This window comes from Ixodes scapularis, unplaced genomic scaffold (assembly GCF_016920785.2).
Source record: "Ixodes scapularis isolate PalLabHiFi unplaced genomic scaffold, ASM1692078v2 PGA_scaffold0__279_contigs__length_252992795, whole genome shotgun sequence".
Taxonomy (NCBI): domain Eukaryota; kingdom Metazoa; phylum Arthropoda; class Arachnida; order Ixodida; family Ixodidae; genus Ixodes; species Ixodes scapularis.
In genome coordinates, this window is record NW_024609835.1 from 74612596 (window position 1) to 74875551 (window position 262956).

A 262956-nucleotide genomic window follows, 5' to 3' on the forward strand; every position below is an offset into this window, starting at 1 on the left:
AGTTAATATTAATTATCATGTAGAGCCAGAGGCGGACGGCTGAAATGGATAGATGTGATTGCAGTGGGTCTCTCCGAAAAATGGCCCTCCGACAAAAGAAAAAGAAAATTGAAAATGGATTTTTACGAACGAAAATAACTCTCTTGAAAGATAGAAGTACGCTCTGCTGATCTGTTTCGGGTAAAAGCTAGAATGCTACACCCGTTCGGCCCACATATGGGATTAATCCATAAATGGTACGATGAAAGTATAATGCTCAAAGTGTGGAAACGGTTTGAGAACATAATAAACTAGATATCAGACCCTGCGGCGGTCTATGATCTTAAACCGTTTGTAATACGCGGTAAGAAAAAAAAAAGAAAAGGTTTCTTTTGGGCACATCGATGTTTAAGACGATGATCCGACGACACCAAATTACGTGCGGACATTAGAACAAGCTTCGAAGTTAATCGTTCATCTGGGAGGACACATCCTTCGCTGTGTAAAAGGAAGGACAAAAAGCAAATGCCCAATTAGTCGTTTCCTTCGAAATATTAACTACATATTCCACGAATCGAAGACCTTGTACCGCGAAAGGAAACTCTTCCAAGAACTCGGTCGACGTCGGTTCATCGATTCCATGAAACGAACCGACCACTTGAGTTTGACGCAGATGGCAAACAAAAAGTAACCGCGTAAAAAAAAAAAAAAAAAAAAAAAAAAAAAAAAACATCGAGGCTTAACGTGGGTACACAATCGTAAAAATGCGTTCTCATAATCTGGCCAAACAACAGCAGGCTTTAATTTTGTTAAGCTGAAGCCGATCGTCAGATTCCTGACGGGCACACGTTCCGGGCCCTCCCCTGGGGAAGCAGAGAAGCGATCGACTGGGGAAGACGGAAAACGAGGTCCGGTTCAGCGGGTGTCGGGGGTGGGTCACTCCCGTGCCGTGGCGACCATTAAATATTCAGCGCAAGACAAGCAAGAGCGACCGACGACAACGGCGACGACACCTAGACCCGAAAGGTAAAGAAGAAAGAAGAATCCAAACGTGCATCGGGGCCTCTCGCCCTCTCTCCTTATTTATTCATCGGTACACAACGTACACGGAATGCGGAGGTAGGGAGCTCCCTCTGGGATGAGAGCGAAAGTTGAGAGTTTGACGTGGAACGAGGAATCAACACGGCTGGCTTTCATCCCGTCGGAAATCTAATTACTCTTTGTATTGGCATCCCGATCGCAGTAGTACTTTCTGCTCAGTTCGTTTCCTATCTTTATTTATTTTTTGTCTGAAACACTAGCAGCAAAGGCTTTTGCTTTCCCGCTGTGAGACGACATGGGTGGGTTTCGACGGTGTCATCAGATGTGGGGCTCGCTCTTGATCGTCTTAGGTGACGTTCCCAGTTGTGGGGAAACTACGTGTAACTGCAGATTGAAGTTCGGTGTTGCGGACCTTTTTTTTTATTACTTCCGATCAAGTAGGGCCTTCTATACCTGCTGGCTCTGGCAAATCACTAAGGCTGTCCCGATTTGGCTGCCTGATATTTTTACCAGGGAAAACTGTAAAGCTCCTTTAGCACAAAGTTGCTAGATGTCAGTGGCCACTAACGTACTCTTCTCGTTCTGGCGCTGTTGAAAGTGAAAAATCTTACGGTAAGGCAAAGAAAAATGAGACGAAAATTTGCGAATCGATGCGGTTCTTTTTTTAAAATATTCTTGGAAATTTAGAAAAATTGTATGAAAATCTTTGCGACCTTGACATTGTTGTCAATAAAAGTGACTATACTCGAGTTAGTAGAAATACAAGATATTCATTGATAATAAAACAACACAATTGTCTCATTTTGCTCCGACTCACGGGGAAAAAGAAGACATATAGTACAACAAAATAAGGCACCTCAAAAAACCAAAAAAATATATAGTTGAGATTTTGCACTTGGAACATTTGGAGTATACTTTGTGGGCCACTATGAAATCTTTGTGAGCCCACATAGTCCGTTGGACCCGCACAAAAAGGAGAGCTGTTCTGTTTTTCATAGGATATTTTTTTTTCTTTTTGGCGCACCAGGCACGCTTGGCACGCTGTCAGTCACATTTGGCTCTCGTCACGCTGTTTACAGAACTGGAAGACCGCCGTATTCAATGAGCCAACAGTCTGCCCTTATTAATTTTTGTCCTCGGCTTCATTTGTTGCACAGTAGATGTAAAATATATTTTGCACATCCGTGTGCATGAGCCCGAAAATGGACTTTTCCATGCACACAATATGTTGGACAAGCTTTTTTTGTTGCTCTATGGAAAAAAAGAAATCGTCGTTTAGGTGTTAAGGGACTTTAATCAAACAATTTCTTGACACATTCGCTGAGTTTGCTTGCACTCCTTGAACATCCTTATGTACCCTGAAGTCTTTAGCTGTAGCATGAATATAGTGACGCCGCTAAGGCACACGTTCAAGTGCTTATTTTGTGTTATTTCAGCACCAAAACCCTTCTTTTTTGCGGGGTTTTTTTCTTTGTGTTTTTTTTCTTGCGCTGGGACATACCTCGAAAGCAAACACTAAACCAGCCAAAAATCAGTTTATACCGGTTGATTGCGATATCTCCGCGTTTCACCCCTTTCATATACACTTAATTAAACAATTTTATGGTCATAGCAATCAAAACCTAACGCAATGAAATTTTGTCCATAGTCAGCTAACAAAACAGACAAATAGAAAAAGTGCTTATCTTTGTACAGTAGCTTTCCCATACTCAGCTGCACGCCTCTAGAAGACCGCAAGTGCAGCACTTCACCACGCTTTGGAGGCTTGTCAACCTACGAACAATAAGTGCGCATTTCGTTTTCGCCAGCATGTTTCCACCAATCGTGTCATATATTTTGGGACATAAAGCGGACAAGTTCGGGCACACGTCGGCAAAGTATTCAGTTAATCACATTGCAAGATTCGCATACAAGAAGCGCTAAACTCAAAATGTTGCATTTTGCCCCGCGTCTCATTTCGTCCCGCTTACCTTACATGTATTATATTATCCATTGAGGGGAACCGCTTTGTTTTAAAAAGCGGGCTTAAAATTGAGGGAAAAAAAATTACAGCTCTGTACTTTCCTTTGAAAAGTCTGAATTCTTTTTTCGTTGAGTGCGTTTTGTCTCACCCGTGGCATACTTCCTCGATGTCCAGAAAAATACGTCAAGACGTAATTATTCTCAAATAAAGTTGCCATAATTAAACAAAAACTTTTTTTAGCTATGTTTCTTTAGAATGCGTGGGCCGCTACGATTAAAAAAACTAATATCTCCCTTTACTTTACCGTTTGCGGCCTCGCTTCTTCCCGTGGATCCCGCGATCACTTCCGGCTTGCATCCCGTGATCACTTCGGCGCTAGGTGATTCGGCGAGTGCAAAAGAACCTGCAGTGTAGGCTCCTTTGCACTCGCCGAATCACCTAGCGCTCCTGGGTCACTCATCTACGCCGCGCACCAACAGCGCAGGTGAATCCTTTTCTGTATCCGCACTGATGATTAAAATATGGCCAATTTATGTCACGTGGATGTCCGAGCGAAGGTTATTTTTATTTGTTTTTGCTCGATTACGCACACGAGCACGTGGCCGCCGTCACGGTGTGCTTTACACAGATCGCTTTAACTTGTAAATGTACAGGGAGTTTCTGAGAACCGAGAGCCGTGTTTTTTGGCGCGTTTAAATAAACTTTCTATCGCAGAAAGCTCAAACTCTGTGAGCATGTGACGCTAGCGGTTGGTATATAACGCGAAAGTTTGGCTACACGACATTACCTGGATCAAAAGATAACTGAGAAAAACGAAATTTCTCTATGAGCCGGCGTCCACCTAAGCCTGATGGCGTCAAAACAAGAAATGTCACTGGGAGCATGCAGTATCTACTTCAATAAAAGAAAAAAAAAAACAAAAAAACTTCAGCAAAAAAGAGGGTATTGTTTTCTTTCTTGCTGACACGTTTCTTTCGCTGAAATAGATACTACGGGCAGCCACAGTCATTCCTTCTTTTGACGATATTGAACTTAGCTGGATTCAATTCAATTCAATTCAATTCAATTATATTTCCAGCACAGTGTGGGGGGTCCCCGGGCGAAAAAGCTGTCGTTGACAGTTTGAGAGTGCGTGGGGGCCCATACAGACAGCAACATATTGTGAAAAAGTACAAAAAATATGACGAGTAACAATATAAGTACACATAAACACCGTGTGAATGTATACAATTCTATATGCCACATGTCAGACACTATATAAAGATTATCAACCGTTGATGGAATTATAAATGACACAGAAAAAATTTTTCCAGATGGCTTGTTTTCTAGCGAAAATTACTATAAAAGCTTGAACACCAAAACTTTTCCACAGACAAGATAAAAAATAATGCATTATCATCAATTGTTTACAACAAAAAAAAAATTCTCGCATTTTTTTCTAGTAAATGTATCAAAGTAAATATTTTGTTCTAGATACTTGTTTAGAGTAAAAGGTACGTTATATGTCAGCGACTGCGCGAAGGATTCAGTGCGCCGGCGCGGCACTAACCACCTGTCACAGCTGCGGGTGCGAGGGTCACTAATTTGTTTCGATAGGTCAGATATATATATTTTTTTTAATTATCTGAAACTTTCATTTGAAAAGAATAAAGAATGAAATAAATGAAATTCATAAATATTTTTACGCTTATTATACCATAATGAGTGTACAATTGTGCGGTTGAGTGTAATTGTGCCAGATTAGCAATATATATCGAATCGCTTTTCTTGAAGAACAAGGATGGTGTGTACATTTCCTGTTGTGGTCGTGCCCCATACGGGCGTGCAGTAATTTATGTGTGCAGTGAATAGGGCTTGATAAATATGAAGTTTTGCATTATATGGAAGGATGTGTTGACATCGTGACAAGGCTCCTGTCGCCGATGATAAGGACTTAGCTAAAGCTTCAATGGGATCTGCATATGTCATATTGGCAGAAAATGTAACTCCAAGGATCCTGTGTTTGTTAACTATTTCAATAGAAGTGTCACCGAGGAATAAATCGTGTATTATTTGCGTCTGCTTATGTGTAGTTTTGAATAAGATAGCCCCAGATTTATTTGTATTCATTTTTACACCATTTTCATTGGACCAGTGTCACAGTTTCGAAAGTTCACTTTTAGCTTTTAAAACTGTTTCATTTGTATCCCACCCGGAAATAAACAGGCTCATGTCATCCGCATAGATAACGCAGATTGCGTTACTATCTTGCTGAACAACATTATTAATATACACATTGAAAAGGAATGGTCCTAAAACATTTCCTTGTGGAACACCGGCAGTAACTATTTTGGAAGATGAAATGTTATTATCTATTGCTACACACTGCTTCCGGACGTAAATATAAGACTAAAACAACAATTGGGCAACCCCGCGGACACCGTATGCCTGTAACTTCTTTGGCAATATCTCGTGATTTATGTAATCAAAGGCCTTACTGCAGTCAATAAATACTCCGAGGGTAAGCCGATTTCCTTCAATATTCGTAATGATAAGTTCCTTCATTGTTAAAAGTGCTGTTTCGGTTGATTTTTTTCTGTCGAAAGCCATGTTGACTGTCTATTAGTATTAGTATTACGTCGGCTCATAAAGAAATTTCGTTTTCTGAGGTATCTTTTGATCCAGGTGACGTAGTTCACCTGGTTCGCGTTCGCGTTCTAACCCAACCCCTAGCGTCACATACTCACGAAGTTTGAGCTTTCTGCAATACTTAGTTTAATATCCCGAGCCGAAAAACAAGGTTCTCGTTTGTCAGAAACTACCTCCAGTATAATTAATACGTGATTTACACGATCTAACGGATGCTTGTTGCGGTAAAGGGGAGTTGTTTACTGAGATTTTGGTTGCAAGGTAAAATATCACCAGGCGGTCGAAATTAATGATCAGCCCTTCGCTAGGCCATGATAGATGACCCTCCCTGGTTTCGGGATGTAAAGCCCCCAAATTTGACTTTCACTTGAAGGCCGACGACCAGGCACGAGATTCTGCAAGGCAGAAGATCCTTCTCGCCATGGCGGAGGAGGAAACAGGCGGAGGAAGAAACAGGGGAAGCGGGGGTAAAATGGAAACCGCAAACTGGTCGTCGGTCTTTAATTAGGGCGTGATATCCCCACCATATCTGCACTTATCGCGTATGTTAGTGTTGTTGTTTTTCTACTCGTCTCCCTCAATAGAGATAGATACTCCATCGAAAGAAATGCCACGGGCTTCCCGAAACCAAATGGAGCGACCGATTCTATGAAATTACAATGGGGCACGGGCGCCCACCAGCCTCGCCGAGCGAAGATCGAGGGCGTCCGCTCTGGGCCGGGCACCTTTGACGCCGGCCTGGGCTCTCTGCATGCAGCCCGCCGCCAGTGCCGGTCCCCGTTCCCCATCCATCGTGCCGGAAAACACCCCCCGATCTCGCGACGGAGGAGCCTGCTGCCTTCCCTTTCTACGCCTCGCTCTCCTGCACCCATAAACAATCCGCCCTCGGCTGCCGTCGCCGGGCGGGCGACAGTTTTAAAACTTTACCGCCTAAAACTAAACAGTTTAAGGCACGTCTCGTCACCCGCTTCTCTGCCCGCTGTACCACCTCCCACCCCCGTGCCTTCACCAGCGTCCTGAGAGCCGCATGCAGCAAACCACCCGCGCCGCTGGCCCCCCGCTTCGTCCTTCTAAACGTTTTCCAGAAAGAAAAATTTATGACTTCGAGATTCAATTTGCGTAAAAGCGTTGTACACGGTGGTGGAAGGAGGAGCCCTTGCGCCGCGAGCCCGTCACATATAAATATGCACAGCGGTTGGAATAAAACCCGACCCGGCGCGCACCTCTTTCGGCGGCGGCGCCCTTTCGTGCCGTGTTCTATGCATGTTCCTTCTGACGCGGTTTGACGGTGAATGATGGCCCCGCGGAGACGATACCCTGAGCTTGGGCACCGAGACAAAGGGCCGTTTGTTGACGTCCCCGTGCACGCGGACGCCAATAGCGGCTCCGTGTACACCAGTAAAACAAATGCGGCGCGTTCTTGTGCCACTCGCGGTCCCCTTTGACGACGTTGCCGTGTCGCGGAAGAACGTTCCGTCGCAATACGCGTCGACGTTGGAGACGTTGGTCGGCCGTTGGTGGAAGTTCATCCTGGGCCATTGCGTCGTCGTCTGGCTTCGTCTCAATCGAAGCGGTTTACTCGAGGTCGTATAACCGCTATCTCGCTGCGATAGTTCTCACACTGCCGCTATCTCGTTCATAATATGTGTATCCGTGGGACTGGTCCATTAACTGAGAAGGCGTTCGGTTGGCAAATCGAAACAGTGATCCTAAAAAGGGGGGCTTATCCATGGTAATGGTAAAGCGGATTTTAAGCACTTTAGACATTTGGTAATGTTCGTAACTTGGTACTTCTGCTTTCTTGTTGTGTTTTCGTATCCCACCTTGCGTGTTTGCTAGGGCACGTTTCCTTGTCTCCTTGTGTTTTTATTATGTCCTTCGGCAACTTGGCAAACAGAATAAGCACTGCTGGCAAACCGTATAATGTTCAGAACCGGCGATAACAAATGGTGATAAACAGGCGAAGACTTCTCGGGCTGCCAGAAAGCAAGTTGGTTTCGTTGTGTTGGTGAGCAATGTCGATCGTTTGTAGGCGTCGTGTGGCTAGTCCAGAACGTGGAAGATTATCAATATATACATTTTTGTTTTATTCCATCATCGTTTACAGCTCATGCTATGTGTGGTTTTCCTCTTGCATGCATAGCGAATGCTGCAAGCCATAATATGATTAAAAATCCAAAGGTCATTGATACTTTAGCACGACCATATGAGCGTTCGGAGCGCTCCTATACGGCAAAAAAATAAGTTCAGAAAAGCATAAGGGACGGAGGGAGCTGCGAGCGGAGGGCCCCAAAAGCGGTCCCAGGGCATAAAACGCATAGTGGCGTCAAAAGACTCCGAACGGGATAATTCCCACAGACGGTTGTGATAACGGCATGGCCTGTTGTCCTTTTGTGACGTACGTGAGCATACAAAGGAATTTATAAGGCAGAATGGACCCTTGTCCAGCGAGCGTGTTGGTATAGGGACGGGATCGCTGGCCCACGACCAGCGGCCGCGTTCAATGGGCGCCATACTTGGACGGCCCTCGTGCTCCGCTCGTGCGCTGGCACAAAGAGTGCCCGGCCATTTGTCACACTCGAAAAGACGACGGTCCAGCTTGTTTCCCAGTTTTATTAGGGATGTTCACGCTTTTTACGTTGTCATCTTTTTTGTGCGTGCTGTCGTTGAAAACGTACTTTTCCTCTATTAAACCCCGCAATAAACTTGCGGGACTATTCGTAATTCTCGGGGCATCCGAGGGAAAAATATAAAACAAGTCTCTGAAAGCGTCGCGATTAAAGATGGCCGTTTTGGCATGAGCAATAAACTCTACATTTTAACGTAATTGAATGAGCGAATGTTCCTTCGGCCCACTCCCTCCCCCTTTCTTATTTTGTCTCCCATTCTCTCTCTCTCTCTTCCTCTCTTGTGTTGTACATGGTCACGGGCGTATTTGCTAGCCCCCTCCTGAATGTCCTTACAGCGAGCTTTACTTCAGTTCTGCTTCAGAACGCCTTCAAGTAGAAAGCATCGGACCATAGTCGAGTGTAATAGTCGCTTCTTTTTAAATGCTCCGCGAAAATTTGATCACCATTTTATTGCGCTTATTCCTTCTTACAAGCTGCTCGTCGGCATCCTTTAGGGTTTTGCTTCTACACAACGTCGAAGTGGGCAAATAATAACGCGTTTTGTTGGTCGGTATGGTACACCAAAGCAACAGGAGAGATATTGAGCTACACATTAAACGTGGCCTTGTGATCCTTAGTTGATTGTTGACAATACCGTAACAATTGTACGCAGTTGTGGGAGAGATTGCTTTCTCCGAGAAAACTTTGATCTTGCCATAAAAAAAAAAAAGAACTAATCATGTTTAGAATTCTCGTGCAAAAAAGAAAAAAAGAAAAAAGGGGGCTTTACATTATGTACATTTCTAGAGGAGAAAGATCTCTGCAGGACTTTGTGGCGACTCCTTCTTTACACACAGTCTGCAGTTGACATGGCAGGCGAAGCGACCACCTGACCGGGATGTATCCCGCTTTCCGGGGGCACACAAATCATGCATACAAAAAGGTGGCTGTCTAAAATATTTAATACAGAACTACATAAAACAAGAGTGCCAGAGCTTTTGCGTTGAAGCGGCTTTGTGGAGCTTCAAAAACCCGGCGCCAAGGTTTCGAAACAAGATGACACGCTGTGTCAGGAGCGGATATATCGAAGAAAATACACAGCTGGAGAGCCACGTTCAGCGTGTTCTGACCCAGTCGAACTCTAGCGTTTTTTTTTTTTCCTCTTCTTGATATGAACCTATTTCCATTACAATCCCTCGTGTCTTTTCTGTGGACACATTTCCCCTCACGCGAGGGCATTCAGTAGCCGCCCGTTCCCGTTCGCCTGTCTGTAACTGCGACCGCATCGAGGAGGACCGTATATTATTCAGTCGCATCGCCTTTATGACGTTGCCTTTCATACCTCCCTCCCCTCTCCTCATCCATCCCCTGTCTAAGGAAAAAAATGTACTCGCGCCAACAAAAACTGGAATTAGTTTGTATTGAAACTCTTGCCCATACACGCAGATACACATGGTGAAACGCACCAGAGTCTAGAAGACAACCTGAACGGACGACCACGCATGCGCAGAAAACTCGCCCAATGACAGCACGCCGCTTCTGAAACGGCAGGCCACGCTATCGAGACCCGCCGCTTGCCTGCGCGACTATTTCCGCACACGGGCACTTCCTGATCTTTGTGAGGCGGTCGGCGTTTCTCTCGCCTTCTCCGGTGGCGTAGCAGGAGAGCGACCCTCCTTCGGAAGCCAAGTGGATTCGTGCTCGCGAATGTCTTTTGCGCGCGCGTATGTTTTGCGCTCGTCGGCGCTGGCCTTAGGTTATGAGGCAAGGGCGTCACTATGAGCGCCCTGTATTCACGGGTCGTCCTGAGTGGATCCAACAGCGTGCACCGGGAGGCAGGACAACACATGAGAATGGCGGTCGTGCTTAATTGATCGCAGCGCCACCGCTGCTCTAAAGGATGGTGCCCATATATTTGCGTCTGACTTTTCTCGAGTGCGTTGCGTTGCGTTGTGCTGCGTTACATTGCGGGCTTCTGTAAATGCTTACGACGAGAGAACACACTGACGCCATCTATTAGGTAGTCCGTGAACACTTTTATTCGGCGAATATATTTTGTTTTATAATTTTTACGCCTCATTCTCTTGTCGTGGATTCGGAATAATTCTGACAATGTTATAAGCGACCATCTCTCATGGGTGGTGCGTATAGACTTAATCTCGAAAATACTGCAAGTGCTTCAGTTTTGTTACACGCTGTTTGAGGGCTGCTAATAGATGGCTTCAGCGTGCCGCATGTTGTCTCGACGTTAGCAATTACGAGGGAACGCCAAGTACTCGAGAAAAAGCAGACGCAACTGTGTGAACGAGAAAAAACAGAGACTGGCATGGGACATGCCCAGTCAACGACGTACATACACACTTCCGCACCGGAGCGCCGGGCGGGCGAATATTGATGAAACTACCCTGGTTTGAGAAAATAGAAACGCAACAAAACGCGCTAGTGAGGTCCGCAATGGCCAACTTGACAGGACCGGCGTACGGCCAAATGACACCCGAATTTCAACGTGCTAGGAGCAGACGACGGCATCTCCTGGTGGGGTTGTGAGGCAACAGTGCTGGCGGGAGAAAGAGGAACCGGGTGGGGAAGAGGCTTCCGTTTCCGCTGCCGCCATTACTTCTGCGTCATAAATCGCGCCACCCTTCAATGGGCACGCTCATTGGCTGTTGAAAAGTTTACAGGGCATACCGCTTATGCAAGCGTATGCCGCGCGGGGGGCCCTGCCGCGTCGCCAGAGAACCGCGTCGTGCCTTCTTTTAACCCCTTTTTTTTTTTTGCTTTTCTACGCGGGTTTGCCACGCGCTGCCGGATTTAAACGTCGGCGATATCACGTGGCGTTTTTTGGCGACGGTTCGACTGATTTTCTGCGATCTATGTTCGCCTGTTCCGCTGTCGTTGCTGCTGTTGCCGGTGCTTCGGTGAAGGCACGTAGAACATCGGCGTGCGTCGACGGGCTAGAGCACCGCGTCGGAGAAGAAAAAAAAAAGGTACACAACGCAGCAAGCGGTGTGGGCATAAACGCGCACATGCAGACGTAAAGAGCGACGGGACCGAAAAGGGGTTCGGGGAGGGGGAAAAGGGGCCGCGCTACTAAACTCACTCGAGCGTGAATCAAAATCCGATGATCGGGATGTTTGCGCCGCGCCGCGCGCTCCCCAAACTTGCTGCGTGCACGCCTGCTTGCATCCCTGCGTTCGTTGCAAACCTGGCTGCGGGACAGACGCTCCTTGGAAGGGGGCATGCCAGGCGTCTCAATTTGGCGCGTGCTTTGGGCCCGGCCGCCGGGATATGCCGCCTCGTTTCCTCTCGTCTATGGATAGCTATTTGCGGATGTATACCTTCGGTGGAAAACGAAGGAAACTTGTTTTGGGGGCGGAGAGCGCTGCTTCATAGCAGTTCGGAAATGCGTGCGTCGGAGTTTGGAACGTGTACGGCAATGCTTGCGACGTTTATGGGATGTCGTTTCCTATTGTGTTGTGCGGGCGCGTGCCGCTTAAAAGTTATTTGTGCATAGGGGCGCCCCGGTACTGCTCTGTGGATCACGAGGGGTCTAAGTATGTGCGTGCTTCTTCGTAACCTGTTGGGGTGTTTGCTTTTGTGACACGCACTTTGTCTCTTTTTTTTGCTCAGAAATTATCGCGCGAGGCACACAATTTGCTCGAATACTGTTGTACTGTTGGCCCGATAACATCGACTTTTCTGTAACATTTTAGCTACGAGCACAAATACCCGCCTTACGCCCCCCCCCCCCCCCCCCTTTTTCCTTCTTTTTCTTTTTACAGATAATAAAAATGGGCCCAATCGTTGCTGCCGCCACGCTGATTCTAGAAGACATGCGTTGGCATTTCGCACAGTGGTTATATACGTATAACAAAGCAAGGTGAATGCAGCCTCTCAGCACTTTCTCCACGGGGTAAACATTCCCAGGGTCCCTCTTCTTCCTGGTGCTAGCAGATCAGATCACTTAGCTTGTGCATGAAGCACTTGAGCGTGAGGCGCGAAAAACGACAGAGCAATTTTGTTGTTGTCCGTACATGTTGTGCATACAAGCACGACGATATCGTGCGCTTACGGCCCGGTGACATGGTAACTGCGCGTCAAGAACGGCGTGGCAGGCCGAAGAACGGAACCGCAGCCCGTGTACGTCCACAGGTCTTCGAAACCGACGGCAGGAGCTTCTGAGGACGTCGAAAGCGCGCACCCGGACGCCGGTAGCGTGACGTGACACCTAGCAACAGAGATGCAGTGGGGGACAGCGGGGCTAGGGCGCACTTGGGCCGCCAGCGGGGCAACGCGAAGCGGCGTTAAAGGTGTAGTGGGGTGGTTATTCTGTAGTGGGGTGGTTATCGTGTGCCACCGTTATCGTTTCGACCTTCTCGTTTGGACTTTCTCAAAAGGACCATTCTTAAAACACCCTTTTTGGTTGGGCCCGCAGCATTTGATCCGTTCGCGTTACATCCTTTGCGTTTCATCTTCCAAGAAAACAAAAATCAAATGGGGGCACTTCGTGGTGTTCGTGTAATGGCTCTGTCGTGGCATGTACACGAAGAAGCTTCTTTAATTCCGCCCCCCTCCCCCCCCCCCCCCCCCCCCCTTCCCAAACGTACTACGCGCCGTTTGGTCTTAGTGCGAACGGGACCAAATGCGAAAAGGCCCAAATGCAACATAAATGGTTTGGATGTTTTGAGAAGGTTCAAAGGACAGGGTCCGAACAAAGTGCGAATGAGATGGTCTTGAGATACACCCTCTGTAATGAGTCATCCGCAGACTGTCGCCGCGAAGCGGCGTGAACGGGCGGGCCGGAGTGGGTTGACACGCACCCCGGTGATATACACCCGCCGTCCCCCACTGTGCTGTGCCGAAATTGGCGAAGGGAGACGTCGCCGGCGATATTCGATTCTTAAAGGGCAACTCCGGTCCGTACTTTCAATCTTGGGATTATGACAGTTTTTAGTGCAGTCAGCGTCCCTGAATTGCACGGTGTAATTTTTTTCTCGTTATTGTGCGTAGTTTTAAAGATATGACGCCTCAAAGTTTTGTTTGGGGCGCGGCCAACAAAACCGAAACTAGCCGCTCGAGGCCCCGGCAACACTGGAAATCAGCCGCTATGGGAACGTGACGTCATGAGCGTTCACGTTCAACGAGTACGCAGGCCGAGCGGCGCTTAACTCTGTTGCGCTAGCAGTCTAAAGATAGGAGGTAAGCTGATTTTATTTTAATTCTGTATAGGTGGTATTTATCCAGCATATGTAGCAAGAGTTAGTGCGTATACCCAAAAGTTAGCGACTGGAAAACCCGTGAACTCGTTCGGTGCCGTACTCGGTGGCCGCCGCCGTGAGTGCGCTATGCCGTACTCGTCGCTTGTATACCCAGAAGCTAGCGACTGGAAAACGAGTGAACTCGCTCGGTGCCGTACTCGGTGGCTGTAGCCGTGCGTACGGTCTTCCGTACTCGTCGCTAGGCCTAAATTGTCATCGGGGCTCCATGGATGGAGCAGCGTTGCTCTACGCCGCGCTGCCAGTGACGTACAGTACTCGGGGCCCTCTCGCTTTCCCGCTGCGGGTCAGTCCCAGACACGAAGCTTTGAGGCTCTCCGGCGTGGGCCGCGGCGCCCGAACACACATGTGCGGGGCTGTACACGTCTGTTTTTTCGTTCTTTTTTCCTCGGGCGCGTAAAAGCCGAAGTCCAAAGTCCACTCGTCGAACAGCGTTCACCCACACCTTCTCCAATTTCCGGTCCGTTGGAAACTTGTGAAAAAGCACCTCCGGGTATTGCAGCGGGTTGTGCGAGCAGGCCACAGCGCTGCAAGTGGTACTCGGCATCTTTCGAGGAACAGCTGGGCAGTCTTTGGCATACCGAGTTGCTCGCTAAAACGAGTCATGGAGTCCTCACAAGCAAATAAACAAACGGCTTTACCGAAGCTACACGGGCTACAGATAAAAGCAACGGCTAAACACGCCTATCACAAACCGAAGTAGTGGTGGTAGCGCCTCAAAGAAGCGCACTTCGCGCTACGCCCGGACCGGAGGAAAAAAAAGAGAACGATACTGAAGTCACGGCCCAATGTTGCTTTAGCGATCGGCAACCCGCTTGCCGCCCGCTAAGGAGCAGCGGCTCGCGGCGGGTCGCATTTTTATTATCGGCATTAGTTGAGAATGCGGCATCCCCCGGACGTAATATTTTGGCTGGGGTGGTATTTTGTGTCATTACAGCGATACCAGTAATTTATTTCATTTTGAGTTTTGGCCGGAGTTGCCCTTTAAATGTTACGTGGGGCTGGGGCGCCATCCCGTGGCGACGTTGCGAACTCTGAAAACTTGTGCTCCAACCAGTCCAAGGTCAGCGCATGTACCAAGGCACTAGTGCTCACTTCAAGAATAAAAAGGTTGCAAAGCCAGTGCAATGTGCGTATAACGCTAGCTGGTGTTCTTCATAATGTGCGTATAACAGTAAGTGGTGCTCTAACACCATGCTTCGTTTTACCTTAAGTGCAAACGCAGCCCACTCTACGAGGTTATGGGACCAGTGAGATAGTGTCAAAAGGGAACCATCATGGTGTTCATCATGCTTTTGTGCGCATTCTACCGTCTCTGAAACTATCATAAATAAGTGCCAGTGACTTGGGCTTTTGACGCTGCTTGATGAATTCCATTAGCTCGTAGTGTCGTCTGCGTCTGAACTGAAACGAACTATAGCTAGTGCTCTTGTTCCAAATGTGTGTATAACACTAACTCTTCCTCCCAATGCGTCTATAACCCTAGCTCTTCCTCCCAATGCGTCTATAACCCTAGCTTGTACTCTTCCTACCAATGTGCGTATGATACTATAGCTGGAGCTCGTCTTCCCAATGCGCGTATAACACTTTAGTCCTATTCACCTAAAAAGCTTTAGCGAAAAAAAGTCCGCCTTCTTCCGAAGCACTACTGATTTACTCCTGTATGTGGTGAGTTAAGGTATACTATGCGAGCGAATTTTAGATTGCATTACCGTTATTTTATCAAAACGTTCAAGCTTCCAACGCCAAAACCACCGCTTCTTAGACAACTAAATATTCTAAGAACTACTTCGCGTGGCATTGAACAATCCGCAAAACGTTTTGATTTGTTGAGCTGAAAATGAGTATAGCTGGTGCTCTTTCTATCAATTGATGCGCGAAGGCGCGGCCACTGCAAGCCAGAAAAGCTTGACTGTCGTCAAAATATTTTTTGTTTGTTTTCCATGTCAAGAACCCTGCTGTACTCAGGGACAGCTTTCTGCAGGAATGGCATTAAAGGTTGAGAATCGCATGCTTGAACGGCGTTTTGAACCTGTGCACGCGCACTCAGCTCTTCGAAAGGCCCAAGGAAGCCGTCCCCGAGTATAACCAAGCCTAGATTTTCCTCTAGTTACGTGCAAAAATTAACTGGCGCTCCCTGTAATGTTTATTCTGGGCAGTTTGTGTGCTATCCTATCATGATGTTTCGCTCATGCGATCCTACGCGACGCCGCGGTGCACAGATGGAAAGGCGTGTACAGCGATTTGAGACGCCAACTTGTTCATATTTGCGAATAATTGCTTTCCTATAAGATTAAAACTGCCCCCTCCTTCCTCCCCCGGCCCCCACACCCCCATTCCTTCCATCCACTTCCAAATTAACGATCGCCCGCCGACATCCGGGGCGTGATTTATGACATATTTTGTCTTTTCCAAGGGCAGCAAAGAAAACGTTTACACGACAGAAATGGTGGCGCACCAGAAACCACCCGTAGCGCCACCCCCAAGCTCGACGGGGCAGTAGGAAACAGGGAAAAGGAGCAGCGCGAGGGAAGGACGGCGGAGTTGCCTGTAAAAGCTGCGGCGGTGTTTGGTTTGTTTTAGGGGCTGTGTGTGCGGTCAACGGCATTGTTTGCCAAGGGCCCAGAACAACGTCGGCTTGGCGAGGCGCAAGCCAGTGGCGGGAACCCCGTTGCTGCTAGCGTCGCTGTTCGCGCTCGTCCGCCGGAGATAAATGGAGTTTAAAGGGACAGCCAACGGGCTGTTTGCCGTGATCATGAAACGATAGACAACGCTAACAAGTGAAAACGGGCTGCGACTAGACCTCTCCCCCCCTCCTCCCCCCAAAGAATAAAGGAGAAAAAAGAAAAACAGCAGCAACATGTCGTGCCTTCCCCCTCGGCGTACACAAAAGTGTGTTGTTGTTGTTTCCTCGCGAGCTAGCGGATGAAAAGAGGTAAAACGCGAAGACAATGTTGCGTGCGATATGATAAACTTGTAAACGTTGCGAATAGCAAAACGCGTGGCAGGAGGCGGAACTGTAATTTGCTCGTAATGAAGCTTCCGTCGCAAGTTTTGTATTTTTCGGCTGCGAAGAGGACACGGATGTCTTGTCAGCGACAGAAGTAGGAATAAATCTTCTCTTCTTCCAGTTTTTAACGAAAAGCAACCGAGAGCTTGTTTTCGGGGCTGCGATCTTCCTCTCAAATATCTTGGTTCCTGCGTATAGTCTAATAATTCACTTTCTATATTTTTATTTCGGAACCACTGTTGTATATAATTTATTTTTGGCTAATGAAGCAGCGGCTCGAGCCTTTGTCCGTTGGAAGATGTAGGTGTCGTTCAAGAATAAGTGCGTGCTATTATTAATTTCTTTCAAAAGTTGTTTCCTTTTTTTTTTTATGCAATACTTCGGAGAATCTGTACCACGGTGGAAGAAGAAAAAGCTGTATGAGCGGCGTCGCCCCACCACGGATCAAGTGTGGCGAAGGTTCGTTCGCGTTTCTGACAAATGCCGTGAGATGGCACAGCATGCAAACGAGAGGCAATCCAGGTACGTCCATATTCGCGCACACGTTTATAAGGCTACGCGGCACGCTACGGCGGCTGCGCGAAGGCCTCTTAACTGACAGTGCTGGGAGATGCGCGAAACCCGAACAAACTTTTACGGCTTCGGCTGGCCTTGTTCAGACACCTGTCTTCTTTAGCCGCTTTCTAGATGTGGGACCAAGAAGTAGAACTGTGATTATCCTGTTGTGATTTATTTTGATTTATGTCCAGAACTTCGTTATCTGTCGTTTCCTTATTTAACTTTCCTTTCCTCCAAATTTGTGTGTCGCTACAAGTGTGGAGGGCAATGAAACAAGACACGAGGACAAACACTTCCCTGTCATGTCTATTCGCAGTTGCGTAAACTCGAAGATGAGAACACGTTCTATATTTGAAGACAGCGACGCACTTCTCTATGTGTCGGCGAAATGTAAAATTGTATCGAGCGTAAAGCATCGGCAGGTTACGTTTTCTACGAGTGAGTCTGTACTTTGCGCCCCCTTGAAGAGTGCGTCTTTGAAAAACAACACAGCTATTGGAGAGGGAAAAAAAGACAACCCGGGAGCTATTGTTGGCTAGTACTACGTTATTTCGACCTGCCTGAAACGAATCATTAATCCCCCAGATGGCAGATAGTCCGCTGACATCAGCTAAGAGAGGCAAATGCAATTCTGCGATTATAACGTGGCTTCTTTTGTCTTTCGAAACGTTTAGGTAACACGAAATGCCAATACGAAACAGGCGCCGCCGAATCAATGTCTATAGAATCACCGGCATCTTAAGAAACGATCGTGGCGGGTCCCGGGAATATTATTATCGGTCTTCATTCAGTTGCATTCCAGTATCCGCTGATAACCAAAGAACGAATCAGGAGCCAAGAAACTTGATCATAATGGACCATATCCTTTATTTCATCAGTTGCCAATGACTACAGCGAGCGACATTGCACGTTACATGAGCATATGCACGCGATCGCACGCGTCCCTTCTAACAGGAATACAATTCTACGTCACCATGTATTTTCTGAAGTAAGCGTGAGTCTCGTGAGATTTCAGGCATTCGTGATACTCAAGTTGCTCGCGTACGAGCTTCATATCGTAAAAACATTGAAAGTATTCGTAGCGCTGGCTTGGAGCTTTTCGCGTACGTCATACTGCGCGATGCATCTGGGAATGGTCGCCACTTCTGGTGCAGCTGCCGGTTGTTTTATCACCCGTCTTATATTCGGGGAAGCACCTGCAGATATCCGCTGTCGCCGCGGACCTCCGCGATTTCCGCCCATCGGCACTCGTCTGAGCGCGCAGGGATCCTTCCGCGGTGTCACCACCTCGTCGGTCCTCCTCGCCACCCTTCGTATCGAAGAGGCGCGTTCCCCCGCACTTCGTCATAAGCGGGGCTTCCCTCCGCTCTTCCCGGAGGGAAACGAACCCAGAAAGCAAAAAAGAGCGGCGTAGGAGAGACGATCCTAATCTAATAAAAAGCCTTTCAGGCTAAGTGTGTCTGTTTCTCTTACTGGACGGTCCTGGCCGGGCGCATTTAATTGATCGTAATTCGATTGTGGGCTGGGCTCCGCCTCCTCCGTCCTGGAGCACCGCGGCACAATGGGGACTCAGCGAAAGTCCGGACGGACAGGAAGGCCCACGCGCGAGGCACTCAGTGCCCCGCAGTCTTATGGCGCGCGTGCGTGGCGACGACAGCCGAACGTGCCGCTGGAGCAGCGTCTTCCGGCTCTATTGTCCCGAGCAAAACGCTGCGAGGTAGCTCGAGCGAGTTATTTTATCCAAAGCGCAAGCATAAGGTGTATCGACGATTGAGTTTATATCGTACACGGTTTCGTTGGGAATTCCTTAGTCGCGGTCACGCTGCAAATACATAACGCAAAAGACAGTCAGCAGTCAGCGTCTGTGGCGTGCTTCTGTTGCATTGGTCGTACAAAAACAGTCTGCTGACTCGTTCAAAGCACACGTATGTATATGAAGCGAACATGCTTCGAAAATGCCTGAGGCACGTCCGCAGGTAATTCGGTCGTCAGGCATGCAAGGGACACCGTGTCACTTGTATAATATACGAGCAGTGCGACTCGGGCTTAAAATATTGGTGTCGATTGCAGCGGACAAACTGGGCTCGAGAGAGAATTTTAACCCTTATTTGATGTATACGAGAAGAAAACAAACAAAAGCAGCGAGCGTGACGAACGGTCTCAGGTCGCGACTCCCGTTCGCAGCTCACGAGTTTCATCCTTGTACGCAGTTGAAGCACGTTTAGTTAAACTACTAAGCTGAACCATCCGCCGCCGTATAGCGCTGTCCCGGTTCGGCATTCAGTGATTGGTTTCGCGCTGAAAATGAGGGATGTGCAAACAGGGGTTCGAACCTCAATCGGTACGAGCGCAAGCACGAGGCGCGACAATCTAATGTTGTCTTTGGCGTCCGCAAGACGTGACTGTAAAGGCGGCGTTGTAACGCTCGATTGTGCACGAGCCACGTTCGTTCGTTTAAGGATTTGTGAGGTGTCTCGAGTAGATAGTGGTGAAGATGCGCCCATAATACCTTCGGCAGATTTGACATTTCTTAAAGGAGCAAGTGCTCTTTCTTTTACCGAAGGGGTCACAGAGGCATGTCGATCCCGTATAAGAAAATTTCAAGGGGACACGGCAGTTGGTCCTCGGCGGCGAAACTTTTAAAGCACGCGCTGCTTTGAGACAAGGAAACAAAAAGGGGACTTCGTCTTAAGGTTTTAATTCTTAATTATGATTGTTCAGCAGCTCGCCTGCGTTTTGACTATTAATTCACGCACTGCTTACTGGGGGTCCTCAAAAGGAAGCAAAAAGCTTAGCGAACCGGACGCAACACACTCCCCCCGGAAGCTCGGCCATGTTTGTTTTTGTTTACCTCCGCACCAACTGTATTAGCGCCGAGATGTCTCAGTGGTGCCCTCTTATGGTTTCCATCCGTGACGTCACGACTGGGATTCGCCTCGCCGTGACGTCACCAGTTGTTATCCTGGCTACTTACCACCAGGTGCGACGACGAGTTCGGTGGTGTGTTTAAAAAGCACAATGGAAGCTAGGAGCCATCGCAATCCGAAGCTAACACCGTCAAAGTTGACAATCTGACAGTGCTCATATGCCCATGGTTTGGCTAATCGTGGCAAGCTGACCGCAGCGACGCTTTTGGTCGCGCACATTGCTAATAGGCAGCAGGTAAAAGAGTAAACACTTTTTAGGGGTGAAGCTCCCTAGGGGCTAGCCATGTCCGTATGTCCGTCCGCCGTCGGGTGCACGTGCTCCTGCTCGTGAGCTCACGTGCTCACGAGCATGTGAGCACGTGCCCCCGTGCTCGTGTAGGGCAAAAAAAAAAACACAAAAAAAACCGCATCTTCACATGGTGAATGATATTGATTGGGGCGAAGCTCTGGTGGTGCGTGACTGCGTAGACGCTGAGCCGCAGCATGCCGAGCCTTTCGTTCGTTTTCATCCATGTCAGAAAGAGAATGTGTTGTATGGAACGTGGTTATATACGCCTTTGAGCATTTGACCGCAGCGTGACATGGATGAGAACGAACGAAAGGCTCGGCATGCTGCGGCTCAGCGTCTACGCAGACAAGCACCACCAGAGCTTCGCCCCAATCAACATCATTCACCACGTGGAGATGCGGTTCTTTTCTTTTTTCTTCTAATTTCTTCCACTGAAGAAATCAAACACGTTTCTAACAAAAAAAACAAAAAAAAAACAAACTAAGGTTTTTATATAACCTCTTTATGTCTTTGCTCCTGAGTGTTTAGACGTGCACAACCCAGGATGCAATCTCCACAGCTTCGGAAAGCGCGCCATACACACAAAGCCTGAAACAGGAGCCCAGTAGTTCAGACAGGCTTAAAAACGCCGCCGTCTGCTTTCTGCCTAGAAAGTGAGAGGTAACACGGATAATTATGACGGAATAACGGCGGTAAGAAACTCAGAAAGAAAAGGTAGGAAGGAAGGTTCCGAAAATGCGGCACGCTCACAGCAGTACAAACATGAAACGGGTGTGTATAGAGTATCTGATTTTATTTCATTTATTTGGCTCAAAAGAGTAGGGAGCTCGGAGAAAGGCCGAAAGACCGTATCGGTTGGACTGCAAACACCCAGTTTAAATTACTGGACGTTGTGCCACGTCCAGTGAGGGTGATTATGGGATGATGTAATATACAAGATTCATGGTGAGGGCGATATGCTCTTCTGAACGTCGCGAGTTCCGCCACTCGAGTCTTGGAGGTTCGGTGGTGTTTTAGGCGAGTAGGGCAGCGAGTCAATGTTACCTTCAGCGGGCTGTTCCATCACCGTTCTCGATGGTAAAGTCTTGGCGGTTGAAGGTGCGGTCGCCCCCTTCGGTGAAGGCAGCGGCTCTAGGAGGCAGCCCAATCGAAGAAGACGGCCGGCAACCGCCGATACATTCACATTCAGGGATAGACCGTAGCGCCGCGGTCACCCGGTACAGCTTCCTGTCATTGTCGTTATCTTCATCATCGTAATTACAAAAGCCTCGCGAAAAGTGACACACTCATGGTACGTTTAGACTTGCGAAAGAAATCGCTGCCACCGAAGCGGATTACGCAGCAGCGGAAAACCGGAGATGTTTACATCTATTTTTGCCACCGGAGGCGGTTTTCTCGTTTGCTTACGAAGCGTCGCTAGAAGGCACGAGATTTCTCGTCGGACATTCTCGGCAAGCTCGGAAACTCTCGGCAAGCTCTCGTAGCATCTCGGAGTACGCCTGGTACGAGTAAGCTTAACGTTGTTGACAAATTGACAATAGTTGTAAGTGGTTTCATAAAGCGCGGTAACACCACTGACAACGCGATTCGCGTTGTCAGTGATGGTTTTTATCAAAAGCTGCGCCTCAAGTAACAAATAAAAATTAAAAAAAAGGTGAATCTTGTTCAGGTTTGCGTTCACATTACGCACGAATTGAAGGTTTATCGCTGCATCCGCAGCGGAACGCAGCAACTCGTTGGCATCACATCTCTCGCTCGAAGCGCGGTTGTTTGTTTACATGGGGTCTTTGCCGGTCGGGTCACTGGTTTTGTTTTCTCGCCGCTACCAAGATGGCGGACGTAGTTCTCGGCGCGCTACTAGGTGGCACTCTACATTTCGCATATGGCCTATTACACTGGTCAATAGCAAGCATGCCGGACGGATCCAGATTCTCCGCCAGCGACGAGCGGATTTCGCCACCCGTCTCGAAAATCCGCTCGCCCGTGAATTCGCATATGTAAACGCACCATGACGCTGCAAAAGCTGTCACGCATTAAATTTGCCTGCTGTATACATGCGTGCTCGAGTATTACTAATGTTCAATCCAACACGCTCACGATTGTAGCTTCGACTCCGCTCGCACTTCTGATGAAGCGAAGTGTAGGTGGATTTCTCTTCAGGTACCGCGTACCCGAGGGCGCCTACACCTGTGACTCTCTGTGCAGCATGTGTCCCAATACGTCGCATCGTTCACGGCACTGCACGCGCAGCAGTTGCGCAGCTACAGCGCACAGGTGTGCGGCTATGTCAGCACTGTCGGTAATCTGCCTTCCTCTCCGTCTCATACAGGTGCGTTATTTTGCATGCCGATTACTTTGAGCCTCGACGATGTCAGGAATAATAGAGTGTCGGCTGGATGACGTCTGCTAACGGCGCTAAAATGTTGTCTAAGAAAGTATTACGAGGTAAGCTCAATGTATTCTGTGCTCAAGAATAATCCGGCTCTCTTGTTGGTATTGTTCTTTTGTTTTGGTGTTCTTTATTACAAGAGGCACCAAGAAATCCGCGGAGTCTAACTGATTTCAGTTTTGGCGTTACGATAAATCGCGGCTACTTTTGGGGCAATTTAATTCTTCTATCTAGATTTTCTGACGTGCAAGACACTTAAGATAAAGGCTGACATAATGTTAAGATTAACCACTTCTCCAACCTGCTGGCATAGTGTCGGTTACGGTTAGCTCAATTTATTTAGCTTTTCCTGGATATCGTTAAGGTCGTTATCAACGCGCCGCGCAATCTATCGAGGGATCTTTAAAAAAAGTGATGAGGTGTCTTCCTATCAGCTTGAACTTTAGAAATAACTAGAACACAAAGACAGAAAGGACAGGATATGACACACAGCTGACTACCAACGATGTTTTGGTGTAGACTTCCTTGCGCTTTTGCTCCTTCCTTTTGAGTCCCAAGTTGAGCGCGATAAACCTATTATAGAAATTGCCCTATTCCACTATTAAAGATCACTCCCGATATTTACACTTATACAAAAAATATACAAAACATTTGCACAGTATTCCTAGCAAAATATTTTTTTTTAACTAACCCGGCAATGAAAAAACCCAATGCTTAGTTTAACCCGGCAATGAAAAAACCCACTGACGCTTAGTTTTTTCCTTGCCGCCACTACTTGCCAGGGAAGACTACTAGCGCCCAGCATTAACAAGAAAATCATCCTGAAAGATGTCAGGCAACGTTTTGGAATTATAACACCGTCACAAGGGCACTCTATGCGAGTGAGCAAGCTTCTCAGGTCCGAGGCATGGAGGCAACAACAGCTCCTCACAGATTTTAAGACAATACCTACGGAATGTCACGCCCCAAACAACAACAGCACGAGCATGTGGCGGGTTAGTTCAAAAACAATAATTTGCTAGGAATACTGTGCAAAGGTTTTGTATATTTTTTTGTATAAGTGTAAATATCGGGAGTGATCTTTAATAGTGGAATAGGGCAATTTATATAATATGCTTATCGCGCTCAACTTGGGACTCAAAAGGAAGGAGCAAAAGCGCAAGGAAGAAGTTTACACCAAAACATCGTTGGTAGTCAGCTGTGTGTCATATCCTGTCCTTTCTGTCTTTGTGTTCTAGTTATTTCTAACGTTCAAGCTGATATATTTACAAGTATGTACCAACAAGCTCAACTCTTAACCGTTATTCAGGTGTCTTCCTTGTTTTAAGAAAATCATGTCTAGCTACATAACGTGCGGTCAGTTCGTGTTTTGGGACCAAACCTCGCAAGTACATCTTCCAAAAACAGAGTCACGCATCTGCGACATTTATCTGATGGCATCACTACATTTTATCTCAAAAGTTACATGCAGCGCTATCAAGCCATAATCATAATGTTCTAGCCCTTCTGCCTCTCGATATTTTGTACTATGTTTCATATTTGATGTACAGTCGGGAGCAAAAGTTTGCGGGGCACGGGAGCGCGTGCCGAAATGCATCGCCGCGCCGTCCGACGGCGCGCCGCCGCATTAAGGAGACGCGCTTTGCGCAGGCGCGCCTTCGTGTTCGCATTCATGTCTCTTTCGCTCGTTTCTTTCCGACGCACTCCTGATAACAGGAGTCGGCGCCAGGGGCGCGAGTTAGCGCTTCGCTGGCTGTCATGCTGCGCGTCTGCTTCAGCCGCCGCGCTTTGTCACGGATCTCGCGTAGGGAAGGGGAGGGGGTTAACCAGGCGCTCCGTCACCCAGCGTAGCTGCTGTGGCGGCTGAAGAGGACGCCAGGCATGACAGCCAGCGAAACGGCACCTTGCGCCCCTGGCGCCGACTCCGGTTATCAGGCGTGAGTCGGACAGAAACGAGCGAAAGAGACATGACTGCCAGCACGAAGGACGCGCATGCGCAAAGCGCGGCTTTTTAATGCGGCGGCGCGCCGTTGCACGGCGCGGCGATGCATTTCGGCACGCGCTCCGGTGCCCCGCAAACTTTTGCTCCCGACTGTACATATCGTGCTATCAAAGCTTCTGACGGGAGCGAGTCGCTTTGTTTGAACTCGGGGGCAACTTTCTGTGGCAATACTATCGAAGGTACGAGCACGCGTGTCCTCTCTCAGATTGAGCGCCGATTAAAAGTTTGCGCGCACTCTCTTCCTCTTTTCGGAAATGCCACAGAATTTGCCCCCGAGTATAGACCTTTTTCTTTGTTAACGCTAACAGGCGGTGCTCCAGTCTTTGCAATCTAAGCAAACTTCCTGTTCAGACAAACAATGATCAAAGACCGCCTTAACACCGCTGCTTGAGACGTCGATGAAACACTTCACCACCAGTTCTCCACGCGAAAGCCAAAGGAACCAAGAAGTGCGAGATCTGTTGAAAGTTTTCGAATATTCTTGTCAGGGATTATTTTCATCATTCTTGTCCAGTTCGCTTGCCCCTTTGCATTTAATTGCATTCTAATTAAAACTAACTTGTCTCGTCTAAGACGTTAATTCGTACAGCCGAAGGCCCGCGCTCAATCTCAAACTTCGTTGTCCGTTTCGCATTTATGCTTCTAGCACTGGTGACATCAGCAAGCTCGGTAGGCTTGCAAACACGGAGCGACCGGAAGTCGCTAGGGACTCAAGCTGCGGTTCATGTTTGTAAACAGTAAAATAATTTAATGGCGTCTCCAGTAAAACGAACGGCACTTAGCGGGAGATCACTGAACTGAAGGGAACAGGTCCCTTTGCGATATCCGGTCGTCTCTTGTGGCTTCTGTGATTCCATGTTGTCGGCCGTTGACACGGTGGAACAGTGGTCCTGGTGACTCTGTTGTTACTGTCGTATCGCTGTGTTGCCCAGGTCGCTCTCAACACAACCTACGCTACCGCATGAACCAGACATTGCGCGTTTATCAACGTTCATTAGGACCGCGGTCCTTCTATCGCTTCCTCGTAGAAGGTCGAACCTCTAGAAGTACGCCTACTTATCGCCGCAGGTTTGAAACCTGCGGCGATGAGTGAATGCAAATCGGGGCAAACAATTTTTAGTTCAATGCTTGCCTGCGGAAACCCGATCGTTGTGCGTTAAACTGGCACATAACTCGGCATGATCTGTTTTAGACCGCAATATTTGTCCGATCGTGGGGACTCCTATCGTGGGAGCCTCGAAGAGCATCCTGTTTGCACGTGCTCTCGTACAAATCAGACGCAAGATGAAGTCAGGCGCTCGCGCCAGTAGATATGAATGAGATGTAGCACTAAATATGATACCGAATATTGGCGAATTTTATCGCTTGTTTTGCACCTACTTTTACGGCTTCGTCATTAGACGCCCAGGCGCTATGAATCTCTGACTTGCTCGGGAAGGTTGGCGAGTGGACCCACCGCCACAGTTTTCTGTTCTAGCCGCTAGGTGCCGTCGATTGCCCTGGAGTTGCCCCTTGAATGTATGAGCTAAACTGGAGCCTCGTTTACGTGAAAGCGACTTCAGCGCATCGACTCCACTCGTTCTTCGAACGAAGCCGACGCGGCAACGTTTACATGAATGCGCACTAAGCCGTGCTAAGCCGTACACGAAGGTTGCGCCACGCTGTGTCAATGCTCGAAGTTATGCAGTTCCGCCACCAGCCGCACCACGTTTTCCGGTGCATCGCACGTGGAGGCCTTTCGACGCATTCAGTGAACGTAAAGATCGTGCCCGCTGTATTCGGTTCTGTGGAAGAGGTTACAAGAAGGGAAGAAACATCAAAACCCAAGTGTTTAGGGCTCCGGGCCGGGTCGCCGGGTCATTCTGGACCAGAGGCAACGTGTGCGCGCACGCTTTGAGGAAGCCTCCGCGCTTCGCCGAGCCAAACCTCGTCGATCGCGACCGGACCAACCGGACGCCGAGTCCAAAAGGCTCCTGCGCAGCCAGGAACGGCACCGAGGTAAAAGCTGCTCATTCTGCGCTACCATGCAGTGCTCTTTAGTGCTCGGAGCTCTCGGTGTCGTTCGTGCTTGCGCCGAAGCCTTTGGGACCCCTTCGGACGCGCGAGTCCTACATCGCAAGGCTTGGACGGGGGTCGCCCTCACCGAGCAGCTCCGCTATATTCCGCTTACTTATGATGGCAATAATAGCTCGCATTTGTTCTCGGGAAAATATTGCGGGCGATTATACGGGACCGCTCTCCGCGCCGCCGACGAGTTTGGCCGCCGCCATTTTCTCAGCTGTTCACTCGCTCCCGCAGCGAGCACCTTCCCATAATCCTCCCCGTTCCAAAATGCGATGCAACCTCCGTTTACATGGGCTGAATGAATGCGCACTCGCCATCTCGATCCTCCTCTGTCTATCGACTTGAACGCGATGCGCTTTCTTTGCGCATTATGCCGTTTACATGACCGCATTGAATGCGACAACTGGATTCGATACGACTAAGTCGCATTCATGTAAACGCGGCTTGGGTTGAAGTATTACTGGATGTCGCACGCGGGAAATCGCTCGGTGCCGCTTTGCATGTCAACGGTTGAACCCGATGAAAAACTAACTATGCTGCTCTCCAGTCGACTTCGCGTGCACGTTCAGCGTCCGCGTAACAAAACTTGATTCTACAACGAATCTCGTGAGTGCCGCCTTGCCACTAGGAGATGGTGAGTTTGAAAGAAGAGACGGAGAGCGCAACTTTGAGCGTAGGGTCCATTCCATCGCACACACGCGGCAGCCGGGGGCTTCAGTGTAAGCACCCACTCCTCACCCAGCGCGGTTAAGCAGGGCAGAGCACTAGGCGGTCCGAAGCGACAAAGACAATCGCTCGGAAAGGAAGTCAGGGCACGGCCGGTCATCAGGAGATCTGCCCGCTGCCTCCGAGTCCAGCCCTAATAGCCCGGGGGTGACCGTTAAGCGAGCGGGCACGCGGCCGCGCTCCCCTAATCCCCGCCTGTGTCGGCCACCCCTCGAGGCCCACCCCCGCGCGCGCGCAGCCCTTTTTGCGCCGGGATTCATCTGTCTCGGGGCGCGTAATTATACGGCGAAATGTTTTTTTGGAGCCCGAGCCGACTTGGCGACTCGGAGAGTGGCGCAGTCGCTGCCGGAGTGCTTCGAGAATCGTCATCAGGGCAAGACGTGCACGCGTCGTTTTAGCGAGGCGCCTCTGCGCGCGGTCTTTAAAGCGGGCTAACGCTTCCTCCGAGACGCGCTGTTTGTTGCGGGAATGTGCGGCGATAGCCCGTTTTCACGAACTGGCCATTTGGCGCGGGATAATCGCGCCTTTCTCTGCACGGGCATTGAGCACGCCGACCATATACACGCACCATGCGCGCGCGCGCGGTTCGGGGTTTATTTTCGTTTATCGTTTCGGCTCCGTAGAATGCTTCGGGCTGGTACTGGGTGTGCTGTAGAAGCTCAGTCAGAAGTTCAGCGACACATGGGCGTTATAAAGTGTAAGGCTAGGATTTCGTTGAGATACTGAAATGTATCCTACAAAATGCAACTACGGCACCACTATGTTTGTATGTTTTTATTTATAAAATGTACTTTTGTCGCGTGAACCTTGTGACAGCGGGAGAGGCTGATCTAATATTGCATCTAATATGCCCGCCAAGGGGAAGAAGTTCGACTAGTGCGTTGTACAGCTAACATGTTCTACTAGTTTTTAACGAACACCACGCAGTAGTGATTACACGAAATCAGGCCGTCTGAAATGAGATTTCAACTTGCCGCTTCCGCTACACATGATTTTCAGCCGCAGTGCATAGACCACGGTGTAAGATAAATGCCGCGTATTTCAGCGAATGCTTTCAAAAGTTCTTTCAAAAATAGGGTGGTTCAGAAAAGAAGAAACTCTTTACGGGAACAAACTGCCAGCCACCGCAAACGTCAAGGGTTACAAAGTAATAATAATAATTAGTTAAGCAGTTTTAAACGATATAAGACATAATCAACGTTTTACGGCATTCAAAAAAAAAAATAACACTTGATTTGGATTTATAGATGTCGGTTTCCTCTCGGAGCGCATCATTGCGCCAGCCGTCCGGCCCATGGTGGTCGAGAACTTTCCGCTTTCTAAGTATACATCAATACACAATTTACTAATAGCAGATGATAATTGTTTCGTGTGCACTCACTCACGAAGTGAGCGACAACACTTGGTAGGGCCTTCTACTGCGACTGCGATCCCCGCAATTCCCATATCTCCCAATTCGCCGAATGACTGAAACCTAAAATTCAAGTTTCATGTCCTTGTTTGAATCCCGCCTTCTTCAAATACTGGCAGGTACTCCAATTAAGCATTGCAAGCTGTTCACGCTCATATTGTTCGCGATAGTACGTCGGTTTTCGAAACACATTTCAAGAAATTCAATGTATTTCATTTTACAAATCGCGCGTCGCGATTTTCTATTCCAAGCCTACCGCCATACCGATACCGCACAAAGGAAGCAGTTTAAAAATCCGCCAGGGCGGCCGCCGGTCGCCAGCAGACCTACAATGGCCGAAGTCATCTACCTCGAAGAAATCAGCGGAGGCCGCCGGCGTAGCCCTATTAATGACCGACGTCGTCGACGTTCGGAGGCCCAACTGGGAAAACAATCAACGTCAGAGCCAGACCGCGCATAGATTACTCTTCATAGAAGGCCGCTCGTTCCCTTCCCATTACTTTTAAAAACCGGGCCGAGTTTTAAAGTGGTTTCGGCCCGTTTTCGCGAAATCATTCACATCCGTACTCGCATTAAACGCCGGTCGCCATTACTTTTTTGGAGCCTCGGAGCGAGGCCTCCTTCGTCATCTTTCCCTTTCCCCCGCGTGTATGACGTCAAAGGCACGTCACTAACTTTGGGGGAGCATGCAGGCGCCGAAGAGTGGAGAAGAGACGGTGTGTTTCCCCGAAAGTTTTGGAGAAGTTTGTGGAGGACGCAAAGTGGTAGTGGCTGCTGCGCCGAGATCACCGTGGAAGAAAGTGTGACGAAATAGGGGAGAGCGGCGCCGGTGCCGCCCTGGCGGCCTCGAACGTCTCCCTCAGAGAGCGGGGGCGAGATTGTGTTTTGGCACGAGCCTCGAGCCGGGGGAAAACAGAAGCGCTCTTCTTTGTTCGCTTGTAAGTCTACTTACGTTTTGAAGGGAAAAGCTAGCCTTTCTGGTGTGCGCTTACAGACGCCACGCGCACAGACAATCGCTATCATTAAACAGACTTAGTATTGCTCTTTGCGTTTTTAATGCAAGTATTTTCAGCCTCTTTTTCTTTCCTTCGTAATAATGAAATTGGGTCTATAACTTCAGTTCTTTCCGTATTGGCTTTCTCTTCATTGTTCGCATGTCGACAAATTGGCTTGAGCTCGAGTAGCATAGAATCGAAAACAGTGGCATTGCAAACATTGTGCAGAATCTACCGGGTGTTTGTGAAAAATTGAAATCCGGCTTTTCGTACTGCAAAAAAAAAAAAAAAAAAAAAAAAAACAATTAGACATTACGGAGAGCTCCGAGTCCGTCAAAACGTAGCCCTAGCAGTTCAAGCAAGATACCAAGGTTTCAGGACCAGCTGTTGTCCTATTCAAAAGTTATAAGCGATATTATGAAGATTTCACTGAAAAAATGGCGGCCGGAACTTTCAGATACATGGAGCTCTATGTATTGCGCCAGAAACCGAAAACGGGCGAAAATGAGCCTCATTTTATCATTTCGAATTTGAAAAAAATCACTTATAACTTTTATATAAGATAACGGTTGGTACTGAAACTCTGTCATCTTACTCGAACGGCTGGGGCTACGTTCTGATGGAGTTTGAGCTCTCCGGAATGTCTAGTTTATTTTTAGGGTGCGAAAAGCCGGGTTTGGATTTCTCACTAACACCATATACATCACTTCAGCTTGCATTGTATAACTATTTCGATCGCGCTCAGGAACGTCAAGAAAACGCGAAGTATCTTGTAGAAATTCCCTTGCTGCTATAGGACGTATTCACTGGACGTCATATTTGTGGGTGCTGTTTAAAGCGCATGCTCAGAATGAGCTCACATCAATAGGCTGCTAAGACCGGCACTCTCGATAGTGCGGAATGCACATTGCCAAAAGAACTGTGGAAGCTCGCCATCAGCACGCGCTCAGAATTCGCGCACACAGATATGGCCCGCCAGTGAATATTCCCTATACATCGTCCCACCCGCGGTGGTCTCACCTAAGCATGGACTATTGTTAGCCGCGCATGCCAAGAGCGCGAGCTATTTGCTTTGGATGAAGCCTCGGCGGCTGCACGAGCGCCCGTGCAGCGGGTGCTCCAGTCAAGGCAGTCAGTGCCACCCGCTCGCGCTTGCACAGCCTTCGCAGTTAGTCCATAATATGATGAGACTAAGTACGCTCGTCTCGAAGGATGACACAACGCACTGGTTTAACAACACGTTTCATTCGCCACGCAAAGACGAATGAAAAACAAAATATTCTCATTAATTTCGTAGCTAAGGCGACCCAGTGGCAATTTATTGCGTAAACCTTGCATGATCGAACCACGCAAGTTTAATCGAACATACTAATAATATAGTCAATATATGCTCTCTGTTTTGCCCGATGTTTTACATTACAAGTTAAAACATTCAAGGGAACGCGCAGCGCGACAAAATGAAGGCGAGCTGAGAAGTCAGCTGAGGCGTATCGTGATTCGTGAATGGAGCGACGGCGTTGATTCGACTCCGCCTGCAGCTGTGTTCGGAGATCTAGCTTATACGTTTCCGCTATTTACGCGTCAGCAGTATAAGTTTTAATTCGAGGTTATTTGAAGCCAGCGGTACGCCGTCGCACTACACTACGGTCACACTATGCCCAGCACGACGGAATTACCCGAACTCGAAATGACCTGCGTAAAAATAACCTGTTTCTTTTTTTCTTTCTTCGAGCCGTAACCCGACCGACAGTTCGGAACACAAGAGCAGCGGCCCATACCTCGCGAATCTTTGCGTTCCCCATCCGCCATAACGCGGCGAAAAATAATTTAGTAAGTTCTCCTTTAAATTAAACAATAGCGCTGACACGAAGTGTTCTCTCATAGAGTTCCATTCAAAACCCGAGTCCATCGCCTCCCGCATGCCGCCGCGCCATCTCTCGTAAGGCGGGGGTACCTGCCGAGCGCAAGCCGCCAGGAGGACACAATGCGGTTGCAACGCTGCGGCAGGATTTAGTGGTCGTTTCCCCAGTTGTCTATCTTACAGCCAGGTCGAGACGCAGCCGACACTACTAGCTGATGGGGCCAATCAAACATGGTCGAAGTTGTTTCTGTACGTGTTCTATTGTCGCCGAACCAATGATTTACAAGGAAGGCCCAGTCACTTCCGCTTTTGAAACTGGTTCATCTGTCCCCGTCAACTCGTAGCTTCTGCGGCGTCTGGGCTCTAGGTGAAACAAAGTATAGACAAATTGCTTTTGTCATAACACGCGTCACGCCGGGGCGAGCGCTCAACTCTTTCATGTCGGCGGGCCGTCATCACACTCGCTGGTTTCCCTGGAGCGCATTACGGGGCATTCGTCAGATCCTGCCCACTGACACACAGCGATGCACTTCGGGCGATAGCCCAACACAGTGGTTCTCAACCATTGATGTTTTGCGGACCCCTTGTGGATCTGCAGAGATGGTGGAGGACCCCGCTCGTAGTAAGGGGAAGAGGATTGTGTAGGTTAATTATGATAGTCATTTAATAAATGGATATACCTAAGGTGTGAGATAGACCTCCTTACTGACATATACGCGAAAAAACTCACCCGAAAAATGGAGCGTTTCTTCTCAATCTGAGAAAAGACAACTTTTACTGCCGGGCTTGACTGATAAGGAGGGTTTCGCGGACCCGTAGAATATCTTCGCGGACCCCAGAGGGTCCGCGAACCCCCATTTGAAAACCACTGGCCTAACACACGGGGCTCAGGGGTAAGAAGTCGGCAAACAGAAATACCGTGTACCACCGCCATTTCCCAAGCTGGCTTCCACTTCGGTCGCGAGAACTCTGCAATAGTCACAGGCTGGATGAACGCGACAGGGCGTCTCCTTCCCATGCCTGGTTCCTCAGCACGCGCTCCTTGCCTTCCGCCGTACTTTGGCTACACGCGCACGTTCGAGGGCCGCGAGACGCCGCAGCCTTATCCTAGGTAGGAACCTTGCGCTGAAGGGCGGGTCGACGAGGGAACTTTCTGCCGTTCTCATCTTGTCAGTGTCTACATCACACGTGGGTGGCGCGCGAGCTCTCCGGGGCGCGCTCGCGTTCGCTCGCTGGAAGAGACAAAAAGGCACACTGGCCGCGACGCGGTTGTCAACGCTCCCGCGCGTACGTAATTCATCGGCACGGGCAACGGCGTCGGCGTGGGGCCATGAATCAAAGCGTCGATAGCGTCGATCTATCACGCAGACAACGGGCGGTGAAGTCCTGGGGAACGGAGCCGAGGATCCATCATCGCGGCTGGGGCCGCAGCGAGGTAATCGAGTTAGAGACCCCGGCTCTCCCCGTGGCCACCCCGGCATCACCGGCAGTGGGAGCGCGGCCCACGGTGCACCGCCGCCTTCCTGCCTGACCCGCAAAGCTCCGGCAGCAATCTTCCAGGATGACTCCTCGGCCGCCCCGACGGCACGCGGCCCATCGCTTCTGGGCCAAGCACCGGGGACTCCGGCCGCGCGCCCGGAACTCGTAACAAATAGCGTCGCTGCTCTTATTCGCGTGTGTCCGCCCCGTCCCCGCGTCGGAGTATACACGCGCGTGTGCCCTGCTTGTGGTTGAGTGTTTGGTTAGGAACACGCGCGACTGCAGGGCGCCGCGGGTCCTGCCCACTTTTGAGACGGGCTCAAGTGATGACTGGCCCGGAGCCGGCGCTGCCCCCCTTCACCCGCCTTCTCTGCAGCGAATCTCTCCCGTCGATAGCAAAAGTATACGCGGCCTCTTCAGAGCCCAGTCAGCGAGGTTTACTTCGGGTCGTTTGCGTTCTGGCGGGTGATACACGTGTCCCGAGGGCCTTTATCGCCAAAAGTCGTTCCGTCTTGTGGTTTGCGAGACTCGCGTTAATCTGCTGCGTCGTGGTGTTAGCGATGCTAAGCTAGAACGTTTTGCAATACGTGGTATGCACTGACGTCACATCAGTTGCCATCGTGGTGACCTTGCAGCTCACGCGTACCTTTTGCAGCGTGCATTTCAGACTACCGTGTTTGCTATTTTTGGCGAGAATAAGTTGAAATGGCCACCAGCCAGCAACGACGTCACGTGCAAGCCATCAATACTGGAGACATATTTTAGAGATTGTATTTGCCGATTGCTCACTGTGTGTAAAAGAATAACGAACAAAAAAAAAATAGTTTCCTATGGATTCTTTTAATGGTGGCACCGCTGCATTAAGAAATAAACGGTACTGTGTAAACCGTGTCACAATCCAGGAGGTGTTTCTGTGATATCCCCTTGCATGGTAAAAGCAAAACCCCCGATATCCACCAAGAAGCGTTATACTAAATGTCTTCTGATTGTTTTTGTTTTGTTTTTAATTACGGGAGATAGTCGTAACTATGTGACTCAAAAAACCTGCTGGGGAAAACGTTGATTTTTTTTTTATCAGCTTTAAACTTTCATTGTCTATACGAGTAATTTCCAAGTCACGTGACTTCCAAATAATGCGATTCGTTTCCAATATCTTTAAAAAGGTACGCTTTGATGAAGAGTGTTTTAGTTATCTATTATTGAATATTAGGTCAAAATCTGGAATTGAATAATGTTAATTATGCTTTAATTAAGCTTTTTTTTCTCACTTTCATTTAATTTAATATGAATTTTTTTTTTAAATTTCAGTTTGATCGACTCCATACAAAAAGAACCCTACAAAGTGATATTTAAAAATCGTGATTACTTTAGTGGCTTTACATTTTATGGTCCCCACCTGCCTCAAGCAAATGTGCAAACATTTGAGCAAAAAAAAAACAACAAAAGCTTAAGGAACTTGCGGCATCTGCTTACATAGGTGCCTTATGCCTCTTCACAATGCCCTCCGCGCACTCCACAAGTTCCCCACGAGACCCGCCAGGCACTGGTAGATGCCGCGAAACACAATAGCGGAGCAACCGGGACGGCAAATGGGCAATTCCGTTTGATCGTTCCTTATCTCGGGAGTAAATCGGGAGGGAAGCTCGCGTCCCGAGCGAAACGCGTCGCAAATTACGAACACGCTCCAACCCATGTCCCGTCCTATATACCTCCGCGACGGTACAAATCCGATCGGTTGATCCACGAAGAGCGGGCGGTCGTCCTCGCTGGAGAAACGCATCAAACCGCTATCCAAATCTCCATCTCCCTCCCTCCTCCCCAACGCCACCGCAGAAATCCGGCCGAAAAGACGACGAGGGACGTAGACGACGGGGGAGGGAAGGGGATCGAGGGACACGCGCATTTTTATGAGGAAAACGGAGGGAGATGCGCAGCAGCAGCGGCGAAATGGACCGGCCTTCAATTGACCTTTTGGGAGAGCCGGTACCGTGCCCACAGCGTCCTCCCCGCGAGACCCCCGCAGGAATAAAAGCTTATCTCTGCCGCTTGCCGGTGTCGAGAGTAGCTGGTAGGGAGAAGACGCCCCTGCCCCCCCACAACACCGCGCCGAACGCACGTCCACCGAAGCCGCCCTGCGTGGCTGTGGTGGCCGGCGAGCCTAAAAGCCGGAGATAAGAACTTGTCGTGTCGAGCGCGTAGCGGAAGCCAATTTACATTGTAAATTGACTATACTACCGCCGTCGTTTCGGTGGCGCGGATCGTGGGGAAACTGCAATCTCCCCGCCCCCCTCTTGGCTTACTCTGCGATGGTTTGTACGGGGGGTCAACGAAGTCGGAGTTGTATAGCCGAATTCGCCTCCGCGTAAATCAAGGATGGCAGAAGTGACATGGTCTGTACCTATACAGGTGTTGCGTTTGACCAATGTTGAGGAAGAATGTTCGTAAACTTCAGATAAGAATTCACTCGGTACATATTTAATGGGGATATGTACCGACCGCGATGTAAGAGTACAAGAATGTTTATAAAGGTTTATGCCTTTCTGTTTTGGGAATGGCGGATTGAGAAATGTCGCATCAAAAACGCATCTTTAAACGTACCAGACAAAGGGTCTTAGCGGCCCTTTTCCCTATCTTAACCGGTAAAGCTTTCCTCATTTACATTAAAAAAATGGCCTACCCCGAATTGGTCCTATTGCCGTGAAACGGAGGCAAGTGCTTGAGCCAATGCTCAGAAATATAAGCCGCGATCATTCCCTACATCAAATCTCAACTTTACTATCTTCTTTTCGCGGTATTGTTAGAAATAAAGAGGCACTGACTTTATTCCAGAATGCTAGTTCTTTTCTTTTTGTTTTGTGCTGATGTCTTTTCTTTTTCTATATGGTGCTTGTCGCTTACATTCAAACTTATGCTTTCTTTAACATTATGTGGACATGTCAGTTTCTATATTTGTACTAACGTTATTTTTTGCTTCTAGCTGCTGTTCTAAGCATCTTGCTTTTCCCGGAAAACGAAGAAAATCAACACCGCTTAGGCCTTTTTACCACAGCTTGTTTCGCGCTCCTGTCGTCGCAGGTTTTTTCGCTAATCCTTCTGCACACGTAGAGACCCACGTACGCAACACTCCAACATTCTAGTTATTTGTTTTTTTTTTTAGTTTTGTAAGTCATCCGTTCTTTCGTGGCTCGGGAATATTTCCCGAGACTACTGGGGCCCGAATTTGCATGGCTAAACGCCCCGGAAGGCCTTCAGACATAGATCCCTAAAAGCAAAACGCTAGAACAATGGTGGCCACGGGTAATGTTTAAGAACAAGGCTTTCCTTTCTTCTGACTCGGGAACACCTTACTAATCCTGTTGTTCTTTTGGATTTTGCCCGCAGGCTTTCTTGTCGCTAGTTTGAGAACCCCACAAATTGTGAGCTTACCAAAAACTTAAAAAAAATGGAAGCAGAAAGACGTATCGAGCGAGGCAAGCGTCCCACGTTGGCGTAACAAGCTTCCAGAGTACCCCGAATTATGCTCGCTTTCATTTATACATTTTCTTGTTTCAGAGAAGGCCCCTTTGCAAAATCCCCTAAGCACCTCGCCAGCACCGTTTGTACGTCGCAATTCTCCCGCAATTTCGTCGAATCTTTCGGCAACTTTTGAAGGATGGCTCGCTTTCACAATTATTGTATCCTCGACGGGTTACCGAGGGCATTCGATAATATTTCCGCTGCATCACGGTCCCTTTTACCCGGTGGCTTCGCGTAAACCTGACAACATGGGCTGTTATTTTTTTTTTATTTTTTTTTTCTAGAGTGTAGCTGTTAAGGGCTAGCTTCCCCAGGATCGTGTCCCCCACAAAGAAATGTCGACACAAAACTCTGGTTGCCACCGTCGCTCATAGATGGCGGTAGCTGTCTATAGTGTTGTTTTTGCCGGTTGTTCGCTTGCCCCCGTCGCTCATGAATGGCGGCAACCTCTTCAGCCTTTCCACTCTGGTTTGGCGACTTGCGGCCGGCCATTGCTTCATTCCGACCATAGTATAGCTTCGCTGGTCTTCCTTCTTTGCCAAAGGGGAAAGTCTTTTTTTTTTTATTTCTGGACTCACTTTAACAGCGTTGGTGTACGAATCGCGCATACGCTGTATTCCGCTTACCTTTAGGCTGACAGGGCAACGGAGGCTACAGGGTAGAGTTAGCCCGCGTCCCTCAAAGCCGCTGTCGCACCGCTACTACATTGTGCAAAAGACGGGTTGCGGACATCGTCCGAGGCGCATTTTTTTCTCGTATGACGGCCCTTTGACATTGGTCAAACAAAAACTATCTGCAAACATGTTCGCAGCACACACGTTTGGCTAGGTGGCGCAAGCTACCGCCCATTACAAAGGGCATAGCCATTAACATCCATCCATCCATCCGTGTGTGAAAAAATGTGCTTCGATCAAGCTGGCGCGTCCGCGGATAATTTCGTCATCATATCTGCAGCCAACATCGTGTCTCTTGTACGGAGCACGAACGGTGTGAACGCTGTCTTCTGACTGGTTTACACACATGCGATTGCGTGTGTGTGAACGGCGTTGCGACCGCTTATAATCGCTTACAACGAAAGCAGCTGACGCTGGCGATATTGACGCCGTCTCTCAGAGACTACGTATAACGATACTAAAGATTTTTCTCACTATTTTTTATATCAAACCTTGGCAATACCTAGGAGGAAAGATGGTTATAATAATACTGTACAAAAGGGTTTCGAGCCCACAACAAAATAAAGTCAAATAAAAAGAAAAGGAAATATACCCGTGTCGGCAGTGGTCTGGTGCTGCCGGATAGGTGGCGCCAGAGTGGTTTCTTGTCGCGGGAGTTCGTAAGCGGTTCCTATCGCAATCAGTAAAACGTCAATGTGCCAGTGAGTCTCTATACTTTGAAGCGTGCTTTTTCAAGCACGAGCGCTCGTTTCGCTATGGTCCGTCTCAAGTACTTGTTCTCGAGTTTCCGGTGGGCTGCCGAGGTTAGCTTCGCCTCTCCGTGACTCGATATGTGGCGAAACCAACCTCAGGAGCACGAGCTTCTCGAACTCTTCTTTGCTAAACGGTGTTTCGGAAAACTGCCAAGCTTAGAAACACAAATTCGCGTTGATTTGATGTTGAAATATTTCTAGAGACAAATAGAGTTTGTGTATAGATTATTAAGAGAAAAAGTAATAAGCGAGCGGCCTACCAGACAATTGCGTATTTGTGACAACTGAGGTTCATCGCTCCATGGAAATATATTTCTGGATGTAGTTCGAAGCTGTGTCGCGTGAACGCAGACGACCACCGAATTCCTAACGAATTACCTACACCCTAAGAAAAAAAAGAGTCCGAGGACACTTAAGTACTTTTTATGAGTTGTGAATGCTAAAGCATGAATGTGGTTGTTCCGCTCCCTTAGTCCGTCTGTGGCGTAGTGGCGTGGGCGGCCACGTTTCGCTACTGCCGACGGCCGAGCGCGCGCTCTGGTGAAGTGACTGCGCCGCGCTGAGTCGGCTGTGCGGCCACCGCTACCTCTTAAAGGGGCCCTGCAATCATATTTAAGCGTCTACCTTTTTTGCGGTTTCCACGTCCCTTGGGGTTCGGGCAAGTCAGCGGGGACGGAGAGAGTAACTAAATATCAGTTCGTCATAATTTAACCGGACGACCCGGAAACCTCCTCCACCGACGAGGGCGACCGGCATTACCGAAAGCGCGCAAAATGTGACGTCTTTGGTCCTGGGCTTGCCACTGGTCAAAGCCGCTAAGAGCTTTTTTTTAGTCGAGATACAAAATATGAGTGTCGCGAACCGTTTCAGTTATGTATGCAAGTAGTTTTTGCTCACTATTTTAGATCAGAAAAAAAAATGCAGTTTAGAAAGTACGGAAACGAGAAATGACCCGTCGACATACCCGCCACCGAGCGGCGGGAAAAGACGGCGCATACTAGAAAAGGCTAGTGGGATGAGGTTACGACGAACGAGGAGCGTAGAAAGGCCCCGGATGTACGCGGCGGCGCTGTGGTCGCATACCGGCTCAAGAATCCGGCCGGTTATGAGCGTTCCAAAGGCCTTCGGCACGGGCCCTGCTGGCGATTTGGCCATTTGGCGGTGCGTCAGCGCGAAGTGGCTCCCGTTCTGAACTGATCTTTACCCCGTGTTTGCTGTCGTTTGTGGCCAATGAAGTGCTATGCCGAATTAGTGTTTAGTCGCTTAGCAAATGCAATGCGACCTGCCCTGGCCGCCTGCTTCATACAGCCTATCCAACACGTGCTTTAGTGGCGCCCTCTCGCGCCGTCGACACAAAGTGCGGCAGCCGTGTGCGCTCGATGAGCTCACTACTCCTCCTCTAGTTCGAGGCCACTCAAGCCAGGACCTACGACGTCATGAAGGAAGTTATTTTTTGCTTGTTTTTGTAATTCTAATTTGCCTATAACTTTTAAAATAAAGCGAAATTTGAGAAAAGAAAAGTTGGATTAAGTTACTACGTTCAGTGCGCTCAGGTTCAGTGCAAATTGAAAACCAGTCAAAAAGTCATTGCAGGGCCCCTTTAACAGTGGCCGGGCCGCTGCGTGTGTTGCGCCGCCATTGAGGGGGCTTCTCTGGCAGCGTTCCTTAGAACTACGCCGCGCGAAAGTCAATGGGAGCCTCGTTCCTTGATGACGCGCGCCAGCCAATGGGAGCCTATCCATCAGATCGCGGCTTCATTTCGCTCCATTGGGACAGGCAAGTTTAGGTGCCGTTTTGCGAGGCTTCAAAGCTTATGACATCGGTTCGCTCCATGGGACAGTTAATGCTTTCGTTTTCAAAAGTCTGGTCGCATATTTCACTCCCTAAAAAGTTCTTTTAAAGGCCGACCAACAAGCAGAAAGGAGGAAACGCTCCCTCAATTCCTCCTTTCCATTGGAGAAAAAAAGAAACGCTCCTCCTTTCGCAGGGAGTAGCTCAGAGATGCACTCCTGTGGGGAGAGGGGGAGAGGAGTGCGAGGGGGAGGGAAGAGAAGGAAACTGGGGACCGGTTTTCTGCCCGGCAGAAGACGATTCTGTATGTCGGCTTTTGAGCTCCTCCTAAAAAGGTTCTTCCCGAAAAAAAAAAAAAAAACAAATATGAGAGGTTCCTCTACGCTCCTTTTTTTTCATGCGAAAGTGTTCTACATCGCCCAGTTCCATTTCTAGTGAGCCAGGGAGAGATATTTCTTGAGGCAAACCAACTCTTCTCGAGTTGAAAGATTTCTTAAGCGTCAAAACCCTTTCAAGAACGAATTTTTGTTGTTGTTAAAGTGTACACGCACACGCGGAAGTGTGTATACTCTGTGCACAGTCCTATTACAACGCCTTTTTTTGTAATTGAGTGCGTGTACACTATATAGGCCGTTTTAATTATTGACTTATGGTATTTGCCATCTTTAGATTTATTAAGCGAGGTACGTTGCTCACTCTCCTTCCAATGCGGCGATGTAGCGCGTACTCAGGTATGCGAATACTTTTACAGTGCGGATATAAAAATGAGCGAGTCCCGTATGTTGCCAGTTGCCACCCTCTATTTCCATACACTAAGTTAGGATTAAAATGGTTTATCCGAAACATAGAAGTATCTCAAAACTGTACGTTATTTGAAGCTCTGGAAATCTAATGCAGAAGCGGGTGCGATAGATACCGCCAAGGTCGCGACCCTAAAAATATGATAAATTGTGTTTGCTGGCAATTGTATGTAGCTTTCGACTTGCATGCTTTGCGGTATTAGCCGTTCCGTCACTATTTAGTCTGTTCGGGTCCGTTAGGAACCTTCACGTCACTTTCTAAAGGAGTCTACACAAATGTAGTCAGCACAATCCGATGTGGCAAAAGCAACTAATCACGGAGCACGCATTTAGGGTAAACTTCATCAGCAATGACGGTTGTACTTCGTTTTGTTCTAAATCACACAACAGCGGCCGCCACGAGCCAATGAGGCCAATCAAGCGAGGACAAATGCGCAAAGTTACCGAGTTCGTCGTTTTTATTTGTTGACCTGCCAGGTGTTACGCGAGATAAGCGCAGTAAATGTGCTGCAACCGCGTCACTTTCTGTCCTTTCTTTATGTATTACAGCCTTTCGCTGAAATGAATGTCATGACATGCGGATACGCACACGCTCTTTTTAAACCTGGCATTTATAGCATACACATTAGCCAAAAAAAACATACATGCGCGTATTATCTGTTTGACTGAAAAAGAAATGGAAAACGTTATACAGGAGCAGCATTGCGCGGGAGATTGCTATCACATTTCTAGAAGCCGCATAAAATATAAATTATTCCTGTATCACGATACTCAAAAAAGATTTAATGGAAAACAATAAGAGGCGTGGCATCATATATATATATATATATATATATATATATATATATATATATATATATATATATATATATATATATACATTTTTTTTAAATTTTAAAGTTGTTATAAAGTTGTTAATTTCAAAGGCCTTCGATCTAAAGGCCTCGCCCGTAAACGGGGGCGAGGCCTTTAGATATATCCATTCAGTTATTATCCATTCAGCAAATTAGGCAGCGCACGTGAGCCTCTCCCCTCATACAAAATATATTAACGCCGAACTGACTATAGTCACGCGGAAACGACCTATATTTTTACTAAAGAGAACATCCGAGCAATGCACCCGCGAAAGCAGCTTAACATGAAAAGAAAAGACATGTTTTTTTTTTCTTTTTTTTTTAATAAATGGTTAATTTCTATCACGTAACGGTCTCTTGAAATTTTTTAAGCATAACGTGGTCCATATCAACACAATGGTGGACAACGGGTCGTCGGAGGAGGAGCGCGCCACATTGCGGCCGCCCAACCGATGCCACCGCTTGATCCGGTGACACCGACCTGCTCGACTCTGGCTTCTCAACTCGGTGGATGAAGTTAAGGCGCGGCGACGCAGTCTACTCCCCAAACTCGTCCCCCCTTTCGCCGGCCGACGGCTGTCCTCGGACAATAGAGTTCCGGAAACTCAATTGTAGCAGTGCCTTGTCCGGAGCTCAGGTGGACGCCGAACGCGGCCCCGTGTGAGCGGACACTATTCACTCGAGCCTTGGCTAAAGCGAGCGTGGGCTGTTTCAATAACGTCGCCGCCGGAGCGATGCGCTCTCGGCGGTCGCCAGCGGACGGCGTCTAACTCAGAGAGAACGGCTGGCCACTTAGCCGGGAATGTGGGACTCGAGGACTGCCGGCTCTCCTTTCGGGGAGGCGTGGACGCTGCCCGGGCGCCCGTTTAATTTACCGAACAGGTTGAATGAGGACGCGGATATTGGGGTGCTCCTCAGCGAAAGGTTGCTTGAAGGGATGACTTCGCGACAATCTCCGATGCGGGACCGTTGTTCAGAAGCTCATACGTTAGTGTCTCCTAACCAAATGTGCCTGTTTTCTAGAACCAGGCGGCCACACTTGATGGACTGAAAAGTCAAGGGATGTGTATTTTATATATATATATATATATATATATATATATATATATTGTTACGGTGATTATGAGATGATTTAATTTACATTGAAGGGGACACCGAAAAAATAAGAGTTCTTGTAGGAAATCAAGCGAGCCGCTCTCGTGTCTTCGTCTTCCTTGGTCCCCAAATCTCGAGATGCCTTTTTTTCCTCTTCGCATCATTACTCGCCCGCCGGGGGAAACGGCGTCTCGCCGTTTTGAGGAGCGTGGTATGGCTTGAGTCGTAGGACATGAACAGTCTGTGGTTGCTCAGGGTGTTGATTTTGGCGGGGTCCGTAAGGCTCGACAACATAATTGACGTGGGAGGTTTGGTAAATTATTTTGTATGGACCGCGATAACGTGGAAGGAGCTTTTGAGCGAGGCCGATGCGACGCTGAGGTGTCCAGAGCAACACCAAATCTCCGGGAGAGTAAACGGCGACGTTGCGTCCGTGATCGTAGCGAACACATTGCCGCTCTTGCGAATCTAGAGTCCGAAAACGTGCTAATTGGCGTGCCTCCTCAGCACGACACATGGCGTCGAGCGTGTGGTCTGTGAGCGTAGTGTCATGTTGCAAGGGAAGCAGGGAATCAAGCATGAGGGAGGGTTCACGGCCGAATAGAAGATAGAAAGGCGAATAGCCTGTGGTGTCGTGGCGCGAGGAGTTGTAGGCGAAAGTAACGTATGGAAGGACAGTGTCCCAATTGTGGTGGTCGGTGGATATATACATAGAAAGCATCTCGGAGATCGTTCTATTGAGTCGTTCAACCAGGCCGTTTGTTTGGGGATGATAGGCCGTTGTCTGTTTGTGGACAATGGAGCAGTTTCGTAAAACTTCACTGACGACTCTGGATATAAAGGGGCGACCTCGGTCGGAGAGGAGCTCTCTTGGTGCACCATGCTTGAGGATTACATCTTCAAGGAGGAAATAGGCGACGTCGACAGCAGTGCCAGTGAAAAGGGACCTTGTAATCGCGTACCGTGTGGCATAATCTACGGCAACCGCAACCCAGCGTTTGCCAGTGCAGGACTCAGGAAATGGGCCGAGAAGGTCTACTCCCACTCGATGAAACGGGTGGTGAGGAGGAGCCAAAGGCTGAAGTAGTCCCGAGGGCCGCGTAGATGGTGTTTTGCGACGTTGGCAGGAGTCACAGGACGAGACATATCGTTTGACTGTACGGTACATGTTTGCCCAGTAGAATCGCTGTTTGACGCGGGCATAGGTTCGAATGACACCTAAATGGCCCGAACACGGTGAGTCATGCAGCTCGGCGAGCACTGTGGTCTGAAGATGCTTAGGAATGACGATAAGTAAAGGAGCACCGTCTGGCCGAAAGTTTTGGCGATAGAGGATGCCGTCATTAATTCTGTAGAGACTGGAAGATGAGCGATTTGTTCCGGCTGTGACCTGATTGATAATGGTTTGGAGAGTGCTATCACGACGCTGTTCCCGTGCGATGTTAAGAAACCCGGATATGGAAAGAAGCGGGAGTGTCGCACTATCGGGCGTGGAGTCCGCTGGGTCTACTGGGTGCCGAGAAAGGCAGTCGGCGTCCTTGTGCAGTTTTCCTGATTTGTGAATGACCGTATAGTCATATTCCTGGAGACGGAGGGCCCAGCGTCCAAGGCGGCCTACAGGATCTTTAAGTGATGAGATCCAGCAGAGTGCGTGGTGATCTGTGACGATAGAAAATGGGCGTCCGAAGAGGTAGGGGCGGAACTTCGTAATGGACCAGATTACAGCCAGGCACTCACGTTCAGAGATGGTGTAGTTTTGTTCAGCCGGTGAAAGTGTGCGGCTGGCGTAGGCAATGACACGTTCTTGGCCTAATTGGTGCTGGGCCAATATTGCTCCAATGCCGTGGCCGCTGGCGTCAGTACGTAGCTCAGTTGGAGCGCATTGATCAAAATGGCCTAAAATGGGGCTGGACGTCAAAGCTGTCTTCAAAGCTTCGAAAGCTGCCTGTTGGTCGCCAGTCCACAAAAATGATTGGTTTTTCTTTAAGAGGTTTGTAAGAGGACGCGCAATGTGAGCAAACTGGCAAATGAATCGACGAAAGTACGAACATAGTCCGAGGAAACTGCGGACGTCTTTAGGTGAGGCTGGTGTTGGGAATTCTTGGACAGCTTTTGTTTTGTCAGGGTCAGGTCTGATGCCGTTTTTGTCCACAAGGTGACCGAGCACTTTGATTTGAGAGCTTCCAAACACGCATTTGGAGGAATTCAATTGAAGGTTTGCCTTTCGGAAGAGAGCGAGTACCTGGTCGAGTCTCTCTAGATGTGATGGAAATGTTGTGGAGAAAATTATTACATCATCTAAGTAACATAAGCATGTGGTCCATTTGAGCCCTCGCAAAAGTCGGTCCATCATCCGTTCGAAAGTCGCTGGGGCATTGCATAAGCCGAATGGCATTACTTTGAATTCGTAAAGACCGTCTGGAGTTATGAACGCAGTTTTTTCTCTGTCTGACTCGTCGACGTTGATCTGCCAATATCCGGTGCGAAGATCGATTGAAGTAAAGTACTGGGCACCATGTAGACAATCAAGTGTATCGTCAATACGTGGCAGTGGGTATACGTCCCTTTTTGTGATCTTGTTGAGCCGACGATAGTCAATGCAGAATCGCCACGTCCCGTCCTTTTTTTTGACAAGGACAACTGGGGAGGACCACGGGCTGGAGGATGGTTGAACGATATCTTGCGACATCATCTTGTCAACTTCTGTTTGTATAAGGTGGCGTTCACTGGCAGAGACTCGGTAAGGACGGTGATGTAGGGGTGGTTGAGTCCCTGTATCGATGTGGTGTGTGGTTGCGGTGGTCCTACCGAGAGGGCGACTCCCTAGATCAAATACGTCATGGTGTTTGTAAAGGAGATTTTGAACGTCCTGTTTTTGTCGCTCGTCCAGTGTGGGGTCGATCATGCTCTTGAGTTTATCGAGGAGGGAACTCGCCAGAGGACTTCGAGGAGGAGATGGCGACATGTCCACGGCTGTAGCGGATACACTTCGCGTTATAAAGGACGATGTTTCGGCTAGTGAAGTTCCACTGGGCAAAACTTGTGTAGTCTGGCTGAAATTAACCACCCATAGATAGGTTTGGCCAGCCGTGATTGAAACAAGAGAATGGGGGACGGCAAGTTGTTTCGTTAAAAAAATCTCGACTCTTGGGGATGCAATATAATCGCCATCAGCTGTAGGGTCGTTTGATGCGACTCTGACTGCGACGGCGACTAGTGGCGGAATGCGGTGGCTGTCCGTAGAACGTAGCTTTGAAAGTACTGGTTGCGGAATATCTGTTGGAGCGGCGACGTCAAGTTCGATTTCTCTTTTTGCGCAGTCAATGAGGGCAGAGTGGGCAGAAAGAAAATCCCATCCGAGTATTAATAAGTGGGGACAGCTAGGTATGACCGTAAACAAGACGAAGGTCGTTTGGTGATCAAAAGTTATACGGGAGGCGCACATGCCAATGGAACGTATAACGTGGCCGTCTGCGCCGATCAGTAGTTTGGAGTCTGGTGGTGTCAACGGTTTGTGTAGCTGTCGTCTCAAATCTTCCCGCATTATAGATATGGCAGCTCCGGTGTCTATAAGGGCGAATATACTGGTACCGTCGATTGTAATGGGCAATTGATTGTGGACAGTGGCGCATACGTCGTTTGGAGGATTTGTGGGCAGTGACAGTGATGCAGCTTCACCTCTTGAAGCTGCATGAATTAGTTTTCCGAGCTTCGGGGAGCGCCAGCTGGCGAAATAGGGCGACGAGGGGCGGGTGACAGAGACTGGCGGCGACGTGGAGAGGAGGAGTGGTGGTAGAGGGGGCGCGATACGAAGCCTTCGTCTTGGAGATGAACAGGGAGCGGGGGTGGGGAGAAACGATCATCGAAGAAGCGGCGGTAACTAAGAGAAGAGAAGGTGCGTGGTCGGTTATTCCATCGGCTACGGCAGTAGCGGGCGATGTGACCAACGGCATTGCAATGGAAGCAGATCGGTTTGTTGTCCGGTGTCCTCCACGCTGCAGGGTCTCGTCGCGGAACTTGACCCTCCGGATTAGTTGCTGTATAAGCTGGGCGGTTGGAGGAAGCCCAGGCTCCACGTGTTGGTGCTGGAACATGAAGTTTATCGATCTCTTGGCGGATCACGGCTTGAACTGTAGATATGGAAATCGGTTCTAGTTCTGCAGCAGAGTGGGAAAAAGCATTGGGCGGGAGCATCGCTTCTAGCTCACGACGTACAATTTTAGCGATTTGTGTGTCTGATGTTGGAGTTTCCTCACACGTGGAAGTGGCTGTCGTGTTAGGGAGCCGGGTGAAGTTGAAAGTTATCCGGCGCTTCTTGGCCTCCTCAAATCGCCGGCATTCCTTCACTAGGGTTTCGACGGTGGAGCAGTCCTTAAAAACAAGAAGTTGAAACGCGTCATCCGCTATGCCCTTGAGGATGTGTGAAATTCGTTCGGAGTCAGCCATGCCCGCGTCGGCTTTGTGGCAAAGCGACAAGATGTCTTGCACGTACGCCATGTACGACTCGGCCGAGGTTTGGACGCGGGATGCAAGTTTTCGTTTTGAAGATAGTTTCCGGCCGGTAGGATCGCCAAAGAGGTGTTGAAGTTGTTCCTTACACATATCCCACGAAGTGATGGTTTCTTCATGGGTCAGGAACCGGGTTCGTGCCGTGTCCTTCAGATAAAAAATGATGTTGGCCAGCATGATTGTAGGGTCCCATCTGTTGTGGGTACTGATGCGCTCATAGAGGTGGAGCCACTCCTCGACATCTTGGTCTCCGGTTCCGGTGAAATTTCCAGGGTCTCGCGGCTGGGAGAGGATCAGTGGTGGTGTAGGTGTTGTCGGAGTACCTTCGGGTGGGGTACCGGTATTGGGCATTTCGGTCTGCAGTGGGCGGCGGCGGTTTCGAAGATCCAGGTTGGGCGAGGCGTAGAGGTAGGGGGAAATTATTCACCTCCACCAAAATGTTATGGTAATTATGAGACGATTTAATTTACATTGAAGGGGACACCGAAAAAATAAGAGTTCTTGTAGGAAATCAAGCGAGCCGCTCTCGTGTCTTCGTCTTCCTTGGTCCCCAAATCTCGAGATGCCTTTTTTTCCTCTTCGCATCAATATATATAGATATAGATATGTATACGTACTTCCAGGGGTGACTATGGTATTGCACGAGACGACTGCCCAGGAGATCGCTTGGAATAGGAAAAAGGCGGGAAACTGAGCTCAGGTGTCACCTTTTTATGCTGTTTCTCCGCAACTCGCTTGTAACGTTTACTTTGCTTATGTGCACTACGGCGAACACGATTATTTGGCGAAATACGAATTGTGACTTTAACGGAGCACCGGATACTGCGCCATCTCCTGCATAATTTGATTCCGCGGGTCAATCACCACATTAAAAAAGATGTGGAGTCCCGGAAGTTAACGTGATTTATAAGCTCAATAACACTTTCGGATTTCGCTAGCTAGCTGATAATTTATTAAGAGAACTGCGATGCTAAGATCTTAACATTGCATGACACTGGGACTACGGAACAAACATGACATACACAAGTAAGCACAATACGCAGCAAAAGTTTTAAGAATGTACGTCACTGGGACTACGAAAACAAAAAGACTCACACAAGTGAGTTTAAGACATGCACCAGTGCGCTCATGTCATTTTTTTTTTCTAGTTCCAGTGTTGTTCAGTGCTAAAAACTTGAGAGAACAGTTCAATTATTTCTAAACTTTCTTTTCCTGGTGTTTGTGATCCTTCTCGTCTTTAGGCGGCTATCTGTCGCCCAATTTCCTGGTTTCCTTGTAGCCTTCATTGGTTCAAAGAAGCAACGGACAGTGGAGGTTCCAATCGACTGACGTATCGCATAAGCTTCCATTTTGCAACCTTCGGTCGCTTGTGAATTACCTGAGCGCTATAGCGACCTCAGAAACTTATAACCCCGTCTAACTTGCTCACTTAGGGGATGCTGAACCGAAATCTGGATTCCACAAAACACGGTGGCAAGGCGTGCAATGGGATCACACAAACACCAAAACATCACTCATACAGCGATACCTCGATTGGATGACCGTATTAAAAAAAAAAAAAAAAAATCAACGCATTTGACAGATATGTTTACGTCATGTTTCTCCGAGAAGGAGAGGGAACGGCCTTGCGTCTTCTCCGCCTCGCCGCCTTGAGGGGGCGAAGCGAATAGAGGAGGAAACGAGATATCTTCGCGTCACGTGCATCGTCGGCCTCGTTCAATATCGACCTCTTTTTTGCAAAAATACGGCCGCCCATTCGAGATATCGCCTTACGAGTGGTGTTGTAGAGATTGTAGCGTCCCGCCGACATCTCCTGCATTTTTTTTTTATTCCAAATTTCGGTTTACCATTCCTTTAAGGGTGCTTGGTACAACAATCTAAGCTTATGCGTGTTCGAAGCACTATCGAGGTCCGACAAGAACAACATAGGCCTGTAACCGCCACTGCGTATATTTACCGTTGAAGACCCCAAGTGAGCCAATGCACTGCACTGGTTAAACTGCAAAATCCTGCTTCTTGTTCACGGAAATGAAAATTGATGGTCAACATAAAGGGAGGACATTAGTTCTAAAGCGTCATAGGAATGAGCGGCGCGAGTTTCACACGCTGTACGCCTGTTTGCAGGTGCGTGCTCCCGGACTTGTGCTCTATGCCCGAGGGTTTGCGTTATTGGTTAGTTAGCTATATCGCTAGGTTGATTTAAACGTGGAGAACCTACTGCTGACGCTGTTGAATGTCGCTTGGTGTAGAGGGTTCATTTTCCGCTCAGGAGACGCTACTTTCTGGGGAAATTCATGGCACTAGCATTCGATGCGTCCAATGCGCTAGCGCAGTGCAAAACAGCACGTTTTGTTTGCATAGTTTACGCGCAGCTGCACTAACATTCAAACTGAGATACACCGAAGGCTCACAAGAGCCGCTAAAAAAAACATTAAGACGCAGTAAGCAGCACTAGTTACTACTTTAAACGACTAAGGAAACGCATGGAAGCAGAACCAAAGCAACAACGTTACGTCGTAGCCCGGTGTTGATTGATTCACAGCTAACCCGCCGACCACATGCTAAAAAGCAGCTAGTCGTATTATCGGTTTCAGCGGAGTACGCGGTTTTACTTTGACGTAGTAATTGGATTGCGATCATATTTCGTGTTATTAAAACGATACCAGTCGTTTATTTTGGTTGTTTTGTCAATGGAAAACAGCCGTCTCACTGTAAAAAAATTTGCAACGTTAATTTTGTTTTTTTGCTTTTTTGCGCCACGATTGACTCATCTTGCTATAATGAGGGTCTGGTCTCGTATTCACGACTCTCGTAAACGCTTGCTGGAATGTAGGAGGTAGTGACTCATTAATACATATTTAAAAAGGGCACGTTTGACGACGTTTGTTTTTCACGTGTGAGTATAATCCTATCTATTGCACGTGGAAGGTTGAAAACTATGATCCATATACAATTTAGAATCCGTTCCCTGTAGTTATCGTACTGACAGAAAATTTGATCGTGTAATGTCATTATAAAAATATCCTAACGATTCTCCGTTAGGTTTAACGGACCTCACTTGTGAACTTCAGTAAACTTTAAATCATAGGTGTACTTTGCGTCAGGAGAGTATGCCAATGTGCTGTTCATCGTTGTCTTCATAACCATCTCTTCCCATGAATCGCCCAACCATAAAGCATGAGTTCGCTTTACCACTCGCTTCCTCATAGACGTCATGCACACATGCAAGCGGCCCCACTATTAATACTTCCCTCCAATATCCTCTTTTCGACGAGAAACGCAAGGGAAATCCCAAACAACTTGGATTCCTTCTGAGTCAGAGAAAGTTTGCGAGGAACTAAAAAAGAGAAAAAAACGTCTCGGAAGGTACATCGGATTTCTCCTCGCACGTGGAAAACTTTTGAAGGCAACGTGCCTCGCCGGACGCTACCGCCATACTCAGGGACCGAGAGTGAATCCTCGCAAATCCCCTTATCACCCTCACCGACGGCCGCTCCTGTCCTCGAGCTAGCCCGGAGGGAGTCGCCCAAGACACTGGCCGGCTTAGGCCTCGGAGCTCGCGCCGACGGATCCATCGCGGCGTCCGTTCGTCGGTCCAGTCGAGCGGAAGGCCGAGTCCCTCCGACGAGCAAGCCACCTCGCCGGACAGCGAGCGAGCGCCTGAACGCGCTCGCGCCAAGCCGGGCGGGCGTCCAGGCAAAGGGGAGACGGCCGGCGACTGTGCAAGAGCGCACACTTCTCTCCGGAACCCTCGCCGAGTGGCCGGAGAATTATTGAACAGCTCGAAATGAAGGGAGAAGCTTCGTTTCCGCTTCAGCCCCGTTCCTACTTGCGCTGTTCCTTCTTGCGAGTCGATGAGATTCGCTTTCTTCATTGTTTCCGCAGGATGAGCGATGCGACAGCTGCCAGCCAAAGCAGGCAGCCTCTCCTCCAGTGGGCCTCCTTGCCCCTCAGCACTCGGCTCAGCGGCGCCGACGCAGTCCGGATTTTTTTATAAGAAAAGCGGTGCTCCTTTCTCCTTCGGGGACAGTGCCTTCTTTAACTCTTTCCTCCGTTTCCCGCTCATTTTGATGTATTTTTTTTGGTGCGGCTTCTCCTTCGGGGGGAGGGTGCCCTTCCGCTCGCCTGCACCGGGGCCCAACAAGGAAAGCGGGATTGTATATTTGCGCGCTGGAAGGAGGGCTTCACTGCGAGCTCCGCTGCGCTGCGGGGAAGGGTGGGCTGCAGGAGCAGCAGGACGAGATCGCTCTCGCGAAAGATTTGGTTTGGAAATTTCGGACTTGGTTATTGTCTTCCTCCGTGTCGCCTTCATGGATCATTTACTGGCTCGCACGCAGGGATGATTCCTGGCGTCCTCTCTAGCTCAGAGTTTCATTTCTTGGCGCTCGTTTTTGCTTTGCTTTTCCAGGACGTCTCGTGGTGTTTATTTCAGTTTCGTAGAAGCCAGGCGAGCGACAGGTAGCCCCGTTATCATTTTCCTGCTTCTCTACTTGACGGAAAGTGCTGTCGCTCAGTCGGGTTTCGCAGCTCACGCGCGGAATCTGCAGATGGTCGTTATAATTTCATCTGGGATTCGGTTCCTTCTCAATGATGGAATTTTTACGCTATTTTGGTATTTACCTTTTCCCTTTACCTCGGGTAAAATTAAATTTGAAGCATGTACTTTCGCGAAATATTTGACGCGGCGACAACACATATAAGTCAAAAGCCGTTCAGAAGGGAGAAAAGTGCGTCCTCCTCGAATTGTCTTTTCTGGTGGAACAGACGCGCACGTTCCTGATGCCACCTTTTCTAAAAAAAAAGCAAACGTAAAAGAGAACGGTTTTCTTTTTTTTTTTTATCCTTGTTTGCTGTTCTCTTGATAGATTGCTATAGCAAGTGAAACGATACTCGCAAATGGTTTCTTTTTTCTTTTTTTTTTTGCGATGCTTTTCTTATGGTATGCGAAGCATAGTTTCAGGCTAAAAAAAAAATATTTCGGTGCATGGTTTTGCACGCCAAGATGCAGGAACCACGTGCGTGGAAAACATTTTTCAGCCCCAAATTAATGGACCCTATACAGTTCGTACATTTTTAATATTACAATTTGACAGTTGATGCAGGATATACGGGTGTTCTTTTTTTTAAGCGTTATAGGTTTGTTTTTAAAAAAAGTTGTGAACGCTACACTTATGCGGTCTGCACAGGTGAGTTATACTGCCAGGGGGACATAGAACAGGGTGCTAATCGTAATGATCAGTTGGCTAATTAAGTAAAGTTTGTTCATTACCATTTTAATTTATAAAAAAATAGACATATGGTTTCAATTAGAAACTTGCTGGGCGCCATCGAAAAGCACTAAATCAGTAATCTTCAGAAACTCTTTGAGTGCGTGAGATGCGTTGTAGTGCACTAAAGTTAACCCTCGTGGAGCAGGTACAAGGCTTGCGGTTGCGGTACGGTGCCCGCGTGATTTTTCCCTCTTTTATGAGAGCCCCAGCCTTGTCCCTGCTCCACGAGTGGTAACTTTAGAGTACTACTGCGCTTCTCACGCGTTCAGTTGTTCTATAAATGACTGATTTAGCGGTTTTGGACTACGCTCAGCAAGTTTGTAGTTGGAACCATATGACTATTTTTTTACTAATTTAGAAGTTAATTAACAAATTTTACTTAATTAGCGGACTGATCGTTACAATTATTCCCATATACTATGTCCCTCTGGCCGTATAACTCACCTGCACAAACCGCGTAAATATAACTTTCATGCCTTTTTTTAAACAAATCTGTAAAGCTTTAAAAAAAAAAAAAAAAGATACCCTGTATATTTAAATTAATGAAGTGCGGGAGCACATCAAAACCAGGAAAAGTTTTTATTGTTATTATATTAGCTGAGTTACGGAACTGCTCATGAAAGCTGCTTGCACGAACAGCACCCCCCCCCCCCCCCCCCCCCCGTCCCCCTTTTGCCACACGGCTGCTTATGATAACTGCAGTGTATTCTGGAATATGTACGTTTCTAAGCACAGCGTCTAGATAGCGTTCCACCGTACTCTATGGAACACACAGTTATGAAACGAAAATCTAGATGGCGCTTCAAACGACGGGAGGCGAATTTAAGTAAGAAATGGGGGGGGGGGGGGGGGGGGTGCATTACCTTCCGTGGGAGTTCCACAACTGAGGTAATATAGTAAAGTTGCCTATCTGTTCCTTTCATGTATTTTCGTTGTTGTGTGAGATCGAGGCAAGACAAGCCACTAGGATTCGCGATGCGCTGTCATGTCAAACACTGCCGCGTCTATTGGGGTTTAAGAACGGCCAGAATCAGAAAGCGATCTAGAAAACAGGGCAAAATCATTTCTCATGCTTTGTGTTTGAAGCGAGGAAAGGCGAAACGAAAGCCTGCGGGACAGTTTATTGCCACGAATGTGCCTATTAGTGCAGCGACCATTATGGTTTTGTTCTAGAGTGAGCGATGCAGGGCGCTGCCATGTTTGTTTCCCTTAGGGGTCGTAGACAAGCTGCAAAAAATAGACAGTGGCAAGAAGTTGACGGAAACACAAAACGTTAGTGTTTACGTCAACTTGTCGTCCCTGTCTATTTTTTTGGTGCTTTTCTATGATCATGAACCAAGTGGCCTGAATCGCCACATTAAAACATTTCATCCCTTCGGCGTCTCTAAATCCTGCGCTGGGGGCGAACGCTAACTGAAAACAGGGTTTGGGTTCGGCGGATCCGCTGTGGTGAGCCCCTATTTTTTATAGGTCCCCTAACACGGGGCCATTCTAAAACTCACAAATAATATTCGCGAGTTCGACTCACTGTCGAACTATCTGCCGATATGAGCAGCCTTTCTGCTACGTTACCTCTGAGCAGACTTGGACGTAGTTCAACTACTCTAATCAAACTACTGTAGTTTAACTACTTTACCGAGAAACTTGGTAACATTCAAGTACAACTTTATTTGGGTAATTAGTAGTTTAACTTAACTACGTTTTCCAGATAACTTCTACTCAAATTACCAACTACTTTCGAAATCTAGTGCTAATTTTGCGCATCACAGAAGTTTGAGCGCAAAAATAAATATGACGGCGGCAAATGAAGAGGCATTCCTGAACAAGGGGCCCCCTCACGTTCCGTTTCCACACATTTTTACTCGGCAGCCGTAGAAACTGCATCACAGGCGTCCTTATGCCAAGGTGACGACGAGCAGCCAAAACATAACATCCGCGCGCATGAACGCAGGAAGAGGTGTATTGACCTAATCCGGTAATGCACGCAGGCGCCGGGCCTCCAGGTGCAACCATGAAAGACGGAGACTCCAAAAGTTGTTGTAGTTTCATGTTGTTTGCCTTCAGTGAGTTCTACGGGAGGCTCCACTGGAATGATCTCGCAGCTGGGCACCTGTTCCCATGGTCGCCTCGTCATCAGGGCATACTCCCTTGCAAAGCCAGACTCCCCCGCGCACAAACGCAGACACGGATAATCCATTCATGCATGTTCCCTCTTCCAGCTGCAACTGTACGAGCGCCGATGCTTGTTCACGTAATCCTTCGCGTCCTTCCGACCTTCCACGCCAGGGAGATCTCCTCTTTGTTGAAAACGTTTTACTTGCCAGGCGTGTAAGGCGCGTCAAGATACCGTAGTCGCCGGCGAGGATTGCGATTCACCCTTGGGAGATCCTTTTCTTGGACCCGGCGTCAGCGGCGAAGTATACTTCGTTTCATCTTCTGTTAAACCAAAACTTTTTTTTTTTCGGTAGCGTAGCGCTAGCATTGCAACGAGACGCGCAGTCGCCCGGATGATCTAATCGTCATTGCGCAAGATTTCAACCCTTGACGGTCAGGTGCACTCGCTCAGCGTACTCTCCGAACGACGTCGGAATAAAGAGGGGCCAGTCATAACAATCCAAGCTTGCCGAAGAAAAAAGAAACAAAGGAGCCGAGGCAAAGCTTACATGTTTCATCATGAGCACCCAAGATGCCGACAGTCGCTTACCCGACCCTGCACAGCCTGCTTCTGAAATCAACGCTGCCTTTTCATCTAGTGCCACAGCGAAACGTCTTTTTAGCTTGACTGGGGACGTCTTTAGGAGGAAAACGGAAAAACTCTCCGATGAGAACTTTGAAAAACGCAAGCCATAAAATGACTGCATTTATTTGTTATGCTCCCTTGGTTTTTCATGGATCAAAACTTATGTCCATTTTGCTACCATAAAAATATAAAAAGTAACTTCGAAAGTAATTTCAAAGTAACTGGCTACTTTTTTACAGTAGTTAGTACTTTACTCAATTATTATTACAAATGCGTCATTTCTACTTTACTCCAATTACTTTTGGCGTCGATACTCAGTAATTTAACTTAACTACATTTTTTTAGTAATTTGTACATGTCTGCCTCTGAGACACGAAATATACGCCAAATATATGTTTGCGTTTTTGTTTTGTTTAATTTACAAAAAAAAAAACATAATGTGTTTGACATACAAGGTGCAAATAATTGCTTTGCGTCTTTCTGATAAGTATACCCAGTAACTTGAGGCTTGAAAGTGCCGTAAATACTCTTATCAATGGTTAAACATTTTTAAACAAAGCTAAAAGTGTACTAAAATCGTCACTATCAGTCAGAAGGCCGCCAAAAGCGCAACGTTACGGCGTTCGCCGTTCTTTCGTGTTGTTTTTGAAAGCAACCGGTACATCCAATCAAGCGCTGTGACTGGACTGTGACCTTGCGCTATTAGTCTGTGCGCCTGTGTGTTTGTCTTCTAGCCTTTGATTACGCACTGACGTGCTTTGATAAGGTGAGATGAAGTATAGCAAAAAGTTCTCAGCGTTACGAATACGCCAGAAGACGGGCAAAACTTAGCTTAATAGATTTTGTTTGTGACTCGGTTTCCTTTGAACACAAAAAATTATCAAGAGGAGTGTGAAAATACTGTTTTTGATCAAATAGCACAGCGTCATTCCTAGCTTGGACACTGCAAAGAGAGCCGGTATTTCGCGGATCTCCCTGACGCGGCTCTATTCGATTCAAACCACTGTTTGCGTAACACTACGTCGTGGTTCGTTTTCCCGTTCAAACGTTTTCCTCGAGTCCGGTGTACTTACCGCGATTCCCTTCTCTCTTCCGCAACAGTGGAACTGGAGACCATGGCGGAAGACGCGGACGCCGTGGACACCGCGACGGCGACCACGTCCCCGGGCTCTCCGACCTCGGGAGACCCCCCGCCGCCTCCTCCGGACCCGGGTCAGCACCCGTCCCCGCCGCCGTCGGCCGTCGCAGCCCCCGTCGACGCCGCGCCCCTGCCGTCCCCGGAGTCCCCCAACCTAGACGTCCCGCTACAGATCGACGAGGACGCGTCGCCGCCCCCGTCGCCTCCTCCGAGGGCCCCGTCCCCGCTTTTCCCGCCGTCTTGGAACCGAAAGAGGCTGGCGGAGGGGTCGACCCTGAACGGACACGGGAATCCGGATCGCGAAGTAGATCGTGATCGACACTGGGACCGCGACCGCGACCTGAATGCCACGAAGAAAGGAGCGGAGGGCGAGACCCCGTCGCTCACCGTGGACCGGAGGAAGTCGTTGGAGGGCAGGGAGGAGCAGTCCGAGGAGGAGAAGATTCGGGAGTACCTCGGAAGGAGCGACACGGCCGTCATCTACCCCGAGCCCGTGGAGCCGACTAAGGCGCCCGTCGCTCCCGATGGCGAAGGTGAGTGGCCGAGGTTTCTCTCGATGGATGGCATCCAGCTCCGCCAAGCTGGACACGACGGACGAGCGGCAGAACCGCGGCTACGATCATGGTCCATGGATCGTTTTATCTCGAAGTGTTTATTAAAGCTCGTGAAGAAGGGTCTCCGGAGAAGTGCTATCCTAAATGCTAAGTACAGTAATCTTGCTTTTTCGGCGCAGATGAAGCCTTGTCTACCGGAGTGGCGCCGACCTTGTCAACAAAGTACAAAGACGTATTTTACCAAATACACGGCACACCAAAGTATGCGTCCCCGAAAGTGTGCTTCAGAACAAGATATTTCGCAGAAACTGCCGCCCTTTAGACGAAATCATATTTTAGGTGGACCCTTCATCATTGCAGCATATTGACACCTACCTCTCTTTGCATTAACAGTTAAAAAAAGAAATACGAAAAGTAGGCGCTCGCGGTTTGCTCGGAATCGGTATGGCCAGTATATATGGCTGTAAGAACGGCAGCAACAGCCTCAGAGCTTTTTCCGAACGGGGGCGTCGAGGGAATCGTGCGCTGGCCTTTCGCAGCATTCCTGGCTTCGTAAAATGGAGCCGCCAACACGCTGCGCTTGTCAGGCCACCCGCGCGCACGTGCGGCAGCACCCGCGGCCAGACTCCACGCAGCGCCTCGCGGCCTCTCGTGTATACCCTAAATCACGACTCGGAAAGAGCAGCAGGAGCAGCGAACAACGGGGGGCAGCTCTCGACGGCGCAATAGCTTCGTTTTTGTCACGTGACCGGACGCACGTGACCATCGTAGCGGCGGGAACGCAAACGACCCGGGTGCTCTCGCGCGCCCGGCACGTGCAGGCAGTCGACGAGCAAAGGAGCAGTAGGCGTTGATGTGCACGAAGTGCAACTTCCATCGCGCTGCTCCCGTCCCTCGGAACCCACGCATCCTCCCCCGACCTCCCAGACTACGAGGAGCAGCTCCATTCTCTCCGTCGCGAGCCAGCCTTCCCTGAACGAGGCCGTACCTCCTCTTCCTCGTCTCCCCGGCGCGCTTTGCCCAAACGCAGCACTTCCGCTTCCGCTGACTGCGACTTCCGGCGTCCGCCATTGACGATGACGTCGGCGTGCTCTCTACTCCCAGGGCCGTTCTTCTCCTGCCGCTCCCGCTAAACTCCCGCGCAACTCTCGCTCCACGGATTCAACGAGCGCTTTCCCCTCCCCCAGATTTATGCCTCCTTTTGTAGGCGCCCGTCCGCGAACAGCCAGAATTAATTAAGGCATCCTGAAGTGGTTCGTCGCTGGAGGGGAGACAAGAACGGGACGAGGGCAGACTCCGGGAACAGTAACCCCGGCGAGCGAAGAGCCAAGTGGCAAATGGATGGCTAACAAGCGGGCAGGCTCCCTGTCCCCTCCCTTCCCGCTGCACGGGGCTTGTAGTGGGGACGAAGCAGCCCCCACCCTCCTCCCGAAAAACTTGCTCCCACTCCCCGTAACCGACCATCGTGATGTTACCACTCGGAAGATGCGGGATGTTTCCCTCGTCCCGGGCTCCGTGCCGCCACGTCGTCGACATTAAGAGCGGCGAGCTTCCCTGGACGCGCTGTTTAAAAGCTACGACACGGCGGGCGACGAACGAGCACCACCCCCCTCCCGGCCCGCATCTGAGTCACGCGTTGACGACGTGGCGTCGCTTTTCAATCACGGGACCTCCGGCACTCGCACCCCCGGCAGGGCGGAAGGAAGCGAGCGAGGGGGGACGCCTCAAGGTAGGGAGCCCCGGCGCGGGCCTCTTCCCCCCGCCCGAAGTCCCCCGCATGAAGCGGCCCCGAGTTTTCGTGAGTTGGTTGAGGGAGTCGGTGTGTTGTCCCCGGGTACTGCATCCCGCGCGGGAGGAACAAGACCGTCCCGGGACGAATTCTCGTGGCTTTGTCCGGGCCCCTGAATCACGCTCCCTTGCCCCTCGCTCTCCGTGTTCGTCGACGCAGCGGTGCGAACGACGTTTCCGTTCGTACCGCTATACTTCTTGCGACTCGTTTTCTATGGATGGTCTCGGCTCGGTGTAAAGTTCTACCATGCCTTGGTTTTTTTTTTTTTTTTCTTCTTTTTCTTTTCGGTTTGTACTTAGTTTGACATGCGCCGCACACGTAGCGTCGGTGTTATTTTCTCCTCGGTGGGCTGCTTGTGACGGGCTGTTACTGCTGGGAAGTCCTGACGCACACGGGAGGATGTCCAGTGACGCCACGGATCCTGCCGTACGAACAATGGAGTTCCGAAGGGTACTCCAGGAAGTAGCATATTCTGTAAAGAAAACGTGTTTCGGGCTATTTTTTTTTTATTGTTGTTTTATGTTTCTACTGGCTCAGGCTTGATTAGCGTGTCTCAATATCTTTATAACGACTATAAATACCTTTATTTGGAAACAGTATTTCAAGAGTTGCGGACATCGGCATCAGCCTCGTTTTATTCATCGATAATTCCTACAAACTTATTTCACTAACGAATATTGATGTCATTGTTTTATTAATTTATTGCGCTTAAGGTGCCGTTAGGGTCATTACATAAAAAAGGGAGGGGGTAGTAATGTTATACAAATAAAAACGCAAAAAAACACAGAACTGAATTCTAAATGTTCAGAAGTCTGAATTCGTAGCGCTATACGACGTATCTTATTTCACTTTAGCTCTTAGGTGTGACACCTGTTTCAAAATGACATAATTCGTTTCTTTGCTTGTTACCTAGGGGTAACGAGTAACCGTTTCGAAGCGTTTAATATACGCATTCGTAGCAGTCACTATTTTTTTTTTTCAAATTGTTGTTGTTTTATGATTGATTAACACGCAGTTGGAATTCCATATTCGTAACGGAACGAGGGTTGCACTCAGTGAAGATTGTACTTCTCTAGTGGACGATTAACTGCTGCATTTCGCAAAATCACGTCAGCAAGTTTTTTTTTTTTTTTTTTTTTTTATTTGTTTGAAAGAACAATCAGTTGGCAAATATGGCATCAGCAGCGAATTTGCTTCATCCAGCGGGTTCCGTATCCCCTTCTACTACAGCTCCTAGCGCGTTCCCCGAATTTGAACAGACTTTATATATTGGTATCTGTCCATCGAGTTAGACACAAATAGACAAGATCAGCATGTCTTTTGATGGACTTTATTATTTTATTTTTTTGTTTATTCGCCTCATTGGTTTCAACTGATTCCTTTCGAAGAATTTTAAACTTAACAGAAGTGGTATTTGCGTCCTTTTCAAAGGCTACCGCCTTGTGTCTAGTCCCGACCTCTTATAGAATGTTATGGTTGTGGGGATGAGATAGTTGGAAGTGTATTTCTGGTAAATTGCGCGCTTAGTGGACGAGAGAGAACAACGATTTCTCAGGAAAGCGCCGTCACACCGCTTCCCGCTCAGGTCACCGATGCTCAAAGACAAACGCACGAACTTAAACGAACTGCACAGACAGTATTGCCCCGGATGTCATTTCACTACGTTCCATTTCGATTGCCTCCCTATTTGTAGGGGTCGTGCTTGTGTCGGAATTTTCTGATACGACATTTGATTGTTTCCATTCTAGTTCCACACACTTCCGCCTCGGGCTGATACGCGACCATCTCGTTGACGCTTCTCGAGACAATCGAATCAGACCGGAAGCGTTTTATTTTGTTTTATTGTTTGTACAAGTTCACCCTAATCGTGCAGTTATTAGATTGATCAGACGAACTGGTGCTTCTGTTGGTTAGTTGCAGATATTAAATTTGATATATAAATCGGCACCGATATGAATAATAACAAAACTACACAAAAAGTAAGAAGACAAAGAGTAACCAGGAAGGTTGTTGGATCCAATAAACTGTGCTTTGAAAAGATACGAACACCTTTATTGTGTTTCTGCGATGATATTCAATGGTGCACATTCCTCACTGTTGGTTGCCTGTTCGTGTTCCTTGTTCCATGCGTTCCACCCACATCAAAATCGATTGAGTCATGAAACAACTTGAGTAGCACAGAAGCTGTTAACGTGTATACGATGAGATCGAAAAACAAATCTCCTCAAATATAATGTCAACCGCTTGTACTACACTCCAAGGGTTTGTTTCTTGAAAATTTGACCTAACCCTTGCTTCAGATTCTAGGAGAATCCAACCCCCCTTCTTTTTTCGCAATGAAAAGAAAGGGGAAAAAATCCCACAAATAACTTTCGAACGAGCTTTCTTGCCCCCCGAACAGGAGCGTTCGCCATGAAAGGGTTGAACGTGTTTCGGATGTAAAACAGCCGAGCTTATTAGGGGAAGCGCTTCTCCCCGATACCCAGAGATCAGCCTAATTGCAAAGATGGGTCGGTCCTCGTCGCTGAGAGCCTCGGCGGTGCCCTTCCCTGGCTCCGCGAACGGATCTCAACTCCTTGTGTGCGAGACAACGCGGATGTTCCGGGCTATCCGGTGCCAACGGAACTTAGCCAATTGGAAAGACGCGGTGGCGCCAGCGGGTCATAGGCGCGTTTGTTTGATAGCCGCGGCTATTTAGCGCCAGAGGACAATCACTGCGGCTGTCCCTTCTTGGCTGGTTTCTGGAAAGAATCTGTGCAGTTTGTTGGGATGGGCGCACTAAAATTTGCACTTTTCTTTTCGTACTTTTGTTGTTGTTGTTGTTTTTAGCTTACTATTATTAAAAGTTTGATTCCGGGCGCTTTATTTGAGACGTATCCAAAGTTATGCAACGTGCTAACGGAATATGTTCGCAATTTTACGGTATAGTAATGCTTTTAAAAGCGTTCGAGTCAAGCAGACGATGTAATCTCGCATTGAAAAACGTCACGTTATAAAGACCAGAGTGAATCAAAATACTGTGTGACTAAACCTTATTGCGGTAAAAATTGGCTCTGAACTAAAGAAAAATTGAAAGTGAGGGAATAATCATACGCTTATACCACAAGTTACTGCAAATTACTTGGAAATTCAGTTTGTCTGGTCATATGTGGTTTTAATTATTACGTTTTTTTTCATTAATTAACAAGGGAAACCCTGCAGTTCGAGTGAAGTTCTGATACCGATTAGTATGTGTAGTATTAAGAGAATTTTTGAAAAGTTTTATAGAACCGTGTTTATTCGTATATCTGACTGCAAAAAGTAAAGTCCCGTACTGCTTACGCTTATCGGTGACCCAACACCTTTGGGTACTTCTCTTTTTTGCGTATGGGGATAGCCGCTGTAAAGCAATGAAAATACTTCGGTTTTGTGAAAAACATCTTTTAGGAACTGCCCTCCGGTCTTTCTCCTTCTTTCCCTTTTTCTCTGCGTCTATATGTGCATACGTGGGCGTGCTTACATTTGCTTCAATATATTTATTTTAGCTGTCGTCGTTTACTCATTTAGAGGGCCACTGTTTTACAACCTCGCCTCTAGTAAACAGCTTCAATCCTCGATCTGGGAGACGTCCGGGCCGGCACGCAGACGAAAACAAAAACGCCTTCTCCCGAACGTAAGCGTCGCCGCGCACAAGTGGCCCTGGCGCTGTCGGTCATTAATCACGCGCATCGTCGACTTACTCTTCCTGGGCCGAACTCGACCTCCACACCGCCCAGGTCCATAACGCGGCTCCGCTCACGACCGGCGTCGCAGTCAACGACGCCCGAGTGTCGCCGACGGCCGTAATGAAACGCGAGCAGCGAGCCGCCCCTACTCGCCGACGACGAGAAGGAAGGAAAAGCATCGGAAAGATAGACGCGAAAGAAGAAAGCCCGCCGCTATACCCTGTTTCAGCTTACCACAGTGGACGCTACCAGCCAATCCAGTGCCGCGAAGGCATTACGTGACTAGTCGCATCGCGCGTCACTGCGTCCCCCTCCCGAAGGGCACGTGACACTTACACGGTACTGGATTGGCTTAGTCGGCTCCTAGCGTTATCTGTGGTCCATCGCAAGGTGACACGGAGCGTAGCGCGCGTATGGGCCTGCGGTGGATGCGAGCCCTAAACACGGGGTGGCGGTGTAGGTTGCCAGCAGCCAACAATTCCCTTCGCGTGTGGGTGAGGACGAGGTGCGGGGAGGAAGGGTCAGATAGATAACCGGCAGAGTATAGGGAAGGACCCGGCAATCGGGACGTGCGGACGACCCTGGCCGTCATAAAATGGCGGACTCTGGCGACGTGAGGTGCGGCTCTAACGGCGTCGCACTGTGGGCAGGGATGTGTCTCCTCGGCAGCACGCGCACTCCTTCGAGGAGGAAGGAGAAAACGGAGGGCCTGTCCCTCCATCCCACTGGCGCGGAGGAACAGCTATATGGGACAGACGACCGTACGTAGTAGATGCGAATGACATCCGCGGCGCCAGAAATGACCCTTTCCTCCCTTTTATTTCTTATGGGGTTTATCCCCAGCTGGTTATAATTGGGGGAGGGGCAGGCTTCGGATTGCTGGCTCCCCGATGAACTGGCTTCGTCGTTGCAGGCAGTCCCTGGCCTGGCTACTATAGGGTTTCTCTGGGGGAAAATAATGAAGGGGCTCCGAGATTTGCACGGGGAGGGAAGTGTCCATAGGGTTGAGGGTGGCAGATTGCCTCGGGTGGAGAGTTGTCAGACCGGAGATTGTTAAGAACTGACGGTAGGAACGAAACAGCGTTCTACTGGGTTTCTTTCGTGCTCGAGCTGATCAACTTTGTGACGTTTCTCTAAGTCTTGATCTTAATTTTTTTATTGTATTCGAAATAAACAAAACAAAAGGAGGGGGTGGGGAGGTTTTTCTTTTCTAACTCTGTCTTCTATGTGCTCATGCGCAGCCGTCAGCTGTGCATGAGCACGTAGAATACACAATCAAACAAATGAATGAATGAATGGTAATAAAAAGTAAAAGGTGGAAATCAGCCTGTTTTTGTCCGAAGCTGTCAAAGCATTGTGTCAATGTTTACATTTTATGATCCAAATTGTCAGCGTATCCCTTTCATCTGAAAGGAGGAGAACCAGATATATTCCTAAAAGCTCCGGTTTTATTGATACACTTATTCAAGTAACTATTGATGTCGCGTTCCCCCACTATCTGAGGCGCGATAATTCCGCTCCACTCGCAGCCGCCAGTCTATTTCCAAGTCGTTTGCGGATAATGGCTGTCTTCACATTCCGCAGATTCCCTTCGAGAGTCGCAGTTCTCACACTTGCCGAGGTCAGGCTCGGCGCTCGCATTTATTTCAAAAACAAGCTGTTATCATTGTTCCAACGCAGCTGGTAAACGAACGTTGAGGGCCCCTGGTACCGAACGGCTTGTTTGCCCTCTGGCCACATGCCACCGACACGTTTGCTCAGCGCGGTTCGCTATCGCCTTCTGCTTTGAGCAGACTGTCTCTGGGCGGTGGAATAATCTCTCTGCGATACGATTCCCGGGATGCGCATGGGGTTGTTTGCATTCATGGTGCACGCGCTGACTTCAGTCGTGGACTTCAACCTGTTCGTGTCTCCGAGCACATATTTCTGAGCCTCGATCAGCTACGCGCATGTATGCACGATGGCCCAGAGTGCGTCAGAATCAGGGGGCAGCTTCCCGGATTACTCTCCCAATGCCTTCTGTTTCGCGCCGAAATTCGCGAACCTTTTGGTAACACTAACTACTGACCCTTGTAGGGGATGGATTTAACATTTCCCTTTCGGTCTTCTGGAGCTAAAGATATATTTCTCGTTTGTGTTCGATGACCTTAACCCAGACACAAGATGCAACAACGCAAGAAGCGTAGAGCTGTGATTCGCGGAGTGTGTCATTGAAACACAGATATTGGAATCATAATATTTCGACGTGTGCTGAGCTGCGAGTGAGCGGGGAGAATTCTTGCTTAAAAGCGTGAGAGGAACCGAGGGGTTAAAAAGAATAACCGACAGCGCCCTTTGCTAACTTGTTACACCGAAGTGGAAATATATGACGTGTCCGTTTTCTTAGCCGGGGCTGGGTGTCGATTAAAATATTTAACCTGATTAATCGCCATTCTTTAATTGATTCATCGGTTCCGTTCATTCCCATAGATAATCGTTTTTAAAAAAGTCGAAATTAGATTTTTTTTTCTCTTTTGCTGATAAGTCATAAACCGCGCAATGTACAATTTCGGATTTTAAATAAACCTTGATGTCTAGTTGAGAAGTGTCAAAAGACACCCACACTTACAAATTATTACTTCAGTCGCAGAAGCAAAGGGGTTCGCTAATATTCTTCTGCAATAGCGAATTCCCTTAATTCTTCACAACAGTCTCGGCTACGCTAAACGGACACTCGCATGGGCCTTCTTTAATACCCTCAGGGCCAAGAGGGCATTACAGAAGGGTGTGGGTAAAAACAACATAAACAAAAACACAAGCATACAAGAAAGGAACAAGGGCCAAAAATGCACTAATGCTGGAAAATAAAAAAAATAAAATAGTTCAGCCTTATATAGTTTAGCAAGAGTGATTAACCAATGCAAGTTTAAATAAATCAAGTGATAGTGTATTGCAAATGCGGCAAGGTGGTTCCAATCAAAGGACGTTCTCTAGGAATGAAGGAGTCAATGTACAGTACGCTGAGGTTTTGCAGAGAGGTGCCCAATTCAAAGTGCCTACTTTAAAGTGATGATCGACGTGCTGCGAAATAAAAGATGGGCTGAGACAAAGCGAGTCCTTCAATGAAACGTCAAAATGATACTGTAAAAAAGACATACGTAGACATGATATTTTTCCCGAAATGAAACAAGAGCGCGGATTTCATTGATGAGACACTAGCCATGCGATGATATATAGTTACGGAATATGAAACGAACTGCACGATTTTGCATGGCTTCGATGTTCTTTACGACCGTTGTTTGACCGGGATTCCAGATAAGATAACTTTCTCCACGTGTTTTAAGTTACAAATCTCGCTATTACAGTTTACTTTAGGCCAAAATTTGATCTACGTTTACCATCATACAGGTGCACGCATGCACGTCTGCTTGGCGAAAACGTTGACTTATGACTTTTTTTAGTCAAATTTTAACCAATTAAGCGGCTAAATATTAATCGCGATTAAAACAGTAATCGATTAATCGGTGGGTTAATCGATGAAGTACCCATCCCTGAACAATATAACACACACTGCTCAAGCTTTCCTGGGCCTTCTTGTGATTCATCGTGAAAAAGAGCTCAAAAGGGACAAGAACAGAAAGGAAGCACTACGCGGGACATGCGATAACCACTGATTTTTCTGGAACGCTAGTCAGCGCTTGTCCTGTGTAGTCCTTCCTTTTTGCCCTTGTCCCTTTCGCACTGCTTTTCAAGATGAACTCATACCAACTTGCCAAAATGTCAATTTTCCTTGTGGTTGACATAACGAGCACGTCACACGCTTCCTAACCAGTACTAATTATCAGCCAATATCGGTCGATCAGCTGCAGCCTTCCGGCATTTTTCAGTGACTGGTCTGTTATGCGTACTCTAGTGCATGTCACTCTTCTTGGGACACTGAGAGCGTCCGATCGTTTGGCATATATTGTACCCCGAGGCTGTGCAGGAGCCATCAGGACATCAAGACAAAATGTCCTTTTCTGAATTATTTTTTTCGTTGTTTCGTTGGGGTACAAGCTGTTATAAATTGCTGCTTGAGAAAGGCCTCTGAAACAGCCGGGAATAAATTACAGACACGGCAGGGACGGGAATCAGCCTATCGGCGAACAAAAGGCGCCCGGAATGCAAAGTCAAAACGACCCTCCAAAAGAAGAAGAAAAAAAAAAAAAGCAATCACGCACACTGTCGCCAAGAACGAACAAAATTAAGAAGCTTTTCAATAGACGACGGAAATTAGTTGCTCGCAATCCACGCGTGCAGCACGCTTGTTTCAGAGCGCCTCGAGCCACTTTACGAAGTACTAGCGCGTAGCCTTGATTACCAGTGGGCCGTAGCTCGTGTTTTATATCTATTGGTTTGCTCGTGATCTACTTTTATTAGCCACGATGCTTGTGCGGTGAGAAAACTAAGTTAAGAATTTAACTTTGGAGACCATAAAAAAAATAGTTGGAGGAGAGGGCAGTGAAGGGGGGGGGGGGGGGGGTGACATTAATGACCCTGCAAGCGAAGTTTCGGTTCGGTGAGGGCGCATCTGGGGAAAGTTGAGCGAGCTGTTCATTGTACTCGTAAAACTGGCATTGGAAGCAGCAATTAAACGGCGTTACGGAATTCGCGCAGTTGACTTGCTGTTTTTTCCCCGGATTAAGCAGCATTGCGTCTACTAAGGGTTTCTTTTTTCACGCGTATCGTAATGACGACACGACACAATTTGTTTAGGAGAATCTTGCATTACGGTGTTGACGGCCATGCTTGCTTTATTTATTTATTTATTTATTATCGCATATTTACCTCGTACTGTACATACATGCAAATTTTGTACAGGGTGGTTGGAGTGAAAGAGAGAACACTCTAACGAGATTACGGCGGCGCACCGTACCAACCAATTTTTTTTAATAATCTTTTTTTTTAAGACGTTTTGGCCGCAGGAGGTCATCGGCTATCTCACCGAGCGGCGCCTGTTTAGCTTTTAAGCCGATACGTTTTTCTCCGTTGTAAGGTGTAATACTGCGACCGCCAACCTCTGGTCTTTAATCTACATTGCATAATAGTGATTACATGAATTCACGCCGCAGAAACTTTCATTCGTGTAAAAACTTTCGCGAAGGCAATATCAGCTCATGGTAACTGCGTCTGATACACACAATTCCGCTTCATTCGGCCGCAGAGCTTCACATGAATTTAACCACAATGCAATGAACGGTTCCAGGATATTTAAGGGAGACGCGTTCATTCATAAATCTGTTTTCTTTCTCGTTAGACGTTTCTTCATCTCTCTTTCCCCCAGCATGCTAGTCACCAAGCGGACCCCCCCGTTGCGCTTATGCGCTTTGTATTTTCTAATCAGCAATTTTTGTCTTCACTCCTGATTCTTCAGTGCTTTAGTTCATACATGCGTAGCTATCAGGCACGTAGCCAGGATTTTGGTTCGGGGGGAGGGGGGGGGGGGGGGGGGGGCGCCCAGGACAAAATGCTGTATGGGGGGAGGGCGAAGGGGAAGGTCCCAGCAAAATGGAAGATTTCGGGGGGGGGGGGGGGGGCTGAGCTCCATTCACCCCCCCCCCCCCCCCCCCAGCCACGTGCCTGGTAGCTATCGAAGCCACAAGTGTACATGTACACTGCCTCAAATTAAATTATTTCACTCAGTTAGTCGATCATTCTTCGAATTCTGCGGATCGCCATAAGCGCACTCGTCACAGAAGAGTATAAATACAAAAAAATTAAAAAATAACGCATATAAACGCGTATCTGTTTTAAAAGCGTTGTGCGCATTAAAACTTTAAAAAAAAAGTCCGTGCATTTTTTATTGGTCTTAGCATAGGTAGAGTCCTCTCCCTTTTAACTCTGCAGAGCGAGCTGCCACTCGGACTGGCCAGGCGCAATTCCGCCCATAGAACGGCAGTGGCCATGAGCTGTGTAACTGGCTATTGCATGCCCTTGAAAATGCGGGCACTCTTACATTGTATTTACACTTTCCTTGAAGGTGCAGCGAGGGCTTGGAGCGCGAGCTCCTCGCGCTGAGTCGGACTTTTTCTCCGCAAGACATTGTATGAGAAAACTAACAATGCAAGGAGTCATTTGAAAGCTTAGCAATGGGATTCGGATCGGGCAACGCTGATCGCCGTTTACCCCCTCCTCCTAGACGTTTGTCAAAATAAAATTTTCCGTCATTGTTACTATCATTGTCAATATTGTCGATTCGCCCATACAAAACTCGAAATGTCTCGAATTCAAATTAAAATAGCTCTTTCTTTTCTTTAAGTATACTCATCACTCTTGAGGAATGGTTCACCAGGGGCCGAAAACCATTCCCTACTGAGCATTTGATCAGATCTGTATAGTTCGTGGACCTACGTCAGTACGAACCTCGCTCTCGGCGAAGAGGACTCGTGAAAGCTCTTCACCGTCCCCGCTTCCGAGGTTCGATATGAAAAACGTGCCCATTTCTCAAAATATCGGGAAAGGCCCGGTGTTGTGGAACGCGGGGGAATTCCTATTTCCCCCGTTGGCCCCGCTCTCACAACGCAGTGTTCTTTACCTTCGTTTTTAAAACAGACTCGTGGGATACGGAGCCGAATCCGAAAAGAAAATGAAGGAGACTAAAAAGAAGGGGAGGGCGAAGAAGAGACGGTGGTCGCCAGGGACCCGTCGTGTTCTCCGCAGTGGCCGCGCGACATGTCGAACATTTGTATCAATTTGCGCTAGGGGGACAGTTTTAACGTTGGCGTGTCCTCCACTTGTTGTGTGCAACTCGGTTTCATGGCGTCAGTGCGCAGTGATTTCACTCTTTTCTTTTTTTCGGTCCGTACCGCTTATCTTGGCGGGTTGGGTGTAAAGAAGAAAAAACAATGTCGCGGCGATGTCAGGAACGTTTCGACGCTTTGCTTCTCCAAATGGATGGTGGTAGGGAATCGCTGCAGGCGATCATCAGCATGCCAGGTCAATCGCTTTTCGCTGGAGAGTGGGCGAGACGATCTTTCTTGTGTCCAATGCCCCTGAATCGGGGTTGCACTTGCTTTTAAGTCCGGTGTGTGCATCTCTGCTCCGCGCCGAACAGGAGACAATGTGGATTCGTTTCAAGTTTGACGGACGATTTTACAGGATTTCTGTCGGTCTTGGTTTTCGGAATGCTATTTATGTCGATCGTCGTTATAGGTAGCCAGGCATAAGCTAATCGATTGTCTTTTTTCTCCTGCTGATGGAGATTGAGTGTAACCTGACGTGTAGGGAACGCGAGCGCTACGAGGACATGCTGGAAAACGACAATATATGATTATCAAAACACGCACGGAAGGGGATCGTATTTATACTAATCCGATTTGGTTTTTAACAATCTTTTGAACAGATAGTTTGTTTATCGGATGCCAATAGCTGCCATTTCTATGGTTATACTTTAATATTTTAAGTTGTATTCTCAAATAATGGTTGAAAATAACTCTTAAACTCTTTCTACGCGTAGCGTCTCATTGCAGGGATTGTGTGTCCTGTATGATATCCATATCTTTTTTTTAATTTTATATTTCGATGAGGTCGTATTATCAACACATAATAGAATATACAGAGAAAGCTTTTTTTTTTTCATGACCAGTTTTACCTTTTAGCATACTCTGTGAGGTTAAACTTGAATTTCGATTCACATGTAATCCGATTATTTAGTGTGTTAGTGTATTTAGTGTATTTACTAGTATTACACTTTTATATTAGCAAATAATACTTCTTGTGGTACATGTCCTATTTTTTTGGAATATGTAAATATTCTCATATAGCAGCCGGCCAGCAGCTTTTTTTTTTATTTCGGACCTTCAGTTTTGTTTTTTGCATTTATTTTATTCGAAGACATAGCCTATTATGTGGCCCTTTTTGTTATTGTATATCTATTTTTATTTTAGTTTTGAGTAAAAGCTGTGAACAGCTTATATAGTTCCGCTATGCGCAGTCCTAACATTGTGTTTAGTGATGTGCAGTCACATTTCAAACGGGTGTCACCAAAGCTGTATATTAAACTTTTGCTCTCATCTTGACTATTTTAAAGACGAACCGTGTGCTTATATCGATCCTTGTCTTAGACTTTTTCTTTTAGCTAGCAAAAGAATGCATGCCTTGGTATTTAAAACGATCTAGCCTAAAATCCACAAGTTATCCTCTCTGCAGCACGCAACGAACCTATTCCCAATACTTTTGTTCGTATATTTGTATTGCTTATACTTATTCACGTTTTATCGTGAACATTATAATTTACCTTCATTTAAAATGATTCCAGCCGTTGTTCCCTTTGTCTTCGTCTTTTTTTTTTCTAAATAAATGAATATCAGTTGGTAGAATCAACCGCGTCAACGGGTCATGTATTGACTTTCATTGCCCTTTCCACGCCCGTAGCCTTCGCAAAGCTTTATTGCGACAGCAGGTACAAATAGACGAAGATCTCTTTCGTCACTTTGCATCACGCCAGACCACGAACAAATACACACAAAGAAAGCCGCCAAAAAAGTTTTATTTTTGAAAAGAACCTGAGACTGAGGGACTCAAGGAGGTGACAAATACACACTTCATCTATCCCTGGTCGCGGCAGGAGGCCTCCGTTCGAACAAATACACAAAATGTACATCGCGCAGGGGCTAACGTCTTCAAGCTCACTCGGCTTCGATTCGAAGGCAGAGCAGGCCAAAGTCAACGCCGAAAACGAGGAATAAAGCAAATAGCAAGACGAGGGAAGAAGGTGAAAAGAAAAGTCGATCTTCTTGGCCTCCATGACACCGGTCTTGCCTGCCAAGTTGCCAACCCTGCGCAGGCCATCGCGCTCAGCAGCGCCGTGAAGCGGAAAACGCTATTTCGAAAACAACAGCCCCCTGTAGGCTCTAAGACAACCCTCCCCCCAATCTCTCCGGCGTGCCAAGTACTCTCTCTCTCTTTCTCTCTCTCTAAATATATACAAAGAGAGAAGAACGATATAGGAAAAGAAGTCAAAGTTTCTATACTTACAAAGCTAACAAAAGCTAGGAAGGAAAAAAAGCCGAGCCGAGCAATCCGTCCCGCAATGCTTGGAAGAGGTGCCGGTAAGCGTCCTTTCAAGGAAAACCCCGAGCGTTCGGGGAGCGTGCAAGGGGAGGCTTTACCTGGGCGATGATCGCCGGAAAGCTGACGCTCCAGGGGCACCAATTGATCTGTCCGGTTATCGAACGGTCCCCCCCCCCCCCCCCTTTTTTTTTTTCTTTTTTTTTTTTTTTTTCAAGATTTCGGTTTTATATTCTGTTTATATTTCTTTGTTTTTTCTTTCTTCTTCTTGTTAATATCTTAAAACTGGAGTCTAAATTCGACGCACGCTACCGTCTGCTGTTTGCGCTCTGTTTCGCTGACCGCCGTTCTCACCGCCTGTCGTACGCAATATGCTATAAATACAGAGGGGGCTGTGCACTATACTGTTGAGCCTTTAAGGCGTTAAGAATATTACGCCAATTTTAAGGTTCAATCGTAAATTGTAGCATTGATTTAGTAATACTGTTTTCAATATTTCCTTCCAGAGAGATATGAGATAAATAGGGGGAAGGGGGCGGTCCGCCGCCGTTACTTGTGCTAGTGCGTTAGGCTCATGCTAGGCGCCTCTGCCAAACCGAAAAGCTCTTGACTGGCGGACTATCTTAGAGTGCAAATCTAAAAGTTGGAATCTACTTTTTTTGTGCGTGTTTAATGCATCTATTTATGCTTGCCATTTAGTTGTTATGAAGAGCGCGGAGGCTGGAACGCCTAACAGGTGAACGTTTCCAATATCCGTTTCAATGCATCGACAAGCTGTGCCCACGAGCTTATACGCTACCAAAATGGCGTACTCACGGAATGCGAAAACAGCCGATAAGTAGTCTAGTTGCATGGGCAGTCCATAAAAATAACCTGATGTCATTTTCTTCGATGCCCCAGGTTTTCTTCGATGCCTGTTTTACGCAAGGTTCTGGGGTCTAATGTGCCAGTCTCTTCGCATTTTTGTTTTTTTTCCTTCAACAATAGAAAATACGACCTATTTCAACCGGCCCGACAAACGTTACAAACTCATCCGCTAGAAATGCGATGGACACCGATTTCCACCAAAGTTGAACCGCGTGATAAATACACTTTCTTCAGCGCAGCCATAAGATACCTGGCAAAATGTTTATTTTCTTCAGAGAAAATAAATTTTGAAGTTGACGAGCCCACTGCTCCTCCGCTGGCACCAAATCTACTGGCAATAGCGAGCAGGAGCAACGAATATTTCTAAGATACGTGGCGCAAGCTACTGCCCGATACAAATTATGTGGCTGCTAGCATCTATCCGCTCACCCACTGAAGACCTTTCGATGAAATCCTGGGGCCACACGGGATGCAAGACGCAGTATAACCAGTAGATGCGCGATAGACATCGTTGTAGGTTTTGTCGCTTCCTCGTGCCCCGTCTTTTCGTGCATTTTGTTTGTTTGCAGCAACGCGATGGTCTGATTGGTAATCCGGCTGTGCTGCGCTCGGTGTCGGAACACAATGAAAGGGGCAGATCGTCGACGACATTTCAAAGTTTTGCAAACGGAATAGTGCCCGAGAGTGAGCGAGATGACGTTAGCGATGGCTTGTGAACAAAGCTAACCAACGCTGCTCTAGCCACTTCAGATGGGTTTGTTTGTTTATAACTAACGTAGATGTGTGTTTTGGCGGGAAAGATATTTGGAGCTTCGCTCGTGTTCTGCGAACACCGGAAAAAATAAGTGAAGGGCACTAGACTTCGTTTCACTATAGGTACGACCGCAGCTCAACTCTACAATCCGATCGAGTCAATCAAGCAGCACCAAAAGTGCATCGTCACTGCACTCGTCGTGTTTCTGCCTCTGCTATCGACGACTAAACCAATCGCGCACTAACAAAACAAAACGAAAACGCGGGATCGCGCCGCATTTATTGTGCATGCTTGCTTAGCGCCATCAGATCAGTGTGTTGACTGCAGTCGGACTTACTCTAAAACGGAGTGCAACAGTCCAGTATTTTCTGGACAGCGCCTCCCTAGAGCACCAGTGTAGGCCCAAGTTGTTCGCAAGTTAAACTAGCTCTGGCCCCTCTTTTTTTTTTTTTTTTTTTCCAATCTGCGTTTGTAGCATTATGGTATGAAAATTCGAAAGAATATTGAGCCGGTGAGAAACGAAGTCGTTCAGGGTTAGGAAACAATTTATTTTAGAGCCTTCCGCTTTCGATGTGGCATTCGGGTCCATATACCTTCGGGAGCGCGGTTATCATTATTTCCTTTGGAGGTAATGGCGACGTATTATAAGCGACCGGAGGCTTCTTCAAAGTTTCGTCACTGAAGTTCGCCAGTAATTCTCAATCGTCACTTGACACCGCCAAACAATCTAACTCGTAGTTACCGTGATCGTGCTGTAAACTGCCGACGTACTGATTACGAGCTACTGCTTATACTACGTCTGGCGTCGCGACCCCGGTTAATCACGATGGCCGAGGTGTGGGTTGCGAGATGGTTTCCATTTCCATCTGAACTTTAATTTTGTGTGAAAAAGTTTATGATTATTGCACGGCAGAATCAACTCGTGATCTCAACACAGATTGTCAGTGCCGCTCAAAAAGTACATTTTGTTAACGGTGCATCGACCGTGTGTAAACGGTGCTCATGCGCATGCGGCGCACGAGTTTAGGCGACGTCAAAGAAATGTTTCACAGTCTACATAGGCACGATCGTCATTTTAGCGAACGAAAAAGTGCGTTTGCTCTACAGGCAAATTCTACCACTGCAGCGAACAATCTCCAAAAGTGCAACCTCCTTGTTAAAGCCCACCAACGAACGAAACCGTGCTGTCAATACTCTTCAGCGTCAGTTAAGGGCTGTTTATACCACGACGTTGAGCGCAGTGAACGCAGCGTAGCGCAGAACGTGCGCCTTTCATTAGCCGTTGACCAGGAACTCGGTATCTGCGACCAATCAGTATCAGTGTGCGCTGCGCTACGCCGCGCCCGTCGACGTTACGTTGAAGTATAAACGTACCTTTACAGTCACCCCGTACAACGGTACAGCTCGAGCTCTCGCTCAAAAAAAAAGATAGAGCACCAGGCGCGGGAGCTGGAAGTAAGACTGAACAAGGCTCGCAGCTCGCTCACGTGCGTGCTCGCATCGCGGTGTGTGTGGCCGCACACGGCACCGGCAACCGTGGCAGCGCGCACCTCGACCGAGTCTCCTCCAGGAAAGCTGATTGGGATCCCGGCGGAGTTTCTGCCCACCTTCCTTCCCTTTTTTTCCGCTCCGCATTCCCAGTCGGCGCCCCGCTCCTCCCTTCACCTGGGGAAGACGAAAAACTGGGACGTGCTCCGAATTTGAAAACGGGACTCTGTATTCCCTAGGTGAGCCGTCTTCCTTCCCTCCGTAGCTCCCCAGGCCCGTTCGCCTTCCCCTGCCTCCCTGGTGGGGTGATGCAGCGACGAAAGGCTGGAGGACTCCGCGCGCTCGAGATGAAGGAAGGGGGATACGGGGGGAGAGAAGGGCGGAATGGGGAACAGGTCGGATTGGACCTATACCGACTGCGTGTGTGCCTTGCGTTTCGGATGGCGTGTAATTTGAGCTAGTCCCCATCGGTGCCCGTCTGCTTGCCTGCCTCCGGCGGCCCTCCGCTTCTTCGTGATCTGCGCGAGACCGCTGGTCTCTTGGCTCGCTTCTTCGGCGAGGAGAATGTCGTCGTGTGGAGCGAGTGGAGAAGTAAGACGGTGTCATCGACTGTTTCTTTTTTTTATTTTTTTTTTTATTGCAGGGTCGGTTGTTACGATGAATAGGGAGTCGAAGGAGCGAGTAAATTCAGAGTTCGGATTTTGGGGTCGGTTTTTCTTCCAGTGTAGCCGACCTGCTGCGTTCAATGGTGTCTTGGTAGATCGCAAGTGGCTTTTGTGCAGCTTGTGGCGCTTTGATCAAGAGGCATGTTTGAAAGTGCGGAAGTTAAGAATCTGGCATGACTCTATTTGAATGCCCTGAGACCATAGAATTAGGTGCGGTTCGACGATAAGGAGCGCACAAATAACGAGTCTGGAGTGAGGTGTGACACACACTGTGTTGTTCGCGCTAGGTGTGTCTGGTGTTCACCTTGTTTCCTTTGGCCGTCTGTTGTCGAAGCTTAAAATGTATACTTACTGTAGCCACCCACAGTATAAAACTGCAAGGAGGTTTTCCAGTTGTACTGTTTTCGGCACGGGCTTTCTACTACTAGTAACACTTCCCCGTCTCACGGGCTTCGAGCGGGTACATACAGCCAAAGCACGACGGAAGGAAACTAGCGCGTGCTGGGGGACGGGTATCGCAACAACGGCTCCCTCCATTTTTTTTCCCCAAACAGCGATTATAGTGTAAATCTGTGCCTTGCTGAAAGTAGGTCTCTGATTATGAGGAATTTTGGGGCCGACGAATAATATTCGACGACGAATAATATAATAGTCCCGGCATTTTATTTCTTTACTAGTTCCGATATTTTAAATCCGAGACGGGGCACTCAAATAGGGCACAAAGCGAGCATTCGTGGGCCATTCTCGAGTTGCAGACGTTGCTTAGATGTCGACCGACTCTCCGCCTCCGCTGCTTACCATTACCCTACTTTCCTTGGCATCACTGCGAGCAGCAACAACGCCACGCGCTCTACGTGCAAGGACGGCCGACGCTGCACCGCTTTCTTGCACGACAGTAGCGATGGGCCGTGCCCTGCAACAGGGCGTGCGCCCAGTGTCTGCGCGCACGCGGTCATAAATCCGGACCGACAGTCCGCGCCGCCATGCATGGAGATGTAAGACGCCATGTCCAGTCCGCGGCCATTAGTCACCCGGGCGCCGCCCTTCCCCTTGAACCCCCGCGGTATAAATTACGCCGGTCCTCGCGCTGCCGGCAGCCTGGGCAGGCAGAAAGAGAGAGAGAGCAAATTAACAGCCACCGCCACCATCTTCGAAAGTATCAAAAGGGGCAGCGCAGCGGGCGAGGCTCGCGACACAATGGCCACGTCTCCAGATGAAGATAACTAGCTTGATTAAGGCGCTAATGAGCCAGTAATTAATATGTAAATAAGACGCCAAGGCGTGTAGCCGATAGCTCGAGATGCTCCTCGCCGCTGTCGCCGCTCCTCCGTTATGCAGCTTTTTCTTTCTTTTTTTTAATCTATATGTAATAAAGAAGAAAAAAACACTAACGCACGTTTACTTTATAAGGGCAAGCGTCTTTCGTGAAATGACCATCCTTGTTGCGATTTTCGCTGTTGTCCCTTTGTCTTGAGCTTACATGTGGGGAGGGGGTGGAGGTTACTCTGATGCAGGCGGTCGCGCTTTGGGCTACCCGAGGCTCGGCACGGTTTCGAGTAGCGGCTGTAGCCTCCCACAGCGACGGGATGGCGTCAGGGGTTCTCTTTTGAGCAGTACGGTCTGGCAGGATTTTGTCTGCTTCTTTGGTTTTTTCTAAAGAGCAGGAGAGAGGGTGGACGAAGAGCAGTTTAATTGGCTTCCCTGGTGAGCGTCGCCCGCCACAAAGTCTCGGCAGGCGCGGGGACTTCCAACAAGTGCCGAGTTTCAACCGAGCCTTTCTGGTCATTATTATCCCGGGGAGGAGGCGCCCTATATTGCTCGATGGTTCTTGTATTTAACGAACGTTGAGTAAAAATGGGAAAAGCGAAGAAAAAAAGAACACGGTCAACGTGCTATACACGCGAAAACAAAACAACGAAAAGTTAATTCTTCTCTCTTGAATGTAAGCATTTCTTTCTTTATTTCTAAAGTTGGATAATATAAATATTTCGGCAATTAAGCTTGCAGCTTGGCTGGACTCTCCCGGTTAATCTTCTCTTCAATATGTATAGAGGCTTTCTTTCCAAGAGCGGTTTTCTGCATCGTATACTGAAGCTTATTAGTTTTCGACTATCGTCCGGTTTACTTTCGAAACGAAAAGAAGAAATCTCTCTCCACGTTAAAGGCAATATCCACAAGAAAACGAGCGAGGAAAGAAAACATGAAGAGTCAGGCTAATTCACGCCCCGTCACCCCGTGTTCGGCACATTCCAGACAATGCCCCGTACTCTCCCGAGCTTTATTAGCAGCGCTGTATGGGAGTCGAGCGCTTCGCTGCTTCAGACAGGCTCCGTTTCATCGCGTTCGTATTGTCGCGCGACAGAAGCCCCTGTTTCTCTTGTTACGGGCGAGTGTGCGCCTAGAACAAGAACGAAAAAGGGAAAGGCGTAGGGTGATGTAGAGTGAGAAAGTTGCGGAAGGTTCAGGCTGTTATAAGACTGATATTGTAATAGAACGTTGGAAAGAGTCGAAATCTGAGGCAGATTGCTTCTGTACAAACTCCTTTTTAACCAAAAATACGATTTGACGCGTGAGTACATTCAGTTCAAGAAGTACTGAAAAGGTGTTCGGGTCGACAGGTCAACATGGTCTCGCAGGTTAAAAATCGATGGGTGCATCTCATTTTCTCCTTCGTCATTCTTAGCGTCAACGCGCAGGGCTTCACGTGGAGTACATCATGAGAGCTTGTGAGAATTGTGATCAGGACATTCGCGGCTCAACGAGAGAATCCAGATCGCACTAACCTTAGCCAAAAGGTTCCACACGCACCTTGCGTTGCCTTAAGAAACAAACTTTTAACGACATGCAATGGACGTGCGCCTTAAACAGGTCTGCCGTGTCCTATACTTCATTTGGTGTGGCTATTTTGTTCAGACGCTCAGTTCGTAGTGCGCTTATGTATTCTCCGCATATTACGATTATTATTTCCACCTTTCTTTACATGATTCGACGGCCACACTGTCTGGCAAGCATTATCCTTCCAAATAAGCTCTAAAAAGACAGGCCGATATCGCCCCCATTAGCAGGGAGTGCCAGAGGAGTTGCGCGAAGAGAAAAGGGAGGCTCGGGCAGCAAACAGCCACTCCGGCTGGACCTGCGGCCCCTTCGTTTTCCCGTGTAACTTGATCCGGTCGCTCCATGAACTCGACGCTCCGGTGTGTTCTCCTCTTCCCTCGCTCCCGACTCCTCCTCCTCCCCGTCATTCCGCTCCCCGACAGAGAGAGAGGCCTGCTTGCTGCACACACCTTTAACTTTGTCAGCGCCCGGGAGAGATTGTATTAACGGGCGGTGGCGCCATTTGTTTGGAAAGCGGCGGCGCCGATGGCGGGTCGCTCTGGATCCAGGGAACTGGGGGCGTCGCGCGTACACACACAGCAAAGGTTCTTCTACCCTGTCTCTCGATCTCCCTCGTAACGGATCAACAGCAAAAATAAAATAAATAAAGAAATTAGGACGTGAAAAAAGCAAAATGGGCAAAAATTGCGGCAGCGCCCACGGTAACACGAAACTTGCAGCGCGAAATGACGGAGAAAGGTTTCTCAGCCTGAGCTTGCTTTCTTTTTCTTTTTTCCTGGTATGCATGTCTGTTTGTGGAGTTTCTTTTTCTAAAATATTCGATAGTCTTGTGCGCTTTTTTATGTGTGCTTACGTGCGCTCTGCTCGTTGCGGTGACGTGAAAAGTAAATAAAAAGAAACAAAAAGAAAAGAGGAGGGTGATTCGATTTATTTTGAGTTTCTTCGCGATGAGCTGATGACGTCGGATGCGTTGAAAGAAAGCCGCGTAGGTTCAAAAAGGCGAGGTTACCTCTGATTCGTCTGTTTGAGGTTTCTGACGTTAAGAGTAACGACGATGTATGGATTCGGGCTTTCAACTTTCCCGGAAGGTGTGTGTATTCTGCGACCGCTGACTTTAAAGAAGGGCTTATTGTTTGTGAGTACAACCCCGAGTCACGATAAAAAAAAGGTAGCCATTAGCTCGCCCACTAATTAATTACATCTCTATGGTCTTTATAATCCTTCTTTTGCACTGGCTTTACTTAGGGGTGTCACAAATCGATATCGTTAGCTGCCAAAAAAAGCAATAACGACAGAATTAAGACTGGTGACCCGTACAATTTCTTTAGTAGTGCCATTCATTTTTTTAAGATGTCGGTACTTCTACGCAGCCAATGTCATCTTGTCATATTAACTTTAACCTTAGAAGGAGAGTCACATACGTTTCCCTTTTCCATCTCGCCCGCTCTCCTCTGCTTGGCGGAACCGGCAATTCAAAACCCACCCCACGGGAAAACGTAGACTGCCCCACAAACCTAATTTTGAGCTTGGGAAAAGTCATAAACTGGGGTGTCTCTTCCATCTGCGCCTCTGAAACCTGATTAGACCAAAGCTTCCCCACTCTTTCGTTGAGCTTCGCTGCCCTCAAAGTCCACGCAGTTTAGGTAGAAATCCGAGCTCTTCAATTATACACCGTCCTCGGTCGTAGCAAGCAAACCCCTGCGCGCGGCGCACAAAGTCCTAATATGCGTGTTAAGAGCCGACGCTCATCCATCAGTCCCCGAGCCTCCCTCCGGGTTTGAACGCGGGGTTGGAGCCCGCAACTTGCTCTACGGCCGTTACAAGGAAAGCCTTCTCCGTCGGGCCCGGTCATTCACGCGTAGCATGTTGGTCTAACGTCCGCTTGTCCGACCGCCTAGAGCCATAAGGTGTCTCCTCTGTGCTGCTTTGTCGGTGACCATATTTCTTTCGTTAATGTGTCGGTACAGTTCGCACTATCGTAATATGCTATGGTACAATGAATAACAGCCGCCAAACACCTCTATTCACAGTTTCTTTGCAGGTGACACTCACCAACACTTTAAACCGTTATCGGGGTAAGAAGCAGTCTCACTATGCACCTTGATTCAGACCTCGATGGAAAATGTTACACCCTTTTCACCGTGATGTTGCTGATATTGCTGTCCCTAAAGTTAAGATAAGCTTGGTGTTTCAACGGATCTCTGTGGGGATTTTCTTTTTTCTCCCCGCTTTCTTACCATGGTACCAGGCACGTAGCCAGGGGGGGAGGCCCATGGGGCCCGGGCCCCACGCGAAATCTTCCATTTTGCTGGGACCTCCTCTCCCCCCTCCCCCTCATACAGCAGTTTGTCATGGGCGGGCCCCTCCCCCCCCCCCCCCCCCCCCCCCCCCCTGAAACAAAATCCTGGCTAAGTGCCTGCATGGTACTATTTAGCTAGCTTCTCTGATAAGTGAAGTAGATCGTGTGAATGTAAATATCGTTGTTGGCACATAAAATCCAAACTCAAATCCGATTGACTGCGAACTCCGAAACAAATATTCACTTTTAATGGTCTAGTCTGACTAAACGCAATGCAATACTGCGTAACATTAATAGGGCGTGGCTAAAATGTTTTATTTGTTATTTCATTGAGCATGCTAGATGTTCGCTCCTCCATTGGGGCTTAGCCAAAGTGCTGATGTTGATAACAAATAAATACAAGAGAGAGAGTGAGGGCTGAAATTTCGAACGATTAAGTGTTCTAGTTTTCCTGAATTCCGCTAGTTCGTCTTCTTCCACCGTCGTTTACATCTTCAGGACGAGGTTGCTTACCCAACTCGCACAAATCAGATTTTCTGATATACCTGCCGCTGCTGCGAGCTTATATACACGCCGTGCGTTCCTTCGTCTGTGCGTATACTGAGTGCATTCTAGTTCTCCGGACACACGGTAATGGGAGCGTACTGTCGTTACCTTACGGTCGTTTGGACAAGCCGCACGAGGCCATGAACGCAGACACATACTCGAAAAAAAGGAGTTTTGGAAGGTCTGCTGGGGCTACAAAACTCTATCCGCACTGTTCGCCATTAACCACACTTCCCTCTCTTTCGCCGGCGTCGACGACGAGCAACTTTTCCGCCGCGGTCCTTCGCCCGCGTGTCTGGCGCGACACTCGTCGCTTCCCGAAGCACCGCGTCGCCGCGGCACATTACTCGCGTCCCCCTGCGTTACTTCCTTCCCTTGTGCCTCGCATATATTCGGCGAGCAGAGGGCGACGTAGCCGCTGCAGCAGCAGTCGGCGAGGGAGCGAACGAGCGCCACGTATTTACCTGTCACCGGAATCCCCATTCATCACGGGGGGTGGCGGGAGAGAACTGCGCTGCGCCCCGTGCTCTTTCTTCCCTCGGTCTCTCCCCCACCCCGCTGCCTTTCCCGCCCTGCCGCGGCGCGCTCACACCGCTAACAATGCAGCGTGTCATTCGTGCGGTAATTGGTGCAATTTCCACGTCACCTGAGCCGACTTATCTCCCCTCGTCCCCTGGCTTCTCCCATCCCCAGAACGCATACCGTCGTCTTCGGCTGGGCCTCCTCTTCTTTAGATTTCCTCCGCTTGTCCCCTTCGGCTGGACGCTTTCGCGAGAGGACTCGTTTTCACCTATAGGGAAAGATGGGCGAGGAGGGTGGCTCGGCCGAAGAAGAGGCAGTCGGATCCCTCTTCGCCGTCTCCCCCTGCCAGGCTGCCTGCGGAATGCCCCCTGCGGCTCCTCTTTCCATGGGGCAATTTGGTCGCTGGAATCGCCCTCCTTTGGAATTCTCGTGCCCGCTGGGTTTTACCATTTCGTTGATGCGAACTTTCAAGGTGCTGTGACAAAGAGAGCATTACTTTTTGTTTTGTTTCTTCTTTTTTTGTTGTGTCCCCTGTGGTTATTGCGCCAGTGCGCCAAAATGAAGACACTTTGATTCTCCTACGGTAGCGGCGCTGAAGGTGAATTTATTACCAGGTTTCTTCTATGGGGGAGTTATAGTGCCAGTACTCTTATTGGTAAACTCGATTATGTCGCTGATAATAAGATATAGAACGAGTCATCGCGCCTATGTAACACGCGTCCCTTATGACAGTCGTGCGGTAGTATGGGGCAGTGAATAGCGTTGGATATCAACATTGTTTTGACGGTTCCCGACGTAATGGATTTTTTATACGAGTCATAAAAACCTTAAAAAATAGAGCCCAGCTGTTCTTTACACTCACGCCTAAAATGTTTCAGCGTCATGCAAAACGCCAATGATGGTAATGTGCTCGAACAGGAATATGGCCATATCCTCGAGGGTACAGATCCGGCGTTCCCACTTGTACTACCCGGTAAAGCAGTTGAATTGCAAGCAGCCTTGAACTTATGCTTGAGAGCTTTGTGTTGAGGCACCTTTTTATGACGCTCGACAGTTATCAAAAACAAAACTTCCCGGGAACAATATTTCCATACATCTGTTTCGTCTTCTGCGAGTTGAATCAACCTCTTGACTATCGCTCGCCGACCGCATAGATGTCTTAGGACGACGCTGAATGTCTTGTTCGGTCTTTTCCAACCCTTCACTGCCCCGTCGAGATACATCCTGAGCCGGAGAAACTGCCGAGAAAAACAGGCTCCAGTACATCCGCGAGGACGGGAACGTCAGAACTCTGCGAACTCTGCAACCGCCAAAGCTTTCCAATACAGAAAGACGGACATCCCAGGGGAGGAAGAGATTGCTCGGCAGGGATGAGAGTTAACCCTGGCAAAGGCACACAGCGGGGTGACGGACCGGGCCATCCGAGATGGACACTGTGTGGGTCATCCTGCACGAGCACACACAAGCACAGCACACAACTTGGTGCGCGCCCTGCCGACACCGGACAGGCAATCGGCTAAATAGGCCGCCTGCCTGCCTCCCTGGATGGGCGAGCGGCGTCATCGCGAGACCTCTTGCCTGTCCTGCCTCGCTGCTGTAGCACGGATCTGGATGTTTGGGCGAACCTCGGACGGGAGGAGGTGTCTTTGTCTTTATAATATCGCGGACTTATTCCACTTCGGCTGATTGGACGCTGGTGTACGCACCGGCCTCTCTCTCTCTCTTTCTCCCTCAATTATTTTTACTCTCCCCTCGTCTCTCCGTCTTTTTCTAACTTGATTCTTACGTAAAGCAAACTCGGGTGGCCTGCATCAGAAAGTTGTTAGGCTAGCCTGAGCTGTTTTTTTTTTTTTTTTTTGTCTTTTTAAGGGAAATGATATGGTTGGGATGCACCACTCGCGGGAAACATTATGCCGAGTTTTTCTACATTGCTATTTTGGGGTCAGCTATTATATCTTATTTCTACATAAATATATGCATATATAAGGAAGGAGACGTGTTGATCCGAAAGAAGAAATGCACTTCCTTCCCCGAAGCCGATATGTCGAAAGCGTCTGTTCTTCCGGTCACATTAACGAAGAACGAAATTTTCGATCATTCAGTCAGGGACTTCTTGCTTGAATACACTGGCAAGAAACAAAATTCTTGGTTTTCTTCGGCTCATAAAAGTTACCTTGAGTGTCCTTCTGGGACAATCGATGTTATGGGGGACACATCAATACTATGGGCGTCACAATATGGCGCTGCCATGTTCAGGCTGCAGACAATGCTGAATGATCGTGCTTGTTAGCCCGAACACTGTTACTTTTAATTCATTATTTTAGCCATGTAAAAAAAAAAAAAAATACCGATTTGTCTCTGGGGTTTGCGAATGAACGGCGGCGACAGCCAAGGCCCTTCACACACATTACTCGCATTCAAACTGCAGATTAACCACGACGTGGCACTGTACACACACACACACACACACACAAGCTGCACACTAACCCCGGCGTGAGAATAATATCACGTGCCTTGACATCGAGCTGTCATGTCATGTTGTCACGTGACACAGCGACGTTTGGCAGATAAACCTTCCCGCTAAATTCAGCGGGAAAATTTTCGGTTAAATCTAGCGGAGAAATTTCCTAGCCACGACGACTCTGCCGTGAACACACCCGGGGGGTCCGCTGCCCAGCTTTCTTTAATAGCGAGTTTTAGTCGATCGTTGTGGTAACTCCGATAACAATATCCTATGCTCCGCCGATGCCTTTGCGCATGCGTCGCATCGGTATTGAGGATCGTTATCTGCGGTATCGAAACGATCCGCTAAAACTCCCCGATAACGGCTGTCGCCGGAAACATTTCCTAATGAAAGAGTGCACGGCCAACTCCTGAGGTCAGGCAGGCAAACGCGCTGAGGAGTATCGGGCTAGCGCCCATCGCCTGCGCACATCCGTGTGTCCAGCGCCGTGCCGGTGCGAAGCCAACCCGAAGTGTCAAACCGGGAGGGTCGTTCCCCGAGGACACGCTCTTCAATTTCCAGCCGATAAAGAAAGACACGTAGTACGTCCGCACGGGGCCGCGTTCGCCGCGCCCGCCCCTATGGAGTTCCCGGGCCCCAGTGACGCCGGCGCCGGTGAAGACGTCGCCTGGCGACACCGGCGGGTTTCGACCGGGAAACAAGCTTGTGTATGCGGGCCGCATATCCCGCGGGGTATACCCGTGTAACCGGGGCAAAGAGGCACCGAAGCCGCCTCTCCTCCAGCCCGTCTCGTGCGTGCGGTGGAGCCGCGACGTCGCCCGCGTTGGGGGACCTGAGGAGACCGACCTGGCGGGCTTGGTGTGTCGGAGCACGAGTGGAAGGTTGTCGCCGACGTGACTTGCAAACCGGACAGCCTTCGGCGAAACTGATTTGACGTCGTCTCTCCCGCTTTCCCTCCATCCCTCTATCGCGCTTTTTTTGTTTCTTCCTCGCACACTTTTTTTCTTTTTTTTCTTTATCGTTGGATGGAAAGGTTTTTGGAATCATTATTTATTGTTGCTCTAGTAGCTTTGAACTCGGCGTCTTGCTCTGCGCAAGGTGTATTTTGTTCATGTTATCCAGGTTGAATGCAGATAACAGTTACAAAAAACAAAACAAAATAATAATAAGTACGTTAAAGCTTTTTTGCAGTAATACAATTTTTGATCATTATTGCACGGTTTGATTGGTGGTACATCGAAACTTACGACAAATGTCCTCGAAGAAAATTCGAAGAACTTGCGCCACAAGAACTGCCCCGTTTGCGGGGACGCGCGCACATTTTCCGTAATGACGGTTCCTCGAGATATTCATAAATCTGTTCTTGATTCCGGAATGCACAATACGCCGTACGAGATTGAAAAGATCGAGAAGGAGCTTCCCAGCCCCGCAAGCACCACCAGTGGCGACCTCAAGAACGGAAGTACAGGCCGTTCCATCATCCAGCAAATTGTAGCGAACTTCACGTTGAAAAGGGCTCGCTGGGGTGATTTGGGTGCCTTGCCGAACGAAAAGTTCGGTCCTCCGCATTATAGACAAAGAAATCACGCGCGCGCATGCGGACATGGCCGACAAAATGACTCCGCGTACGAGCCACGAAGAGAGTCCCCGCCGCCACTCCATTCACGGGGAAGAGCAACATTGATATTCAGAAATCTGCTCACGCCAGCCATTTCCTGTTCCGGCCTCCCGGAGACAGGCAGGACCCTCTCTGGCCTCCTCGCATTGTGAGCCTCGAATCGCTGCAAAGGCGCTCTGCGGGCATCCAGAGAATCGCGCAGATTCCACTGCTCTGTTGCGTCTCTCGTGAGCGAGTTCAAGAAGTCGCCGCGGGGAGACGACACACGCTGCTAATGCGGGCCATTAGCGTATTTGAAGAAGAGCCCCGACTCTGGCGACTTCTTTTCTGTGTGTGTGCGTGGGCGACACAATAACGGGGTGCGGCTCCTTCTTCGAACAACCGTCCGATGACTTGGGCTGGTATATGAGTACGTGCGTCTACGCGGCGGACAAAGGAACGCCCGAGTTCTTTCTTCGCAAGTAGGACGGACTTTCTGTGGTTCTAAAGTTTGCGCCGAAGGACGAGTCTTGTTTTTATCCTTATTTTGTTTAGAATTGTATATATGCATAAAGAAACAAAGCTAAGAGTAATGAAGTATTGTCGCAACTATCGTTTCATCTGCAGGGTTTGTTCGTGGGGCCGCACTGTTCCTCCCTGCAAAACATCAAAACTTGGTTTAGAAAAAAAAGAAAAGGAAAGAAGGAACTGCATAAAGGAATTTATTGACCAAGGGACAAAGTATTTGATAAACGCCATCCAGTAATTGTCTGCTGCACATGTATACGCAACCTATTCAACTAACAAGATAATGAACGAGCCGAAATTAATCTTTTATATTGGCACCGTGCAAATTGCAGAGTGGCAGTCGATATTTTGAAACAGTCTGCCGCTAGTGTAGAAGTGAGCGACCAAGAACATATTTTATTTTTTCTTATTTATTATTTTGTATTAACTCCGCGTTCGCGGCCAATCCCGGTTCCCCTTGTTGTCATTACCGCGGTTTATTCTAGGGTTTTTGTCTCAGCTAAGGTTAGTCTGAAAAAGGGAAGTATATGCTCAGAACGACGAGCTGGCAACTAGATAAGAGGTTTATTTTAAGCATCGCAAAGAGTAGCCCTTTCCGCGAAGAAAATGCACATCGCCCCCTTTATCTCGCACAACCCTATGCGAGCTGCACCGAAGTTTTTCGCACACCCGCGGTCCTTCCCGGTGCATGCGGAGATTACCAGAAGTGGGCCCTGTACGCAGCCATATCTTGGCTGACACGAGCTTATCATCTGCCCTTGATGTCTTATCAAAGAGAGCCGCTGGTAGGTGTGAAACACCCTGTTCAGAAAGTGGGTTCCGGTCGCGGCACCCAGTACGAGACTGCGCTTGCCCTAATATAACTTTTTATCGTCTCCAAACAAATTTAGTCCTGGCATACTCCTTCCTCCCTGTTGAGAACTTCCTATTCCTAATTTTTTTCTTTTCTACGAGTTTCCCAAGGGGTGCGCTGGTTTCCTGAAGAATGGTGCCTGAAACACGTGTCCGACTCGGGTGTTTACAGCATCCTCCTATGTGGTTCGTCCATTTCCGCCTGCTGACGTCATAAATCCGCCATGGTCCTGCCTGGCTCGGTACTGGCGGTGGCACAACGGTGGAGAGCAAAGATGCGGCCGCAGACGTCTGTTCTGCTGCATACGTCGCTCTGCAACCTGGCCGTCCGCAGAAGCTTCCGCAGTCTAGAGTTGGGACCTTGCGACAACAGCGACACTCGTGTTTGCTCGTAGTTTGTGCCGGAACTTATACAACCAACCACCAGGATCGCGACATCCGCCAGAATGATGCACTGGCTCCCATGACGTCATTTGTTGCCACTTTGGATGCGTGCGCGAAAGCGGTAAACACGCCAGTTGGAGACGTGTTCCACCCACCATACCTGAACGGGTCACATAATAGTCGTATAATTAGAAACGTAATATTACACTTTCCGAGCCTTGCTCGCCACAAGACTACCATGACAATGCTGTACCAAGATTATTCTTAATGCGTCGTGTTGCTCTCCACTTTGACACGTTTCGTGGCGAGAGAATTTGGTCGTAAACAGTCGTAATCGACCGAATCGCGGCCCTTTGTACGCAAAACGTGAAAAAAGAGAAAAACATCTTTACCAACTTTAAGTTATGACGCTCACGATCGGACAACTCAACAGACGATCGGAGGACAGGAGAGAGACACCACATGTTACATCCAACGACGCAACCGTGTTTCACCTCTGCACGCCGTAAGCGGCGAGAATTTTCCGCCGCGTGGCACGCGGCTCTCCCCATTACACATACGTGCTCCAATTTCGAGGCTAGACTGAAGGCGCGTCATTCTCACGTCCGGCTGCAGGCTTCACAAATGGCCGAACGAATTTAAAACTCGGCGCAATCAGCCGCCGACGACGTGACGGTGGGATCGCGCGCGATCTGCCTAATGGACGCCAGGAAGGCCCCTCGTCTCGGCTGCCCTCTGTCGGGGTTGCACCCCCGAAGACCTGCGAAAATGCGGACTGGTACGTCCACCTGTTACCCAGAGAAAAAAATATTAATTAAAGCGACCGCGTGACGAAAGGCTGCCGCGATGCCGCCGGTGGCTCCGGCTTGCAACGGATGGTTGACGACGACTGCGCGTTGCTCGCGTGGTTTCGATTTCCAAAGTGAGATATTCGAACGATGACGCATTTCAGCGTCCTGTCGTCTCGTGTGCAGGCTTTCTCTCCCCCTCAGCTCCCCTTCCACTTCCCCCAGTTCCGATCCTTCGCGTTCATATGAAAGGCGCGAGGGAAGGTATTTATAAAGGTCTGAGAGCGCCTGCGTTGAATAAGGGGTGAAGCCGAACGTTGTCGAGACGAGGGCGAGCTGGGAAGGTTCAGATTTGTGTGGTCCTTCAGAATGTTCGTCAATCGCGCGTATGAATTGATTTTCTATGCCACGTTGAAGCTGTAAACAGGTACTGCAACACAGGTGGTGTTTCTTTATTTTCTTCCGACGCCTACGTGTTTTGGTTTTCTGCGTTCATTTTACTCAGAGATTATATTTGTAAACTAGGCATTTCAAAGCTTGCGCGCCATAAAGCAAGATTTATTTCGGTTACAATTCGTAACATTTGGTCTTCCCAACCGAGATGCGATTTTGGAGATCACAGTAGCACAATGACACTTGTCAATTATCCCAAATCAGTCTCGCTAGATAAAGGGCCAGATTTGTTTTTCTAAGTTCGAAAAACAATTTTATTTGATCAAGCCCTCGTCACTTCAATTCGAGCGCGTAGCCACTCGCCGTGCTGCTGCTTGAATTAGTTTCAGCGGGATCCCTAAACCTGATATTTTAGTAGCAGCGCTCGTTAGCAGAGTCTTGTATCCCACCGCCTTACCGCCCCTTTCCCTTTTAAAAACTCGCAAAGTCACGCGGCTCCTCGCGTATTTCAATTCAAGACGGAGAAACAGCGACCGCTAGGATGGATGTCTACGGATCCCGAGCAAAGTGTCCGATCCCAAAGCGGTAGCTCCCTCGCCCCTTTGCCCGAGGGAGACGGGTGGACGCACAAAACGGGCCAATCCATCAGAAGGACAAAAGGGGGCCACTTTGGATGGCCTCCGCTCTGTCCCCTCGCTTGTCCCGTGAAAGGACCGCCGAAAGAAAGGTCCTCTCGCACAGTAACAACGGCCGGAAGCTCGCAGTATGCGGCTCCAATAGGGCAGGATGGTCCGCAATCGCGGCAGCCTGCTTTCTTCCTGGGAGGAGACGTGAAGCAGAGACACGGCTGGAGGATGAATGCGAGTCGGCCTTTCTTAGATTGGAGGCGGTGACGGAGTGCGGCGTCCGTCCGCTTGGCGCGCGGTTCAAGCGCTCGCTTTGTTTAGGAAATCCTGACGACGATTTCGATGGTCTGACTGGTTGCCGAGCGCCTTCTGTGTGGTCGGGTTCGTTTACCGGTGGCCTGTTGCGATATTTTTTTCTTTTTACGTTCACTGTTTGCTGTATTTGTTTAGTTGTTCGTAATTATTTTCTGGTACACGACGCGACACTGTTAGTGCGAACGCGACATCGCCGTTTTTTGGTATATTAGTACCACAACTTTACCGCTTACGTTAATGCTTCGGATGGGCACTTTTCGCCGCACCTTTAGTTTTGTGACATCCCTTCGATTATAAGAGACAGAGAGCAAAAATGGCGATGACTTGCGCTAAGAGCGTTGCGCTGGGTTCATTTTTAAACTCCCTTAGCTGGCATGAAGTGTATTTATTACGATGCAATATTAAATAGAGAAGAGGTGACTCTGAATAAGTTATTTGCCGTTGCCGATGAGGTCTATTAGCAGACAAATTTCGGAGCTTGGCGAGCCTGACTGTATGTACGCTAAGCGCCATAGACCGAGCATAACATTGATACTTTGGAGCGATTTACTCCCGCAGGTTACCGTCGAACACGGAGCTTTTCCGCCAGCATTAGTGCCACGCATGAGTACATTCCGCCAAAATTACAATTTTGAAGCGACCTTTTACTACTGTGATAGTAATAAGAAAATTCTCCGGCTTCTTGTGTCGTGCCGTGTATTATTGCTGCTAGCGTAAACCCGGACAGCGAGAACGTGGTACTCTTAAGTGTGTGTTCTATTTTACGAATGAATTAGAGTTGGACGCACGCGCAGAAGAAAAGATGAACGGGAATCAGCCACGCCATTGTGTGGATGAGTTTTATTGTCTGCTATTCGCGTAGGTTTCTTTTTTCTGACACTCAGTAGATGGCACGGATAGCACGGCATGCCATGCATTACGCGTTCACTCGGATATTGGCAACGATAGCACACTCAGTCACAAACTTTTGGGAGAGCTTCTCTTTCTTAGGGACGCAAACAACAAATACAGCTCTCAGACATCTCAATTCCACAATACCAGTAACATGCGTGCCTAGGCGCCGCCACCTTGCCATATTGAATAAACCTGAGACTGGGGCAGAAATTAACATATAGGTTGAAGGAACAGAAAAGGACAGGACAACGTATGTTCCTTCGACTTATATGTTCATTTCTGCCCCAGTTTTAGGTTTACCTTGCCTTTTTTTTTTTTCTTTTTGTGAACTGAGCAAAATTCGGATTTTGTTTAGTGAGCGGACAACACTCGATGTCTGCCGCGCCAGTGAAACTAGGCCATTAGCAAAAACTTACGAATTTATCTGGAGATTGAATTGTAAAGACGGAGATAACTAATTAATTCAGTCACTAACATTGGCAAAAGCATGTTATCCACCAGCATATGAACTTATTATCGCTCTCATAAGCAAAACGGGCGCGCGCGCCTGACTTTGGTATAGAATTTTCTTGCAGATTTTTTTGGCAAAGAAAGCATGTGATGGAGCTAATTAGGCTCGCGTGCCTGTTTTATTTTATATATTATTTATTTCTTTTTAGTAGCATTGCTTAACACTTTTTTACATAGAGTATAGTCCTTTCCGAATCAGGAAATGCAATTGTTACAAGGCAACGGAATTTCGTCGAAGCTGGCTTCCCCTCGCAGTGAGTGAGCCCGCAGTGAAGACGTCTCGCCGGGTGGTATCTTTGACGCGGCTGTTTACTTCCTTGATCAGGCCCGTCACCAAACTGAATAACATATTATTGTTTTGTATCATATTTTGTTAATAATTGCGACTGTCTAAATAACGGCTGACGCACAGTAGGACGTAGAGTACCGGTCACACGTAGCAGGAATAAGCGAACACTTGTTTTTAGCGAATTTCTCTCACGATAAATAAAACCCTTTAGAACTGATTGCGTCGCGGGTTGTTTCTGTACGCTGCATCAATTTTCGCAGCAAAATTTCAAACTTTCCATTACTTTGCGCGAGTGAAATGCAAAAAAAAAAAAATACTGATGTCGTGTGCATGTCAATTGTATAGCGCACTGTATGCAATGCTGGTTCGCTTCTGCTCAGCGAAAGACGACGTCAGGTATGCGATGTGTAAGTCGTCTACTACACCGCAGGCGCGTCTGTGTTGCTCGTGATCAAATTAAACTGAAACATGTTTGTTGATCCGTTTTGGCGTAGTCTGATTTGGAATGGCTTGGTTGGGTTTTGTTGCAACCGCAGGCAACGCGTCCAGTCAACACTCTTATAAGGCCGTTACAAAGTTCCGCACAATGAGCTTCACCGATCTGGAAAATGGTGTTCTTTATACGTGAGCTCCGATAGGTGAACAAAGTTGTTCAAAAATTACTACGGGTACTCTTCGGTCTAAAAATAAAAATTCAGGCAAAACGTTGTGGCGATGGTGAAACATCCCCTTCTGTACTCTTTTCATGCCGGCGTAAATATCGTGTATCGGGCCTTTTTTATATCCGGAAAAACCTCTCATGACTAACAACACTTGCAGGGACGATCCAATCAGCCCCTCGCTCCGAACACTTGCGTTCTAAGCCTTCACGGACGATAGCATATTTCCTTTTTTGAACTTGAATACGCTGTAATAGGGTACCAATCCAACTTGAAATAGTATCACTATCTCGCCAGGAATGCTTTGTACCCCTCCATGCTCAGAATAATAATTGCATATTATGTTTCACGTAATAAGCTGTCATGCATGACAGATGATCCACTACTCACGATTAGCTTCACGTGAATAACTTGTATACGCTTCAATACCTACATAATCCGTAACTCGCGCTCTTCTGTTTCGTGTGTTCAGCTAAACGTGCGAAATGTTTTGCAACCTCAAGATAACCTATCGCGTTTACGCATTCATAACCGAAAGACTGGCCAGGCCTCGCAAAGGTCTTACTTACCCTCGTAAGGATTTGCAAACCACCAAGAGGGAGGATGTTGAGTGAGAGAGAGAGAGAGAGAACTTTTCGGTGGACAAGGGGAGGCTGAAAAGGAGGCCCTGCAGTGACCTGCAGTCCGGACTCGACGGGGGCCGTTTTCTTTCCGCCGTTGTGAGCTAATTGATAATTATAAGCGACGCCCCGTAAGCTCGGTAGGGCGCGCTGTTCTCTGCGCGTGGCCCTTTCTAAAGTTTGCCGGTGATTAAGTGCACCAGATTTAATAGAGGAAAAACGACAGATCTGGCGCGGATGTATGTGCCGCCGCACAACGTGGGAGACGGCAGAGCTCACAGGGGAGCCCACCTGCGCCTAGGGTGTCATAGAGCCTGCCTAGTGGAGCGAGAGGTCGGGGGAGGGGCTGACGAGGAGGGGATTTACGTTGAGGGGGCCATTGGGGATGACGCTTGACAGTTGAGAGACTCGGGTTAATTTTTTCAAACTTTTTTACAAACTTTTTATTAAAAAAAAAAATCCTCCGTGCAACTTTTTTACCAACATTTTATATTAAAAATCCTCGTTGTTCCTCATTGCTCAATTTTTTTTTATTTATGGGAAAGCGTTGTGGTTTGTTGGTCCCGTTGTTATTGTAGGTATGGCTGCAAACATCAGAGTGTGTGGGTGGTAAATTCACTCGTGACTCGTAATACATTTTCTTCTTTTTTTTTCCAGCCTTTTCATATTGAGTGTTTAAGATTATCGACTCGTTACCTTCTATTTTTAGTTATCTTTTTTGCCTATGCAGTGCTCAGAGTCTGTTCAATAATATAGGGCGGTATCTAGGATAAAACTGGAAACGATTGCACGTACGACAAAATGTATGGCGTGCCGAAACAATTACCCTTCTTTTTTCAACACGCATGGCTTGACTTGCGTGTGTGTGTGTGCCCGCGCGCGCATGTGTGTGTGTCTGTGTGTATGCCTCTACGTTTGTTTGTTTGTTCATTTGGAAAATCGCACTTTACATTTTAACTCGAAATTTTGGTTTAACGTTACGAGTGTTCCATGCAAATGTCGGTATTGGAAAAAAACCGTTTTTTTTTTGTTTTTTTTTGCTCGGTGCTGCGTTTGTTATTAAGTGTATAATAGCCTAAATTTAACTGCGCGTTTGGTACACGACCAATTAACTTTTCGTCAAGTAACCTCGTAGTTCTATATACCCCTATCTGATCCAGACATCGCAAGATTGTAGTGTACAATAATTATTATTATTATTACTCATTCGAATTCGCTCTTCCCGTTTCGTACAAAGGCGGCACCGTTGAAATCGGGGCCCCGAACACCAACACACGCCTCCTGCAGTGGCGCCCGAAGGCCGAAAAAACGAGGGCTCCGCGCGCTTTCCTCGCAGCAGCGCAACTCCCCCGCGCGCGAGCGAGAGCACGCTCGGCGGCTCCAAGGTACGCCGAGAAGGTAAACGAGGTAAAGCGTGCCGGGTCGACGGGGCATTACGCCCGAAAAACGAGTGCGATTATGGCAGTTCTCGGCCGCGCTCCCGGTGAACTGCCTAGCTCCAGGCAAGAAGGGAGGTTGGGAGGGGGGTGCCGGCAGGCGGAAACACCGGCTCATAAATCCTGCCTTTCCACGTATTAAAGCGCGCGGCTCCCCCTCTTGTTTCCCATTCCCCCTGCCGTCGTTCCGCCCTCCCGCTCACCTGAGTCGGCTTCTCCGAGCGCGAGAGAGAGAGAGGATTGCAGTCAGTTAGTTAGCCCGTGTTAAATGGAATTATCCGGCTTAATTACGCCCTCCTACCCCTCTCCCTCGACGACTCCTTTCGTCACAAAACATTAACCACGCGGAGCATTCACGGCTTTTCCCTTTCTCTCGGCATCCTTCGGCCCCTCTTCGTTTCTACTTTTTCCATTACGATAGGTGCGTTTGTATCGTTGACGCCTTTGCGACTTTCCTGCTTTGTTTTTTTTTCGTTGTTGTTGTTGCGGCTTTTGGGCTTGTTTCTCTTTTGTTCCTTTCGGAGCTGGCTTTTGTTGAAGTTCTCCGCTGGTGCCGACTGAACTCTCGGGGGCGTTAGTGGCGCACGGGCCAGTACACTTCGTTTCGGCCGTTTCCCTCTTGGTTTTAGCTCGGCACCGCGATGGGGGCAGAGGCGAGAGGGTTATAGTTTGAGCGTGGCCCCCACGCGGCGAGGCCGGGAACTAAAGTAATTAAAGGGTCTTCCAGTTCGATGCGCTCCGTAATGCGGCTCAGAGAAGACGGGTTGGGAAAAGATGGCTGCTGTGGCCGTCGCCTGTCGCGGGTGGCGGAAGCCGGCTTCGAACAAGCGACTCCTCCAGATATGAAGTCGGATTATTATTATCTACTCGCCCGCGTGACGGCTCTGTTGTGCTGTTGTTTCGATGGTAGAGCACACCCACATCCACTACGTTTGTGTTGTCGATTTTCTGGATGGTGGTTCTTTGGTGGTTTTTTGTACGGAGGTCTACAACAGCGTGCGGATGATATATTAATTGTTATCCCTGTTTGTTTTCGCGTTGACAGGGCATGGGGACACAGTTTCTTTCCTTTGAGCGCTCCTTACTGTATACACGCCTACTGCGTAGCCAAATCTGTAATCGAAAGCACCGGACGTCAGCGCGAGAACTAAGAAAAAAGTAAATAGGGGTGCAGCCGTCTGTTGTGTAGATAGCAATCAAGCGGCTCGTTCATTAACAAGAAAAGCGGGATTGAACTTTCTTTTTTTTTTTCTTTTTTGTTTGCGTGTGCGGGTTGCGAGACAAAAATCTTCCGCGTCGCTGATCTGAGCGGCGGACGACCGCGTTTATGTAATCACTTCCAGGAGAACAACTTTGGCGACTTCGTGCGAACGTACGGGCGCAGCGTTGACACCAAGAAGACTCTTTCGGCTTCCCGATGTGCGGATGTAGGCGTCGTTTGGTATTCGCGCGTTCGATCGCCTCCCGCGGGCCTTCACTCTTCGTCGCCGGCAACGATCGTGATCTGAAACGAAACAGACGAAAGATAAAAATGAGGAGGCCTATTTGTTTTAGCAAGCGCGAAACACGCCGCTAGCGATATACTGGCATCCGTGGGTCGAGAAAATAAACCGTCGGTTTTTGGAGTCGGTTATTCACGGGACGCTATTTTATTGGACGCTGTTTGCAGCGCATGCTCAGAACGATGCTCGAGGGCATAATTTTCTGGCATCTCAGAAAGAGCGAACACCGCGCGTGCACAGCTTTGATCGGTGCTCAAGGTCCACGACCGCACTGGTACCCATGCGGAGAGCAAGTCGTCTGCTTCATGCACGGGAGTGGTGGTGACGTCAGAACCACGCCGAGCTCCGATTGGCTAATTAAAAAAAAAAAAATAGTGGGTAGACCTGAATGCCAGATGCTTTGAGGTCTACCCACTATTTTTTCAATCAGCCAATAAGAGCTCGGCGTCGTTCTGACGTCACCGCTACTCCTGTGCAAGAAGCAGACGACTTGTTCTCCGCATAGCTTTGGCTTCACTGCCTGCGAGGATGGCGCGTGAATGCACCTTCAACGCCCATTCCACACAATTAGAATCATTGTTCTTGGAAGACGATAAATGAAGGCGACAAGTTCTGAGCATGCGCTATGAACAACGTCGCATAATATGACGTCCCGTGGAATTAGAGCGGTAGCGTTGTCGTATTGTTTGCGATATTCTTAAATCGACGAGTCTTATTTCGGAGTCTGTACAATTTATTGGTGCATGCTGAAGAACGTTCCTTGTGGGCTCGTGGGTCTTAGGGCCGGTTGCACCAACGCCGCTTATCGCAAAGCGGAGCTTAGCCGGGAACCTAAGCTAAGTTTCGGTTTCGTTCGGTTGCACCAAAATCGCTTATCGCTAAACCTAGCACTAAACTACGCTTATCGTAAGCGCTCAACATTTGGCGCTTTGCTTTTAAATGTTTCTTAATCCTGGATTTAAAACATAGCGGCTGGTTTGTGGCGGTCGACGCGGTGGACGAAATTGGTTGTACAAAGTGCTTTAGGCTACAACAGCGTGTGAGTTTCGACCGAATGACCTTCGATTGTGACGAGGATGCAAAATATTGTCGCGTGAAGTGTTTATCGACCCTTGTTTTCAAGTTGGCTCTCCACTTTCAGTGCGTGTTAGCCCTAACCGAGATACGTACGGAGCTGTGGGGCTCACGTCTGTCTTCCCGTTGCTTATCTGTCAACGAGCTTATTCGTATGTACTTACTCTACTGATTTTCGCAAAACTGTAACGTATTGTTATTTACCACCTTGTTTATTTCTACTTGCAACGCATATCCTTCAATCTTATCAGCGCGTTGAATAGTGGCAGTACATGATCTCGGCGATCAGCTGATTGTCGACACTTCTGCCGTTTGCATCAGATTGCGGCGCTCTTAAATTATAAAACAGCGAAAAGTCAATTTCTTTCGCTTTCTGACTTTCGAGAAAATCTTCGGTGAATTTTTCTTGTCTGGCGCGTAGAATCTTGACGTCAAAAAACTGTATCATTTCATAACCGTAACTTTTCTGGTGATCACGTTTTTTAGCAATACATTCGTGGCGACGACAACTTCTATTCGTGGCGACGACAACTTGACGACTTCTTTTCGACGATTTCCGGGCATTTTCGCAGCTGCCGTGGCGATTTCGTCACTGTTTTGAACTTCATCGGTCTCAGGCATGACTTGATTTTAGTAGTCATCTTCCCTGCCTACTTATTCTCGATGGTGTCAGTGTCTTCAGCGATGCAGCGAGTAGAGCGTCCCCGCGTTCGGTGAGATTTGGGGCCCCCGATGGCTCTTTATTTTAAAATGTGAGCACGAAAACTACTGTCACTGTCAAATTATTCTGTTATTGATCGATATTAAACACACAATCACAGATGTGAAGAGCATTCGTGTTTATTAAAAGCATTCACTCCTGTTTTTGAAAGTTAAGCGAAAAAATGATTGAATTTGGAGACTTTTTATTCCTTACTCACCGAAGAAATACAGCGAAAAGCAGACGCCGACTACAGCAGGTTTTTTGTTTACATCTCGAGATTCCTCACCGCCAATCGTATTCGTCCCTCTGAGCGTTCCCTAGTTCGCTCTGTTTGTCCCTACATTCCCTAGGCAAATCCAGCGTTTAGCTAGGGGCGCGTCTGTAAAGCCGGGTTAACGTTGGTGCAACTGGAATTTAAACCCGTGCTTATCCGAGCTCGGTTTAGCACGCTAAGCCGACTTAGGAAAGAGCCGCTTTGGGTTAAGGTAAGCGCGACGTTGGTACAACCGCCCCTTAGTGTTTTTTACGAGCCAGATACGTGCAGTAATCCGCCTTAAAATATACGTAGCTCCCGTTTACCTTAACGGTGCCACAAGCCCATAACACAATGTTGATCCGTAGAGAAGTGTCACGAATAGCTCGAGTTTGCAATTTGTACCATTGTAATCAGTCGCTAAAAAGTGAGCTTCTTACTGAGCCGTCATACTTCTCTTCTCGTACAGGTCACCGCCATAAAGTTGATGTCTCTCCTTGTCGTACTAACATGTCTTTTTTTTCTGATTTTTCTTTGTTTTTTTTTTTGCATTCGTTCAATTAAAGATTAGCGCTGAATGGAACCATCTGCCCACCTCGATTGTCACGATCACCGACGCGTCAGTTTTCAGGCTCGACATTGAAGATTTCTTTGTTTTTCCTTGCAACATACATTTGTTTTGCTTCTTGTTTTTTTTTTTGTATTCTGCCAATTTCATTTACTTTTGTCTACTTTCCACCCCCTTCTTTAACGTCCACTTAGCCCTAAAGGTAATGGAATAAATAAAAGATAAATAAATAAATATCGCAGATTCTTTTATCGGTTATTGACTGTTATTTCAGCAAATGCATGATACTATAGTCTGTCTTTGAGATGTTGGACGATGGTTTAATAGACTGGGCGTAACAACCTTTTATGCGTTGACCGCGCGGAGGCAACGAGCGCATGCCTGAGGCTTTGGCGCAATCTTACCTTGCATCTGACTATCCATGAGACATCAGTAATGGTGCCAAGCGTTTGGTTCGAGCTGAATGCTTTCGAACACGATTCCGTGTCAATATTTGTTGTCCAACGCAATCTCTTAGTTCCTGGAAAACAAACGCGCGCGCGCCCAAACACACACACGTACACGCACGCACGCACGCGCGCGCGCACGCGCACACACACGCGCACACAGACGCGCGCACACACAAACACACACACACACACACAGACACGCAAACACACTCAGATATTAGCGGCGTAAACATGCCATAAACCGTACACGAAACGAAGTTCAGCTTCGCTTTCGCCCTTACTACGAAGTATCCTCGAGCTGCCTTTTTGAGCGAGAAAGCAAAACATCTGTGCAGACAGCGAGATACGCAGATTGTAGAAGCGTGCTGTTTGGTCACTTTGTCAGGAAACGTCCCGAGACTATTGGATGGTTAGACTAAAACAACCTTTGGGACACCTTGTATTTTCACGAATATTCGGGAACTCGTTAGTATGAACTTTTTAGTCCCTCCCTCTAGCCGCAAATTTATCACATTTAGGTAGTTTCAGCCGCCATTGTTGTCAACAATGACCTGACCGTAACTATTTCCTCAACTCACCAGGCATTGTCCCGCATCATAAGAGGTCAGTGCCTTCATCTGGCCATCCCGCACGCGCATAACCCGGAGGAAGTTTTCTCCAGGGGTGAGCCCGGGCCCCGCAAGAATAATTGCGAGCGGTAGGACCGAAGAGCAATCCTCAGGCCCAACCTCCCACGCCTCGTCAAGGAAAAAAAGAAAAGCAAAGCGTCGCAGAAGCGTTCTTACCCCGTCGAACGCAAGACAAAGCGGTCGGGCCCCAGGACCCAGCAGGAACAAGCCGACCGATCCAGGAGAAACTGCGCAGGGATCGGGGGAACATCCCACGAAGAAAGCCGCCGTGCTACTGCGGCAACTTCGTCCCCTTGCGCCCCTGCCACGGGCGGCAAGAGAGCAGTTTCCAAAGTCGCACTCCGAATGGTCCCGCTATTCATCACCGGCGAGAGCGGCGCCTGCCACCGAAGCAAGCTCTCGCCGAAGAAGCTACACCGAGGTCGCACGTCATAATTTGCCCCAAGGGGGGCGAGCAAAGATAGTGCGACCAGAGAAGCTTGCTTTGTTTCGTCGGGGTTCTGACAGAGTCGTGGACATTAGGGTGACTGCCGCCATTGACGGGGCGCTACCTCCGGGCTCATGGCAGGGCGGTAACCCGGGCTCCCGCTTGTGCCCGTGCACAAGAGGGATGGAGCGAGGCCCTGTCAGGGACCTTAATGGCCCACTTCCGACCTTTCGGGCCTCGCGCGCAGTTGGTTTGTTGCCCTCGCTATCTCACTGAGCGAGCGTGCGCACTCTTTCTGTCTCGGTTTCCGGCGATTTCGACGATGTCCAGCGAGCGGGAGAGCCGCTCGCGGACTCGAATAATTACAGTCCTGCGTGGATGAAGGATGCAGTCGGGCTGTCGAAGGGTTCCGCGTTCCTCTCTTTTGTCCGGCGGCGGCGTGGTGGCTGGCGCTGACGGACGCCGGTGGTACAGTTCCGGTGCGGAAAGGCGGGAGTCGCCGGGGCTGCGTGGAGACACGCTTCGTGCGGGACCCTGTCGGACCGGGCACATGGATCGTAATTCTCGGGTTGTGGGGGTTATCTGCACTCTAAAAAGTGGGAAAAGTGGGAAATGATGACAGAACTAACGGAGATATATATATTGATGCGAGGCACAGTCCAACGACTTTTTGGGCTTCAAGATGGTGGATGATAAACTGCGGACTGCAGTCTTTTGAATCAAAAAATTCCCTACGTTTCAATTAGGGGGTTGGAGTTGATATCATAATTACAACGTATACACGAGGTACAACGCTGAACCGTAAAATAAAGCGAGACGGTCGCTACAAGGTTGTTTTTTTTTTTTCATGCTTTGACTGGACTTACGCTTTTATTGATGTTGTGACATACATTGATGTCACATCACTTTTGAAGCTGTTGAACTGGCATTTGTTATAAAACATTCGTTTGCGTTTTGGTGAAGTATATTTCAGAGCCTTACAAACCCTACTTAACCCCCCTTCGAGCAAATCTATTTCTTTGTTTCAGCCGTTGGCCCTCATGCGACATGATGGAGGTATACCTAGACAAAACCAATAGTAGCTGCTTTCTCAATGCTGCATTTTTTAAACTTCAATATTAGTATTAATATTGTGAAATTTCGGATGAGGTCGCGAGTAAAGCTGTATATTTACTTTGGCAACCACGTGCTTTGAGCAGTTCCTGCACTCATAAATTACTTCGGCGTAAATTACAAAGACCGCAAAATAGGTGCCCCATCACCTACTTCCTTGAACATCAACGCCTGGGCGCATGAAATTAAAGTTTCAAATTATGAACAACACCAAACATCGCAATGCTCCCCGGGAATATTTTCGATGATAGCCATAAAATATCAGTAACCAATAATTGAACTTTTGGACGCTTATTGTATTTATTCCACAGCTCTACAAATATTTTTTATTGAATTTTATAGGTTACATTTACAAAATTATCGATTTCTACTTTTCTTGTCAAAAACATCGTAACGTTCTCGAGGGCTGTAATTGTCTGGAAATCATACAACGCAAATCGATTAGAATTTTGATATTTACTCAAAAACTTTTGATTCCACGGAATGTCCCATAAAGTCGGTCGTACGGTCAATATGAACTACAAGACCCGATCTGGCTTTTTGCTACGTCTGCGATATCAGCTACAAGCTCCGTTATCTCTGGGTGTCCGAAAAAGCTTAGAGAATGAGACACAAAAATCTGGTCTCAACTGGCTTTTCACGCTCCTATAGAGGCTTTACACACGCGCCAAATTACAGCCGCCATTGCTGACCTTCTCTTGTCTTACGGAGATACCGAGGCACTGAAGCGGGTGTTGACGAGCCACCAGAAAGGCCAATGCTGGGAAGAAGGACATACTGAAATTTCAGATGGCAAAAACCTGGCCTGCTATGGTAATGACGAAGTGAAGAAAATGAAATAAGAGGAAACAAACACTGAAGGTCAGTTATGGCGGCGCCCATGCACAGCTGCTGCAAAGCGTCTATAGGGAGTATCACTGGCGGTCATAGCTGTTTGCGCGAATGCTGAGCGCGTGCTGATGGCGAGCTTCCATCTTCACACTCCTATAGACCTTTCCAAAAAAAAAGAGCGCGTGGCCGGTTCCACTGGGAGTGTTCGTGCGTATTGCGCGGGCTTTACTCCCTTTCCGAAGCGCCGAACGCGCACGTGCTGGGCTGTGAAGATTGCACGCTGGACTGTGATTTTGTAAACATCGGAAAGGTCTATACTCGCCATTACATCGAGACAAAAATGGTGTTTTGCGAATTTTTCTTGCACTGCAAGAAGTAGTTCTTCCTAGATTCGGTTTTGAAAGACTGACACGAGGCTTTTCGCGTTTGAAACGTGTACGTCGTGATAAAATAACAAAAAATGTATTCTAAGACGCACCTACATATATCTTAATTTAACGCACGTAGGTGGAAATTAATAACGTTCCGCAAAAAGCCGGTATTTTTTTTTCTATGGTTTTTGGGGGTGAATCCGGGTGTAACGGTTTCTATAGAGGACGGCTGTGTACGATCAACACTTGTAACACTATAGCGTCCCAAACATGGACAGGCCAAAGGACTAGAAAACACGTTTGCGCTAAAAGCGCCAGCACAAGACTCACTTGAAGGTAAAAATCATGAGCCATTTCACTTGGTGAAAGTGGATGACCAGCGCAGCTGTTCAACACACGACACAGACATGATACAGAATTTTGAACAAAGGTACGAACACATTTATTGTCTTGATCGGTGGCCATCCTGACAACGAGAGAAGAGAAGTGAAATATGCCTATTGCTAAATGACTCAAGCATTAAGGAGAATGCAGGGATTGGTGTTCCACGTGCCGCACGTGCCGGCGTCTGCAGCACTAACTGTTCTAAAGCAAAAGCCTAAAGCAAATGGCATCTTGTCCGCCGGCTCGTCAACGCTTTATTTGGGTTATTTACTTCGAATCTTGTATACGGGAAAGGCGTGCGCGTGCGGCGGTGCGAGAGTAGCGTTTTGGTCACGCACATGAAAAATCCACGAACCTTAGCCATAAACAGTTTCGCTGTAGAAGAAAGAGTGGTTGGGACGCATATTGAAGCGCCCGCGGATCGTATGATCAGATTCTATTTACCGACGCGCGGATTAAGTAGTCGCTGGTAGTTTTCTTCTTTGCGTAACTATGCTAACGTTACACATACCCAGATATTCCAACGTGAATAGATTATGGGCTGCGTTGGAATCGCGCAGAAACACCGCGGTAAAGCCACAATGACGCCTGATTGCGTAGTCGACAGTGCACCGTACCGGGTGTTTCAAGAAACACTTTCAAAGATTCCTAAAAAAAAAAGGATTAACAAAAAGACAAAAAAAACTTGGGGAACGAATTTTAGTTGGGGCGGACATCAGAGAAAGTACAAAATTAATTAGCTGAATGTTTTTACTAAACTTTGCTAATCAGCATTTTAATTAGTAAAGATAAACATATGGTACCAATTAGAAACCTCCGTAGTATCATCTAAAAACCAATGAGTCAACTCATTTTAGAAGTATATATGGCATGTGCAATATTTTTTGGCGTGACGCAGAAAACGCTCTATTTGTACGCATTTCTAAGTTTCGGTTTTCTATCGGAGTGCATCTTTGCGCCAGTGGTTCTATCCCCGGTCGCCGAAGATCGCAATGCACCTGCACCAAGTTTCCTTCTATTTTACGAGGGATGCGAGGCAGCGGCTTTGCGCCTCGACCACATGTGAACAGGACCGCTGGCGCCAAGATGCGCTCCACTAGGAAATCGAAACCTAGAAACGCGTCGAAATGGAGCGTTTCTTGGAACGCGGTCAAATGCTGTACCCGCCGTATATCTTTCTAAAACGAGATGATTTACCGAAATAAAGGTACTCGCACAGGCTTGCTGGTAGGCAGCTGAGTTTTGAGGCCTGGTTGCGTTGTCATATTTTTTTCATACTCTTCGTTTGTGCCCTTGTCCCGGGTTTTATAGGTATGAGCTGATCTAGTTGCTTTTGATAATGCTAAAAAAGTTTTAATTGGAACCATATCCTTATTTTAAGTCATTTAAGGGTAATTTTGTAAATTGTAGTTAATAAATTAGCTACGTATAATGTTTCTTGCACTCCTTGCCGTTCGCCGCGGCTGCCAGCTTGTTCACTGAAAGAGTTTCATTTTCTTCCTCGAGCATTTTATTTTTAGCGAATTCCGTAAGTCTTGACCGAAACACCCTGTATTGTTGCTATAGATACGCTGAGAACCGAGCCTGTCACCCGAGTGATCGATGTTTTGATTGTGCGAATAACGCTGCCCCCGAGCGCTCCTCGATTTATCTGCATGTCATTGACGACACCAAAAACCCCCACGTGGCTGGCACCCAGCGTCGCCACACTGGTTCTCGGGTCTTCCACCTCCATCCACAAACAGCTTGAGCCTTCTTTGCACGGGTCCCCGAGATCAGAAGGTAGAGAAAGATTTTCATCGTCGGGGTGCAGCGGCGGCGGAAGCGCGGTAACGGCGGAAGAGGCTCCGCGAATTTCCGGGGCTCTATACTGTTGCGCCGTCAATAAATTCGACGCACGCCTCGGCATTAGAGCGCTTTCGCTTATAACCCTCTTCAAAAAGAAAAGAGTGAGTGTGAAACAGCGCGATGGTAGGCAATGAAAACAAAAGGGAGAGAGAGAAAGAAAGAAAAGTTAAAAAAAGTTTTTGCGGGAGGCACCTTAACGGATCTCTGAGGATTGCCGGCGAGCGACACTGCGGCGCAGGTTAGCGTCCGTCGTATATTTCAAATGCCGGAAGGTATTGCTTTTTTTTTTGTGTGTGTGTGTGTGTGATTGTGTGCGTGTGTGCGTGTGCGTGTGCGTGTGCGTGCGTGCGTGCGTGTGTGCGTGTGTGTGTGTGTGTTTGGGGGGGGGGGGGGGTTGGGGGGGTTGGAGTAGTGAACCTGGATTTAAGAGAGGAAGCAATTAACTCAAACCGTGGAGAGCGTTTTGCAGTTTAATGGCGGACGCCTCCTGCTCTGAGTGGTGCTTGCGCGCATGCGTGAGTTGCCGCTTTGGGGAAGAGGAGACCGGGCGCAGGGAGAGGCCGAGCAAAAGGCTGGAGACTCGCGTCCAGAGTCCATAGGATCGACAGTTCCGGCAGCACCTCGCGGCCCGTACTGTAAACGCGGCCCATAAAACACGTGACCCCCTTGAGTAGTTGGAGGCACTCTCAGATCTGGGCAGTCTAGTTTGGAGCAGCCGAGCCGAATACTTTGCGGCTCGGCTGCAAAGTATTCGGTGGCAAAGTATTCGTGTGGCGCCTGCAGGTTCGCCCTCTGTAAATGCGCGGGGTCACACTGCTTACACATCATACAAAAAACAGTCTATATACGCTCGCTGAGGTCTGTTTCCTCCTCGTATGACGACGGTCACATTGATCACACAAAAAAAAAAACTGTCTGCAGGCAGACATGTCCAAAACATGCATACGTATATTTCGTGACTTTTGTGCGATGTATGGCCGGTGTGACTGCGGATATAAGCTTCGAAGATGTCTGGAGACAGCTTTCGTACGGCCAATGTGACCATCGTACGAGGAATGAAGGCGCTTCAGACAGTGTATGCAGGCGGTATTTTGCACCATATATTAGCAGTGTGGCCGCAGCTTTGCGCTTCCGCGCCCGGCCAAGTGGGAGGATTCTCGATCGCGCCGATTGTCGGATTGTGCAACGACGCGTAAATGCTCGCATATTTACCCTGAGTGTGTGACCGACTGCATTGTGCCCGCTCGTAACCGCTTACGTTGAGTTAGAGTTCCTGTATAGGCTAGGTAGCATATACAGGAACTCTACGTTGAGTGAACACACGGCGCCATCTATCGGATGGTCCGGGAACACCTTCGATTTGCGTATATATTTTTTGCGTCATTTTTTTTCTTTTTTTTTTTTTTTACAATGGGTTTGAAATAATTTTAGCCTTGTTATGAGGAAGCAGTTGTCATAGATACTGCGCGTATATTTGAGGTCAAAAATAAAGGTTCTCCGTTTGGTTTTAGGTGAAACAAGAGAGGGGGGGGGGGGGGCGGGGGGGGGGGGGGGGGGGGGCTGGAGAGGTTTGCGCTATAAAACCTTCAATCTCTTCACGCCTATACCTAATAGACGGCGCCAGTCTCTCAATGTCATCGTAAGCAATCGTAATCGGGAATGACGCACACGGTCAGATTCAAACGCAAATCCGTTAATTAGCCTTTTGAGTGTATTCGTGCGCGGTCTCCTATAACATGATCTTATGACGAGGTTACGCTGTTATTCGCACGGGTACAATGCCCTACCGCCTCAGCGTATCACGGACATGGGAACTCCGAGTGACGGATATCTTTAAACTTGTCAGGATGGCTGCGTGTGGCCCAGTTATAACTGCAAACAGCGCGTTGTGTTTTTATTTTCCCTGTTAAAAGCCAACGCGCGAGCAAAATGTTTAAAAAAAGATATATAACTTCCATTCTATGTGAACGGCGCGTTTACATAGTCCCGTTCTTTAACATCTTTATGTGCTCTTATCTCCGCGAGAGGTCACGAGTCGTCAACGAAGACTCGTTTCGCAAGTTTCAGGTTATTGCGCGAATGCTCCGACGTGCTGACTTTGTCTGCGGATTAGCGTAGTACTTACTTTTTCACAAATGGAACATCAAAGTCGAGTACTACTGAGAGCATAAAAATTGGTTCTTCGGGGATAGGTCTTTCTGAGCCACTCTCAGCCACCAACCGCCGGCATTATATAACTGAGGTAAATATTTGATTCGAGATTATACGTTCGTGTTATTCGTCTACGCACACTTTTTTACCGTTTGTTCCGCTTTGACTCGTATAATCCTACTTTAATGTAGACCGACCTACTGTCCAAACTCGAGCCACGACTGCGTTATGCCCCACTTCGGGTCTCCCCTTATACGCCTCCCGACCTAAGCTTTCGGTTTTATTAAACACTTAACTTAGAAATCAGAATTCATCACAAATGATTTCATGCCGCTTTAAAACATTCTCACCACTAGACGATAACTATACCCAAGATTTCTTTTTCTCTCGAACGAAGCGACGCGGTCATTAATTGAGTTAAGCTCACGTGCTGTGCGCTTTGGTCCTGGGATTTATGACGAGAAACGCGCCATTCCCATAACCCAGCTGGTGAACCGTTTGATGCCGTTCGTGCGACTCACTGACCGCTCGGCCAATCTAATGACCTGTTTACGCGTTTAACGTCGACAAATTAAATGAAACGAGCGGCCTCGTGGTGCCGCCCCCGCTCAGTCACCGTAACCGAGTTGGTAATCGCGTTGCTTCGTCGTGAAAAGTCCGCTAATCCGCTTACGGACCTTTGCTCGTCCCCGCAGCAACAATGGCTCATTAGCTCGAAGGCTGCTTTTGTTCGGTGTCTCTTTACGCGGTGCACCCGCCGCGCCCCTTCCACGGGAACGTTATCCCTAAGCGAGTTCTGTTTAAATTTTGCCCTTCCGACCCCCTGGAAGCTGGCTTCACTGAGACCTCGCGGAGTCATCGCGTCCGTAACTCAATTAGTTCCCCTACCCTCTGCTCTTTTTTGGCGTACGAGTCAGTGACTGTTTTCAAGTGGTGCGCCGGGGTCTAACGTCCCGTGCGCTGTGATGGACACTCGGCGTATTTTATGGACAACTGTCTCCGGGAGCTCGTGATTATGGAAAATGTACTCATGAGTCATACATAACACGTACCTCATCGTCCGGCCGAGCAAATAAGAGCTATAACAATACCGTACCCAGAGGCGTTTTTTTTTTTTTTCTTTGCCTCTTCCGTTTTTTGTTGTTGTTGTTTTCTTTGCACGCAATAATGATTAGAAACTATAGGCCAGATCTCAAATCATTTTTTTTAATAGTTAGTTAATTTTTCAATCTCGAGTAAATCTTTTCTCGGGTGTTTCGTAGTTTTCAAGCGAAGTATGAGCACAATAACCGCCTGAAAGAGAGACTATGGAAATACCTGAACAAAAATTCAGCTATTTTCATAACGTCAGAAACTGTGTAGGGTATGAGGTCTCCCTCTTGTAATCCCTGACGCAATCTCGTCCATGTAAGGGAAGTAACGATATTCATTGTTATTTGACTAGTTTGGTTCCTAAGATAGTGACAACGAACTGCACCACCCACATCGGATATTGGTATTTTATCAGCATGCTCTTGTTACAATTGTGAGAAAAAAAATTGTTTTTTGCGTCGTTTTTAGCAGCTTACGTTCTGCGCGCGGCAACGATGGTCAACGAGACAAAGATGTCAATACTCTAAAAAGATGTCAACAAACTATACTTCTTTGCCTCATATTTGTCAGAATCCTGCGCAGAGCTGCAAGATTACTCTTGTGAATAATAAGTTTTGCAGATCTACTATTTTGGGTAATTTTATATCATTTGTTTGGTAAAAAAAGGCATACTCAGAACTATACTTTTTGTAATCATGTGAAAATTAATATTATTGCTATTTTAACTATATAATTTTCGGGCGAAAGAAGGTAATTAAATATTTTGGGTATAATTGAAATCGTAGCAGTTAGTCATGCTGAAGTTACCTTATACAATGCTTATATTGTTACCTATTAATTCAACACTACGATTACGCAAATTCCGAATAAAATTTTCTATCGTGTCCCATGCAAGCTCTACACAACCTCTCTCCCTCTCCATATTTTTGTCTGGTATATAACATTTTCAAATGCCTATTCGTCGACACGTGCCCCGCTGCACTCATTCCAAGTACCCGAGAAAACGACGATTCACACCCCGTGACTCCAGTCAACGCCGCGCCGATCATTTCCCAACCAACTGTAGAGAGAAATGAAATTCCATTTTCTTTCCAATGCACGCAACGCCTTTTTGTCTCTCTCTTTCCCCCAGTGGGTTTTAGATCTCGAGGCCAAGTCCGGGGTGCTTCATATCCCAAATGGACGAGGTGTCGCGGATGGGAGCCGAAAGGTTCGATCCTCTTCCTCTCGACCGCGATCTTCACCGAACGCAACGCCAAAAATGGCGCGTCGCTCGAGTTATATGTAGGGATCCCTCACACGCACCCACGCTCCTTAGTTATATGGCTGAGGGAGCGTCCCGTGCCGTGATTGCTGCGCTTTGCTCCTGGTTGCAGGGCGCGGAAGAGCGACCGTGGGGCAATCAGCAGACCGAGACGGCACGCTGCTGGGTTTGTGGGGACGGCCATTAGTTGGAAACCTAACCCAATTACGTTGATGTCGCAGCTCAGAGAGGCCCGGATGTTAACTGGATACAAACGGAGAAGGAAATCCTTCCCCGCCCCTTGCCCGGCACCCGACCAACTACGGCTCTCGTTCCTTTTAATTTTGAGAGTGAAATATGGTGTGCCGTTCATTCGGCTGCTTTCGGATTGTCTCGTTTGACGTATGGTGTCGCTGTTCCTGTTCGTCTGCTCTGGGTGAGCGCACGAACTAAAAGTTTCGCTTTGGCTTTCACGTGCGTTTTACGCTACGTAATTGCGGTGTGAGTTATAGTCAGTGTCGTAAACGTTCCTCAAAAAGAGGGACGAAAGCTCGTTCCTCGTTCCTTTTGATTTTTGGAACGCGTTCCCGTTACAAGTTCCATCTGTGGGAAAAACTTGTTCCCACTATAGCTAAGAAAAAGAGCGTATTGCTACATATACGTTACTTAAGTATTTCGCTAATTACGATATTTAGTTTTAAGAAAAATTAAGCTTTTTTGTTTGTTTTTTTGTATATTCCATTAAACAGCAACATAGAAATTTAAATGCCGTGATGGAAGGACGCTAGAAGAAAACAGCCGGAAGGAAGGTTTTCTTGTTGATATATTCACCTTTGAAAATCTAAGGACTTTACCGTATCCTTGTATGTGGTAAGCGATTCAGACGAGCCACATGTACTGTGAGCTGGGAAGCAGGAACGGGGTTCATTTTGTTATTCTGTATTAAAGGGTTACCCTACATCGCACGAACGTGTTACAGCAACCTCACCCGTTTTACATCTAACAAAACCCTTTGCTTGAACTTAACAGCAGTTACTTCTCGATATTGCTGTGCGCAAGACGAGTAAGTGGAGAAGAGTGTAGGACTTTCGGAAGGTCCGTCTAAAAACACTACAGGTCCTTCGTGAAGATTGGATTTGTTCTTCAGTTCGAAGATCGGGGAGAATGAGAGAGGGAATAAAGAAAAGTTTTGCGTATCTTTGGAGTGATCAATGTTCGAGCTACGAGGGTTCGTTTGATGTCTGGTAACCTGGTGTTTTGCTGTAACTTTAGGTCTCTTAGTGGAAGTTCAGTGATGGCTGTAGTCGGCCTTAGTTTTTTTTAGTGTATGAGGATCCTTGGAAGCAAACCGCCCCCCCCCCCCCCTTAAAAAAAAAAAAAGAAAATCTTCAGCAGGTTCGGAATTAAGACCAGACTCTGTAATCCTCCATGACGAATTTGGAATCGTCCACTACGTACGCGTTATAGAAAAGAAGTCAAAATGACAATTTACGAGATAGACGCCGGTTCTGAAAGAACGCACGTTCAGCCCTGAAAAACGTCAGCAGCGACGGGGGAGCCCTCACTTTAGGCAGTGCCGGACATTCGCAATATGGCGACGTCACAACCCCTCGCCACGACTTCTGATGCTTTTTGAGTGATACAACACCGGTGGGTGGACGTTCGCTCGTCCCAGATTGGTTCCCAAACATTCTCTCCACAATCCTCCTACCTTGGGGCAGGGGCACTCATTCTATGTGTGTTCTCCTTGATGTCATTATGGATTAAGCGGTGCGTTGTTGGTGTCGAGACACCGGACGCTTCGTTCCTGATGAGACTTCCCTTCCCATGGTCGTGTCCCCAGCCACGATGTCAAGTCCGTGACGCTCGGTCTCAACACGGTGCACTTTTGGCGCTGCTCGATTGTCTGTGTCGGATCGGGGCATCGGCGGCGGTTGGACTTCGAGTTAATCGCAGAATAGTAGAGAGTTTTAGAAGAGTCCTTGATACCTCCGGTAACTATACGCCTTAAATTGTGGATGTGAGACCATGCTTTGGCCTAAAGTTTTTCTAAAAAAAAAACATTTATAAAATCGGAGAAAATTTTTTTTTCTTACTTAAGTTGTTTTTGTGTTCACTCGCAATAACGAAATCACAAACCAGGGCAATGCGGTAGGTAACCAGCCTGCGGCGGAAATATTGACTCTGCAATCTAACTGATGAATTCACATTCAAAAGGAAACGCCATACTACGAAAACTTTAACTGCGAAACTATATAGAGTTAAATTGTCTAACAACATACACTACTCGCCAGAGTGGTTACACACTCCACGTTAGTTTCGAGCAATTTCACAGGGCTTCGAAGAAATCCGCTTTTTCTTCCGGCTTGCGGGTATAGTGTAGTGCACGTGCCTCTACGCTACACCACTAGCCACAGATAGAGAAAGAGAGAGGTAGAAAAGGCGCAAGGCTCGTCTTTGTTGTCGTTCAGAGCTCGAACAGGGAAGCATTAGGCCCCATCGAAACGCTGATGGATAGCCCACAAAAGGCGGTGGCGGCGGCGTGACACAACAGACGCGGCGCGGCGGACGGTCGGACCCAAAAAGTGCGAAGCCTCGAGCGTCGGGCGGCGGACGAGGCGCACTAGAACCGGAACTGCACACGGGCCACCGAGTCCAACCCTGTCGTCTCTGTCATCCGTCCTCTCCATTCATATTCAGATGCGACGCGCGGCCAGACTCGCATGATTATTTATTCTCGGCGAGGCGATTGAACAACCATAAAGCCTTCTCGAAGACGCGTCTTGAGCGTTCCCCGCCTTCCTCTCGCGGATCAAAGAAACGACCCCCGCTGTACACGAATCGTCGCGCGGTTTTCAAACTCGCCCCTCCCTTAGAGTCAAACTATAATAGCGAGAAAACAAAGCAGAAAAAAAAAAAAGAGTTGTAGCGGTTGCTGCAAGAACCGCGTAGAAAACAAGGCAAGAAAACGCGTTTCGGACATCGTGTGTCGAAGCGCGCCAAAACACAGATCGCCGCCGGAGCTCGTCGCGAACTGCAGCGATCGCATTCACCAGTATTTTTACGCGAAACGTACGGGCGCTCGAACACGCGCATATTTTTCACCTATTGTGTCCTTCTCGACTTCCGTTCCCAAAGAGAGAGGAGATCTTTTATGCATGGAATCACATCGCTTCTGTGCCGCTCCCTCGTTCTCGCCGATGTGCTCGGCTTCTTCCTCTTGGCTTGGCTTGGCTCGCGTTGACTAGGCTTGGCCTTCCCGGCGCGGCATGGAGCTGAGCGATGGTTTTTGCTCGAGGCATGTGCGGGGTAACCGACAGGCTGCGTGGCCAGAAAGGAGAGACAAGCATATTTTTAAGGGAAAAAAAAGGGGGGATCTGGAGAGACGAAGTTTTGGGGAATGGGACGTCCCGAATCCGAATGGTAGCTCTCTTTTGGGGGACAAAAGACACTAATACAAAAGGGGGAATTGAATGGGGAAGCGGTCCTCGAGGAAGGACGATCTGAAATCAGATTTAGGCGTCTTTGTTCCTTCCGTTATGCGCCACTCTAACTTAGAGTATTTTGCTTTATTGTTTAAAGTTCTCCTCTACCAGAATATGCATATGACGCGAGCGTTGATATTCAATTGAAAATATGTCCCAAAAAGCGAGAACTTCTCTACCCCTCGGGACACTCGATTTTTCGCTACATCACGTATTTCCGGGAATAAATGTTTTACGTTATCTTCCTTCTTTATGTGCACGCGTTTCTGACTCACTGGTGTATATGCAGAAACCATTTCTGGATTCCGGAATTCGGTGGAATGAGCCAGAAAAATAATAAAAAAAAGACACTAACGTGGAGTGAAATGGCGAACATTAGAAGCGAGCATAGCCGACCCAAGCTTCACGTGCATAAGCCACATATTGAAAAATAAATTTAAATAAAACATCGACTATTCGCTGTCGCCGGTCCTTCAATCTGCGTTCACAGAGTTTTCTGGCACTTGAAAGGAACAATTCGACGTGGTGCAGACACGAGGTTATAGATAATATTTTTTTCTACATGGCGAGGCGCCTTATATGCTCACTAACTGTCGTTGCGGTCTTCACAATTCTGGAAAGACCGTTAGAAGCGAGAGGTCGTTGAATATAGAAGAAATGCGAAAGTGGTGGGTGTACGACACATAAAGTGTGCAGCTTTTACCCGCTGTTAAATGATATGTCAGTAACCGCGTGAGATAGGATCCGTAGGATTTCGCCTACGAACCCACCCGACAAGAACTGATCGTTGAGACTCTGAGCGCATTTCTCGCGTCTTTGTCTATCCACTTAAAGATGTGTTTTGTCGATCCGAAGATCAGGTGCACATTTGAAGCACCAAAAGGCGCGATTTATTATTTTTATTGAAAAAATGTATGGCAAATTTTATGTTACACACGTGAAACCTTCTAGAATCGCAAACGTTTAGCGCTACTTGGAGCCCCACGTATGCAGGGCTGATAGCCCAAAGCCTTTCATACTCTTCATACTCTCAAGCTCCTCTCCCTCAGTGCGCACAGGCAATCGATCTCCTCGCCCAACTCTCTGGTCACCTGCTCTCCAGCCAGGACGTTCTCTGCTTGTCGTACAATGTTGTCAAGCATCTTTTGCTGAAGTATGCACGACTGATGGCAGAAAGAGACTCAAAAATTAGTCATAAAACATGCAGGTGTTGTCTTCGACCGCGACAAAGCAGAAACACTTAAGTATAATATTTAAACCGGTAAGAAACCGAAAAATTATAGAAATATGTAGTCACAAAGCGCTTATCAGAAGGCTCCAAAAGCCGCATGGTCATTGCATCAACGATGACTGCGCTCGCGGCAGGTCTCCTGCGTTCCGAAACAGTAAGCACGTCGCTAACGCTGACCATCGGTGATGCAGCAGACGCCTCCATATTGTCCTCACGCCCCCCAATAACGTTCCCCTTACGCGCGGCACCTCAATATCGCGGAAACGTTACGCGGCGCGAGCATCTCTCAGAATGGCGGCGCAGAGGAGCCTTTTTGGCAAACGTGTATGTGGAGCGCAAGTTCGTCTGCATCTTTTGAATGCGTTCTGGTGATGTCAGTCAGAACACCGAGCTCCGATTGGGTCTGAATGAAGGACATTGGGTAGACCTCAAAGCAGCTTGCTTCAGGTCTACCCACTATCCTTCAATCAGAGCCAATGAGAGCTTGACGTCTTTCTGACGTCACCGCCACTCTTGTACAGGAAGCAGACGACTTGCTCTCCGTATAGACAAAGAACGTTTCACGTTAAAAAGGTTGCGTACTCTGATAAGGTTGCCGCTCTGCAGGCCTAACCCGGAGGAACAGTATGGAGCCCGGATTTTTAGAACAAATTCGATGGTAGAAAGGAAGAGATTTGTGGTCGAAGACAGGTTAAGAGCGCGCAGCAGATTGCCCGCTTCTGGAGCGAGCGTTCTGCCTTTGGTGACGCTTCGTCGCACGCGCAGCCGAAGCCCGGCGGAAGACAACAAGTGCGGGAGGCGGAGCTTTCGCAGTATATACTGCAGCCTTATCCCGCCACCGTCTGTAGTAACATTGAGTGCACCCGACCGTTCATTGAGGAGGCCACATGGGGTAGTTGCCTTTGGTGGCCGGGTATCGCCATCTTGTTATACGCCGTTGGCGCACGCGCCGCGCGTATTCGGCACGCACCCTGTCAGCTCTCTGCTGGGGCGCCATCAGAATGCCGTCAGTATAGGTGTGCAGCTATCGTGAGAGGTGTTCACCGCAGTTGCAAACTGCCTCTCAGGAATAAAAATAGCTCAGTCCTCCCACCACTCGGGTTTCGTTCTATCACTACAGTGTCCCTGCTGTTGGCGACTCCAGCGAAATCGACGGCCCCTATCGGCGAGAACAGAAAGCGGTGGCGGCACGTTCGCTCTGTATAGTCATTTTCGAGCGAAACAGATATACACTGCGCCCTGGGGGTCAAATTTCGAAGCCGTGAAAATGTAGGTTCAAAAGTACACGATGAAAGCCGCCCATTGTCAGATGCAAGTTATGAATGCGCCAGAAACGAAGCTCTTCCCGCTCCCTCATTACTACCAGCCAGTGTTGCTCCGCAATGCGCAAACAATCCGCTACCAAAGCGCACGTCGAGCTGACGTCTGTGGGGATCGGTGCATACTGTTCACCCGCAAGTAGGACAAGACAGGCTCGACATAGATAAAACACGCATTTATTAGAGTGTCGAGCCCAGGACTCACGGTCCCTGCACCGTCTTTCTCTTCTGTAAGCACATCTCGCATATGCTGGTCATACGTATATTGTGTTTGCTGGTTGGTCAGGTGAGCAATTCAATGCTGTTGCTGACAACGTTGTTGCTTTTGTTTATTTTGCGCATTCTAAACTTGTATAGGGCTGTACCGATAGGCGGTTTTAGACCAGTGTCTCCTATGTTCCACGGGTGCCGCGATGTATGTTTATGCCGACGCTATGACACAGGCTTTTTGGGGTTTTTTTTTTAGGGGGGGGGGGGGGGGGGGCGGGGGCGCTTTTTGTACGACTCTTATTTTAGAAACCATCGCTTATCTCGTAGTGCAAGAACGTCGCAAATGCATAGTCATGAAGCTCCATGAACAACACCGATGCTTATAGAGTGCTGTAAAAAGCAAAAAGCTTGTTTTATGCGCAACCCCTCTCTTCACAAGGCCCTTCATTTGAGAGTATTATTTCCCATGTCTATCGCTGGGGGCTAGGATATCGGACGCTGAATATAGACCTTTTTCGCTTACTCTCGTTTCCAGCCGTCGCGTAGGCATATGCAGTATGGGCGACGACAAAATAATAAAACATTTTAACCTGCAAACAATAAACATATAGAGGGGAGACAAAACAAGAATGGGTGACGGTTACGCTTATTTCCTAAATGCATTCTATTGGCGTGGCGACGGCAAAGGAATGTCTTCGCCCTCACTGGAAGTGACGATATTTCAAGATGGCGGCGCCCTTCTGAAAAAGGTCTATACTCTGCGGATTGCGGGCCCTGAGGGCGCGTGCTCAATGCGTGTTCAAAGTGATGGCACGAGCTCCCGCGGCGAGGCGAATCTCTTGCCTGCGATCTAAAAAAAACTGTCGGTTGGCCGAAATGTTTAGAACGCAGCTCCTATGCGACCGCTTCCGGCTTGAGTGACGTCGCCGTCGCCGTCGCCGTCGCCGTCGTCGTAATCGGCGCATTATGGGACATTCCCCATGATGCAACGCGCGGAAGGAAGGAGGTCGAGGGGGAGGGAAGAAGGGGAGGAGAAAGGAAGGAGAAGGACTAGGGGGAGGGGAAAAGGGGAGGAGGAGGAGAAGCGGAGGAGGAGGGGGAGGAGGAGAAGAAGCGGAGGAGGACGAGGGGAGGGAAGGAGGAGGGAAAAGGGAGGTTAGGGAGGAGGGTGTGGGAGAAGAGGAGAAGGGAAGAGGGAAAAAGAAGTAGCAGGGAGGATGAGGAGGTGAGGAAGAGGGGCATAGCCTCCCCTCAGTACCCTTCCCTCCTTCCTCCTCCTCGAGAGCTGCGCTCTAATTCGGCGTAAACGTCTTTCATTTTTTTAGTCCAATATCCCGATTGGCCAGCGCATTGGAAAGTAATTACGTTCTCTGTAGTTTTTCCACGGCATTTGGGCAGTTTTCTCGTCGACGCTCATCTCTTGAAAACAAAGAGAGCAATTCCGTTACATCTGGAACAAATTATTCTTATCGAGATACCTTTTTGGGTGGCAAGCTGCATTAGCTTTGATCTTAGCATCAGATGGGGCAAAAAACAAAACTAATAATCTCGGTTTTACGTATAAAGTCCGTATTACCCAAAATGCGGACGTGCCCGGGGCGGCCCTAGAGCGTTCTCAGTTAGTTCTCAGCTCAATGTAGCAGATAGTGGTAACGCGACCGCGACTCCGCGATCGCGTCTTGTCACTTAATTGCGTGGTGGTGTCACACGATACTCTGACGTGAGAGGACTTCACAAGACGTCCCGTGACGGTGTGGCGTCTGGTAATGCCATGTGACCCTGATTACCGCGTAACCCATAGTGGCACAAAACTCCTGACCATATGTCCCAAGTGACACCAACCACGTGATCGCTCTACGCCCGTACCTGCTTTCCTATTTCCGATACAAGACTTCGTGACGCTCCAGACGAAAAAGGCTATTTCACACACGTGCGTTTGACTACGACGGTCTACGCCACAACCAGCTTTTAAGCCTCTTGTGACTCGGCTGCGCTGCCTTTCGTAAGCAGTCGCATAAGGCTTAAGACCGGTTTTCAAGCCTCTCCGGTTTAAGCAGCTGCAAGTTTGTGAACCCCTGAGAAACCACATAATAAAAACCTTCTGCTTCAGAAAAAAGCTAAAGAAAAAAATTGAACAATAACAAACGAGCTAGAGGTGAATTTTAGGGTATTTTTATCCCGTGAATTTGAATATCACGTTTGTTTTCCCCGAAGGTGTACCTAAACGCGGGAAAACACGAAAAACCTACTAGCAGTCATTTGGTCCGTCATACTATGGGCCACTCGTTCTTCTGACCATCAAGCGCGAGTCGCTTGTGTGGCCAGCGCGGGAAGCTTGCATGGTATTCGCGTTGAGAGGCTCGCCAGGGGCGCCTTTGTTTCCCTCACTATGGGTCGTGCACGTGCCACCCACGCGGTTATGTTTTCATTATCTTAATGCATAGAAACTTGGCATTACACGTGCTTGTGCCAGCAGAGGAAGTTGAAGTATTCTCACCGGCGATACGCAAACTTTTTGCCGCTATATTCTCTCGCACAGAAACCAATCGTGACGTGTTTTTTTTTGTTTTTTTTTACCGTTTTTGAAAATAGCGAGAGTGCGCGTGCATAGCTTTGATAGGCGCTGAAGATGCGCGAGAGCGGAGATTTTTAAAACTCTGGATATGACTTCATGCTCCGGGAAGGAGGGTGTCACGTTTCACGGCTGAAGAAAGGAGCGGAGGCGCAAGGGAGAGAAACATCATTCGAAGCAGCGGAACCCAGATTTTGGCGAGGGCCCGAAGAGGGGCGCAGCTTTGGGATGGTGCCCTGAAGCCAGTAAAAGGAACCCGGCAACGACCAGGGGAATGCTCGAGGACCACCTAAGAGGAGGAAAGGAGAGCTCGGCATTGACGCGACGCTGGCGTGGGACTTTCGGCAGCGACCCGAGCAACCATAACGGTGCCGATGAAGTTGCACGTCACGGATTCTGCCCTGACCCAAACCAGTGAGAGCGACTCCCGGTGGTAACACGAAAAGAGACCGCGTATTTCGAGACGCAGACTGACCTGACCGATCTGCAGTCGTACCATCAACAGCAGACACCGAGCATCAGATCGCCACGTGCAAATTAATATGTGAAACGATTGATAACTAATATAGCTCTATTTGTTCCATCATCGTTCACTCTTTTTCTTCTCCAACGGTTGAACCCTGAACCGTGACAGAGGGGCTTCAGTGGTACTTTGAAATGATTTTCTGCAACCTCTGTGCACTTTTGTTATAAACTGCCAACTGCTTGTGGTACGGGAGCTCGTATATACTTATAATTCAAGTTATGATGTTTCATTCTTCTTGTCTTATGTTACTGTGTACTTATGAATCTGTTCAACCCATGACGATTTGTTTTTGCTGTGCTACCGGTACTCGAGTGTTGCCTCCGTACAGGCGACCGGCAAGTCCTTATGAAATAAATAAATAAAACAAATATTAACGAGAACATTACAACAGTTGCTACGGTGGCCTCTGCTTCGAGAAAACGCCCACGTGTCCCTCGTTTGTCCGGTACTCGAAGAAAGAGCAGCCGGCACGCAGACTCCGGCGCCCCCGAGCCGCCGACCGGGCCACGCCGCGTCAGCCCGGGTGCACTTGATGAATGTACCACCGTTCCCCCCGTCGACGGACGGGAGCCCGGCCATCGGGACGAGCACACGCTGCGGACGAACGGCAGGAAGGAAGCTGCAGAAAGGATGGGAGAGCCCCGCGCATCATGCAAAATCACGGGAGAACCCCACGCACCACGCGAGAAAGGGTTAGAGCCCCGCCGGGAGACACGGAGGGGAGGGGGGAAGTACCGAACGAAAGTTCCGGTGACTTGCCCCTCTTTCCTCGGCGCCGCTCCTTTATCTCCGGGACCTTCGCGAAGAAGGGAGGCGGTGGATCGCTGTTTAGAGGGACTGATATTCCCAGCCGGGACGACAGCGAGCGCGCTTTGGCTCCCGAGAGCGCGCGCTTGCTAGGGTTCGTTGGCGGCGTTCACCGTGGAACGGGCGACTGATGATGGAAGTTGGCGTCGAGGCACGCGTTCGTCCATCTTCATTGGGGCTGTTCCCGTGTACGCGCTGCTGGTGGATGCTAAAGTTGATGCTGCTTCGGCGCCTTGTCTATGGGCTATGTAGATGGCGAGCGCTGGAGTCCCGGCTGGCGCCTCGTGCGCACCAGCAGCAACTTTGGCAGCAACTTGGGCAAGGTTATTGGACTCCCATGTGGTATTCGTAACGAGCAGTGACGTGGCGGTAGGGGGGGCTAGCATAAGGCAGCTCTAAAGGCTCTCTATTGTTGTTCTTGTTTTGCGACATTTTCGCTTATACTCAATTTGATATCAAACTATCAGGTATGTGTCTTAGCGAATTTCAATTATCCTTTCCGGAAGAACGTAGTCGTTTGAAAACCTCTGGTAATATAAACGCGGCATTTCTGTGTCTTCGTTTTTTAATAGAAAAAGTCACTTTACAATTCTGAACATTTCTGTACGGTGCGGATATATTGCAGTGAAGATAATTCTCCCACCTCTCAAGCCTGAAGAATGACAGCCGTTGTTTTTTTGTTGAAACAGTATGTCATAAAGCTTCTCTTATTTAATTTTTTTTTGTAATTGGAGAAGTTTGCCTTTTGATTGGTGTTAACTCTCTGTAGTGATGAGGCCGGTTTTGTTGACGTTATGCAGCGCTTTGTTAATCTGTAGGAAAGGGGAAGATCACGCCGATCTAGATCGTTCGAGGAGCAGCCATGGCTTTGCTTGATACTTCTATGTTGGTTAGGTAACATGAGAAAATCATTGCTTTTATGGTTCTGAATGCGTAGGAGCACACTAAAAAATACGTTTCTGGAAACTCCCAAAATTCACAACTGACATCATCGACAGGGTCCGTTCGAATGTTCTAATGTGTGAATATCCCCACGAAAAAAAAAAAAAAAAAAAAAACCAGATGTGTCGAAATATGGAAGGTAAATTATAAACGCCTTCGTTTGCCGCCTTGCAAAGTCAGGATCGTATTTGTACGAGGCAACGCAAGAGCATTGAGCATAGTAATTGCCAGTAGTCAGTATACTCTTCCCTTGATGTGCTTCAATAACTAAAATAAAGCAGCTGGGTGGTTTCATCTCAAATCAGGCAGGCTAAAAAAAAGGGTCTAATTTTTAATTTTGACGAAAAAATTGTATGTTTTGGGGACATTTCTCAAATGAAGGAGAACGCAAACCGGATGTTGCACAGATTTTTTTTTCTCAAGTTACGAAGCATTGAAGCAGCAGTGGCAAAAACTAGTATTTTTGCCTGCCGTCGCAGGTCGCGTGTTTGACACCCTCTGCTGCCGCTACCGGTTTTCCTCCACCATCTTAACGTTTCCCCGTTCATTTAATAGGTACGATAAAGATACCTTAATGTATTCAAATATTTTTGAAAATTCTATAATATTTTAAATAAATTGTTAAACTCGTCATTCAGGTCGATTTTTGGTCAAAGTGGACAGGTCTTAACTTTGTCTGTACTTAAGGAAAAATTTCGTTCTTTTGTTCTATAGAAATCCCAAAGCAAGCCAATATAGATATAATAATACCATTATGATCTGTTGACTAGCCGTTCCGCTACCTTCACGTAAACGTTTTGAGAAATATCAAATGTTGAAAGTTCGAAATCGATTTTCTGAAAGACCAAATTTTTTTTTTGTAAATTTTTTTTTTTTATATATAATAGTCGACTAAATGACAATCTAGAGCCGTAATATTTTGTTTGTTTATCCTCTATTAGAACCGCAATCGTGTGAATTGTGTGCTCATTTGACTAAAATGCCGCAACCTTACCGTGTTGTCACCAGTACTTTGCTGACTCCAAATATGACGTGCAATTCAAACACAGCTTGAAAACAGAAAAAAGTGGTCAGGAGGCCATATAGAGGTGGGCGTATACCCATTTGGTCTTTCGTTCGCATTTGGAGACTGCGTTTTGCTCGTGTCTTGTTTCCTGTTTTGTGTTCGGTCGCTTGGCTCCAAGTTTGTAGTCGGTTCAGCTCTCTGAATTCAAGCACCGACCAGGGCGCCCCTACCGGCAAACGGGTCCGTTTCATCGGGAAGCTTCTGCCACTCGCTGCTTCGGTTGTACGTTGTAGCGAGTCAGCGCTGTAATTTCTGTGATGGCTATTCCGCACCAAAAAAGCCACAACAATTGTCGCGTGGTTGGCTACTACAGTACGTACAAGAGCGCGCACGGAACGAAATGTTACGGCTTCCCTTCGAAGCCATACGAGGCGGAGCGCCGCGCGACCTGCGTGCGACTTGTGTGTCGTTGCAAGTACGTGGCTTTCTCACCTTGCAGTTCGCATTTTTTCCTTAAGATGCTGACGAATAATGCAATTAACTCTTTCTAACGACGATGGAGCAACGTAAAAACCTACAGAAAACTCTAAAATATGCAGCAAATACTTCACTGGGAACGAGAAACGGAACGAGGTCGCCCACCCGAGCTACAACCTACCCTTCGATGTTTCTATCAGCCTATACAGGAAGAGTGCAGTGCTGGGAACTGCGGAACGGCCTAACAGCCACCCCGTCGTAATCACGACGGGGACACTGTCCGCTGTGCTGTTCGTCGCCATTGCTTCCCAATGATTCTGCGCAGGCTACCGAAGAAGCTTTCCCGATTCGTAACCACCGTAAACCCCGTCGTAATCACGGCGGGGACACTGTCTGCTGTGCTGTTTGTCGCCATTGCTTCCCGGTAATTCTGCGCCGGCTACCGCTAGGTGGCGGCAAACAATAGGTGACCGCCGCGACGTGGCCGACTTTCCCGCTTCCCATATACTCGTCTTCATCCCAAGAAAAAAAAAAAAAGAAGTCTTGCGTGTTGTTCAAAAATCGCGCGAAGTAATTCTCACAAGAATTGGTTGTCGGAGGAAGAAGCGGTGATTTTGGCGTTTGAAACGTGTACGCCTTGATAAGGTGACACATATATAATCTGAAATGCACTTATATAATATATATGTTCTCCACTTAAAGGGGGAAATTAGTAATGCTGCGCGAGGAGCTGGACTTTTTTTATTACAGTTCTCGACGTGAAAACGAGTATAGTTCCGTAGATTGTTCCGGCGAAATTTTTTTCCCAAGGTCGCAAAATGTATTTTAGATAGTAGAAAATAGTGGTAAATGTAAATAAGATAGAGGAGAAATATTCTAGACTAAATGTATTTGTAACGTACCAAATAATTACCAAAAGTATTTTGGATACAGTATCTTAAGTAGAGTATTCGGGATAGACACAAGTCTGATTTCGGATCAACCGGGCAGAATGCCGCCAACCCAATATCCAAAGATGCCACTCGTGCGACTTTCTCCAGGGGTTCCGCGTCGTCTCCTTGCAAACGCAAGCGACGAGGACCTTCCCCAGACCATATCTGGATACAGAGTGTCTTCCGAGTGCAATAACCAGGAACCCCAGGAAGCGGCAAATATTAACAACCCCCCCCCCCCCCCCCCCTCCTCCCCTCCCGGCGCCCGGTCCGCCACTTCTCGATGACGCCGAGCGACCAACACTGGCCGCAACTCTTCCGCGCAGAACGAATCCATCTCGCTCATCGAGGATCCAACTCTGCAGGAACAAGCGCATCTCCGAGGTCCCCCGCTCCGAGTTGCCCCGTCCGGTAGATGGAGGGTCGGGACCGGCGGGCGACTGGCGCGGACAGGTGGGGCGACTCCCCCGACCCAATTGATTTGGGCGCCGGCGAATTCCTGACCGCCTTCTCGTCGTCTGGGTGGGGCTCAGGTGTCAGCGGCAGCGGTGTGCCTCACGACCAAGAGGAGCACGCCCTGCGCGCCGCCGGCCGCCGGACCAACGTAGGCTGCCGGAGTGGGGCCCTCCAGTCCACGATGCGTCCTCTTCCCAGCTTTGCACGGTTGGACCGCCGCGGAGAAGTGCGCGGACACGGGCCCGCCGCCGAGCTGCAAAGGGTGCGCGAGACGTGCATGGACGCCGTATCGAGAGATATTGATGTCGGTCTGCGCTCCGGTGGGCGTGTGGCTGGCGCTGCGGGGCCCCGCTTTCGTGCCCTTTTTCTCGGTGGCCAGTTCCAGGCAGGGCTGGGTATGTGCGGTATGGTGAAGTGCACGTCGGGGTTCCCGACTGCCAGCGATCGGTGGGTCGGACGGACGGCAGATCCCTGTTTTCTGGTTACTGAGTTACAACCGTCTGTGTGGAGGGTCCTCCCTGTTTCGAAGTTGCCGAAGAGTATACAAAATGGTGTCGTCCTTGCCGTGCGGCAGCGTAGTAGTTTGTGCCTGTGGAGGGGAGCAGAGGGGAAGGTTCTAGTACATTTTTTTGTCGTTTTTGTGATAGGCGCATCTTACGTACTTAACGACAATAAATTAATACACTAGGGCAGCGGTTTTTTTACCGTCAATCTACTCGGGACCGCTTGTATATTGTCAAAAGTTAGGGGGGCACCCATTCACACTGCAGGCGCAAAGAAGTGGGAAGAGAGTTCGGAATCTGGTTTTCAAGTGGACAAGTCAGGAGAGCGCGTACTAAGATCTGTAGGTTGCCGAACAACAGATCTTCACGGCTTGTCAGATAAGGGAACATTATTCTGTTATTCCCAACCGAATTGCCTCCAGGTTCTCAACCACGAAACAAAAAGATAAAAAGTTATATTTTTGTTTGTTGAACTTGTTTTGAGAGAGTCTTTCATTTCATAACCACTGCATTTGGATTTTGGCCTTGTAGGCCGGAAATACATCAGCATTCTGGTCATCATGAAAATAAAACAAAAGAAGTTGAGTTAATATTACGTGGGCAATGTAAGCACGGTTTCGTGTGTTGCGCGGCTCACATTAGCTCGCCTCCGCTGATTAAATAATTAATCCTGCTTCACCACTCCCTTTCCATTTTACTTCCTTGCTTTGTAAAACCGTGGTGGCGTAGTTTTATCCTACAACCAAACTTGGCCGGTTGCGATCAACCGTGTTGAATATTGGCAACTCTAGAGGAGGCGCCAGTCGAAATGTGCAGCAATAACTTTCGCGGCCCAGCGGAGAAAAGTTGAAACGCAGGAACGGGAATTATATGCACACCGTTGAAGTAGCTAAGAGGAATATCTCTAGTCATGCATGGGCAAGCATATTCGTTTGAGTGGGAGAAAACAGTTGTTTTTTTACAGTCACGAAGAGGTTAACCTGCTTAAAAGCTGACTTGCTACTTCGCAAAGGAGAAGGAGTAGGGTTGGCGAGAAGAAATGAAAAAAACAAAAAAGAGCTAGAAAAAATATATAAAATCTATTGGTATGGTATAGAGTAGCCGGCACTGTGAAGTCAGTCACATCATGTCCATCGGTTCTCATATAAAAACTGGCGACAACCTTTATCTCCAATATCCTATTATGCATCAAATGCCGCGCTTAAGGAGCGACCGTTTTAATTTGTTGAGGGGGCATTAAATCGTCGTTTCGTATAGTAAAGAAGCCCTACTTTTATCAACTTTTTACGGGAAAACAAAATTGGTATGTAGGTCCCGTGACGTCAGGTCCGGTGTCATAAATTTTCTCGCCAAATTTAGGGGGCGAATTGAATTGGCGTGTAAATCACGTGACTTGCACGCCAAATTGATTTGATGTGAGGTTACGTCAGGTCACGTGACCATAATCTTCATGCCAAATTTAGCGGGCAAACTGAATTGGTGTAAAGGTCTCGTGCCGTCAGGTCACCTGACGTGAATTCTCGCGCTAAATTCAGCGGGGAAACTCACTTGGTGCTTAGGTCACGTGACGTCGATTTATCCAGTAAATTTAGCGTGGGCACTCAATTAGTGTATAGGTCACGTGACATCCCGTCACGTGACGTTAGTTTTTTCGCTAAATTTAGCGGGAAATGCACGTACGAACAAAATTTTGGGATTGCGGGTCCTGTTAAAAAGTATTTAATGTTTTAATAAGAAAGAATGGATCTGCGCTGGCCTTCGCTTTTCTTATTCTTTTATTTTCTTTCCCCCTTCCGGTTAGGGTTGTGCGGTGGTTCAGTCCCCACCCTTGCCCGTCTGGATCTGGACGAGATTCGTGCCAGCGTGCGCTCTAGTATGACTACTACGTGATGCACATTAAAACGACCCCAGGCCAGCAGTTTTACTGCACTGACTAACCTTACACCAGCCTCACACTGTTCAAACATATAATAAAAAATTTTACTCTTCGGCTCTGTAGTACAGGTGGCCGAGCGTTAATTAAATGCCTTTTTTTTTCTTTTTTTTTTTTTCTTTTTTTTGTCTCAGGTCGACGTATGCTTTCAGTTACGAACTCGCGTAGACAAATACTCATTTGAACTGCGCGGATTTTCCGTCCAGCGTGCAGCACGGGCGAGAAAGCGCCGTGGCGTTCGACCTCCCCCTCTCCGTCCAGCCGTGCGTCGTACGCGTGCTCTCGTGCCCCAAGAGCAGAAGATATGGCGGCCCCGAGACGGGCCCGTTTCTGACAGCAGCTTGATTGCTCCGCGCTAATTACGGCTCCGGGTCGTGGCAGCGAGTGCCTTGTTCTCGCCAGCTTCGCCACGATGCGAGGGCCACCGGAAGTCGCTCGTCATGTTCGAGAACGCAGTCGTCCACACCGTCGGTGGAGAGGTTGATTCCGGTGTGCAACCCGATCCTGGAACGAAAACGTCCAAGTGCGTTAGGCCCTTTTTTATATATATTTCTTAATTCGCGCGCTGATCTTTCGTGTTAATAAATCCTAAAATTCGGAACAGTATGCTATATGTTATCTCTGTGTCGCCATTTTAGTTTTAAGATGAGCGACGTTTATCAGGCTCCTGTGAAAAGTAATCACGTTTCTGCCGAAACTTAAATATCGAATAAATTTCTGAGAAGATGTCTAAGTAAAAATACAGTACCTTAAGAACCAGCACATTGGGCACGCCTCGTAAAATTCGCATTTCACGAGTACATGCGGTGGTGATGTGCGTATCTTGTCGTACGTACAGTGCGCCTCAAACTTAACGCCGCCACAAAGTTCTCCAACAGTGAGCTCGTTCCGGCTACTTCCTGTTAAATTTCTCACCACAAAGGTCGGGATGCCTTCCCAGGATCGGGTAGAAATCGAGAACCCAAACATTCTTCAGGTAGTTCAAGCGGCCGCAGCAGGGACCATCAGAAACGGCAAATGCCGTTACGGCGTTAAGTTTGAGGCACACTGTGCATCACCTAAGTGAGTCGGGTGACAAAAACGCGGCCCCACTGGCTGTTGCCGCCCAAAACGTCACCGAGTTGCTCGTCGGTTTCGGTCCCAGTAATTCGTCTCTCAGTGCCAGCATCGGAGGAGCAACTCGCCAGCGACCCCGCGGTATTGCAGGAAAAATTACCCATTCTAAAGCGGGCCTCGGTCTTCTCTCAGAACACAAGGTAAAAGACAAATCTAAGAGAAGCCGTTCATTCGCTCAGGATAATTTTCTGGCTGCGCATTAAGAGCTCCTGGTGTCTTGTGCGGTAAGTATATGCGAGTAAATCCGTACAGCTACTGTTCGCTTCGAGCATTGAATCAGAAATGAGACCAGTTTTGAATGAAACCGCTGTAAACGACAAGTGTCGATAGATCACCTCAAAACCTTCCTGCTTTAAAAAAACAAATACAAAAAAAAAAAAAGATTGCAGTTTGTTTGAGTTGGCTTGAATAGCAGACTGACGATTTGCCAGAACGTGTATGTAATAGAATGTGCAGCACGACGCGCTTCATTGGACATATCATCGCCAGTTCATTGTTGTTCATTTGCCACAAGCTAATGGGCTGCTAGCGAAACCATTTGAGCGACATCGCCTTTAGACCAACACGCGGCTCTTACGTCAAGCCGCTGCGGTAGTGCTGTTTTTGCGGCGCACGCGCAGTGCAACACTCGGCGTGGGACAAGGCGGGTTTGTTTGTCAACGGATTGCCCGACGGCCTATCCAAGCAGGAACACTTCAAAACGCGTGAAGCGACACAACTCCGCCATATGAAGTGAATGCTGGTGTCCGTCTTCTGGTCTGAACATCAACCACGCAAACGTCGCGGCTTTCCTCCTCGCCTCCTCTGCTTTTGTGCGACGTCGTTGCTCGGCAGACTTGACGTCACACATTACCTGCCGATGGTGTGCCTGTACATCTGTTCTACCGCGGTCCTCGGCCGCCGTCGCCACGGGAGAAAGGCCGAAGATGCCCGGTTCGGCTCGCGCGAAGAGATTTCGCCTCCTGGCTCTCGTATCCTTTCCTTTCCCGTCTCGGGAGGCTCAGTACAGACTTGTACGTAATCCGTTACAAGTAACGATAATACGTGTAGTCCCTCACAGTTATCGGTCAGTTTGTAACGAAATAATTGGATATTTTCTAGAGTAATTCTAAAGTGATTTCTTTATCTATTTACGTAACGGATTCGTTGTGAAGAGTTTTCCTCACAACCCCCCCCCCCCCCCCCCCCTCGATCATCCAGAGCTAGGGAGCGCGATTTTCACACCGCGGTGCCACCATCGCTGCATGTTGAAAATAATTAACAGTGTCCCTCTCGGTAATAGCAACTACGACCATTTTCATGATTTCACAACAGGAGAAAACGGTCCGTCTGCCCTAAAATCTACTAAAAGCGATGTGGTAATAAGTGAAGGTGTTATTGTCACAAGCATCTTCGTTCGCTGCTGCACAGAAATGTATTAGAACACTTCTCATTTTCTCTTAGAAAACAAGATGCATTTTGTTTTCTGATTTTCACCTTATTCTATCAAGCTTTAAAATCTACTTTTCTTTTTGTAGTCAAATTTGTAGGAGTCACTTTATTTGTTAAATCTACTTGTTTGTGCGCCAGCTTTTTGCGAGCACTTGGAAAATTTTAATTGCCTTTCTTTTTATCTTTTTTCTATTGTTTTTACTTCAGCAGGGCATCCTCTTTTTACTACAGTAGGGCATATCTTATCTCAAGCAGAGAGCTTTACAAATAAAAAAAAAATGGTAGCTGACCTAGTATTCAGATTCTGGGCTTGAGGAGTGTGAAACACGTGAGTGCGGCCACGGTGGGGCTTAGTTCCCTGCTGGAGAACACCGGAGTACACTTTTGCCGGCCCGTGCTCCGTGGGTTTTTGAGCGGCACCAAGAAAGTTACCCACGGCAAGCGTGCGTTTACATTGCTTTGTTTTAACCGACGTTCTAATTAATTGATGTTATGAGAGTCCCAGTGTTTCTTTATTTCCTTGTTATTTATACTTATATATTGCAAAGGTTTTCTTATTCGCCAATTTCTATACCGAGACTTGACCTGTTCAGAGCCAAAGGAAGAACAATATTGATCGAAACCTTACTTATTGTTTCTTATCACCATATTGTTACCGACTTTGTTTACTACCGTCTGACAATAATTGCCGGTTTTCTTAAACGTACAGTATCAAGCACCCGCTGCAGCCGTAAAGAGTATTTCTATTGCTTCGCTGAAGAAGCTCAATGCAGAGCATGAAGCCTTCGTGAGGCACAACATGGCACTCCCATCCAGAGACGGATTTAGAAGGGGGGTTCGGATGTCCTGGCTCCCCACTTAATTTCTGCATGTGTAAAATTTAGAGCGTAAAACGAAGGAGAGGGGGAGGGGGTTCCTAAACATATGGTACGCTGACCAACACCTGACCCCCCCCCCCCCCCCCCCCCTTTCAGAAAATTGCCTCAGCTAAAAGGGTGCTCAGCGTGCCAGTCGCCATCTTCGCTAAGAAATGACACAAGCTGCCTGACGAGACTTTCGAGAGCCAGTTGCTGCCCAAAATACTCAAGGTCAATCATTGGAGCAGGTAGCAACAATAAACGCTCGAATAACCATCGTCTTTCTGTTTCTTACTTGAGTACAATATTTTAGCAAGTAACGCCACGAAAGCAAGGGATAACTTTTTGGGGTAACGGCCATTTACTTTTATAGGATAGAGATCCTAATTGAAACTAATTACAATTTAGCCTCGACTAACTGTAAATTCTTTTTTTTCTCTCTTTTTTTTTTTTAAGCAACGTGTACAAGTAAGAACAGCAGCCGAGGCCTTGAAGATAGCCAACAGAGCGTCTGAGTGACTGTCCGGACCCACATGATGAGCACGCTCCACGCCTCCGTCAAGCGCAGGAGCGGAAAAAAGCTCCCCCCCCCCCCCCCCCCCCCGCCTCCGCCAAAAATTAAAAATTCTAAAACAGACAAAAGTGGATCGGCGTACGTCTTACGGCGGAGTTGTGTCGCTGCACGCCATCTGAAGTGTCCCGTTTGGACAGGCCTTAAGAAGCAGAGCGCGTGGCGAGACCGCGTCTTTGATCATCACTCCGTAGCCAATAAGATTGCCGCATTAGCGATGAGAACGCTGAAGGGTGAATTACGAAGCGGTAAGCATGAACATCGCAAGTCACGACCTGGGTTTCTTCGGCTGTGAGTGACTACAAAACCGTTGGCTGCTCCACGCTAAGCTGGCCGAGTTTTAGCACGGAGCAACGTACGTGAGACGGTCGCCCGCAGCTTGGCAATCCTTTGAGGCCGCCTGCCTAGACGGCAGCGATAAAACCTTCGGAGGATCCGAAAGGGATCGAGACAAACCGACTTCCCCCGCCGGTACCCTGCTTCGCCCGCGCTATACTTAGATTGCGTCCTTTTGTTTCCGGTATTGACGTCGTCTCTTGTTTACGACTTGGAGGCGCCGCAGGATGTTCTGCAGCCCCGATGCGGGAAGTGCGAAAGAAGGTTCGACAGTTTGACGCAACCGCGTCGCGATGTCATCCTTTCGTGTCGTCGCGAAGATATATCCTTGCCCCATGAGTGCGCAATGGGAACGATTGCAGCCTTTCGTTATACACAAATTGCGGAATGGCTTCCTGGGGAGCCCACACACAAACCGGCCTAGTCTCAAGTCTTCCCTCCGATGATATTTCGAAAGGAATTCCCCATGATGTCATGTCAAAGGTCGGCTTCACATTTATGCGGGCGGTGTAGAGCCTCGAGAACGTAGTAAAATAAAAGTCCGGTTCCTCTCAGAACGTTACTAATTTTCCCAATCATGCGTTGAATTAAGGTATACGTAGGTGCGTCTTAAATTAGATTTGTGCTTTATTTTTTTTTTTATCGAGACAAGCAGTTTTCAAACGCCAAAAGCGCCGTTTCTTCCTTCGACAACAAAATCGTTTGATAACTACTTCGCGTAGCGCAAGAATAATGCACAAAGCTTCTTTTTTGAGGCAAAACAGAATCGCCTAAATCACGCACCCCTGAGATCGTCACTTGAAGGTGACGTACAATGGTATTACAAAACGCCATTTTGTTGGACTTTCTTTTTTTTTTTTTTTGCAGTGCATGTTCAGGACAATGCTCGATGACAACTTTTTCTTGCATTTCAGAACAAGCGACCACTGAACTTGCACAGTTTTTATCGACACTCAAGGTTGACAGGCCCATAGCTCTGGCTTCGCTGCATGCGAGGGATGCTCGCGGATGCACGTTCAACGTTCATTCCGTACAATCAGGATCGTTCTTCTCGGAAGACAGTAGATGGGAGCTAGTTCTGGGCATGCGCTGCGAACCACGTCCCGTGAATACCCCCTATTCATTATCTGCTGCTTGATCATTTCTCTCGGAAATATTGCGGCTTGCACTGAAGTCACACCAGCAGCCATTGTGAAGGACACTGCTGCTGCGTGCGTTCCTTCTGGGCTATGCGGAGAGCAAATCGTCTGCTTCTAGCGCAGGAGTTGCGGTGACGTCAGAAAGACGCCGAATTCTGATTGGCTCTGATTGAAGGATAGTGGGTAGACCTCAAAGTAAGCTGCCTTGGGCTCTACCCACTATCCTTCATTCAGAGCCAATCAGAACTTGGCCTTCTGACCTCACCACAACCCCTACAATCGAAGCACACGGACTTGCCCTCCGCATACATTTCACATCACCGAATTTGTTTCTCTCGGCAAGAACAAGTACGAATGACCGCCTGCGCGGTCTGAAATAACGTAACACGCGAGCCATGCATTGTTTCGAGAGGTTTGTGATGCTCCGCCTAATGCCGCCATTAGAGTGTTTGGTTCAACTGTAAAAATGTTTATTCGTGTATTGTTTAGTGGCGTGTCACTGGAGGATACGTCGATAGTACACAGCACTATTCAAATAAATGTCTCTATTTAACCTTTCCGGAGTGGCTGCCGTTGTACCCTAGAACATGATTATGGCATATAAGGTACGCCTTCTTGTGCAGCGGGATCATCACTGGTCCCTATGTCTGTGTTTCACAAAGGGGTTCCTTTGTTTAAAGCCGTTTATGATCTAGCTCGAACCTTAATTTCGCATACGGCAAATTGAAAACGTATTGGTTTTGATATGACTAAAAAGTCCGTTTAATTTTTTTCCGCGTTGCAAAAATTTGAAACATAAAAAGGACGAAAGTTGTACAAATTGCCTTACTGGGCTTTGTATTCCGCTAACCGTATTTTAATTTCGTAATTCAAGGGATAAACTTCTCCTATGATCAGGCAGCGTCTTTAAACTCCTGACGATCACGAGATGTTCCTAGCTCATTCGCGCATCCTGCTGTATGTAGCCTCGACTTTCAAAGGGACAAACCACCACACCTTTGGCGTACGGACGAGAAGACAAAGAGCACACGACAAGGCTCGTGGCATTCTACTACGTCAGTAGAAGCGTTTCGGGGAGATGCTAATAAACAACACTCGTGCAAATAGCAAATTTTGCTCCCTTTGTTTAAACCCTGACCGACCACCACAGCGAAAATCTGCCGATGCTAAGCTGCTATGGAGCTTTATGGCATCTGCGGCTGTTGGTCCTGTGACTTGCAGAAGAGAAAAGGGAATACACCCGCTTGCTTTTTGTCTGGAGCGCGCCGCCGCAGTTTGAAACGTAACCTTTCAGCTCATTTTCTTTCCTGGACATTGCAGCGCTGAAAGGGATCATGAAACGATTTTCCTACTTCTTCCTCTTTAGCTTTAATCCTCAACTCAAATGCGAATTGTGAAATCACGTCGTCGTGACATTCTTCGGTACCGGTGCGATGACTCCTAGCTTCCACCCTGCTTTTTATGCATGCCATAGAACTTGTCATTCCCCAGTGACGATAAGTTCCGTCAGGGCACTCATTGGCCACGAACTCGAATCCAAATATTCGTCGACGGATTGATTGTTCACGAGCGCTTACGTCCGAGTGACGCAGTTCTCGTGTCCAATGCGTGAGCTGGGCTCGGCTGACGTCAGGTTGGCACCGCTGACGCGCTTTGGGAACCGCGTATGTATCATAGTGACAAGGCGGAGAGCTTTCGAAGGAAAGAAGGTACAAAATAGTCCGCTATATTTTCAAACGTTCGTACCGAAAAGCTGGCTTTTGACTTTCCACCCTCTCTTTTTTGGCCAACTGAACGATATGCGATTAGTAAAGTCCCAATTTAAAATCCTTTATCCCAGTCGAAAATTCGTTTCATGGCCCTTTTAAGTTCTTCCTTTCTGTCTCGATTCTTGCACTGGCGCGAGGAAGCTCTGTAGGTATACGGTCGACGTGTCCGGTGAACGAGACCTCCTTTCCTGTCGTCGCTCGTGAAGTAGTCGTCGTCTCCTGGGGTGGACGCATCGTTCCTTCGGTAAAACAAAAACAAAAAGAGCGGAAAACAAAAACTGCATTTTGGTGTCTTGTCGTCGCACGCTGATTGCCGGCGGGCGTGCTTTTCTGCTTCTGCGACTTTAATTAGGTTCTCGCCTCGGCGCTCCCGGCTCCCCGACTCCATCCGTTCACCTTCCGCACGGCGCTGCCAAACTTGTCGCGGACTCCTTGATCGGCGTGAGTAGCAGCGCTGCCCCCTTTTTTCTTTCTTTTTCCCCTTTTTTTTTTCTTCTTTTTAATGTATCTTTGGTGTTTACTTTTGGCGTCCTCGGGCTCCTGCGATGCTTGTGGTGGGTGGTTTACGAGCATGGTGAGTGAGTGCACTCACTCACCATGCTCGTAAACCACCCACCACAAGGCAAGGCTGCTTTGTTTTGTAGGCAAGGCTGCTTTGTTTTGGCGGCATTTACCTCATGACCGGACCAGGTTAAAGGGATAAAGCTTCCTGATAATTCGCACGTTTCACGGCCTATAGGGACCGTAATAATTCGTATAAAAATAGCCGTCATTTGGATGATCGTCGTAGTACAGCACTACGAGGTTGGGCCTGCGACGCGTAAGTCAGGCACATAGCCAGGGGGGAGGCCCATGGGGCCCTTCCCCCCCCCCCCCCCCCCCCCGAAATCTTCCATTTCGCTGGGACCTCCCCCCCCCCCCCCCTCCCCTCGAAACAAAATCCTGGCTACGTGCCTGGCGTAAGTCATCCTAATTTTGCGAAATACGGGCGGTATAAGAGCCTTACCTCATACTTCCACTCCAGGAAGGTGCAAACAGGCTCATTTACTCTGAAACCAATCATCCAGCAGCTGGGGTGCGCGATCCTCGCACCGCGGTTCCACCATCGCTGAAAGTTGCGAATAGAGACGGCATATGTGTATACCGAGCTGCTTCCAGGGATGAAGCTGTAAGACGTTTGTGTCGGTACCGAGGCTGTCGTAGCATTCGGGATCGGGAGAATTATTTGTTCATTTACAAAGCTTTTAAATGAGTACAGTAGATAATTTCGAATTATGGTGGCAATGTGGACAACTTTGTGAGTGATAATAAATATGGTAATAGCGCTCAAAAAACTGACCTAGCAAATGAAGTAGGCGGAACTGCTGATTGATAACAAAACGTTTACTGAAAAAATAAAGAAAAAAAAAAAAAAAACAGCCCGAGCAACCACGACGAACAAATCACAAAAATACATTAGAAAACACGGTAAAAGAGCAAACACATTCAAGTTAGTCATGATTCGCCACTTGTTTACAAACTCTATCTCTCAGACGTTAGTTTATCCGCATAAAAAAAGAGATAGTGCTCATTGACAAGCCGTGAAATCACGATTGAAGCGCCATTCCTACACTTGCAACCGAGTACGACCGAGAGAGAGACAAGACTGGTTGTTATGTCTCTTGCGACGGCGGACGACCAAATGCTCTGCTGCGGAGCAGGTTGTACGCCGTCCCCAGAGGCTTAAAAACAGGTTTTGTCCCTCTCGGTTTCAAGTGTGCGAGCGGTGCTTAACGTGGACAGCGTTCTTGTATGTTCGTGTGCTTTGTGCCTTTTGTATGGGCTCTGTTTACGGTAGTTCCTTGCTTTTTGTTTTTTTTTCTTCCTGAACTTTTTAGTTGTTAGTCAACACTTGTCCTAGGTTCATATGTTTTTAGCTTGCTTTCATATGTTGCGCGCCATTTATATACTTATTACTTGATCATGTCGAACGTTCTTTTCTTTTCTTTTTTTTCTAGATATATATTACCTGGTTCCCAAATGAGAAAACAGAAAGCTGTGAAATTTTTTAAATTTTTTTTATGGTGCTTTAAAATTATGCTTTGAAATAATCATCTGAAAAAAAAATATGCTTTGAAACAAAATGTCGAGATTGAGGTAATTTATTTTCGTTGAGAACTGAGACGCGCTAGGACAATAAGTGTAAGAGCGTAAGATGCCTTTCATTGAGGCAGTGTCCCAAGGTTGGTGTAGCTGGGCAATATACCTTTCGCTAAATTGCCCAAGCACCAATGAGAATGCTACGAGTGTAGTTATTACACCCGCTGCACGTGCAGCAGTAACTATTCTAAAGCAAAACCATCTAGCCCGCGCGTGCGTCAACGACTTATTTGGGTTATTTGCTTTAAGTCTTTTATACCGGGAAGGCGAGCGCGTGCGGCGCGTAGACTTACATTCCCGGCATTCTCGCTGATGCTCGGGTAATTTAGCAATACCCACCGGGCAACGAAGTTTGGTTTGACGAGTGGCGCCATCCTATGGGGAAGTTTTGCAACTCTGAGACGGCCCGCGGCTGCGATCATTGGACCCGGTCTCGAGAAGCTCGAATCTCCGAGCGCCGTTCCGAAATGTGACGTCAAGGCTCGTGTCCAATCGCTGGGTGACGTGGCCTTCCCAAAGTTACCCTTTCTCCCCACCAGCCGCGCTGACTAGCAGCCGAGCGAGGCGCCTCCCGTTCATTGCCCTGGGGCTATAGGTATATTATCGGTAGGCTCTTACCGTGAATCATTGTGGTACAGGAAACGAGGCCCGAGAGATATATAGCCGGTCATGCTTCTCCACTCCCTTTCACTCCGAGTGCAGCCGACACTACGGGTCAACGAAGCAGTGCCTAAAAGTGCGTCGTCACGCCGCCGCCCATCGTGCTTGTCCGTTTGGTACCAGCGGCTGAACCAACCACGAGCTTTGGTACAGCGACGTCTGCAAAGTATAGCTTTCCTCGAGGGAACCTGCTAAGGAACTCAAGCGGGCTGACGAGCGTTCCAACGTCCCCGGCGACTCGTCGAAAGACGCCACAGCGGGCGAGGAGACCTCAACAAAATCCCAACCGAAAGAGAAAGAAGAGACGTCGTTGTCGACGTTGCCATCGGGCGGCGACGTCGCGCCGCGCCGTGGCCACGTGGCGGACCGTCTCGTCTTGGCCGTGACGTCACAAACGCCTCTTCCTTCCCCCGCGCGCGCGGGCGGGAACGTCGCAAACGCTGGAGCGCTGCGTTCCCGCCTCCGTGCCGGCGATTAGCATACGTGACCACTTTCCTTCCTCATCGCAAAGCCGAGCTGCGACGGTGCCAGGCATCGGCCGATTTGCTTGCTTTCGAGCGGCTTTCCTTTCGCAAAAAGCCTGGGAGCCCAAGGATCCTCCCGCGCCCTTAAATGAACGGGGGAAAGGGGGGGGGGGGGGGGGGGGGGGGCTGACACCTGACTCCGCCCATTGTCTCTCCTCCATTTCAGCCTCCTCTCATTCCGTCTCTTTAAATTGTTGACGTCACTGACCAGCTGACCGGATGCGTGACCGGATGCGCGTGTAATACGTTCTTGCGGTGTGTTCCCTCGGTTCCTTTGTCTCACTTTGCTTTTTCTTTTGGGCATTCCTTTTATTTTTACGTTGTGCCGGAGGAGTTTAGGACGTCACATGTGCGAGAAAAGCGTTCCAGTCTATTCTCCTAACACGTAAAACTTTACCAGTTGTATATTTATTCATTTATTTATACATACATACTGCGGGCCGTTGGTCGTGGCAGGGAGGAGCAACACATAACAAAACGATACAGTTCGTACCTCCAATAAAAACTTTGAACAATACCGTGGAGGAAGTGGCCGAGTGAGCTAACGCGTCTCAGCTTGGAGCGCTGGGAACCTCCTGGGCTCGATCCCCCCCCCCCCCCCCCCCCCCCCCCCCCCCGCCCCTGCCCGTTTCGATCTGGATCAGCTTCGTACCGGCACCCGTTCGTGTACTCACTACTGCCTGATGCACGCTCTTTTCCCCTGTTTTTTTTCTTCAACCAAGTTTCCCAGCTCTTACCACAGTCTCGGGTATTCTACATCATGGCCAACGTTAAAAAACCCAGGTTAGTGGTTGTATTGCCCTGGCTGAATTTCTCATCTACAGCTGGGAGACCGATTACCCGTTGAGGCGTATCTCCATCAATGCTGTATAATCATACAGAGTAAGCCAATTTTTTCTATTTTTTTAACAATACCGTATTTACAAAAGTGGATACAAGACGCGCCCAAAGCACGAATGAAAAAGAAAAGAGGACGAAATGCATATAAAAATATGCAATTCGTCTCGCTATCGTCTGACGAATTGCACGTATGATATGAAAAATAATCCTGCATTATTATTATTACTATTATTATTATCCAAGCAAAAAAAAATGATCTTCAACAACCTTCCAGAGCACGTCATCAAAGCCAGCACGAAAAACAATTAAAAAACATGTTAAATAATTTAGCCGTATAACGTTGCTTTCGCTCCAGTGTTTTCTGCGTCCTACGACTTTTGTTTTGTTGTGTGCTTTTCTTGTATAAAACGCTCAGTGTTTCGTCGCTCGACTTGCCGGGTCATGTCCCACAAGCCTCCTATGGCTTTGACAGACCCGTATTTGTATTGTGTTACTGGTTTCCTGTTGAATAAAATTATTATTATTATTATTATTATTATTACTATTATTATTATTTAAATGCGGTTGAAGCGATTAAACGCTTCGAAGATAATAAACTAGGTACAAGTTAAATTTTTTTTTTTTAATTTAAGTTATTAAAATGGATAGCTAAATTATTTCAAATACCCTGCTGATATTGTTCCTCTGACACCAAAATTAATATAATGTGATAGTTTCTTTTTTCTTGTGAGTGTTTGGTTTTGCTGGAGCAAACAAGCACAAAACAAGACATGTTGAACATTTAAAATAGAAAGCTCTTTTCACCTTGAAGATATTTTCGAAAACTTGATTGGGCTCGTCTGTCGCTATAGTTTATACTTCGAAATATTTCAGAGCGATGAAGCAAACAGGTTTGTCAAAAATAATTGTTGCCCAAGACCTAATTTTTTTTTTTTTAGGCTTCAGGCTTAAATTAACCATTGAGGCCCTTTCAAAAAAAAAAATATATGCGTGACAGCTGATTAGGTAGATACCTAAGCTTCTTGTCTTCTAACTAAGCAACTTTTTTTTGTAAATTATTGACTTCACTCCAAGCGAAAAAAAATTATTTTTCTTTTTCCCAAATTAACCATTGAGGCCCTCCTAAAAATATATGCGTGATAGCTGATTAGGTAGATACATAAGCTTCTTGTCTTCTAACTAAGCAACTTTTTTTTTGTAAATTTTAGACTTCACTCCAAGCGAGAAAAATTATTTTTCTTTTTTTTTCTTTTTTTTAATGTTGAGCACCGGCTTAATCGTTTTTGTTGCCCCGTATTGCGTTTTCACGCACAGCACGCACGCGCCGCTGGGAAATTCGAGACATGCCACATGCCTTCTAGACCCAGCCGCATCGAGTTTGGAATATACAAGGTGTCACAAAAAACAATGTACGGGGTTTTTCTTTCCCGCAAAAAATAATTAGGCATCGCCAAACGCTCATTCTCTGCCCAAAGGTAGGGCTAGAGGTCACACCCAGATGCCAAAGTTTCAGCCCGATCTGATACCTTATTCAAAAGTTATTAGTGATTTACTGAAAAGTTCAATGGGAAAATGGCAGCCGATGGAGTTTTCGAATACATGGGGCTCTATGGCAGCAGAAACCGAAAACGGGCAAAATGGGCTTCAATTCCCCGTTGAAATTTTGAGAAAATCACTTATAACGTTTGATTAAGTTATCGGATCAAGCTGAAACTTTGGCATCTGGTTGTGACCTCTAGCGCTCGCTACCTTTGGGCGGAGAATGAGTGTTAGGCGATGCGTAGTTCATTTTCGCAATGAAAAAAAAAAAAAAAAAAAAAAAAAAAAACCCTGTAAAGTTTTTTTACGCATTTTGTAAATTGCATGTGCTTTGAACTGTGTTTTGAGGAGTAAGGCTGCAATCGCACCAACGACGAAGCGGATTCGCTCGTTTTCATCATCAACTGCTGCGCAGGAATTCGTATTGCATATCTAAACAACGGCGCTCACAGCCGCTTTGCGGATGCGGTTGCGTCGCCAGTGTGAATGCGGCGCAAGTAGTCGTAAAACAAGGCACGTGACACGTCTGCGCAGACAACAGAAATTCTCTCTATGCAGAGAGCAAGTCGTCTGCTTCTTGCGCAAGGGTTCCGGTGTCGTCAGAAGGACGCCGAGCTCCGATTGGGTTTGATGGAAAGTATACTGGGTAGACCTCGATGCAAGATATGCCTCGAGGTTTATACCCGCGATTTGTTCTTCAATCAGCCAATAAGAGCTCAGCTTTTTGATATCATCGCAACCCATTTGCAAGAAGCAGACCAACAATGGACCTTTTTCCAGTAAGCGTCTGCGCACGCGCACACCCTTTCCCCTTGACCTTGACCGCCCTTTCGCCATTTTTGGGAGGCAGTGTTTTCTTGCGACACTAATCTGTTTCCATGGGAGAAGGCGAGTCCGGTTGCCCTCCATTTGTAGTAGGCGGCGAAACCGTCATGGGGCACTCCTTACTGGAAAAAGGTCCATTGCGCTCCGCCTTCTGTGACGTATTTGTAGAATTGAGAGGGATACTCCCCGGGAAAGGGAAATTATGTTTTTGTATGTCAGTAAATGGATCCGAACGATCGAACGAATGAACGTGCGTTGTGCAATCAAACACAAGGATACCAAATTAACTTATAGCTCAGAATTACGGGAAAATGTATCACGACCCCGTTAACGAAGCAAAGCGCCAACCTTCGGTGCCGCGCGCAACTTCCGGGACGAGGGTGACAAGGATTACGAATATGAGTGCGTAAACGCTCCGTGTAAGCTGCAATCGAGATATTGGTTGCAAGTGCATGGTCCACAGGTCGTCTAAATTATTTATTGGTCCTTTTATGGTATACCAATATAACCTTAACAAAAAAAAACACGCTTTATCTTTTTTTTTTTTTTTCTGCAATTATCTTATACGATTGTATGGCGATCTTTAAATTTTGCTACCTATGTCGGTGCTAGGCATGCCTCCTTCACTATCGCAGTTTCGAGTTCAGGCTCAAATTTAAACAAAACACGAAAATAAAAACGAAAAAAATACTGTTACTGCTAAGTTAATGGGTGAACAACGTCGTGCTTCGCAGGTCCTTTGCTAGAGTGCAGCAGGTATCCACAAACACAAGGGGAATATTTTTTTCAAAACACTCTCTAAGCAACAAACACTAAATAAATTTCTCACAAGGAGAACGTAATAGAGTCGCGACCATATTCTATAAAGTTAAGCCAGGCGCTCTCGCCGATAATCCGAAACCAAGGTGCGCCGCAGCTGTCGCAGTTAATTGCACTCGTCGTTCGTACGCGCACCGCTCCCTGCACTCGAGCACGATCGAGGAAAGGTCGTCTCCATTTTCTTTTCTTTGAGAGAGGAATAATGTTCGTTGGCAGGGCTTATGAACCGCAAGATCTTGACAAGCCACTCTGCTTTTAAGACGTTTCTTGTATCCTTTTTTCTTCCGAAAAGTATTTTTTATTTATTTTTTATTGTTTGGGAACAAAGTGATTTCTTGAAATTAAAGCGTATAACCGCGTAGGCCCGTTTTAAGCGCGTCTCTTTTTTTATTTATTGTAAAAATGGTATTCAGCTCCGGCAATACTTTGACGCTCCGCGCTCGGCATCGTACAAGTATAGTTCTATATTGTCGACTTGAGTTGTTGCAACAAACACACTTTGATAGGTGCTGCTGCAGTCCACGTGTCCGCATAGTTCAGCAACTTCTTTCTGGGCTTTAGCTATAGGCTGCACGGATGACTGTACCTTCAACGAAATGCGGAAGTATACCATGGATGAAGAAAGAATAAAACAATTAAAACTGTTTTAATTGTTTTATTCTTTCTTCATCCATGACTTAAACCAACACGCTCTTCTCCCAAGCGGAAGTATACCGTGTCGCTGCGGGGATGAGCTGAGCTGGTTGCTTATTAACTTATTATATATCATTGGTGGAACAAAACAATGAAAGAAGGAGAAACAGAAAACCAGCGGTCCGTTGTCTTTTCTGTTCCTCCCTCCTTCCCTGTTCAGCTGGTTCCACCCGTGATATCCCTTGTCGCACGCCCAAACATTATAAAAAGGAAATAATTGCCGTTTGTATTTATACAGTGTGCTCTCGGTCTTTCTTTAAGATGGGTGCGGCAACACTGGTGTACGCTGTAGATGATTATGTGGTAATACATTACGATCATGTGCTAAAACAGGTGTGTTTATCGACTGGGGTGCTATATGCAATAATTATGGGAGCTGCACCATCTCAAAAGAGATGTACAACGCGTCACTCGGTTGCTCAAACATTGAGCTGTTGCCGGTTACTAAACAATAAATAAATCCGTTACCAGAGCAGTTAGGGTTCTTTCGCCGCGCGTGGTAGTGATCGAGGTGTCAGAGCATCGCCAAGGTGCTCGATCGGTAGCTGCAAGAATAGCACCCAAAGAGCCCCAAACGGGCCTTTTTGGGAATAGTGTGTTTTGTGAGCAAAATACAGTTGAAAATGAAGAAAGCTGAGTGCCACTCACGTGCATCGTCCGGCTAAAAGCGCCAATGAAAATATAACTATATTCAAATAAATAGGTACCCCCCCCCCCCTTCCCCAGATTGATGTGGTGAATGAAATATTGTCTGTAGAAATGGAGCTCGATGTGAAAGTGACAATATGCAAACGTGAATTTGTAGCAAGAGCATAAATACTGAAATGGAAGGAGTTATATATTCATATTTAAGTTACGACAACAGTAACATCGACGAAGTGCCGTACACCGTAGATTGCAAGAGGCTTTGGAAAAGAAGTACAAAAATAAGCGCTGTACAGTCTCTTGAACACAATACTCTGGAGAAAAGCCAAGGGTCCGGGGAGAAGGGGGAGAAGGGGGGGAGGGGGGGGGGGGAGGGCGTGATGCGTGGTCGCATGATTTAAATTTAAACATTAATGAAGAAAAAGTTGAAAGGGACTAGTCACAAAATATAAATAAATGGCAACGAAGTATTCAGATAGAAATGTGCCATTACCATTCCAATCATCAAAATCGGGCAAGCAAATCTGCATTTTGGCTGGTTACTTCTCCGCAACGTACACCTCATCCTCGAACCCGCTGTTGTTAAAGTTACTCATTTATAATTGTTATGGTGCTTTCCCCCATGGTCATTTGTTATTGGGGGGGGGGGGGGGGGGGGGGTCTTACCTTTTTGTACTTTGTCTTTTCTTCAGCTCAATGGCAAGGAAAAAAAAAAACAGGAAAAGTAAACAGGCTGGGAGGGGGGGGGGAGGGGGGGGAGGACCTGTCTCATTCATATAGCCACTATCCCTGTGTACCTGCGTCAAGGTGGTCGGAAAGACCGGGCGTTGTTATCCAGCTACAAGAAACAAAATGCCATTAATGGACAAGCTCTCTCGCGCTCCCCTCTAATAATGATTCACTGTTTCATATCCGAGCGGTCGATGTGCGTTGTGTTTGGTGCGCCCGCATTTTATGCATTGCTTTTTAGTGGGTCGGTCTTCTTCTCCTTAAATAAAAAAAAAACTAATCAATAAAAGAAATCGAACAACGTGCAGTTGCTGGTAAGTTTTAGTTTTATTGGAGTCGAAATTTACGGTTAAGTTTTGTTATTTTTTTTCTCATTCTGATATTTTTATATATCTATTTGCTTCCATTCAAACGACTTGATTATATTAAGTGGCTTCGAGTAGAAAATAGAAATACGTAAATTGCTTTACTTTTCCAGCGAGCTGCAAAAAGTCGGATGATATTTCCGGGAAGATTTAGCATCGCCATTTTTTAACCACTATTCGTGGTGGTTCAAGCAGTTTCGTCCATGCCTTCGCTTTTCGAGTTTTGAAAATTTCAGGGATGTTATCAATCGAAGGCGCTAATATACCAGCACGCAGCCTTAGCATGCAGTAACGGCCAAATGTTAGGAATAAGCTCAACTGTTTCTGCAATTCTGCGCCGTTTGTGGTAGTTTTGTGAAACCATGGCTGAAATCCTGTGTATGTATTCGTTTACCAATCCAGTACACAACCTTGTTGTTCTTGTTGTTGTTTTTTGTAACGCAATACAACTGCGTGAATGTTTCTGTTAGATTTAATGTTTATTTATACTCGTACTCAATAATCCCAAGAAATACAGTTAATAGTTCAGACTGTGCCTATGATCATCCGCTCCCATAGGTTTCACGAAAAGTACCTTACTTGGGAAAGACGACGAAGTGTTTCGACGTTGAAGCGGCCTTTCAGCGCTCTCTGGTATTTTTTGTCTAAATAATTGTTCAGAAGCCATAACTGCGGGCTCCGAGGTCACTATCCACCGATCTTGGACCCGGCATGCCCTCCGGAGTTGGAGACCAACCGTTCCCGGCCCCTGTGAACAGTACGACCGAACCAGTTGCAATGCTCCAGGCAGAAGCAACCAACCCGCCATCCACATCGATGGAAGGCGAGTTCACGAACGAGGAGGGATCGTTAACACCTGCCACTAAAATGACTCTCGACTCCTTAACCCCTGGGCAGCATGCACCGGACTTCTCAGATGCCGATAGTATGACAACTGACGATGAGGGCTTCAGCACTGTGATCTCCAGGAAAGCAAAGAAACGATTTCGAAAAGCCAAATCCGAATCCTCGACCAGTAGCACAATCGTGTCCATCGACGCTCCACCATCGACTCTCACGGCCATCTTCACACCTGTGGACCAGACAAAAGTCATCACGAACCTCAATGAGATAAAGCTAACAGAGCTACTTGAGTCAAAAGCACCAGCCGGCATCATTCGTATTCGCCCAAATCACCGACTGAACCTGATGTCCGTTGACACCCGCAACGCTGAAAGCTGCGCATCTTTGCTGAAAATGAGATTCCTGCTGGGAACTGCAGTCAGGGCTTTTGAACCTCGCTCACAGACTCAGGCAACTGGAGTCATTAAGGGGGTCGATACCGGAATCGATATCGCCGAAATACGAGAACACCTGAAGACAGACAACGACACACCTATTGCCTCTGCTCACCGGCTTGGAACATCAACCACAGTTGTAATAACCTTCACATGTGCAAGCCTTCCTGAACATTTTCTACTGGGTCTGGTACGACACAGAGTGGAACCATTTGTGGAAAAGCCTATTCAATGTCATCTTTGTTTGCGTTTCGGACATATCCAGGCTATGTGCAGGAACTCACCTACATGCTCGCGCTGCTCTGGACCGCACCAGCGAACTGACTGCAACGATGGAACAACTGTCCGATGCTGTAACTGTGGTAAGCAACATGAGGCAACTTCACATCAATCTGCAAAGTGGAAAAAAGAACTGGAAGTACGTCGCCTTCGCCAAGTCACGAAAATGGACTATAAGACTGCTCGAAGCACTGTCTCGGACACCTTTGAGTCACGAACGGCGGGCGAAACTATGCATCAACAGAACAGGAGAACCCTACAGTCTACGCATAATCGACCTGTAAACACGAACAACGCCAATACCAATCAGGAAAATGGTGCAACTTTATCTGCGTTGGGCAAGATGCCAGCCCAACATGAAAGCTTGAGCCAAGTACGGGCTTTTCGAGATGCAGCCCGCAACGTGACGGAGGTCCCTCAGGGTAGCAACGAGCACCCTAACACAAATGAAAGACGCAAACAAGGAACGTCCTACAGAAACGTATTAACAGGAGAGTTCTTGAGCAAACAAACAGCACCAACTAAGGAGCCAGCTCGGTCATCACCGACATCCTTTGGTATCTGGTCCGCCATCATCCTGACTGCGGAAAAATACATACGAGAATTCCTCGCGCAATGTACGTTTTCACTGGCAGGCTTTGCTCTGCGAGTATTGGACTATATTATGCCTCTCTTAACTAACCTATCCAGGTAAACAACAACCTCAATGCGCAAAAATGGGCAGCACATCAATAGAAAATCTTATTAAGGACTCAACGGTCTTCCAATGGAATGCCAGAGGACTTCAAACACATATGTCAGATTTTCGACAATTTACGTACCAACATAATTTCCCCATCATTGTGATATGTGAACCAGGACTTCCGAAAAATTTCAGGCTATCAGGATACGACACATTTAAATCCCTCCGATCCAATGGGCCCAGCCGCGTCATGCTTGCTATTCGGAAGGACCTTACTTACATCAATCATTACGTCCCAGAACATGCAAGCAATGAATATCCGTGTGCAACAGTAAAATATGGTGCGCACATCATTTCTGTGATAGCGGCATACATATCGCCCCGTGCAAAATTCGACGAAGTCCAGTTTGAGGGTTTACTAAAGACGTGTACTTCACCTTACGTCATATCAGGAGATTTTAACGCTCACCACCCACTGTGGAGCGGCAGCCATATTAATCATCGAGGTGAAAAACTTGCAGAATGCCTGAACCTACACCATCTAAAAATTCTTAATGATGGCTGCCCAACGTACCTACGTGGCACTACGTATAGCAGTTGCCTCGACCTTACTTTCGTTTCTCGTGAACTGCTTCCTTACACTACCTGGTTCTCAGATATTGAAACCCGCGGAAGTGATCATATTCCAACCTACACCACCATAAAAGAATTTTCAAGACGAAATGTTCGCCACGTTATTCATCGCACAAACTGGCAGAACTATCAAGCGTCGATGGAGGACTTCTGTATGTCTTCTACCAGTCTGCATGAATTCGGCACTGCCATTGTCGCTGCAACAAAAGCTGCGACAAGAAGCTACAGCGTTCCCACAACCCGAACTGCAATCGACGGGGATAGTAGCATCTGCGAGCTGTCCGTCGCCGTGCGGAAAAGCGATACAGGAGGACCAAAGACAGGAAGAATCTCCGTGAATCTCGCAGAACACAGAAAAAGATAAGTCGACGCTTCCAAAAACTTGGAACTGCCAAATGGAGAACTAAGTGTTCAAAATTTGATCCCAGAAAACCACTTACGGGGATTTGGCGAATTGCACGAGGTCAACGAGCAGTCCAACAACGATATCCTTTCCGCGTCTTATCTCTGCACCTGAATGTATCTGAAATCGAAGCTGCCGAAACTTTCTGCCGCTACCTAACCCAAAATCAAGCGGCCTCTAACATAACTAATGCTTCTCTACAAGGGCGTGTACCATCATCATCCGACGAGAGAATGAACCTGCCCTTTACGCAGGAAGAGCTCCGGGCAGCCCTGGCAACGGCAAAGCGGGCTTCGACCCCAGGACCTGATGAAATCACGTACAGTGCACTTGGAAATCTTGGCTCTCGAAGCCGAAAGCAACTCCTTGATTTTTTCAATCTTTCGTGGGAGACGGGTCAGATACCCTCAACATGGAAGACAACACGTATCGTACCCATTCTCAAGCTTGGAAAGTCACGATACGATATTGCGTCTTACAGGCCAATAGCACTATCTAGTTGCATGGGAAAAATAATGGAAAGAATGTTGAATTTTCGCCTAGAATGGTACTTAGAGAATAACAATTATTATCCAGAAATAATGTCTGGTTTCCGACGCGGTCAAAGTTCTATAGATGGTGTTATCGATCTGGTATCATTTGTAGAGCAACAGAGGACACGGCGACGTCTCACCACAGCTGTATTTCTTGACATCAAAGGCGCATATGACAACGTGACTCATGAGGCCGTCCTACACGCCTTAGAAGATCTTGGTATTGGGGGGCGCATGTACTCCTGGTTGAAGAGTTACTTGACGAGGAGAAATATTTACATATCTACCTGCGATGGAAACACTACATCACATGTCATAACAAGAGGGGTACCACAGGGCGGTGTACTAAGCCCAATTTTATTCAATACAGTCTTGATTAATCTTGCTGAAGAACTGCCATCGACAGTACACGTATCACTTTATGCTGACGATATCTGTATCTGGGCGTCTGGTGTAACACGACCTCAGATACGGGCAAGACTCCAATGTGCTCTGAAGACAATACATCAATATCTAAGAAAGCGTGGACTCGAGATCTCCGTCTCAAAGTCCGCTGCTATGACATTCTCTCGCAAGCATATGGAGAGATATCCCGTTGTCATCGGTGGAGAAACAGTCCCCAGCGTTCGGCAGCATAATTTTCTCGGATTCACTCTGGACAGAGGTCTTACGTGGACGCCTCATGTTTCACGACTCAAGATGAAATTGACGTCCATAATACAGCTTACGCGATTTATCAGTGGTACAACATGGGGCGCCACCGTAGGCTGCCTACAGAGACTGTTTGAGGCCTTCTTTCTTGGACTTCTGAGATACCACTTACCTATTCTGAACAAACCTGTGCGAGCAATATACGAGCTATCCAGTGCATTGAAGCCCAAGCGCTACGCGCCTGCTTAGGGCTTCCACGGTGTGCTTCAACGTCCGGGACAATTACGGAGGCTCGAAGGTATCCCATTGAAGCATATATGATACAAGAAACTATCCGATTACATTTAAGACACCTTACAAGACATCCGAACCACCATCTGGCCACGTTACCTTCAGAGAGACCAGAGTCTGCCTTCTCCAAAGCGATAACGAAACACAATATTGTTCCAAGTGACCTATTTCCTGTACAGAGGGAAGGAATACCACCATGGACCTTTCTGAAGTCGAGAATAACGTTATACGTAAAAGGTATACATAAGAAGACGTCAATTCCATCTCCAGTTCTCAAACAACTGACATTAGGAGTCATCAATGAAGCATACGGCTTGTCGACACATATATACACCGATGGGTCGTCCTCTGAAACACTGTCTGGAATTGGAGTTGTCATACCTGCCCACAACCATACCGCCAAGATGAAGATAAGGCATCGAACGACATCAACGGCTTCCGAATTAGCTGCCATACGAGAAGCAATACGGTACATTATGTCTCGATCACCGCAACCATGGACAATCTTCAGTGACTCAAAGTCAGCATTACAAATAATACAGACTTTCATGAAACGTAATGCGTACGACCAACTGGCATATCAGGTATCCGCTCTCTGCCATCAAGCCCTCGTAAAGGGCCACCAGATTTCTATTCAGTGGATACCAGCCCACTGTGGCATCCCGGGAAATAATGCAGCAGACAGAGCCGCCAAGTCAACGATCAGTGCCGATTCAATTCTGATACCTTACTCCAAAAGTGACAGCAACTCTAAAGTTCAAGCCTTGGCCAAGACAATTTCATTAGGACACTGGATGAACGTAAAAACACACGACCGGAGATTATACTCTCTAGACCCCCAACGAACCTTTCGCGTTCCATCCGGAGTTTCAAGACGACTGGAAACAACTCTGCACCGACTGCGACTAGGTGTAGCATATACACCGCAGTTCCTCTGTCGAATAGGACAGAACATCTGCGGGGATTGCACCAGCTGTGAGGTGGAGAGGTCAATTGAGCATATCTTATGCCAATGTGTTGAGTACGAGGAGGAACGCCAAACGCTTCAAGAAACATTACAAAAAATAGATTCGCGTCCGTTTAGCGCTTTCAAAGTGCTTGGCAGCTGGGACACAACCGAACAGTTTATGAAGGCCACCGAGGCTCTAATACAATTTCTGAGAGACACAGGACTTTCGGACAGACTCTAAATGACTGAGAACTTTATATGAGACTACTTACATAATTCACTAGATCATAATCATCTTCATTGACAATTTTCACCTCATATTCCTACCCCACTGCTATGCCTTTCCTTCCACCTCTCCCTATCCCCGGTGCAGAGTAGCAAACTAGAACTGACGTTCGGGTTAAAATCTCTGCCTTTCCTTCATAGAGCACTACTACTACTACCTTACTTGGCCACGTGGAGCTGGAAATAAACGCCTCACAGTCAGAGGGCGTCAGTGAGATACCCTCTCTAATTGTTTGCCGTTTTAGAACCCAGCAAAAAAAGGATTATATTTGTACGATGGACAATCCGTTTAGATCCTCGCGCTTGGCGTAGAACAGATGACGTACTACAAAAAAAAAAATACAAAACCCCCAACAGACGCTTCCAGCGGTGGACACCTCACCAGATCGTCTCGATGACGTCATGGTGACGTGTTCTCGTGAGGGCGAAAAGGACCGTTCGGATTTCCATCACTAATTTCCGTTTTCGAGTCCCATTCAAAATGGTAAACAAACAAAAATCCTAGAATGGCAAATGTTGCTTTAAGAATAACTAATTTCTTGAAGGCTACCTCCCATCCCTTAGTGTTCCGAGCGACTGTTTTGGCTGTTCTTACGTTAATTACAGTGTCCTTAAAGTCACTCATCTCAAGGAGTCGCGAACAGAGTCCTTACAGCTTGACAAAAGTTCCGCGAACTCGCTGAGCGACGTCCTTCAGTCTTATCCTAAAAAAGATTCCTCTAAATCATGATCTTTCGTGGTTTTCTTTTTTTTTTATTTACTTTTATTACTTTTTTTATACCATGCATAACCCAGACTTTCCAGTGGCGCATCCATGTGTCGAAGTCTCACTCGTTATCTTCGTTAATTTGGCAGCAGCAGCCTTTAAACTTCACAGAACACCCCCTCCTGCGCGCTGAAACAGCCGCCGAGATCCAGAAAACTAAAAGAGTGCTGCTATCTCCTAAGAAACTCTCAGCAGATAACTTCAACTTCGCTCTCACTTCAGAAACTTGACCTGGTATTTATCCTCACTCTGTCGCGCTCCAAGGAGCTCGGGAGCAATTAAGAGCAAGACCGAAAACTCGTTAATGCAGTTATCAAAGTCGGCTCAATCTTCAACAACTCGATTCTTTTTTGTGTGTTTCTGCGCGCATGCCCGCCACGTACATGTCAGACCGTGTCAGTGGTTCCCTCCAATGAGCAAAGCCCAGGCGTAAGAGCGTATATAGGTTCGAAATATTCCAGCCCTTGGACAGGATCGGCTCCTCGTGGAAACCTAATTTATTGTACTGGGATCTTCATGATATTATATTTTATATAAGTACTTTCTAGGATAATCGCTCCTTGATGGCATAAGAAGTAGCATTTGGACGAAGCCTGAATGCGACAAATAAGGAATACAAAGCTGGCGTTGCATGCTGCTTCGCTTTCTTTGTGTATTTATGGCCAGAACATGACAGTTCTAGCACCGTAAAACCTGCTCAATACGAGTGTAATATATTAGCGGAGTCGATGAATAACATCGACATGTCGTTCAGTATAGCGAATACAATTGGGCGCTTTTTTGATAAATCAAACCAGCAAAACATGCCATTTTCTTTTTTGCTAAGAAAATATAGGTCCAAATGAGAGTAAACAGCGGAAATACGCACTCTTTCGTTTTGTTCTTTGTCAACATTTCTCTTTAATTGTTACCTTCAACTTGTTGTTAAGACGCAAAGTTTCACTCTGAGGTCAGTCACGACATCTTCGTCGTTCTTATTTTTCTATACATATGACAAGTGGATTAACTAATCGTAGAGCACCGTGTTCGATCGTATTTTTCTACCTCATTGGAAATAGACCCAGACACTTAAAAGCTGGAATACATCTTCGAAAAGCATCCAACGGTGCGTGCTCTAGACAATAAGCGTTTTTAATGCGTTAGCATTAATACTTACATGACAGGGAAAATGTGACGGAGACTGTCTGTGGTCAAAACAATGAAAAGGGAAGCGAGCCGCGTACAGAGGAAGAGAGTTGTGAAGGACAAAGGCGAGAGCAGGGTGTAAGATAGGCAGGTGGGGAAACGGCCCACAGAAGCCTACCGCAGCGCCGTGACCGGATTGTGTCCTCGTCTGCTTGCGGGTACCCACGATTTGAGACAGATGGCGCTGCGGCGAGAGGAAAAAAAAGTCGGAATCGGATTTGCGTGGAATTCTATGGGAGAGTGCGCAAAATAAACAGAGAGCACGACAGTCCTGTATTGAAAATTTACGAGAAACCATCTCCATCAGTTTAGCCGGTCGCCACTGGTCGCCCACCCGGAGTGACCGCTCATTCACACTGGAAGCGGATCCGCGTTCGCAAAGCGGTTGGGAACGCGGTTGTATAAAGATCGAGTGCAATTGCACGCGCACTCGATGACATCAAGTGCGCGTGCAATTGTGCTGGATCTTTATACAACCGCGTTCCCAACCGCTTTGCGAACGCGGATCCGCTTCCAGTGTGAATGAGCGGTGAGAGTTCGCGGTGCTCCACATACATGGCGCCACAGAAAAAGAGAAAACCGAAGGGGACACAATGCGGTCGCTCATTTGGCTCTCGTTTCCCCACCTGTCTATCTTACACCCTGGGCGAGAGGGAGATGACGTCACGGGGCGGAAGCCATTGGGCGTGCGGATGGAGGGGCGAGTCTGAACCTGCAGCTGTGCGCAGCGTGTATGCCTTGGTTTGTGCTACAAAATTTGAAGGAAGATCCATGGGTGGATCCTTAAGGAATGCGGTAGCATGACCCATGGGAAACGACACGAACGTCCTCCTTTGGGAAACGCTAACACTGACCCCGTAACGAAGCCAAAAAGAGGCAGCAAAATCTAGAGGAATCAAAAGAGAAAGCCAAAACAGAGAAGTTAGGGGGTCAGTGTTAGCGTTTCCCAAAGCGGGACATCAGTGGCGTTTCCGAAGGGTCATGCTAACTCATTTTCTAAGAATCCGCCAATAGATCTTCCTTTAATTGATTTTTCTTGATTTTCATCGAAGGGCGATCTTTTAATTGGCATCAGTCACTGGTAGAATGTCACAGCCGTTACCAACCAGCTTTTATAGTAACCTTACCATCTTGGTTATTATGTTGTTAATATACTCTATACCTACTATTTAAACTTTGTACCCTAACGTACGTTTCGCTAATATTGTGCCCACTCCTGCGATAACGTGCGTGGCACCCTGGTGGTATTCGAATAAATACATATATAAATAAATAAATAATAAGGCACTAAACCACTATATGCTAAAAAAATGTAGGTTTTTCCAATTGCCTTCCCGGCCTATAATTCTCGGACGACTAGTAAAAAATAAATATTGTAGGAATTTTTAGTAAATCGTTTTCAAAGGCCCGATACCGCTCGGGGCGCACGCTTCGAGGCATGCTTTGCAGCGACAACGTAATCTTCCCGACGCCAATATCATTCAACGAGAATATATACCTAAACTTGCCGGTATATCTTAGCTTTCTCACTTTACAACAGTTAAAACTGACGCGCGAAGTTTCACGGGAAGAGGAGGCATTTCGGAAGGACGCCTGGAGTCCGATTTTGGTCAACGTGAAGGCGAGCGCGTTCTCGGCTGCTGTTGATTGACATCACAGCTTGCGCGTATACTCAACCAATGCTACCTTTTTGACCCTTCCGCAGTGGGGACAAAAGCTGCTAGCTTTAGGTCTACCCTCTAATCATTCCAACCAGAGCTCGGCGTTCTTACGTCCCCGCGTGCTCTCGTCTCCTCCTCTCCCTTAGTTTCGCGGAGCATACAGAGTCTCACCAAACATACAAATAGCGAGAGAGGTCTCCCGGCTTCTGACGTGCTTCTTATACTACTCCTTCATCCACCGGTCGTTGTCAGCTTCTGTACGGCAGCAGAAACTCTCGAGCCTTGCAAACAAACTGTGGGTTGTCAGTGGCTAGCAATGTGAAATACGATCAGAATTTCAGCCTGCGTTCGATGTCACTCTGCCGCGGTGCTTCGTGCGTAGCAGACGATAAACTTTTTTCTGGTTTGCCAACAGACGACGCACGCTATTTTCTTGTCTTATTACCGTCTGCAAAAGGCGCCTCGTAGCAGACAAACCGCGCTCTTCGCTCGCGTTAGTAGACCAACCGTCGACAAACGCTATCTTAGCTCGCCCTCACGGTCACCGAAATCGAACCCTTGGCCCGTCCCTGTTCTCATTATTCAGACCAGGGGTTGCAGGGGCGTTGATCGCGTAGTTGCAGAGTGAACGGTAACGACGACTTTGATGGAGGAGCGCGAGCGCAGAGTTCTTCCGCGTGCGTCGGGAAAATCAGGCAGGCAACGAAGCCGATCGGGACTCCAGCGGTGCGGTTGTACCGGATCCAGTACCGGGCTATTACTCCGTTTACCCCTAGGCTGACAGGGCGGTGGCAGCTGCGCCCTCGCCGGGCCAATCACCCGCCTCCCTTTCATCACCTGACCCTGCTATTTGCGTGTCGGCGAGGACGGGAGCGTGATCACGTGGCGAAAGAAAGACGCATGGCTGGTCCAGCGAGCGCGTAACTTGCACCGCATTGTCAGCTTAGGGTTAAACGGAGCATAGCGGCTCCCCGCAGAGCTCGGACAGGGCCGGGGAGCAACGACGGGCCTGCAGTGCGCAGCACAAACTTGCGCATTAGTCTAATGGACGCCGATCGGCAGCCAACTTCCTTCGCGTCTCGATCAAAGAGATTCGCCTTTTTCTTTTTTTTTTGACTGGAGTGGTTGTAGAACGCAAAAGAAAGGAGACAGTGAGAACCCGGGAACAGTGAACAATAAGGAAGATGCGGAACACCGGTCGCCTGTTAAAGATTAACGATGACACCTTGTCGTCTGGTTTTGGTATTGAACACACCTTCCGCGTCATTACGGGAAACGTCTGTACTTTAATTGGCTTTGAGATTCTCTCTGTTTACGTGGAGGATACATCAGTGTTCCCGAACGCATCACGCTCATTCGTTGCGTGCACGTACGGATATGATACCCTGCGGCGTTCGTCGGTGTAACGCTCCCTAAACCAGTACTCGGGAGCTTACGATAGAAAAGATTCTTAATTGGGCGCTCTGTCTGAAAAGGACTAGTTCCTGCTTCGTTTACAACCCGAACATTAAAACTATAGGCATTCTCTCTTCTCTTTCACCGAAGGAATCGAGTAACCAGAAAAGCGAGATGTGGCCTGCACAGCTTCAAAACCAATGATGATATACGTTGGCGAGAACAAGGCTGCTTTTTCATTTCATGATTCATCAAACGATATTTCGCCGGCCAAGGAAGACGCCGGACATTTAAAAGGTGGTCGCTAATCAATTCGCTTCATCTGCGGCTATGTGTATAATATATATATATATATATATATATATATATATATATATATATATATATATATATATATATATATATATATTGTAGTCAAGAAGACGACAAGCCTGGAGACCAGAAAGAAGAACGACGATAGCGCGGGTCTTTTATAAAATCTGACTCGTATCAGTGCCTTCAGTTACACCACTTTTCTTGTCTCGCTATTCTTCTTCGCTTTACTTGGTGGAGGTGCGGGGTAAATGTTGGTGCAGCTATTTCTGCATAGGTCGGCCGCATGGTTTGCAGCGGCAGTGGAACCTGCGACGGAACAGAAGAAGCCAGCTCGGTTTGGACGAGTGACCGCAGTGCAGACTCTGTTTGCTGAATCGATTCGCGCAAACTGGTGCTATTGATGTCCGGGCATACTGGTGGGGCGGATATGCTGCTCACCTCAGGGAGACGTTGGACTGTGGCAGCAACAGACAAGCGCTGGGTTTTGAGTTCGTGGAACTGGCTGGCATATTTCTACAATCTTCTTCACGGTTGTCGGATTATGCACGAGTATGACTTGAAAAACGTCCTCGGCGATTCCTTTCAAGAGGTGACGCACCTTTTCGTGTTCCCGCATGTTTATGTCTACTCGACGGCAAAGATCCAGCACGTCCTCAATATAGGATGTAAATGATTCAGTTGGCTGTTGAGCGCGCGAAGCAAGCTTTCGGTCTGCTGTAATTTGTCGCATCGCAGGTCTTCCAAACACTTCCCTAAGGCGGTTGGCCAACATTTGCCAGCTTTGAAAGTCTTGTTCATGGTTATGGAACCAGAGTTTTGCGACGTCGGACAGGTAGAAAATGTCGGTAGTCAATTTAGTGGCATCGTTCCAGTGATTGTCACGACTGGCGCGATCGTAGGCGTCAATTCAGTCGTCGACGTCAGCTTCACCAATACCGGAGAAAATATGAGGCTCACGTTGGCGAGTGGTGAGTACCGACTGGGATCCGATGTCTGCTTGGGTTGCCGTTGAGGTCATTGCGGAACTCGTACTGGCAGTAGGGGGTGTCATCGCTGCTTTCAATGGGAGAATACGGCTTCTCAGCTCCAGACTTGATGCCGCGGTGTTGTTCTGGTTGTTCTATGAGCTGCTTTTCTTACATGAAACACCTTTGGGCGCCGCTTCAACCGGTCAACATTCCATCGACACGCAAGGCCAAGCTCCTATTCGTCAACGACCCTACAGGGTTTCAATGAAAAAAAGGCAACTCATAGAACAACAAGTCGCAGAGATGCTACAACGAGGAGTAATCAGAGAGTCTTCAAGTCCTTGGTCCTCTCCTGTTGTCCTAGTAAAGAAAAAAGACGGCGGCATTCGCTTTTGTGTAGATTACCGACGACTCAACAAGATAACCACCAAAGATGTATATCCATTGCCACGCATTGACGATGCCCTCGACTGCCTTCAGGGCGCTGAATTTTTTACCTCCCTGGATTTACAATCCGGATATTGGCAAGTCCCAATGAGAGAAACCGATAAACCTAAAACGGCTTTTATCACACCAGACGGTCTCTGTGAATTTAACGTGATGCCATTTGGACTTTGTAATGCTCCGGCCACGTTTGAAAGGCTGATGGATACTGTTCTCAGAGGTCTGAAGTGGCAAATCTGCCTTTGCTATCTAGACGACATTGTCATTATTGCACCGACGTTTGAAAAACATCTCGAACGTGTGGCCTTTGTTCTATCGTGTATTGCAAACGCAAATTTGAAACTGAACACCAAGAAGTGCGATTTTGCGACAAAAGAAATTCGAGTTCTCGGACATGTAGTATCGAAGGAAGGTGTCCGACCCGATCCTGACAAAATTAGAGCACTCACAGAATTTCCCATCCCAACTACAGCTAAACAACTTCGCAGCTTTTTGGGTCTTTGCTCCTATTTTCGCCGATTTGTCCAAGGATTCGCAACGATCGCCGCGCCCTTACACGCCTTACATGATACAACCAAGCCTTTTCATTGGTCTCCAGAATGCCAGTCTGCCTTCAATCAGCTAACTGCTCTCCTGACGGGCGATCCGATTTTATGCCCACTTTGACCCCTCACTTCCTACAGAGATCCATACAGACGCCAGCGGGTATAGACTCGGCGCAGTCCTAACACAACGCGAACCACCCCTACCCGAGAGAGTTGTGGCATACGCCAGTCGCACCCTGTCAAAGTGTGAACGTAATTACTCTACAACCGAAAAAGAATGCTTAGCTATTATCTGGGATATTTCTAAGTTTCGACCATACCTGTGCGGACGCCATTTTAGTGTCATCGCAGATCACCACGCTCTCTGTTGGTTAACGTCGTTGAAAGCAGACTTGGACGTAGTTCAACTACTCTACTCAAACTACTGTAGTTTAACTACTTTTCCGAGTAACTTGGTAACTTTCAATTACAACATTATTTGGGTAATTAGTAGTTTAACTAACTACATCTTTTAGGTAACTTCTACTCAAATTACTAACTACTTTCAAAATCTAGTGCTGATTTTGCTCACCACAAAGAGTTTGAGCGCAGAAATAAATAAGACGCCGGCAGATAAAGTGACGAGCAAAGGGCCCCCTCACATTCCGTTCCCACAGGTGTCCTTGGGCCAAGGTGGCGACGAGCAGACGAAACATAGCACTGGCGCGCACGAACGCAGGAACAGATGCTTAGCAAGCCTTGGTCGGGTATTGACCTAATCCGGTAATGCACGTAGGCGCCGCGCCTCAAACTGTAACCATAAAAGTCGGGGACACTCCGAGAGTTGTTGTTGTTTTCATGTTGTCTGCCTTTAGTGAGTTCTGACTCAAGCGGTTTGGGGTTCCACGAGTAGGCACCACTGGAATGACCTCGCAGCTGGGCGCCTGTTACCATGGTCGGCTCGTCGTCAGCGCATACTCCCTTGCAAAGCCGGACTCCCCTCCCCACAAACGCAGACACGGATAATCCGTTCATGGGAGCACCTTCTCGCTTCAAGCTACAACTGTACGAGCGACGATGCTTGTTCACTTAATCCTTCGCGTCCTTCCGACCTTCTACGCCAGGGAAAACCTCCTTTTTGTTGAAAACGATTTTCTTGTCAGATGTGTCGGGCTACCACAGAAATACAAAAAGTAACTTCGAAAGTAACTTCAAAGTAACTCACTACTTTTTGCAGTAGTTAGTAGTTTACTCAATTACTATTACAAATGCGTAATTTCTACTCTACTCCAATTACTTTTGGCGTCACTACTCAGTAACTTAACTTAACTACCTTTTTTGAGTAATTTGTACATGTCTGGTTGAAAGACGTCTCGGGGCGTTTGGGACGTTGGGCTCTTCGCCTCCAGGAGTACAACTTCTCCGTCACTTATAGGTGCGGACCAGGGTGTAAGATAGACAGGTGGTGAAACGAGAGCCAAATGAGCGACCGGATTGTGTCCCCCTCAGTTTTCTCTTTTTCTGTGGCGCCATCTATGTGGAGCACCGCGAACTCTCACTCCAGCTGGGCGAACGCTGGCGACCGGTTAAACTGACGGAGAAGGTTTCTCGTGTATTTTCAGTGGAGGACTGTCGTGCTCTCAGTTTATTTTGCGCACTCTCCCATAGAGTTCCATACGAATTCCATTCCAATTTTTTTCTTCTCGCCGCAGCGCCATCTGTCGCAAATTGGGGGTACCCGCAAACCTTTCGCAAGCAGACGAGTACACAATCCCGTCACGGCGCTGCGGTAGGTTTCTATGGGCCGTTTCCCCACCTGTCTATCTTACACCCTGGTGCGGACGCAAGCATCAAGGTGCTGAAGGCCTCTCACGTTGCCCTTTGCCAACGATTGCTCCTGACGGGGACGAAGATCCGATTACACTCGCTGCTCTCTCTCTGGATGCTGTGGCACAAAACCAGCTCCAAGACCCCTACACCCAGACCCTGGTGCGACATATTACAGGCCTTGCTATCTCCAACAACCGCAAGTTCTGCAAACGAGCACGGCATTTTTCTGTCCGAGATGGCCTCTTGTTTCATCGTAACTATTCAGCAGACGGTCAGCGATGGTTGTTAGTAGTGCCACGACAGCTTCGCTCCGAGCTGCTACAGTGCCTCCATAACGACCCAACGTCGGGACTTCTCGGTGTCTTGAAGACATATAATCGTTTACGTGGCCGATATTACTGGCCCGGCATGTGTCGCTTTGTGCAAAAATATGTCAGCTCCTGCTTATTGTGCCAACAACGAAAAAAACCACCTCAGAGTCCGCCGGGTTTGCTCCAACCCATACCTTGTCTCGACAAGCCATTCGAACGAGTCGGAATCGATCTGTATGGCCCTCTACCAAAATCATCTGAGGGAAACCGTTGGGTGGTCGTCGTAATTGACCATCTGACGCGATACGCCGAGACTGCCGCCCTGCCCACCGCAGGTTCTCATGAAGTTGCAAGCTTTCTCTTAAACAATATTATACTGCGTCACGGCTCGCCTCAAGAACTACTGAGTGATCGAGGAACAGTTTTTTTATCACAACTCATCGAAGACATCTTGAGAGAATGCAATGTTATTCATCTTTGCACGTCTTCATATCATCCCCAAACAAATGGACTTACGGAGCGTCTTAATCGTACCCCTTCTGACATGCTTTCGATGTATGTCTCTCAGGATCAAGATAAATCGAATTCTCCCATACATTACTTTCGCTTATAACACCGCTACTCAAGCTACGACAGGCTTCTCACCTTTCATGCTCACGTATAGCCGCGAAGTATCATGTACGCTCGTACTATCTTACCTTATCGGCCAGATATCACGGAGCACATAACCTTTGATGAAGCAATCAGCCGAGCTGAAGAATGTCGTCAGTTAGCCCGTTGTCGCACATCTGAGCACCAGAACGTCGAAAAGAGTCGTTACGACGCCCGTCACCGCTCTGTCACCTACAACGATGGGGATTTAGTGTGGATTTGGATGCCCATCAAGAAGCCTGGACCATCTTCAAAGCTTCTTCGAAGATATCATGGCCCATATAAAGTGCTGATCGCCGGTCAACTACCGCGTCGAACCCGTTCCCCTCCCCACCGATCGCCGCCGTCACCATCAAGAGACCGTTCATATATCACGAATGAAACCGTATGTACCGCCCGACCCGACCGCCCCCTCTACAACTACTGCTGCCAGGATGGCAGCTCCCTAAGCGTAGGGTAAATGTAGCGAAGAAGACGACAAGCCTGGAGACCAGAAAGAAGAACGACGATCGCGCGGGTCTTTTATAAAATCTGACTCGTATCAGTGCCTTCAGTTACACCACTTTTCTTGTCTCGCTATTCTTCTTCGCTTCAATATATACAATATATATATATATATATATATATATATATATATATATATATATATATATATATATATATGTTAATCACTCAAATCTCACTCCTTATTTTTTCTTTCTCACAACAAAGGAAGTGATGGCGGATGAGTCTTTTGAGGGGGAGTCAGCAACAACACAACCGCGGGCTGGCTTCAACGATAGCAACATTGATAGCGGTCGTCTTCTAAGACAACGGAGGGTATCGACAGAAAGGAGCCGCCGACGGAGAGGAAACGAACCGGGCCGTATCCGATTGGCGTCCCTTGGTCGTAGGGGGGAACCGTCGCAGAAGTTCGGCCCCGAAGCGCCCGAGAAAGGGGGCACTCCGGTTTTTGACCGTAGCCAAGGCCGGACAACCGGACACGGGCAGCGCGGCGACAACAGCAGCAGCGGAAACCATTCACCGTCAGCGGCAAGGAAACCGTGCCGATAAGTGTCGGCACCGCAGGAGAGGAAACGGGTTCACGGGGTTGTCAACATGAACCGGAAACCCAAATGAAGGGCCCGATTGCGAAGCCAGGGACAGAAGCCCCACTGGGCAGAAGGGAGGGGGCGGGCTGCTATGGTTCCCTTTCGCACCGGGACTGCCAGCCCCACCCACCCAAGCCGGCCCCACCAACTTCTTCACTGCAAATGTGCGACTGATTCGAGACTCCGATATGGATTCGGAACGCTGCTAGGTTGTTCGGAAAAACCTAGCTTAGTTTGAGTCGTACGTGCATGTTGTAGCCATTCTGATTCGGCTGAGGAATTTCTGCGTATTCGTGCTTGTCTCCGCAGATTTCTTACAATGGTGTTATCGTTCATGCGCATTTAAATACAAAAACCACCGTCGCCGCATGTGGTGGCGGTGCGAAGATGGGGGTGTGTGGGTGACAAAATCTCGCTGGTCAAGAAACGTCACCAGCTAATTTAGATCGGCTCACCACGAATGGAGTGCTCAAGAAAAAACTGCTCATTCATTGAGCCAAAATGGCGACCATGCGGCTTGGCGCAACTTTCCCGCGATCCAATGATATTAGTGTGCACTGGCGCGGAAATAGGGCGTCAATTTTCTAGCTATAGATTTAGCGGGGAAACTGTGGGAGGAGAAGAAGGTACGGAGGAGTGGGAGGGGAGGGTACGGAGGAGGAGGATGAGAGGGTACGCAGGTGGACGAGCAGGAGAGACGGATGGGGAGAGGAAGAGGGCCATACCTTCCTCTCCGTACCCTCCCCTCTTTCTCCTCAAGAGCTGCGCTCTAACTTCACATTGCAGAAATTTATAAACGCTTTTCCTTTTTTGTGTGTGTGTGGCCTTGCGATAGAGCTTGAACGGCGATAAGATTTCTTATGATCGTATACATTTTGAAACAGTCGTACACTAATGCGCTACATGCTCTAAGAGAGTACTCGAGAAAAACATGCTATAGCCTTTTAGTCGGCCTGAACAAGATTGTTCAAAGCCGCCTTCGGTCTTTACATCAACAAGGTGTCGGAGGTCGGCGCCTCTATTGGAGCAAACGTAAATGTAAAGACACAAGTGTTCGACGACCCTATTGTTGTTGTCTGGCAGCTGGAAATATCATTCTCCTCCCGAATCTCGTAGCTTTCAGACCGGTAGAAAGCACACCCGACCCAGCGATTCGGTTTTGACCCGACCGCTGCCTTTCCTTGCAGATGCTAGCGATAGGGCAGGGTCGGCAGCTGCGTTACCCTTCGAGGCACGGAAACAAGCTGGAGGTGCATAGACCTTTTTCACAAGGGCGCCGCCATCTTGAATTGTAATCACTTCCAGTATGGGCGAAAACATTATTTTGCCGTCGCCACGCCAATAGAAGGTATTTAGGATATAAATGTAACCGTCACACATTCTCGTTTTGCCGCCCCTCTATTTTCTTCTTTTTGTTTTTGCTATTTGCAGGTTGAAACGCTTTATTATTTTTTCGCCCCCCATACCGGATACGCCTGTTAGGTAGCTGGGAACAAGAGTACACGAAAAAAGTCTATACTCCGTTCATCCTTAAGCTGAGACGAAAGCTCTGCCTTCAGCGCGAGCTTTCTGCCCTCCGGAAAGAGTTGAGCACGTTGGTTACACATACTTAATAGACACCAGCTGAACAACCCAAGCACACAAATGTAAGAAGGACGAGAGAGACGCATTCACCAGCGGTTGAATGCGTCTCTCTCGTCCTTCTTACATTTGTGTGCTTGGGTTGTTCAGCTGGTGTCTATTAAGTACTTTCTGCCCTCGCTAGCGCGAGGGCAGAAACTCGCAGCCACGCGCGACCAAAGCACTGCGGAAGCCAGTGAGCTCGCGCTGTAGGTGGAGCTTCTAGTCTCAGCTTAAAGGAACACTGCAATTAAAAAAAAAAAAAATTATATTTTTCTAAAGGGGCCTGTATATTAGAAGAAAGAAATTACCACAAAAATATATCTATATATTTATCTTTTTTTTTTTGCAATATTTACGCCGCTGGACTCAGATTAAATGGATAATGTGAAGATCACAGCCCACTAAGCCCCACTCCGTGCTTACGAAATGCTTATATTTCTCATTGGCTCGAGAGATGATTTACGTGTGAAAGGTTAATGTGGATTTGTATCACCGTGCCATAAAAGTATTTAATCGATTTTTATTTTTATGTTTGAGAAACGAAATATCTAGATAGAGTCATTATTGTTTCAAAAATATCCCGAAATTGAGTTTCCGCTCCGGTTTCAGATGATAACAAACATGGCTGCCGGCGTCTGCGGACTGCTGAACGAGCGTAGCTCATTGAGCTCGTCAATTTTTGATGAGTGCGGGTCGTTTTGAGTCCACAGAAGTGTTTAAAGGAAGATCTCATAAACCGACATAGTTTGCAGCAGACAACTGCCGTAAGTACCCGCCTTCGGAAGCGCTGTGCGGATGCTTCTTTGCGTAGCGGGACTGGTAATAAGCCTAGCGTCCCACATTCACTATACTCCGTTTCACCTGATGTTGTACCGCAGCGAAGGCTAGATGCGCGAGCTCGTAGGCTTGGCTGCTGCCCTTAATGCACGAGAGCTTGTGCCGCCGAGAGGTGCCCCAAAGCAAGGAGCTCGCCCTTGCAGCCTTTCCTGCGGTACATCATAAGGTGAACCAGAGTATAGTTTGATCAATCTGGCTTGATTTCTTTCTTTGCGCATGTTGATGGTGAATAAAGATGTTGGTTCCCGCCAAAGCGGCCCCGCTGCTCTGTCGTGATTGAAACCACAGCAAGATGCATCTCGTTCACTCCGGGCATCAAGTGACATACCTATCGTGCTGTCAAGGATTCATTCATGTTTTTTGTGTTTTTTTTTATTACAAAAAAGAAAAACAGCAATGTAATATAAGAAATACGCAAATGACAACCACCTGAGTGCTCATTCACGCAAGACTGTTTGCTTAAAGGGGCACTGACACCCCAAAGGTCTTATTTTTTTTTTATTATCTAAAACGATGAAAGTTGTAGTCATAGGCACAAAAAAAAAAAAAAGAAGCCATGGCGAAAAAAAAATTTTTAGCGCGCGCCTTTTTATTTTTGTTGCTTTTCTCCCCCGCTGCTCACCTCCTTGCTTCTTTTGATCGGTGACGTCAAAAATCAGGAAATTTAGAAGCGTTGTAGGCGACATTTCTTTAACTTTAACAACGGCAATCGTAAAACATGTTTTTTAACGCAATTGCGAACGCACTACGGCCCCTCTTTTTGAAATACCGAAGATCAGAGTTCGGTGTCATGTCGCTTCCTGGATTTGTATCCTCCCTTGGAGAACTTGGCGGTCCGCCGGCACTTCGGGTCGCGGTGACAACGGCGGTTTGCTTTGTAGCGTGGAGCGGATGTCTGAGCAGCCTGACGGGCTGCGATTCGACGAGCAATACGCAGAGAAGATCAGTGAAATGCACTCACTTCACATAGCTTGCTTCTGAGGCTTGGGATTCTTCCGATTGGTTATGGCAGCCGAATATTCCTCAATTTCACATTATCGTTGTTACCTGACGTGAATCGGAAGATTACTTTGCCGCCTTCTGACCTGCTTCGGCACTCGAGAACACAGGAAGCAGCATATTTGAGTCGCGAAATACGGAACGTTTAGGTGTGTTTCCTATAAAAATCTGTGCGCCACGGCGCTAAGTGGTTGAGAAGCGACCCGGAGCGTTGCAGCAGAAGCTGGCTGGACCCACTATGGGCTCTCATGGCTGCGATTATAAAAAGTGATAATGAGAGTGATGGCACACGTCTCACGTGACTGCTGCCATCCAATAATGCCGTAGGAAATCAAAACATGCGTTGCAACTCAACAAGCTAGGGCGAGTGAAAGGAAGGCCGGCGAGGAGGAAACTGAGAGAACGCTGGAGAAAGGAGAAGGTTTACCTCTCTCTCTCTCTCTCCCCCCCCCCCCCTCCCAGCGTTAAGTCAACTGGAGGAAGGTGACTGAACGCTGAAAAGAGGAGCAGGCTTCCCTCTCTCCTCTCCAGCGTTAAGTCAGCTTCCTCCTCCCCGGCCTTCCTCTCCCTCGCCCTACCTTCTTCAGTTGCAACGGACTCTAGAGTGGGACAGTTGTCGGCAAAGCATTAAAGAACGGGAATGCGGTAATCCGACAAAGTATTCAGTGACTCTAAGGTGAAGACAAGAGTCGCTTTTTGGTAAAACAAATATAGAAAGTTTAGAATAGGGGGCGCAACGCTTCGGGTTCCCCAAGCAGCCTGGAGCTTCACACTGTGTAAGCGCATACTTTTTGCTCATGCGTAGTGCGAAGCCCCAAGCAGCTTGGGGGACCCGAAGCATAGGGGGGGCCCTATTCTTAAAAGCAGCGGTGGCTCGCGCTGCGCGCTGCCTCTTCGGAGCATGCTTTTCAGGGCGCGCTCAAAGCTAAATATCGGGCCGTATAAAAAAAAAAAAAAAAAAAAGGGAGACGGCTGGGCACTATTAGCGCCGAAATGATTCGGTGGCGCCCTGTTATAGTTCCTCTCGGAGACGTCACAATCAGGATTTGCCTCGCCGTGACGTCACGAGTTGTGATCCTGGCTGCTTGTGGTCAGTTGCACACAAGATCAACGCTCTGTTGTTCGCAGAATGGATGCTCGGATTCATCGCGTTCTTAAACCAAGACTTTTAGAGTTGACGGTCAGACGTTACTTTTATTTCCGTCGATGAAAGCAAAATTATACCCCTGTCAGACTGGCAGTTGAATGGCGTTCATAGCAGAAAGGAGGGGGCGGTGCGCAGAACCGATATACTTCGTTTCATCGTAACTTTCAGACGCAGTCGACGCTACGAGCTGCTGGGAAGAATCCGACTGTATCAAATGCGCACCATCGTGGTGTTCGTCACGTTTCTCGGGGTTTGTTTGTCTTCCTGCTTCTTCGGAGGGGGATCGGTGGCCGAGAGGTGTAGCGCACACCAGCTCGGAGCACGTGGAGCGAAAGCTCGCGCTGCAGAACCCAGGGACCCTGGGTTCAATCCCCACCCCCTGCCCGTTTCGATCTGGATGAGCATCGTACCGGCGTGTGGTCGCGTATCACTACTGCTTGATGCACATTAAAGACCTCAGGCTAGTGGTTGTACCGCACTGGCTAAACTGCTCATCTACACCTGAGACACCAGACGCCCACTGAGGCAGATTAACTTCCGGCTGTATAAACATACACACAATTTGCTTTGCTTCTTGGGGTGTACAAATGAAGCATATCGACAGAATGCTCTCATATGACATCCCCTGGTTGGTATTAATTCCTCTATAACCCTGTTGTCCTTTTTTGTTTTTTTCTTTCTTTTCTTTTTTTCAAGGGCGATAGGGGTTCACGCTCTTTTCTATGTGGAAAGGGGCTAAATGCTTCCGGGTTAAATAAAAGAAACAGACTGCTTTTTTTTTAAAAGCATTGCGGCACATGACGCCAGCTGCTGGAGTCATGGGATGAGAATACACTTGGTGTCACAGAATAACTTTGACGCCAAGGAAAGTGAGACGCGAAATATTGTTTGCCACTGCTTGAGAAAACCAAATGCGGCCGACTTATGAAACGCGGAAAAATATAAACGGCGACACGCAGTTTGATTTGAGCGCGAAAAGTTTCTCTGCTCGGAACAACTGTATACGAGGCAGCAATTTTTTAAACGTGCCACGCAGTGCAGTATCGCCCTTTGAAATCGGTGGCTGTGGCGAACACGATCCTTCAAGCGCTTGTCACTTCATTAATCTGAAAGTGCGGCGGACGTAGTCTCTGGAAGCCAGCGTGTTGCATGTTCGCGACGCTTCGGTCTTTCGGAAGTCGCGCTAATAGTCAGCAGACGCTGCCATTCATCACGCGAACGTCACCGCAACAATGCGTCGCCGATGCCGGGACCGCTGCTACTCGTGCCTAATCGTAGTGTTTTCCTTTATGATTAAACGGCTCCTCGGCGTTTGCACTTCGGTTCCGCATTGATAGCAATCAGAACGCTCTGGTGAGCGCGGAAAATATTAACCTAGGCTTTGTTAAAAAAATTAATAAATAAAGGGTGCAGTTATATTACACATTGAGACGCGTCTGTTGTCTCCTTCTTGTCGGCTCGTCTCCGGTTTAGAATTACGTGTATTGTTGACCAGCTCGCACGTTTAATAAATTTTGTATTCTACCAAGTTATGTAATATAGAAAATGTATAATCTTAAATCGAATATTCTTTTTTTTTATTTGGGGGTGAGGGATAGACGAGTTCTCTCTTCACCATGTATTTATTAGGCTCGGCGGGCATTAGATGAGGGGTCAAATAATTGTCGAGGTAAGTAAACTAATTAACTCGAATCCTTTAACTAACCTTTTAATTATTGGTTTTAGGGGTCGTGTTGCAACTGACGTATTGCCGTCAATTACTAAATCCCTCGTTTCAGAACAGTATCCTACGCAGCAGTTGTCTGTTCCAAAAACATGCAGCGGCTCCTCGTCCTTTCGACGCATTACGGCAGTCCGATATCCGCAGCGCGTGTGGGAGTACCCATGAATAGCAGAGGTTTGCGCTAGAACGCAGCGAAGGCAGGATGATTACGAAAAAGGGTACCGATCGACAATGCTCGTTTTTTTTTGTTTTTTTTTTTTAACTCAAGGCGGCAGGAAAGCAGGGAGTCGTCCCGAGCGTACGTCGTAACGGTCCCAGTGTTCCCCGCGCCGCGCAATGAGATGTGGGATTGCCGTGAGACCTTGTGGAACTTACCGGAAAGGTGAGTTCCACAAGCTCTATCGAGAGCTCCAAAATCGAGCACAAACAGCAGTCGGATTGGGAAGGGCAGAACTGGCAGAGCCGCCAGTGGACGAACAGCCCGGCACTCTTATTTTGCTAAATATATTTTGGGCGCCTTGGAAGATTTGAAGCCCTGGCGAAGACCAGCATGGTTCATCACCTGCCGACCGGAAATTATTTACGAGTTGCTGAGAGCTCCCACCTAAATCTTTTACATACGCTTCTTTCTTTTCGTTTTTATTTATTTTTTCTCTTCCGGCGTCAAGATGTCGAGCATCAGCCAATCTGAAAGCTGGATCAACTCGATTCCCAAGTTTACTCGGACGCAATGAGTTGAAACATCGCCGTAAAGTTCAGCGTTGAAGGGGCAGCACTTCGACTTTGCGGGTTAGGAGGAACAAAAATCTTGGTGTACATCGGTGGCGCCGCCTGTCCTTCGTTGTGAGAAGCAATCGCCAGCCCTCCGCTCCTCGTGGGCGAGAGCGAGGAGAGTCGACGGAGAAAGTAGATGCCTTTTTCCCGCTCTGTCCTCGACTCCTCGGGCCTTCCGCCGGTCGCACATTGCAACTTGCAATGATTTCGCTAAATCCTGTCGGTGCAGTACAGAGCGTATACCTGCTCAGTGATTCGAGATTGTGGACTTATAGACACTTTTCGCGCATAGCGTCCCACAATTACGAGGTTTACATTACCGTTGCTGTAAATATAGTTTGGGGATATCTGGTCTCTCAAACTTTGGTTTCGCGAACTCACTGGGAAGCTGAATCTATGGCTCAGGAGCGCGATAGCACTGCGGGGAGGGCGTTGAGGTCACTTTCATGTGACGGTGCATACGTTTGGTTGATTCACACGAACCACCGCCTCTTGATTCTTTGGCGCGCGCATCAGCAGATTGGCCCTCGGCCAATCTGTTGATGCAACAGCGGGAACATTTCGGGATGCATGAAAATCACAGAAGCTTTTTGAGGCCACGACTTCCAAGCATTGGAAGAAAGGGGGGGGGGGGGGGGGGATTACGTGATTTAGGGATGAAATGGCATCAGTCGAGCTAACTGGGTTCCAGATTTTTTCTTTTTTTTAGCAAAAGAGACAATGAGCCTATGATTTGCTGGCTCGTCGCCAATCATAAGCCTTCGATAATACCCCCCCCCCCCCCCCCCCCCGGCGCGTTCAAGAAGATTTGCCGGCATTGTCGTGAGTCGTGAGCGCAGCCGCGGCATCCCCGTCTTTGCGTGTCTATCGGGTGCTGTTAGTTGGGTGCCGCGTCCTCTACCTCTTTGTGATGTCCCCGGAACTGGCCGTTTACGCAGCGACCCGTTTGGCCGATGTATTCAGCACCCGCAGGACATGGACCTGGAATGTTCTGCTCAGTCTCGCACGTGGTGAGCCTGTTAGCATCTTTCTTAATGCAGCGGGGCGGCGGGGTCGAGTCCCTTTCTGTTTACCGTTCTGCTCAGGTCTCCCAGCCTCGATATGCATGTGAAAACCAGATCTGTGTCAAATCTGGAGCGGACATAAACCGGTGTGGCATTGTGTGCACGTACATAGCTCGAACCGACGTTTCTGTAAAAGGCAAGCGAGAAAAAAAGAGAACCTTTCGTATGAAATTCGCAAAGCCGTCCTGGAGCTGCCCCCCCCCCCCCCCCCCCCCCCCCCGGCCTACGGGCCCGGTACAGGCTAAAGGAAGTGCCGTCTAGTTACTTCAGGTCACTTATCCCGATTCCACCATTATGGGCGGTTCCCGCACCGATATTTTCGTTCGGAAGACGATGGTTCCGGTAAAGTGGGAGTCTTGGATTTAAAAATGGTCACGTGTTGCCAGTCCAGTTCCAAGTGTTCACGCAGCACGCAGCGTCTTCGATAAAAACCGTTCAGTTACCTCGATGATCCAGTTCATTGCTTCAGTGACCTCGGGATGCATGAAAATCACAGAAGCTTTTTGAGGCCACGACTTCCAAGCATTGGAAGAAAGGGGGGGGGGGGGGGGGGGGGGGGGGGATTACGTGATTTAGGGATGAAATGGCATCAGTCGAGCTAACTGGGTTCCAGATTTTTTCTTTTTTTTAGCAAAAGAGACAATGAGCCTATGATTTGCTGGCTCGTCGCCAATCATAAGCCTTCGATAATACCCCCCCCCCCCCCCCCCCCCCCCCCGGCGCGTTCAAGAAGATTTGCCGGCATTGTCGTGAGTCGTGAGCGCAGCCGCGGCATCCCCGTCTTTGCGTGTCTATCGGGTGCTGTTAGTTGGGTGCCGCGTCCTCTACCTCTTTGTGATGTCCCCGGAACTGGCCGTTTACGCAGCGACCCGTTTGGCCGATGTATTCAGCACCCGCAGGACATGGACCTGGAATGTTCTGCTCAGTCTCGCACGTGGTGAGCCTGTTAGCATCTTTCTTAATGCAGCGGGGCGGCGGGGTCGAGTCCCTTTCTGTTTACCGTTCTGCTCAGGTCTCCCAGCCTCGATATGCATGTGAAAACCAGATCTGTGTCAAATCTGGAGCGGACATAAACCGGTGTGGCATTGTGTGCACGTACATAGCTCGAACCGACGTTTCTGTAAAAGGCAAGCGAGAAAAAAAGAGAACCTTTCGTATGAAATTCGCAAAGCCGTCCTGGAGCTGCCCCCCCCCCCCCCCCCCCCCCCCCCCCGGCCTACGGGCCCGGTACAGGCTAAAGGAAGTGCCGTCTAGTTACTTCAGGTCACTTATCCCGATTCCACCATTATGGGCGGTTCCCGCACCGATATTTTCGTTCGGAAGACGATGGTTCCGGTAAAGTGGGAGTCTTGGATTTAAAAATGGTCACGTGTTGCCAGTCCAGTTCCAAGTGTTCACGCAGCACGCAGCGTCTTCGATAAAAACCGTTCAGTTACCTCGATGATCCAGTTCATTGCTTCAGTGACCAGTATTGCGACCTCGTTGCTGACAATCTATTTTTCATAATCTCGCGGCCGTCTTTTTTTGCGTTTTTTTTTTTTTTGTGGCACCGTAACTAAACAGCAAACCATTGCATGTGCAGATACATCGTTTGTACTAATATCTTGAAAATAGAGATCACTGCAAATGCGATGAAACATTGCTAAACGTCTCCCATATGGCTGCTCCGGATACCATGATGATAATAGCTTGCGGGAAGTTTGCAGATGGCTTGAAGGCTTAAAGAGGCAATAAAGTGCTTTTTGAGATCCTCGTTTTATTGTCATAACTCACTCTACAAACACTAATCATAAAAAAGTACATTCATGCCAGGCCGATTTGCGTTTAAAAAGTGATCAAAGTTTCCGACAATTACCGTCGGCGCAAAACGACAGATGACGCTACCGAACCTTGCTGAATATGGTCTAACGACTAACGGCGCTGATCAGCCAATCGCGAGCGGTGGGTCCGCGTGGACGAGCGGCCGACCGGTCCCGCTGGTCCACGCAGGAACCCATCTCTCGCGAGTGGTTAACACGCGCCGTCCTTCGTTCGACCATATTCATCAATGTTCAGTAGCGCCATCTGTCGTTCTGCGCCAACGGTAATTGTCGGAAACTTTGATCACTTTTGAAACGCAAATCGGCCTGGCATGAATGTAGTTTCTGTTTTGTAAAGATGATTAGTACTCATAGATTGAGTTATGAACATAGAATGGGGATCTCCAAGCGCACGTTAGTTTGCTTTTAAGAAATAAGTAATCGAACAAATCAGCGACTACGCCCCATTGGTAGACGTAGGATGAGTCCGTGTTTGGGTGTTCTCCCGCCTCGTTTGCAATCAAAGAAAAACAGTCTCTGGTAACGTGTAATCTCTCACTGCTCCTTGCTTTCAGCGGAAGGCTTGGTTCGAGCTGACGCGACATTCTTTCGAAGTGATAAAAAGCGACTATCCACAAAGGTTAAAAGTCGCGCACATAAGTTTCCTTCGACAAGTATCTTCAGCGATATGGAGTGCAAAAGTCTTGATGGCTGCCGCGCAAACAAGTCAGACAAACAAAGGCGTCTTCCGTTTCCATTTTTGTTGTGCCTGTCTTGGCCTCGCGGTTCTTCACCAACTCACCATTTCTGTTTTCACCCCTAATCCGACAGTGGGGTGAAATATACGCGCTTGCCAGACCTTTCAACCCTCTGCCTTTCACCGTGCGTATGGGTGTGAACTTGATCACGTGACGAAAGACGGATGTATTACTGGTCCAACGAGCACATAGCTTACACCGCACTGTCAGCTTAGGGGTGAACGGAGTATCGACGCTCTACACACGCGCCATATTACACCTAGATGCCGAGCCACTGATGCGGGCGCGTTGACGAGTCTCCACGAAGACATTGGCTGCAGGAGAAGGACACAGGGGAATTTAAGATGGTAATGACTTGTCCTGCGGTGGCAATGATGAAGTGAAGTTAACGGATTGAGAGCAAACAAAATCTGAAAACCGGTTATGTTGGCGCCCATGCACAGCTGCCGCGAAGCGTGCATTCGTGACTTCGTAACGAACGAAGAACCGGGAAAGCTGAGACGGCGACAGAGACGGTGGCAGGGACTGTCGGTCTTGGTGCTGCTGTCGTCGCATGGTTCGGGGTAACGTGTTCGTGCATCACGCAATCAAAAAAAAAAAAAAAAAAACCAAAGAAAAAAACAAGAAAAAAACTAGTGCTTAAATATGAGGATTGTTTTGCTCCGCTTTACAACTTCTAAAAGTCAACATGCTGATTTTCTAAACGCACGTCAACATCTCCGTCACCTGCGATGTGGTCCTGCCCTGACCGCTTCGTGTTTGTAGTCAAGTAAACTAATTTTAATATACTGACCAGCGACCGTGAGCAGGCTCACGAGAAATCCTGGAGAATCTCTTCCGCCATCTTGGAACTACCGCCCCGCCATCTATTGGTGTCGTGCGCGAATTACAAGGTGCGCTTCTCTAGCTGTCATCATCAACGTTGATGACGTCACTGGTAGGACTGACTGGGACAGACCGCGCAGATCTTGGATCCCTCGGCTCGTCAGCTCGCCTCATGCGCTGTTTGCGTAACGCGTGGCAAAGCCTGTTTCACGCGATGTGTTTATTTGGTGAATTGAAGTTAGCAGTAGGACATTTTACCAAATCTTGAAACCGCGGCACGCGTACTTGTGCTAACAAACACGTTTGGCACTCAGGTGTCAAAGCGCTTGGGATGGCAGTTTGCTGTACAAAAAGCTGGATGATGAAAATAAAATATTCACCCCACCAACATCTACCACGGCGAATTGTATTTTTTATCATGATTCGGACAGAATAAAACGGAAAGGAATGTCTCAGATTGAAAATAGGAAAGCAAAACTCGATATTCTCTCGCTGTGTGTAGTAAACACCAGTGAAAGCGACTCCGTATATCCTGTTGGTTCCAGCGAAGCTGTTATTTTTACGACGTCTAGGACGACGCCTAGAGGACGACGTCTAGGATGACCTCAAGGACGACCTTGGGGGCGACCTTAAGAACGACTTTTAGGACGACCTCTCGGACTACCTGAGGGACGACTTCTAGGATGACCTCGAGGGCGGCTTCTAAGACGACCTCGATGACGACGTCTAGGACGACCTGAAAAACGACTTCTAAGACGACCTCGAGGACGGCGCCTAGAAAACGACCTCGGATGATTTCTAGGAGGACCTCGAGGACGACTCCTAGGATGACGCCTAGCACGACCTCTCGGACGACCTCAAGGACGACGTCTAGGGCTACCTCAAGGTTGACCTCAAGGACGACTTCTAGGACGACGCCTAATGGCCAATTCGTCTGGGCCCGCATCGCACCGGTGCAGTGCGGTTCGTGGTACATGGAAGGCTAGAGGGGAGAGGGGAGCTTCCTTCTCTCCCCGCCAGCCCTTCGTGTACTAGAGTGGAAAGAGTTTACTGCAATGGACGGGTGCGGTGTGCCCCAGACGAATAGGCCATTAGGCTACCTCAAGGTTGACCTCAAGGTCAACTTCTAGGACGACGCTTAGGACTACCTCAAGGTTGACCTCAAGGACGACTTCTAGGACGACCTCGAGATCGATGCTTAGGGATGATAACAGGGGATCAGGACCTCACTATCTAATAATGCCAAGGAAGGCTGTCTAACGCTGGCTGCCCCCTTCTTTTTTATTTTTATTTATTCATACTTGCCACGATCAATGTTGATTTTTCTTTCAACATCCGCGGAAGCATTTTTTTTTTTTCCAGATCCTAACGCAGAACAGCTTCGCTGCAAAACGTCATACATGTTTCTTTAATGAATAAACCGTTTTTAACCGGCGTAGATGCGAACTAGCGTAGCCACTCCGTGCTTTCACATAGCGCGTCGTCTGCTCACATCCAACTAGTTCCGTCACAGGAGGGCGCCCACGAGGTGCCCCCAACAAAACATCTTGTCGCCAATGGGCCGTTGCAGTTGCGAATAAGCCAACGCACTGTTTACAAACAAGTCCACTTTTGACCACTCGAGATTTGGGCAAACACCGGTCGTGTGCGCGTTACACGAAAAAAGGAATCGATTCGAAATACAATTACTCTCGTTTTAAAAGTATTCAGTTGATTACTCGATTTCTTGAGACAAAATAATTAGACATTACTTTAAAAAGGAACCGTTACTTCTCTGATTACTTCGGATTTTCAAAAGGACAGAGTTTTCTGAACAGAATGTTAGGGCGCAAACGGGCTGGTGATGATTAAACATGATGAACTATCACCCTGAGACTGGGGAGAAAGACGGCGACGAAAGAGAGGAAGAACACGAGTCTCAAACAGAGCCAACATTTATTGGCAAAAAATCCTGTTCATATAGGCTTTAGACACCTTCACAAGCAGAAAAAAAAAAACAGAAAAAGACCACAAAGAAGGAAACAACCTTTCCGCAAACGTACGTGCGCAAACACTAACATAACCAAATAACTACAGCAGATCTAAGAAAAAAAAATAAAAAAGGGGGGGGGGGGAGGGGGCTGGAGGAGGGTCAAACTTTTCTTAAAGCTTATCAGTGACTGTCACCCTGGGACAAAATGTTAAAACGAATCAGCGACCTTCACCATTGAGACAAAAAAAAAAGTGAAGGGCTAAACAAAAGCTCATAACTAGATCATAAAAAAGAAAAAAAAAAAGTAGAGCAGCTTAAAAGGGCTAAATATGAGAAACCTTTTCAACTCTATCTCTAAACGACGCTCAATTAGATGTTTCGACACCTCCGAGTAGTGATCCTTGTTGCTAACACTACGTTTATGTTCTGTTACGCGACTCATTTAAGCACCGTTTTTCTTTTTTGTGGCACAGGGTACAACTAAACGGAATTTTGTACACCACTCCGATACACAATCGACCTCCTTTCGTCTACATGCGTCTTATTCCAACCCGTCTCTTCTAAAAAAAAAAAAAAAACGGGGTTAAACGATTTAGTTTAGAATCAATCCTCCCCGTTTTGAAACGTGTCATTTGTTACTGTCCAATAATGGAATAAAAATCCCCGAAATACGAACAACTTCTGTCTTCTTAATTCACCAACTTTGGTAAACCATGTCCTCCTGTCGGAGATTTGGTTCGAGGATTCCTTCGTAGGGAAACTTGCACGAACAAAGGGTGCCATTATAAACGGGAGGGAGAAAAAATAACGGTTACGAGCAATTTTAGTACTTCCAAAGGTAATCAGATTACTTCCTGATAAATGTAAGAAATTAATATAATTTTTTTCCAAAAAGTAATTGATTACAATGAGTACGTCATACAAGTCTGGCAAACGTCCAGCTCCCACACAAGGGGGGAGGGGGCACTGCGCGTGCGCGGGAACCAGTTTCGCGCGAAGCATTTGCGCATGCGCCCTGCCAATAGCAGCGCCACCGCAGCGACGTAACATCAGTGCCGCCTGTCGGTGTATGCGGAGTGCAAGTTGGTCCGCTCCTTGCCCACCCTGTGCTTCTTTTCCTACCCCCAAATCCGTCCACGTGCCTTTGTTTCCCCCCGACCACAGCCATTAACGGTGCGCGCTTAGTTGCCTCGTCATCGTGCGTTCCCTACACCTTATCTGCGTTCTTTGACTGCCGTCCTTGCGTTCTGATAGGCCACACATTGAAACACTTGCTGCCCGTATGCAGTTCTGCAGATGTTTGTGTTCGTCGCGGTGTCTTGCGCACACTTGCGTCATCTTGTTGAAAGGCGTCATCCACTCGGGGCTATACACATAACTTTGAAAGATGATATTTTATGCTGTGGAGGATTTTTGTAAGCGTGAACAATATAATGCTTTCTTTCTTAAACATAGTTCGTTATCACCATGACAAGCCCCAAGCGATTGTTTGGATCCCGCTGTTAAACGCTGAGAGTTAGTCGGCAACAAAAGGCTAAATTGTCAGTGCGTTGCCCCCGGCCACGGAAAATAAGAATAGAGCCTCAATCACAAGAAACTCCGTTGCCGGGGGTCGAACGGAGAGGCACTCGCACAAAGTGTTGTACACGTTCCTCAAGAAAAGGAACGAAAGCTCGTTCCTCGTTCCTTCTGATTTTTGGAACGCGTTCCCGTTACAAGTTACATCTGTGAAAAAGGAATTCGTTCCCGTTACAGTTTAAAAAATGGAACGTATCGTTACATATACGTTACATTTGTATTTTGCTAATTACTATATTTAGTTTAATCAAGCAGATATTTTTCTTTTTACCTATCGCATTAGAAGTCAACATACGAGTTTGTAGGTCCTATGGAAGGGCAACAGGAGAAAAAAACAAGCGGAAGCAGGGTTTCCTTTGTTCATATATTCAAGTTAAAAATCTCAGCTTTTAAACATATTCATGTTTTTAGTGGACGATTCAGACGAGCCGAATGTACTTTCACCCAACATTGTACGAGCGTACAACCTCCCACGTTTCAATTGAGCGAAGTCCCCTGTTCGAACTTAACAACAGTTGCTTTTCGATGTTGCTGGCCGCAAGACGAGCAATTCGAGCAGAGGGTAGGGCTTTTGGAAGGTCCGTCTTAAAAACTACAATTACTTCTTTGTAAGGTTGGCTTTCTTGTTCATTTTGAAGGTTTGCGTGTGTGTGTGTAGGGGGGGGGGGGGGGGGGGTGGAAGGGGAAGGGGGAGGGAGAAAGGGGAGGGATGGGGACAAGAGAAGAAATATTTTTTTGGTGTATCTTTTAAGTGACCAATGTTCGGGACAGAAGGGTGCGTTCGATGTCTGGCAGTCTGTGATCTTGTTGTAACTCTAGGCCTCGTTATGGAAGTTTTTGTGGGTGTATGAGGATTCGTGGAACCAAAGAAAGTAGCTGAGCTTGAAACAACCCTCTTTCTTTGTCTTTTCCTACGACTAAAAGCCTTGCTTTTTGTACCGCAGTTTCGGGCACTCAAAAATGAATCAATGTCCACCAGCTCTCCTGCACCCGAAACTGTTAGCAAGCGAGGACCACACAAAATAATCCACAAGATTAGTAGCCAAAAAGTTAACAAGATCCTGCACTTCGTAAATATATTGTTTTTGTACTTTCAAAATTTCCCTGTTCGAAACCAATTAAAAATTACCCCACTGGACGAAAAAAAGGAACGCCGTTACTCTTTTCATTCCAGTAAAAATTTAATGCGTTCCCGTTCCAGTTCCAGCGATGGAAAATGGAACGGCGGCGTTCCTTCGTTCCTCCTAAAAGGAACGCGTTCCAGGAACGCCGTTCCGTACAACACTGCTCGCACCCCCAGGCTTTGGTTGCCGCGTGTTAAACATTGTCATGCTGGCTATGCACTCTACAGTGCAGACTACTTTTATTAGCCAAACTTCGAACCCGGGAATAGAGAACTGTATATATAGAGTGTATACATATATACAGGGTGTTTTTTTTTTAATGCTTTAGAGATTTGTTTTAAAAACAGCCATGTAAGTTGCACGTATGCGGTTTGTGCAGGTGAGTTATACGGCCAGGAGGACATAGTATGGGAGGCTAATCGTAACGATCAGTCGGCTAGTTAATTAAAATTTGTTAATTGACTTTTTATTAAATAAAAATAGACATATGGTTTCAATTAGAAACTTGCTTAGCATCATCGAAAACCACTAAATCAGTAATTTTCAGGAGGACAACAGGAGGCTTGCGCGCTCCTGTTGTCCAAAGAGTTGTGTGTAGTGCTAAATGTCGTCGAATATGGAGAATCTTTTTTTTAATTATTATTTATTTATTTACGTTTATATATTTGTCTTTAATCGTCAGGAGTCGTGAATTTTAGCGCAATCACAGAACGATGTCGCCTGTACTTCCTGACACCTTTGTCGCATGTCTGAATCGTAGCGATAATCGATTACGCCCCCTCAGAACTAAGCAAAATAATTTAATAACTCTACATCAAAAAAAAAAAAAATGCCTACCGTCCAAATGGACATAGCCAAGAGCCATCACAGGTTGTGACGTGTGTGTGCGTCCCGTTAGCGGAGATCGACCGCGCGGAGAGGATGCGCGGAAACCGGGATTCCGGGACGGAAACCAACCTGAGCGACCCGGCGAAGATACGTCACGAGGAGCAGGCTGTAAAAATACGAAGTAGAGGATATCGCTTTTCTGACTCATCCTGAAGGGCGCGATCGACTCAGCAAACTTCTGCGCTGGTGAAAGCCCGGGCCGGGATGATGGAGAAACCTGCATGCACTCTGTTCTCCCCCATATCCGCTGCGCCCTCTTTCCACATTAATGTAGCAAATGCTTGAGTTCGCTCTCCTCTCTTCATCTCCGGCATTTGCTCTGCTGATCTAGAAAGAGGAAAGGACTCCGCCTCCTGCTGTTCTAGAGTTAGTTGTCTAGTGTTCCAAAATGCGTCTTTGAGGCGTCCAAACGCAAGCAGCGGCACGACAATCGATTGGCAATAACATACAGAACGCGCAGGAAACGCAGGATTACGAGGCAGCCAAAAGCGCGACGTCATTGGCGGAGGAGGTTGGGGAGGAAAACAAAAGCACGGGGACGGGACGTGCCCGCGCGTTTGGCAGCTAAACGAACGGCCAAGACGCCGACGAACTAAAGCCCCTCGATAAAGGCGTTTATATCTTTTGCAAGTACCGACAACCATTGTCGTGGAAACGCGCAAGGACATGTGCCACGAGCGGGTGCACCACCGCCATTCGCTTAAAGGGGCGGTGCAATGATTTTAACACTGAACGAATGTGCAGCTTGTATTTTTTATATTGTTTACTTCGGCAAAAGTAAGAGAAAAAGTGCCATCATACCCCAAAATACCTCTATTTCGCTGCGCAATCGCAAAATAAAAAACGCTTTTTTTCACAACCTGCGGCCACATGGTGGCCGCAAATGGAACCTGTGGTGTGACGTCATTCGGAGTGGTTTTTGTAAGTGACAGTGTTAGGCAATTGTAAGCTTGATTTAAGGTTAAGTTTAAAAAATCTTGTTGTTTAGGCATGCAGAAACGCTTCAAAAGCCTAATATTGGCGCTAAAATATTTGTGGCGCCATCTACTGCAAGTCAACCAAACCTGCCGTCGCCGTCATCCGTCGACGCCCGAGGCGCCTACGGCGGCTACACGAGCAACCCGGACGTTTTGTCTTTCCCTCGCTCGACAGAGTGCGTTGGTCGTGGTCCGTAGTATCGTGGTACCGTTATTTTTCCTGGTGTCTCGACCTCGACTTCGACTGCCCGCCGCACAAGTCCAACTGACTTACTATACGCAAGCATATTGCGCTCGACGTCGCTCAGGCCGTCCGCCCATGCCGCCATGTTGGTCGGGAATCGGCGGGAGAGCGGGAGAGCGGCGAGCCTGGCGAGCCGGCGAGCGCTGGGGAAACGGAAGCCAGAAGAACCCAACCGGAAACCAACGCCACTCCGAATGACGTCACAGGCGAAGCTGGTGCCGCTTCAATGTTGAGTTTAGGGGTGCCAGAGATACCAATTTCTTTTATTTTTTTTTAATGAAAACTAGGGCAAGCAGAAAGGAATAGTTTTCGGTCCTTCGTTTTATATGTGGCCGGGATCAATTTCCGCAATTAATTAGCCAAAGTCCGCAAATTGTTGCACTGCCCCTTTAACGGTCGTTCATTTCAGTGCTACGCCGCCATTTGCTTCCAAGGGACGCTCGATACACGGGCCTCGCGCGCTTGCGCATTTGGCGGGAGTTGCACGACAAACTCAAACACATCGAGGGGCTTTAAGACAAACTTGCCTGCCGTCCGCTTCAAATCATTCCAAGCATACACAAACAGCTAATTGTGTCGTTGTTTTCTGTTTTTTTTTTTTTTTTAATAAGAAAGGAATAGCAAGGGAAAGATGGAGAGAAAAAATACCATTTGAATTGCGCTTTACCTATCAACTTAAGTAATGCGAAATTTGTTCATCGGTCACTTTCGTATATTTCCGTGTTGATCAAACCTTCTTATATGCCCGAATAAAACGGAGCTATTTCCTTGGCTGTTTGGCAAACTCGAGTAGCATGCTAAAGGTTAGCACAATGTACGGTGTAGATCAGCTCCACTACGGCGACTGTATTGTTGTTGTTTTTTCCACTGCTTAAAACATCGTTCTTAGGAACAATCCCCTTTGCTTATTTATTCCCCTGCCCTGACATATCAACTTCAGTAATGCAAAATTGGTTAAAGGGATACTGAACCGAAATTTTGAGCTCACAAAACAAGGCCGGGCGGATAGGCGGGAAGCTGCAAAACCAAAAAATATCACTCATACGGCGATATATCTAACGGATCGCCGTATTTTTTGGAAACGAAGTGCGCGATTGAACCCGGCCGACGAGGCGGACGAGGCAAGGCACGTCACGATGCCCATTCTCTCTCCTCCTCGCTACGTCCCGTCAAGCTGGTGAACCGAAGCGAGGAGGAGAGAAGCGAGGCCGCTTCTCCTCATTCTCCAATTCTCCCGGAGGACAGTTACGTCAGAGAACTCGCTTGATCGCGCCCTTCTTTTCCAAAAGTACGGCCGTCCGTTAGAGATATCGATATACGAGTAATGTTTTGGAGTTCGTAGCTTCCCGTTCAACACTTCTGCGGCCTTACTTTGCGAAATCCAAATTTCGGTTCAGTATCCCTTTAATCTGTCACTTTTGTATATTTCCGTGATGATGAAACCTTCTTATATGCCGGAATAAAACGGAGCTATTTCATTGGCCGCTTGGTAATCTCGGGTAGGAATGTTAAAAGTTTTACGGTGAAGTGATCAGTTCCAATCCGGCGACTTTTTTGTTGTTGTTGTTGTTTCCCACTGCTTAAAACATTCTTCTTTCGAACAATCCCCTTGTATTTGCTTACTTACTCCTCTACTGCGATGTAAGTCGATATCTCACGAATGTATAGCGTAGCGAGAGTTTGCAACGGAAATTGCCATGACGAAAGCTATCTTGCACAGCTATAGCGTCACATTTGTTTTGTGGTTATTTTGTTGCGAACCTGTGATGCTTAAAGCATGCGCCTCTTGTCTGCGTATATCTACTTTGCGCCAGTCTTGGGTAAGTTACTTTTAAAAAGTAATTCGTTACAGTTACAGTTACTTTCAGAAAAAAGTAGCGAAGTTACCGTTACAGTTACCGCAACAAAAGATTAACTCGTTACAATTACAGTTACTTTTAAAAAGTAACGACGTTACTTTTCAGTTTTTTTTCTATAACACACAAAAAAAAATTAGAAAAAAGGAAAACGCCCCTCACAACGTTTTATTGCATAAAATTAAAAAGTACGCTTTTTACTTCATATTGTAACTTAGCAGCAGTTGCTTCTCGAAGTTAGTGTTTGAAAGTTTCCACGGCAGAGTAGTGGCGCAAATCAAAATACGAAACTTGCGCTGTGCGGAGTAGTAGCGCTGATCAAAATACGAGACATGCGCGGTGCCCTCCACGTGTATTGTTGTTTCACAGTTGATTCACTCGATTAAAAAACGTTCGCACAGAAAAAAAGAAAAACCACAACATAAATAGTGCTTCAAGACACTAAGATGTAAGTGTTCAGTCACAAAGTACAAGCGCGTGCGTAAGGATAACTAGATATTTTTTCATAAAATCTACACGTGGCTGTACTCGGGTCGTGACTCGCGAGAAAGAACGTATTCACAACGTTCTGGAAGGCTAACTTTACACTCGAAATGTTAGAATAGACGATTTGGAAAGTGCAAGGAATGGCTAAATTGCACCCTTGTTCAGTGATATATTATTCATAAAACACTGGAAAGTAACGACAAAAGTAACGGCGTTACTTTCATCGTTACCTTAGAAAAAAGTAATAGAACTACAGTTACAAGTTACATTCTTAAAAAGTAACTCGTTACAGTTACAAGTTACCGAAAAAGTAACGAAGTTACAGTAACGCGTTACTAGTAACGCGTTACTACCCAAGACTGCTTTGCGCTAAAAAGCCTGAAGCGTGTGGGGACTGGTAGATGGGACGCACTACGACGAACAGGCGTTTCGTAGCGTTCAAGTACAGTCCCGAACAAAAGAAACACGAACGACGGAGCAATAGCCTCTCGCGCTCGTCGCGCCACTCAACGGTCATCAGCGGAAGCTCCCTTGGAGCTTGTGGTGCGTGCGCTCCGACAGTAGTGATTCGCGCAGATTTTTTTCGGTTTACCACAACACGAGGCGCTAATCGCCGATCTTTGGCCATGTTCATAATGCGGCTCGTGCATTTCGAATGCACCTTGATGGCGATCAAAAATAATCTTCGATTAGTAGCACACTGCTTTGAAACTCGTGATTTTGCTGTAACATCGATCCAAGGCTGACCTTGTTTATTTTATGGGCCATTACTGGGCATTCGAAACGTGCATGCCACATAGCCAACTTCGTGATTAGCGCCGGATGTAAGCCGATAGGCGCGAATGTTATTTTACAAAAGGGCCGGCCACTTGGCACAGTCACTACTCTCGAAAGCACATCACAGGCTGCGCGGGAGCTTCCGCTGACTATACCACTGAGTGCCTCTAAGAGGGCGAGAGTCTGTCGCACTGTAATTCGCATTTCTTTCATTCGGAATTGCGCTTTCACCGCTCTTTGGACATTGCAGACTAGAACAGGCCAACTTCTATAACAGTCAGCAGTTGCAACCTATTATTTTTTTTTCTGGTAACAAAGAATGGTGCTTAAGGGCTGGAATGGCCGAGGAGACTTTGAGGTGGGGCTACGAAACATCGAAACGAAAAACCGTCATATACCTGTCTAATTTGGCGGACTTGCATACCGAAACGTTGGCGTTACGGGACTGCATCATGTTGCGAAATTTTACGTTTGACGGGCGAGCCATCACCCGCCAAATTGAGCAGACGGTGGTCACGTGACGTCGTGCGCTTGACGCGGTCACATGACACCATCCACGTGACCATGTGTCGCTGACGCCGCAGCGCGACAGTGACCATGTGGCAATCAGTTGTGGCATCGGTGATGTGACGTGACAATGTCACCTGACACTGAATCACACGACTTGACTTTACGTGACACCGGGATGTCATGTGACCACGCAATTCATGGTGATGTAACTAAGGTTCATCTGGTCACGTGGCATCCGTACCACATGACCTTCATCTGGTGTAAGTACGACGAGCTAACTGTAATAAAACACTCGGCGCGTCTCGGTACACACTTCATATTCTCTCTCTGGACTTGATCTGTAGGACTAAGATAGATGTATTTTTTTATATAATCGTTAGCATAATTTACTGAAACCGAACTCGGATAAACTATGAAATTTCTGAAAACATATATGTTCTGGTCGGGGTCGGTATAAATTAAATATTCGCGCATAAAGCCTTTCTTTCTTTCTTTCTTTTTTTAAGCATCTTTTTGTCTCGTCAAGAGCATTGATTTTGCAAATGTTTGACAGCGGCCAGTCAGTTATTATACGCAATGGTTTTAATATTTACAAGGTACTTTATGAGGGACAAAGGTTTTAAATGGCCCAGCAGCGAAACATTCAGGGAATGCGCGTTAAAGACTTCGGTGCCCTATCGGTGCCCACTAACACGAAGGTGATCATCGTGAAAACAAAATCGGATGGTCACAATTTATCTTAACGGTTAAAGGTTTGCATGCGTTCTTAACGCGCACAATACACACACGCACGCGTACTGACGCACACAGAGACGCGGACGCACGCACACGCACGCACGAGCACGCGCCTACATTTTTGACGATTGTAAAGAGTACCATATTGTAGAAAGAGTGAATGACAGAGCCTCGTTGTATACGATACGACGACGCCCACATTTATCGGGTGCCAGTTAGTTTGGGAAGAATTTGATCACAAGCTCTTATATCAAAATCCTGGGGCAACGTACCATTTCCCAAAAGTAACAAAAAGGCTCGTTTTTTTGTTTTTTTTTTTAATAATTTTTTTTTGTTTAGCAGTTGCTTGGAGGTTACAAGAGCAGCTCTGGCATCGTGGTTTTAACAGCTGGTTTTACTACGATGTACACATACAAGTCACGGAATTCCCTAACCGAAGCGGAAAACTCCGGTCTGGGCCCAGCGACAGGCATCAGTCAGTCCCTGTTGGCGCGGCGCTAGTTATCGAGCAACTTCGAAACCAGCCTCGAAACGGGGCAAAATATAAACAGATATAGAATCTCCAACATGGTCCGTGAACTTTGAACCGGGGGACGGTCAACTCAAATAAAGCATCGAGGCGTGGAAACCGGGCGAGGTGCTTCTCAAGGCCGCGTGCACGGTCAACCACGGTGCCTGTTCCTCATTAGTGGTCGCGGTGGCGAATGCGGTGCCCCGCCGGCCTCGTCGCCGGTGCCTCGGGGACCTCGAGGAGAAACGGGGGAGAGAGCATTATCAGGTCGAGCGTAAATCAGGGCTGGTCCGGCCGTCGCCGCCGGAACTCGCGCAGTGCCGGAGGCCACAACACGGTCGGGCTTGCATCCCAGATCCGCGGGCAAATAGAGCACCGCACGAGACCCAATTTCCGAGGCAGGCCGCTCTGGAAGGGCTCAGCAGAGTCCCCAGTGGCGGGATCCTCCGAGGGACTGTCGAGGATGAAGATGTTCGTGCACCGCGTGTGGCTGCTCTCCGTTTCAGGGACAAAAATGTCGCTCCCCCCCCCCCCCCCCCCCCCCCTCCTCCGTCGTAGCCCGGAGCTCAAATGGCTTTGTAAAGACAACTGGCAGTATGACAGTGGAGCCCTGACAAGCTCGTGTTCAGTAACGCCACCGAGCTTGAAACATGCGGATTAGTATGGACACGCCTTACCGAGATGCAGTCGCGCGTCGCCGCCTCAGAATTGTGTCTCCTGCCCATACTCACACGCAGAGACAGTGGTCAGTCGATGAAAGGGAGGCGATTAATTGCTCTGGCGAGTGCGTAGCGGCCACTGCACTGTCAGATTAGGGCTGAACGGGACATATATAGTTCCTGCGCGTTTTGTCCGTCGCCGCCATATTTCGGCCATGCACTTGGGCAGTGCAGAATCTGCGTTGGGCCTGGATGCCGAAATTCACTCTCACGCTAGAGCCATTAACTAATCTATACGCTACAAGGCAGGCACGTAGCCAGGATTTTGTTTCGGGGGGGGGGGGGGGGGGGGGGGGGCGCCCATGACAAAATGCTGTATGAGGGTGAGTGGGAGAGGAGGCCCCAGCAAAATGGAAGATTTCGGGTGGGAACCCGGCCCCATGCCCCCCCCCCCCCCCCCCCCTTGCTACGTGCCTGCTACAGGGGGACGGCAGGGTGCTTCGAATCACGGCTGCCAGTTATCTGAATCTGAAGTCGCAGGAAGCGCTTTTCCATCCTCCAAACGCGTTAAAACAGCCGCGACAGGACGAGGCGACATCGACCTCAGCTTTCTAACGCAGTATCTACAACTTAGGGAGTGGCATTTTCGAACTTGCGTCGACTCTGTTGCGCTGCTTTGCGTCGAACTGCACAGCGCCTCCCCGTTAGCTCGCCACAAGTGTCGCCGTAACAACAGCTCGCCGCAAGCAGTCTTAACGAGGCTCAAGTGCGTGGTTACAGTCGCACTCGAACGCAGTTGTGTGAACCAGCCTTAACTGTCGCCACCTGCGCCCCATCTCGACTATGGCGCGAAAGGCTAGACCCACGGCGACAAAGGGTCGCTAATTCACTATCTCTATCAAAGACCTTTCTCGGCCAGCGGTTGATTCTCGCGCTAGCAGATGCGTTGGAATAAGCCACGTGCGTACGTTGCATCAACACTAGGTAAACCGTAAATAAAAAAAGGAAAATTAGGTTAGGTGGAGTTTATTCAATTGAATTGGTCAATGTCCTTCTGGGTCGTTATTGCGTTTAATTCGTTGCTCAATGGCGATCACACCTTCAGCGGAATGAACGCGCTATTCAGAACTTACGTTGCAATCGAAGAAAAAGAAAGAAATCCTGGTACATTACGAGGTACGATCAAATAGTTTCGAGTCTGACTATGTAGCGTAAAAGGAAAGGGCAGCGCAGTGATGCGCCTGCAGCAGTCGAAGGTAGGGACATTCGTGTATCATTGCACCAAAGGGCGTCGCTCTGTGAATATTTGAAGCTGCGCTGCACGAGTTTTTGTGACCACGTGCACGGGCACGAGGGCGATTTCACCATAGACTGCAAACCAGAGTAAGAGAGAACATCGGTTCTCCGTCAAAATATAAAACAGAGACCTTTGAAATGATTCAGCAGGCTTAATTGTGTCATAAGCGGCGAATTTTCGGGAAGTGTTTTAAGTGTCATACGGCGCTTCGGGAACGGCAGAACATCGCTGGAAGACGAAGAGCGGTGTCTTATCCGACCTTTCCTTGACTCGAGTGACGTTCTGCCATTCTCGAGGCGCGAATGCCACCCAAAACACCTCACGTACCTCACTGTTTTTTGTTTTTGTTTTTCTTTTATATAAGGTTTCTAAATTATTTCGGTGGTCTCTGTTTTAGATTTGCCGAGTTTGACGTAAAATTGATATTTTCTCTCGCTTTGGTTTGCTGTCTATGGAGGTATCGGCATTATGCTCGTGCATGTAGCCAAACAAACTTGCGTAGCGCAGCTCCAGATGTTCACAGAGCGACGCCCTTTGGTATTACGATACACGAAGGTCCCTTCCTCCGACTGCTACGCGCGCATCACCGTGCTGCCCTTCCTTTTTACCCCACAAAATCAGCCATGGAACTTTTTGATCACGCCTTGCATTTTTTCTTTTATTTCTGTAATTAGGTGGAAGAGCGCACAGAACTTATGTTGCGCCATTCGTCTTTGTGGATGTCGAGGACAACACGATAATACGCAGTAACGAACGGGGTCCGCCGCAGCTTTTTATACTACGATGGACGCCGCGTGGACGCCAGGAGTTCTCGAAAGCCAAAAAAATGTCCCCAATAAAAAATAATACTGACCTAAATATTGTCGATTGGTCTCGATGTCTGTCCGTCCCTGACCATTTTTATCTCGGCTTTGCCCCTCTGGACTATCGCTGGAGCAAACACCAGGGAGCCCCGACTTTAATAACGAACACCGTTTCTTTATTGCGGGACATGCCGTATATACGTACTATCATAAGGAACTTCCACCCGAATATGTATGTAAAAATAAAATGAAACGCTCGGCGTCTTTCTCTTCTTTGAAACAAGCGCGTCAAGTGGTAATGGAGCGAGGGACTCACGCGTTCGTGTACCGAAAAACGGTAGCACCGGTTGCTCACGCCGAGGCTGTCTATAGTATTGCGTCCGGCGACTCTGCCGCAAGAAGTTCCCCGACGACGCCCGATTGGGTCTCAATGACGATACACGATGGTTCCGTAGACCGAACAGACGCACACACCGGACAACCTTTTGGATCGGTCCTTCGTTTATCGCCGGGCCAGCATTTGTCCGCGGATTAGGCTTTTTATTATTCTCCCCCTCGGCGTGTGGGCCGTGATGTTCCCCGCTTGCAATCGAGGCATTTTAACAACGCCTATACAGTGAAGCTCACCCTACCGCCAGACCAACTCAATACTGACGTTTGATTCTTTCCTTTTTTTTTTTTTTTTTCCGTCCTTTAATCGTGGACCATAATTTCAGCATTGAATTGTTAGAATTGTCTCCGCTGGAGCAGGCGTCTGTATACGACCAAGCCGCAGTCTTACTAAAATCCGGATCTTTGGAATCTTTGGCTGTAAAAAGAAACGCGAGTGGGATTTGTTCGTGCTCTCTGATATCGTCGGAGGGGAGTTTTTAAGAGATGAAGGTGGATTGATGTGGACGGGGGAACGTACCGTTTGGAAGGAATGGGCCCTTTCCGAGTGGACGGAAGCGCGATAAGGGGGGTGAAGGATACATAAGAATGGAAGCACTTTTCCGATCGCCAGGAAGGGTAATCAGACGACTCGAGGACGATTCATCACGTTTGTTCTTAAATTTCACCTGATACTTGATCTCTGAAGCCGGGGTCATACATGCTCTCACATCATACGCGATAGACACGCTGTTCGTAGTATAGGCACGATGATACAATTATTTGCGGAAATTACGCCTCAAGTATGTACGAAGCAAGTTTACCTCATGCGTATGGATGCTTCGAACGTATGTACAGACAGGTTTTGTGTGACCAATGGGGAAGGACCGTCATGCAAGGAACGCCCCAGACTGTCTGCGCACTGTCTTTTTGTGTCATGTATTTTTAGTGTGGTCCCGGCTTTACACCTCTACGTGCGGTTTCAAATGCGACGGCGGTGAAAGATACAGAAATGCGAAGAAGGGAAGGAAATCCGATACTTCAAACAATATGTGAGAAGACAACGGAGGAAAAAAAAAGTGCGATCAAATGTTATGTAGAAGCTATAGATAGCTTGCACAATATGTCAATATATCGAAATGTTTCAGACCAGCTGGCAGATGCATGCGGAACAGCCTCCTTCTCTCTCCCTCTCTCTCGTCTTGTTTTACATGTTAGTTCTCTTCTTTTTTTATGGTGCTTTTATGGAGGACCGGAACTACGCAAGTGGCATTTATTTATCATAAACCTTTCGGGGACATTCAGTCATCGGTCCAAGACTGGCACCAGTTACGTCCTAGAAACGTAAAGATCCTTCGTTCTTTCTTTTTTCTCCGTTTAGCCGTTATTCTGCTGTGTCTGGTGAAAATTTGAGGAAAGAAGTCTTTGTTAGCGACTAGCTGTAGACAGACACTGGCCAAAAGCCCGGGTCAAGTTAAAGTCTCGCCCAGGGAAACGCACGCTAGACAGTATAAGGTGTAAGAGCCCCTTCCTCCGTGCTGTACTCACCACCCAATAATTGGGTTCCGATCATTTGTCTAAGTGGCAAGTTGTTCTTTGATTACGAATCCAATCCGACGAGTTTTGCTGTACGATATGCAATGTGGAAGAGTTGTCTTTCAAATAATCGCGTGCACTTGTATGGACCTGTCTTTCCACCGTCTACGTATTTCAGCGGGTTCGCCGTACGAATTTGTAAACAAATTGGCAGCCGCCTTTCCCTATAAAACCCTTTAATACATGAAATGCATTATAGGGAAGCGATGAGAGAATTGGTGTGTCACGTGACCTCAATTTTTTCGCTGAATTTAGTGGGAAAGCGGAATTCGTGTATAGGTCTCGTGGTATAAATTTCCCCGTTAAATTTAGCGGAAAATGTACGGACGGATACCCGGAATTGAAAAACGTTTACAAGTCCGAATTGCGAAATTTGAGGAGAAGAAAGGGGGAGGGTATGCCCCTCCCTTCCCCTTCACCTCCTTCCGTCCTCCTGCCAGTTTCCCCGCTAAATTTAGCTGGAAAATTGACGCCACGTGACCTCAACACCAATTCAATTTCCCAGCTAAATTTAGCGGGGAAACTGACGTCACATGACTTCGTATCACGTCACCCATGAGCAAATTCAGTTTCTTCGCCATATTTAGCGGGAAGATTGACGTCACGTGACCTCAACACAAATTCAATTTTCCGCTGAATTTAGCGGGGCGGTTACGCCGACGGCGACGCCGCTATACGGGGGAACGGGCGCCTAAGAGCTGCGCTCTAAATCTGCCTCGCTCACACGAAACGTCACGGCAAAGTACAACAATTAACAATATGAATCGATTGCAGACATTGGGCTGTTACCAACGCAACCGAAGGAAAAAAAAAACGAAAAAAAAGCGCTTCAATAATCTTTGTGCCTGTGTATGGGTGTGTGCGTGCGTATATGTGCTGGTATTGTATATGACATCGCAAAGGCATATGGCTGATCGTGGGCATCTTCAATGACGAAACAAGTAAGGTCCGTTCTATCTTGACTTTTTTTTTTTTTTTTTTTTTCAATGGAGCCTCACCTTCGGTTTGTTTTGAGCGTAGAAAGAATAAGAGCAAAGGTGAAGATGCATGGCGCTTACAGATGGCAATTGAACCGCGAATCGTTCATTGTGTTCGCCCGCTCGTTGCCACCCACTTCGGAAAGCGCTTCTCATCGTTTGTCGTCTCCATGAATTGGTCATTGTTAGTTTGCAATGTACGATACATTCAAGGTGGCTTCTCGAAGGAACAATACACTTCTGGGATTCGGCATTTCTTTTTATCGAAGGACCACCGGCTCGGGTGTACATGAGCTCCGTATCTTCAAGCAGGCGGGCAGTTTCCGAACGGCTCAATGACCCACGTTGTTGCCTTTATGCTTTTCAGTCAGAAACCTCCGACCTTCCATACCATCAAAGATCCTCGGTGCGAAAGTTCGTTGGTGTGCCCCGCCAACGGACCAGTTTCCAACGAGCTACGAGTGTGTTTCCACGGGCTTCTTGCTATTTGTGGCCAGCGAGACGGTTTTATGATACAGAACGGAAAAATAATCGTTCTCACAACACGCCGACACGTCCCTGAGCCGATAGATGTGCGGTATGAAACTCAGCTTTGAGTCTTTAATCACTGTACTGCGCGATGACCGTTGAAGAGACATGTACAGTTTGTGAAGAAAATTCGCACCATGACATTTGGCAGTAGAACAACTCGTTACATATATACCGGGCGTTTCAACGAATACTTTCAAGACTTGCTATAAATAGCGTCAATGAGAAAGAAAAGAAAAACATTTTTACCGAAATAAACTACCAGTCCTGGCGGACCCGACGTCGGCCAGGACTGGTAGTTTGTTCCCGTAAAAAGTTTTTTTTTTTTTTTTTTTTTTCTCGTTGCAAGCATTTGTTAGAATTGCAAAAAAAAAAAAAATATTAATTAGGTGAATAACTAAATAAAATTTATGGAATTTTTAGTCGGCGGGCATAAACGTGTGGTTTTCAGCATCATCGAAGACCACAATATCTTTTTATAAAGATATAAGGCGCGCAAAGCATTTTACAGTGTTCCGAAAAAACACTAAATTTTGACGCGTTTCTTGCTTTTGGTTTTCCATCGGAGCGCCTCTTTGCTCGGTTCTGATTCCTACCCCGGTTTTCGGTTATGCTAAGCGAGCTTCTCATTGGAACCGTATGTTTAATTTCACTAACTAAAAGTTAATTAGTAAAATTTTAGTTAAATATTTTGCTAACCAGCATGTTTTTTTTTGTGTGTGTTTTTTTCAATCCCTGACGTTTGCAACAGAAGTCTTGTTCCCGTAAGCAGTTTTTTTTTTTCTAATCACCCTATTTTTAGAGATTTTCAGAAGTCTTCGCTCAAACCACAGACCTGTATATGTCTCTGTTTTTTTCTTTTTTTTTTTTTAATTTTTGTTTATGGCAAGTGGTCAAATGCAGTAGGTAGGTGTGACTGAAATCAATTATTTCTATGGCTGTGAATTTAGTCGATTAACCTGCCGATTCACTGAATAATTGATTAATAGCCTAGCAATATTTTGAACGATGAATCCCAGAAGTTGGCCATTTTCTAGGGTTTTCGCGCGCGTCATCTTCCTCTTGCTGTCAAACTCAACGTAAGGATTTTATCACTGGCAAACTTTTTGTTCCCGCGGGAACACATGTTGTCAGAGCACAACCGCTAACTTTATCGCGTCCAAATGTAAAATAAATAAATAAAAACATATAGAGTACTGGGGACCATCAGGGCCAACGACCCCTGCTGGTTGATATTTATTCGATCTTACGTTGTGTTCAGTTGTTCATGTCGCTATGGCCTCCGGTAAGAGGGAAAAGAAATCGGGAAAACACCGCACTATATTTCTTTTCTGTGTGTGTTCATTGTCTTATTTTTAGCCAAATAGATATTTCTTAATAATTGACGTAATATCCCACTGCTTTTCAGAAAAACACAGAAAAATGTCTTAATCTTTATAAATTATAAGAATTTATGGAAATGTTATCCTTAGCGTTATATTTCTAATATCACTATATATATATATATATTAAGCATCTACATTTTTGAGACGTGTGTTTGTCCGTCCTTTCTTTTTCTCAGTCTCGGGGAGTTTTTACTATGTTCAACTACCACCAGCTAGTTTGCGCCCTTCTCTTCACTGTTTTCACTTAATTCCCAACACTTGGCGTCAATTGAAATTCGCCCACAATGCTTTCTGTCCCCCACCTCCTTTTTTTTTTCTGACTTCATGCGATTACTTTTTTAGCTAGTATGATTCAAGTGTATGAAGAAGGAACCAATGAGCGAAATAAAATAACTTCCTTAGAATTTCCTCATTTCCGAATCGCCTGTTATAAGAAATTAAGCAAATGTTATCCATTACATTTGCAATATACATTATTCAACTAATCGGTTAAAAATTCTTAGAAGTAAAGTCCTAGCTTTTTTTTGTATTATTCTGAAGCACCCCCCCCCCCCCCCCCCCCCTGAACGGAACACGTTTTCCTATATATATAATCACCAGTCCAAGCTTTCCCTCAATTTAAACCTTTGGAGGCTTCGGTACAAGTTCATTACGCGAGCGCAGTCGATACTGGCGTATTTCGCGCGTAGCACTGTTTTCATAGAGCACCACTGGCCTGTAAGGTAACTTAACACGTATATTCCACAGGAATAAGCTTTTCAACACCTGTCACAAGTTTTCATGCGAATGTGATCAAACCGCCAAATAAAAAAATCTCGTACGGAGTGCACGATAGAAGCCTTCCAGCTGAGAAAAACCAAGACATCAGGAAGAAACAGTAGTAATAGACCCTTTCCGAAATTCAGTGCCATCTGGTGGTTTGTAAAGCAGTTTAGGTTTTGCCATATCAATGGCGGAAATGAACTTGTATCGGCACCGTCACTTTCGCAAGTCAACTGCACGCGAGGAATTGTTCGGTGTGAGTTCTTTCTCGATAACTTTCAGTTTGATGGTGACCAAGAACCTGTATTCAGAATTAAGCTCCAACCCACTCAGATGCCTCAAGAAAATTCTATACACCAAAGTGCTGTAAAGCCGATTGTGTGCCGCCTACAGATTGACTGAATCTGAGTTATTAGAAATAAACGCTTACTTGGCTCTTGTGTTCCACTCCATCGTCGCGTCGTACTGACCCCCCGAATGTACAGGCCTCGCAAGATCCGCTTAGGAGCATCTTCAACGTCTTCCTTTATCAGTCACTAGGAGGCCGCCATTGGTATGGCACAGATGCCGTTCCACAGATGATGATAGTGATCGAAGTGGCCAGACTGAATTTCGGAAAGGGTCTATTGGCAAGCCAGCTGACTGAAATTATATTGGCCTCGAGACCCAGATTGAATTGTGTGGAAGCACGCTTTTTTTTTTTTTAATTATTATTCATGGTTCTTTGTGGGGCACTTGTTGATTCCATCTGTCCACATTGCGGGTGGAGACAAAGCATCCACACGACCGGCACATAGTACAGAGCACGAGCACTTAGCAGTTGACCACGTGAGCCGTGTCCATCGAATCTTGAGGCGAATACTCGGCATGAAAATTCGTGCGTTGAGTTGCCAAGACAGATATATACAAAATGCCACAAAAAAATTACAGGATTTTTTTTTTTTTTGTATGAGAAAATAAACTATACATCGTCAAACGCTCGTTCTCTCTTATAAAATAACGCTAGAGGTCGCAACCAGATGCCGAAGTTTCAGCCCGAACAGACAGGTTGTTCAAAAGTTATAAGTGATTTTTTTTTTAATTTTTAATGGGAAAATGGCGGCCGACAGAGTTTTCGAATACATGAGGCTCTATGGCACCAGAAACCGAAAACGGGCAAAAATGGGCTCCATTTTCCCATTGAAATATTTTGAATAAGGTGTTTGTTCGGGCTGAAACTTTGGCATTTGGTTGGGACCTCTAGCGCTACCTTTGAGCGGAGAATGAGCGTTCGGTAATGCCTAAATTGCTTTTGCGATAAAAAAAAAAAAAAAAAAAATTTTGTGACTGTGTATTTTGTTTTATTTAAAGTGTGAGCATCGCAGAAAGAGCGAGCTCAGGGCTTTCAGCGTCCCAGCCGAGCACGCGCGCTCGTGCAGTGCAAGAACTGTTCAGGGCCACATGCTCGCGCTTGTAGCTTCTGCCTCGCTTGGGCTCAGCCCCGCACCGGTGCGCGTGGACGTGGCTGCGTCCTCTCATTCGAGTGCGGTCCTTCCGGAAGTATGCGGTGCCTCCCTTCGTCTTTTCAACGAACTACGGCAATCCGATGCAGATGTACCGTGCGTGAAGCAGATGCCATGAAAGAGCGGTTGATGTTTGTTTACCATTTTTTTTAATGCAAAAAAAGGAAAACGATAGCAAAAAAAGAAAAAAAGGTACGTATTGGATTTGCGTGGTGTGCGGCCTCTGGTTCGTTTGTTTTTCTGTGTGTTCTGAAAGAGAGAAGGAATTGCGCCACTTCCAGGACGTACGGAGCAGCCCGCGCGAGCGTACATCGAAGCGCCCCCACGATTCTCCGCGGTGCACTGTAGGCGAAAGACCTTGCGGGTAGGTTGGATAACGTGGCATAGAAACGTTGATTCCACTGTCTACTGAAATCCCAGTCGGCTCGTGCGAAATCACAGTCCTGTGGCCAGCGCGCATTCGCCACTGCGTCATGCCAGAAAATACTCATGGGACACGCACTATGCGAGCAAAAAAGAAAAAAAAAAAGACAACAGGCGTTTTCTTTTTTGCAACTATTGAAAACGGAAACATTGTATGATACAGGATTTCGGACCACATGTGCGGCGCATCACGTAAAAAAAAAAAAAGAGAAAAAAATTGTTGAAATTGCTATTGTTGTTACGCTGATTCGCAACGAAATGCGTTAGTATTTAGCGCGAGGGTTCCGACTCCGCCCAGGGCGAGAATTCCAGCCTCGCTATGGTTGCACACTGTATTCTGTTCTTCCGGGCATAGCCTTCGCCGGTTTTTCTATTCCCTGGAAACGTAACGGCCTGTAACTAACTTTTCTACGTGACGAGTGGCCAAAGACTGGCCGAAAGGGCCTAGCATCGTACCCCCTGTGCCGCCGAACCCTCGCGCTGTCCGTTTTCCGAGTGCTTTTCGCGCATCTCTACGAGTACTTTCGTTTACCCCAGCGATACCGAGAAAGATCCCCGCCAACGCGCTCCCACTCCCACCCTCCTTCTCTCGTGTGACCGGCATTTGTAGGTACGGGATATCTCGGATCGGACAGATGACCCGCACTGTCCGCGCCGGCGAGGGAAGCGTTGTTCCCGTGCGTCCATATTTATAACCCGAGGCGGGGGAACCAACGCCGAAGCTCTTGCCCCCCCTCTGAAACCAGCGGACCGGTTGGAGACAGGGTCGGCCAGGGTCCGCCGCGGCGCCCTTGACGAATTCGCTGATAGCGCGGGACGCGGATTGGGGAGTCGACGACGGGGGTGGCCTGCGTTTGGCTTTTACGTCCTCGGCCGGAGACAAACACATGGCCGGAGATGGCTGCCGAGAGAGAGAGAGGGGCGCTGCTGCACGCGGGGGTGCAAAGAGGGAAAGGGAACGGGCATTCCGGCGGTGACTCATCGAGAGTCCTGCTCCGTCGATTGAATCCTAGTGTCACCGACACTGACCCTCCCCTTCACAAAAAAAAACCTGGACGCTATTTTTTTATTTTTTTTTTGCTCGCCTTCTTGTTTTGTTTTAGTCGCTTTTACTAGTGGGAGCTCCTCCCACCTCTTTCCACTTTATCAGAGCGGTCGGTGGAGAGGAGGTCGCTTCCTCTTCAGTGTTCGCTCCGCTAAAGTGGAAAGAGGTGTCATTAGGGAGTTTTCGTAGATCGTTTTCGCCGTCCCGCAAGGCCCTCCGCAACCCGCTACGATAGCGGGAACTCCACAGTCAAGGCTATCGGCGCGCAGGCGCAGTAGCAACTTCTTCGCTGCGTAACGCTTAGCGGAGGGGGCAACGCGGTCTACGAAAACTCCCTATTAGGGAGTTGTAGTAGATCGTTTTTTTCCCCCGCTACGATATCCCCGAAGAAAACGCCGCAGCTGCGCATGCGCGCCGCCAGCTTTGTCTGCATAGTACAAGGTCTTGTGGCGGATTACGGAGCGCTATCCGGGTGCTTAGCGGGCTGCGGAAACGCTCTACTACAATTCCCTACTGACTGTTAGTAGATCGTTCCGCTACTTCCGATACTCCGCCTACGTCTTTGCGCATGCATCGGTACCGTCATCAGAACGAGCAGCTAAAACTCTCTACTGACTGCTTCCGGCCGCAACCAGAAATTTTGTTTATTATTCTTATTATTATTATTTCATGTTCTCGTCCAGAGTTATTCGAACCACGGCAAATTTGACTTCTCCTTACTGCATGTTTCGGTTTGCCACTCTTGTTGTTATGCCCAGCACGCATACCTACCGTTTTCCCGTTTTTCGCTTCTTATCTGCAATCAGAGATGCACTGGGAACCTTTTCCCCGGTCTTTGTTTCCATTCCCACGTTCTTTCTTTCACTGCAGATTGTCTCTTTTCTCCCTCTCTTTCTATATATATATATATATTTCATTTCATTTATTTCCACCTTAAAGGCCCAGTCAGGGCATTACATAAGGGGGGGGGGGGGGGCAGTACAACACCATAAATCAACATATAAACGCAATAAAATACAATAATATGTAGTAAGGAAAAATTGGAGTAGAAGTTATACATGATGAAAAGAAAAGAACACTCACAAAACATGGGTTTGAAGCGTATTCAGGAACGCTGTCGCGTCGCTAACGGTGACTATCGATGATGGCAACTGACTCCATTCGGATATGGCGAGAGGAAGAAGGGATTCGTTAAAAGCTTTGGACTTACCAGAAATTCGTTTGATGGCACAGGAGTTATTTAGGCGAGACGATATTCTTTCCGGGGGTGATAATAAGGAGTCCCTGAGGTCTGGGCAGTGGTAGTAAATTTTGTGAAGGAGGCAGAGTCGAGAAACTTTCCTTCGTAGGAGCAGAGGCGTCAGTCCGAGTTGATTTTTCAAAGAAATTTGTGAAATGATCGTGTGATGATAGGATGAAACGAGCGGCTCGGTTTTGCACTGCTTCTAATGTATTGATAAGGTATGCTTGATGGGGGTTCCAAATCGCAGCGGCATATACTCTAATTTAGGGCGAATATACGTTTCCTAGGCTAATTTCCGGACATGTGGGGGTGCATCTCTTGTTTCGTCTCATGAATCCGAGGGTCCTAGATGCTTCTGCAGAGATGGCTTCAATATGAGTATATATATATATATATATATATATATATATATATATATATATATATATATATATATATATATATATATATATATATATATATATATATATATATATATATATATATATATATATATATATATATATTTTTTTTTTTTTTTTTGCTCGGTCTGTTAGGGGGATGTGTGTATCGGTTTTTATAGTAAGGGTTTAGTACTTCGGATGTCACATACTAAGATATCCACCCAATAGGCTCGAGCTGCTGCAGATCTTCCTTTCGCTTTGATGCTTTCCCCCGCGTGTGCTTGACACATCGTGGTCTGACGTGCCATCCTGACATTTCGTAATTTACGTTCGAGAACTGCCTGAGTGGGCTTTTTGCTCTCCGACCGACGGATCAGTCGTTCAGTTTGATAAGTAACGCGTCTTTATACGTTGCACCTTAAAAAGACAACCGTGGACCGCTTCAAGAGGACAAATAAATAAACTCGTCCATCTCACTTTGAACGAATGGGCTTTGCTGAGTATTTTAATAACGAGCGTACGGGAGCAAGAAAACACGGTGCGTGCTTCTCCTGTTTCATTTCACCTGAAAGCTTTAAAATATTTTCTGTGTGGAAATTTAGTTCACTAAAACCAGTAAATGTAGCAGTGTCTATAGTATTGCTGTTTTCTCATTTAATTCAAATGAAACGTAACATTTGAGTAGTTTTTGATCATCATCAACTCGGAAAGGGCTTTCCCAAAAATTGCCTGCATGCCACGCGGCTCCTCTTTCCTTTAATAATCACTTCATTCCAACGTCGTGTGACGGGAGTCGGTAAAAAAAAAAAGGGGGGGGGGGGGGGGGTTGCAACAGAGGTGCAGTGTTCAGCTCTTTTCCGCTTTCGCCTCACTCCGCACAGATACCAGAGCCGACGCGGAACCAACCATAAAACACTCTGGAGCGTCCTCAATCGCTCCGATCGCTCCCGCTAAGAAAAAGCGCGCTCTCCCGGCAACTAGCGCCATCTGCCGCGGCAACAGCCAACCCCCTCCGATCACCGCCGCTCTACCCTCGCGAGGCCCGCGGTCAGGGGTCCCCCACGTTCCCCGCGCCCCTCGCTCGTCCCACGCAGGTTCGCAACTCCCGACTGGGAACATTTGGTCCCGAAACGAGCAACCCCCTTGGCTTCCTCGAGAACGCCCGAAACCTTTCTCACTGGGCACGTGAACCGTAGCGACCCTGAGAGTGACCGTTCAACTCGGCAGCGGGTTCGCAGCGCGCCTCTCCGACCCGAAGAGGCGACACGGCGAAACACACCGCAGAGGGCCAACAACTTCCTCGAACGAAGGAGACGTGCGGCGGAGAGCGCGTGGGCGAGAGGGCGCTCGGTGCGGCGGGGGTGCGAGGGGAGAGGAGAGCGAGAGCAGGGCGCGAAGGTGCGCTGGAAGGAGAGAAGGAAGCGCGCCAGTCAGGTGGCAGCTCTCGGTGCGAGGGGAGGTGCACGCAGCGGTGCGGTGCACGGGGAGCGCTTTCCACGGCGGCCCCCTGCCCCGGTCGGTCGCTCCGTTCCGTGCCGGCCTGTGCGGCTCCCGAACACGCGCCAGCCACGCCGTGCCGCTTGTCTCGCTCTCCTCGTGTGCCGCCGCCGTGCTCCTTCGTTCGCTCGCCGAGTTCGGGCCGTGCCCCGTCCCACCCGCGATCGGCAGTGTGCGCGCACCGGTCGCCCGCTCGGCCGCGCCCCGGCCGTCCCATGCGCTGCGTGCGGGCCGGAGGAGGACTCTCCAGGTGAACAGGTGAAAGAGCGACTGCGCCGAGTCACAGGTGGGTGTGCGTTGCTTGTATCGGGGGGGCCGAGCGCTCCACCGGTGCGTCCCCCACGCCGCGCTTAGTATGCGCGGTCCTGGTCGGTCGCACGAACAGGTTGCGATCGCGTTAGGTGAGCTCGGGTCAGGTCGCTCTGCCTGTTCACTCCGATCGAGCATTTTGGTCTTTCCCAAACACGTCATTGTTGCCGATCGCTATGTGAACTTTACGCGCAACCTTTTTTTCTTTTTTTATATTTATGAGTGATGCGTTTTCTAACGTACCTAAGTAGACTTTGATCCAACTGACGGGTAATTCGCCGGTCTAAAGAAAATCTACGACAGTCGTTACATCTTTCTTCGAAAAGTGTCAAAGACATGCTTAGATGTAGGCGGCGCCGTTTGTTGATGCCTTCAATCCGAATCCTCGGATGTCGATATTCCTGTCCTTTTGGTCTTGTCGACGCCGGACATTTAATAATAGCTGCTACGTACTCGTGTGACACATATGAACGTTACTTTGTTTTCCACCGAGTAGTCGCGAGTAATGTCCGACTCGATACACTACTCGTTTGTTTTTTGTAATTATTATCTTTTTTTAGTATTATCAGAATACACAGCCAGACGCTAATTCCTTACAGAGCACTCTCGGATATAAGACACGTGCAACAGCCTTATCAATCATATTTCACTTCGATTTCTTATCCGAATTGCTTACAACTTTACTAGGCATGCGATGTTTATTTGTTTCTGTTCTTTTTTTTAGTTGCACATTTTTCTTTTACGCACCTTTGCGACACGAGCGATATCATTCTCTTTGTATCACGCGGCTTGACCGAAAGGTGCCATGGCGCGCAAATCTTGCGAGCGGAAGATTTCCTTAGCCCGGTGTTTTGATCAAAGCGCGCTTCCAAGTGAGCGCAACATCGCCAGATTCCGTTTCCGTACGCCGGTCAAAGATATGCACGCCCGCTCTTCTCTTGACACAATCACGTCATAACCCAAGAAGCAATTTTGCAATTTTACGTTTAATTTGACGGCAGTCTCAGGGCACTCTCTCGCATCTGCCCGCTCTACGACATTAGTATCTAAGCATGGGGGGATTCGGTAGTTTGCCAAGAACCGCAACTGCAACGGCTCAGGATTTCTGAATGATGGGAACATTTATCAATTGTCGGCAGCCAACGCGTGTGCGCATCAAAAATCCAAAAAGGGGAACATACCTGTCGTTCTAAACTATAAGCACGGCTCACCATATATACGCGAAAGGTACAGCCGCCTATTTCAGCGAGGACCTGAAGATTTGCCATTTGGTTGCTTACTTCAGCTTCGTCTTCAGCTTTTCGAAACCAGCAGTAGGGCGAGCTTTGATGATGTCGGCAGTTTCCGTTGCTTCATTCGCTACGCAGAAACATTGTTCCGAACCTAGAGTCTTGAAGCCCTGTGTGCTTCTAGACTCCAGGCTATCCGACGTGAACCACTGTTACCTTCAAAGCAGTTTCTGGCACCCCTCTGTAGTGCGATGTCGTCCTGTTATTAAACTCGCGGTCGCAACGTTACCACCGCGACGTCGCGGTCACGGTGGCGCGGTTCTGCAGGTATTCTCGCCTTTCCACAACTTGGTTTCAGCTTTCTCGTAACTTCTTGCGAGAGCAAAGCGACGGCTTTAGGGCAGCGTTTCGGCACCCAAAGCCCCAGACGCGTTTTCGGCTCAGCTTCAGCATCATGAGCAGTGGCCACGACGCTATTTCTTCGGGTACGCCGCAACGCTCGCAACCCCCAAACTGCTCGCAACACCCAAGGCATTCCCCTATTCTAAAGCCCTCTAATGTCGAAAAGAGACTGGCTCCCTTTTTGGGGAAAGCTGGAACATGAATGCGTGGAAAACATTCGCCCACCTGTGCCCAGGTCGGCGAGCAAAGCTGTCTAAACCACGAGAATATATGTTTGCGCTTGTACTACGCGGGGTTTTAGGCATGTTTACCAATTTCACATGGTAGCTCAAGCACGTTTCATCCCCCGGTAAGCGCCCTTTACAAAGGCATTTCGAAGCGGAACGGGCGAGCCTCCGGTAGCTAATAACACTGGCCTTGACTCCTATCATCACCCCCCCCCCCCCCCGCCTTTTTTTTTTTTTCAGACCATTTTGTTTTTTCTATATGTTCGTTGACCGCGCTTCGTTTGTTGTGCCTTTATAGAGTACACGACACGCCTCCCACTCCTCTTCCATGGAGGACTAAATGACTGTCTGCGAAACGCGTCTCGGGGATTGTGATGAGTTGGAGCTGTGGGGGAGTGTGAGAACACGCTCATCCGTATTCACGCTGTAGCGTTTTCCTGCGTCGCGACACGACTGCAAGTTGCCATGGCGACCACATACGTTCTGTTGCTTGGTCGCCATTGTGATGAGCAGTCGTGGCCAGGTCTACGTCCGCGCTGCGGGGAGGAAACGCTACTGCATGAATGATGAGCTGCCAGAAAAATGCGAGAACATAACGCTTTCGTGTTACTTTGTACTACCACGGTCCTTAGATTGCCCAAAGAGGAATATTTTCCGTCACGCAACACTGAGGTTTTTCATGGGGACAAATTGAAGCACCGGAGGCGCGCTGCCGACGTTAGGTATCGTTCAATAAGGTGGTTCGGAGAACATAACGGATGGATGTGGGTTCTAAGAACCACCACAGTCACTGAACACGTCTACTCTTTCATAACAGACTACACGTGCCCGTCGAAAAGATAGACGACAACAAACGCCATCTCTAGGGAGGGCTCGCTGGCGACAATAGCTGTGTGCGCAACTGCGTGAGCGCATGCTGATGGCGAGCTTCCACAGTTCTAAGTTCTTCTGCAACGTGCACTCCACGCCATCAAGATTGCCGGTCATCGTACTAATGCGGGCTTCTTCCGAGCATGCGTTTTTAACAGCACCCTCAAATATAGCGTCCAGGGAACACCGCCTGTAGTTGGGGCCTGGATGTACTCGTTCACCCTCAAGCCTGGTTCACATGTAGCGATTTTGGCCCTAAAGCGGCGCGATTTCTGCCGTCGCGGCGCTCGTGCCACTGAATTGCTGGTGCTGGCCAGAGCGCCGCTACGGCAGAAATCGCGCCGCTCTAGGGCCAAAACCGCTACATGTGAACTAGGCTTTAAGCCTGGTTCAGACACTTTCGTTTGACTCCGTTGCGTCGAGAACTGAAAGCGAGTCACGGGCACATCTGTGCTTCGTATGAAGCGTGGGATCCAATTCAAAGAATCATCTTGGCACGCGACATAAGCAGCAGGAATGTCCTGGTTTCTTGCTGCCGCAACGCAGTCAAACGCAACTGTCTGAACCAGGCTTTAAGCGTAGACTGCAGCCAAAGAAAGCAACAAGCGCGAGCAAGCCCGCGTTCCTGGCTTTGAGGCATGCATTCCTAGCGCAAGTGCTCGTTCGGCCGAAGAACGCTTCAAAGCACGACCTTGAGCTCTGGTGCTTGAGTATTGGCTGCAGTCTCAGCAGCTTAAGGATGAACGAAGTATAGCGGTCATTATTTCCGTGTGATTGAAACGGCACGTGAAGGGTGTTGAACCCCTTCGACAAAGTTATATATAAAAAAAAAACAAAAAAACGAACATTTCTTTTTTAACATTTTTTTACTTTTTTTTAAATTCTTGTTTGGATTAGCACCGCTTGTGGGTACACAAATTACTAGTACGGCAACCGCCCAAGTTTCCAGACCAGTGAGTAATTTCTGTAAGGAGCGCGCACGCCGAGCTCACACGGACGACTTCGGTGCTACAGCGACGTCGGAGTACCCACGTGTAGCCTCTACCCTTTCGAACGCGATTCGGCCTCGACGCAACTGTACGGCTGCTCTCTTATTAAGCAAACAAGGTTCGAGGCGGCAGGCATCAGGCTCGACGCCTGGCCCCCTTTCCCCTGCACACCTTGCCTCGCACACCTCCTCCCTCGTGTAGCTTTCGAAACAATCGCATCCCAGGGGCAGGCACAGGTGGCTTTTCTCACAAGCGAGGGCCGCTGCCGATGAGCCGTCACTCCTGAGCTACACTGCTTGGGTCTTCTTCGGTAATGTGGGCGGTAATGCGTTCAACGTAACAACATTAGCGGGAATCCGTTTTCTTTCCCTTTTTTTTTATGTACTCATTTTTTTTAACAGTGACGCATAACGTGTTTACGTTACATTTTTCGAGTAACAAGTAAGACCACGTACCTTACTCAATACATATTCCGAACTCTTAAAAACAAGAAAAAAAAAAACCCGTTTTTTTTGTTTTTGTTTTTAGGCGCAAATATACTGAATGGGTCACTGACAGGGTATTTATGGTTGCCATGGTTTTTATATGTACATGACACATAAGAGTCCGACTACCCCAAACAAAATTTGCGGCTCGAAGTTGGTTTTCTTTCCTCCTGAAAACCATAGATCGAGAACTGGCCGGTTTGAGCCATCTGCCGTTTTCTATGGTTTAGAGACAACGACCAAAGGTAATTAAACTTGTGAGTCATCGAAGGCACACACGCAATACTAAGAAAAAAAATATTATACTAATTTTTCGTGGCTTTTAAAAAAGCTGCAAATACGTTGACTGTGGGGAAAGAAAAGTAGCGCAATCACCTAAGCGATTGCGTTTTTTTTTTTACTTTATTAAAAACATTTTTGACGCTGTAGCAAATTGATTGGGTAATCTTCTGACACCATCATAGACCCCCTGGCAAAACAGAAACGAACATTTTTGCGGGGTGTCAGTGTCCCTTTAAAAATTGGCCTCTCTTTCCCCGACACAAAACATTTTCAGTTTAGAAAACGCCCACGCCTTTCGTCCCATACTGTTTAAAATCGCTGTCGCCTTCAATCAATAATTCAAAAAAGTAATGTGCGTTATTTTTTGACGGTAACGCGTTGCCTTTAATTGCAGTAACGTAGGCCGATAACGCGGTCCTTTTATTTGCAAGTAACGAAAAGAAATGTTCTCTCCTTTTTTTTAATTTTTTTTATTCCATATTGTATACAATTCTGGTCTTCGGTAAGAGGCAAGCTGTTGTTGTTCGCGGAGTCTGATTTTGCCCATCGTTTTCCAATCGTCACTAAGCAGCCCCTCTTGTTGAGTGATCTCTCAATTTTTTTCTTCGCATGCGAAACGAAAGAAAGAGAAAGAGATGTCCCCTTGCCCGTTCAAAGTCATTCTAACTTAATCTAATTTTTGTTTTTAGAAATTTGTGATAGCTGGTATAGACCTTTGAAACAATCGCTTTCTGCGCGCTGCTATTTTTGTCTGCTTGGTTGGCTCTGCTGCATGTGCGGTATATTGGACGCTGCGCATGCGTCCAGAGCTCAGTGACTCTCATTTTTTTTTTCGCTCGTGTGATAAGCGATGGATCCGATGAAGCCAATCAAACAGAGCCAAAATTGCGTCATCACGGAGCTCGTCGTCATTGCGCTATTTACTGGATACACCAATCAGCAGGCACAGAAAAGGAGGCCAGGTGGCGCGAGCTACCGCCCGTTATAAAGGATAGAGCCGTTAGCTTCCATCCGTCGTTGCCTGCCAGTGCCAATGTCAATAGCTAGGCCAACCTAGGCGACGTAAAGCCACAACGAGTTACTACTACTCTGACGTGTTCAGGTTACCCCCCAAAAGTAACTAAATACCGTTACTCGCTCAAAAAGTAACTAAATACGTTACTCGTTACCGATTCTCAAAAGGAACGCGTGAGTTACCTTTCACGTTACTTTGACGACCAAATACACAACTGCTTTTGTTTCAAGGTTTATTGTTTTCTTTTTAGTAGTCGGTGCACTTCAGCAGCAGCTGCCTCCCCAAGTTTTCATCAGTTATGTTTCCCCGCTTCCTTAACAGTACATCTCCGGCGACGTTGAAGAGTCGTTCTACCGTCGCGCTTGAAAGAACGGCAGTGTTGTGCTTCAGGAAGACCTGGTGAACCTTCGGGAACTGCGCCTTCATTCAGGACAGCGGGTAATCCATGGGTTCTGTGCCGTCCCGCGTTCGCAACCTCCGGGTTTGCATTCGGTCCGTACCCGGTTCTAGAAGCTTCGACCAACGAACCTTATTGTGTTCGCTGGGTGGATTACATTCCCAGCTGTAGAGTTGAGCACATCAACGTTTGTCGCTGGACACGTCAGTCGAACTGTTCGACTTACGTTTTCAACGATTATACGTTGCTGTACTGTCATTCTGTTCAGTTGTTTTTCGGGTTGCCCATCTGCCTCTGTCGCAGCAGACGCACCCTCAGGATAGAATTGAAACAAAGCCGTTTAAGCGGCGTCGTACACGTTACTCCTCAAAAGTAACGAGATAGCGTTGCTGGTTACTTGGCCTTCAAAGTAACTAAATACGCTACTCGTTCCTTTTCTAAAAAAATGTAACCAAATACATTACCCGTTACCGAAAATAGTAACTAGGTAGACATAACTCGTTACTTGTAACGCGTTACGTTCATGTCTGCTACTACTACCTTCCATCCAGCGCAGGATCGCGGCGCTTTCGCTGCACGCGACTGGTTCCTTTGCTGATAACCTGCAGCGAACAAATAACAATGAGCGCCCCGCGTGACGATGCACTTTTGGCGCTCCTTGAGTTACAGTGAAACAACGAACCATGGCGTGAATCGAGGCAGCATGCTTTTGTTCGCTTCTCGTCTTGTAATGCCCGAATCCCACTCGAGCGACAAGCAGAAACAAAGGACAGCGACAAGCCTCAAACCAGAGTCTTTCGCAATTTGACAGGTTTTCTAGAATAAAGGAGGCTATGCTCAAACACGAGCATCATGCACGCGAGGGTATTTTTGGGAGGCTGCCAATCACTCCTGCTTACTTCCCGAGCACCGAACGACTTAACGCCTGCCAAAGGTATACCATCGCGAGCATGCGGCATGTCTCTCTCCTTTGTTTGTGTTCGTCGCTCCAGTGGAACTCGGGCATAAACACGCTCCTCTCGTCTTGGCCGGCATTTTGGGCGACGGAAACAAAGGTGCGTACGAACTTCGAAGCTCTTACGCGGCTTCTTTCGGAGGCAGCTTTTACACTCGCATCTTTGCTGGTACCGCGCATGTTCCACTGTTATGATAGACAATGTCTATCATAACAGCGCTGCATTTTCATTCTGCCAACGCAGTTTTATTCTCATAACGTCGGTGCTTGGCGGGGTGTTGCCCCGGCACCTTGCTAAAAAATACCTTTTTTTTCTTCTTTTTTTGGCGTGTTTGTGTGTGTTCTAAAACGGTTCCGTTGTCGTCATGCTTTCAGTGTTTTGAGTAATTATTATGTTATTTTGTTTCCTAATGTTTGAGGACACAGCTCGCACTTTGTACAAAGAGCGTTTTGTCTCCCGATTGAGAGCGGAAAGTTATGAAGGCGCGCAGGTGCGCCGCTGCCGCCATCTCTCGGCGAATAGCCGAAACGTCCTTCTTCGGAAACTGCCACAGGCGCGCCGCCCCGCGCTCTTTCGAAAAGCCGGCGTTCGCGTGCTTGGGACACGCAGATTATGAACGGATGTTTTGTTGACCGTTTTTCTCCCTCCGGCTACGCTCCGTAATGGAGACGCCAGTGCTGCGCATGTGCGCCGCCATCTTTGCCTGCAGAATTCCGGACCTCATAGCGCGTTTCGGCGAGTGCATGCTGCGAAACGGCGCGAACGGTATAAGGAAAGTCCTTATTAGTAAGTTTTAGTATGGCGTATACGACAAAACGCAAACACTGTGCGTTTGCGTTGCATATTTAACACTGCGCGTGTGCGAAGTCCAAACTGCGCCCGGGATTGCCGCATGACCACGACGCGCTCCGTGTAGCACGGGAAGCTAGGGGGTTTTCGCCGTCCCACAGTTCCCTCCGCTACCCGCTGCGATACTCGAAACTCTACAGCCAAGGCAATCGACGCTCAGGCGCAGTAGTGACTTCTTCGTTGCGGAGGGCTTAGCGGAAAGGGAAACGCGGTCTTCGAAAACTCCCTGTTGACGCACAGCGCTTGCCTTTGCTTCTATACGCACTAATAAAGCTCTCGCTCTCTCTTGTCGTTGAGCGTGGACAATTGGGTTAGCGCTTTCATAAAAACTCCCTTACCTGTAGCCCATAAATTAATAATTCATCTGCTCGTGGCCCCGTGGTATTTCTTGGTCAGAATGCTCGAGCTAGAGCTGTTTGTTCTATCGTCCCCTGCATGGGATGTCAGTTTCTTATGTATGGTGGGAATTCGGCGAGGATTGTCCTTGCGTGAGCGCTCGCGGAACCACATGTTCTGCCAGGCTATTTCAAAGTGGAACAAAATACAGAATTGTACATTCTCGAATTTCGCCGAAGCACGGAAGTATACTTGAGCATTGAACGCATCCCTGGCAAAAGCTCACCGGACAAACGATGTGGTAATAGTAGACATTCTCTAGGATACGGAGCTAACGCTGGAGAGTAAGTAGATCGGGTCCTCTACAGCGTTCGCTCTGCTAAGGTGGAAGGTACTTCCCCTAAATTCTTAATATGCCACCTACTATGCGAGCAGAAACTGAGGGGGAGAAGGAAACGAAACCGCACGGGGGACGCCATAACGCCGAGCTCTGACTGGAGCGATTAGTGGGTAGAGACAATCCTACAGCTGCCCTCGCATCCATTGCACTCGTCGAATGGGATATGACACGGAACGCCGGCGTCCGTGTGCTAACCCGTTCGACGAGTGCAGTGGTGACAAAGGCAGCTATAGGATTGCCTCTACACTCTAATCGTTCCAGTCAGAGTTCCGCGTTATGGCCCCCCCCCCCCCCCCCCCCCCCCCGGGCGCATTCGTTTCCTTCTCTCCCATAGTTTCTGCCCGCATAGAGTACTGTATTTCCGTCGTGATACTTTCAATTTAAAGGTCTGTTCACACATACGCCTCTACACTTCGTTTAAGCTATATACGCTTTACACACGGGCCAGATTACGCAGCCGCCATTGCTGACTTTCTCTTTCCTTTCCGAGATGCAGGGTCACTGAAACGGGCGTTTACTAACCTCCAGAAAGACCACTGCTGGGGAGAAGGATACAGTATAGAATCGAATATGGCAACGAACTGTCCCGCTATGGTATATATATAATTATGAAGTAAACGGAATAAAAGAGAACAAAAACAGAAGGTCGGTTATGGCGGCGCCTAGGCACAGCTGCTTAAAAGCGTCCGTACCGTTTCAGCTTAAGTCTAGACGCAGCCGACGCTGTAATGGGGTCAGTCAAGCGACACAAGTCGCCAGGTCTTCTCTGTTTATGACTGGCACAGCGATGATAGAACTCCTACAAAAACATGACGAACACCATGATGGTGCGCTTTTGATGCTGTGTGATTGGTTCCATCAGCTCGTCGTCGGTTGTGTCTAGACTTAAAGTGAAACGAAGTATAGACGCTTTTAAGGATTTATGAATGGGCGCCGGCATAGCAGACCTCCAGCTTCTGTTTCTTCTTTATTCCGTTTACTTCACTTCATAACTACCACAGCGAGGCCGTTCATTGCCATTTAAGGTTCTATCGTGCCTTCTAGCAATGGCCTTTGCGGAGGCTCGAAAGCACCCGTTTCAGTGGCTCGGCATCTCGGTAAGACAAGAGAAGGTCAGCAGTGGCGGCTGTAATTTGGCCCGTGTTTCAAGGGACCATGAAACGATTCTAAGATCGAATTTCATCGACCGATCGTCGTAAAAGGTGCGACATGAAACACAGAAATAGGGAGCCCGAAAAAATTCTTCCCTATAGAACTTTTAAAACAAAACTGGACTTTTTTGCGCCTTCGAAAGATCTCTGCTTTTTCACTGCGATGCATCCGCGGAATCGCAGCATGTCAGCCGAATCCACGTCGCCTATTGGGTAAGAGCCTATCTCACCAGCACCGCGATCATAAACAATAAATAGCCTTATTCATTAACTTAAAACGAAAGAAACACACAAGAGGACGAAACAGACGACACAGCTTTCGCTTCATGCTGTTTCGTCTGTTTCGACCTCTTGTGTTTTTTTTTTTTTTTTTCGTTATAAGTTAATGTAGATTACCAACACGCTCTCAAGTCTATAATAAATAGCCGGCCAACGTTTCCTAAAACTTTTGTTAAATAATATTCAGATCCACATTTTGTAGCATAATCAGAGCTGGGACGAAAATTGCCAAATTTGATAATGCTGAGAGCCAAGCACCATCTATCGTGTGGTCAGCGAAGCAAGAAAAAGACCCTACTGCGCTTGCGCCGACAGCGTCGCTCAGTTGGACGCGACGACCAACGAACGTTTATTTTTCTACGTGTTCTTCTCGCGCGTCCCGACCTCAAGCAGCAAGAAGAAAAAAGTAAAAACTACGTGAAACAGACCACGACGAACAAGAACGATGGATCCCCAAACACCCGAGAACCACAAACACTCGGACGCGTCTGCCACTTTGCGGCATACTCTCGCCGAATTTCGGCGTGTTTCTGCCACTTGGGTGGGGCGGGGGATCGGTCGGGGTTGGGGGTACGGGGGTTTAGGGGTCTACTAACGATGACGTCATCCGTAGTCCTTGTCTTCCGGGTGGAATAGCCGGATCCCAGCGAGGGTAGCGGGCGCGAGGTCATGAGATAGGCAAGCCGCGTGTCGCATGCCAAGCACGACCCCTGGGCTTGCGTCGAGTCTCGGGCGGGAGGCGCGCCGAGCACCTGCGTGTTTCGAGGCTTGGCAAAGGCCTGCCTGCCAAGGGGTACAGGTGGAGGAATATCTGCTGCACTTCAAAGGGGAGCGGACAGAAAGGGAACTAGCTCGGCTGGCGCATTGCCTCACCGCTCATTCCCGTAAAGATGAGCTGCCTATAGCTCGCTGCAGGTATCTCGATGGAGCCGACTAAAGAGAAGCAGTGGGAGGTTGCAAAATCCTGCTGCTATCAACTGCTGCCTGACCTTTAATGGAACGCGTCTAGCTTTCTGTATTAATCTGCGCGATTCTTTGCGAAATGCCCTCGGTGAAAGGCTCTCTGTTGCTATACGCCTTCGTCACAATGTACAAAAGTGTTATCCTTAGATACACTTGGACGTAAGCGTTAATCGAGGACCTGAAGACGCTTCATTCGCGCTCTGCATTGACGTTATAGGTCTTTTGTTGTTGTTTTTTCTTCCGGAAAGGTTGGTTTGAACTCATACTCCCCTGTCTCGCCACTTGTTGAAAACAAGTATACCTATAGACATAGGTTTGAATGCTAGGAAAGCTGTAGCCATTTACGGGAGCATTTTAACAGTCACTCATCGTTTACCGAATCAATTTCTAAGGTCAAGCGATCCAAAATGAAATCCACGCTATTAATATAACACTTGAAGTTTCCTTTCGCGAGGTGTCGCTCCTTTCAAGCAAAAAATAAGAGCGGATGCGAGAGAGGTTGCATAAATGTATAGCGCGGCGTGTCCGATTACTCTGCGCAAAACGCCTCAGATGCCAATGAGCCAAACTCAAATATGTGAGCTCATATATCTTTTAGAACGTGCAGTTTCAGCATGACGATGTACTTGGCTTTCTATTTATGTCCGTCAGCGTCCAGTTCAGGAGCACAACATGGTTCATCCACCCGCCACATCATGCGAACGACATTCATTCTCTTTTTTTTTTTTTTTTCTACAATACCAGGATTCCACGCTAGAACATATATGTAGTCGAACGCTATGAAAGGCTGCATTATACACAGGTGCCACGAGGTTAGGTCCAGAAGGACGTGGAGGGGGGGGGGGGGGGGCAAAATTTTCTTGTGTGCGTCGTGGAAAGCAGGCACGTGAAGAGGCTGTGCCTTGCACCAAGGTCGCGTGAGTAGGAGATTCGGACGTAAAACTTTGCACCAGCAGGGGAGCTAGATCTGTCAAACTTTACTCTGTACGCTGGCGATCCCGAAGATGGCCTCTGCTGCGAGACGTTGACAACAGCTGCCGATCCGCGGACAGCAACTGGTAATCAGCTGGCGTTCCGTCCGATACGAATTGATTTGGATCTATATGGAAGGATGACTAGCTCGGTGCTGCTCCGTAAGCATGTTTTGACGGTTTCTGGCGCGATTAGTCATGCGCTTGTTTTCTTCTTTACCCCAGAAGCTCCTTCCTGGCCTGTCTAGCAAAAAGACTCTTTCTGCTACCTTTTTCTTTTTTTTAGCTATTATTAGTGTTCCGGGGTGACCTCTTTTAGGCCGAGTCAACTTTGGACTATCGGTAATCTTCCCTCTGTCTGGCCCGTGCCCCTGAGTCACGGTCGTTGGTGCGGTAGTGACCAGCCCTCCTTCGGAGCAGACATTGCCCTTTCCTCTTACCTCCTCCTCCTTCTCCTTGTCCAGTATAAACTTGGCGCCTGGAACGGTCTGCTTAGTTGAGAAGTTGTCGTTCAGTATGGTGCTTCCTCCCCTGTCGAAGCTATGTCCGTGCATTTCGCTCCAGTTGATACGTGAGTAAACCCCGCACTTTGCCGCAGTTTCGACATGAGTGAACCTCTCATTTCGCCAAGTCGTTTTAGTCCTCATTTGACCCAGCTCGTTCCTGTTATGAGGCGCCATCGTTGGGCACCCGAGGTGCAAGCGCATCGGGGTTAGTATGATATTGTCTTCACCGCCACCAACCGTGTAAATTCACCCGGCCTTGCGCTAGGAGCCCTTGCGCGGCTCCTAGCGCAGCCAACGCTAGGAGCAGAGAGGCCGATCAAACAGCGTCAAAAGCGCAACGTCACTTAGCTCACCGTTTTTTCTTTGGCTGTATTCTCGCCTTCTAATCTAACCAAACGCATAAAGTGTGCCGTGACGTTGCGGGTTTAGTTCGCCACCGCGCAAGGAGTTCCCAGTTGCCAACAGAGGACAGTCTTTTTCGTGCCATAAAACCGCAGCCAGGCGATCAAGCGTGTATACAGTTATGTGTCGTTGATACCCAGTTGACACAGATACGCCGCTTTTTACATGTCAGCAGCATTTTCGGGGTATTAACTGGGTAAACACCCTACAAAGAAGGCGCAGAGTTGGAGTGTCGTGCAGCCCAGTGTTTGCAAGGAGAATAATTGGCGAACGCCGCTTTACTTCTCCCAGTACCCGTTTTAATCGCTTTCCATGCCTAAAATGTGTACCTCAACAAGATGCTCGGTTCGTGCTAACAAACGGTCGTCGTGCAACGAGCGGTTCCCTATGCACGCCGTTGTCGGTATGCCGAGTCATCTATACAGCGCCACATCCTTGGCTCGTGACTCGGCGAGCTTGACTCAGTGAGCTCGGCTGGAAGCGACGCGTGCCCGACGGCGGGAAGTTGCTGGCCGCCTTCAGGTCCGGATGTCACGGGGACAGGAAACTGAGCCCGAGAGATCCCAGTCGGGCGCCGGTTCCGTGTCGATCACGCTAATTGTCCCGGCCGTCGTCTTGGGCAAACAAGCGCGTCGGCGAGACAGTATTCCTCTGCTCGGATGGGCCCGTTTAAACTTGACCCGTTAACATCCGTCTTCTGTATAAACTCGACCTCGCACGCCAGCCTCTTTGACCTGGTCAAGGCTCTCACGGTCTGCCGTACATAGAATGCAGTGCCGTTTATGTCCAGTAGGAATTATAACGAATTTATTGCACTTTTATTCGTTGTTTAACTGCCGGTACAGTGGCGGCTCTTTTCAGTCGACCTCCATAAGGATATCGTTCGAGCTAGTAATATTATAATGTAACGTATTCGACAACAGCCTGTAGACAGTGTTTATTTCCATCGTCTACACCCTCAAAACGTGATGCTTTTTACCCCCAAGTGACGGCTTTCCGTCGGTGAATATAGTACCTTTTTTATTATTGCTTTAAGCGCACCTTCTTCTAAACATATTTTAGTACCCCAACTACAGGTGTAATAAGCACATAATCAGGTCACGCAATCTCACAAATCAACCCTCTTGCCTAATTGAATGACCCTCGTTTACTGAGAGTGCGAACGTTTTAAATGCCCGAGGCAGATACGATCTTCACAGTTTCAACGTCACTCAAGCGGCAAAAGAAAAAAAAAAAAAGGGGGGGGGGGGGTGGGGGAGCTGCGGTGCTTAACGTCACAGCTGCGAATTCTCCATCAAAATCACACCATGTGAATCGGGCATTCGAAGACCAGCGGACCTCCGTATGCAACCTGGAGGACTCAAAAGCGCAAAACACACGGACGAGGAAGGGACACGTACAACACGGACCTTTTGCACTTTTACCTCCTCCATATCGCAATGAACCAATTAGCCCAATCCAGAGTTTTAATTTTCCGTATGCAGGCTGCTGACCTCCGCGCGCGCCCTTGTTTCTCGTGCGCAGGGTTGGCGGCGGCCGGCGCCACGGCCGACTCCCCCAGGATGCTGGGCGAGCTGTTCCTACGGTGTTCGCACTGCGAGCGCAGCTTCACGGGCCCCACCGCCGTGGCGGCGTTGCGGGACCACCTCATGTGCGCCCACTCGGACCCCCGCGGCAAGGCGTTGTGCCCGCTGAGTCCGCCGGACCTCAAGGCGGCCGACCAGGCGTCGCCGGACCTGAACGGGCTCACGTCCACGGCCTTCGTGTGCGCCAAGTGTAACGCCAGCTTCTCCAAGAAGGAGCACCTGGACAAGCACGACCTGTTACACAACCCGGCCCCCGTCGGTCAGGTGAGGCTTCTTTCACGCTCCTTAATGACGCATTTCTCGCTAAGCTAGACGGTGTTGTTCAGGACCCCGCGTCTGCGGCACAGACATCAGGGTGTTTTAGTAGATCGTTCCAACACCTCTTATACCCCCGATTGCGTTGCTCGAAAACGACACTATGCATGCGCAAAGGCGGCGGTGAAGTATCGTTATCGGAGTCATCCCACTCCAGATCTCAATCCGGATCCAAAAAATGTCGCTCCGCCGATTTCGGCGGATTCGGCTGGAAGCGCGCCTGGCCAGTCCTCGGCTCGGAAGAATTCGTAATGGCCGCTCGCGAAGTGCCGCCCGCTTTACTGCATGCTGCTGCTGCTTGATGACAGTTCGTCGTCAAGTTGCTCGAGCAGCTTTTCCAGCAGCATCGGCTTGAGTAACACCGACGACGAGGATTGCTTTTATGTCCCGCATGATTTCGACTGCCTTTCCGGACTTCCGCAGAAGAGGCCGAAAATGGAGCCGCACTTGCGTACCGCCCACGAGTATTTCGATGAAGATGCAGGGGGGCTACGCTGATGCAGAGCGCTTATCGACACGCATCCTTCACATCATGATTAACTTCGCTCGTGTCTTGAACACGTGTTGTTAGCGCCGCGATTGCAAAAACGTGTGCTTCGAGATCCAGGACCGCGGGAAGGGGAGTCCCGGGAAGGTGAATGACGGGAGGGCATCCGCCGATCTCTGAGGAGTGGTCATGTTCTACTGGGAATCCCGAAGCGGAGCGACTCCGTTCGGATAGCCTGCTCCACCTCGGATCTGGTCTACTGATCCCGCGCGGCGCTCCAAGACGACCACCGGTAGAATTCGCTGTAATACTTTCAGCTAAGGGTGAAAAGATTACAGAAAAGGGGGCCGAACCAACCTGACTGAGAATAAGTAAAGCCGGTGCACAGCTTCCTCCCTGTAGCTCAAGTTTTGAGCAGGCCGTCCTTGCGAGCGAGATCGGATATTCTTAGGTCGTGTTTCCGTTGTGCGCCGCGTGCTTCCTTTCAAACGTTTCGTTTGTGCCAGTAAAAAGACGCCGAATAAACATTGAAATGGAAAGAGCGGCGAGATTTGTAGGGTGAGTTATTCGGAACTACATCTTTTTTTCTATCTAGTGGAAATAATGAAACGACGAGTGACTTACTTTTCACTAGATGAATACTTAAACCAACAGGCTCGTCACGAATATTAAGGTACTTTCTTGTCTCATTTTTCTTCTGGTTTGGCTCACCTCTTCTCGAGCAAACCTTGCTATGTCATCTTTCATCTCAAACAAAAAATATTTAAAGCTGTGGACCTGTATGACCTCTACAGCAAGTTGTTGCGACACTCTACGCGGCGGAGCTTTACATGCAAGCTTTCCTGCCAATTTTAAATTTTAGCCTTTCCGGTTAATATAAGGTGAAAATTATCTACTCTCTTTGACACGTTTCGTGGATTGTGTTGAGTCGGATGACATGTAAAGCGGCAGCAAACGGAAAGCTAACATAAGGTAGTTTTTGCAGACTACGCTTCTCCATCGATACGATATTCGCAACGAAGACGCCCCTATTGCGCATGCGCGACGCTGACCCTGTCGGCATAGTTCCTGATCTCGCAGCGGGTTGCTGAGAACGTTGCGAGAAGGCAGGAACGATCTTCGAACATAAAATCCACATGCCATGAACGCATTCCGCGATGCACTACCTTTACCTGGTCAAAAAGGGCGTACCCTATTTCTGCATTGTGTGTAAACCACTCAAAATTGAATTACTGATGAGCTCCGGATAAGAAACTTGAAAATATCTGGGAGTGCAAAGGCTATGGTCTAAACAGATTGCGAGGGTTGCAATCTCCGGTTCGTCAAATTAGGCGGCTGTGAATCCAACATCCCCAACGAGCGAACTCTTCGTGTTGTTGTGCAAGCAGCCGTACATGAAGAAAACCTGCGATTAACAAAAAGTGCGAGTAATAACAATGCCGTATGCAGACACGGATGCAGGCCGCAAAGATCTCTGTACGTAACCTTTCGAGCACACTTGTGATAGTCGACCGAGCCACCTTTCGCACATCGACTTGTGTACCTATAATAAAGCAGCACATGCTTTAAACGCTTCTCTTTTTTTTTTTTCTTCTTTTTTTATAATGTTGTTTACAGGAGTTGCTCGAACAGAACAACGAGTTAACTTAATATTTCTTTGTAGCTCGCTACGCGATATTTGTCCGAGGCAAGCGGTCAGCTCCGGATTTTATATTTCGAATTTAGCCGTGACGTTTGAGAATGCATCTCACAAATAATGCCTTTCACTTCATGTTCTACCGTGCCTCGGCTCTGCCTCGATCTTTTTATACATGTAACAATTTATTATAGCGCTTTTTTTTTTCTTTAGCGATTTTTCCGCGGTGAACCAGCGGTCGGAATCCAATCCAATCTAAAGCCGCAACCACATGCTCGCATATCATACAAAAGACAGGGTGCTCGCTGCAGATATGACAGAATCATGTGCAGGCACGTCTGCTGAAAGTGTGTGCACACCGTCCTCCGTAGGGTGTGTTTACGGTTTGACCGCGACTTGCCACGTTGCTTGGCACGCGGGTGCAATGTACCACACTTAACTCGAACAAGCAATCACCGATTCTTTTTTTTCCTCTCTCTCTATCACCCTCTCCCTCCTTCCCGCTTAGAATTAAAAAGAAATTTGCCTCTTTTCCTATCGTGGCAAAGGCGGTGCTAACACGGAACGTGAAGTGCAGCGCCAAGCTGGAAACTCGGCGCTCCAGATCGCATTTTTAAACAATCTACTATATGCGACAGCGAAACATCGCCTGCACGGTCTGCACGTAGTTTTTTTTTTTTTTTTTTTTTTTTTGAGTTTTGTTTAGTGTCGAAATATTGGCGTTGCTCGTGATAAAGAAGTATTGTTAACGCGCGTCCGAACTATCTTCAACTCGTCATGGCAAAGTGAACTCGCTTTTCTGTCGTTCGCTTTCTCGTTCTTTCTTTCGGGAAGCCCAAAGCTCTCCTTTGTAGGCTCCGCTAGAAGTAGAACGTCGCTCTATGTCTGATCACGTGGTGTGGAAGTAACTCTAATTTACTCGAGTTAGAAGTTCTTTTTCCATTTCATACGTGCGAACCGGAAATGGTTAGTTGCAAGCCATTTAATTCATTATAGATTACATTATGTTACTTTATATTATATTATAAAAACAACTAGGGCGGAGTGCAAATGTACCGTTCGGGGAACTAACTTCGACGCTTCCCAATAGTCTGCAGGAAATTGCGAAGAAGTGCCGATTTCATGTTCGCGCAGAAAGTGTCGCTTCTATTGTTTTGTATCGAAGCCGTTGTCAACTTGCCTATTTTTATCATTTTATTTTTTTTGTAATAAAAAATTTGCTTGGGGAACTGCTTGCCTGCCTCGATACAAAAGAATGACACTGCCAGGCGCGATATTGGGAGCCTGTTTACGGCTTCGCTGTTCGGACTTCCTTGTCCGTCGTCGGTTTGGATCGGCTGCAACACTGATACATGGACCGAAAAGGAAGCGATCTAATCTGGACTCTACTGGCACATCCTTCGGGGCAAGGCCCGCATCGAAGGACAGGGCCGCCGCCGGAGCCCCTTTTGCTTGCGCGCTTCGTCTTCTTCCGGCGCCCTGTACCGTGGCGCTTCCCCTGACCGTATCAGTTAGTAACCACACACGCTGACTGTAAACAACAAATGCGCAAGGCTACTTTTTGCACACCGGGTTTTATCGTCAGGTACGCCGTGGCGAAGCGCTTCTCTTACGCCGGCAGGCTGTTTCATAACAAGCTCGCAGGATCCACATTCGCGCATGCGTCGTATCGACAGCAGCGCCACCGCTGCGGCCTGACGTCACAAGAGCTTCACGTTGGTTTTGCATGTAGGGAAATATTGCGCTCTACTCTCTGACTCACTACCTCGGTGATTGCACAGGGTGCGGCCGTAAGGACCACCACTATCGGCGCGTCTTGCAGAATTCGCAATTCCAAACGTACATGCCTGAAATGGGGCGCGAGAATGTAGTTTTTGCACAAACTTGCGTAGTGGAAATTTGGGCAAGCTGGTTCATAGTCAAATATATAAAAGCGCCAAAAACGACAGGGGCAAAGAAGAGTGGAAACAACAGAAGGCGCACTCGCAACTCAAGTTTATTTAGGGGAAAAAAAAAAACACATAATGCCCCATAAGTAAAAAAAAAAAAAAAAAAGTTGCACAGCGATTCTAAGTTTAGGTGGTATTCCCAGCCCCCTATAAAATGGTACGTCTGTGACGCAGAATCAACTGTCCCCAACCATTTAAAGAGCAGTGCAGCATAAAACACGGAAAAAAAAAATCACTATGCCATGGGAGTGGAGTACGAGATACCGCTGACTTGCGGTTCCGTGTACGCCTGCTGGGCATAGGGCGACGTCAGGCAGAGTTAATCTGCCTTTTGTCCTGTTACCCTTGACCTAGAGTCTAAATCAAACCAATTCAATTCAATAAGTCAAACGAGTAGGTGTGTCAGTGACCGTGCACGCGAACATGCGGCAGCCATGAAAGCGAGCCCTCCTAGTAATCTCGCCATCCATTGAAGTCGTTTCCCACACTTACCAGTTCTCCATGACGTTAAGATTCTAGCGAAATATACAGAAAAAGTGTGCCGAGAAGTACATTATAGCGTTTGAGATTAGGGCAAAAGGAAACGAGTGCGTCGGAGAACCCTCTCTTGCTCTCTCAAGGAAAGAGTTTGATTTTATCGAGGGGTTACATCGATTGTCACTGACGAATAAGCGTTCTACGACGGCCTATATTTTGCGTCTTTTTCCTTAATAAACTTCAGTTGCGAATGCGCCTTGTGTTCTTTAAACTCTTTTTTGTCCCTGTGATTTTTGACTCTTGTATATTAAAAAAAAAAAAAAAAAAGTTGTTTGCCTCTTTTGTTTTTCGTTTAGAGTTCAATTATGAGGTTATGTAATACTAAAAATAAAGCAAAATCGGAGGCCGTGTATTTCCTACGTCCTATACTAGCCTTTTTGTCGTCTGCACACTGGTTTATAAGCTCGCTCCCAGGTCGCTTGCTCAACGCAAAAACGCTAAGAACCAATAGTAAAGGCCGGCGATGAGCGAAACGGGATAGTGGCGATAAATATTTTTCAACGAAATATATAACAATTAATATCCACCTGGGTGCGAGCTCACAAACCAGTGTGCAGACGACGAACATCCGGCAGAAAAAAATACACGGACACCGTTTTTGCTCTATATTTTTATTACTTTACAACCTCTAACTTGAGCTCCGAAAGAGAGAGACTTGTGGCGAAACTACGTTCGTGTGCCAATTTCAGCTATGTACGTTTGAAATTCGAATTTAGCAATAGCCGTTATTCGAGTTTATTAGGAATACTATCCCCACACTGCTCGTGCTAGCAAGAAGTACCCTGTAGCACGCACCTAGCCAAATTTTGATTTCGCAGTAAGGATGTGTTGAAGCTTGACGGGAGGCGCGGTATTCTTTGCACGCGATGTGAATGGGCCTCTCGCCCCGATTGTCCGCGCGCAGGACGAGAACGCTGTGCTGCGCAAGTTCAAGTGCACGGAGCCAACGTGCGGCAAGGCCTTCAAGTTCAAGCACCACCTGAAGGAGCACATGCGCATCCACAGCGGCGAGAAACCGTTCGAGTGTCAGCACTGCCGCAAGCGCTTCTCCCACTCGGGCTCCTACTCCTCGCACATGACGAGCAAGAAATGCCTCATCGTCAACCTAAAGGTGCTTTTTCTTTTCTCTCGCTATTCGCGCCCAGATGCTTTTTCGGGGTTATACTCAGAGACGCGAACGTCAGCTGCCTTTGTCTTAACCGCACTCGTCGATAGCGTTCGAATACGAGAACCAAACGCCGGACGCTGGCGTCTCGCGTTTTAACGCGTTTGACGAGTGCAGTGTAGACAGAGGCAGCACTCTCCCGCACATGACGCGCTAGAGGAAACCCACGCGATAACGAGATATTAATATGACGCGAATCCGCCATTATGTTGCTCGACTGAGAACACGTATCTATTGTGTCATCCAATCGTAAGGAGGGAAGAGGATTATGGCAGCGTGGTGAGCCTCAAAAGCTTTCCTGCTCTATGCATCTGAGGGTGTCACGTCATGCCTTGGAATGCTCGCCTTCGGCACGCTCCAGACAGTTCTTGAAAACAAGCTGCTGGTAGAAATTGTGCTCATGAATAGACTCAATGCCACCTGTAATTATGGTTCCAAACTTCTCAGCGGAATGGAAAGCATCGCTTTCCATTCCGCTTTCCGTAAAATAGAAAGCATCGCTACATCGTGCAAACAACGTTAGTTCTTTTTCATTTTTTTTTGTGTGTGTGGGGGTGTCTGTTTGTTTAGCGTTGCAGGTATATACACAATAACGGTTGCCCCCGACAAAAACTAAATAAATAAACAGCCGTCAACCGGCTGGCCCACGACGCCACAGCCGGTGGATATCAGCAGTCAGGTTATTTCAATTTGTAAGCTTCCTGTGCCGCGCCGCTTTGAAGCGCCCCTGAGCACCCGCACGCAGGCATTGTTCTCTAAAACGGGAGCGGTGCGGTACGCGAGACGACCATGGCTCACGCTAATGGCAGCCCAGCCGACCTCGGACCACCCTGGCAGCACCGCACACATAGCCCCGGCTCGTCCGGTTACCAGACGTAAGCAAGGACGCGTCTCGAACCGTCTGGATTAGCGAAGGTTAATTGTTTTCATCTCTTCAAAGCTGCGTGTGTCGCCGCCGCGACAGCCAGCGACAACCGAGGCGAGCGCGGGCAACAAAGCGATCCCAGATGGGCCGGCAGTCTTCTCCGACCCGCGCCTTCTTGGATGGGAAAGCTCGGTGCGAAACCGGAAGAAACAAACCGCTAAAACGAAGAAGAAAAAAAAAACCGCTTGCGCTTTTTAAAACGTCTTGCTTGGAACCGCGTGCTCCAAACAGATTGCAACTGCCAGATGCGGAAATGGTGTCGTACCTATAATTGTTGGGCTGGAGTTAATTGGAACTAGCGCAACGTGACGATATAATGACCATCTGCGGCGGTGCTGCAGGCTTCGTCCTCTTATTTTTATTTTTTTTTTCTCGTAAAGTCTTCTTCTTGTTAATCTGGCACTGCTCTGGAAGCCCACATCTGTATCGACATGTCTCACGTAGCTGCTATTCGACATTAGAATAAGTTTGTTTCCCTTCTTGTCGGCGCATGAGCGGTGGATGCGTTTTGTGATTTTGTGTTGCTAATCAAGCTGTCTTTTCTGAATATTTTCCGTTGACATAACGTCTTTTCCGCGATTAATTAATGAAGTGTGTCGACTGGCTTGTTCATATAGATTTAGCGCATGCTTCTGTTCCGCCTACGAAAACGATATGACATATGCAGCTTTTCTTTTTTCTTTCTAAATTGTGTAATTATGAATTTGTTAAAAAAATAGTCTGAGCCCTGCGTTCATTGTGGTGAACTCGCTTTTCTCCTGACCACTTTATGAATGTTTATTAATATTCGCTACGGATGTTTGATATCTACGAAGCAAAGCGGTAAAACTGCCGCAGCATCTTACTTCACCGATCGGAAATATTCTTGCGACTAGGCCAGTCGTACGTTTTGCGGTACTGCAACATGAACATTGCGTCACCCGAAGACCCTGGGTGGCCATCTTGTTCAAGTCGTTAGTTTCGGTTTCGGCGTGGATCCCCTAACACATCTTTGAGATAGGATATTTACAAAACTACATAATGCATAACAAAAAACGGAGATTTTGTAATTTAGGGACATTTTCTTCACTAAAATCTGTCGTAACCCTCAACTCGGGAAATTGTACCGGAGATATCCTTAAATTAAGCGAAGAATCCCGGCTTCCACGGAGCAAACATAGCGCATAAGACACGCTGTTTACTGAAATTGAGTACTGCGAACTCAACCTTTAAGTGGTGTTTCACCGTTCTCTGAAGAAGGGGGAGGTGGAAAGCCTAAGAACAAGGACGTCGACATTGTTGTTGGGGCGGAATCAAAGTCCTTGCTTTCCGTGTGCCGTTGAAGCCGTTCATAGAATGGCGAGCAGATCGAGGGGGCTCTCTGTTCAGCTCGTTTCCCACAGAGCTCGGTGTTTACCCGACACAAGGCCTGTGCCGTGAAGCTTTTCCAGTGATATCGCGGATGACGTGGTCCTATGTGCGTGACTCGTGATGTCCAAATTTGCGGGGGAGCTCTCACTCTCAAGCGGTGCCCAACTGGGTTGAGAACGTGTTGCATCGACAATCATTGGGCCTAAATTTTGCTTCTAATAAATACCAGACATTATTTGGTAATCACGTGATATCATTCTCGCCATGCTCAATATTTTTCTGTGACACGAAGCGAGCTATCTGCCTCCTATTTACCATCCAGAGGCGCAAAAGCACTGCTAATTTCCTTTCCTTTTTTTTTTTTTTTTTTTGAGAAAGCAAAAGTTTACAGCCTTTTGTCTTCGACGGGGCGTCATTCTATGAATTCCTGGTTAAACAAAACGTGTACCCGAAGGACAAAGACTTTTTCACGTAGTTTGTAAAATACACGCAAGATTTCGGGGGAGCTCCTCCCTCCGCTTTCCACTTTAGCAGAGCGAACGCTGGAAAGAAGGTGATCTCTTGTCCAGCTTTCGCTCTGCTGAAGTGCAAAGAGGGGAGGAGTTTCCCCTAAAACCCTTTACCTGTCACCGCTACGTACCTACATAGGTTAAGGCTCAATAACGTTCGAAAGAAGCTTTCTGATAGCACAGATTCAGCCGTCAAAGACGAAGGATTCCATCCCCTAATCTGCCTCCACAATCACTCTTTTCATCGTAGACGCGTCCGCGCCATTTCGCGCAGAAGCAAAACTTCAGCAAGGTTCATTTTGCCGAGTTAGTTTTTTCTTACCTTTTATTTTATTTTCTAATCGAGGGGACAGACCCTGCTGGCTTAGCAGGTGGGACGCGAAACGAGCTGGAGTCCCCCCATTCTCGCCACGAAAAAGTCCCCTTCTCGTTTCCTCGGCGCACCTCGGGGCTGCCGTCCCTCCATCTGGGCCCAAAGCGAAGGCCGGGACGTCGAGAAGCTGAGAAGTCGCCAGGAACGGAATCGGATGCCGGCCTCGCCTTGGAAGTTGGAGCGAAGCGAACATAAAACTGCGTTCGGCGAGACCGGCTACCTCCGCTGGGGGTCTCCTGTTCCCTTTCTCCTCTGTTCTCTCCGGGTGGGGTAGGGGGGGGGGGGGGGGGGGGTACGAGTGGGGAGGGTCGGTGGTGCTCTACCCCTGGTTGTCTTTTGTGTTCCCATCTCGTCGCCCCCTCCGAGATAGGTGCTGTGTTTCGAGCTGAAGGAAAGAAGGGCCCTTTTTTTCCCGCCCCCGTGTACGCCTCCCCTCCTCCCGAACAGGAACGCTGCCTGCACCGTTTCGTTGGAGCGCTTCGCGAACTTTGAATGTCTCCTCCGTGCCTCTTGCCGGTCCGCGGGACCGATGCCAAGCGCACTTGTGCCTCGGAACTCGCGTTGCTTTCTTGCACGGTGGAGCAGCGCGCCGAACTTGCTCGCGTCGCTCGAGTTCCATTAATGTGTGCCCGTTAAATACTGCGCGACACCTGCAGCCCGCGAAAGAACGATCCTTTGACGTGCCGTGAGTAGAGCAGCCCGAATTTCACTTTTTTAACGAGCTCTGTTAGAATCCTTTGTTGCATCTGCCGCCCGACGTCGGTATGTCTCCTTTCTTTTTTTTTTTTTTTTTTCTCCTTTTCTCTTTTTCGACACGTAGAAGAAAGGACTCTCAGGTCTTTTCAAAGCTAGTCTAGCGTCCATTTTAACTTTTTGGGGAAAAAGGTCTCTTCAAGAGAAGGTCCCCGTGCCTTTTTAGCGCGTTAGGGGCAAACTCTAGTCTCACCTTAGCCTTGCAACCTATTGCCACTCGCTCAAGCTCTCCATTTGCGCATTGCACAACCGTACGTCTCGCTGTTTCAGCTTAGCCTTTCTACAGGCCAGCGTTCAAACAAGTCAACGTTTGCCCACACCAGGTGTGGACACTGCGCATAAACCGCTTGAAGTGAGGCGCATGCGACGACAACACAGCCACCGCAGTGACGTGACGTAAAAGCCGCTTCTTTGAGTATAGCGCAGAACGCTGACAGATCAACATTGTGATGCGCGCACGATTTGCCGCCACCTCCAGGCGCGCAGTATTAATTTCGTTTCTCGTGTAACCGCAGGTTCGCAAGATGGACACCAAGGCAGCGCGAGGACGTGCCAGCAACGGCGGATCCCAGAACAACAACAACAACAACACCTTTCGGCCCATCATCCCTAAGTTCGGCGCCGGCGGTGAAGTGTCCGTTTCACCCCTAGCCGGATCGGGTCCTTTCCTCTACGACCGCTTCCCTTTCTCGGCCCCGGACTACGGCCATTCCCAATCGGCCCCCGGGGGAGGCGGCCAGGGCTCGGCGCCGCAACCGTTCCCTTCGCCGTACGCGTCCCCGCTCGCCCTGCATCACCTGCTAGCGACCCAGTTCTCGGGCTCCGCGCTGCCGGCCCACTACCTTCCCTTGGCGCCCACGTACAACGAGATGGCGCAGATCCTCCAGGCCCGAAATGCCGAGAAGTGCGGTCCTCCGGTCGGCAACGGATCGTCTAAGACACCTTCGGTGGACTACGTGAAGAAGATGTTTGAGTTCATGGAGTGTGCAGCGGTCAAACAGGACAACGGTTCTCCGCCGCCTGCCTCGAAGAAGAACGGCCTCCTTCCCGAGCTTCTCGCTGCCGGACCACTTCACAGCAGCGGCGCCGACGAGTCCGCCAGATACTCCTCATCTTGCAGACGGGAGTACAGGTGCCGCCACTGCAGGACGGCGTCGTTCGACAGCCCGCTGGCTCTCTACCAACACGAGCGGTTCATGTGCAGCGCGAACAGGGACGTGAACCGGAACCTGGTTCAGGACCTCAAGGTGCCCAAGACGGAACCAGGCCACGAATCTTCGAGCAGCGACACGAACTGCGACAGTGGGGACGAAGGGGAACTGAGGTCCTGCAAGATTTCCGAGAAGGGTGCCATGCTTCTGGACACGGCCTTCTTCATCAACCCGTCCCCGGGTAAGAAGGACATCGCCAGCCTTGCCCAGGCGATAGGGAGCAGCACGAGAGCAGTGCGCGCCTGGTTCGAGAATGCGTCCAAGCGTCCGTCCTCGCGGGCATCATCGTATAGCCCCACCTCGGTTCCTGCCAAGTCCGTAGATTTCCGTTCTGTGCTGCCGGCCTCCTACGCACCCGGGAGCGCCTTCGGTGACGCGGAGCCCTTACTGAAGAGCCCGCGCTCGAATCCGCCCAACGACGCCGAGCAGCCGCTCGACCTGTCGGTGAAGAGCAAGAGCGGTCCTTCGTGGAGCAACGGCGCCGATTCCGACAACGAGTACGAGGCACTTAATCTTAGTCGCAAGTCTCCCAGGACGTCGACGCCGCGAGAGGGTCACCACCCAGCTTCCAACGGTCACTCCGCGGTTCCTGAGCGTCACCTGTCTCCGTCGGCGAGGTCCTTCGCGCCTTACGCGGCGTCCGAAGACTACAAGATGTCGCTCCTGCACAGGCACTCCCCGAGTCCGCTCCTGCCGGCGGCGAGCAAGTACTTGGCCCTCTCGGCGCTCAAGGGCTACGATCTAGACGGTCAGGTGGACCTCCACCGATATCGGGAATCCTTCGCGGACCGGCAGCAGCACGGCTTCCCTCCGGTGTTTTCAGAGCCGTCCTCGGTCGCCGGCCTGCTGCTGGCGTCCCCGCACGCTGCGCTGTCGCCTCCGAGTGCTGATTTCATTCGGTCGTCGACTTCGTCGGACAGCCACGACGGCACGGCCAGCCCGCACGGCGCGTCCAACCTGTGCGACGGCAAGATGGCGGTGTCGCCGTATTATCACGACGACCCTATCGACGGCGAGCCCGGAAGTCCCAAGATGAAGGCATTCCAGAGGCAAGCCTTCAAGCAGGTACAGTCGTCTTCTGCATTGTAACATTTTAGCTTAATTTCTTTTTTGCGCGAACCCAGGTACTTGTTTGCTTCCCCCCCTCCCCCCTTTTTCCTTTGAGTTTGTCATTATGGTTCATGACTTCATTCACAGGTGGCAGAGCTTTAGATATCAGTATAGATCCTGGCGTTCAATCTGTGCGGCCAAGCGTCGACCCATGTCACGTGGATTCACGTGATGTAGCACGCGGAAGCATTCTTTTTTTTTTTAATTTGTTTTAATATTCTATCGGGGCTATACGGGAAGTGCCGCCCTACATACTTGGACAATATGCCGACCAACAGTGTGGCATTGCCAGCTCATGAAATAACGCGACTGTGTTCGCAAACCAATCCCTCGTGCATGGATTTGCTTACGTGTTATCGTTCGAAGCGTCACAAATTTAAATACATGTTTTCGCTTATTCGTTTTTCCAGGGCGAGCTTGGGAGCGGAGCTGGAGACGACAGCGTCGCCGAGGACAGTCCGTCGACCGACGACGACCCTCGCCAACCTGGGGCCAAGAAGCGAAAGTTGTCCGCCCGGGGAGACAGCGCCTCCGAGGAGGGCATGTTCTCGTGCGACCAGTGCGACAAGATGTTCAGCAAGCAGAGTTCTCTCGCAAGGCACAAGTACGAACACTCCGGTGAGCGGACGCTGCGTTTCTTTTCATTTCCGTCAAACCTTTACCGAGGCGATCGCTGAGGAGAGTTTCCGTGAATTTCGCAGGTGTTACCTTGTTTCCGAAAAGCATTATTTCCAGCGGAACGACCTTTGGTGAAGGTTTGCCACGATTGTGCGTTATAGTCGGCCTGCGCCTGTGTTCTCCGAGTCTGCGGTAATGCTGACCTTTTTCTCGACGCTCGCACCTCTGAATAATAACTGTGATCGCACAGCAACGGCAACAGCCGCGACGTTATTCAATTGACATTAGAAGTGTGGGCTGTGTTTCAGTCCTCTCGCGAGCTCGGGTCCGCACGACTGCTGTCGTATGAATTCGGGGGTATTGCGCAAGGTTCCACTTCCAGTTAAGAGATATCAGTTCTGCTCACTTGAGAATTTCAGTCGTATAAATAGTCTTGAATCAGTTTAGAGCTGGGCGGTATTATTCATTATGTCGGATGGAAATCGTTTTCTTTCGTTACCTTGCAAATACAACAAAATCTGCGCTTTTTCGCGTATAGAACCTGTTTATGGATAGAGGCGTCAACTATCTCACTGAGCACGCGAGCTCTATGCATTATAATTGACGAAAAGAGGTCAGCAAACGAGCATGCTCGGGGATATCTTGCTGATCTCGCTGTCCCGATCAGGCGAGCTGAGCAGCATTGCTCCGCTGAGCACGATGTAAGTCGTTGTTTAGCATCATGTAACTCAATGTTTAGACTCAAGTGATATAGAGGGATCGATTGAGAACATGAAACGCGGTGTTTCGGCCTGCCAAAATTAACGAGACATCTTAGAAAGCTGAACATCAAAACGCGACGCAAGCGGTGGTAACAAAATGCCCAAGTTTAAAACGTGACGTTACCTGGATCAAAATATACGAGAGAAAAACAACATTTATCTGAGCCGAGGTCCACCTATATATTTATCAAACAAAGAATTGACATTGTAAAAGCCTCTTTCATTTATTTTCGAAAAAAAAAATCTTGTCAGTAAGTGAGCAAACAATATCGTCCCTCTTGCTAACAAGCATTTTTCACTGCAATTAATGCTACAGGCGCCCACGTGTGTGGCTTTCTGGTCGGATGAGTATTAGGCTTAGGTGGGCGTCGGTTCATAGAGGAGTTTTGTATTTTTATGGTATCTTTTGATCCAGGTAACGTCATGTTCTTGAACTTTCGCATTTTGTCACCACCGCTGCCGTCACGCTCTCACGGAGTTCCAGCTTTCTGCGTTGCTTAGTTATTTTTGCGGGCCGATAAACCACGTTTAATATTCTCGTTCGAGCCCTGTAGTGTATGCGAGCACTCAACGTAACTGTATAGGACTCTCAAGTCTGTCCCAGTTTCACCGGTGCAAAATCTGTTGGCGGCATCTCCTCGTTTCTCGTATAAAAAAAGGAACGCTGGTGCGACCTGAAAGACTGAGCTATGGGGCAAATCTGCTCGTACAGATTCCTTCCTTCTTCCCGCTTTCTCCCATCCACGCATGCATGGCTTGCCCGCTGTACACCGGGAGTGTATAAACAACGCACATTCTTGTTTCACGAACTCAGGCATGCTGTGTTGCAACGGTTTCCGTATGTTGAAATCTCTTCCCCATTTTTAGGATGAACTTTCGGACCTGGTCTTTTTAATGTAGGGTAATTTTTTTTGTCTGGGACATTTAATTAAGTCGCGCATTTTTTTAAGCTGGTGTTTACCCGTTCTGCATACGATGTCGCCTGATTGCCTATCACGGCTTGACTTATTTCCGCTTGGAGTTTAGAATGCTATTGGCGGCGAGGTGTTTTGGTGACGCCCTCCTATGGTTACCTCTCCTGACGTCATTACCTAGCGAACAACTAATTCGATGGCGTTTGTAACGGGCACGGTGGAAGCTTGAAATTTTTGCGCTCTGAAACCAACACTGTCAACCAACACCGTCGAAATCGAAGTTCTCTCATTTCTCGTATTTCCGTCGATGAGAAATCCTGTGCTGAGCTCATAGGCAGCAATCGGCCAATCGTGACTGGTCGATCCCAGCGACGCTTTCGATCGCTCACGTCTTCAATAGTCGCTGACGGAATAAGAGTGTCAAGCTCGAAGGCCTTCCCATTGTCCCGCTTCCAGCGCGAGCTTCCAACGTTCGATAAGACTGTCTCGCGGGCTTCGAGCGTGCTCGCTCAGCCAAGGCGCGGCGAAGAGCAGCGCGAGCTCGTGCTGGGGGCCGGGCATCCAGAGAACCGCCCTGTCGGTCTCATCCCGTCAGTGACTATATATCTTACAGGCCAAGGAGTGCCGGGCGTCTCTTTCGGGTGCCTCCAGCTCGCTCTCGTTGCCCTTTGTTGCGCTATGACTGGGCGCGCACGGTTGAATCTCGCACGATGCCGACCTGCTATCGAACGTATAAAGGCCCGTTCACACAGTTGCGACCTCTTAGAAACGGGTGCCTTGGAACCTCTTAATATCTCTTACAACAGGAGGACACACTGGCGCCATCTATTGGGTAGCAGTGTAAAATTGGCGGTCAGGCATATTTTCTATTTCTCTCGCGTATTATCCTTTCTTTGTTGGCTCGAAAAACTTTTGTGAACGTTATAAACGAGCCTTTCTTACAGGTATTACGCACATTTGACGTCGGAAATCCCACAAAAACCTTCGCTCTTCCAAAATGCAGTTCTATAGTCACCGCATAAATGGCGCCAGAACGCCAGTGTGTTCACTCGTCCTAAGAAATTTTAAGAGGTTTCAACAGGTCCCGTCTCTCTTTGTCGTACTCGGTTGCAAGAGTGTGAACGGGCCAGCTGGCGCTGGACGAGGGACAACTGAAAATCCTCCCTGCCGTCCTGATACTGCGAGTGATTGCAAAGAAAACATGGAAAGAAAAAGTGGGACATGGCCTGATCGCTTCGCGTCTTCTTTGCTTTCGCAGGGCAACGGCCGCACAAGTGTGATGTGTGCGAAAAAGCTTTCAAGCACAAGCACCACCTGACGGAGCACAAGCGGCTGCACAGCGGCGAGAAACCGTTTCAGTGCCAGAAGTGCCTCAAGCGCTTTTCCCACTCTGGCTCGTACAGTCAGCACATGAACCACAGGTTCAGCTACTGCAAGCCGTACAGAGAGAATGGCAAGTAAGTGGCTGCCGCTGCCGCCACCCACCACTTCGAGCCACTTCGGAACAAAAAGGCTTTCGTCGTGCTGCCAACGGGGAATGCAATCTTCTCGCGAGAGACTGTCCACTGGCGTGCTGCGCGCCGTCACCGGCGACTCTTCCGTCGAGGATACTCCACAGTATTCCGTGCATCGCAGCACGGTCGCTCCTGCCCCATTCCATGCGGCGGCGACGGCCCGGACGTCCACCCACGCGGCAGTCCAGCCGGCCGACCTACGGCGCCTCCTCGTCCGCGGCTTGGACGATCGCGACGGCCGCGTTCACAATCCGGAATCAGTATTTCGAGGGAAGAGCTTCGCACGCATGCGTGTGAAGGGACTGCTGAACATCCTGCCGGCACAACGCACCGAGACGTGGGCCGGATGGCTCCCCCATCAAGGAGCCACCTCTGAGGCCTCGCCGAGCGACGGACCGGAGGAAGGAGAACTTCGCGGTACGCGCACCGCTGCTTTGGACTCGCACGCTGCGCCCAGCACGTTCCCGGCCAGTGCGTGTGTGACCCTTCGAGTTACTTTCGAGAATTCGGAGTCCCCCATGACCCGCGGACCAACTTTGCGCCGGTCCAGTGTCCGCGAACACGCAGCTTACGGGATCAAAATAAGAAGGGAAAAGAAATGAAAGAGGGAAACGGACTCTGAAAACTGTCGCAGCATTTCGCCGGATGTATACTAATATAACTCCGTTTTTACGGCCGCTTCCATTATGGCTGTCTCCGTGCTTGTGCGCGTGGCAAAGTGAGAAAGACGCGCTGCTGTTGCCTGTCTGTCTTCTATGGGCGCGACAGCGTGCGCGATCTAGCATTTCGTGTGTCTGTGAAGCTGCTTCGTTTTCTGTACGATCTTACCAGTTGTGTTTTTATTTGCACTTCTTGACCAGAAACGGTTGCGCATAGGTATGCATAGTCCACTGCTGTTTCCTGTGTTTGTTTTTTGGTTTTTTGGTTTACTAGTGTTTTTTTTTTTTTTTTTTCTGGCGCATTTGCAGTTAGTGCGGCGTGCCCTGCCACTTGTTAGAAGGAGAGGCCCCTAGTCGGCCTCGCTGGTTACTCCTCACGCTTGAAAAGCAATGTGAAAAAGCGCTTGTTTATTATTTTTAACACGTTTGTGCATAGCTGGAATGACCGTGTATCCACGGAAGAGCCTGATTTTCACCACCACACTTCACGAAACTTCTTCCAGATGCTCGCGTTGTGATGACGACAACGAAGAAATGCCTACATTTGTATGGTGCATTGATTTTATGTTCAGCTATATTTTACTGAGGCAGTGTTCACAATTTTCTAGACGTCTTTTTTTTTCTCCTGTATTTGCCCCTTTTTAATCTTTCCGGTCAGTAGTCCCTCCTCAATTGGTCGTTCCATCTAGTCGTCCTGCAATGTAATCTACGTCAAAGTATGATACCAAAAAACCTAATCAAACGGGATATATTTGTGACCGAGAAAAGAAGTATAAAAAGACAAGCTAAGAATCAGACACTAGTCAGAGAATAATAGTCCTTTTTCGGGACCTACGTGCAATTCCCTTTGTGGCTTTTTTTTTTTTTTTGCTTTCCGTAAGAAAGAAAAGATTTCTGTTTGTCCAGCTCTCGTGAAGACACACGTGAATGCCGACAGAAAGCAAATGCTACAAAATGCAGCGCGCATATGACCGCCATATGCAATCAACCAGTGTACATACCTCAAACCAAATGCGTTCCGTTATTCATCCGTTACTGTCCACATCGAGATGAATTGTCACATTACGCAACATTACTCTCGCGCACGCGCGTGTGTAAAAAGCCGCGACATCACGGAAAGCTCGCGCACAACATGCAATCTCCAGGTATATATATACTATACATATTATATATAAGAAATATATATATATAATAGTCGGAAGAGTTCATTTTTGGACACAGTTCTGGGTCCATGTCTCATTTTCTTCGATTGTTTTTGTCTCGAACGCGATATTGTTTCGCGGCGCATTAGTTTTTTTTTTTTTTTTCGTTTTTATATCATATTGCTAGTGTACCAAAAAATTCTCGGTATAACACGCTGACCACACTTGTATATAAATATAAAGCGCAAGACAGTTATTTTTCGCGTTTTTGTTTTTTGTCTTTGCATTCAGCTTTTTCTTTTTCATTTCGTTTTACCATTTCTCAAGCGACGTCAACTATTCATTGATTCACTTCACTTTCCCATTCGAATCGGCGACTTCTCCGTCAGTACGCCAGGTTTTCTTAGCGCCTTGCTTTGCTCTCGCAGCCGGTGCAGTAGAGTCACCCTTTTTCCGCGCAACAACACAGAGTTGAGTCAGTGTCTCGAAAATTCTCTTTCACTGTATTTTCCGAATCCCCCGCGCAAAAGAAAAAAAAAAACAATTTTTATTTTTGGTACATTGATATTATTTAATCAAAACCTGTGACGATGTTCCTCGGTAAGTTTCCTAAGTTAAAACAGCCTTATTTTGTACGAAACGGCTTTCAAACGACCATACAGAAAGATCAGAGCAGGTTTCGGTCGGCAGGAAACCTGGACTTATTAGTGTTCGCTGCGTTGGTGTGTCGTTCGATGGGTGACTCTTCTGCGTTCTCTAAACAGTCTCGTTTCTCCATCAAATGTTTTCTATTGGGCGTACAGACTTGTAGCCTCCTTGATGAGTGTAACTAGTCACTCTGTATTATAGTTGAACCCCCCATCGCTTTGCTTTGTCGAAACTGCCTGCATTTTCGGCGGAAGTTTTAAGGGAAAAAAAATGCACTCCTGACCTTTCCTTAATTTTTTTTTCTCGCTCCCGTAATTTTATTTGCATTGCTACGACGCCAGTTCCAAAGTATACGCAACGTCGCCTTTTAAGCTTTTGCATTTTTATTCTCTTTGTTTTTCGTAAGACAATCTTGGATTGGTTGTAATGGAATATGTCACCAGCTGATTTACTAGTTTTCGCTGGCAGTTCACGCTTTGTTATACCAATATAAAGCAATGATACCATAGTGCAGCCGATCGCTCCGAAACGAGTGCCAAAATGATCTGTTCTATTTCTGTTAGCAGTGAAAGAATGTACTGTTCTGTGTTTGACCTGTTTCTTTTTTCTTTTTCTTTTTGCGTTACTTAGCGATTCCTGTGTACTCATCGCTGCTGTAAACCTTTCAGACTCCGCTCTTTTTGCAGTGAGAAAGCCCTCGTGGAGAGAAAATGTCACAACACATCTTCGATCGCAGTTTCTTCCGATCCTTCATAGAGAGAACCAGTACCTATCTCCCTCTTGTTTTATTTCCTCCAAACAGTGCCAAAGAAATATTATATTAGCCACGTTGGTCATTCGCCAAAGAAGTGAGCTTTTTGCGATGGCTGAGAAAAGTTGCTCCTAGTTTTTTTTTGTTTTTTTTTTTTGTTTTTTTTTATCGTTTTTTTTTTAAATAAACAAAATATATACCACATAGGAAAAAGTCGTCGCGAATTGACGCTGGAGAAATCTAGTATTTCCTGTGCCGAGAAGTGAGGCCTTTCCACGTTTCGTGGCACTGCGATTGTTTCGCTACCTGGAGACATGTGCCTCCGAAAGCCACGAGCGTTGGATCTCAAAATGTTCATTCAGAATCGGATATTATCCTTGTACTATTATGGCTGTTCCTTTTTCCTTTTTTTTTTTTTTTTTTTATTCTTCATAATTTTGTGGTCATCCGTGTAAAATTTATATTTTGTATAAAGCTTTTGTTAACAACTGGAGAACACACGTTTCGACTCTTTATTCCGGCGAATATTTCCTTTTCAAAATTTCATCCAGCAACACTGCCAGCCGCCATAGTGTGGGCATCGCTTCGTGGACGGAGCGTGCGACTGGACCCGAGACCTGGCGCAGGGCTGTTGTCCACTCCATAAATGGCGTCTTCGGATAACCGACGCAGCCTCTATTGGAGAGGCGCACTTTAGAAAATGTATAATTGCCACCTGAAACCTTGATACATTAGGCACGTGCTACAGTGGGTAAGTACATCTGGCGTTTGCTTGCGACTTATCCTGCCATATGGAAAACGCTCTCTCTAAATTTTCTTTTGTCTAAAATATCTGAAAGGAATTTGTATAACTTAGGCGCAGTACCGCAGTGCCTAAGTGGCACTGTGTAGAACACCTTTAGTATGGGTGCAACGCATACATCACAGTGGTCCTGCTCTCCTGAGCTGCACAATAAACAAATCAACAAATGTAATCTATAAATTACATCATGCATTAATAGTGGGGCTGGGCGTCGATTAAAAATTTTAACCCGATTAATCGCCACCCTTTAATTGATTAATTAATCGGTTGCGTTGATTTTTATAAATAATATATTAAAAAGAATGGGTAACAACTCGTCTTGGCTTTGAAGACTTATTTTACTTTCTGTTACACGGCGCAAAGGACATTTACAATTGAGGATACATATAGTTCAACGATTCAAAGACTCACATATTTTTGCTCCAGCTCCGAAGACAAAGAAGTTTGTAAACATTCTCCGACAGGAAGACAAGAAGTCAGGGCTTGGGCGATGCTTTCTTCTTTTTCCAGAGAAAAGGGCCTCGATAAGAAGGCGTTGATTGTTGTCTGCGTTTTGGCGGATGGTCCCTGCTGCAGCAGCGTACATGGGTGCTTCGCTCGTAGGCGATACTGAAGCGAACGTACGCTTCCACTGTATAAAAACGGATTTTTTTCAGATGATGTAGTGGACCTCCTTCGAGTTAAAAACTTCACCGCTGGAGTTTAAACCCCAACTTTCCAGCGAGATTGCCTTTCATACTCGTGAACTCGTCCATTTGTACGGGCCGAATACTGGAGCAAGTAACCAAGGTGTTGTTAGCTTCCCAGCTTGTTTTTCTGCTTGTTTGTCTTGGGCAGGATGTGTAATAGATCCTCAACATGTGAAGTTTCGCGGTCGTAAAAAGATCAGTTGCGGGCCCGGCTTGTTCGTCTGGCCTCGGTAGAACTATAATGTCTATCCTCGAACACCTGACGCTTCGCGAGTGCGAGAATCGACCCTTGCTCGTACTCATAGCACCTGGCTGGGAACAGAAAACCGCTCAGGACAGGACGACCGGGTGCACGACACGCAGCGTTTTCCTTAAGGGGGGGGGGGGGGGGGGGGGGGCATGAAGTCGCCCCTAGTTCGGGCAGGTCGTCCAGGATAGAACCAACTAACCGGTTGAAATTTTATCGCGGTTAAAACCTTAATCGCTTAATCAGAAGGTTAATCGATCAATTGCCCAGCCCTAATTAATAGGTTCCATTAGTTACAATAAAACGACAGGTATTAAAAAGTGCTCTAGGTATTATGTGTCATTTTAACAGAAGCAGCGGTAATGTACCCTGCGCGCACACGATATCTCTTTGTCCTCGCTCTTCGACTGTGAAGTGACCAGCACGACCAACACTAAACTTGAGCACGTAGGTTAGAGCCATGAATGAGTGCTTTCCACCACACTCTATACACACCATTTTAATATTTACAGGTCCTTGGCCCAGCACTATGCCTGTCGGCTTTTCTCCACGAGATGTCCAAGCTCGATGTTCCACCTCACAACATGCACGAGCGCCAAAATAGCGCCGCCAAGCGGCCTTTTTTATTATCTTTTTTTTCTAGCGTGTAATATTTACATTATTATTGAAGATATATCATATACGTTTTTTTAACAACATGTGGAACACTTATATGGAAGCGATCACCTTGATTAAAAAAAGTAAGTTGAAACAAAATGCTGAAACCGAAGAGACTCGAATGCGGAACGCGGTGAACACTTGGTCGTCTGCTACGGCGGCAGTTTGGGGCTTTTGGAGGTTACGGTGAATCGCGTGCACAGACATTTAGCGCCGACTTGGTTGCCGGTGAAAAATAGCAACAAAAAAAAATTTCGAAGAATACCATGAGCTGGCATCGCGCTTTAGATTGTCGGCAAAGGACTTTTAAATACCTTGCTGTCGGTGCTGTCGGTGCGTAATCACGGCGCCTCCTGCGGAGGAGACGGTTGGCTTCACTACACGACAGGTTTGTGCAGAACGCCTATTAGCGGCAAGATGTTTCGGTGGCGCCCTCGTTCGGTTACCTTTCGTGACGTCATTACCTTGTGAGCAACAAGTTCGATGGTGTTTGTAATGTGCACGGTGGAAGCCTGAAATCATAGCGCTCTCAAATCAGGACTGCCAACACCGTCAAAATTGAAGTTCTTATTTTCCTCTTATTTCCGTCGATGACACATCCTTTGCTGACGTCATATTCAGCATTCGGCCAATTGTGGTGGGCCGACCACAGCGACGCTTTCGATCGCTCACGTCGCCAATACTTCGTTTCAGCTTCCGTCCGAGCGCAGCCAAAGCTACGTGTGGCCGGAGCCAATCACACGCCGACAATGGGTCACGCGATCTCGCCTGCACTTTTGTATTGCGCCGCTGGTCGACCGCGCAGTCCGCGCTCACCGAGTATTTCGTCTGCTATGGGTATATTAACGGTATCGTCTGCTACAAGTTCCAAAAGTTCCTTTTCACGTTCTGAAATTAAGTCACAGGGGATGTGAGTACCTTAGGCTGGCCGCTGGTGTCTGTGTCCGAGCTTTCCACCTGTTTGGCAGAGATAATTTTGAGGTGTAAGTACACGTTGCAAAGGGCTCGATGACCCGGCCGTTGATGTTTCCCTTGTATTGTCTGGGCGCAGTCCTTTCTACCAGCTTCTCGGCGTTCAATGTGATCGGCAGGTAAAGGGGTGTGGTGTCCCGATTTCGCCGCGTATCAGTGAATTGTAGTGGCCCGGACGCTTTTCTTGTTTACAACACATTCCCGGTACGACGCGGCCGAAGTCTTCTGCCGAATTTGAAAGTAGACATTCATCACGACCTCTCGCGCCTGACGCCCAAACGTGCCTTTGCGAAAGGACGTTTTGAAGCGACCCGGTGAGGAAAGCAGCGAAGCACATGATTTGGCCATTACGGTACTAGTTCACTGTGATTACGGGAACGAAATCACACAAAAAAACCGAGCGCTGCAGCCGTGTTGCCAGCGGATGTACGTATTTTCTCCAAACCACATGCATTTTCATATATTAATAAAAACATAAACTTCAGATAATTAATTATTTTAGTTGCAGATCATTCGCAGCAGTACACATCTGGAATATTGTGCAATGCTTACGCACTTAGCAGTTACTAAAAAAAAAAATACTTTTGCGGACTACTTTGTGGTGCGTAGGAATGCTTTTCTCGAAGTTGCGAATCGTCCCTCAGCCTTTGGCTAGGGTGGCTAGCCACCATACTTTGGCTGCGCTCGGACGGAAGCTGAAACGAAGTATAGGTGGCTCCATCAAACGGAAGCCACGCGTACTATTTGCCCTCTCCCTTGGCCTCCGAGATCCCGAAGCGCACAGACGCTTCTCCGGCCGTCCAATTCGTGCGGAGAGGGCGTAATCGGAAAAAGAGAAAGAGAGCCGTCTCTCGGGGGGGGGGGGGGGGGGGGGGGGCTTTTAACCTAGTCATTTTACAGCATGGCGCGAGGCAGAAGAGTTCAAGAAAAAGTCTTGTTAGGTCGAGTTACTGCAACTTTTACTTACAAATGTTTGTGTATTGCGGTAGAACGGTGAACAGATGCTTTGGGGGGGGGGGGGGGGGGGCGTAGATAGACAAGTTGTGATGCTTATTTATTTGTTTAATTTGAGATATTCATCTGGACATGCTGCGGCCAGCGCTACAAGCGCGCCTTTTGATATCTTTCACTGCAATCTGTAGCACGTATAAAACTCCAGAAAAAAATTCGGATTTCCCGAAATAAAATAACCATGCTGCAGTGTTTTTTTGTTTTTTTCGCACGTTGTTTGGCGTAACTTTTGGCGCCTGGGCACGAGGTTTGTTACTACATAGCAAAGTCGGTGTTGTCCTTCTTTTAATATTTTTAATATTTATTACGCATTTTTTACGGGTCGCATTGCTGTGTTTCCTTCTACTAGAAGTACCATTAAGCCGGGGTCACACCACTTATGCCCGTGTCCCACTAGAGTGACAGGCAGAAACAAAAGACAGCGACAAGCCTCAAACCCGTGCAACAGGCTCGCGATGGTACCTTTGGCAGGCATTTAGTCGTTCGGTGCTCGTGAAGTAAGCACGAGCGGTTGCAAGTGCCAAAGATACCCTCGCGTGCATGATGCTCGTGTTTGAAAGCCTTTCGAATTGCGAAAGACTGTGGTTTGAGGCTTGTCGCTGTCCCTTGTTTCTCTCGGTCGCTCTAGTAGGACACGAGCATAATACATTATACAAAAGAGAGTCTGCAGATATCAGTCACCACGATATTCGTGGTTCAAATGCCGCGTGTCAAGTGTCTCCTTGAACTCGATGCCGTACAGTATTCCAAGCTAAGATCTCGTGGTGGGGACTCGCGTTGGAACCTGCTTGCAGACCGTCTTTTCTATGATGCATAAGCAGTGTGACCCCGGCTTTGGGGAAAAAACCATGGCGGTGAGCATGGGCGTACCGAGCGGGGGGGGGCAAGGGGGGGCGCTTGACCTCCCATTTCTCAGAGTGGGGGGGGCAAGGTATGTGTTTTGCCCCCCCCTCCCCCCCTAAAACAGCCGCCACTGGGCAGGGCAAACACTCGCCGGCGGCGCCCAAGGGCATTGGCACCGGCCCTTGGGGGGGGGGGGGGGGAATCTGGTTTGCCCCCCCCCCCCCCCACACTCAAAAACAAGTTGGTACGCCACTGGCGGTGAGGTACGGCCACCTCGCAATGATTTTGCCATTTTCTTTATTAAGTTCGCAATAATTGTACGTACTGATCGAAAAGATTGGGCGTTACCTTGTAAACGTCTAGTTTTTGGCACATGTACCGCAGACCACCGTATCCCGTTACGAACTTTCTGATGTAACTTAATTGATATGCAAACAAACAATGGGAACTCAAGAAAAAGAACTCTGGTTTATTTATAAAATCCAACTGGTGTTTCAACCCGGCTTATTCGGTATTCCAACCTGGTATATTTACAGCCTTGAATTTTTAGGTTAGACACGAAGTACTTTGCGATGCAATGGCTTCAAGCAGTTTCTTTCGATACGCTACCCTGTCTGTCATAGTCATGCCAATGTTCACTAGGAATGGCCGTACAAACTTCTTTATTACAATCCTAGTATTTGTTGCCTCATAGTCATCTCTTGTAGCGCATATATATATGGGTGGTTTCATTTGAAATTGAACACGCTTGTCGGGGTGTTTTTTTTTTTTTTTAAATATATGTAATTGCCCCATTTCCGGAAAAAACAAAACCGCTTTCCAAATTTTTTTTTTTTTTTTTTAATATCTCGCTTTACAATTTTTCTTGAGTGGAGCAGGGTGAAAATCGGTTTTTTACTCCGTGATTTTTCTACCCAGTTCTGTACGCTGGTATGAATACGGGAAGCATACAAAACTCACAGTAATGTTTTGTGCTCTTGTATGTTATTTGGACTATTTTTTAGTTTAAAGGAAAATAATTTTGTATTTTTTTTATTGAGGTAAAAAATGCCAAACATCGTCTCTTTGGCAATCCGGTGACATCTTCAGAGCTTTGTAACTCATGATTTATTATATTTGTCACTTATTAACTACTTTGCGGGTGTATCCCTATACATGGGCTATCGACGGGCATAAGTTTAGTTTATTTTATTTTCACTGAGTTTTTTATATAAAATTTGAAATATCGTCGAAAATGAAATGAACCGATACTTTGAACCCACTTTATCGAAAAAGGCCATTTATTTTTTCGTTCAATTTTTTTTCTATTATTGCTGCCGATCATATGAAATTTCAATTTGCTTGATGCGATTTCCCCCTTTTTTTGTTGTATCTTCTCAAGAAGTGATCGAAATCGCTCCCACGTTCTCAGAACAGCCAAACGCAGTTTCCGCAGGTCGGCTTCGTTGCAAAGACTATACTGCTTATTTGTGTGTTCGAATGCAGCGGTTAAATTCATTTTGATTGAGAACACTCGTGCTTGGCTAAATATTGTATTTTATTAATTTTTAATGATGGCAACTGACATTCCTTAGTCTGATATTTAGCGGTGTAGCGGATGTTCTATTATCCGATGTCTAAAGGCAGGGCACAAAGGGCGGAGAACGAGCTCTTCATGTAGCCAGACCGGGGTCATGTATCTGTTTGTGCTATACACATCTTGTAAGGCACGTACAGCACGCCCGGCCCTTCGCGCTATAGGCCCATCTCCGTTACACTCTGGAAGCATCCTGCACAGGCGCCAATCCATGATGTGTCTTGTCGCGTGCGATCAAATAACCATGTAATCGCCTGTTTTTTATTTTTTTTATTTTCAGCGTGTATATCAAAAATATGTAATATCACATGCCCCTATTTAAGAAGGAAAAGCAGTTTTCAGAAAAGAAGTGAGAAAAACGGACTGAGTTTACATGAAGAGAAGACAATTTTTTACAGAACACAAACACCAATTGGCGATAAATATTCACTTTTCTTACGCTAATATATTTAGGATGCCCTTATAAAACAATATGTTGTTGTGCTTTAAATAGTCCAGTTCACGAGCAACGCAATATTGGAACTTTTTGACAACGGCATCGGCTTGCCTGTGGAGACGATCAAGCTGAACTTTGTACTGCAACGGTCGGATGCAGCCGAGAAGTTTAACAGCGTGGTAAGTCGAGACAGACTGAACGAAAACAGAAGCCAAAGCAAGCGGGTGGTGAACCCGAGACAATGGCCCTTCTGTTTGAACGAGTGTGTGCAGTTAAAGATAGAAGTGTTGGGTTTTGTTCAAGACTGATCGATATCTCTGATGCCAAGAAGCAACGATTCCCACATGCACAGAAGGCAGCGAAAGCAGTCACTTAATGTCTCTGTAGACATTTAGTTTCTCCACTTTGTGGTACCGAGCTTAATGCAAAGATATATATATATATATATATATATATATATATATATATATATATATATATATATATATATATATATACAGAACAGCACCTGGGATGGCAACGGTCCCCACGATGACCGTTGCCATCGTGGGGACCTCCATCATTAACTTTTTTTTTTTTTTTCTTCTCGCTTCATCGTTTAATATGACACGAGCAAACGCGTAACATTGGGCCTCTCATTGGCTTCACATGACACCAGGTATAGTTGGGTTATACCCAACCACATGTCCCAAAAACTGGTTTTATGATAAGAATGGCAGTAGTAATATTATATTTAATTATTTCCATAGTATTTATTGCATTGGTATCGGGATATATTAAACTTTTAAGCGAGAATTTAGTTGAGTAGGCACCCGCTAAACGGTAAGCATTTTTCCAATTAACTTCTTCTTTTTTCCGGCCGTTTTTTCTTTGATTGAAAGAAAAGGAGAACGAAGTCTTCTCACTTGACTGACGAAGAGCCTACCAGGCCCGAAACGTTTCACTGATCTCTTTTTTGGCAACCTCCTCGGCTAACTCCTTTAAGGGCTAATATTGTGTTGAGTATATATATATATATATATATATATATATATATATATATATATATATATATATATATATATATATATATATATATATATATATATATATATATATATATATATATATATATATATATATATATATATATATATATATATATATATATATATATACATATATATATGTGTGTGTTTGTGTGTGTGTATACTTCCCTAACTAAAAACAACCATGCTGTACTTTTTCTTTTTATCCGGCCAGTTTGGGTGAACGGAAGATGATGCACGACGGCGCGACTGACAGCACCCACCCGCGATGCCTGCGACTAGAGATCTGCACTGGCTGATACTGTCACGAATGACAAGGTGAAACAAAAAATAAATGGGGAAACTGAAAAGTTTAATGGGGCGAAGTTGTGCCCCAAAATAAACAAAAAAAAAAGAAACAGAAGATTACAGCAGAGTGTCGCGGGCGTCGAAGTCGGCGAAGAGCAGAGTCGAACGCTAAAGCGAAAACTGACCCTGGCTCGCTACGCGAAGCCCCTTATGTACCGAATGGGCTTCTGGAATTATCGGCGCAGAAAGTTCGACGCATAGAAATTACGACCTCGAACAAACACTAGGATTCTCGAAATTACCAGAACACTAAGTTGCAGGGATGAACAAAAGACACGTCGCTCCCAGGAATCAAAACTGCCTTTTCGCGTGACAGGCAGGTAAGAAAAACCGTTAGGCCACGCGCGCGCAGCCTACTTGGCCAGCTGCGCGCGCGGAAATATTTAGAAGCCCGGCCCAGCCCGGCCCGTTGTCTATAGGGAGTATTCACCGGCGGCCATAGCTGTGTGCGCGAATGCTGAGCGCGTGCTGATGGCGAGCTTCCACAGTGCTTTTGCAACGTGCATTCCGCACCATCAAGAGTGCCGGTCTTAGCAGCCTATTTATGTGAGCTCGTTCTGAGCATGCGCTCTAGACAGCACCCACAAATATGGCGTTTAGTGAATACTCCCTATTGGGCCCGGACTTGCCCGCTGCCCACTATGGATTTCCGACAGCCGGCGTGACTCGGCCCGAGGCTAATGTTCACGGACTGCGCTTTATTTTAGTCCTGTATGAATAACTCACAAATTGCGCGGCATGGCAGCTCGCTTGCCACTGCTACACAGAAGTTTATTACGGTACCCGATAATAAATACTTTAAGCTTTTTTTTGTTTTGTTTTGCTGCTACTATTAATTGAATCAATCTGCAGGCCTAGGCAGCTTCTTAAAAAATAAATCAACCCCATCTTCCTATTCTGCGACCAAACCCGCACAGAAAGCACGGAAAACAAAAATGACAAGCAGCAGTAAACAAAACCACGTGCCACAGTTGAAAAGGAAGGGAAACGTCACGACAAGTTTAGACAAAAGAAGGACATACATCTAAGTTAGCCACTCTCGCTGCGGACAACCGTAAAAAAAAAAAATAAATAAATGTTGCCGTTTTTTGCGGTGCTGTGCGATAAATTGTCCAGGAAAAGTGCCCCTCAGGTGAACCTCTTCAGAGTCTTCACCCATATTGGGGATGCAAGCCCTCGTACGTGCGTGCAGATGGTTTACGCCAGCGAGGGTGCGCATTGTGTAGGCGCGTGTGTGTGCGTGTTGGTGGTGTGAAGCGATGGTATTGTTAGATGGATAACGGAAGGTTGCTTTTAATGTATAACCGAGTGGGTTGAGGACCAGGTTCCAACTGATTCGGCCAGCATGCGCTGCGTGAGTCGATGACGATCACGTTGGTTGTGAATGAAGACGATGACGAAGTATGAACGTCAATCTTCTTAACAGTATGATGGCAGCGCCGCCGGGAACGAAAAGGGACGCCGCGCCGCGAGTCCTCTGGAAGAGCATTCGCTGCACACACCGAACTTACAAAAACATACACGCACACACACATGTTTCAGTATCTGTTTATCCTCCACTGTGGTTCCTCTCCCAACCCCTGAACACGCTTCCGAAGAGCATGCCGCTAAAAAAAAGTAATAGTCGGCTTGGCCCGCTTGGGCCCCCTCGTAGACTTGAATGCAAGGCCCGTACCGGTCCTGGGCTCTTCATGAATGTAGCCGTGAAACCCGAGCCCGGCCCGCGGGCCGCGGTGGCCTGAGGCCAGCAGTCTGGTCCGTACCAGTGCAGATCTCTACCTGCGACGCTCACGGCTCGCCCCTCTTTTATGACTTAAAGCCCCTCGATGTGTTTTCGTTCGTCTTGCAAGTAGCGTCAAATGCGCGACTGCACGAGGCCCACGTCTCGAGCGGCCCTTGGAAGCAAATGGCGGCACAGCACTGAAATGAGCGGGCCTTGGAAGCGAATGGCGGCGGAGCACCCGCTCATGGCACGTGTCTCGCGCGCTTCCACAACAATGGTTGGCGGTACTTGTAAAAAACGCTTTTATCAAGGGGCTTTATAATGACTGGACAGACATCGCCCCCTCGCAGTGAGCGACGGAGTTAGCGCAATTACACTCGGACTGCTGCAGACCGTAAAAGCTTTCGCGCGCTTTGTATCGTCGCTAAAGGGGGGCGCTGTTATTGTATCCTGTTTGGTCTCGGTCTACGGGAGCGGTTCAGGTTTTAAGAGTGAGTTTTGCAACTGAGTGTCTTAGTAACATTTTCACCCATCAAAGCAACGCAGTGCACTCTTCACTGCTGAAATAGCTTCCTGTGAGTATAGTGCGTTAATTGTGGCAACGCGTAGCAGCAGTTAAAGGTGAGCCAACTGCGGTTAAGGGTGCCCGTGCAACACTGGTATAAGTAGGAAAAAGAGTATAGCAGTTTTGACTACCGCTCTTCAGTACTCTAAAGGCCGGTTCACCCATGCGTCGAAGCGCAAAATAAACCCCAAGAACAGCGCTGATGCAACGCGGATTTGAACGTAACTTAACACTGACACAGTGCTGTATCAGCGCTGCATTATTAGCATAGCACGAAGTTAACGCGCTAAGTTTAATTATTTTTTCGCGCTAATCGCATCCCACTCTTTACAATATGCCACTAAACAAAATACAGGGAAGAAGTAGATACTTGTGTAGAGCCGCGACTAACGCTTAGCTCCTTTTGCGCATTATTTAAACACTGCGAGAAATAGTTCCAATATTTGGTTGTAAAAGAAAGAAAGTATGCTTTTGACGTTTAAAATGTGTACGTCTTCGTAAAGTAACAACGAGCGAATATAATATTTTCCCACGTAAAGCTTAATTCACCCCATAAAGGAGTAAATATGTAATAATCCATAAAAAGCAATATATTGTACTATGATTTTTGAGGGAAATACGGGTATATAACTGCGCACTGTTTGAACGACGCAGCGATTCTGCGCTCTATAGCAAGGTCAACCTTTGCGCTCGATATTCGGGTTGTTTTCAATGCTACCATTTTCCGCACCCGGTGAAAGAGCCAACCTGCTCAGCAAGCTGTGTTTAGCGTAAGGTGCGACCGGTTTCCGTTGAGAGGTCTGACGGACGTAGACAAAGCAACGTATGTGCTTCAAGAGCGCCCCGCTACATGTGCCTCGTCTCAGGCGGCTGCGTAGGTGCGGCGCAAACAATGAAACACCGATCACAAAAATCAAATCGGCCTCGCAAAAAAAAAAAAAATGTTTTTTTCACGCAATTTCTTGCCGTTTAGTCGATACCACCTGTAGGAAGCAAGGCCGGCACCTTTCCCCCTCTTACGCCATTACTTATGGATCACCGAGGCGCCGCCTGGGTCAAGTCTTGCATGCGTCTCACAACGAACGCAACACCAAGATGTACACGTCTGCCGTTTTGTGGTTATTCTCCTTGAGCTGCATCGTGTTTGCCTCTTGGGGCAGGTCGAGAATCCACTGACGATGACGTCATGAGCAGGCCTCGTCTTCTAGGTGGCATTCGTTCAGTCTAGCAAGGTGGAAAATACAGAGTCAACGTGGCATGTACTGACGTCACGCCCGCGGCCATTGCGATGGCCTTGCTGCTAACCGCGTAAGCCGTATATATTTCAAGCCATATAATTTGATAACGTGAAACGTTGTGTGACTAGGTGTTTCGGTATTTAACCGGGTTTAGTGACACCATGGATAAAAGCGTGGCCGCGAGGCGCGACAGCGCGACACTGCGAGGTAAAAAAAAGCGTTTGCGTCTGGTGGGAATCGAACAAACAGGCCATTTCGATTATTAAGAAAGCGTCTTTCCAGCATGTCACAATTTTTTTTTTTTTATCGCATGGCACAAGAAATTGGTGTGAGTTGAGGTGTTATTTAGCGGGAAAGCCCTGAGGGGCACCCGTTTTGCGTCCGGCCACGGTGGAAGAAACACATTTAGGTGATGCCACTTGTTGCTCTTCCCGCGGAGAGCGAGCGAACAGATCGTGTTCACAGTTAACCTCGAACCAGCGGTAGTTAGTTCCTCGCCGTCATGGAGGGCGCTGCGGTATGGGGTTATTCCTCGGCGGCCACGGTGTCGGCGGCGTAGCGTGCTCGCCTTTTTGGCGGCGTGGTGGTGTGGTGGTGGTGTGTGGCCAGTGGCTGGCCTCGTGTTTTGCTTTGGTGCTGGGTCAATCACAGGTGCCACCATCGTGCCCGAAGGTGAGCCTTAATCCAAAGAAGAAGCCATGCTATGAGGATGGGAAAGAAATGCTTCGTTCCCAACTGCAATTTGGGGTGCCGGAACTGTGCAGAGCGAGTGCCCTTGTTTAAAGCTCCATGGAATGACGCTCGCCTGGAGCAGTGGTGGAAGAAACACGACTCGGGAGAGACCCCATACTTGGACACCATCTATCCCCGTGCGAGTGAAGCCTGGAGCACGGTGGAAAAGCACGGTTTGGGAGGGACCCCATACTTGGGCGCCATCTATCCTCGTGTGAGGGAAGCGCACTCGGTGCCCGAAGAAAATGTGGCCGCCGCGTCAGACGGAGAGTCATCACCTAAATGTGTTTTTTCAACCGTGGTCCGTCATAAAGCAACTTGACACCCTGTCAGACATTTTTAGAACCCGCGTTAGCGCCGGTACCCCCATTCTGGGCCCGTTTGCTCGAAGCCGGTTAACTTTAACTGCGGTTAAAAGTTAACCGCCCTTCACTACTAGGTACCTACAAGTACCTAGCCAAGTTTGACGAGGGCGGGATGAGCAATAGCTCCGTGTTTTATTATGGGGTGGTAGCTGGTGTCACCTACTGGCTGTAGCGAATATACGTGGCTTCCGTGGAACGGTTCCCGAAAAGGGGGGCGGGGGGGGGGGGGGGGGGGGGGGGGGCCCAAAAAATGTGCGCTGCTTGTTTTTCGCGACGCAACGCGGCATACATTTGAGTTTAAGAAACAATTTTTATTGCTCGTGGTACAAATAATCGGCAAGGTAAACTAAATTAACCCTTGTTTCGAAATTTTCTAAATATTTGGCTGTCTGAAGAGAAGAAAAGCCTTGTTGAAATTTGCTTCCGAGTTCGAAAGAGGACGACGAAGTTGAGTCCTAGAAACGATGAGAAAGAAGTGAGCAGTGAAAGGCGGGCGGTACACCGGCAGCATAGTTGGCGAGCATGTTAGAACTGTATATAACACCGTCATAAATTGAAAAACCTGTAACTCGGCTCCACTGAAAATTGACCTGTTAGTAAATTACCCGAACATTGAGAAGAACGCTGTAAGTGTAGTTCTACGATCCGCGCGCGCTGGCCTTCCACTTATAAAATATTTGAAGTAAATAATCATAATAAATCTTTGACGAACGCGCGTGCACGGCAAAATTTGTTTTAGGCTTTTTGCTTCAGAACACATATTACTGCAGACGCCAGCAGGTGCAGCGCGTGTAACTACACTCGTAGCATTCACCTCGGTACTTTTGAAATTTAGAAAAAGGTCTATGGGGAACGCTGTCTGCTTTTGTGTGCTATCAATACCCGGCCGATTAAGTCAAGGCAATCCACTTTCCAAAGACGTTGCCATGCCGACAACTATCGCGTTCATTTAGGCTTAGGAATGGCCAGACTCGAAAGTCTATCTAAAAAATGCGGCGAGGTCATTGCTCATTCTTTGCGTTTTAAGTGAGGTAAGGCAACGCGAAAACCTCCTGCACCATTCATTGCTGACTAACACGCCCGCTACTGCAGCTACTACGACGTATTAGTTCAAAATCGAACGGCGCTCACTCACCGGGGCACCGCCATGTTTCCCCGCCGTCCTTACTCTGCCGGTCACGTGACCCAAAATTCCCCCTCGTAGGGAAATCCGGTTAACCGCGGTTAGTTAACCAGCTTCGAGCAAACGGGCCCTGGGAATTGCTATCGAGTGTACAGGCCACGCGTTAAGACAGTCGCTGAACTATCCGATGAAGAGCGCCGAGAACGTAGACGCCACACGCTTCACGTGCGACACAGTTGACCGGTGATTTGTTATAACTTTTTTTCTTCAGAAAGAACAAGTAGGAATAGCCCTCTCACAAAATCAAAGCGACCCTAGCGTCGTAGTGCCGTGCATAGCATCTTGGGAAAAATGGGGGGGAGGGGGGGGGGGGGGGGGGGGTTGTTTATACAATCTGAACTTAGTCTGCTCCAACGGGCGACTTGTGTCTCGGCTGTAAATAAGTACAACCGCTAGCCTGGGGTCTTTAACGTGCATTACGCGGCGGTGATTCACGACCAGACGCCGGTACGACGCTCATCCAGATCGAAACGGGCAGGGGTGGGTATTGAACTCAGGATCTCTGGGTTCTGCAGCGCGTGCTTTCGCTCCACGTGCTCCGAGCTGGTGTGCGCGAGCTCCCTCGGCCACCGATCCCCCTCTTGGGAACCCCTTGCCCACAGTTTCGGTTTCAATTTGCTAACCTCACTTCACGACATTCCGTCACGAATATTACTTTTTTAAAATTTATATTAAAACGTAGTTTTTGCCTGCCTATACGGATAAAATGCTGGGGCACGTTTTTTTTTAGGGCCTCTCGATCGATGTGTCAGAGTTTGTGCGCATGTAAACAGGACTACGAATGCACATATGCAAGAAGTATAACGGTCAGATTATTTTCTTGCATCTTACTTTCAATGGGGTTCTTAAATTATCCGTTTGCCGGGTGATCATATTGCATTCTGGACCGGTAGTTAGGCCCCCAGAAAGGTATGGGACGCGGGCGGCCCTACTTCTATGCACTTCAAGTCTAGGAGGTCCTTACAGCCGCTTGAGGTTCGTGTTTCAACGGTGGCTCTCACAAAGATGAATAGATGCAATCCAAGCAAGCGCTGACTTCATTTTCATGCAGCGCTGAGATGTACTAGTTCGTCAACGTTGTCCATGTCACTCCTCTTCATGGCCAAAGAGGTGCCATACTGCAACGCGCGCAGTGTTGCATGCAGGGATTTTCGGAAGTAGTCTATTATCCTTAACATGGTGCGACGACGCCGAGCCATGAAAAAACTCTTTTATTTGCGAACACCACGAGGCGGTACTCCAGTCTTTAGCATCCCACATCCCAGCAAACTTCTTTTTCATGTTTAGAAAATAGATTTTATTTACATTTCATACATCACCCTACATGCATGGGTCAGTGGGACATTTGGTGTTAAGAGAAGTCTGAAAGTACATGACATTCTGTGAGGCAGCGGCTTTGAAAGCGCGATTACGCTACGCTACGTTTCGGAGTGTGAGGAGCCGCCCTCGGGTACAAAGGGCACAACGGGCCTGCTATGGCTACGCACTGGCGGCACCCCCGATTAGTACACAATACCCGCTGTTTCTTCCTTACAGCCAGAAAAGAGGGACGAGGGGAAGCGGGCAGCAAACTCCGTTGTTTCTTTGGACCTAACCGCTTCGCCTATCGTTGTAGGTGGCGTGCTGTGTGGCGAAGAGGCGTTTAGAAGAGACGCCGGGTAGTGGTGCGAGAGTTCAACTTTAAAAATTGTTTTCTCGCTTTAAACAAAAATTACTCTGATTAAACTTTCAGAATCAAAAGACGATCAATCGTTCTTCCAAAACCAACATATTTTGTATTTTTACTTGGACCACCTTAGGGTGGAATAAACGGCTGTTTATGCGTCAAAACGCACTTTTTGGCAACTTCAGGATTTTTTTTTTACTGCAAGATATTTAATGAAGCGGTTTAAAATATTTTGATTGGTTTTATACCTAGAGGGCAGCCAGTAAAAAGTGATATTAGGTACCGGGAGCTATTATATATTTTTTTATTAAAATGACAAAAATGTTTATTTTTGAATAAAATTATGTATTAAAAAAAATAACTAAATTAAACAAAACTGCACAAACTCAACCCCATTGTAAGTCGACAACCGTGCAAATTTAAAAAGAAAATATCGTTGGGTGTCTCATAAAAAAGCTGATTATTTGTAAATCATTGAGTGATGCCTAGTTTCACGCTGTTTTCAAAAATTAAAATCGCGCTCACGTCATCACAATTTGTTTTTCGTCAAAACTATTTTAGGGTATGGCTACGGAAATTGTGGCCGAAGGCCATGATTTTTTTTCTTTAGAAATCGGATGAGGTCGAGCGCAACGTATGGGACGTTTCACATGGAATGACCCCATGTAGACACAACCATATGAAATGCATAGATTGAGGGATCACACCACAAGTCAAGTGGTAATGAACAAATTACATAGAGATTAAGCTTCCTGCTCTACCATTATGCATGTATTTCTCTTTGTGTTCTGAAATGTTTGCTTTTGTGATGAATTTCTAGCATTAACAGCTCACAGCTTTTCAGCTGCCTCAGTGCGACCACTTGATATAAGAACGAACCTTGACAACAAGGCCGTAACAACACAAGCAATCTTAGCCACATTATGCAATGCACATGATTTTGACTTAAGGCGCACACATTACAACCAGCTTTTTATGTTACAGAAGGTGATCAACTCGTGTAGGACCAGATATTAGCACCTGGAGCCGAATCTCTGTAGGCATTTATGGTGGATTTTTATTTCTTTATAATTGGTGAAAAAATTGAGCGAGTATTATTCCGAAAGGACAGAGCACTTGCCACTGCTTCGTGAGAAACTTGAAGGAACATTTCAGGCGCTAGTGAATGAATGAAAACAAATACGCATTGCTGGTCTGAAATCATGATCAGCAACATCATATTCACGAGCAAGCACAGATATGCTCGTAATCTGTGAATAACGTCATTGTTTGTAGTGTTCCCTTGACCTGCAAGTCGCGGGCAGGAGTGTCGAGACACCAGCAACTGCCGGCTGCAGTATGGAGGCAGCGGCCATAGGTTGCAAGACACAGCAAGCGACCACAAAATCTGCCATCTTCATAGCAGCCCACGATTCGAGGTTCATCGTAACCTCTGCTTGATAACGCCAAATGCATTCTCAATGCACAGCCATGTCCCACACAGCTTCGCATTGAAGCGAAATTTGTTTGCTGTGAGGTCCCCGTAATTCCTGTATGGGGCATCAAGTACTCACGCACTTCGTAGGCACCGTCCCCAAAGATATGGTAGTCGCCATTGCACAGTTCTGGCAACTTTGGATTTACGATGCTCATTTTTAAAAATGAGTTTCGTAAATTGTTTTACAAACGTTTTTTGCGCGGTGCAGATACCTTGCAGGAGGATCGACGTCTGGTCATGCCTGTTTGCGTAGGTAGACTATCTTTCTCACTGGTGTGGCCCTGGATTGTATATGCCATCCATGCAGCCCAAGACTCCTGGGAAGCCATTCATCCAAGAAAAGGTATGCGAGGTAGACGATTCAGACCAAGTCAACATACTGAAAATTTGGAACATTCAAGCGGTCAAAGGGAGAAAATTAAATTGCACAGACTTCTTGGGCACTGCATGTTCATCATTAAATCCGGCAGACAGTCTATACTTCGTCGCACCCTAGCATGGACTAACCGCGAAGGCTGTGCTAGCGCGAGCGGCCAGCCTTGACTGCCTTGACTAGAGCACTTGCTGCATGAGCACTCGTGCAGCCGCCGCGGCTTCATTTAAAGCGGCTAGCTCGCGCTTTTAGCACGCGCGACTAACAATAGTTCATACTGAGGTGAGACGAAGTATAAGAACATTTGAGGTGCACACCAGCTCGGAGCACGTGGAGCGAAAGCTCGCGCTGCAGAACCCGGGCATCCTGGGTTCAATCCCCACCCATGCCCGTGTCGATCTGGATGAGCATCGTACCGGCGTGCGGTCGTGTATCACTACTGCGTGATGCACGTTGAAGACCCCAGGCTAGCGGTTTTACCGCACTGGCTCAATTGCTCATCTACAGCTGGGAGACTCGTCGCCCGTTGAGGCAGACCAAGTTCGAGGCTGTATAAACGGACACACAACCCAATTTTTTTTTTTTTTTTTGCAGTGCTACAATTTACAATGAAGACGGGTTAAATATAAAGCTAGCATCATCATTTTACAGCAATCATTTGGTAGTCCGAAGCCTAAAGGCCAGCACTCCTCAACACAATACATTGATCTGAGCTGAGCATGCCGTCGTCATATGGTCCTGCTGCTTCTCTTGAACAACAGTCCCTTTAGAAAGCTTTGATTAATGCATAGATTTTAAGTATGGGATGCTTCCATTAATGCTTTCAGGAAATTTTCGAAAAGCTAAAGCCAGGATTGTTGTATTACAGATTGCTTCTCACGCTAAAGAGCATATGCACAAAAAAACATTGTTGAAGCATTCATACATGTTGCCTAAAGACACCTACAGGTAAACTTTGCAGACATGCTTGAGTTGCGGAAATCTCGTTTAGGTATACATATTGCAAAAATTTTAAAGATTTAGAAAATGAAGCACTTCCCACACAAGGCTAATTATGCTTACCAACTCGAAGTCTTGAGCTGGTGCCCTTCTCTCAGTTTGACTTCTCTGTAAGTGAATTTCAGTTGGGGCAACACTGCCCATAAAATATGTAACGTGATTCATTATCCGGAACAACCCGGCCTCGGAGGGGTTAAATCTTCCAGCTACATCTCGCATGCAGACTTTGTTGCCTGCGAACCTGTAATGGATGGAATTACCCATTAAATATACAGAGATATAATAGTACAGCCTTGCATATATGAGGTTTATCCACAATGGAGACAGCGAATGCAGGTCGATATTGACACACGTTTGAATGATAACTACTTTCGCAAATTTTCAACTTTGATCTCGGTTTCGCTTGTGCAGTCACTATATTTCTGTGCTTGCTTTCACATATTTTTATGAGTATTAAAGGCCCGAGAACAGGAGGCTTGAGGAGCTTTTGTTTGCTCGAGCAGACACCTACAGAAAAATGCTAGCATGGAAAAAGATCTAGATGATGGATCACCTGCACATACAACTATGAATAAAGTTGGGGGTGCATTTTGTATGTAGATATAAAAATGTAAATAACTATCTAAATGCTTGCATTTTACTCCCAAGTTTCTGGAACAAAAGTATTCACTTTTCGCCACATCCAAGTCCATTGTTGGAGTGCGTAACAATGACGAGCTTGCACGACGATCGTGCACCGCACAAAAAGTGTCATTCGATAATTAGCTTGCTTTGAGCCTGAAGTCTCGACAACGCACTCAAATACGGCGTCCAGTAAGTCCGATACTCCACCTTGCGAGCTGCCCCAACGGATACTAGATCTTTGCTTTTGAGCATGCCTCGCAAGGGCGGAGTTACCAATAGGCAATGTAGAAAGCTGCCTAGGGCGGCAGAATTTTGAGAGCGGCCAATTTGTAGCTGCCCCCAAATCAATTGGCTATCTTTTTTTTTAAATCTAGCTCCGAGTGCAGCGACTTTGGGAATTCTAGCTACAAGTCTAGCCACTTTTGAAAATATTTTAACTACAAATTTAACTACTTCCCTCGTCCCTCCTATCCGACAATGATGACGTAGGGTGGGGGGAGGGGGGGGGGGGGGGCGGCATTGTTAAAGGTCACCTAGGACAGCAAGATATTAAGTCTGCCTCTGATGCCTCGTTTGCACGAAGGATGCAGCAGCTGCTCCAGTCAAAGCGTTCGTTTGTTGTTTGTGTCCTTTGCTACGGTTAGTGTTAAGGTCTAGTGCCCAGTTAGAAATACAAATGAATTTACTAAAGAATACAGCATGTAAGGGCTTCTGTTAGTACTGTTGAACTGGTGTACACCTTGTACTCCATCAATGGTTTTTCATCTATCCTGGTAAGCAATACAACCAGTGGGCGCAGTGTGATATAGGCACCAGAAGATAGACACTCAACAGCACTCAACACAAGAAAGACAGTAAATGCTCTTCTGGCGTTTTTTGGTGACGACCACCGTGGCCTTCGTTACCGGGGAAATATGATGACCTCCGAAAACTGTCGACGCGGGCATAGCATACGCTTCTTTCCAAACGGAAGTTTCTTCTAAACTAGAGCAATGTCGAAAAAAAACTTGAACAAAGACATTTGATAAAGTCATAAAAAACGGTGCCCTTAACTGCTATGCTAGTCAGATACTTTTGCCTACCTAATTTAAGAGCTCATATCGTCAATACTATATTTTACAAGTGAGTAACTATTTTCCAGACGTCAATAAGACCGCCCCGTAATGAGAGAGCACAATGGGCCGGGCCTACTTCAGGGCAGGGTTCGTGTACTACACAAGTGCCGCCGGGTATGGAACGAGTGGAACCGTGTAGCAGTCAGTGTAGCTTCGAAGGCACTTAAGGCTAGCTTCAATAATTTTGGGCGACTTGGAATTCGAACAAACAGCGACGAGGATAGGAATCTCACCACCGCGCAGGAACTGGTTTCGTTTTCATCGGTGTCCGCTTCTTACGGTAGATGGCAGCACCCTGCCGGGAGCGCGAAAAACCGCGAAAACCTCCTTGGTAATCGAGTCTGACAAGCGTTGGTTCTTGTGCGAAGGCGGGCACGTAGTATACGTGGGTGTCGTTCATAGTGTGGCCATGCAAAGGTTTGACAGTTATGCGCGTTTTTCATAGCTTTAATTATACCCACTGTGCTTACGGTTCCGCATTTACGATGTTTATTTTTACAGCAGTATATGTTACTGAAAAAAAGTAACCGATTACAATTACAATATACCGATCTCACCAGCCAGTTTGAGTACGTCACCGCTGCCGCAATGCATCGAGGGACCTTTAGTCTTTCTGCACGTGCGACAACCTAGCTGAAGCTCTGCTCGTGCGGAGCATGAGGCGGCACGAGCTGTCTTGTGCACTGCTGCCTGCCTCCTGCGAACTAAAGTTATGACGGCGTCACGCATGCGCCGAACGCTTGGTGAGATCGGTCTATTACTTCACTGTAATCAAAATTGGGGGTTTTTACGTGCCAAACCTACGACGGGCATCTGGCACGCCCCAGCGGAGGACTGAGGATTAATTTCGACCACCTGGGGATCTTTTGACGTGCAACTGAAAGCCCGGTTACACGGCGCCTTCTCCGCAATAAGCCTCCGTCATTACTTCACTGTAAAAAAGTAACCAATTACAATTACAGCCTCAAGAAAGTAATCGATTACTTCCCACGTTACTTTTCATTCAACTTTTTTTTTTTTTTATTGCGGTAGGATAATCCCGAGAGTCTCGCGCTCAGTTGTTGCGAAAAAAAGAAGAAAGCCTTGACCGTTTTTGCTTATAGCTCTGTGTGTGACGCCAAGACACCCAATTCCTCTTGTAAAAAAAAAAAAAAAATATATATATATATATATATTATATATATATATATATATATATATATATATATATAAAGAGCTTAGTTTAAATACATAACTCGCAAGAGACTGGACAAAAAAAAAAAAAAAAAAAAAAGGTTTTACCCAGGAAACGAAGCATAGTGAAGTGGCCTACTAATACTTGAAGTACCGAGCTTAGTATTTTCGGAAAAACAAAAATTGACCGTTGCCCAGAGCTGAGTGACTCCAACATATCTAGCCCCCCCCCCCCCCCCCCCCCCCCCCCCCGCAAGAAAAAAAAAAAAAAAAGAAAAAATAGAAATTGAGTATACTTGGAATGGGTAATTTTGCAATCGATTACAGTAAAAAAAGTTTTTAAATTACAAGGATCGTTACTCCTTAAAGGAAGTAATTAAAGCGTTACAAAATTACAGTAAAATCATAGTAATCTATTACAACTAATCCATTGCTTGTAACGCGCTACGTGCAAGTCTGCTGTTAGTGCCCCTCCGCCGAAATCTGGCGGCGTCCTTACGCAAAAGCCCACGTGATCGCATGCAAAGTGCGATCGCGCAACACCTCCTAGAAGACAAGGCCGTAGTACTCTTCTCGTGACGTCGCGAAGGAAGGCCATTGGGGGCGCGCTTCGAAGCGAAGGCAACGCGCGTGGATCGACCGTCGTAACGCGCTTTTGGTAACATAAGCGTGTCTTATTAGCTAAAATGAAAACTCCACATAGCAACTGGGCAAGAAACATTTTATTACACAGGAAAAATATTACTCCGCTAAATAATCGGTATGAAATGGCACGAGGTATGCGTAGAAGACGTCTACAGAGAAAAAGAAATATGGTTTTAAGTCGAAAACATTTAGCCTCGCAATTATTGCTGTGAAATGCCTATTTTATACAGAATTACTTCCACAAAATGGATAGATACGCAGTGTCATTGGACACAGCAAAAGAGATCACAGTTAAAAATCAGGTAGATGTAGTCAACGGCTAGACAAGTGTCACTTGCAATCGTGTAAACGATGTTAACGCGTGCAGTCACTGAATTCTTGCATTATGCCCCGGCCACATGACAAGACTGATGTAATTTCGATCGAATTTCATTATGGGGTCCACTAAATAGCTCGCGACGCTCGTATAGTCACTCAGGATCGCGAGCTGAGTCAGTCCCATATCATTCAAAGAAATTATAATAACTTTTCCGTGTGGCAGAGGTACTAAGCTTACTATTTACAGTCAACTAATTTACTTCTCCCTATGGTTTTGAGCTGCCTTAAAACAAACTATAACTTATTTTTTATGCAATAATACCATTACCTTAATACAGTTAGAATTCTGGTATAAACGCGGTGAAGACAAAAAAATCGTTAGCATAAAGAAACACGTAAGCATAAACAACGCACTTTCAATCACACATGCACTTGTTATCCACCTTCCAGTGAAAACTTGAATGTTACCAAGCGTATTTGCAAATGTCGACGGAATTCCACACGGATAACGACGAAGAACGATATTCCATTCTATTACGAGATTAGAGTAGCTGAATGAAACACTCAACTTATATTCCACATGACAAAGCCCGTAAATGAGTTGTTGCTCACCTCTCGATCGTATCCGTACGTCCCGCAATATCCGACATGAAAAACTTTGAGCACAAACTCCAAGAAGTCTCTCTCTTTGACGGGGGAGAGGTCTATCGATAATCGACCAGTGTCATCGTTGACTATAGTTGCCACACATGTCATTCAGACCGTAGCAGGACGTGTTCCGCGAATCCACGCTAATGCCGCAGTATCTCAAGAGAACACAAAAGAAACCCACGAGCGCAGCGGCAGCAGTGTGGTACGAAAGGCTTAATGTCATCGACCAATCTCTTGCTCGTGTGCGCTAACTGCGGCGATGACTGGATTGTTTTCGGTTCGCTTCTCTTCTAAATGTCTCAGCGTTTCTTTTCAGACAGTCTGCAGCTCACACACAGTGAAAATTTGCCAGAAATGGGAGCTTATATGAGGGAAGAAAAAGTACAGTGAACTAGAATATATGGGCAGTGGAAAAAGCGTCGCCGGCGCCCCATTGGCTGTGTGAAGCCAGAAGTGAAGACCGCCGCGAGTGGCGCTGTTGTAGAAATCCGGAGGACATGGCGACTCTAACATGGGATATGGCGTCGCGTACGTTCTCAGATGATTTCTGTGGTGTCTGTGGTCGTTTTCGCAATTTGTTTTCGTGAATGTCAAGTGCTTGGCATTGTGATTATAGGTTCGAATCTTGTATAGGCGATGAAAACGAAGAGACAGATGTCGGATGCGCACCGCTACGCGCCAGCATGCAAGACTGCTTACCCCGGTTTTCACTACATTGCCCAAGTAAGCTTTGAGCATTAATTCATAGACGTGGAAACACATATAGAGCATACATAGGCCGCACTAATGAACCGCTAAGATAATAAACAGCTGCGCTTGAGTTGGGACTCCGCGCCGTAAGCGACACTCGTGCTCGTTCGTACTTTTTACCGAGACTTCGAGCAGCAACCGATAGCGACTTCTGACAACATAGCGCGCAGGCTTCTGCGACGTCATTTGTTGCTGCTTCGTGATCGCATTTGGTGCATGGGCGAGATAAGACGCTAACACACCAGTCGGGGACGCGTTTCTCGCACCGTATCTGATAGTCATCGTAATCCCACGAAGAGCTTGTGGCATAGATCGTCTGCTGTGCTAGAGAGCCCGACACGTGCTTATTTTGCCTGCTGAAATTCAGCGGCAACTCCAAGGCAGCGCGGAACAGAGTGCCCTTTCGCCTCCTCAAATTTCATCTCCGAACACACGAGTCCAAATGATACATTGCGAAGTAGTGTACAGTTGTCTATAGAATAAGTTACTTGCTAAGGGTCTCATACTGCGGGAAAAACTAAAAACTAAAAAAACTGGGGCGCACACAACGTGCGCACGAGGGCACCCCACCAGTCACTATTTTCCTCCTTGGTTCCATCACTCCGAAGAACATTTGAATAGTTCTTAACCAGCCAGGGAGGGGGCAAATATCACTGACCTTTCTCGGTTGGCGACTCCGGTATATCGTTTTCGTCTTTGTACAATTCTCTCAGATTTTTTTTTTTCCAATTGCGTGCGCGGCAAATTTACGAGAGTAAATTGAAAAGTTTCCGGAATGAAAACGAAAACAATACACACAAGCACACACACACAGATATATATATATATTTATATAGGTATACGATTTAAGTTGTACTTTATTTTTCGACATAATCTCCCGAAGCTCGACACACTTGGTCCGGCGTGTCTCCAGCTTTTCAATTCACTCCCGGAAGTGACGTTCTTCGAGATTTCCAATATAACTGTTTACGGCCTCCATCACCTCTTCATTCTACAGAACTCTTTTTCCACCCCGTAAACCTTGAGCTTCGAGTGTAGGTGGAAGTCCAAGGGGGCCGATTTCCAAATCAAATGAATGCTGTAGATGCAGAATGAGTTTTATCTTCAGTTCTGTCAGTTTTTGCTGAGCGACAGCAATTGAATAGGCGGGTGCATTGTCGTGGCGAAACAACACCCGTTTCTTGACAATTCCCGGGCACTTTTCTTGAAGTACTTGTTTCATCTTGTCCAGAAGTGTTACGTAGTATTGGCCAGTAACTGCTTTTCCCCTTTCAAGATAATCCATGAGCAACATTTCTTTGAACAAATAGTCAGAGTGCAGGCGAGCTGGTGTAAGTTGAATAAGATTGTAAACCTGAGACTGGGGCAGAAAGAGAACATAACAGAAGGTAGTAAAAGAGGAGGCAACGTCTCAAACTCAGCTGCAAAGTTTATTTCGAACCCGCTTTATATACCCCATCTCCAACGCCGTCTCTACAAAAAAAAAAAACAAACAAACAAACAACATGTGTGTCATGTGTTTTTTTGTTTTTGTAGAGACGGCGTTGGAGATGGGGTATATAAAGCGTGGTCGAAATAAACTTTGCAGCTGAGTTTGAGACGTTGCCTCCTCTTTTACTACCTTCTGTTGTGTTCTCTTTCTGCCCCAGTCTCAGGTTTACAATCTTGTTCAACATTTCTTTGGCTTCCCAAACAACTGACACCATCCTCTTGCCAACCGACAGAACGGTCCTTCCCTTCCTCAAAGGCGAATCATCTGGCCCTGTCCATTTTTTCTATCGACTTTTTGTTTCTGGCGTTAGACCCCGGCCTCATTCCGAGCTACAAATCGTCGCCTGAAATTCGTTGGATTTGCCTAAAACACCTGGCAACCGTCGGCTGACGTTCGGGCTCGATTTCATTTCTGCTCCGGATTGACGAAGTGCGACACTGATCTTGCTGAAAGATGTTTTAATCCCAATTAATTTGGTAAAATATGAACAACTCGTTCAGAAGAGATGCCTACTGTTTCTTCAATTTCACTCACTGTCTTCCAACACCAAGTCACAAATTTTATTCACAATTTATGGTGTGGTAGCCCTATTTGGGCGTCCTGAACGAGGTTCATCAGTTGTGTCCGTACGACCACGCTTGAATTCGGAAACGCAGAAACTCACGGTGGAAAACTAAGGTGATGACTCCCCATAAACGGCATTCAACCAGGATTTGATTTCCATCACAGATTTTCCCTCCAAATAATAAAACAAAATCTGACATTTGTGGTCATTTCATACGAAAGGGTGGCCAACGCAGCGACATAAAATATTTTCTCAAAAAAAGCTCCCTAACGGTGATTCCGGACACTTTTCAATCTCCCCTCGTATATGGCAAGCAAGTGTTCCAAAATGCGTCTTTGGCGCGTCGGAACGCAAGGAGGGGCACGCCGGTCAAAGGATAACAGGATAACATAGACAACTCGTATGGAGGGCACGATGACGAGGCAGCTCAGTGCGCAATGTCATCGGTCGTGGTCGCGGAAAAACAAAGATACGATGTGCGCAAGGAGCAGACGAACCTGCACACCGTATAGGAAATTTACAAGCCTATTCTGGCCGTCAGACTCATAGGGAGAAAACACCTTGATGTTCTGCAAGATTTCTGCGGTGATAAAATGAGACGCACGGACGGCCGCGAAGGGGAGCTCGATCAAGCATTTGCCCCCACTGAGTCTAAAACAGTCATAGAATTACAGCGTCACGTTCGGTATGTATGTATGTATGTATGTATGTATGTATGTGCGTGTGTTTGTGCTGTGTGCATGTTTTGATGTTCGGAATTTTATGTTGATTTGATGTAACTTGGGGCACTGCCGCTCACGTGTGTCCAAATGTAAAAAAACAGCCTCTTCTACAAATGGCACATGTGCAGACGCTTCACTTCTCGCAAAGCTGGTGCCTGCACACGCGCAATCCCTAGTGTGGGCCAGCACTAAATTGTTCGTAGCAGTGCGCTGGACTCATACAAAACGAAATTTGGTGGACTCGTACCAGATACTTCCGAGGCACGTAAAATACACTCCCTTACCCTTCCACACACATCAAGCCCAAGAACATATATATAAAAAAATGACAGCATCTCCACGTGGTGAATGATGTTGATTAGGGCGAAGCTCTGGTGGCGCTGATGATACTGATTTTATTGTTCATAGGTAGTGCTGATGGTGCTGATTTTTTTTTTTATTGCTCATAGGTAGTGCTGAGTCCCGGGTTGCGTTACTTCATTATTACTGCTTTATGGCCGGTGAAATGCAGAGCCAGTGGTTCTTCTAGCGGATCAGCTTGGATCCGCTAGAAGCCGTGGGAACGCATCTCCACCGCTTAAGTCAGCGGTCCATGTCAGAAAGAGAATGTGTGGTATGGAACGTGGTTCTATGCGCATTTGAGCATTTGACCGCACCGCCCTCTCGTCTATAAACATTGAGCCAATGCATGCAAAGTTTAACGCAATTATATACGCATTTGACCGCAGTGCCCTCTCCTGTATAGACGTTGAGCGGCTACCTGCAACGTTTCATCCATGACAGAAACCCCAGCTCTTGAGTTACTACCACATCCCAGAGCTCCCTAGTCGTCCCGCAGTCGTGGCGGAGTGGTTAAAGGGACACTGACACCCCCCAAAAAATGTTTTTCATTTTTTGCCAGGCGCTTTATTATGGTGTCGGAGGACTACCCAATTAATATTTTGCAACAGAGTAGCGCATTTTTTTAATAAAGCCAAAAGACGCAACTGCTCGAAACCGAAACCCGCGCACGGAGGTCGGAGGAGTGGAGAGAAGAGTGTGAGTGGCGGAAGTCACGTGGTTACACCCGACCGTGCGTTTTGATTTTCTTTTCTTTTCTGCGTAGCAGACGACATGTGGCGAAGCGGGAACTGTTGTTTGCCTCGCGATTCTTTTGCAGTTATGTTTGTTCCGCTCGCTGTTCTGTATTCCAAGATGAGTTGTTTTTTTTTTACATTGAGAAGTTGGGAGATGAGTAGTGAGTGCCCGTGGTTAATTTCGCTGATCGGCTCCGAAAAGAATACACCCAAGATGTTGCGTGAAGAGCTGGCTCACATGTCCTGCGTCCGAAAAAAAGTGGCATTGTGCGACAGAGTTTCCGAAAGATCAACGGGATCGGGACCAATGGCTGGCTGCAATTCCCGTAGAACATTTACGGGCACCACAGAAAGCGGAGGCTATACCTGATTTATATGCTCCTTGCATTTTGTGGAAAGTGATTACATTGAGTTCGCAGGTGTTAAAAAGGAAATCCCATGCCATTTAATTCAGCGACGTGTCGTCCACAACATTTGTTAGTTATGTTTTGTTTGTTTCCTCAGTGATAATTGTAAAAAAAGAAAAGATACCATCAAAAATGTTTGAAAAAAAAAAAAAAGCTTTACTGGGGATTGAACCTGGTCCTACCGCGTGTTAAGCGACGTCTTTCTCACTGAGCTACCGGGGATGTTTTTTTTTTTTTTCGTAAAATGTGTTTATTTACATATTAAAAGCATTACAGAGGGCCACCTTGGCCAAAGAGCACTCACACAAAATTAGATCTTATTACATATGCATAATCCGGTACATTCACATAGAGGTTTGAGCATTATACAATGTCTAGTGCTTAAATGTTCCTCTTTTTACCATATAGTTTCTTAAAGCGACTTCCATCGCTGGCCATGACTCAAAACCCGGCATTTCAGTGTGTTCCAGGAGGCTACTGGTGTATGCAGTCATCAACAAAGTGGTGCCAAGCAGGTTTGCCTTTTTTTAACACCAGAGTCTGGTCCATTCGAGATCTCCAGATGGCGTGCAACCCGAGCAGCAGTAGCGTTCTGTGAATTTTTTATTTTCACCTATCTCCACCTAAAGATATTTCAAGGTCTCCCAGTTCAACTGTGCACTGATGCTAAAAGCATTTCGAAGTTCAGACCAGAATATTTCCGCATTTGTACAGAGCAGAAAAACGTGTTGCTAAGACTCCGGGAAAGGACACAGTGCACAATTGGTCGACAATGCTACAAAGAACCCTTTTCTCTCAAGCCATGTTTTAACAGGCAGCACTTCTACACTGAGCTACCGGGGCATCTCTTCATTGGGGGATCTCTTCCCTTAGTAATAATTCAGCCGGTAAACTGTAAGTTGCAAAGTTTGCTGCCGATTTTTCTTCAGCAAAAGCACTCTGGGGCGAAGTCAGGAAGCACGACGCATTGGCGACATTCGCACCTAGTAAGGAAATCGTACGCGTGCATATTCAACTCGAAGTAAACACTTCGTGCGGTGCTTGACGTTTGCGCGAGCGATGTCGTCAGCCAGGAGAAGGGAGCGACGGCTCGGCGACGTCTTCGTGCAAATCGGCTTGGTGGTCGGGTTGTCGTACGTAATGACCACCAATTCTCTTGATAAGTCCCAAATTCCTCTTTTAAAGGCAGACAGAATTCGCCGGTACCGCGAACGACAGTTCTGAAGTAGAGGTCCCACGCCCGTCGTCCGCTGCCATCGCCGTCCCCGCGAGTCCCACGATACGCGAAACGACGCACGCACAGAATGCTTCCGGTTCTCTGTGGAACTTTCTTTTTCCAATCGGCGTCTTTGCAGCTTTTTATAAACCACAAAAAAAAAATGTGTTTCATGTTTTTTTCTATTTTTAATACTGAGTGTGTGCCTTCAGTGACCAACGACTTTGATTAAATTTGGTGGTCGCTTCGATACCTTGGAAAACGGCCCGTGACCACGGAAAAGAGAGTGAGCGAGACTCGAACCGGCCAGTTCTTGATCGGAGGTTTTCGGGTGGAAGGAAACCGAATTTCGTGTCGCAAATTCTGTTCTGAGTAGTTGGGCTCTCATATGTCATATACAACTAAAAACCTCGGCGAGCATAAATACCCTGTCAGTGTCCCTTTAAGGCGATGGACTAGAAATCCATTGAGGTCTCCCCGCACAGGTTTAAATCCTTTCGACTGCGCAAACTTTTTTTTTTTTTTCATGTGAGCACGGACGTCAGACGGACGGACGGACGGACGGACAGACGGACAAGGCTAGACCTTGTCCGTCTAAAAATGATTTTCGACTTTTTATTGAAAACGTGTTGACTTCTCGTTGACTCTGATTACTTTCTTTTGACTTTGACTTTTTGTTGACATGGACAACAGGAAGTTTGTTGACTTTGTGTTGAAACTTTTCTAATGATTTTCTTCAGCCTTAGTCAAAAGAAAGGCTGTTGACTTTCTATTAACTTTATGTTGATTTTTTTTTTCTGCTGACTTTCTGTTGACAGTGTCTTTCTGTTGACAGTGTCATCAGAATCACTGCAGACGTTCTGTTTACTTTGTGTTGAAAATTTTCAGTTGATTCTCGGTCGCCAATGTCAATAGAAAAGCTACAGACTTTCTGTTGACTTTTCATTGAACATAGTACACCCCGAATAGATGTCAAAAGTCGCTAAGTTTAATTCTCAGTAGTTTCTGACGAAGTGAGAACGGGAAGCAGCTTCAGTTGTCCCGCCTCCAGCGCGAGCCTACTACCCTTGACTACGCTTCGGCGTTTGTGCACCTCGAGCGAGCGCGTGCAGTCAAAGCACGACGGAAGGCATGGGGCGCGTCCTAGAGGCCAGGCGTTCGAAAGGCATTCCCTGCCGTTCTGACCTTGTGACTATAGTGACTTTAAAGGAGCTGTGCAACAATTTCAGGGCTTTGCATAAATAATTGTGGGAGTTGATGCCTGACACTTCTGCAGTGAACTACAAAAAACAGATTTTGCCTGGATACCCTTGTTTTTATTTAAAAAACTGAAAAGATCCAGGTTTTTGCCCCCTCTCAACTCGTACAGAGTCTTCCGGGTCACGTGCGCAGTGACGTCACTTGAGTAGGCGCGGGGTTTCGGAAAAGTTCTCTCTTTAGAGCCATCAGCGAGCAGCGAGAACTCATCCGCTCGCGACCGCGTGACCACGTGCTGGCGGGCGCCCCGCGAAATATAGACGCTTTGCAGCGGCTGTGCATGGACGCCGCCATAACTAACCTTCAGTATTTGTTTCCTTTTATTCCGTTTATTTCACTTCATCATTACCATAGCAGGCCAGGTTATTGCCATATTAGATTCAACTGTCCTTTTCTAGAGCATCGGCCTTTTGTAGAGGATCGTCAACTACCGTTTCAGTTGCTCGGCATCTCGGTAAGACAAGAAAAGGTCAGCAATGGTGGCTGTAATTTGGCGCGTGGGAGGAAAGTCTCATCCGGGTCCGGCCATGCCCGTCCTTTGCCCGTCCGGCGCTGTCCCCCTCCCCATCCGGCTTCTGGCGGCTATTCGCGGTTTTGTGGACCTAGGATAGATGGCGCCACTAAAACTCCGTATAATAAAAGTTTTGTCGATGATACCAGGGTTTTGACGCATTTATATATATGTTGGAACGACAAGATTTATAGAAAAGTTACCTTTTATCGGGCAGCTATTCGCACAACTTGCTATCTTTTTTATAACTACCCAAGTGACGTCACGCCGCTTGTTTCTCATGGCCGCCGCTCGTGGCTGCAGGTCGTGAAATATTCCAAGTTTTGCCTCGCTATTACGCGGCGGAATCGCAACATTTCGATGAAAGGAGGTGTGTTTTCTGCCATTTGTGACAGAGTGAACAATATCAAAAGCAGAAAATGCCAATTCTTTCAACGTTAAAATCGTTGCACAGCTCCTTTAATGACCACATTAAATAGTCAAATAGTAAAGAAAATAAAAATAACTATTTGAAAGCTGAGAAACTGCCTTGACTCGCTTCGTCCTGAGTTGTGATATGCAAAGAAGCGATAATATTTCTTCTAGGAGCCGTTTTTGTGGATGTTGCTTTAGCGACAGCGCCGAATTATTATTAGTTGTACCAATGCGTTTTAGTAAGAGATATCGTCCACGAACTTCGAAACACTGTTTTCCCTTCGACAGACTCCTGATGAGACGATCGGATACTTGGAACCTTTATAAGTGCTAAGGTGGTCACCGGCAAAATGATTACCTTCAATATGTAGGCTAGATAAGGCTCTGGAGCAGTCAAGGGGAGTGTGATTCAGGTGTTCAGTGCTTCATGGTGTGTTTGTGTTCGTTTCTAATGTGTATTTGTGGGATATATGTAGTGGTACCTTCAAATACCACACAATTTACTAACATTTACTGATTTGGTAACATACTAACAAAGTATAAAAAAATCGCGTTTTTTTTACGTCATTTTGCG

The 262956-nt window shown here is 47.7% G+C and overlaps 1 protein-coding gene and 1 pseudogene across 2 annotated transcripts; one reads left to right on the plus strand and one right to left on the minus strand.

Annotated features, from left to right (window-relative positions):
• Positions 1-4381: 4381 nt before the first annotated feature.
• On the minus strand, positions 4382-4978 carry LOC115308620 (annotated as a pseudogene).
• A 26419-nt stretch (positions 4979-31397) lies between these two features.
• LOC8024539 (zinc finger protein 1) lies at positions 31398-231009 on the plus strand. 2 transcript variants are annotated; one of them, XM_042288808.1, is made up of 7 exons: positions 31398-33163; positions 56310-56879; positions 211128-211453; positions 217018-217224; positions 221704-223464; positions 223920-224127; positions 227061-231009. In XM_042288808.1, exons 2-7 carry the CDS (start codon positions 56324-56326, stop codon positions 227261-227263), a joined length of 3261 nt encoding a protein of 1086 aa, XP_042144742.1. In that variant the 5' UTR covers positions 31398-33163; positions 56310-56323; the 3' UTR covers positions 227264-231009. The 2 variants fall into 2 exon arrangements, with proteins under 2 accessions (XP_042144742.1, XP_040062548.1); XM_040206614.3 differs by lacking the exons at positions 31398-33163; positions 56310-56879 and adding an exon at positions 196493-196871.
• Positions 231010-262956: the final 31947 nt, after the last annotated feature.

Coding starts and splice junctions, on each gene's coding strand:
- LOC8024539 (XM_042288808.1), top strand. CDS start 56,324: ATGGCGGAAGACGCGGACGCCGTGGACACCGCGACGGCGACCACGTCC. Junction 56,880..211,127: donor CGTCGCTCCCGATGGCGAAG/GTGAGTGGCCGA, acceptor TCTCGTGCGCAG/GGTTGGCGGCGGCCGGCGCC. Junction 217,225..221,703: donor GCCTCATCGTCAACCTAAAG/GTGCTTTTTCTT, acceptor GTGTAACCGCAG/GTTCGCAAGATGGACACCAA.